General features: G+C 39.0%; 1 protein-coding gene across 8 annotated transcripts; it reads left to right on the top strand.

Annotated features, from left to right (window-relative positions):
- Positions 1 to 117,996: 117,996 nt before the first annotated feature.
- Positions 117,997 to 286,140, top strand: TBL1XR1 (TBL1X/Y related 1). 8 transcript variants are annotated; one of them, XM_061166610.1, is made up of 18 exons: positions 117,997 to 118,184; positions 146,281 to 146,363; positions 204,040 to 204,114; positions 219,646 to 219,762; positions 247,005 to 247,107; positions 255,594 to 255,739; positions 257,997 to 258,219; positions 258,925 to 259,057; positions 259,410 to 259,551; positions 262,254 to 262,317; positions 262,411 to 262,508; positions 263,689 to 263,749; positions 272,951 to 273,072; positions 273,219 to 273,293; positions 276,904 to 277,031; positions 277,600 to 277,765; positions 280,338 to 280,439; positions 281,284 to 286,140. In XM_061166610.1, the coding sequence occupies exons 5-18, from the start codon at positions 247,050 to 247,052 to the stop codon at positions 281,308 to 281,310; spliced, it is 1,545 nt and encodes a 514-aa protein (XP_061022593.1). In that variant the 5' UTR covers positions 117,997 to 118,184; positions 146,281 to 146,363; positions 204,040 to 204,114; positions 219,646 to 219,762; positions 247,005 to 247,049; the 3' UTR covers positions 281,311 to 286,140. The 8 variants fall into 8 exon arrangements, with proteins under 8 accessions (XP_061022593.1, XP_061022594.1, XP_061022595.1 ...); XM_061166611.1 differs by lacking the exon at positions 219,646 to 219,762 and adding an exon at positions 204,321 to 204,402; XM_061166612.1 differs by lacking the exon at positions 146,281 to 146,363.
- Positions 286,141 to 288,358: the final 2,218 nt, after the last annotated feature.

The following is a 288,358-nucleotide window of genomic DNA, read 5'->3' as shown; positions in this document are numbered from 1 at the left end:
AGCCAGTTCCCGGCTGGTAACCATTTTTTGCGATTTAAAATTTAAGAAAATTTAAATGGGATTAGCCCTGTGTGTGGAAGAGAAGAGCCTGTTTGACCAAACAGAAAAGGTACCATGTTGTGGAAGTTTTACATATTTTAACTGAGGGGTGTTTGTGGGTATACCCACAGAACAAAGTGCAGTAATTATACAATTAGTTATTTAAGCCATTATAAGGACCATTGCAACAGGAGGGAGGGGAGAGAATATCTAAAATACATTAAATGATTCTTAAAAACTCATTCTAGGAAAAGGAAATGCCAGAGTAGTAAGATAAGCAGTCTTCATTAACAACAAATTCATCATTTCCCTCCTTCAAAATGAGATACTCTTCTAAGTCAGTTTGCTTGGAGAGTAGTTTTGCACCGTAAATCTGGGACATGTTTTTTATGTATGTGTTTGCTCTGCATGAGGCTTAAGAAAAACACAGCAACCAAACCACCCGGGCCAACCCTGGAGGGAAAGAGAAGACCTAATCACCCGTGATGGCGATTACATAATAGAGATTCGCACACACAAACCCCATGAGTCTCAAAAGAATCAGCCTTTGGCTTCCTGTCATAAAAGATGCCTTTTTTTTCCTTTGTGAGGATCACTAAAAATGCTTCTTAAAGACCAAGTGGATGTCTTCGGTAGAAATAGAGGTCACTTAGGAATGATTTATAAGTACACCCCCAGCCAAAATGAAGCCTGTATCGATAACTAAAGTGCCTCTGCATTTAGCGCAGCAAAAGCTCATAATCTGTTTCTAATCGGTGCCCTGAAGATGCTCCCAAGGAGGAAAAGGCCTGGCGTGGGTAGTCGCCCCTCCCCAGGCCCGCGTCCCAGGCCCTCCCTGGGGCAGCCGGAGTGCTCCTCTCTTAGATAATGCCAGGTACTCTGGAAAGTAGCCGTGTAATAATACACAAACCCCTGATGATGTCAGCGTGTTATTGACTTTCCAAGTCTGAATGACTGAGCAGAGGAGCGGGGGTGGGGCGCGATCCATCCGGCAGCGCGGGGACCGGCCAAGCGAAAATGGGCTCGCGGGCCAGGCGGGGGGAGGGGCAGCAGAGCGGCTCAGCGCTCTGGCTCCGCCAAGGCGGCGTCGGTGTCCACGGCCCAGCCCGGGCACGGCTCCGAGCTCCCTCTCCTCAGCTCTTTACGTTTGGTCAAACACCCCTCCAGCAGAAATCGCTCAGGCCACCCCCTCTGACAACCACTACCCTCCCCCCCTCCCCGGAAGCTTTCACCACGTGGCCGAGCCGCATTACAAAACGGGGACCAGAGGGCTAGAAAGGGTGCCCCTGCCCTTCCCCATCCTGCACCAGAGCCTGCCGCCCCAGCTGCGGTGAATTCGCAAATGCGGGGGTCGCCGGCCGCAGGGTATTGCCCTCTGCTAGAGATCCCCTTGGAAATTGCACCTCAGCGGTGGTGACATTTTATGGGATGTGACTGGCTTCCTTTATGGCGCTGGGAGTGCAGGTGCCGGGTTGTAGGTTCCTGTTCTCACCCTGCAAACCGACCACAGGGCGTCCAGTCATCTTCAAGGCTAGGTGTGAACCGGGCCAGGCTGCCCTTAAATGGAATTGCACTTGGAGGCCGGGATCTGGGGATAAGCACTCCAAGCTGGGGCGTGGCCTTCCCCACCAGGCCTGTGCCTCCCTTTCAGGCCTAGCAGCTCCTGCTGGCCTCCTCCTTCCCGCCCACCAGCCTTGCCGGTGGCACCTCTGGGGCTAGGCACCTAGGCCACTGCCCCCTGGCACAGCTCCCTCACCCCCTCTCCTCGACCTGCTGAAACCCTCCCAGAAGTCCAGGCCCGCAGAACTTCCACCCAACGCCCCAGGGCCGGACTGCGCCTCCTCAGAGCTCCAGCCTGCCTGTCCCCGCATTCCCTGCCCCACCAGGTTTGTTCTTGGAAGCCCCAGGCGGGGCCCCTGGTTCCCAGTCCTGTTCTGCCCCTTATTAGCTGTGTGCGTGTAGACAGAGTGCTTAACCTCTCTGTATCCTTTATCCGTGAAAAGGGGGAAGCAGTAATCCCCGCAGTCACTGTTGGGAGGATTAAATGAAAGCCGGATTTCATAAGAGACGCCGACCTTCGAATATTCCAGTCCTTTGCCCTCACTAGCAGTGTCATTTGTCAGGCCAGAGTCCCACGGCGGTTTGCTGGACTGTGGGGCCCGCTGTTCCCCCTACCCTCCGGGCTCTCTAGAGCCCACTCTCAGCGCCCACCCCCACCCCCCGCCCTCCACGGGGACCCTGGGAAGAGGCACTTTACTACCAGGGTTGGGGTGCCCTGGGGAACGTGCCTCTGACCTAAGCGCGTTCACGGCCTTTTCCCAAATCCTCTCCTCTGCCACCGTGCACGTGGTCCAAAAGTGAAGAGCTGACACTTTTAGTCCAATCAGAAGCCCCCTTGGAGAATTTTGAAACTGGAAGTGAAAAAGTCAATTTGCAGCTAAAGCTGCAAAATGTTATAATGTTGGGAACCTTCTCTGTGACCATTTTCTGATCAAGTGGAGGAAAGGCCAGCCTGAAGACAGAGATCGAGGGCCGGGAACAGAGACAGGCTGAGAAGGCGGAGCAGCCAAGGGAGGTCTGATGTTGGCCTGCTACTGCCTCTGACCCTGATTCTTTGTGACAGCCCAGGAGTTTTTACAACAAATTCCTCTTGTTGTTTAACTCGGTTTGCATTTTTAGTACTTGAAACCGAAAAAGTCCTAATAACATACCAACGTGGCATTTATTATTCTAACTTGTACTATATCTTAGCTGAGTTCCAGACTAGCTCCCTACCTCTACCATAAACCCCCAGGGGGCCGAACTGTGTCTTTTACCCACCTACAGTCAGTGCCTCATGGCAGGGTGCTCCCTAAATGCTCTTCATAATGAATTGAGTGACATGTGAGTGTCCAGGAAGTGTCCTGGAGGCTGTTGGAGGGGGAGCCTTCCACTGGTTCATTGAAAGGGGAAACATTACCTATGCCTGCAGTCTCCTGGAAGCCCATTTCTTCTGCCCTGGTGGTAATTAGGGTTTATTCGAGTGAATAGGAAGAGCGAAGAGAAGAAACTTTATCCCCTCTAAATTGTATGTAATAAAAATCTTGGAGAAAATGAGTGAATTGTCAGGCTTAATAATTCCCCCTGGGTTTTTGTTGGAGAGAAGCTGAAGAAATGTACAGTATTCAACATTTATGGGACAACAGGTCCACGTTTTATCAGAGAATAAAGTGCTGTAGTGCTTAACCTCCTTTTTTCCCCCCTCATTTGTTTCCAAAAGGGTTTTTTTTTTCCCCCCAGCCTATGAGTCACTTCCAGGCAGATCCAAAGACAAAAGCCCAGCTAATCATGTGAGTCAGGTCCCCACCCTGCCTTATCATGAACACCCTTTCTAGCTCCCAGAAGACAGGACACTTTTCAGCCTGTGTGACACTGAAAGGAACCTGTTACACACCAGGAGCAGTGTGGGGCCCTCCCAACTCCCTCCGGCATTTGGCAGCCGATCTCTCGACTGATAGCACCTTGGGGTGTTTCCTTCCCAGGGTTATTTTCAATCTGGAATGCTCCATACAATCTACTCTGTTTTCAAGGACCCTGTTGAGCTCAGGGATACAGAGGTGAATTTATATTTATTTAAAAAGGCCCCAAAACTCTAACAATCTGACACATAATGGAGAAAGGCTGGAAAGAACTAATGTTAGACAAGCTTTGAGAGCTGCTACTGAGGAGTTGACATTAGATTTCTCAGTCTCCATCCCTCATCATCTCTCAGCAGCACATTACCTGCTTGACTGTCTCCAGCTTCTTGACACACTCACTCTCAAAAGGCTTCCTGGATGCCACCCTCTTGCTGTCCAACCAGAATCTGCTCCCCACCCCCACATCATCTCCCCGCCTCCCTCCTCCAGATAGCTTTCTCTTCTAGAGAAGAGATGCGGATGGTACCACATCCACCTGCTGCTTACACCAAACAAGCACTCCTTGCTTTGTTCTCTTCTCCACTCACCACATACAGCCTGTAAACTTGTTTACCTCCAAAAGCTATATATACCCATGTCCTTCTCCCCATCTACGCTGACACAGCTCAACCAAGTCCCCTCACCTCTTACTCACTCCCCTCCTCAGGCCTCTTAGGCCTTTTATAATCTGGCCCCTTTACCCAATCATACTACCTTCCCCAACTCACACCACACCAGCCACAGGAGACCTCTTTTGCTTCCTCTACCACCCCTACCTCTTCCTTCCTTAAGGTATATACTCTTGGAATTGATTCCCTCTGCCTGGAAGACTCTTCTGGCCCTTCCTGGGACTGGCCCCTCCATATCTGTCTTAGTTCATTCTGGCTGCTATAACAAACATACCATAGACTGGGTGGCTTACACACTGGAAATTTATTTCTCAGTTCTGGAGGCTAGAAAAGTCCAAGTTAAGGGGCCGTCAGATTCAGTGTCTGGTGAGGGCCCACTTTCTTGCATGCAGACAGAAGTCTGCCTGCTGTGTCCTCACATGGGGGAAAGAAAAAGCATCTCTCTCATGTCTCTTCTTTGAAGGGCACTAATACTGTTCCTGAGGGCTCCACACCTGTGACCTCGTTACCTCCCAAAGGCCCCACCTCCAAATACCATCATATTGGGAATTGGGGTTTTAGCATGAATTTGGTGGGACACAAATATTCAGTCCATAGCGGTATCCATCAGGTTTCACTGGAGCTGTCACCTCCCTAGAGAGACTTTCACAACTACCGCATCTCGCCTTCTCTCACATCACTCAGTTTGTGACCTGTGCAACACTTAACATAATCAGTAGTGATCAATTACCTTATGCCTTTATTTGTTTGCCTCTGTATTCTCTGTATCCACATTGGAATATAACCTCTGGGAAGGCAGAGCTCTTATCAGGCTTACTCATTGTTCATTGATGAGTGCACTGAACAGTATCTATTTCAGAGCAGACATAGAGGAAGTCTTTTTTGATGAATGATGAATGTTAGGGAAAGTGAAGTGTAGACATTGTCAAATTAGCTCAAGGAAAAGAGGAGGATCTTCCAGTAGACTAAAGAAGGAGGGCACCTCAAAAGGCAGGAAGTCATCAACTACCCAGCCTGTTCACAGAACCCTTTCTTGACCCCATTCACCCTCTGGCTATTCCTTATTACTGTGCTCCTTTTATTGCTAAAGAGTGCTCAGGGTCATTGTGACTCACTGTCTTCAATTCTTCTCCTCCCATTCTCTCCTACTTACCACCAATTATGTTTCCACCCCAAACCACTCTACCACAACTGCTTTCCTCAAGGTTACCAATGATCTCCATACTGTTAAAGTCAACTGTCAGAGTTTCCAAGCTCATCTTACTGAATGGATCAGCTGCATCTGATATAAGTGATCACTGACTCCTGGAAATACTTTCTTTACTTGGTACCCAGGAAGGCACCCTCTACTGTTTTGTCTCCCCGCTTACTGACCATACTGTCCCAATCTCCTTGATGATTCCTCCACTCTACCCATCTTTTGTCTCCTGAATGTTGAAGCATTTCACATCCAAATCCTGTGTTTCCCTTTTAAATGGATCCCTAGTCAGACTACCTCTTACCACTTCCGCCCTGTTACCTTGGTCTGAACCATTATCCTCTCTCACCTGATTATTGCAACAACTTCCCAGCTGGTCTTCCCCCTCCTGCACTCCAGTCTGCCCACAGCATGGCAGACAGAGGGGGCCTTTGAAAATATGTCCAGTCATGTCACTCTTGCACAAAACCCTCCCATGGCTTTCCGTTTCACTCAGGATGAAAGTCGAAGTCCTTACAGTGTCATTCAAGACTCCATCTGGTCCCACCACCTACCGGCCAACCAGGTTAACTCTCTTGCTTTCTCATTGCCATTGCAGCACACCAGCCTTTTAACTGCTTCTCCAAAGCAACAACCATTCCCGGCGTCAAGACCTTTGAGATGGCCCCAGCCTCTGCCTGGAAGGCAGTTTTCTAAGATGTCTGCATAGTTTGCCCCTGGATCAGCTAGCTCTTATTGCAACTATGCTCATAACTGAAACATCACCTTACCTTCTCAGAGAGGTCTACCCCATCACCCCCGATTCCCATCTCAGTACAAGTAAATCTCCCCGTCTTGCTCCAGTTTTCTCATAGGTCTCATCACTTTCTAATTTGCTATGTAATGTTTATCATCTTTCTCCCTCTACACTGTAGACTCAGTTTTATTTACTGATATATCCCCAGCGTGGAGAACTGTACTTGACCCTTATGAGTAGGCATGTGTTAAATATTTGCCGAATAAATACGGAATTTGAGAATGAAAGTGTATAGACCAGAGCCTACAACTCTGTTGTTAAGACTGGGCAATAATCACAGCAGAACTAGAACTGGAGAAATAACTGGAAGCCATGCTTCTTTAAGGTCTCGTAGGCTATGCTAAATTGTTTGGATTTTATTTTGCATGCAATGGAGTAGCATTAATCCTTTCTAAGCTGGGGACTCTGACAGTGATTGTGCCTCAAATGGCTCTGGATGCACCGTGGGATACAGTAGGGTAGAGCTGAGTGGCCCAGGGCCCTGGTGGCAGGCTGTGGGCAGCTGGACTGATGAGCAACAAGCCTTGTCTGAGTCTCTCCGTTCAAGATGTCAGAGTGGTTGCTAACTTCGCTTACTGGCATACCTGACAAGGGCTCCCCACGTGTGCTAGAAAGAGTACATGGAACTCAGATGATGGGAAAGAGGACCTCAGACTTCTTTCACCTGAGCCTCAGACTACAGGTATCACTTGGAGCATGTATTGTAAGAATAATAATCACTTACCCTTACATAGCACCACAGAGCTGACAAAGGATTTTTCCAGCCATTTCATCTAAAAGCTCAAAGACCTAAAGTACTCTAGCCAGTATGTTTAAGTATCTAGCCACTTCACTGGTTAAGAAAGGAAATAACACTTATGTCCTGAAATTCACTAGGGAGCGTTTCCAGTGAATTGCTAAAAACACAGTTAAAACACAATCTGGGGCACTTCTTTTCTTCTAACGAATACCATATTGGATTTGAATTTTTCAGAGATCTCAGGTCAGTATTGCTGTTCAACCTGATTCCATAGGTTCTTTAGAATCCATCAAATGATTCTCCTCTCTGCAGTGTGGTCCCTTGAGTGTGTTTGCAGATACTCACATAAAGGCACTAACAGGTAAAGTAGGTACTTTCCCCAGTTACTTCTGCACAGAGTAAGAGATCACACTTAGCTTCCCCCAACCACCGAGAGATCACTCAGGCTTGTAAGAATATTTATAGGGCTACCAGGAGTTCCCCGTTAGTCCCCCGAACACTTGGCACACCCCAGAGAGGGTTTGTTTTCACATAAATAGTCTTTGTACCTCCCACATGCCTTTCTTCTTTGGCAGAAACCCAATTTGGCCATGACTGTATCTGAATGCTATGGCCCAAGCAAGGAGTTTCATATAGATACACAGACTTTCGCAGCTGGAAGCAACTTTAGACATTATCTAGTGAGTGTAAACATCTTCATTTTTCCAGATGAGAAAACTGAGGCTCACCAAGCAAAGGGAAAGAAAAAGCAAAGAAAAGGGATGCTTTCTAAGCTGATGCCATGATACAGACTTGTGGCAGACAGTGTTCCATATTTCCTTTTCTCTTTTCTATGCACCACCCCCCCCCAAGTCTTTAAGGTCAATATATTAGTCAGAGTTCTCTGAGGAACAGAACTAATAGGATGTGTATATACGGAGAGTGAGATTCAGTTTAAGGAACTGACTCTCAAGATAACGTAGGCCTCTACTGCATTGGATGTGAGACTGGAAAGGCAAGGAAGAGCTGATGTTGCTATTTGAGTCCAGAGGTCATCTGCTAACAAAATCCTTTCTCACTTGGGGAAAATCTATCTTTTTTTCTATTCAGGGCTTCAACTGATAGGATGAGGCCCAAGTACATTTCTGGGGGGCCATCTGCTTTACTCAGAGTCCATCCAATTTAAATGTTAATCTCATCCAGAAATACCCTCATAGAAACATCCAGAATAATGTCTGACCAAATATCTGGACACTGTGACCCAGCCAAATTGACCCATAAAATTAACCACCGCAACAGATGTCATAATTTTACAAAGGTAATTTGAAAAGTGCTCTTCAGAAAGTTTGAATGACTTGGTCAAGTTCACCTAGCTGGTAAGCTGGGGGTAGCACTTGGGACTTTTAAGGCCCAGAGGGTCTTCTTTCTGCTAAATTGTGTTTTGTTCTCCAATGAAAAGAAGGAAAACAACAATTTTTGAGTGCCTAATATCCAAATATTTGCCACACTCTACACTAAGTGATTTACATAAGTGCCCATTTACTAGACCACCATCATATAGACCAGGACACGGAACCTTAGGGAAGCCACATAACAAATCCAAACGAGCAAACAGTTTCTAGTAAAGCAAAGTTTGAATCTAGGTTTACATGGTACTAATACTTCCCACCATCTAGCACTTTTTAATGATGTTTTCTGTTACTCGCCTTTCTTTCAATTTGGTAGCATGTAAGTTCCCTCCCAAATTTTAAGAAATGGCCCAAAGTCTTCATCCACTAAGATCATATTCTCAGTTCAAAGTGAGTTTTCAGATATCAGATGTGAATATAAGATGAGGAGACTGATTTTAGAGAGCTCTGCCACATCAAAATGAGTGTTGTACCAATGAAAAAAAGCTACTCCAGTCGATCATATACTTCTTCCATTACTCAAAACTCATCCATGGCTCTTCTTTTGAAATCACCTTCAGGACCTGTATCACTTGCTTTTCCTAATTGTTTCAATGTTAGAAAATGTTCATTGCTTGGTTTGATTTTGAGGAAACAGTCCAAAATTATCTGGTGCCAAGTCTGTTGAATGAGGTACATGATCAGCAAATATAGCTTAGATTAAGATAAAATAAAATGAGGTGTGACTATAAAAAGATGGGTGATTTTCCTTATATTGCTGGGGAAAAGGCTTCACAGGCAACCCAGTCTCATTTTCTGAGCAATGAGAGCAAAGTTGGAATAAACATTTGCACTGGAGAAAGTAGCCTCCCAAGTGACTACATAGGACAGACAATAGTCTGTCTGGTTTATCCCATTACATCATGGTCACTCCCCATGTTACGGGTTTTTTTAAAAATAATACTTTTACAAATATTTTGGAGTGAGATATTCTTAGACACTAATGGTTAGGTTTTTGGTTAATGAAGATCAAGCAATGTTGGGAGCTATAATATGTCAGCAGTTAGAGTTCAGAGAAAATGATTGTGAATTTCCCATTTCTTTTTTAATCCCAATAATGCAAAGAGCTAATCAAACTGTTTTTCTTGGAAATATTCTCTCCTTTTTCAGTGAGCACAAATGAAACTTAAGAGCAAAAAGATCTAGTCCCCAAAAGCAAACCAGAGAACTTTAGGTCTTCGAAAGTTGAGGAAAAAAACGTCTTCCTGCCGCACAGCTGTCTTTGTAAATGTCCCCTCATAATACCCCACATAATCTACACTCGGAAGTCCCCTTAGATTCCACACATAATTAACACTTGGCAGAAATAAGGAGAGTGAGCCCGAGGCTCTCTTAAATTTCACTTAAGAAATTCAGATTTCCATGAGGGGGGCTGAGGGATGGGGAACTTAAGTTTTCCACAGTATTTCCAGTCACTGAATTTTACATGAATTTATAAAGATGTCTTTAGTCAGTCACTTCACTTCACTTCACTTCAGTTGCTCAGTCGGGTCTGACTCTTTGCAACCCCATGAACCACAGCATGCCAGGCATCCCTGTCCATCACCAACTCCCGGAGTCCACCCAAACTCATGTCCATTGAGTCGGTGATGCCATCCAACCATCTCATCCTCTGTCATCCCCTTCTCCTCCTGCCCTCAATCTTTCCCAGCATCAGGGTCTTTTCAAATGAGTCAGCTCTTCGCATCAGGTGGCCAAAGTATTGGAGTTTCAGCTTCAACATCAGTCCTTCCAATGAACACCCAGGACTGATCTCCTTTAGGATGGACTGGTTGGATCTCCTTGCAGTCCAAGGGACTTCGTATAGTCAGTCAAAAGGTATATATTGAGTGTCTGCTATGTGTAGGGCACCATGTATAGACTGAAGAGAGCTTCAACATGGTATGAAACAAAATTCCAACTCTCATTCATTTTACTGATGTCGTTATCGGTCCTAAATAACATCAAGGTGTTAGAAGACGAAATGGCTGAGGAATTGGAAAGAATAGAGAAGGCTTAACTGAGAGTTGAGAAAGGAGCTGTATTAAAGAATGTGGTTGGGGAATTCCCTGGTGGTCCAGTGGTGAGGACTTGGGGCTTCCAAGGCTGGGGCCTGGGGTTCTGTCCCTGGTCAGGAAACTAAGCGCAGCCAAAAAAAAAAAAAGGTCGTGAGGATGTGGTGAGGATGACGATGGCTAGCATGGGAGGAGGGGTCCCTGTAGAGATGGATACCACGTGCTCAGGGCAGCACATGGAGACTGCTGAGGGAAGACTTTCAATACAGGCTCCGGGAGAACCCTGGGAGGCTGCAGAAAGCCTGCTGTCACTCAGCGTACATGTAGGAAGTTGGCTACAGCATTTCAGGCACTGTTTTAGGCATTAGTTGAGAAGACTCCTGAGAGTCCCTTGGACTGCAAGGAGATCCAACCAGTCCATCCTAAAGGAGATCAGTCCTGAATATTCATTGGAAGGACTCATGCTGAAGCTGAAACTCCAATACTTTGGCCACCTGATGGGAAGAACTGACTCACTGGAAAAGACCCTGATGCTGGGAAAGATTGAAGACAGGAGGAGAAGGGGATGACAAAGGATGAGATGGTTGGATGGCATCACCGACTCAATGGACATGAGTCTGAGTAAACTCCAGGAGTTGGTGATGGACAGGGAAGCCTGGCGTGTTGCAGTCCATGGGGTCGCAAAGAGTTGGACACGACTGAGCAACTGAACTAACTGACTGACTATGGGAATGTGTAGAATATCTTTCGATTGTCCACTTTTCTCCCTGTAGTAAAAAACCAAGTCATCAGCTGAGAATATGGACTGGGGAACAAGTGTTGGGGCTATTTCATTTGCTTTTAACTAGGCAATACTTATATACGATATGAAATACAAACAAGGTGAAAGGACAGAGAATAATCCCTCTTCTGCCTATTGTCCTGGAGAAGGCAATGGCACCCCACTCCAGTACTCCTGCCTGGAGAATCCCACGGACGGAGGAGCCTGGTGGGCTGCAGTCCATGGGGTCACACAGAGTCGGACACGACTGAAGTGACTTAGCAGCAGCAGCAGCCTATTTTCCACCAGATATCCAGTTCCTCTCTGTGGGGACAACCAGGCCCCTGGTCAGGATGGCCTCTGAGCAAAAGACTAGCATAAAAGCAGCATTAAGTTAATTATAAAGAGTCAGAAGAATTGTGGGGTTACTGACTTTTTTTTGATCCTAGGTGATCAGCTGACTTCTTGCCCAGAGCAGCAATTAAGAGAGGGTTTAAACATGTTCCTTTCTTGATCTTCACTGGATTTTACTTTTCCACAGCTGTCATGTCTTTATTTTGATTCTTTATCATATTAAAACGATTTTGCAGGCCTGCTTCACCCAACACCTCTGACTATCTTGATGGTAACCCTGGGTCAGTCCCTCCTAAGAAGCTTGGAGCAGGGCCATCTCTGGGGATGCTCCCTTCCAAGCTGTGTATCAGGAACCCCAGATCCTGGAAGCATGTGGGTATGGACTGACCTTTTCAGGCTGGGCTCCAGCCCCCTCTCACCAAGAAAGGCCAGAGAGGAAAGAGGGGTTCTTAAGGAGTTTGTTAGGATGATTCAAGCATAAATTTCCCCCTGTGGTCCCTAAAACATTTTGTGAAACCAGAAAAAGTCAGGAATCCCCAAACATACACTCATATCTAACACTTTTATCTTGTTTTTATTAAAGAAGTTATTAGGGAGTCCCTAGAAACATAGAAGGAAACTCGGTTCAAATAAAATGCCATGCATCTCTTTCTGCAACCAACAGCTTTAAAAAAAAAAGAAAAAGAAAATCTATATACCTTTATGCTGCCTGATGGGCAGTAGAACAGATGTTCTACTGATAAAAAAAAAAAAAAAAAAAAAAAACACCTTCTGGATGGTTTTAAAAGGAAAGGATTAAGAAGATTATTGAAAATGCCGGAGGTCAGGCTCTAAGCCAGATGTTCTTGAACTTCTGTCACTAAAACTCATAGCTAGAAATATATTTTACATTGTGATTCAGAATACACATACATAAATGTAGGTACACACATGTATGACACTGAAATATTAGTTTCATAAGACAAATTAACCTTTACTAGGGACAATATACTCTTTTTTCTATTCCATTTTATTTTATTCTATATAATTTCTATCTTTCTTAATGCTTGTCCCATAGCACTAAATAGATTATATTACTTATAGTTTGAAAAACATTGCTCTAGGCTGGCTGATGTCTCAGGCACAAATCCCAGACCCTAGAACCAACTGTCTCCACCCCATGGGGAGAAGTCTCTTTCCAGAAGTTGCTGAATCAGGCGCCCTCCTACTGGATTATGAGGCCACAACTCAGCAACTAGGTCCAGAACCAGGCCATCTTCACCACATCGTCACACCTGCATCTCTTACCTCTAAATTAAATCCGGAGTTTATCTGATGGAGCCCTAGCTGCAAAGGACTCTGAGAAATGTTATTCTTAGCTTTCTAGTCTCCACAAGCAGGGAGAATGGATGAGAATGGCATTCATGAGAATGGATGAATGGCACTGAGCCCATCCTTCTGTGAGGTGGCGGATGCCCACTCCAAACTTCAGACACTGTTAGACCTCTGCGACTCCTTGTTCCCTAGTCTCTACCATGAAAAGTCTTAAGCCCAGGGTATTTCTGGAGTCCTTGCACAACTGGGAATCTAAGAACTCTGTGAGTTATACCTGGGAAGGGCTAAGCATCCCTAAAATTTCTTAGGGAATTTTAACCAGTTTGAGAGTGTAGACACAGTCACTAATGAAACTGCAGGCTCATCAGTAATCACTTGTGCATGTGCGTGTATATGATAAAAAGTGTTTAGAATTGAATTTCAGGTTTAACTTAAAAATGGTGGCATCACATAAACTTGACCTTTCAAAGGATTGTTTTCTACTTTCACAAATCATTTGGTAAGCACTGATCAACCACCATTCTATGTCAAGTATTCTTACAGCTACTGTGCATGCATGTGCTCTCAATCATGCCTGACTCTGCCACTCCATGGACTGTAGCCCACCAGGCTCCTCTCTCCACGGGATTTTTCAGGCAAGAATACTGGAATGGGTTGCCATTTCCTTCTTCAATATAGCTGCTATAATTCACAAGTTAACTAACTTGTGGTCTCTGCCCTCAAGGAACTTACAGTCTGATGGAATGATAAACACAAGAATCACATTAATACTGTTGTGAAACAAAGGTTAGGATGGGCTCAGTCATGGGCCACTAAGGGAACATGGAGGATGAAGACTTGAAAGAGATTGTGGAATTACAGAGATTTTGGAGGCAGTGACCTTTGAACTCAGTTTTGAAGGAAGAGCAGTTGTTACTAGGTGAAGAGGCAGAAGAAGGACACGTCAGGAAGAAAAGCCGGTGTAGCAGTCCCAGTACATAAAACAGGTAATGTACGTGAGGAATTCTGGATGGTTCCACATGATTGAATAAAAGTACAAGGGAACATGGTGGCAGCTGAAGCTAGAGAAATAGGCAGGTAGATCCCAAACATGCCTATTCTGCTAAATAAATAGCCAAAAAATAATAACAATGATTTATTTGAACACTGTAGGTTTATTGCCTCTCTTTGCCATTGTTTCATGAAATTTCCAGGGTAGAACACATGGATTTAGTGTTTCTTCCTCATTTATCAAACATATCCTGTTCTTAGCATTGTTAATTATTTGCAGGGGTGGGATGAAGCATGGTCATATATTATTATGCAAATACCACCCTGAATGAACATCTGGAAATGGGTCATTTATAAACAACATTATTAGAGGTAAGCAAATGTTTTTTAGGCTATTCCAGGGAATACGTATCAACATAAGTTTATAAAAATACTCTTGAGAGCACAAATAAATGACTCATTTGTAATTGTGCCCTTTTTATCAGTAAGATTTCTTCATATAAATTCACAGCTGTCACAAAGAAATGCTCTGAGGCTGAACTCTTTTGTATTAGCGTTATAATTTTAGACTGACTCCTGAGCTTCAAACCACTTGGAAACTTTTCACCAGCTCTGGAATAGATAGCAAGCAGGGTAATACTCATTTAATTCTTTTGCACAGTAATCTGATGGCTGAATATGCTTCAGAGATTCTTTTAGGACTAGCTAGGGAATGAAATCAATCAGAGTGCATAAATTACAAGAAAAGTGCTGTTGGTGTCAATTACCTAGGCTCTGTGAATGTAAGTCTTCTAATTTCCTGTTAAATCAGTAATGTTACCAATCTCACTCTATTATTTTAAATAGGACTGTAACTGCGGTTGCTAGGAGTTGAATGAGGGCAGACCAATGTGAATAGTTAATGAGTCTCACCAACTAATAGCAAGTGGAAGGTGTCAATAACAGTGATATTATAACAGGCTCGCAAAACTCCACCCCACTGTCCACAAAAGGAGCTTTCACGGGTTTCCTTTTTTGTGTGTGCCCCTGTCCTCTCCTTAAATCCATTTTGAACACAGCCCATGCCAGCTGAGTATAGGTGTTCCCTGTTGCCAGAGTGAGTCCCTATCTTCCCCCAAAGATACTGACCCTGAGTTGGTACAGGAAGTTTTGGCTGCACTTTCCCTGGTAATCTACCCACCCCCACGGCTCACAGCTACATTTCACTGACTCATAATTTCCAAGTATGATCAGCATGTTAACAGGAAAGATAGGGTCACTGGGCAAAGCAGCAGCCCTCGGGAGCTGGCCAAGGCCTATCCAATAACCTCTGCCACCATTGACAGCAAAATAGAAAGGACAACAACAATGACAGCAACAGAAGTGAAACCTAGAGTACCAGGGCCTTCAGATCCCAGCACACCGAGCACCCCCACTGCACGGTACTGAATGGGAGCCTGCAGCTGGGGTAGCTCTCAGCTAAAGTTCACTTCCAGTTCTCCAAAATAATAAAACCAGCAAATGGCACATCACGCCGAGCGCCATGACGGAAATCAAACAGGCTGGGGGCCAAGTTACAACTGAGGTTTGTGTTGACCTGGGTTCGAGCTGGAGGTGTCACGTACTGTATGGTCAGGCTGGGTCTTGCCTGCCTTGCAGGGCTCCTCCTGTTATGAAACATTCTCTCAGATGGCACACAGACAACACAACCCAGCCAGTTCTTGGACAGGAAACACAACTCCACCCTTCCACTTTCCTTGGTAAAGCCTCATCTTCTTTAGGTCAAAGAACTTCAACTTTATAAATCACCCCATTTGTTTTCAATTTGCATTTTTCTGTTTGTCAGCATCCTACAAATGTAAAGGTGCCTCCAGTTCTCTAAATCCATCCTCAAGTGTCCCTCTGCTCCCAGTTACACTCACAGAACACTTGATGAGTGAAGGGGAATCCTGTGATAAAGAATTACTATTAATGAGTCAGTTGTCAACTAGTCAGATGAACTAAAGAGCTCGATTCTAAACAGATTTAAGGAACTGGTGAGGGGCTCAAACAAAGTCAGGTCATAAAGTTATATTCAGTCACTTATCATTTCACTACTTGCCTGACAGATATTCTCAGAGAAGTTTCATTTAGTGCCATGGGAATTAAATGTAAAAATGAATGAATGAAGAGAGAGAGGAAGGGAGAGATGCAGGGGGAAAAAGAAACAAGAGTAAAGTAATCCAGGTCAGTTCCGGTATAACTTGTTGCTCTGGGAGCATTTGGTAGAATCAAAGAGAATTAAGAACAAGGAAACCGGCAGCTCTCCCCAGACATACTTCCAAGGTTCAGAAAAAGCCATATCAATCCTGTATGTGACCCTAGTCTGTTTTGTATCATAAGTGAAGAAGGCATTATTGTCAATGACACTGAAATACTTATAACTATGATGCTCATCCTACCACCAGAGGACTGGAGAGATACTGAGGGAAACAAACTCAGTTTCTCTGGATCACAGAGAAACCCAAGAGTGCTGGAAAGTCATGGGACTCATTAACAGCTGACTAGCCCCCAGTCCAGAGCTCCCACAATACTCCACAGTGCTTCCAGGCTAGCCATATCTGGTTTACTTTATAGATTGTAAGGTACTTAGATGCTGATTAATTATCTATTTTCAACCTCTGTGACTGTAAATGAGATTAGAACGTCTGTGTGATGGGAAATTCAATGGTGCATCATGTGATGGCAATAGAAGAAATGTACTTATGATAAAATCCTTTCTGACACAAATAACTCAGCAAGCTGTTGAGGAAGGCCAGGTCTGTGCACATCGTGATGTTATTATTAGCCAAGACTCTAGCTATGTTTGTATTTCCAGTCAGGGGCAAGGGAAAAAAAACACTAAATACCTCAAGAAAGATTTACCTAGTGCAAAAATGGAGTTATTTCCTGTTTCAACACAAAAATGTCTATTTTTGCAAAATGATCTTTCCAGAAGATCCAGAAACAATCTTTCCATGCCTTATCAAGGAATACTGTAAGACTTTTCCAACATCAAAAAATTCTCTGATAGAATCATCTTAGGCTTTTTGAGTTAAAATAAAAAAGAGAATATACACTCAAAAGCCTCTACTTGTTGTGAGAGATTATTACCATTATTTCATCTTCTTTGTCCAGAAGGACCATATGAAAGTTGTTCAAAAATTTTTAGATGGATTGAGTAGGTCTCAGATTGTGACAGCTTGCTTCCCAGTCTGAAGGTTGAATGGCTACAGCTTTGCTTCACAACACCGGGGCAGGCGACATAGAAGAAGGTGGGATGGGATGGAGAGCCTGGATGCTCTGAACAGCTTTCCTGCTAGAAGCTTAGACAGCTTTGCACAGACTCAGCTTCTCCTGCCTTGGGCCGTCCTTGTGTAAGCCAACAAATGAGTACACACTTCCAAAGAACAGCAGCAGTATGAGCTAGCATCTATCATGTGCTTGCTAGATGCCGAATTCCAGCTGAACACTTTCTCCAACAACCCCGAGAGTGTTAGTCACTCATTCATGTCAACTCTTTGTGACCCCATGGACTTGGCCCACCAGGCTCCTCTATCCATGGAATTTTCCAGGCAAGAATACTGGAGGTGGGTTGCTATTCCCCTTCTCCAGGACCAATATTATCCCCATTTTACAGATGGGGGAATCTGACACTTAGGAAAGTCAGGTACCCTGTCCAAGGCACACAAGATGGCAAAGTTAAGTTTCAAGCCCAGGCAGTCTGATTCCCAAACTAATCCATTTCCTAGAGACTTGTTTATTGTTTAGTCACTAAGATGGGTCAGACTCTGTCAAACCCATGGACTGCAGCACGACAGGCTTCCCTGTCCTCGACTATCTCCTGGAGTTTGCTCAAACTCATGTCCATTGAGTCAGTGATGCTACCTAACCATCTCATCCTCTGCCGCCCCCTTCTCCTGCCTTCAATCTTTCCCAGCATCAGCATCTTTTCCAATGAGTCAGCTCTTCACATCAGGTGGCCGAAGTATTGGAGCTTCAGTTTCAGTCCCTTCCAATGAATATTCAGGGTTGATTTCCTTCAGGATTGACTGGCTTGATCACCTTTCTGTCTAAGGGACTCCCAAGAGTCTTCTACAGCATCACAATTCAAAAGCATCAGTTCTTCAGTACTCAGCCTAAGTGGTCCACCTCTCACAATCATACATGACTACTAGAAAAACCATAGCACTGACTATGTGAACCTTTGTCAACAAAATGATGTCTCTGCTTTTTAATACACTGTCTAGGTTTGTCATAGCTTTGCACACAATCAAAGGCTTTAGCATAGTCAATGAAGCAGATGTTTTCCTGGAACTCAACCTAGAGACTAACGGAAGTCAAATGACAAGGCCTTGAAAAAATCAGTAATTTGTTTTGGGTGGTTGTTTTCAACGTAAAGAGGTGTGATTAGATTATGAAGGCATCTGCCTCATCAATGTAACTTACAGTTTGAAATGTGAAGATTACATTGTTTAATATAATGCTAGCTGCTGAAACAAAGGAACCCCAAACTCAATAAGTAAAAGTTTGTGTATTAGTGATAGACTCTTCAATCATTCAGGGACCCAGGCTCCTTCCATCTTATAGCTCTGGCCTCCTCAAGACATTTGAAGTCCTCTGGGACTCCTTGGATAAATGGCAACCAGTGTTGCCAGTGTTCTTGCCTGGAGAATCCCAGGGACGAGGAGCCTGGTGGGCTGCCATCTGTGGGGTTGCACAGGTTCAGACACGACTGAAGCGACTTAGCAGCAGCAGCAGGGACTCCTTGGATATATGAGAAAGGAGAAAGAATGGAACAGAGATGGGCCAGGCAAGTTCATTCTCATGATTACACCTACTGCCAATGCAACTGAGAAAGGTAGTCTAGCTGTGGTCCAAAAAGAAGCGGTGGACAAAGGATACTGGGGACTGTTGGGCTGTACACTGCAGGCCTGCAAGCCTTGTAGATGCCCAGCCTTGAGACCAAAGAAAGAACCTGGATACAGCAACAGGGCCATCAACAATTTTACTGGTCAGGGGATCTTATGTGTCTGAAGCAACAGGTCCTAGAGTAGCAGCCCCACAGTGGACAGCCTATAGCAGGCACGGCATAGCAGCAGTCTTTGCTACCTAGGAAAGAAGGAAGCTACCATTCATAGGGGGAACTGATGTCAGGTGGGCTCATCATTTACCTGGGAAACCAGGGTCTGGAGCAGGGCCAAGCACCCAGGCAGTTATTGGTTAATCCCTGTAATTAAAAGGACTAGATAGTTACATTGGTGAAGCAGGGCCTGGTCAAGCAGATGATGGACAGAGAGCAAGAGGACAGCCATCTCGAATGGCATGACCATACAGGGATCATGAGTAGCCTTTGCCTCAGGAACCATTATCTTTACTGGACTGTTTAATTCTTTCTTTGCTGCCCAATAATTATTCTAAAATAAATTTAAGGGATAGTAGCTACAGAAGCTTTGTTGAAGGATGTATAATCTACAGATTTCTAGACATCTCGGCATGTACTTATGTTTTGCACCCATATTCAATATCCTGGAAACATGTTTTCTACTTTGCGTGAGTTGTTGTGCCTTTGGCTTATACTGAGGAATATAATGAGACACAGTTGTAAGAAATTCACTGTTCTTCCTTAAAAAACTGGAAATAGAACTGCCATATGACCCAGCAATACCACTCCTGGGCATACACATGGAGGAAACCAGAACTGAAAGAGACACGTGTACCCCAATGTTCATCACAGCACTGTTTATAATAGCCAGGACATGGAAGCAACCTAGATGCCCAGCAGCAGATGAATGGATAAGAAAGCTGTGGTACATATACACAATGGAATATTACTCAGCCATTAAAAAGAATACATTTGAATCAGTTCTAATGAGATGGATGAAACTGGAGCCCATTATACAGAGTGAAGTAAGCCAGAAAGATAAACACCAATACAGTATACTAACGCATATATATGGAATTTAGAAAGATGGTAACAATAACCCTATATGCAAGAGAGAAAAAGAGACACAGATGTATAGAACAGACTTTTAGACTCTATGGGAGAAGGCAAGGGTGGGATGATCTGAGAGAATAGCATCGAAACATGTATATTATCAAGTGTGAAACAGATCGCCAGTCCAGGTTGGATGTATGAGACAAGTGCGCGGGGCTGGTGCACTGGGAAGACCCAGAGGGATGGGATGGGAAGGGAGGTGGAGGGGGGTTCAGGATGGGGAACACATGTAAATCCATGGCTGATTCATGTCAATGTATGGCAAAAACCACTACAATATTGTAAAGTAATTAGCCTCCAACTAATAAAAATAAATGGGAAAAAAAAAAGAAAGAAATTCACTGTTCTATCTACTGAGAGGATAGTATTAAGGGAAGAACCTCTCCCCAGTCTTTATGAATAAAAGACTTGATTTTTTTAATCTTATGAATATTCCAAATCTTATAATAAATCATCTGTCCCACTTTGCTAAGGCCACTAAGCAACTTAAAGCCAAAGTTGATACCCTTTGCCAGACACTGAACAAGGACTCTGTGATACTTATGTGACATGTGTGAAAGTCACTCAGTCATGTCTGACTCTTTGTGACCCCATGGACTGTATAGTCCATGGAATTCTCCAGGCCAGAATACTGGAGAGGGTAGCCTTTCCCTTCTCCAAGTGATCTTCCCAACCCAGGGATCGAACCCAGGTCTCCCACATTGCAGGCGAATTCTTTACCACCTGAACCACAAGGAAAGCCCACTATATCTGTGTACAAATTTGATCTATCTTTATTATTTTCCTATCAAAACTAAAACAATTTTCCCTTCACCCTAATTATTCCTAAAATTTATTTAATATTTTTGCATTTTATATATAGAGAGAACCTTGTGGTGCAAGATGGGTAAAGCATATGACTTTGGTCATTTGTGTGATTTGGAATCTATGCTAAATTCCAGCTTCATTATGCGGTTTTTTCAGAAAGACAAATGTGACTGATAGGTCCCAGCTGTCATGGTGCCTCAGCACACAGGAAACCCTGTGAGCAGCTGACCCTCTGAGCTGATCTCAGGCCACAGGCATTCTTGGTAGGATCCCCACCACATCTTAGAAGTGAAAAGTGCTGGGCGTAGCACGTGTGACAAAACTGCTCCCTTAGTTAGGGCCTTTGTTTAATGAGGTGCCGTGGAAACATGGAACCTGAAGGTTCAGTCTAGGAATTCACCCTGTGCACGCACGGCAAATTTACGGGAGCTAACTAGCTGAGTGACCTTGAGCAAGGCACTTAACTTCTCTGGACTTTCCATGTCTTCATCTTTAAAATATGAGGCACTGAACCATTGGCCTAGATGATCTCTCAAGTGTCTTCTTGCACAATAAATCTGTGATGAATTCTTTAAATTAAAATAAAATTAAAATAATTATAATTTCAAAAACTCCATCCAGCACTTTTGAAATAAATGACTATGTCTAGAGAAAAGAGCAGGCTTCAGGCTATTGGTAAAGGCATTTCAAAAGCACTAGGGTAAGATGTAACTGCTTATTTTGTCTCTAGGAGCAACAGGAGGTCGTGGTTCCACTATACAGAAGTGAAAGGTTATATCAACAGGATGTATTAATTTGGGTCAGAATTTGGCTGAAGTACCTGGACAGTTAATCCAACTCTGGGCTTCAGGAATCTGATACTACTCTAAGAACAGTGTTGCAGGATTCACAGGGCACCCTGGACATGGGACTCGGCTCGCTCCACTGGTGGGCTAGGAGAGGCTCAAGTTCATCCAGCATACCCCTAGGAACCACCCCAGGTTCCTGACCGCCCAACTCTGCATGAACAGTATCGAGCATGTTTCAACTGTAATCCAGGAGAAATGTGAGCCCGCCACATTGACTCTTTGCATACAGTTCAGGACCTTCCACTGAAAATGCATTTTATGGTGAAACAAGGGATTAGCTAATCTTTCGGGCTAACGGAGGGCCAGCTACAAATGTTTCCTGTGTGTATTGTGAAACCCTGAGATGACAGAGAAGTTCCTCGTTACTCTCTGAATTTCCCTTCCCCCCAGGCTTCCATTGGTCACACAAGCCATTATCTGCAGCAAGCTGGCCAGAGCACAATGTTGTAATTTTTCTTGGTTCATACTTCTAAATTAAATCTGCTTGGAGAAAGAAAAGACTGAAAAAATATTTAAATCTTGTCCTAAATCATGGAGGAATTTTCTGATTTTTCTTCCTTTATTGGCTAGTCTTATTTTTTGTTAAGAAATCATTCTTTGGATTCTCAAGAGCCAAAGACAAGAAAAAAAAAGAAAAAGAAAACAGAACCAAAACATCCTAGAATCTAGGCACTTAAGCAGTAAGAACTCAGACACTTGTGGTTTTTGATACAAAGGCACTAACAGAGAGCCCAGGCTGCTGCCCTTAAATTTCACATATGTGGCCAAGATCAACGATCCACTTTGATGAATAAATGTTAAAACAATGTACTTTGACTCATACTGTATGCATTTAATATTCATTCCCTTTGGCCTTACTTATAAGTGAGTTGCTTTTTTTTTTTTTTCTAGGGTAAAGGTGTGGGAATTTCCCAACCACACTGTTCCACTTCATATCTTCTTCTTTCTCTTCTGACTTTATTTTCACTGCAGACCAGGGTAAAGGCAAATGTGTATTATTTGGTAGCCTCTGGGAACCAAGCGAAATGATTGGTTCTGATTAGCAAGTACTACAGCAAGATATGTATCTGTAACCACGAAGACTCTCACATTCAGAAGTTATAACCAGCAAAAGTCTAGCCCAAAAACATCTATTCTCTTATAACTTTTTTATTATTATTACTTGAACAGGGCTATAAGTGTTCTGGCATAAAATACTGTATGACTCACCTTTTGAGAAGTGGGGGGCAGGGGAGATGTATTCATATGCATATGAATATGTATTTGTATTTGCTTGTATATGTATAAAAATATCAGAAAGATATATAAGAAACTACTAAATTGTTATCTATAAAGAAAAAAAAAAAAGTAAGTGGCTGTCTTCCAATGACCAGTTGCTGATTGTGCCTGACCTCTTTCTTTATTTCTTCAATAATAAAACTACCGTCATGCATTTCAATAGAGAATGAACCGCCCCAAAACTCCCTGAAAATACACTCAACCCCTGGTGGCTCAGATGGCAAAGAGTGCGCCTGCAATGCAGGAGACCTGGGTGTTACCAATACTCTTCCCTCCCTGGCAGTATTACTATTCATTTCATTCTGTGTGTGTGTTCTCAGTCATATCTGACTCTTTGCAACCCTATGGACTGTAGCTCGTCAGGCTTCTCTGTCCACGGAATTCTCCAGGCAAGAATACTGGAGTGGGTTGCCATTTTCTTCTCCAGGGGATCTTCCTGACCCAGGGGTCGAACCTGAGACTCTTGTATCTCCTGCATCAGCAAGCGGATCCTTTCCCATTGCGCCACGTCCTTTCATTAATGCCATGAAAATTCTAACATGATACTGAACGAGGGAAATATTTTAAATTTTATCACACTGCCAGCTGAGAGACTTCAGTGTACATTGTTAATTCACTGACAGCACAAGGCCAAGTAAACATGGTGTTTCAAAACTGAGAAAATTCGAGCTCCTGAGAGAAGTCTGCAGTCACAGTTTCCCAAGTCCTGTTCACATAGCTTATTTGTTAAATCAGATTCCTCCCAGAACGCCTCTCTCACCATAGCTTGTGTTTAATTCCACTCTGGTTTGTGTCTTTGTGAGAGCACGCTGGTGACCAAGCCGCAGCAGGGCCGTGCCGGTTAAAACGCAAATCGAACCAGGAACTCCTGCCCTACCGCTGGCTGGGGGTGTAACAGTTACCTGAGAGCCAGAGCTCTTTGGAGACCCTCAGGCCGGAAGGGTGAGAGGCAAGGTTTGAGTAGAATGGTGTTGAAGCTCTGTCCCGCAGCTAGAGAGGAAGGCTGAGCTATTCTGGGGGACAGCCAATCAGAAACAATCGATAGATTTGTGTCCAGTGATAATCATTCCTCCTAGTTACAGACAGATTTACAGTTTACACAGCATTTCCTAGACGTTCTCTCTCACCATGGTTCACCATCAGCTCTGTGCAGCCAATAGGGCTGTTACTTTCAACACTGTTTTAGAGATCAGAGCTCTGAGGCTGGAGGAATGAAATAACTGGTCTCTCGGAACCAGATCTGATTGGCGGGTGGTGAGCTGGGACTCACTCTTGGGTTTTCTGAGGATACTTTCCACTGTGCTGGCTGCCTCAGGTCCTCAAATCCAGTCACTCAGTTAAGGAATCCACCCACGTAGCCAACTTTCCATTTGATTAACGTGAGAGTCCTATTCATCTAACACTGGGCTCTCTGCCTTCTACTGAAACACAAAAGACAAATTCCCATCGTTAAATAAGTTGTAACAATGATGAAAGTGTATGTGTCTTTCCTCCTCCTGCCCATGTCCTCTTTTCATTTTCTTTTTCATTGCTTTTGTCACTCAGGCTGTATTAGGAATTAGAGGAAGATGGAAACCAGGTATACGGTGATTGAGGAGAGGAGTGCAGAAACCAGCCCCTTGTTCCTAGGCTTTTGGGTGGAAATCTGGACAACGGGGGTGGTTGTGTCACTGTGCTCTACGCAGAGTCATTTTATTTTCCTGAAAACATTTGTCCTTGCTACAAGTGGATTAGAGGTTAGAATGCAGGATTGGCAGGCAGGATTTGTGGTTTCTATTATTAGGACCGCCACAGTTTTATCACACCAGGGTGAACCCTAAGCAGAGTGGTTTATTGGAGAGAGAACCTGACTGGATGATGGCATCTGCCCTCCTGTGAATGAGAGGCTGCGCGCCACAGCTGAGAGGCAGCCCAGGGTAAGGGTGCAGGGGACACCCTTCAGGGTGAGAACCCTGAAGGCAAGGCTTGATCAGAGAAATGTGTGATTCACCTCGGTACAGGGCGAGCTGTGTGCAGAGGAATCCTATTAGGCCTCCCTCTGCGACTTCCTACGGAAGGAACAGAAAGCACTCTTCTGTCAAGGCCTGCTCAAGGAAGGGGAAGCACTCTAAGTATTGCTTCCCCAACATGCTCTCTGGGCACAAACCTACAGGTTTCCACCCCATGAGTGTGTATGTGTATCAGACAAAAAGAACACTAATGCTGTTTGGAGAAGCAGGGTTGGAGTGGTGGTGAAATGTTTTTGGATGATTGTTGGGGTTTCCTTGACTTAAAGAACCTTGCATACACTCAATTCTGAGTGAGATCTCTAACAGCCTTCTGAGCTTAGTGATGAACTGAACCAAACATGTTCAAAACACACTACATGTCAGCTCTCTGTGGCTTCCAGACCCCAGGGTCCCAAGACCTCTGCACACTGCTGAGAGCACCTGTGGACACATCTCTGCTCAGCCCTAATCCAGAAGCCCCTGGACCCCCTGTCCCCTTAGGCCAGAGAGACAGGTAACCCTGACCCCTGATTCTGAGTCTCAGCATCTATGGCGTCCTTTTCTGGCTCCAGCTCATATTCATTTGCTAACTGTGCTCTTGCTTTCTTCCCCATCGATGAAGCTGTGTGTGACTATTCTACCTGCTAACCCAGTCCCGCTGGGAATGCATGCAATGAATGCAAATGAATTCATTTATCCAGTCAAGAAATATATACACATGCATATTATGTAACAGACCCTGTGCTAAGCTTGAGGATAGAGTAGCAATGACAAAACAAGACAAAAATGCATAGTGTTTGCCTACACGGAGGCGGGAGCAAAAAATAAAATAAGATCACACAAATAGACACATAATTGTGAAAGTATTAGTTGTTCAGTCATGTCTGACTCTTTGTGACCCTATGGCCTGTAGCCCTCCAGGCTCCTTTGTCCATGGGATTCTCCAGGCAAGAATACTGGAGTGGATTGCCATGCCCTCCTCCAGGGGATCTTCCAAACACAGGGAACCTGTATATCCTGCATCTCCTGCACTGGCAGGCAGATTCTTTACCACTGAAGCCACCTTGGAAGCCCCGTTTTTTTGTATTATTAATAGTAACATCCTTTTTGACTGAAACTAGTATTTAGTGAGTGATAATCATGGGCTTCCCTGATGGCTCAGACAGTAAAGAATCTGCCTGCAATGCAGGAGACCCAGGTTCGATCCCTGGGTCAGGAAGATCCCCTGGAGAAGGAAAATAGCAACCCACTCCAGTATTATGCCATGGACAGAGGAGCCTGGCAGGTTACAGTCCGTGGGGTCACAATGAGTCAGATACAACTGAGCAATTAACACACTCAATCATGGGCCAAATACTTGGCTAGGATTTGGAAATAAAATGATAAATAATATTGCCATGGTCCCAACCGTCCAAAAGCACAGGATCTCTCAGAGAAACTATAATGAAGAATATACAGACAATAGGTCACATTCAATCTCAGGCAGAAGGGGCATCATCCAACCCAGAAACAGGAACTAGAGAAAGACACAACCTAGAAGAAGTGCTGTCTCTCGGTTGAGATTGTTGTCACCTAGTTACAATTTTTTAGTGGTTGTTGCATGACATGAGGTAGATGGGACATAACTTACTCATTCTTTCATTGTAAAAAAACTTTTATTGCCCCTCTCTTTCCTCTCAATTGTAAATAGTAACATTATTAACCATTGCCAGCAAATTATCTGTCACTATAGTAGACCTCATTTTTACCTACCAAATGAGCTGGTCTCATGCTGATGTAGTTTATCTAGGAGGAGAACTCTCTGATCTCTAAAGTAACATGAAAATGCAACCTTCTATAGGTGATTTCACTTTACAGACAAAAACACACATCTCTGGACCACTTCTGACAAACAGCCTGACACAGAGCTATTTCTTCCTTTCAGTAATCGGAATATATACAAGAAGATGAATTCACCATAGATTTCATTTAATTAAAGCATAACTATGATAGTATATTTTCATATGATTTCATTAAAAAAATCATATAACTCATTCTAAGATCAAATATAAAGAATTTTGGACTAGCCACATTTTTAAAAATATCTGTACCACTGTTCATTCAACAGAAATGTTTTGGGGGTATTATCTGTGGTTTGTATTATCCGTGCTTTTTCTCCACTGGGACATACAGTAATTGAAAGCTGAGTACAAACTTTATAACTGTTTTTGAATTGATCAAATCATCTTAGAGTTGCTTTGTAAAGCTTAATTAATGCTTCCTAAATGCTTTAAGATCTTATTAAAAGCATAGAATGAAAGTTTTATTCTAAATTCTGAAATACTAGACTTATATGTTATATCTACAAAGAATATGAGATTTATTTTATGTCAAAAATCTATGAAAGCAAAGTAGAAACTGAAAGAATTGAGAAGATGATCTCCAAAATAAAACATAAGTGATGACATTTCCACTCTGCTTCTTGTGCAATGTGCCTACAAAAGTCATTCCTATCTTCAAAGCTCCTGTAATTTATATCTCAGAATTCTTAATGCCCAGAATCATTTTGTGCCATGCTTACTAAAAGATGACCTCCAACATTCAATCAGAAAAGTTTCCTATGCAATTTACTCAAAGCCTATAAGTCTAAAGGAAAAAAAGTAAGGATAAAATACTCTTCCTGAATCCTTATGTGGATTTCCACTGGTATAATAAATGAAATAAACAGATTCTAATTTCTTTGTTAATATTCTCTTTAAACCAACACAATGCATACAACTCAATGATAAATTATGTTAGCTGAATTTGATCACCAATTATGAAGAAGAAACCATTTATTTTTTTAAATTATTTGAAAAATAGATCATTCTTCCACCTGGAATGGCTAAAAGCCATAATAATAACAATTATCTTTATTCATTCCATTCAGGATAAAAACCTCTGTTGAAATGTTAGGCAACTATTTTGTTTTTGTTATATTCTTATTTTGTATTCAGGGCATTCAACAGAATAATTGCTCAAAGAAATGACAAGAACATAACCTTATATAAGAAAAAAATCTTGGCTCAGGGCCATTTTGCCATGTAGATGTGTATGTAGTAAGGGCTTTTAAAAAGTTAATTAAAAACAGAATTGCTAAAAGAGATCCAAAATCATGACAGTGAATTCAGGAAATTAAATGGGACCATCTTCCAAGAGAGAAAATGACTAGTACCCAAAGGACCACAATTTCTCGCTGTTTGGAACCATCCCTCACCACCCTCTACCACCAGGATCTCCTCTCCAGGGCCCATTTCAAATGTCCCTTTTCCTGATTAGTTTTTTTTTGGCGGGGGCGTGTGGGGGAACCTATACAGAGTTAGTGACTCTGTTCTGAGTGTCAGTCCATGGGCTGAGGGCTAGAGATACCAACACTAATAGGAAACATTCTCTGTTCTGCCCCAAAATGGGGGAGAAAGCCATACATAGACAAATTATAGTCCAACAGAGAAAGTGTCTTTAGAGCAATAAAACCAAATGGGCTCAAGTAAAAACAAGAACATATATTTATGGTCTAGATATTTCTACAGTACTCTCTCCATATTTTCACTATACCAGTCTATTTGTATTCGGGGCAATCTCCACGCTAAACTGGGAGTTCCTTCATTCACTCAAAAACACACATTTCAATTCCATTATGTGCTTGGCATTGTGCTGGGCAGACCAAACATTATTGTCTGAGTTCTGATTCAAATGTAACCCTTGCTGTCATGAATGCAAAGTCAGCTCAAGCCCAACAAATATATAATAAGAGTCTGACAAATTTTGGTTGAACAAACAAACAAACTGAATGAACTCATATTGGCAAACAGGAAAAGCTTTGGAAAGCTGGATGGAAAAACAAGCATGTTTGATTTAGCCAGGCGCCACTCAGGAAGTTGAAGTTGATGCCCACCTGGGTGCAGGGAACCTGATGTTTTGTTTGTTCTTCTCAGTACTATAACTTAACCACCACTTGGGGAAATTTAGCTTTTTTAAACTCTTGGATCTTAATAACAATTAAGAAAATCAAAGCAAAGTGAAAGAATCATGAACGAGACTGTGGAGTTACCATAAGAACTTCTGTTCTCAGAGGTTTAGCACGGAAAAATGGGAATTTAAACATGAATTTTAATAACTTTAGGAAGATGTTTATAGCAGCCTTAGTCCTAATAGTTAAAAACAAGAAACGACCCAAATATTCATCAACAGGATGATGGACAAATTGTAATAACTTTATATCAAAAATAAAAAGAAATAACCTTCTGATGCAATGTAATAATGTATATGAATCTCAAAAATGATATGTTGAGTAAAAAATGCTAGACACCAAAAAAGTGTTTGATTATTATTGATTATTATCACACTGACTGATTACATCTAAATGAAATTCAGTGATAGTTGAGTGATAGTTGCTCAGTCATGCCTGACTCTTTACAACCCATGGACTGTAGCCTGTCAGGCTCCTCTTTCCATGGAATTCTCCAGGCAAGATTACTGGAGTGGGTTGCCATTTCCTTCTCCAAATGAAGTTCAAGAAAAGGCAAAAATAACCTACGGTGACAGAACAGTGGTCACCTGGGAAAGGAGAGGAGGAACTGACTGGGAAAGAGCCAAAGGGAAATTTCTGGATGACAAAATGTTCTATATCTTGTTTTGAGTGGTGATTACACGGGTTTATACAATTGCCCATATTCACTGCCCTAAGCCCTAAGGACTACTGTATCATACATAAGTTATACCACAACAACGGGAAAAAAATCTTATGAATACTGTGCATCTTCTAAATATGATTCCTTTACAGAATTTTTATTTAAAATGTAATCTTAAGATCCTCAGCTTCATTTTGCAGAATTTTTAACATGCTTCTTAAAATCTGTGTTATTTTTATAAACGATACCACACCGTGTGCACGAGTGAAATATTAAGTGCTGGTCAGATATGGCACTAAACCTTTGGCCGTCTCAGACTCTATTCAGAAACCAGAGGCACTTGGTTCGATATATTCCTCTTTTGGGGAATTAGTTCAGGTGGCTCCTTTGTGAGCACTCACACAGATTTCAGGGGTCTCTACAGGACATCTGTTTTGAGTTCTTACCATGGGAGGTGGTGAGGCTTTATGCTGACCTGTTCACACCCTCTCACCTGACCTCTCATCACTCAGCTCATGTATCTGTAAGGCAGTTGTGCCGATGAGGGATTTAATCTGTGGTGACTGAAGCTGAAGCTCTCTCTCACTAAGAGTATTTGCCTGTATGGAAATGAGAACCCTGACCTTGGCCTCATTAGCACTCTCTTCCAAACAGCTAAGTGAATCAGCCACTGGCACATACCAATAATAAACTGAAAACACGTTGGCTGGAGAGTGACATTAAGGTGCACGCAAGGCCACTCTTCCCCCTTTAAGCCCTTGGTGAGATGAAGCAAATTTTCAAGCTCTCTGATACCCAGAACCACAGTTCCAGCCTTACTGCTGCCCTACTTCTGCCTTCTGTGCCCCCAAAACAAATATATGCAGAGGAGGCAGGACTTCGAGTCCACACATAAGGATCTATGCAAAATGTCACAATATTTCATTTTGCTCCGAAATCAAAACAGATTTGAAGATAAGTCGTCATCTCACTGGGCCTCTTGGTATTGTGAGAAAGCCCCTGGGAACTTAACCGAGGTGACATCACTTGGATGAAGCCCCTTTGTCTTCAGTCCACACCAGTCACCACCCCTGTGCTCACTGTCCAAGCGCTGACACTCTCTTAAGTTCAGACAGCTCTGCTGACTCCTGCCAAGCTTGCTCTGAACTCTTTGCCAGGGCTGAAAAGCCCAGCCTCTAAGATCCAGTCTCTCTCGGGGGGGCCACACAGTCACTCCTCTCCAAGTTCCTCCTCAGGATGCTTTGAGAGAGCTGAGTACAGATCTCTGCTACTTAAAGAGCAAATCAAAGGCCACCAATTCTTTCACAGTCTTAAAGAGTTCCTCCTTCTCTCTGCTTCTGTTCCCCTAGGATAGAGTCTAGGGAGCAGGAAAAGAAAAGAGAAAATAAAACAAGAATATGTAAATTGACATTTTAATTATGCAAACATATGCACATAGCCTAACACTATCACCTATATCAACATATCAAGCTCTGGTTTTGATTTGAAACTCTATTACTGATCAGTTGTGAGTACTCAGATAAGCACCTAAAAATAAAAAGTTTCACTTTCCTCATCTACACAATGGGAATATACTTTAGCCTGACTGTTTTATGTACAAGTCTACTAAGAACACTTTTCATTATGTATTTAGTCTGTTTTCCATTATGATTTCATATATCTTCTATGCTATCCTCAAAAGATGTAACAGTGTTTTATAATGAGCAAAGAATGGCACAAAAGTTATGTAATGTTCTCCTTTTGAAACAAAGACCCAGTAATCATATCTTGATATACTTTTTAAAATTTCTTCCATGTTTGTCCCCAACTACTATATTGCATACCACATATTCCCACATTGTACCAACTCTGAAGAACTTTATTCCAACTATTCTCCCATTACCTCTTAAGCTCAAATTCAAACTTCTGTATGATGGTTCTAGAGTTGGGCAGCTGTTAATCTAATAAACGCTTTTTACTTGGCAGCAATTTAAAAATGAAAGGGCTACCAGAGAACACCCTCATCATCTTGTCTTAGGGCTATGTCAAGTCTCTGAGTATAATCCCATCTGCAGGGACCTTGATCCCACAAGAGATCAAACTGGCTCACTACACAGAGGACATCATGATGCTTGAAACAGATGATCAGTAGTAGCAAGTGCTGCATTAGATGCCTAAGACACACACTTACCAAAAGGGACAAGTATTGAATAACAACTCTTGAAAGCTAGGACTCAGCCACCTAGATGAGGTTTCTAGGGGCCCAGTATTCTGGATCATATTCTCTTGGAATGAAATAAAAGTTGTAACTAGGAATAATTTTGACCATATGATGGCCCTCTGTATTTTGGAGGCAATGTATAGCACCTCTGACTGTGCTACTCTGAACAAACCACTTAATGTAGCCAGAATTGGGTGGTGACCAGGTAAAAAGAAGCCTCTGCAACTAGTCCAGGAGGTAGGCCATAGACTAACCCCACACAAGCTATACTGCTTCACAGGCCTTACGAGCCAGCAGGTCCAGTAGCACCGGATGCTTCCTTAGTAAACAGGGATCCTGTACAGAACCCACGCAAACCCCCAAAGGATAACCAAGGCGCACACCCTGACAGTTTGAAGTACAGAGGGGTCCTCTTTCCCAGATAACTGTTCTTTGGCATAAGTGATCCTGCCTCGCTATTGGACCTCACAGAGAATGAACCCCTGGCCCTGTGACTTGAGCTGCCTATACCTGACTGGGTGTTATCTGATTCATCAGGTTACAAAATTAAGCACGTACAGCAACACTTCATCACCCAGTGGAAACGCTATGTGTAAAATTAGGCTGAAACACATCCCAAAGCAACAACAACATCAGAAGTGCTGAGACTCAGGTTTTATGGCACATTCTTCCGCTGCACTGCTGTCTTCCTTCAACTCACACTAGGCTTTCATGGGTCTCCGCCTGTGAACAAATGACCAAGGAAGGATCTGGTTTACAGACGTTTTTTCTCAATACACTGGCAAAGGAAGAATAGAACACTATAGCTCAGGAGTGTGCTTAAAAAAACAAACAAACAAAGAAAAAGACTGAAGAGGGGAAATCCTCTCAGTGAGAAAATCTTGAAGTAATACATCACAGTGTCTGCTCTGACTGGACTGAGAGATGGCCCAAGATACAGACAGACCTACACTGCTTCAGGGATAACGACTAATGGTTAGGCTGGATCATTGCAGTTTTGGAAAGAAAGTATGGAAAGACAGCAAAGCAGTATGTTGACAGATCTCTTAAACTGGCACAGAGCATGAAGATATTCACATGAATGTTTTAAGTGTTGTGAGAATGCTCACAAAAGCACATGCTTTAGATGAAGCTCTCGATAATCAAAGTCTTCCCTAGTGGCTCAGACAGTGAAGAGTCTGCCTGCAGTGCGAGAGACCCATGTCCGATCCCTGGGTCAGGAACGGATGGCAACCCACTCCAGTATTCTTGCCTGGAAAATCCCATGGATGGAGGAACCTGGCGGGCCTCAATCCACGGGGTTGCAAAGAGTCAGGTATGACTGAGTGACTAACACATACACACTCAATAATCAGGTAGAAAAGAAAACCTATCCAATGGATGCCTGTCAGTTTCTTTCTCCAAATACCCAGGTACTTAGTCAATAGGTCTGTGTACACAAGACAAGAATGACATCAGGAATGGATGTTGCATACAGGCCCAACAACAGGGAGTTCCCATCCCCAGTCGTGACCAGGTTACCAGCAATCTGGTGAGCACTACCAAGTGCTCAAGCTGACAACAGCAGAAGCAATGCTGGTTCCTGTTGTAGCACCATGTGGTGGGCAAGGGGGCCAATTTAGCCACCAGCTATGCTGCACCCCTTCCATAGTGGAGGGGCTACAAGTCTTCACTGGGATAGGCACTTATTCTGGACACTGATTAGTTTTCTCTGCTTGCAAGACTTCTGTGAACACAGGATTCATGGGCTTATGGGCTGCTTTATTCTCTTTCTTGGCATCCATATAAATTGCTTCAGATTAAACAACTCACTTCACAGTCAAAAAAGTGCAGCAATGAATGGGTTCATGCCCATGGAACTTACTGGTATTGCCACTCATCCCTTGAAGCAGGTGGCCTGAGAGGAAGGTGGCCTGGCCTCCTTAAGGTTCATTTATGGGTCTAATTGAGAGATCACCTTGTGAGGTACACACAGTCCTATAGGATGCAGTGTTTGGCTTAAACCAGTGACCAGTAGGGACTTCCCTGGTGGTCCAGTGGTTGAAAATCCACTTGGCAATGCAGGGGGCATGGGTTCGATCCCTGGTTGGGGAATTAAGATTCCATATGCCACAGAGCAACTAAGCCTGTGCTTCATGACTACTGAGACCACATGCCCCAGAGCCTGTGTGCCATAACTGAGACCTGATACAGCCAAATAAGTAAAACCCTGAACAATGGTTAAAATGGCAAACCAGTGACCAATAAATGGTGCTTTTTTCTTCCAGAGTCAGAATCCATGGATCTGGAATAAAAAGATGAAAATAACAGTAGTCCCTCTGTTACCCTTAATGATCCACTTACTGAATTTTTGCTTCCTACTCTCACAACTTTATGTAATGTGCTCTTGTTAGAGAGTTTAGTCCCCACAGGAAGACTGACAGTGTTTCTATTGAATTGGAAACTGAGACTGCCATCTGGCAACCTGGGTTCCTCATATCAGTGAACCAAAGGAAGGGGTTACTATATTTGGTTGGGGTGATTGATTCTGTTGATCTGTACTGGTTGCTACCCAGTGCTGGCAGGAGAAACTAGGTCTAGAACTGAGAGGACTCTCCAAGGCATCTCTTAGTCATTTATCATGTGCAAAACAGACAGGACTGAAAATAATTTAGACCCAAGAATAAAGGTTTGGGTCACCTCACCAGGTAAAAAACACTGACTGGCTGGTTAAAGGCAAAGGGACTATAGAATGGGTGGTAGGAAAGAGAATTTATAAATATCATTTGAGGATTTGTGACCAGTTCCAGAAATAAAGTAGCAGATAGGAACTGTTTCTTCCTCACTTGTTTCCATTCATTTTCTTTATCCTAATTCCCTATTAGTTTATACAAACAGTGTTAGTGACAATTAAATTTATAACAGTTTTTAATGAAAAAAAAAAGGCAAAAAGGTAATTAAAATCACCGAAGATAGGTATGAAGAGCATTAGAGATTTGTGACTCCATTTTGAGGGTAAGGAGATGAAAGTATATTTTTATAAAAGAAGTTATAACTCGCTAGACAGAAGTCTGGTATCGTTCTTATTGTCCAGTAGAAGTTTTAAAATGGGTAGAAGAGAGGGTGTGGAGAACTGGTAGCCAAGGGAGGTATATCTGTGATCATTTATTCAGGTATTGTCTCTCAACTTTCTACACAGTGCCGCATGACTCTGGGGCTGGGGATATGAGGACCACACTTCTGAGATTTTCTTGCCAGTTTTCCAGTTAGATTCTGCCAGAGACAGGCACTGTGAGGGAGACTGAAGGGGAGGAGAAGAGATTTCTCCTGCTTAACAGCTTCAGCATCTCAGCACAAACAGGCAGCAAAGACTCCAGTACTAGTCTTTTGGTGCCGTGCAGAACCCCCTTGGGGCCTGGACACAGCCACGCACTCTCAGAAGCCCCAGCTGCCCCAGCACCAGCGTGAGGCACCCTCCCTCCCATCTCAGCACATCTAAGCTGTGGCCTCTCCCGCACACTCCAGGGGAGGCAGCAGCCCCTCCCCTCTGCTCACCACTTCTGCTGTCCCCACCCTTTGTCTTTTTCGTTCTCCCAGACTAGGGGATGGTAGCTACTTCTGGTTTACTGATCTCTGGGTTAGCTTACCATCCTTTTCCTTTCTTTCAGGCTATTAATCCCTTGTATTGAATACCCTCTGTTTGAAATACCTACTGTGGTTTCATTTTCCTTATCAGACCATGCCAGATGCCAGCATATAATTTAAAAGTTGATAATAAAAATCTTTGAAACGTGAGCCAAAATGAAAATATTTAATATTTGAAAACATTTTATTATCCAGAAATTTAAAGAATTAAACTCCCTGCAGAATTTGACATCTTTCTATCCCTAGATAGTGTGAAACCTCAATTTCCCTTGGGGGTCATGTAACTGTATGTCAGTCTACCAAGCAGCAATTTACCCAGCTTCTCATCTTCCTCCTCAAACACAGAAACAGGATACATATCCCCTCCTAGAGTGCTGAGAGCAGAGACTAAAAGCACTGTTTACATGTGAGTGTCAGGAAGTCAAAACAATGACTTTTTTCAAAAACTGCAGTCTCAGCATGTGCCCATTACAGAGAATGCTTTCCTCTTCTCAGATCATGTGCTATAAAAACACAATGAGCCACTTCCTGTCTTTTGGTGGAGGGGTCATGTAGGTCAATCTTTAGACTGAAGTGTGAACTTCCTGGTTCCGTCAAATATCATGATGAGAAGGGCGATTTGGGCAGACAGACATGTGGCAACATTACTTTGAAAAAAATTTTTAGAACACTGGGCTTCCTTGGGAATGTGACATTTACAGGCATCCTAAATGTTCTGTACAACTGAGGTATTTTCAGAATAGAACAGTGAGCATACCAATAATGTGTTCTTCTTTTGTTTGCCATTTTACTCCTGTGACCTACTCCCAAGTAGCACTTGTACATGACACATGATAGAGTTTCCATCTGGAGGCTTCAGTGAAAGGTGAGGTGAAAGGGAGCTCCCACCACCATGGATACTGCAATTCCTATTGTGGATAAACACACAATAGAAAACTTTTTAGAAATACACTTTTTTTTTTCCATTGCCTATTATATTCATGCCACAGAGGTGGAGATGGCAACTTTCCATTACATTGGGAGACAGGATCTTGAGTTTAGTGTCATCCTTGCTTCTGCAGATGGGGAACAAGCAAACTAATAAGAGGGGAAAGATAAAGATAATATGGTTATTCACAGGGCCATCACAGGCCTCCTCCTAATATATTTCCAACAGGCTCTTATTTTGAAGGGTGCCCTGACCCTTCTCTAACTTCAGTTACTAGTCACACAGCTTTAGTAACTGTCAGGCTACAGGAAAAAGACTGGAGAGAGGAAAAAAACCCAGTGAACATACTGATGTGCAAAAAAAGGGACAAGAGCACCACTCTAAATGTGAACTACTGCCCATTATAACAGTCTTTTGGGCCATTGCTCTACACATGAGATAGAAGGGGAAAAGTTTTTTTGCATGAGGACAGATTACAGAAATACTGAGAAAGGATACTGCTTTCCTAGATGGTTAATCTTTCTAGAGGTACTTTACCTAGATTTTCTTCTTGCCCCAAACAAGAGGAACAGATTAAGTTGCCCCACTGAAAGTAGAGATTTGAGGTTTGGGAGGAGCAGAAAAATCATTAGGACCCAGGAGAAATATCACCTTCCCCAGAGAGAATTCGTTTCTCCTTCTCCATACTTCCACATTCATATCTTGCAATATGTTGTAATTATTTGCTTAGTCTCTTTGCTGGAAAGCAGGAAACACATCTATTCAACTTGGTATATGCTCAGCATAAACCAGTGCTTGTTACAAGAAGGTTCAGTGAATGTTGATCAAGTAATGACTGAACAAAGGAGGCATGCTTGGAAACTATGTCTTAAATTAACCTCAGTAATGAATCTGCCTGGATATCAGAATGAAATTATTGGCTGAGGTTGGTCCAGAACATTGTTAAAGCACATTACCCAAAGTTTCAGTATTTTAGCAATAAGGAATGATAAAGGAGCTGTGCTGTGCTGAGTCGCTCAGTCATGTCCGACTCTGTGCAACCCGATGGACTCTGCCCCGCCAGGCTCCTCTGTCCATGGGGATTCTCCAGGCAAGAATACTGGAGTGGGTTGCCATGCCCTCCTCCAGGAGATCTTCCCAACCCAGAGATCAAACCCAGATCTTCTGCATTGCAGGCAGATTCTTTACCATCTGAGCCACCAGGGAAAGCTGATAAAGAAGCTGGAGGGGTACTTTCCTGATGGTCCAGTGGTAGGGCCTTCTCGCTTCCACTGCAGGGGGCACAGGTTCGATTCCTGATTGGGGAACTAAGATCCCACATGCTACACGGCTTGGCCAAAACAATAAATAAATAGAGAATGTTTAAAAAAGAAAAAAAAAGTAGGAAAAAAATAAAAATAAAAAAGAAGTAACCAGAGGCCCCAGATCAAGATCACAATGAAGGAAGGAGAACATACAGCAAAGGTCTCCCTACTGACTGGATGTGTCCTGTAGCCCCAAAGACCTTAGCTCTGAAAGTCATCTTTCAACTCCCTTCCTTTAAGCCTCAGGATGTCAACTGCTAAAACCACCCCAAGTACACAAGCATATGCGTGCGCACATGTATATGCAAAATATATCTTTCCTCTCAAGAAGTCAACCTTCTGGCAATGAGAAATATTTCTTAAATTATAACTAGCAAAGGAAATAAAACCTCCAGGCAGTAAACAGTGAGGGAAAAATTAGTGAATAGTTGAAGTCCTAAAACAACACCCATTCAAAAGGCTTGTTTGTTACCTAGGAAGAATGAAACAGATGATCAGTGCAAGTTTGATGCATGAAGCAGGGCACCCAAAGCTGGTGCTCTGGGACAACCTAGAGGGACAGGGTGTCCTATCCTGCAGTGGGAAGGGTTGGGGACACATGTAAATCTATGGCTGATTCACATTGATATATGGCAAAAACCATCACAATATTGTAAAGTAATTATCTTCCAATTAAATAAATTTTTTAAAAAAGAATGAAAACACTTTTATATTTCTGGATATGAGGAAGGTTATCCTAACCAGACTGGAGGGGGCTCTTCTGCATGGTTCCCCCTACCTCAGAGTCTCTTAACACTAAATAGATCTGGAAATCAAGACCCCAGTGACTAGCAAGAGACTGAAGTTGCCTGAACATTGGAGAACACTCTAAATTATGTTCCCTTTTCTCAGGACAGGCATCTGATCTGGTTCTGATCATATTGTTGCCAGTTTCTCCCTCAGGCATTCCAGTTCTGTGCCTATCTCAGACAGGTGATTAGAGCCTTCTGAGATAGAAACCAGGCTGCCTGACATCAAAGCACCATCCTCTTTGGATTCTCTACTCTTTAATCCTATTGCCTGTACCTGTCAAAGATAATGCACAGAAAGAAATCAAGAGAACCAGCTCACTTATGAACTGCAGGTTAAAAAAAAAAAAAAAACTAAATAAAATAGTGGCCAATCAAATCTAGCACTGGACAGAAAAGATCCACAAATAATGAGGACCCCTTAAATGGAGGAATCAGACTGCAATGCCGGAAACCACTGATCAATCATTAAAGATAGAAGAACCAAATTGCATGTGCCTCCAAATGTGGTATAAAATCAAGGCTACAGCTCACTCTTGACATATTCTTGCTTAAAACTTGAACTTTCATCTAATCAAGCCTCTAGGTCTAACTACCAGTTGTAGGAAAGGCAGGGGAAAGGAGACTGTTTACAACCGCAGGACGCAGTCAGCTGAATCTTGAATGCAGGCGATTCAAGAAATGACCCCATTTCTTCAACAAAGCATGAAACATGCTCCTGTTGATTAAGAGACTCTTGCTGATTAAGACACTTCTTGAACCAACAATTCAAAAAAGTCCAATATTGGTGGCAATTAGAGAAACAACTTGGATAAATTATTAGATGTCTCTAAGGAAATAGTATTAACTGGTACTTTTTGTTAGATATCATAATGGCATTGTGTTTGCATTTTTAAAGTTCTTATCTGTTAGAAAGCCACATTATAGTATTAAGGGGTAAAACAGAAAATGGTCCTAGAGTTTGCTTTAAAACTTTCCACCAAAAAGGGAAGGAGAGAGGAGCTGAATCAAGAATGCTGATAATTATGGGATTTGGGTACAGATTATACAAGGATTCATTACATTATTCCCTACATTTTGAAGTCTGTTTGAAAATTTTCATAACTAAAATGAAAGAAAAATAAACACCATAACCAAATAAGGGAGTTTCCAGAAATGCAAAAGTGATTTGAAATTTAAAATACTTCACCATGACAAAAAGTTAATGGAGAAAAATCATTTAATCTACTTAATAGATGTTAAAAAGGTCTTTAAAAAGTTCAATATGATGTCCTGACCTTAACAACAAAAACACTGGAAATACCAACAGAGGATTTGGTAAATGTTTTAAGTATCTCCACCTGATAAAATGCCATGCATTTCTTTAAAATTATGTTGGAAGGAAACAAGGACATGGAAACGTGCTCATGATGTACTAAGTAGGAAAAAAAAAAAAAAGATTCCCAGAAGAAATGAAAAGGTATCATTTCATTTTACATTAACATATATACCAAAATGTGGAGAGTGGCTAAATGTGGGTTTGGATTTGCTATTGTTTGTGGTTTTCATTTTCTTTCTTGTAGTTGGCTATATTTTCCAACGTGTCTACAGATAACACATACTGCTTTTTTAATAAGGGAAAAGCACACAGTGTTATTTTAATTTTTTAGAAACTCTTGTGGTCATTTCTTCAGTTAAAATACACCTAAATTAACCCTGGTCTTACTAATATTTTTCCATTTTGCTCAAAATGATATCTTAAGAGACTTATCAAATGCCTTGTTGAAATTAAAATTCAATGTTTACAGTGTTTCCTGTGTAATAACATTATTGAAATAAAAGTCAGAGGCCCTATTGAAAAATAGTGTTCATATTAAACATCTTGAACAAGACTGAGATTATTAGTTTACATCAAATGTGTTTAAAATAATTCCTATTGTACAACTCTGCATGCAAATGGCACAAAGTTTGAGAAAATGCAAAAATGGATCAGCTTTCATATGGCAGGAGATACAGGAATTTATCTTTCCTGAAAAAATTCAGGAATTTTTTCTTTCTTATCATGATGTTACAAAGAACAAGAAACTATGTGGTATGTTTTAGAATGATTTGTATCCAAAGTGAATTAAATTGTTAAATTTTCAGTAAGAAGCTTCAGTTCTCTTCTCTTCTCCTAAAACATGCATGCATGAACGTGTACACACACACACACAATATAGTATTTCATGAGATACTACTTTACTGCAATAGTATGACAGACAAACACCAGATTTTCTTAACCAAATAATAAATGAAATTAGGAAACAGAATTAAGCTTCATTATGAACTGTGTTGCTAAATATCTAATTGTTCTGGGTACCATGTACTGCTGGTTCTAAAGTAGTAGAAAGATAAAAATGAAGTAAAGTAAGTCAAACATCATGCTCTAAATTGCATGTTCTCCAGAATTCTGTCATCAAGCCTGACGCTTCAGTTCCATTTGTAAATCAGGTTGAGCTTCTCTGAGTAGATTTGGTTTCTTTTCAGCCAAATTATTAAATCTGCATGGGAGATATAAACTTGCTTACAAGAAGGCATTCCCTAAGAAAAGTTAAAGCTTCAAGATTAACCTTTAAAAATTAGCTCCAGAAATATCATGGAGCTGAAGGAACACTATACAGACTACTGTCCCCATTCAAATAACTGACTTGCCCAATTAGCACCAAGACTATTGTGATTTCAGAGGGACTGTGGCCTAACGAAGGTCAGCTGGACTTCCTGCTAAATAAAGTGCAAGAATATTAGGTAGCATTAAGAGAATACATGTTAAGCATTCTCATCCACACCCACACAAAGGTAATCATATGACAGATGTGTTAATCAACTTGATTGTGGTCATCATTTCACAATGCATACATATGTCAAATCATTGCATTGTAAACTTTAAATATATACAATTTTGTCAATTATACCTCAATGAAGCTGGAAAAATGATTTAAAATAAAAGCAGAAGATTCATAGTTGTTATTGATTTCCTCCCCCAAAATATGAGAAACATAAAAACATTTTCATAAGCTGACCAGAAAAAAAAATTAGGTGGCACTGGAATACTGACTGACCTTCCTCCTATATTTAGTTTTTTTGTATCCCTGAAAATATAAAACTATCTTTAAAATGCTGATTTTTCCAATTGACTGGGGTAGACTTGATAATGAGATGATCAAGTGTGACTAGTACGGCCTGACAGCTGTATGATATAATACTATGGCCTGAATTTTTCTCCTAACAATAGAAATACACTGATCCAAGTTCTCGTATAATCTAAATTAAATGTATCTAATTTCTACATAAATTGTTGAACTGCTATTTTAGATGAATAGGTTTTACCCTATATTTTCTCATCCTTTTGACACAGGTTCCAAACCACTGACTGGAGAAATCTATAATACTGAAAGCAAAAATTTATAATACTGAAAGTTTCAACTTGAGCCAAGTCTTGAAATACCATGAGACTTATATTAATAATAGTATTGTTTATTCATTTAATTCCAGTGAATTCAAAAGCTACATGATATATCAAAGTACCTAACAAACTGTCATTTTTTTCAGTATTCTTATAAAAATTTTTGATATATGTTATGTTGGCCTGCAAACAGGTGATTTTAGAAACTGGGAGAAAAGCAGATCATTTAGCCTACTCTTTTTACTTACTGTTACAAATTCTAAAGAAGAGTTGGAGATGCTAGTCTATATGATAGGATGTTACAAAATATTCTCTAGGGTTGAAGTTTTTGTTTCCTTCCTGTCTAATAGGGAAAAAGAAAACATGTACTTGGGTGCATGCACGCACACACATAACACACTGTAGTGAATAGAACCCATTGTTAATATAAATAAGTCCTTTTAGACTGGAATGATTTTATCTATTACCAAGTTGTTCACATTTAATTTCTATTCACAGAACTTAAAATAGCTCTCTTCTGTTGGGCACTGGCCTTTATGAGGATTTCTCCAGCATCTATAGTTTTAGCCATTCTCTCTCTTTCCTGAGCTTCAGATCCATATTTCTACCAGCCTCCTGCTCATCTCCATCCCGATGACCCACAGAAACTCTTTTCCCTCACTCTACATCCAACCCACTTCTTTCTTCCAGGCTCCTAAACTCAGAAGATGGAACTGCCATCCAGCAATCATATGATTGTGAGGGCTGGATAATGTCTCTTACTACTTAATTAGGTAACAAGTTCCAGAGAGCCTATGAAACACTTTTTAAATGTATATATTGTATTATATTACCAATGGCTTTGTGTTATTCAGGTCATCTTTTCCTCTCAAGAATAATATTTCAAAGAACTCTGAACAACGTGATATAACAATACAGTTGGTACAGGGTTTCTGAGCTCCACATCCGAAGATTTAATCAACTGCATGTTGAAAATATTCAGGAAAAGTTCCAGAAAATTCCAAACTCAAAACTTGATTTTGCTGCCCACAGGCAACTATTTATATAACATTTACATTTCATTAACTATTACAGATGCTTTAAAATATATGGAAGGATGTACCATTTTATATAACAGACCTAAGAATCCACAGACTTTGGTATCCACAGGAAGGGGGGATGGGACTTGGAACCAATCCCACCCCTCCACTCCCCATTCCTTGGGATGACTATAAGTGAATTTATCCTGAAACAAACTTTCTTCACATGAAACAATGGTTCACAAAATTCTGGTCATCGGGAACAAAGAACAGTGATCCTTGAAAGATGGGAAATAAATAAGACTGGCATTATGATTATATGATTGCCTTAGCACTGTGCCTAGAAAAAATGTCCAGGCTTGGCACAGGGAGGGGAAACCAAGCGGAGCCTGACTGTCTCCCTAAGCTGAGGAGACAGAATTGTGAGTATGACACACACACACACAGAATCTAGCCAAAGCATCTAGAATTCACAAGGCAGATTTGCAGAGGGAAAAGATCTGGACATCTGCAGAGCTGTAACTCTTGACGTTCAGCTGAGTACTGATTACTGCATCAGGTGAGGACAAAATAAAAGCACGAAATGAAACTGAAAATATGAAAGGGAATAAAATAGGGTACTATTCCAGGTGGGCTGAAATAATTGCCTGTTTCCATTAGCCAAATTAAAAAGCCTCATAATTCATGCGGGTGTCAGTCAGAATACTCAAAAGGGGACTTTGCTCCAAGTAACGGGGAAAACTAGTCCTAGATTAAACATTGCTTTGGTCCTGCTTAACAAAGTTTTTCAAGCCAGCCACAAAAGTAGCTATTGTCTCAAAAGAATTTAGGCACAACATGAAGAAAGCTCAAGAATATAGGAATATTAAAATATCCAACATGGTAAAAATCACATGTCAGGCATCAAACCAGAAGTTACAAAGCAAGAAAAGAAACAAAAACTTTGAACCAAGAAGACTGGAAATATCAATCAATCAAAACTGACCAGCAAGTCATACAGATGATATATTTACTGGATAAGGATATTACAATAGTTATTAACATCATAATTGTATTCTATGTGTTCAAGAAGCTATAGGAACAATTAAACATGCTAACTAGAGACATGGAATATATAGACTCAAAATGAGTTTCTGGAGATGAAAATTACAGTATCTGAGATGATAAACATACAAGATAGAAATAATGACAGATTAAACTTTGCAAAAGAAAACATTAGTGGAATTGAATACATAACAGTAGAAACTCTCCAAAATCAAACACAGTTAGATAAAAAGTCTGAAAAATAAACAGACTTTCACTAAGCTGTGGGACAACTTTAACAGAACTAATATGCTAATCCCCAAAGGTGGGGCAGCAAAAAATAATGGTTAAAATCTTTCCAAATTTGATACAAAACTATTAACTCACAGATTCAGAAACTGAGGGGAAAAAAAACTCAAAGTCAAGATAAAACTACACCAAAGCACATTATAATCAAATTACTTAAGACCAGTGATTATTAGAAAATCAAAACACAGAGACAAAATGCAGAACAAATATATATTTTCATATATATGTGTGTATATATGAAAGATTTCTCATTGGAAACAACACAATCTAAAAGATACTAGGGCATTGTCTTTAAAGTACTGAAGAAAAAACTGTCAGCCTGGAATACCTTACCAATGAAATTATCTTTCAAAAATGAAGGCAAAATACAAAGTTTTTCAAACACAAAACAGCTTTATTATCAGCAGACAGACATGCATTACAATAAGTGTTTTTTAAAAAAGCATTTTAACAAGAAGGGAAATGATACTATATGGAAATCTATGTCTACACAAAGGAATGAAGAGCATCAGAAGTGGAAAATACACTGGTAAATATGAAAATTTTTCATCAGTTTTTTGAAAGTATCATTAAAAGACAATTGATTGTTTAAAGCAAAAATAATAACCATGTATTGTGGGAGTACAATATATTGACACTTTAAATGTTTGACATTTTAAAAAGCCTGGGAACAAAGAAATGAAAGTATAGTGTAGTAAGGTTGGTACACTATATGCAAAGTAGAATTGTGTCACCTAAAGGTAGACGGTGATAATTTAAAGACATATATTACAAGCCATAAAGAAACTACTTAAATATCATAACACAGAGATATGGCTAATAAGGTAGTAAAAAAGATGAAGTTGTCATAAAATACTCAATTCAAAAACGACTAGTAAAAAAGTGAACCCAAAACATAACAATGGATTTCAAGTTTTGTTGATTTTTTTTCTCAGCAAAACCTCTTTTAAATACAGAGCCTTTCCGGTTAAGCTGAGTATAATAAACGGAGAAGTAACAGTGCTCTGGTTACAGTGGGGGTGGGAAAGCCCAGACTCCCCGCTGCAATGGGGAATGCGTGGGTCATGAGGCATCAGCGGTTCAGAGCGCCTTGTGTGACCCACTCCCACCCAGAATTCCTCCTGCCCAGACGGAGAACTGCGGAGAAAAAGACTGTGTGACACACACCAAGTTACTGACCTGTGACTGAACTCCAGATTTTTCACTCACAATTAATTCCACCAAGCTGCTGAGAATAGAAAAATATGGGAAGCATACGAAAACGACCAGAAAAAAAAGAGTGAAGAAAGTCAAAAAAGCATAGTGAGCATGTCTTGACAAACCTAACCACAAATCTATTTTTTTTAACCCAAGATGAAAGTAAATATTAGGTATTTGAACTGATACTTCCATTAATATTCATTAGCATTTGTTTTCCTTAAACTGTATTAGCCATTTGGGAGTTTCTGATACATGAAGACAACCCAGGGGATGAACTTCGGATGTGCTGAATTTGAAATAAAAAACAGCTTATTAGTTTCAGTGAATTAAAAACACCACACCCTGCATATCCTGCCAAATAAGCTGAAGGCTGAAGAAATATCTTATTCTTCTGAAAAGGCCTCTTTCTCCCTTTCTCCTTTTCATTTTAATAGTGGAAAGACAGTAAAATAAATTCTGTGATAATGGCCTTCATTACTGTAAAGTGAAATCAAATACTCCATTTTCAAACTCTGTCTCAGATTTGAAATGATTATGCTGATATATAGCAAAGAAAACAGACATATAAGGGATAATTCCAAATAATGTGATTTTTTATTTCAATATAATGTGAGTCCTAAAAACAAACACAGCTAAAATATACGGCAGAACTTAGCTATAAATTTCAGTGTATGGTCCCCTGAACTATAGCAGTAGGAATACTGTTTCTGCAGTAAACATTCAAGTGTTGAGAGGACCATTCATTAACACAGGTGAGACTTACGTCGGCAGCAGAGCCAAACCTGTGTTCAGTGCAGCTGCCGTTCTTCAAGTATGAGAGCATGCTTAGGTTCTGACCAGCTTCATCATTCCATCTCACACCAGTACTTACAAATGTTTGGTCCCCTACTTGGTATCTTATCACTCCCTTTCTGTGGCTGCGACTGAGTTCCATATTTCATATTACAGGTTTTTTTGTTACAGCAGCCTAAATGAGGGTTAAAGCAATATTATCAACTTTTCAAAATAAAATTAAAAATTGTGATCACTCTATAAATGGTTTCTTTTAAAACTCTTCAATCCAATCTTACTTCTACCCAAAGCAAGGTTATTTTGAAAGCGTGAATAGAGCGGAAGGCAAAAATCAGTGATGTCAATGAGCTTATTTTACCTTCTAGCATGTGTGAGGATATGAAACCTAGTCCTGTGTATCAACTGCTTTTTTTAAATATGCATTTTTGAACAGGAAATTTTTAAAAAATCAGTAATGTTGAAGTTGAATAAATAAAATTTTAGTTTTAAAAATTACACTCAAAGGCAAATAAATTATTTGGCATATATGATTCAGGTTTAGCATTATTATAAATAAAGTTTATTACTCAGTCTGACTTGTGATCAAAGCTTCCACAGTTCTCCTTTGAATCAGTAGAGAATATATTTTTGTGTCTATATTTTGAAAAGACTCTTATTCAAAATTAAAAACGACAGTGCAAATCTCTTAAAATCCAAAAGAAACCATAAAAATTTATTAATATAGGTCTAATACTATTAATTCTTTAATGCAAGGATTGCTTGGACATTTTATCACTATTTACAAAAACAGAGAGCTACAAGAGAGACTTAGTTACCTGTCTTCAGTTGGGTAAATGTCTAAGCCTATTACTTCTCAATGGAAATGACAGATGGAATATGGAATAAGTTGAAAATATCCTTCAAACTATGCACATTCCCTCTCCCTATCAAGGAAAATGTAAACTGCTAAGCTTAACCTTTAGTGAACCCTGCCCACCCCCACTTCCTAAGAACTCTCATCTATCTTCAGGATAATCTCTACAAATAAAGACTCAGTAATAATGATAATAAAATAATGACAAATTCTTATATTGGGCTTCCCTGGTAGCTCAGATGGTAAAGAATCTGTCTGCAATGCAGGAGACCTGGGTTCGATCCCAGGGTCAGGAAGATCCTCTAGATAAGGGAATGGCTACCCACTCCCAGTATTCTTGCCTGAAGAATTTCATGGACAGAGAGGAGCCTGGCAGGCTACAGTGCAAGGGGTTGCAAAGAGTCAGACACAACTGAGAGACTAACACTTTCACTTTTTCTTATATTAAGTATCACTTTGCTATTTACAAAGCCCTTTTGTCTTTTTTGAGCCTCAAGTAACTCTATGAAGCAGTCATGGTGATATTACACCATTTCATAGGGTCAAAGAAATCAAGGGCTTTCCCGTTTCCACTGTCTGTGCTAGAGCTAAAGGCTAGAATTTAAGGTTACCTGACACTCAGTCCAGTTCTTTTTCCTGTACAATACAGTCTCCTATGTCATACTAAGACAGTGTTCCCTGAATTTAATAATATTTTTTATTTAAAAGATGTTCTAACTTAAATGTAAGTCAATTACTTCATTTAATTCCCTCTTATGTTATTCCAACTTCTGGGTTAAGACTTCTAAAAAAGTTATAAAAGGAAACAAATGGAAGAATTCCCCTCCCCCAACACATTACATTTTGGCAAATACATATTTAAAACCATTCCTAGGCATACATTTACCAAGTACAACTGAGCAAAGAAAGGGGTGTGAGCCGATGCCATATATCAAAAATTCATGGCCAGAGAAACAAAGAGAAGATTCTGAAACAAGAGAGAGCTGATCTAACTCAGTTATGGACCCAAAGATCAGACCCTCAAAGTCACATCAGCTTCATAAAATAAACAGAAGAAAAATGTACTCCACTAGGAACCGTTGCTCAGAGAGGAAGTCACGTGGGAATCAAGTAAAGAAGACTCCCACACTGTAACGGAGGCAAATGTGGACAGACTGAAAATAAATGTAATGGAAACCCTGAAAACATAATACAGAGGAAGAAGAAAGGAAGGGAGCAAGAAAAGACAGAAAAAATCTAGAAGGAAATAATTAACGTCATTAACATCTGCTTCATGCTACAGCATAACGTCATTTCCGTAAGTGGCTCAGATGGTAAAGAATCTGCCTGTGATGCAGGAGACCTAGGTATGATCCCTGGGTCAGAAAAATCCCTTGAAGAAAGAAATGACAATCCACTCCAGTATTCTTGCCTAAAGAATTTCATGGACAGAGGAGCCTGGCAGGCTAGTAGCCCATGAGGTCACAAAGAGTCAGACACAACTGAGCAACAACACTTCCACTTTCTTTCATAGCATAACTTAAGAAGAATAAGCCTTCAATAAAGTATGAGCTCAAAGATAAGATGATTACAGCACAAATGTAAAAAGAAGATCCAGCTGAAATAATATTATCACAGAACTAATTGATAAACCAGAGATAACAAGGAAGAATAGACACCACTGAATATGAAATTTTAAGACAAAATAAAAATTCAATTAAAACAGCATTAATAAATATAGAGAAAATAAAAGATAAAACCCCCAAATAATGGTAATTGATGCCTTTGTGCTATACAAACTATCAACACAAATGAAGCAGAAGCTGTAGTGAAAGATAGAATAGCCAAAAAAAAAAAAATCCCCCATACCCTCATCCCAAGTGAAAAAAAAAAAAAAACTGAATATGCAAATCAGTTCCAAGAAAATCTGATACAGAAGGCTCAATATAGATACTACCTGGGCTGGCTACTGAACATCAAGAAGAAAGAAAGAATGCTTTAGATTTAGCATATTACTACTGCAATGGTTAATTTAATGTGTCAACTCAACTACACCATGGTTGCCCAGACATTTGGTAAAACATTATTCTGGGTATGTCTTAAAGGTGTTGCTGGATAAGATAAATCTTTGAATAGGTAGGCTGAGTAAAACAGACTGCCTTCTCCAAGATGGGTGCCTCCAATCCAATCAACTGAAGACCTAAATAGAACAAAAATGCTGAGTAAGAAGGAACTCTGCCTGCCGGCCTGCTTGAGCTAGAACATTCATCGTTTCCAGCATTTGGACTTGGACTGAAACATTGGCTCTTCTTGGGTTTTGAGCCTGCTGGTTTCAGATGACCCTACACCATCAGCTCTCCTACTTCTCAGGCCTGTGGACTCAGAATGGAGCCACACTTCAGGTCTCCCACTTGGAACTTCTCAGACTACATAATCACAGAGTCAATTCCTTATGATAAATCTCTATATAAGTATCTTACATATAGGCTATCTATCCACCTATATGTCTTTTTGGTTCTGTTTCTCTGGAAACCTCTAATACACCTACAAAGAAGGGAAAAAAACCAGACCAGCCTCATCTCATGCGTCTTCCAATAACATACAACAGCAGAAGACAAGAGAAATATTCTAGTGAAAAGAAGCTGATCAGCATCATTCATTCAGTCATATCTTTCTAGTGTAAAAACAACAGACATTTTGGGACCTCCCTGGTGGTTTGGTCCAGTGGCAAGACTTTATGCCCCCAATGCAGGGGGGCCTGGGGTTTGATCCCTGGTCAGGGAACTGGATCCCACATGATGCAACTAAGAGTTCACCTGGAGCAGCTAAAGACCCTGCATGCCACAACTAAGACCCAGTGCAGCCAAATAAATAAAATAAAGATTTTTTAAAAACATATTTTCAAAAATGAAAGAACCAGGAATATGATGTTAATGTGCCCCTTTCGAAAAAATTATCTGATGATGAAATCCAAACAAATAAGAGATGAATTAAAGATCAAAGAAATTACAGTACAAAGACAGGTGGGAAACAATACTTCTACTTAAATAAAGTTAAAATAATGAAATTATAATTACAGATAATAAACACTATCAATCTGGATAATTTAAAAATAATTCTATAAGAGCATTTGAGAGATGGGCAAAGGGAGACGGAAAAGTGATGATGTTAGTGTCTTTATTCTATACACCTAAAACTGGGGGAAAATATCTCTAAATGTTCTTCACAGCCTCTTTTACAACCTCAGAGGGATAGTTAGGAAATATTCCTAATGGAGAAGAAACATTTACTTAGAGAAATAGCACTTATATCATGATACCATTTTTATAAAGTTAATCTACTTCACTACACATAGAAAAATCCAGGTCCATCCATTGTCTAACTGTGGCCATTTATGGGTGGTGGCATTCCAGTTGATTCATTCTTACTTTTTATTTTTACTTTTCTAAATAGTTTGAATTATTTTTAAAATAATAAAGCAATGTTTCTTTAAAAAAGACTAGAAACTAATGTACAAAGATCTTGACAGCAATGGGAATATGTCCAATCATTCTTCACTTGTTTTTCATACAAAATTTCAATTTCTAAAACTATCAAGGTGCTCCATAGTTATTGTCTTGCTATTAAAAATCTAACACAGTATTTTAAAAGGATGACTCAAACTTCTTTCATGTGTCTTCCCCTGTACTCTTTCTCAATGGAGAGAGCTAGAGAATCCTTAGAAGGAAGAAAATCAGACCTTCTTCCACTGAACATATGTGATTGCAGGACCCGTGTTTTACCGCCACCGTAAAGAAAATGACACAGATACTGTCCTAAGAAAGACAGAATTCATAAGTGTGGGCAGCGGCAGTAGGTATATCTAGGTTTGTACACAGACTCCCTCATTTTCTAGCCGTGGGCCTTGACAAGTTCTTCTATCTGATTCTTAGGGGATAAGAATACTGAACATGGTATGAGATGGTAGTAACTAAAAAGACAACATGTATAAATCAGTTGGTACATAATAGGTCCTGAGTAAAAGACAGCTATTAGTACTTTCAAAACAATTATTTTCATTTCATTGAAAGTAGGGACTGAAGGAAGAACCATATTGGGAGACACTCTAGAAAGCTCTCAAAAGGCAGTTTTTGCCACGCCCACGACAACTATTCAGTTATCTGTGTCTATGGCGGCAGAAGGGGCCCTTCTTGGAGGAGTTAGGCACTCCGGTTGTCACAAGGAAAAGCAGAGGCAGCAGCCTCTTGCCCTCTTCGGCACTTTGTGACCCTACAAGCAGCACAGCCGATCCTGGCCTCAAATAGAAAGAAAGCCTCTGCTCATTCTTTCATTTCAAGGTGTCAGCTTTGTAGCATGTGTCTGGATTAATTTTTATGAGTCCTCAGAATATATCACTGCCCAAGTCACAAAGTGCAATCAGGTTGCCTGACTTCTTGGAAACCCGGTTTGTGAGATAGTGCTGAGTCTTTCCGGGTGAATGAGTGACCGAAATGAAAACCCCTCCCAGGCCTGTGCTGAACCCTGGTACCACGGGGCGTGACTCTGCTTTTATCACTGGGCCGCAGAGAAGCTCTCTGGGCCAGCTCAGGGAGCATGCACCCTGCTCTGCACGCCTGCCCCTTCAGAGGAGGGCATTTACAGGACACACACCTGTGCAAAAGCAATCAGGCCTTAATAAAACAGGCAGGGCACGTTAGGCTGGGCTTTTGTGCAAGAAGAATAAACACATGCTTTGTGGAGATGAAAGATAAGAAAATACAGTGTTCTGACTTGTAAGTCCAAGTCCAATCTCTCATGTTCATGGAGCCCATCATCTGAGTCAGGAGCACCAAGTTTACCAATATATATATATATACATTTATATATATATATATATATATATATATATTTGTTGCTTAGTCTCTAGGTCCTATCCAACTCTTTGCAACCCCATCAACTGTAGCCCACCAGACTCCTCTGACCATGGGATTTCCCAGGCGAGAATACTAGAGTGGGTTGCCATTTCCTTCTCTAGGGGGTCTTCCCAACCCAAGGATGGAACCCACATCTCCTGCATTGGCAGGCGAATTCTTTATACCACTGAGTCAATGGTGGCTCTGTCTGCAATGTGGGAGACCCGGGTTTGATCCCTGGGTCAGCAAGATCCTCTAGAGAAGGAAGTGGCAACCTACTCCACTATTCTTGCCTGGAGAATTTCATGAACAGAGGAGCCTGGTGGGCTACAGTCCATGGGATCGCAAAGAATTGGACACGACTGAGCAATTAACACAAAAGGTACAAAAATACTTTGTACTACTCTATGAGGCATCCTCAAAAATTCTGACCTCTCAGTTCTGTGTCCAAAACTGCTGTGGGTCAGGGCTGCGACCTAGGCACTAGAGGCTGAGGCTGGGAAATGCTTCCACGAGCATGGCTCACATTTCTTCCATCACATGTATGTCCTTCCAGAAGGGTGGAGTCTTCAGAGGCACAGTCACCATCTTATTTCTCTGTAAGGCGCACAGCGTCTGGCACTAACAGAGGTCCCCTAAGTGTCTGGTGAATAAAAGACTAAAGGTATTAATACAGAGTACATTACAATAATTTTCCAAATGGACTTCTTACTCTCAATCTTTATCTTTCAAATCACTGTCACACTGCCAGTTTCCTCTCCTCCAAATATTTCACTCCCTCACTCAAAAAGCCTCACTGACTTCTATTTGCCTGTATAGAAAAAGCCTCTTTAGCCTGGCCATCAAGGCCATACAAATGTTTTCCAGTATAATATTTCTAAAATCCTTTCATATTTCCTGGGTACCTACCAAACTTGCCCACTCCCTCCTCACATACCTACATGCTCCCATACAAGTTTTTCTATTAATCTGGAACCCCCTTTCACTATCGTCCCTACACCGCTCCATTCCACCTTGCTGGACTTTAAGACCTAGGAGAAAGAGGCCCTCAATAAATGATAAATAGTCACTGATACTTGGGTAACTAATTTCTTCTCTCTCATTACATTTTTTAAGAACAGGGCTAAGTACAGCCTCCACAGTTTTTTTTTTTTTTTTTTTAATTGAAGTTGATTTATAATATTATATTATTTTCAGGTATTTGACACAGTGATTCAATGTTTATAGATTACAATCCATTTAAAGTTATTGCAAAATAATGGCCGTATTTCCCTGTGCTGTATATTATATTCTTGTTGCTTATTTATTTTATACATAGTACTTTGTGTCTCTTCATCCTCTACCCCTATCTTGCCCCGTCTCCCCTTCCTTCTCCCCACTGGTAACCACTAGTTTGTTCTCTGATCTGTGAGTCTGCTTTGTTATATACATACATTTGTTTTATTTTTTGAGAGTCCACCTGTAAATGATAACACAGCATTTGTCTTTCTCTGATATATTTCACTAAGCATAATACTCTCCAGGTCCACCCACATTGTTCAAAATTATCCTCTGTGATTTAAGAGCTCTGACTGGGCAGTCTCTGTGTAAAGTTTAGTTGTAAGAAAAACTTCTGTATTAGTCAGGGTTATCCACAGAAACAGATCCAACAGGGTGTGTGTGTGTGTGTGTGTGTGTGTTCATGCAATTGCAAAGGACTGGTAAGTCCAAAATCTATAGGACAGGCCAAAGACCCAGGAAGGAATACAAAGACAGTCAGCTGGTAGAATTCCTTCCTCCTCAGGGAGGTCAGCCTTTATTATACTCAAACCTTCCACTATTTGGATGAGGTCTACCCACATCATGGAGGGCAATCTGCTTTATTCAAAGTTCACCAATTTAAATATTAATCTCAAAAAAAACAACTTCACAAAAACATCCAGAATAACGTTTGACCAACTATCTGAGCACCACAGCCGAGCCACGTTGTCACACAAAATTAACCATCACACCTTCCAACATAGCCTCCTTTTCCTACCACCACTTCCAATCACAAAAGGGGGAGTTTCTCTTGGCCCTTGGCCTCTTTATGTCATCCCAAAAACCAGCTCCAAGGATACTGCACTCTACTCAGAGAATATGGGCACAGAAAGGCAGAGAGTTTAGGGGGCGGGTTGGGTAGAGGGTAAGTTCCCCATAGCACAGCTGAAATTTGCAGTCACTTTCAAAACAATACCAAGGTAAATAAAAGGAAATAATTACAGATAATTCAAATAAGTTGTAAGTTCCTAAAGAATAGATTTCTGGTTCTGCAACTGCATACAGCTTTATAGTTGTATATATCCGACAACTCCCTGAGAACCAATTCCTACCCAAACAATTCCTCTTTTTAATTCCTAGAAAGGCTGCTCTTCTTCCTATATCTTTTTCTGCTCCTCCTCCCTCCTGGAAAAGAGGTTGAGGTATCTGGGGACAGACAGACCTCCCTGAGAAGGTAACAGTTTAGGTAACTACAGTTTAAAGTCCAGCCAAAGCCTTCATCCTTATCTCACTGTCAGTTGTCATATAAGGAAATAGTTCAGGCACAGAGATGTCCTCCCTTCCTTGGGTCATGAGTTATTTTCATAGTTTTCCTAACTAGCCTTCCCTTAAAATGGGAGCTCAAGAACAAACCTCTGCCATGTTTACCCCAGGCCTGGACAGAACATAGCTTTAATTTCTTTTGGTGTGAGATGGGGAAGATTTGGCCTCCTTGAGGGTAACAACCCATGCAATTTCTATTATTATCTGATCTTTCCCCTGATGTAGTTGAGCATAAATTCAGCTAATGTGGGCTTAGGGGTTTTGCTGACAGGCCTCTAGTGCATGATACGGGATACACACCTACAGAATTATTTGCCTAGCACATATTTTCTAAGAATCAATTCCCTCCCCACCTCCACTCTCACAACTCCTCCCCACCTACATTTTTTGCCACAGGAGCCCCTGTAAGGGTACATCAGGCCCCAGCTCCCTGGTTACTGTTCATTCCTTTTCAGGTAAGCACTGGACTTAAGCTGATCCACAGTCCTTTTTGTGGCTTGTGGCCTTGGAATGAGATATGAGTTGAACTAATCTCTCTCCAGTGGCTCCATACGTAAGGTATAAACCTCAGGTGCTTCTGGTAAGCAAGTCTTCCACCAAGTAGAGAAAGGCTGCCTAAAATGAGAGAGAGTAACGCCCAGAGAGTAAATGCCCAGAGAGGCATGTGAGATTGAGAAAAATCTTGACAACTTTCTAGTCCCTGGCTTGAAGTGTTTATAACCCAGTCGCACCTCTGTTCTTCCTGTGTTTCGATTATTCAATGCTTCCTAGAAGCCTATTTTTTTAAAAAACCCACCAGTAACCTTTCTTGCAGAAGGTAATTCATGTTTCTAACATCTGTAGACAAAAATTTCTAAAAATCATATAATCTGGCCAATGCCACAGTGTCTACTGTTAACATCACCTACCTGACTGCTAGGAGAATTGAGATGATTGATGGGAGAAGAAGCACTTTGTCATATGTAAAATACAATACAAAGATACGGTTCTTCTAAAGTCTTCATATTCAACCAACTGGGAATAAAAATTTCTGCTTTAAGACCAAAGGGTTTGTCATGCTTCACAATTTCCTTACTTTCTCATACTTTTTGTAATACATTATCACTTTTTATGATCTTGAGATTTATCTAATAAGAAGTTATCTTTACAGTAATAGAACTCTGAATACAAATGTAACACATCATTGAAGTGTTACATAACATTTGTAAATAACATTTAATAAATAATAACATTTGTAAAATGGTCCACTGTACATCTAAACATGTAATACCTGGATGCTGAGGGATCTGTGAAGTTAGCAAGACATCCTGGAGCTATTTTAAATATTTTTAAACTTCTAAAGACAACTGTATATGCACTGTATATTTATTTACAGAAGTTAACTATAACATTTTATTTCTTTGTTTGGGGCTAGAATTATATCATTTCAGTCTGGCAACTGTCTAGCTCACGTTGCTCAAAAGTTCTGATTGGCTGTTGATGATATCACATGCATTTCTCTGATGAAACTGAGGGCTCAGACTTTTACCAGGTTATAAGATGCAAACTGAATACCCACAGCAAAATGGACCTAGGGACAGAGACAGGTTGAGAGCCAAAACGAAGGAATCTGCAGCAGGGAACATTGCCTACACATTCCTCTGCTCACACAAACTTCATTTGAGGGAGACAAGTATGGGTTTATTTACTAGGAAAAATGTTCAAAACATGAAATAAATGGGGAAAACCAAAAAAGGGGTCCTGGGTGAGGAAAAGATTGGTAACTCCTAAACTGCATAGTGTTTCCCTAAGCATGTTTTCCCAAATATAATTCCAAAGTATTACAACGGAGTTATTAAAAAGTTACATAGAAAGATATACACACACACACACACACACACACACACACACACACTATATTTGGGCAATGCTGGGTCTAATAAACTTGTCTGTTTTGCTACCTGCTTTCTAGTAACTTTTAACATCTTTGTACTTGGTGTATTTCCAAGATGCCATCTCCCAAGCTGAGTACAGAACTCTTCTTTTTTGAGACATTTTACCAGACTAGAACCTCATGAAACACACCTTGGAGGAAGCCGATCTAATAAACTCTCATAAAATCTTTCCTATTTGTATTACCTGGCCCACACAGAGATTTCTAAGCAGAGCTGGCCCTATCAATTGGCAGAATATATGAAATGAAAGTTGCTTCACACACCCACCGACAGATCTCTTCCACCTCCCATCAAACCACCTTCATTTCTATCAGTAAAGCGCCATTTCTTTGGTTCTTGAATACTCTTTGCTGTTCCTAATACAGACTCTCCTAAGAAGGGAAACAAAGGAGGCCAGATTTCCTCAAGAAATTCCAGGAAAACACCTCCAGCAGCAGAGCAGGGTGAACAGAGAGCCCTGAGGATCTGAGCGAACCAACCTCCAAGCAGCTGAAGGCTTGACACTGATCAGTCAGGTCTCCTGTTGGGTTTGACATTCATGCTCATTTTATATTCTACACCATAATACACCCAAGTGTGCTTTAATATAAAACTACTTTCGGCAGAGCGCCCTGCGGCCACGCTGATCTGTCTCTTGCTTCAACAGTGTTTGGATCCCACAGGCCCAAGGCCGCCCCTTGCTCCAGCCTCCCAGCACCCTCCAACTTCCAGCCTCCTTTCCAGCCTCCACCTTTGGAACCCAGCACTTAGTTATCCTCGGCCTCCGGGACCAGCCAACGGTGGCTTTTTGTTTTGTTTGTTAGTCTGTTTGAGCTGAGCTCTTTACATCAACCAGAAGCTCCCAGGTTCGTCAGAGTTATTCCACCAGGAGCAAGGAAGGCCACGGTAACCCCCAGGTCGGCCCGCACCTGCGGGGCCTGCTACACTCACCTCTCCCAGCGGCTCTATTTCCACCTTGGAAGCAGTGGGGAGGTCCACCGGCCGGCCGAGGAGAAGGGCGCCCGGCACTTCTGGAAGACGCCAAACCAGTGCGGCACAGGCCCCTCTTCCAGGACGTGCAGGCGCCGTCCCGTGATGAGTGGGGCAAGACTCTGGGTGCTGCGGAAGCTCCACGGCCCGGGAGAAGAACCCAGCCGGGTGCTTTTCGGTCCTGCCGTGCAGCGCGCCAGCTCCTCCTTCCTGGTCCCGCGAGCACGTGAAGCTCATCAAGAAGATGCGGGCTCGATGCTTGGCAGCCCAGAGGCTCCTGAGGGGGCCCTCTGCACCCACCCGGAGTCAGGGCTTCGGCCTGAGTCTCTCCCTGCAGCCCGTGGGCAGCGCTTTAACCACTCTCAAGCTCTCTTCCAAGCTGTAGACTACATGGAGACAATAAAGCTTTTTGTGCGGGAAAAGCAAAGGAAACGTTTATTGCTTGGCAGCAAATATAACAGGTATTATAAGATGCACCATGTTATAGCAGCTATCGGGGACCCTGCGTCAGGCTGTCCGTCTAGATGAGAAACAAGCCTTGGGGGAGGGACTTTGGTAAGACCCTCAAGGAGAAAATGAGAGAGGAGAGACACTGAAAGGAGAGGTGGGTGAGAACCTAAGCCGCTGTACAGAGGCCAAGGATGTGCTTGGAATTGTGGGCAGGATCGTTCAAGTGGGGTGTTGCCACCATCCCCCAGAGAGTGGGAGCAGAGGGCAGGGCACAAAAGCAGGGCTGGGGGAGCTGATCAGTGGAGAGGCGGTCCCTGTTCTTGCTCCAGAGGCTGTAACTCTCTTTCCTTTCTGGTCTGGAAGGCGACTCTGCCCTCGGTAATCTCTCCTCTACTTCCTCTTTCTTTTTCTGTTCCTTAACCTCATTTTTGTTGCCCCTTCTTGATTTCCTCTTCCACTCTCCCCCTAATTTAGATGTAAGGTTTATTATTGTCTCTGTGTTTGGGGGTAGGGGGAGCCGGGAGGGACCAGGATCAAAGTTGTGTCGTCTCCTCTTGTAGAGGAGGGAACAATTTCAGTTCCTTTAATTTCATCCATAAGATCTAAATGGATGTGAACACAATGGGGAAGGGAAAATAACAGTCCACAATGTTTTCCCACTCTGTACCAACTGACATTGATGCCTGTGTTGGAAGTGTCTTTCTCTATCATTGAGTTTTTGCCACTTTCCAGCTTTTTAAATTGAGAACTCTTTTTCAAATCAATTTATTAGGAACAAAGAAAAATGGTTTTATTTTTAGTGTATTTACCATTGTTACCAGTGTTCAGGGCCCATGAAGGGTAACAGAAAATAACCTTCTGCCTTTGTCTTCATTACCCCTGCAAGCTCATTCTTTCAGACTGGTACTCCTTGTCCTTTGGATGCTATTCATTGAAAGACTTTGCTGGTCATTCTCAGACTTAGCCAAGAAAATGAGAAAGTCCTTTGCTCTCTGTACTCCTCCAAACAAGTTTGTTTCGGTTATTAATCTGATGAGTCCAGTTTAACCAAAACTCTGAGCTCCTTTCAAAGTTTATGCTTCTCTACTCCCCAGTGAAGACAGCTTTAGGCTGGGCCTGGCAGTGGGGAAGGGCTTTGGGCTGGCTGTTTCTTTAGCTTCCCACCTCCTTCTTCCACCTGCTTCGCCCCAGCTAATTGATAGAGTTTGTGACACCTCCACAATTAAAGGGTCAGGAGAAAAAGGGAAGACAACGAAGCAGAAAATATCTTACTCATGTCATGGTGATACAGCTGCTCCCTGGGCCTAGTAAGTGTTTCAACTTGACTCTCTCATGGGGTGATGTTTTAGGTTCTTGGAAGATTCTCTCTCTTCTGTGGACTTATACTTGCTGTTCCTGTGACAAAGGTATGAATGTCTTTAGAATTAGTTTCTAATACATCTTTCATCAGTCCCTACCTCCTGCCTTTTCTACTGAGGTCTCCTTGCTACCCTAGGGAGCTCTCTTAGGTAGAATCTAAGGCAGCCCCAAGCTAGCTAGCTCTTTCTATTTCCTGCATGTAGTTCACAAAAAGCACACACCTCTGGCCTTTCTCTCAAAGGGAGTGCAGTTACTTCCTAAGCCACAGTTTTCCACTCCACGTGGAAGCCAGCTACTGGATCTAGATTTCTCAAGGTGGAGTCAGATCCAGGTCCACAGGGTCACTTTCGACTACAGGGGCACAAATCAGGTGGTCTCCCAGAAGCCCTGGTCATGGATCATGGAGTGAGGGAAAAACACCTCCTTTCCCCTCTCAGTGAACTGAGGGTATTAGCAGCATACTGACCCCTCTCTCTAAAGAAACTTTCCAATTTCCATCCATTCCTGATCTCTTCACATTTAATCCTTTTGTATTCCAAAGTGGGTGAGGGGTTAAGTTTGCAAAACAAGTTGTAACATCTCTGTTGGTTTCATGCATGGTGACTGCTTTCTCCTACCATGCAATTAAAGTTCACATTGATAACATTTGAACTAAGGTAGGATTTAAATAGGACTTTCCTGGTGGTAGTGGGTAGGAATCCTCCTGCCAATGCAGGGGACACGAGTCCGATTCCTGATCCAGGAAGATTCCACATGCCGTGAGCAACTAAGCCTATGCACCACAACTACTGCACCCACGCGACTGCTGAGAACCTGAGCTCTGCAGCAGGAGAAGCCGCAGCAGCGAGAAGCCCCTGCACCAGAACAAGAGGGTGGTCCCTGTGCGCTGCAACTAGAGAAAGCCTGTGCACAGCAGCAAAGACCCAGTGCAACCAAAAAAAATGAACCCTGAAATTTGAAAACAAGAGTTAAGAATGGTCTGAGTTCAGCCTCCACCTCCAAGAAGCCACATAGGCCTTTGCAGAAGCTTAGAAATGCATGCATGAAGCCATCCCCACTGACAAACACTGGGCTGTTCAGCCCTTCCCATTAGAAAGGAGATACCTGAGGCCTTCAAGAGTTAAGAGATTTGCTCAGGATCACACAAGTATGGGCAGAAAAATGAGAACCAAATCTTCATCCTTCCACCTACTCAGATAAGTTTGTCATTATGTGGTCTTGGCCGGCTCCTCCAAATCTCGAGAAACATAGAAAACGTGTATGGGTTGGGCGGCCTCTGTGGCCCTATGGTCAGAAGCCTGGCCTCAAATCCTGGCTCCCCATGCACCCCGCTGAATGAACCTGGGGCCAAGCTCTTGTCCTCTAAGCCACAGGTTTCTATCTGTAAAATGACATTGATAATGGCAGAAAGAACATAGTGGGTGATTAACAGGAAATGCTTTCCAAACTGCTACGCCTGTGTGCTCAGTTGCTTCAGCTGTGTCCAACTCTGGCGATCCTGACTGTGGCATGCCAGTCTCCTCTGTCCGTGGGATTCTCTAGGCAAGAGTACTGGAGTGGGTTGCCATGCCCCCCTCCAGGGGATCTTCCTGACCCAGGGATTGAACCTGTGGTGTCTCCTGCATCTTCTGCAGCACAGGCAAACTTTTTACCGCTGAACCACCCAGGAAGCCCCCCAAACTGCTATACCTTGGGCAAATGTTGACTGCCTTTATTATAACGATATGGAAGAAAGGGTGATGGCAGTGTGTTCAGGATAACCTTAGTCTTAGAATTATTGTGAGGTTTCTTATAAGATCACTAATGTGTAGTGGGGAGCTTCCCTGGGGGCTCAGTGGTAAGGAAAGAATCTGCCCGCCAATGAAGGAGACATGGGTTTGATCCCTGGATGGAGAAGATCCCCTGGAGAAGGAAATGGCAACCCACTTCAGTATTCTTGCCTAGGAAATCCTATAGGCAGAAGAGCCTGTTGAGCTACAGTCCATGGGGTCACAAGAATCGGACATGACTTAGCAACTAAAACAGCAACGTGTAATGACATTTGATCCTAAGAAATGCATGACCTAAACAAGTTCCAATATTTTTCACATAACCTTTTGACGCTATAAAGCATTTACCAAGCCTATTAGAAGTAAATATACTTTAAGGAAAGTGGTACACGTTACACTAATGGTACAGTGTTAAAGAGCAGGGAAGGACATATACATTTTTGTCTATATCCAAGAGCTGTAAAAAGATAAAAAGTTAGATAAACAAATGGACACTACGAAGCCCCATGGCACTAAGGCACAGGCGCAGCAAAGTCGTGTCCAGAGCTAAAGGACTCTCACCCTCCGAGGCTGTGGAAGAGGAACTGGCCTTTCTCAGAGGAATCATTTGATAACATACCACAAGGCACCCACTTCAACACCACGTAGTGCCTGGGAGTCTTTCTAACGTGAAGAGCACAAATACACACCAGGTGCTCCCCAGCAGGAAACACTGGACCTAATTCAAGTCAAGGGCACAGAGAATGTCAGGGGACACGGAGGAGCATCTTACAGAGGCTCCAAGAAAAGGCTGCTGGCTTTGGAGGGCTCCCCCAGCAGGAAACCCCGCCTTTTACCCTTGTTTGACCTCCTTGGATTGCAAAATAGATGCCAGGCTGTTCTCTGGCCTAAGAGCTCTTAAGAAAGAGGGAAACAGGGCAGGAGAGGAGTACTTAATAGGGGGAAAACTTCAGTATTCGTTGTCATCATTTTCTGGGAGAAGTGAGATAGATCAAGGGACAAAGTTCCACTCTAGTGGAAAGCTCTAGTAGTTACCATCCAATTTCAACCTTCCTATCAGAGATTATATGGCCAAGCTTACATTTGTTTTTATTTACATTAATGAAAAGCAAGTAAAGCAAGTTTGAAATTAACCATGTGTAAGTCAAAGCTGTGATCTCTGTCATCAGTATGTGGGTGACTAACGCCTGGATGAGCTTGGTGTAATGTGATACAGGTAAACCAAAGGACATGCTGGCCCAGTTAACTCACCAAAAGCCACCCAGATCCATTTATTTCTGTTTCTTCTTGCTTATTTCCTCAGCAGAATAATACATGTAGGTAATAAATCACTTAAGTGTTTTCTACTATAATTTAAAAGAACATGTTCAATGGGAGGCACACCAATTTTTATTTTTTTATTAAAAAGGTTATTTTCCTTTTAGCACTCAGTTAAAGAGACTCTGAAAACCTTTAAGGAAAGTGGTACACGTCACACCACCGTCTATGAGTCTAGTCATTTCACCCTGAAAGGTCAAACTGGGCTCATCCCTGAAGAGACACTGTGAAATTTATTCTAGGCATTCGGGGGACTCTTGGGCATCCAGGCAAGACATGGCTGAGTGTGGTTACAGGGGGAATGGGGAGAGCAATGAACATTCTGAAACGTGGCCCGAAGATTAAAATCTCTTAAGATAAAATCTGTGTTCGGTCAGCATTTATTTGCCAAGCTAGGGGCCAACTCTGGATAATCACTGGATTTTTCAGACTTCCTGAGTCCATTCTGTGACTATGAGCCTCTCCACTGGGGAAATAGAGTCTTAACAATTTAGATTCCCACAGGGAAAAGCCCAGTACCCGGAATTTGATAGTGGTCCCACACACACTGAACTGTCATCAAACAGCTAACAAATCATCAAACCCTAAATGTATTTTTCATCTCACTATTCCCCTTCGGTTGCTGCTAGTCTCCCACAGGGACTGGTGCTGTACAGGCAGAAACTGAGTGAATGAGTGAATAAATGGATGTGTTAATAGATGCATATTGTCTGGTTATATATAAAAGCATTTGTAGAGCTTGTGAATGCAATAGTGATTTTTTTCCTAATGGTGTTTGCTAGAATATGGTGCCATTATTCATCATGATAAATGCACCTTTATATTCGTAAGACTGTGTGTTATTTACAAAACGCTTTCATATGCATTATCTTCTTTAATTCTCACAGCAGTGCTGCAAAGTATATTATTATCCCCCACATTAGATAAGAGGTGATTTGTCCAAAGTACACAGTAATTACAGAGTTGGACTTGCACCCAAGTTTTGCCACATACACTTAGCAGTCTTTCCTGGGCTAAAGGGTGAGCAGGAAAACAAAGGTTATAAGCATTTGAAACAGATGCTTGTTTCTGAAGATGTCCTAGTGTTTAGTGCCCAGATAAAGGAAGTGGCATCTCTAAACTGCTGACAAGCTCTCCCACCAGTCACCTGGCTTGCCGCTGGCTACGTCTGCTTCTGAATGCATAGCTGTTCTTATGCCAGGTCACTCAATGGAACTTACGTTTAATTATAGCTACTTGATACTAAAATAACTAGTGAAAAGAGGGAAAATTCAGACAATTAACCAGTTATTGTTTTGCCCACACAATGACAAACAACGTCTGGGGTAAATTTTTGTCTTTGAGTTGAGCTGCTAAATGCAGGGAGATACCACAATTATTTCCTCTCCAGTTAAATGTCAGCCCACAACAAGGAAGCCAGCAGGCTTGAACAGCAGGAGTCAATATTAAAAAAAAAAAAAAAAATCCAGGCCTCAAAATGTGACCTGCTTCCTAAGGCCCCTGGTGCTCTTTTCTTTGCTAATGATCTGTGTTGTTGGCATTGTGGTGGCAGACACACTTTATATCCTAGAGCTGGAAGGACCTTAGAAATCACTTAGTGCAGCAGTTTTCAAACTTTGGAAAAATGAACACTTTATTTAAATAAACCCTAATATAGAAGGGGCTTCCCAGGTAGCTCAGTGGTAAAGAATCCGCCTGCCAATGTAGGAGACAAAAGAGACGCAGGTTCAATCCCTGGGTCAGGAAGATCTCCTAGAGAAGGAAAGGGCAACCCACTCCAGTATTCCTGCTGGGAAAATCCCATGGACAGAGAAGCCTGGTGGGATAGAGTCCATAGGGTCACAAAGAGTCAGATACAACTCACTAATATAGAAGCCCTGATGAGCAAAGCAAATCCATGCAGGTTTGCTTAGGTTGAGGAGGAGATAGCGAATGGCCTGAGGGGGCCTTCCCAACAGGGCTCTGAAAGTAGGGTAATCTCTTCTTTTGCATGTGAGGAGATGAGGCCTGGAAAGCAAAACTAAGACCAAGAACTTGGAAATCTGTTTTTGTGGTCCTGCTACTCTTAGAATGTCTGTGTCTCTTATCTCAGTTTAACTTTCTTTTCTACCTGAATTCCAGCCTCCTCTTGTGCCCCGCCATAAGTCCGTTGACTTACACCTGCTTACTGCCTCCAGAACCACCCTAGCATTGTAACCACTGCTTAGAGAACATCATATTTCCCAAGTGTACCTGAATTCACTGAAGCCCTTGTTTAAAAAAATGCAGATCCTTCGATTCCCTTCTTTGCGATTCTGATTCTGTTGGCTTGGGGTAAAACCTAAGTGAAGTTTGGGAAATACTTGCTGGGTAGAATGGGCCAAGGATGTCCTCTCATAGAGGCAGTAAAGAGTAAGTCTGAGTGGGCCGTTCGTCACATAAAAAGCCAAAGAAAGTCTCAGTATTCTCAGAAAAGTTTTCTCTTTCCATCATAATCAAGGAATGTCAGTTCTCTGGCATAAAAGAAAAACTTCAACCAAAAAAATTTTTTTTTCCATTCACGTTTGAGACCTCGAGGTTTTGAAGGTGCATCACACTGTAATGTCATGTTTGACAGCTGGGTAGGAAGGCAGACCTCAAGCTGTGACCTCTGCTGCCCACACTGACTACGGCCTCCTGACCGTCTGCTTTTGGCCAGGCACTCCCATGAGACTTGTGCTTTGCCCACAGGACCTCCTTCAAGTCCTTGCTCCCCTCTCTACCATGGATGTGCTTTATCCAACATGCTGCTCATGCATGCCTGGACTCCAGGCCTTACTTATGACCGTATCCTCCCCACTTACATTTGAGATTTTCCCCACTTCCATTTTGTCTCAGGAAAAATATTTACATATGTATCCTTCAAAATCTGGGCTTGTCTTATCTCTTTCCAGAAACCACGTGGCTGTAACCTGTCTCTCCACAGACCTGACTCCAAACCCCCCTACCTTGGTCTCTGATGGCTTTTCTATTGATCTTAGAACTGGAGGACCACCCTTTTCCTTTGGAATAATGCTGCCGTTGGTGATGCTGGCCTCAAGGGATAGAGTCAGCAAGAACACCGGGCTTCTCCACACCTCATCATCCCTTAATTTCCTACATTATTATTAGCATGAGCTACTACATGAACAGACTGTAGTGAATATCAGGGGACAATTAGAGAGAATAGATTTACAACTGGATGCCAAAATATAAGAATTGAAGGGAAAGGGGATTTTAAACACATGATAAGAGTTTCCTTGTGGACAAACTCCAATTCCTAGCCTGCCTTCTGTCCATTGAGGTCTTCAAAGAGAGAGCCCTCCGTGATCCTTCCCCATATGAATAAGAACCCTCCACTCCATAGATTAATTGTATTTATCCTAGAATGTGTCTCAGCCACACCCACATTATTCCCCAACACACACACACGCACACACACTCACACAGCCTACATGCACAGCCTACACGTCCTATAGCAGCATGCTGAGAATATCACCCACACTGCGGAGCAGGGGACACGGGGACAGTTTGGGACAGGTTCCAGGGTTCCATATCCTGTCTATTTCAGGGTTACTCTGCAAATATAAGGTGAAGCTATACCTCTTTATTCTCCATCCCTACTTCTGTTTCTGTATGAGTCACTTGTTTATTTATTTTTATTGAGGTATATAGTTTGTGGGCAATATTACATAGGTTTCATGTGTATAACAGTGATTCATAACTTTTTGAATATCTGGGTCACTTTTAAAATATGCACACATTCTCAAGAAGAAACACAAAGTCACTTTCCTAAAAGTATCTTTCCCACCTAAGCTGCAAAATTTTCCCAACTCCAAGAGAAAAACACCCTTTTATACAATTATACAGAGGAATTATAGACCACTTTAGCCCAGCCTCCTTGTTGCAGTCCATACCTTCTTCCCCACAACAGTCAGGCTATGTGGATTATTCACATAGCCTATCAGTGGCACCACAAAAATGGGATAAAACCAGTCCAGTGCTTTTTCTATTTGGTTATGATTTTATCCTCTCCCAAACACTGAGAGGTGGATGGAACAGATAAGGCATATTACTAGTTATCTTTCAATACCCATCCTTTCCTTTCATAGTGGTAGAGCTTTAGCTGGACACTTGGCTACTTAACTAAAGACCACTGCCTCCCCCAGCCATTCCTGAAGCTAGAAGCAGCCACGTGACCTCTGGTTCTGGCCAACGGAAAGTGAGATGTGCGTCATGCCATTTTTCTGAGTTTGCCCTAAAAAAGATTGAGTGTGTGTTTCTGACCCTTTCCTTGCTTCCTGCTGACTATAACACAGCCGGAAACAAAGCAACACCGTGAATCCAGAGAGGGACTACCTATCTCTGGGCTTCTGCAGAGAAAGAGATAAGCATCTACTTGAAGCCAATGTACTTTGCATAGTGCTTAGTTGAGTACAGTGGTCATCCTCACAGAGGCCAAGTTCCTAGAAGGAAGCATAGTCAGTGAGGAATGGGGCTGAGCCTCAGGCCTACTGCTTTGACCATGCAGCTTTCCTCGTCCATCTTCAAGATGTCTTTACGAAAACTTGAACACTTGATAACAGAGATATCATAGTATGAAATGTGACATTTTATTGCATGTCTTTCTGTGGTTTCCTTGTTTAGAATATAGTAGTTACTAATTTTACCTCTCTGTTAAGATAATGCTGTCTGCTAGTGGTCATCAACCTCTACCACAAAAGCAGCCTTCACCTTGCCTGGGATCTTAAGAGCATGACACATTTTCTGGAAGCAGAGATTTCTTTCTCTGTAGTAGGTTCAGAAGGAAATATACAATCTTGGAACTTAAAGGCAGAAATCTTAGAACCAACAAGGATAAAAGAGGCTTTGCAAATAAGTAGAGGACTTGGAGGGTCCAGATAATGAGAGCTAATTCCTGTTGACTTGGCGACTGTAACTCCCTTGCTCAGTCCTTCTCCAATGGTCCTGCTAAGCCCCACAGGTGAATAAAAGTGAAATGACCTCATCATTGCCAACAATAACAACAAAAAGAGCTGGGTGGCAGAAATTTAATTTTAACTCACCAGTCCTCACCTTCACCAGGAAGAAGAAATCATCATTTGACAACTTACACTAACTCCATACAAAGAATGGATGTTATTAATCCTATTTTTGGATTTCCTTTAATAACAAATAGTAGCAAACTCATTAAGCATTTATTATGTTCCAACTCCATTCTATGTATTTACACGTTGACTTCTAATTCTTTTAATTGTATGAAGTAGGTACAATTGTTTTTTTCCATGTTACAGGCAAGGAAACCAAAGACACAAATATATTTTACATGCTTGTTAGTAAACTAAGTATACTTTAGCAGGTATAAAAAATGCTATCTTCTAGAAATCTTTTTACTAGTGATGTAGTGAATGATAGTTGTTGCTGAAGTGTGAGCATTCACATTTCACTCATCATTTCCCTCCCACTTGAAATTGCACTCCAAGGAAACTAACCTGCTTCCTCAGCAGGTGAAAACAAATTATCCAATTCTTCTGGGCTTGTACCTAAAAGTCAGATTATTCTCAGTTGAATCAAGTTCAAGAACATGGTATCTTCATATTTAAGGAACACATCTCTATACTGAAATTTTTCATCATGTTGATCATCTGTGTACTATCTCTCCACATTTTTTTTCCTTAGAACATCTGTGTAAATGTGTATTACCATATAAATGTCCATAAGAAGTGGAATACTAATATTGATGCTTGCTCAAGAAAAAAAAATAAATGCTTATCTTTCAAAATCTGTACTTAATGAGAATCAATATTTAACAAAGAACCCACACAAAGTACATTGGATTTTGACCATTTTAGTTATGAGCCAGATCTTCCAGTGGAATTTATTTATAACTTGCTGTTTTCTTTGAATAACTGAAGATTTTTATAAGCTTTTAGCCTCAAGACAATACTACCATGTTGTATTGTCACATTGTTTTACAGTATCCAACTCTGCCACACAAATATTGAAATAGTTCTGTTGCTTGCCAATTCAAAGTTGGACAGTTCAAATTACTTTTCTTCTTGAATAATACTAATTTTCCTCTAGGCTATGTGTGGCAAAAATTCATAATTTTCTCCATTCTCACCTTTTTTTGGGGGGACAACCAAGTGATTGACTAGTAAAAGCAAAATTAACCAAACTTCTTAAACATAGAAGTGGCCATGTGTCCTGATCAATGAGATATTAGTGGATGCCACTGGTTGGGACTTCTAAAAATCCTCTTTAAAAGAAGTTTGGATTCAAATAAAGATTTTTTTCCATGCCCGTTCCTTCTTCCTTCCGGGACAGTAGATGTGATGCCAGAAGGCACACTGTGAGTTTGGGCTCATGAGATAACAAGCATCCATTAAGCATAAGGAACCTAGATTATGCTGGTAGCAGGAAACGACAATACCAGCCCTGTACTGTCCAACTCATGTAATGTGAAGAGATTAAAAGCCTTCATTTATTTAAGCTTCTATTTTTCTGGTTTCCAATACTCACAGCCAAGCACAGTTTCTAAATTCTAAGTGATCAGAAAACAGTAGCAGAGGATATGAAGGTTTTCAACATCTTGAAACTAAAAAATTGGGATAGGTCTACCAAGCATGGTTAAACATTCTGTTATACAGTCACTAGGTATTTTCAAACAATATTTGAAATCAAATCATCTGTTGGTGAATCAGATCAATCATTTGAAAATAAGATCCAGTTACTAAGACAAAAATACTTATGCTACCATCCAGTCTTATTTTATTTCAATAAAATAAATCTGGACATAAAAAAGAAGACATGCACTATGATTTTTTTTTCCTTTGGAAATTGACAAGAAGTACATAACATTTGGGGAGTTTTAACATGAAGAATTTCTGTGCTCAGGAAGATACATATATGTAATATTGTCATACAAGTGAAGGGACTTTGAGCTTTAATAACAGAGGCAATAGGAGCCTGTAAATTACAGAACTGAAAAAAGTATGAAAGTACTACTAGTGATGAATTAGTACTACTAATAATGAAAAGTACTACTAATAATGAGTTTTTCCTGTACATATGTATATGTGACAGTAGTGATCATAGATACTATTTTTTTTTATTTTATTGAAGTATAGTTGACTTACAGCTACTATTTTAAATGGGCCAATAATGGGCCGAGTTCTGTAGTAGATCTTGGGACTTGGAGGCAGGCCTTTTGACTAACCTCAAAATCTAGGTTTTATTTCTCTAAGTCATTAGAGCATAAGGATTCTATGCCTGAAGAAGAGAGGCATTCACTGGATTCCTTGATGTACTGCTAAGTTTGTTTTTCTCTTGTCCCATATCTCTGAGAAAGCCTCCATTCCCAAAGCAAACACAAAGGAGAGATTTGGAGAGGCATTTTATGTGATTAAAAATTCTCTCAGTGGTTGCTCCTCCTAACCACAACTGTCTTTGTTTTCCATAGCTGTGCAATGAGTTCGTACACACTAGTGACTTACACAATACCCACCGTCACCTCACACGTTCAGTGGGTCAGAAGTCCAGGAAGGCACACACTGGGTTATCAGCACAGGCTCCCACAAGGTTAAATTCAAAGTGTTGGTCAAGCCAGGTTTTCGTCTGGAGCTTGGGACCGTCTTCTGAGCTCACTGGGATTGTCTGAAAGATCTAGCTCTTTGCAGGGTAGGTCCCCATGGCTTGCTGGCTGTCAGCCAAGGTCTTCAGGTTCTAGCCACGTGCCTCCATCTCTCACAACTTGGCAGTTTGCTTGTCTTCAAACCAGCAGGAAAATAGTTTACTGATGCTTAACTTCTTATGAGGAGCTTGTCTGAGGAAGTCAGGCCCACTCAGGATAATCTCCCTTGTGATTAACTCAAGGTCAGTTAGTAACCTAATCACAGGAGTGATAGCCCAGCATACTCACTGTTTCTACACACACACCAAGGGAGGGCACTCAAGAAGGTATGTATACCAGGGGCAGAAACTCAGGGCCATCTCAGAATCTTTTTTGTCACAATGACCTAGAGCATGTTGTTGCTTAGAGGTGTGGTTACAGTGGTTATAATGCTTACTTGCACTTAGTCGCTCAGCTGTGTCTGACCCTTTGCAACCCCATGGACTGTAGCCTGCCAGGCCTCTCTGTCCATGGGACTTTCCTGGCAAAAATACTGGAGTGGGTTGCCATTTCCTACTCCAGGGGATCTTCCCAACCCAGGGATTGAACCCATATCTCTGTGTTTCCTGATTTGGCAAGTGGATTATTTACTACTAGCGCCACCCGGGAAGGCCCCAAAGCTTTCTTGAACTCAAGAGGAATGTCTTCTTCTAAAGAGGAAGGTAATGCTTATATTCTCACCTAATTATCTGGAAATGTCATTGTCAGCACTGCACTGTTTTGAAGTTAGGTATTCAACACGGTAGGATGAATGTTCCTTCAAACTAGAATGAAAGGAGACTGTGTTCCTAGCCCATTCTTTTGTGTACACGCCATAAGCACTGTACTCTCAGACTTCCACCCACTGGGTTTGGCACCAGGACCATTCTCCTCGGGCCAGTGCTGCTGCTGCTTCTGGAGCCGGCAGCAGTTACAGCATGTGACATCAGGTGAATTCTTCAGTGTTCCTCTGGACTTGAATTGTGGAAACTTAGAAGTTTTCTTCTGCCTTCCCAGTTATCCCCCAAGCTACCTAATATCCTTTACTAATCTATTTCAGTGAAAACTAGCTTGAGTGAATTGTTATTTGCAAACAAAAACACTGACCAATAGAGTAATTAATGACAGATGTGATGGTGGACAACAAACCTTTCAGGAAATGAGAATGTGTAGCTGCCTATTCAATGTTGTCAGGTTACAAGGCAAGGAGAATCCAGCCCGTGGCAGCCGTGGTGACAGTTACTTAAATTATCACTTGGTTATATGGAATAAGGGGGCTTCCCTGGTAACTCAGCAGTAAAGAATCTGCCTGCAATGCAGGAGACTCAGGTTCAATCCCTGGGTCGGGAAGATCCCCTGAAGAGGGGAATGGCAACCCACTCCAGTATTTTTGCCTGGAAAGTCCCATGGACAGAGGGGCCTGGTGGGCAACATGGGATCACAAAAGAGTCAGAAACAACTTAGAGACTAAACAACAACAACATATAGAATAAGAAGCCTATCAATACAGGACTTTCAGGGTCCCCGTAATTTTGTAAGGGAAGGAAGGCATGTGGAGGAAGACTGACGATCCATCAGGATGCTTCTAAGTATTATGGGAATGAAAAGAAAATGTGATGGTTAATTTTATGTGTCAGCTAGGCTAGGCCATGGTACCCAGATATTTGGTCAATGTATATATACATTATAGGTATATATACAACACAAATATGCACATACACATCCTATTCTCTGTTTCTCTGGAGAATTCTAATACAGATAGGCTTTAAGTTTACCACAATGTGGATAAGGTTATGGTGACAGAACTATATATGTCCTGGGATTTCCCTTGTGGTCCAGTGGTTAAGATTCTGAGCTTCCAGTGCAAGGGGCCATGCCACGTGGTATGGATGAAAAGCAAAAGAAAAAAGAAAAGCAGAACCATATTCCTGTAATAATCATGGAGACTTAAAAGATGCACACTCACACACACACACAAAAGATGCACATCTGGTGATTACTGTCACTTCACATCTAATTTACCTATCTGACCATTGTAGAAGAGAGGTCTCACAGAACAACAGCGGGTTGTTTTCCATTTAATTGGATTGTCACGTCTGAAGGATGCTATCACTCAGGAGAGAAAATCAGTCCAGACCCTGCATTGTAGCTAGAATGGACCTTTCGATCTGACTTAATGTCTCTTCCTCTGTCCCAGTAAACACAGAACACTGGATGCAGATGGTTTCCACCTGGCAGGCACAGACACACACCGTGACTGGCTTCGATGCCAAAGAACAACAGGAACTCACTGACTGCCATAATTCAGCATGCAGAACATCAGAGTGGTCTGTAAACCGACGATTTTATGCTAATGAAACGCAGTGCACAGAAAGAGTATGTACCATTGCTGTTTATTTTCTAAGTTGTGTTTGACTCTCTGTGACCCCATGGACTGCAGCATGCCAGGCTTTCCTGTCCTTCACTAACTCCTGGAGTTTGCTCAAGTTCATGTACATTGAGTCAATGAGGCTATCTAACCATCTCGTCTTCTGCTGCCCCCTTCTCCTTTGCCTTCAATCTTTCCTAGCATCAGGGTCTTTTCCAATGAGTTGGCTCTTTGCATCAGATGGCCAAAGCATTGGAGCTTCAGCTTCAGCATCAGTCCTCCCAATGAATATTCAGAGTTAATTTCCTTTAGGATTGACTGGTTTGATCCCCTTGCAGTGCAAGGGACTCTCCAGAGTCTTCTCCAGCACCACAATTTGAAGGCAACAATTCCTCGACACTCAACCTTCTTTATGGTCCAACTCTCACATCCGTACCCATATACATTCATAAAACATATACATATCAAAAGATGTGTGCTTAGTCGCTCAGTCGTGTCTGGCTCTCTGTAGCCCAACAGACTGTAGCCCACCAGGCTCCTCTGTCCATGGAATTTCCCAGGCAAGAATACTGGAGTGGGTTGCAAGTTCCTTTTCCAGGGATCTTCCTGACCCAGGAATCGAACTCGTGTCTCTTGCATCTCCTGCACTGGCGGGTGGCTTCATTGCCACTAATGCCACCTGGCAAGCCCCATCAAAAGATAAAAGATACGAAAAATACAGAGGCCTGTCAGTTGACTGAAATTTCTGGAGACCAGTGTCTCAAAATGTCTCCTCCAACAGGAAAGAAAAGTATTCCAATATGCATCCACTGTCATAAGAAAGGGGAATGATGCTTGCTCAATTTTTGTATTTTGTAGAAATTATATATGATATGTAGCTCTGCTTCTGCAAATAATTAACAGGTCACAGAAAGTCTTCTAGCCTTCAATGTGGCACAAAGCAATAGAGGGCTCCCTGGAAGATCCAGACTCTAGTGCATACCCTCACATCTCAAAGTACAGTATCTTTTTAAGTGAATAACTATGGCATTCTCCTTCTGGGGAAGTCTCACTTTGCTGTTGGATCCTGGTAGAGACTGAATGTTTGACAGCAGTACACATGTGGCTATGGAAATTGAGCATCCCACCATGAACTATATTTTATCTCAACTACTGAGCTATAAAATCAGATATTCCTTGCAGCATCCATCATCCCCAGGAAATGATTTCTATTTGAATTGGTTCAAGTAGGTCCTAAAAACAGAAGTTTCAAAGGCAGATGACTCATTCTCTGAGTATGTTTACTCCTGCTATGCTGCCTTTGTTCTCTCAAACCACACTGCTATCCTCATTAAGAGAACTCTAAGAGCAGGTGACTGAGAAAAAAAAATTTTTTTCAATTTACTGTTGTCTCCACTGGAAATGACAATACTAAACAGCACCCTATAGGAATGTCTATTGTATAAAAGTATTCATTTTGTCCACATTACACAGCGGTATTTATTTGTCCCCTTTAATACAGCTCAATCACCCCACCTATAGAAGTGGAGCACTTCATCATGTCAACCCCACTCTGGGGTGACCTGATTGCTCACATAGAAAAATAAATATTCCCAATGAGCAGAACTTCAAACAGGGCATCTCATGATCCATTTATCTGGAAAGCAGGATAAGCTACAGATCTATATTAAATTATAGGCAATACCTAATAATTTCACTGGATAGTCAGGGACTGGGAAGGAATAAGATTGGAGAGGTGGTGATAAGGAAGATTATCACAAAGATCAATCTAGACTTTTAAACTCTTCTAGAGTTTGAGAAAATTTATGTGAATATGCAAAAAGACTGACTCTATAATGGAGATTTCAGTGGATGACTGAACAAGGTGCCCTGCCGTGTGGATTTGTTAACCTCTTTCCACAGTGACCCAGTAATTATGAAATGGTCTCATGAAAAAATGTGGTCATGGTTTCATATAGAGTTGATGCATGGGCTTAACAACTTAGACTTCTTTTTCCCCAGATATCTGGATATTACTTCTGCTGATGCTCAGTTTGAAAGCAACAGTGAACAAATATGAGTCCTGCCATATGATACCATACCCCAAAAGGAATAACCAGCCACCTGATGGCAGATTAACTACATAAGGCTTCTTCCAACATGATGAGTGTGGAATCGCTGCCGTCTGAAATTGATACATTCTAGACATGGATTTGTCCATCTTGTCTACCAAGTTTCTGCCAGCAACATCATCTGTTAACTGACCAAATGCTTCACTCTCTGTCATTATAATTCATGTAACATTGGTTCTGACAAGAGATCTTATTTTACAGCAGAATGATTAGGACCTCAGATTGATGCATTTAGGAGACATTAATATTTCCAACTGGAAGCAGATGGCTTTATACAAAAGTGAAATGACTTATTAAAGATTTAGTTTTGGTTCCTGTATTAGAAGATATGGCACAAAATTAGGATGACATCTTGTAGAATACAACATATGCCATAAAATAGCATCTAATACATAGTGTTTCTTCAGCCATGGCCAGAAATAGCTTAGGAACCAGGAAATGAAATGGGAGTGGTACTTCTCACTTTTCCCTTAATGGCTCACTAACATGAATTTAAGTTCACATCCTTGCCACTTTCAACTGCTTTGGTTTAAGGATCTTGATACTCAAGGGAGGAACACTTCCACCAAGAGCACAGCAGTGTCTCAAGCCATTTGACGGAGCAGACAAGGGGATTACCATGTTGGCTGTGGGGTTAAGCAAGATTAGAAAGGAATAATTACCGTTATGCAATGGAAACACAAAAGAGTTCCTCTAACTCAAGAATTTCAATAGGATATTCCTTAACATTTCCATGTCTATTAGTAAAAATTAATGGAAGATTAGAGTAGCCTCATCCAAGAAGAGCCAGCAGGGGCTCAATTCCCAATGAATGGAATTTGGGTCTACTCAACAGGTAAGAAATTCAGCTAACTGAGTCACCACTGACCTAAAGGTAAAAGTAATATGGACTAGTTAGTTGTTGATGAGGAAAGTTATTCACATCAAATAAAGACCACTTACTTTATAATATTGGCTTCCCAGGTAGCGCTGGTGGTAAAGAACCCACCTGCCAATGCAGAAGACGTAAGAGACGTGGGTTCGATCCCTTGGCCGGAAAGACCTCCTGGAGGAGGGCATGGCAACCCACTCCAGTATTCTTGCATGGAGAATCCCATGGACAAAGGAGCCTAGAGGTCTACAGTCCATAGGGTCACAAACAGCTGGACAGGGCTGAGCGACTGAACAAGAACAAAATTACAAACACCAAGGTAGGATTAAGGAAACATATGTAGTGATGACTACATATATTAGACCTAGAAAAGATTGTATTAAATTAAAACATTGTACTAAATAAAAAAGATCATGCTAAATAGTCTCCTCATCTAGGGAGAGAATGAGTTTATTTGTGTGAGAGATTGTTACCTCATTAAGTGGGAATACAGTTTTTATTGCTATTGCTTTAAGTTTGGAAAATGGATGTATGTCCAGATAAAGGGTAACATCTGTCTTTTGCAGCTGTTCAAAATATTTTAAATACACTTCTCATTTTTAATTGTTTTCTGTTTTGTCAACCTTGTTTTTCCCAGGTGGAATCCCCCAAACTACGTCTTCGCAGACTCTTACACAAATGGTGCAAGCGGTTTTCTGATTTCTGTCATATGGAAAACTAGTGTCTGAATGAGGAGTTCATTTTTTGATGGTGTGAATAGCCCCAGAGGTACAGGGCATGATGGACTCCTCTCTCATCTGTGAGATATGATTTTGGAGTGGCAAATCTGTGGAGTGGTTCTAGAGTCAGTGGTGGTGACAAATGACAGCTCCCTCGTTAATCCAGTTTTGTGTGTGCCTAGAGGTCTTGTTCCTGGAAGCTTTATCCATTTCTCCAACTCTCCCAATTGCCCTGTTATAGGGGATCATACAGTTTGCCATTTGAACTAGGACACATCTGGGAATAGAAGGGGATGCTATTGATAATGTCAAGGATAAACTAGAACTGTATGCAACAGTTAGTAACTCTAACACATAGTAACACTAATACTGTAATTTAGTTAATACATTTTGCTGTTTAAATTACAATAGATTTGCTTGTTCTTTACTAAGAATCCTAGCCAAAATACCATTAAGTTTTTAGGATTATAGAATTAGTCAACACCATAAGTAGACCCTGTGTACTATATTGTGCCTATAATACAGGGGAGAATAGTCTTTCTACAATTCTATTATAAAGCAAATTCTGACTAATTAAAATTCATAGAATCCACTATATCAATACTAGTTTACAATGTAGCCATATGCTTGTTGCCTAAAGAACCATGACTTATACTGATGTTATATGTAGTCAATGAAGGCTAGGGAATGGAAACAAAGTAGTCATCCCTTGGTGTCTGCAAGGGACTGGTTCCAGGAACCCCCATGAATACCAAATCCACAGATGCTCACAAGCCTCATATAAAATGGCATAGTGTTTGCATATACTCAACAGGACATCCTCCCATATAGTAATACTTTAAATCATGGCTGGATTGCTTCTTATAATACTTAATACAATGTAAGTACTATGGAAATTGTTACTAGCACATGGCTAATTCAACTTTTGCCTTTTGGAAATTTCCAGAATTTTTCTTCCAAATATTTTCAATCCACAGTTGGTTGAATCCCCAGATGCAGAATCCAAGGATATGAAGAAATACAAAGGGCCAACCATATCTTGTCATGATTCTTTTATAAACAGTGATTCATTGACACACAGGCAAGTCAAGGATGCTAAATGCAGCATTACTATGACAGAACATATACTTTAAGAAATCTTTAAGTTAGTGTCCATGTTAAAATTATCATCATGTAATTTCTCTGTAAATTGTTATCTAATGCTATAGATATATAGCTGTATTCATGTTGTTCTATGCTATAAATGTTTGTACTATAATACTATTAAAGCCAGAAACCTAAGAATAAACAAATATCAGTCTCATTCATCATTCCAATGTCTTCATTCAAACACCTTGGTCATTAAGTGAACAGTTATTGATACCTATACTTTGTTTATTCACTCAGCAATTCACATAGGCACTAGGCTGGTAGCTGAGAAAACAGTGATGAGCAAAAAAAAAAAAACATAAAAGACGTGATCTTGGAGACAAGAGCCTACTAGTCTCAAAAAGGAAGTGGTGTCATCAAACAATAATACAAATGAATATATGGTTACAAACCATAGTGAGTGCTATGCAGGAAATGCATAAAGTGTTCTGGGACATGGGCTATGCAGAGAGGTTATGCAGGGGAGATCTACTGGAGGAAGTGGTTATTTGAACGGACACCTGGAAGTGACAAAATGATAACTAAGTGTGGGAGTTAGTGTAGGAGAAGAGGCTGCTCTAGAGGCAGAGAAAAGCATGTGAAAATCTATGAAGCAAAACTGGGCATGGATTTCACTTCAAAGCACAGGAAGGAGACCTGTGCAGCTGGAGCTGTCAGCAGAAAGAGTGAGACCACAGTCAACTCTAGAGGCAGCTGCCATCACCACAGGGCCCTGAGGATGCACACAGGAAGAGGCCTTTGCCCAGTCCTCTCCCCAGCTCTCGGGAAATGGGCAGGTCAGTGACAACTTGCAACAAAATACCAAGGACAAAAATTAGGGTCTGAGAGGATAACTAGTGCAGGAAGTCTACCTGTAACTGTAAAAAAAAAAAAAAAAAAGCATGGAGGTGTGAAGCGAGGAACCCAAACCAAAATTCTTATGGGAAAGCCATTGGGAGGCCAGACACTGGCTCATCAACATCAAAGACAAAGAGGACATGGTAAAGAAAGACGTCAGATGGAACGCAGATGGAACACCTATCCTTTCTCTCCCAAATTTCATAGTTTACATTTTTTCCCCCAGTGTTTACTTATAAAGGATAAATGTGCTGAAAAAAAAAATGAAACATCACCTGACCAGAAGTTTGAGGAAGAGACAAAGTGTATGGGAAACTGAAGGGAAATAAGAACCAATAAAACAAGAGCAAACAAACTAAAATCCCACCCAGCCTAAAACACAGATAAAAGTACTTGCGTGAATTTGTATTTTATAATAATTGTTTATAGTGAAAATTCCCATTAATGGGGGTTTTATTGTCACTGCAGTTTTTTAATATACTTATAATATGGTGCTTTATGTGTGCATTAGTTGAATAGTTTCAGGAGGCCAGGCACTGTCAGGAGAGTAGGACACCTGGAAAAACAGTCCTGGGCAATTGAGCTCCGATTCATCTGTTCTTACAGTAAGCACTCAGGAATGTGCCAGGGTGGTCACGAGTTAGTTTGCATCTGGTGAACATTAGAAAGATAACCAAAGCCTCCATAGCAGTGAAGAGTGATCAAGAGGCAGTGAAAACCTCTGAGCGATGGCAAGAAAGATTTCTTAAAAACCCTTAAGGGTTCTTTCAGCCAACAGATGATGCTACCAGGTAAGACACCCCAGTGGGAGATGACAGTCAGGTAAGTCTTCCCTCCCACAGGGAGACTGTGATTGGGCCCTGCAGAGCTGTTCAGTTGTAGCACCTTATATCTTTTCTATTTCCATTTAAGGAAGTTGCATTATATACCTGAAGCTTTACTCTCTTCTAGTCAACACAAGCATCTTTATAAAAACTGTATTGCTATCTATTTCTTTAAAAAATTGAATAAATAAAAAATTATCTTTGAGAAGTCCTTGAGAAAAGGCCACATTGCAATCAAAGTATCTCTTAAGCATCCAGCACAAGTGATTTTCCTCAACATTGGAACAGACATATTTTTTTGGTTAAACACTGAAAAAAGGCTTGGCTTACATTTAGAAACCATGCTATGAAGGTTCAAATCTATAGCTTTAATCATATGGTCATACTAAATGTGGTGAATGCTTTTAGTACAAGAGGCACCCGGATGCTAAATGTGCTGGAAATAACAGCAGTTTTACATCTCCCATCTGAGATTTGCTCCTTCTGGGACAAAACTGATTGAATAGAATGACAGGCAAAAATCATCCGCCATATTTAAATTCTTGTTTTTCGTTGTGTTTTCCCTACAATGTAATTTAATTATGGAAAGTTACGTATGACTACAATCCTACCATAAAAGTAAGAGCCATGTCAGATATACTTTAGGTTTGTGTGCAAGCTACATGCTAAATCATGTCCGACTCTTTTCGATCCTCTGGACTGCAGCCTGCCAGGCTCCTCTGTCCATGGGGATTCTCCAGGCAAGAATACTGGAGTGGGTTGCCATTTCTTCCTCTAAGGCATGTTCCCCACCCAGGGATCAAACCCAATTCTCCTTCATCTCATTCATTGGCATGCAGACTCTTTACCACTGTACCACCTAGGAAACCCACTTTAAGTTTAGAGGCAACAAAAATGACAAGTAGCCTAGGCACAACTGTCAGAGCAATTCATTAAGAAGTAGCCTTTGGATAAGCAATGTAAGTCAGAACTTTTCCTCTTCCTCTGAAAATAGTAAAGGGTGCTAATGCTGTTTCCTCTCAAAAGCAAACAATTCACCTGGAATAGGAGTGTGATGAGTGTTGGAACTGGAGAAAGAAGAGCAGTGAGGTAACTGCAAACCTCCATACTGATAGGAAAGAGAGAAAAAAAAAAAAAAAGAGATGAATCAAGCACTTGTCTCCAGGGCAAATTGTTAAGATAATTGTTCTCTAAGGTGAGTTTTCTGACAGAAGAAAATCTAACTGGGACCAGAAAAGCAGTGAAGAATACTAGATCATTTAAGATCCAAATGAATGATAGGGAATCCTGTCCCCACATCCAAAATCAAGCTGTTCACAGACTCTACCCAGATACATATCCTATTCAATCCTGAAAGAATATTGAGAATCACCAAACATTTGTGAAGATAACTAGCAAAAATCAACCTAAGGAAAATTACTGTTCAAATAAGCAATCTTGTAGTTTATATAGGTCTCTACCAACATTCCAGATATCTGTTGCTATATAATGAACTACCTACCTTGTAGCTAAACAGAACTATTTTTACCATATTTCACCATTTGGGGGTCAGGGGATCGGGTAGGTCTCAGTTGGGTGACTTTTTATTCCTTATGCCATTGACTGATGTCACCTGGTTATACACAGCTGACAGATCAACTCATCTACAGTTTGCAAGACACATTTATCCACATGCTCACTGCCTTGGTGAGGAAGCTAGAAGAAAGGATTTAGTTGGAACTGCCAGAGAACCTGTAAGTTGCCTGTAAACATGAGTCTCAGGGTAGTCAAACTTCTTACACAGTGGCTGCCTTCCCCAAAGCAAAGATTCCAAGAAACCCAGGTGGAAGCTGCAAGCAGTCTCAGGACCTAATCTTGGAAATTCAACAATATCATTTCTGCCCACATTCTAATGATCAAGAAAAACTACGGCAAAGCCAAACTCAAATGCAGAGAATTAGATTCTATCTCTCAACGGGAGGAATGGGCTCCCTGGCGGCTCAGATGGTGAAGGATCTGCCTTCAGTGAAGAAGACTAATGTTTGATCCCCGGGCTGGGAAGATCCCCTGGAGAAGAAAACTCCCTCCAACTCCCTCCGGAATTCTGCCTGGAGAATTCCATGAACAGAGGCAGCCTGGGGTCACATTCCATGGGGTCACAAAAAATCAGACATGAATGAGTGACTAACACTTTCACTTTTCTCAATGGGAGGAATAGCAAAAAAATTCTGATCACCTTGAATCTACCAGAGATGGATAGTTATCACTTATGACCACATTGGAATAACTATTACTGGAAAAACCCTCCTGCAGTAAACTGAGAAAATGTATGAAACAGCTGTCTTCAGATACTGGATAAAAAGCATAAAAGAGCATGATCTCTGAGAAAAGAGAAATACATGAGGTGGCCCCAACAGTCACTGGTATGCTGCCTAGAGGCACTTCCCAGACGTCAGTTTGAGGAGAGAAAACCTAAGTAGAGCAAATGATGTTGATGAACTGAGTAGACAGAGGTTGAATTGAGGGAAGGTCAAGGTGACTGAAAATTGCAGAGCAGAATATGAAAGAAAGATGGAAACAATGCAGAAAATGGGGGATTATTGATGGCACCAAGGCACAAGAAAATTTGGAGGTGATGAAAATGAGCTATATCTTGATTGGAATAGTAATTATTCTATTCTATACAAGGAAATGGCAACCCACTCTGGTGCTCTTGCCTGGAAAATCCCATGGACGGAGAATCCTAGTAGGCTACAGTCCAAGGGATCACAAAGAGTCGGACATGACTGAGCGACTTGACTTTCTTTCTTTTCTATACACATGAGTATATGCATTTATCAAAATCCATCTAACTACCTAGGGCATCAGTGGTAAAGGGTGGCTCAGTAGTAAAGAATCCACCTGCCAATGCAGGAGACATGGGTTCCATCCCTGGGTCAGGAAGATCCCCTTGGAGAAGAAAATGGCAACCCACTCCAATATTCTTGCCTAGGAAATCCTATGGACAGAGGAGCCTGGTGGGCTACAGTCCATGGGGTTACAAAAGAGTCAGACATGACAGCAATTAAAACAACAACAAACATCTTACTTAAAATATGACTATTTTATGGCAAGTACATTATACCTCTAAATAAAGTTCATTTATTAAAAATAAAATGTGTATCCTATAAATGAAGAATAAGTATCTCTGAAATTAAGTTCAAAAGGTGGGATAAATATGAATTGGACTCAGTTGAAGGCCAAATTGGTGAGCTAAAAGGTCAAAAGCAATGTTTTTTAACCCAAAAGGATAGTCAATATCACACATTATAGAATAGTTGGATATTGCAGATAATTAAAAAGTTCCAGCAGTCATTAATAGGAATTATACAAAGATGAACTAGAGAGGAGGAATGAGGAATTTTTTACAAGAAAAATATAACTTCTTAGAACTGAAGAAAGTCACAATCTGAGTACCATTGGCTGCAGAAAAATCAGAGCAAATGAAAAAAATTGTTTTAATACCAACACAAATACTGGTAAAATTTTAGGATTCTCAGGAAAACAAGAAACTTCTAAAAGCTTTCAGATACAGAACAGTCCACAAAGGAAAAGGATTGAATGGAACCAGATTTTTCATTGGCAACACTGATTGTTAGGAGATAATAAAGTGATGACTTTAGTATTTCAGGGGAAAGAAATGATTTATAGTTTAAAAATTTGAGCCAAGGCAAACTGGCATTTAGTTCTGAAAGTAGAATAAAGATATTTTCAGACAGACAAGAACTCAGAAAACGTATCCTCCTGAGATTTCTCTGAAATACCTCAGATTTTTTCATTTATTTCTGTCCCTGCTTGGCTAGCTGCTGCCTCATCTCTCTGCCTCTGGCCTTGCCACACCCCATATCTTTTTCTTTTTGCAGCTGGAATGATGTTTAAAAGGCATATCTCATCATGTGCTCCTCTAATCAAACTCCTCACTGAATTTTTTTCTCCATGCTTATCACCAACCACTTTTCTTTCCTTCCAGCTACTTTGGGTCTCCTAAGAGTCCTTTCTTCTCTCTCATTTCTCCCTGGGATTAGTCTCAAAGTTACCTGCTTTAGAATGTAACCTGCTCTAGAATGTTACCTGCTCCTTCTGATTGCCTCTACTGAAAATACACTTTCCTTGGTCATTCGTCATCTTCCTTCAGGTCTTCCTTAGTACTGATGTTAATTACTTAGAAAAGTGTCCCATGACTCCACTTCCATCTCTGTTCTGCCATCGCAGTAGATTTGACTCCCTTGTTACTGACCTTAATAGCATCTGTACTTTTACTTACAGTAATTATATTATGCACCCATTACTTTGCATAATTATTTTGTATAGTTTGTATAATTATTCAATGTCCTTTTCCCCAATAGGCAGCAAGTCTCATTCCACCCACAGCTCTGTGGGTGAGAATGCCGTCTGTCTCTAATATTTGTTCTTCACTTCTCTAATAACAGACTAGATTTTCCAGTCTCCCCTGGCTCCTGTGGCTAAGTTCTGGTTACTAGGGTGTGAGCACAACTTCTGGATTGTGTAAAAACACACAATCCAGGAAACAGGTTTGACCCTCACTTCCCCATTTTACCTTTCTGCTTGCTCATAAGCCATCATAAGCTTACTATGGTCAAAACCTTAGGGACAGAAGATCAATAAGGCAGAGACAAATATCCATGACTCCAATGGATCCAACTTCATACCAGTCCTGGAATAATGTTCTTAGATGGTCACATGAATGAAAAAAGAAAAATACTCCAGATTCGGCTGTCAGATCCCAACCTCATTCCTGAGAAATACTTGCTCCTTCCCCCCAAAGAAGCAACTCTAAAATTGCCTCTAGTTTCATTTATGATTTCTTATATGCTTTTTCCTTTCACTCACAGGTACCATAAATATTTATTATATTCAATGATCTACTTATATAATCTTTCAATTTTTTATTATCCAGTTATCTAGATGCCCTCTATAAGACCCACTGCTTCCACATTATCAATCTTAAATTATAATGGGGAAAGAAGATGTAACCGCAAAATACCTTCTTACGAGTTATATTTGGAGTCCTAAATGTGTCCTCACCTCAAGGAGAGATAGGATATCCATGTCAAAATAAGCAAAATACAAGTCAGTATGAAAAGGTCTTGCTGTCCCTTGAGTTTCAAGGGCCACTGGCAAGGACAACTCACACACAGATTTGGCAGTTGTTTGTATAAGTCTAAGAATCTGTGGCCAATTGCAGTAGCTTCTTCACGGATCTACCTACTTCCACTATGAACCCCTCAAATCTTTCTAAAATGAAAATCTGATCACGCCACTTTCCCTGCTCAAAATCCTTCATTGGATTTCCGTCACTCTTGGGATAAACACCAAAATCCTTGCTGTGGCTTGCGAGCCTCTGCGGCGTCCTCTGTAGTATTATTCTCACGTCTCCTCTCTCTTGCTTACTGAGTGACAGCCTCATTTACCTTTCTTCAGTTCGCTCCAAAGTCCGACCTCCTTCACCCTAAAGATCCTCTACTCAGGATGCTCCTTCCTTTTGCTTGACATATTCTTTCCCACATCATACCTCCCTCGACTTATTTAACTACTCAAACGTCACATACTTCGGAAGCACCCCTTGCCTGAATCTTCAGACTTACTCACATTCCCCATTCTAAACATGTATGCGTGTGTGTGCTCAGTCACTTCAGCCGTGTCTGACTCTTTGAGACCCCATGGACTGTAGTCCACCGGGTTCCTCTGTCCATGGGGATTCTCCAGGAAAGAATACTGGAGTGGGTTGCCATGCCCTCCTTCAGGGGATCTCCCCAACCCAGGGATCAAACCAGCGTCTCTTATGTCTCCTCCCTTGGCAGGCAGGTTCTTTACCATTAGCGCCACCTGGGAAGCCCCTATACATGTATACTCATATTTTCTTGTGGAACTTACACAGTTGTAATTAATTTACCTATTTGTAAGCATTTTTGGTTTCCCCATCCAAGTACTAACCAGGCCCTACTCTGCTTAGCTTCCAAGATCAGACAAGACCAGACGTGTTCAGGGTGGTATGGGTGTAGACTATAAGCATATTTGGTTTTTTATTTGTCTGATCACACTGTGTGGCTTGCAGGACCCTAGTTCCCTGACTAAGAATCAAACCTGTGACCCCCTGCAGTGGAAGTACAGAGTCCTAACCACTGGATGGCCAGGGGATTCCCTTAATTTTTATTAAAATATAGTTGATGCAATGTTGTGTTACTTTCAGGTCTTTAGATAAGACTATTTGATTCAAGTATCTCTCCTATATTGGCTACAAGGCTCGTGAGAGCACGTACCATGTCTCTTTTGTTCACTATTATATCTCAAGTCCTTTGAGGGGACTTAATAAACACTGGTTGAATAAAATGAATGAATGAATAGGATATGATTTGTAGGTAAGGGTAGAAGGCACTCCTGCCTATCTTTTCTAACAGAGCCTGGAATTCTCTTTATTGCTTTAATCTAATCTAACATGGATTAAGGGTTTCTGGAATTTGATTGTTGAGCCTGAAATATATGCTTATCAGGCTCTATTTCCATCTGTGACTACCAACCAGAAGCCATGTGAAAGAACAATGCCCCCGTGGAAACCCCTGCTGTGTACATAGTGTTCTGGGGTTGTAAACTCCAGTGTGGAAAGGGTGGGGGAGGCTTCCTGGAGGGGAGGTGGCCTGGTGTGTGGAGGTTATGAGCTCAGACTTTCCAGCCGACCTCTGGTTTTGAATCTCTGTCTCATCACTCATGAGCTATTACTCAGAGGCAGTTTTCTGTCTTCTCTGTGCCTTAGTTTTCTCAGCTATAAAATGGAGCTAACTACTGTGTACCTCATAGGATTAAGGAGTTAGTACTAAAGCACTTAGAAGCCTGAAGGTGAAGTGAAAGTCACTCAGTCATGTCTGACTCTGTGACCCAGTGGACTGTAACCCACTAGGCTCCTCTGTCCATGGGATTTCCCAGCAAGAATACTGGAGTGGGTTGCCATTTCCTTCTCCAGGGGATCTTCCCAACCTAGGGTTCGAACCCTAGTCTCTTGCATTGCAGGCAGATTCTTTTACCTCTGAGCCACTAGAGAAGCCCTTAGAAGCCTGACAGAGGACAAGTATTTGTATATGTTTGTAGGTAAAACATATTACATGGGGCATGCTGCTCCCAGAGAGCTAAAAACACATCACTAGTCACAACAGTCAAGTGTATATAAATGCAACTTCAGAGGTTTTAGGTCATGTAGACCCCCTGCTCATCACCCTCGACACACTGCTTTGGGTAAGGAATTGTGCCCCTCAGGTGTTTCCTGTTACATACAGTTGTCCTCTCTAAACAGGGAGCTATTTCACCATAGCCAATCCTAGCAAGGTCTAAGTGCAAGGCCTGAGATGGCTTATTTTAACAAACAAGGGTGGGAGAGGAGAGAAGTGGTTCATTGAAACTAGTGAATATTTACTGAGAATGGCGGAGACCTACCAGCTGTTCTCCATTCCTCATGCTCTCAGCCTCCTTGGGGCATGGCTGGTCTGCACGGCCAGGCCCTTTGCACCTAGAAACCCTCCATGAAGAGCTCCTCGGTGGATTGTGAGCAGAGTGAGGGGTGGCACTCCTGACTATGTCAGTAAGAGCAGGTGCTCCTTTACCCGCACCTGCAGAGGGTCTGCCAGAGGACTCCGACTTCCTGTGTGGGGCAGAGCACCTCCCCTAATTCCAATCTAAGGTTTCTCTTTGTGATGAGGGTTTAAATTGAAGCCTAAGTCATTTCAGTGGGGCTTCATTACTGAGAAGCTTGAAGAAGAGCTTTGTATTTAAGACCAGCCTTGCTGTTGAAACTATAGATTCCTATTAGACTGCTATATGAGCAAAGAATAAACTCATTACTGATTTTATCTCTAAACCACTGAGACTTGGGAGCCACCTTATAGCAGTTGGCCCATTCTGACCAACACCCAAGGAATGGGCCAGGCAACCTGAGTAGTTTATAAGTAGTGATGTAAGTCAGCTTCAACTGAAGTTTCCATGTCCATTATAATTGAGGTATGCTGTTCCAGTGCCATAGCCTTCCCCAAGATTACTGTGAGGTCTGTGAAGCTACATTATTCTACTCACCTCTGGCACTGACCTCTTTGTTCTGCAGAATTAGAAGAACTTACTCATGCCAGTATCCCTTTCCCCAGTGGCTCAGATGGTAAAGAATCTGCCTGCAATGCAGGAGATCAGGGTTCAACCCCTGGGTCAGGAAGATCCCCTGGATGGCTACCCACTCCAGTATTCTTGCCTAGAGAATTCCAAGGAGCCTGGCAGACTACAGTTCATGGGGTTGCACAGAGTCGGACACGACCGAGCAGCTAACACACACACACACACACACACACACACACACATGCCATTTCTCAAGCGCTTTTCTTAACCACGCAGCACCAACTAAATGTGAGATGGAATTCCCGCTCAATTTCCACTGCCCTTCCCCTGCAAATTCCACTCCTGTAGTCCTTCTGTTATTTGATTGATTTGACTGAAGGTGGGAGTCCAGTGAGACAGGGCAGGCATTCACCATGTACCTTCCATAGAATCTCATAGAGAACAGCGGGCCTTTTCCCCTCAGTCTTTTAACTCTACTCCACCCGATAAAACTGTCGATAAAACAGAAAAGTCTCCACCTCACTGCAATCCCTTTTTCTTTTCAACTCTCCACCTTAGTCTGCCCCTAATTTGAGAACATCATGTTTTTCTCCCCTTCATTGGTACTTCAGTAGTTTCAATTTAATGAAATTCACTTCTAAACCCTAACTTACTCTATCTAGGCCCATCTTTGTCATGCCAAACCCATTAAGGTCATCTTCAGTGCAAAATGGTGCTCCACATTTCAGGATCCTTTCACAAAGACACAAAAAACCCACAATCACTCCCATGGGAGATATATTGTCTCCTGGAAAAGATAAGACACACATACAAATTACTATAAATCAGAGTATAATATTACACCTCACCAAACAAGCTAGTTCGTTCATACCCCACAGGCCTCTGGGGGAACAGAGCAAATCTGGAATGGTTCCTCTTCTCGCTGTCACTAACAAACATCTCTCAGCTCTGGGGGAATTAAAAATTGGTTCCCCTCCCAAAAGTGGAAAGACCTTTGGTCGACAGTTTTTTAGCTTCATGGTGGTCTTCTCTCCCTGTGGAGAATTAAATCCTAACTGTCCATGCTAACCACTCCAACAGTAGATTGAGGCTACAGAGGCAATTTCAATTCAAGGTTTCTTTTTGTCGTGTGAGCTTAAATTGGAACCCTAGGGTTATTTTAATGATACTTTTTGCTGAAGAGTATTATGAATGGCTTCATATTTGATACTAGCCTTGTTATTGAAGCTGTAGATAAATGACTCTCAGTAATAGTAACCTTTGATGCTTCAATTCTGGGATATTACATTTTAAATAAAGTACAAGGCAAAAAACAACTCAGCACCTTAAAAGTCTTCTGGAATAGTTCGATTTCATCATATTACTGATTCTGAGCCAAATGGTTTATTGTATCAGATGATATAAATTAGAGTGCAGAAGAGAATACAGAGCAATTATAATCATCCATTATAGGGCTGATATTTGATAGAAAGTGTTAATGTATTTTCATTGTTAAGAGGCCACTGAAAATGCTATCATATGATAGTATGATATAGATACTATCACAGTAGTATGATCCTTGAATAAAAGGCTCATATTATTATTAATATTAGTCTCATAGCTAAATGTCTTAATTGATAAATTGAAACAATAATGCTTTGCTCACTTAAGATAATACATTTTTAGTTCTCAAAATACTTGTTTCCCACTTTTTTGAGTATCTGAATGCGACTTTCACAAAATTAACTAGTAATCAGAATTGAGATGAAAATCCAACTATCCATATCCCATGGATAATAAGTAATTATTCTAATTAGCAACCAGAATTGAGGTTGTAATTCATATCCCATACATTCCTAAATCCATATTCCTTTGATTTTTTTTTTTTTGGTGTTATTTGTCTCATTGTTTTTGTTTTATTTCATTTTTTGGAGGGCCCCCACACCTCTCAGCATGGAGGATCTTAGGTCCCTGACCAGAGATTGAACTGGTGCCCCGTGCCATGGAGGCACAGAGTCTTAACCACTGGTCCACTGGGGAAGTCCCCATGTTCCTCTGATATTAATATTTCTGTGGTTGAGGGAGAGAAGAATGTAGGGACTGAACACTGAGGACCGAAGGCTTGTCTACTTGACTTTTACCTTAGACAGTTAAAGCATCTGTTCTGATGAATTTGTTTCAGCAGTTTCAGTAAGATTCATTATGATGGTAGAAAATTAGAAACAACTTAATTGACCAACAATAGGATATTTGATATACCAATTACAGTTATGGTACAAGGGAAAATATGTGAGCTTTAACAAAGATGGTATAGCCGTATACTTTGGACGTGGAAATATATTCACAAAATATATGTATAGTCACAGAAAAAATTATGAGGGATATACAGCAAAGTATTGATTGTGGTTTTCTCACTTGTTAGTAGTGAGATCATAGAAATTTTTTCAAAAGTTTGCTAATCACATGTCACATATCTTGGCAACAATCACATATTGCTCGTAATCAACATATACACATAACATATATATACATAACATACATATAACACATATATATACACAAAACACTCACATACAAATCCAGACATTTTATGGCTTTAGAGGCAACATGTTATAGTTTAACGATTCTGTTGAACCACAAGTTCAGACCACCAAGAGTAAAAATGATGAAAAGGTTACAGGTTTTCTCCTTGAGACACATTTCTGTGGGCTCTTTGTGTGTGTGTGTGTATGTCCTGTAAACCTAAAATAAGATTATGCATAATCTGCATGTTTAAATTAAGTGTGTATTTGTGGAAAGTTTGTGTTTGTGTTAAGACTCTTCCACAGTTCCTAGCATATAAATGTTAATATCACAATAAATGTTAGTTTCTCTTTCCCTTCGGGATTTGATGGGTGGTTTACAAAGGGCTATAGTAATACAAATGTATAGTATTTTTTTTTATAGCAGGAAATAAGTTAGATTCTGTAATTGACCTAATATTAGATCTACAGTTACACCAAAGACCTTACCTTCTTCTGTGTTTATTAATAATTTAGCTATAGTGGTGTGCAAAGGAAGTGGTGTGTATTTACAGAGAAAATATTGAAACCTCAGTTGAAGATAAGTTTATACGGTCTGGTAATAAAAATGTGTGCATGCGTAATATATTACTATCTTTTCCGTGTTGACTGCAGCTCTAGTGAGTCAAAGCTGGTTATTTCCTCCACAAGACCGGGTTGTTATGGAAAGAGCATTTGCTGATTTCATGATTCTAATCTTGTCTCTGCTACTGACTAGTGTGATCTTGGGTAACAGATAAATGTTAAGTTCAGGATTCAAAACAAATCTGACACCCTCTATAGAAAGGGCCCCATTTAATGTGTGTCTATCTACATAGTCATAAGTATATGTTTATGGATGTGATATGAATCCATTAGCTAAATATACAAAGTTCCTATAGTCTTAAGCTGAGAATTTCAGAGTCCATAAACTAGACTTATCACTCTTTTATAAGCCATCTAAAAATAGATTATACCTTTTGTTAAGTCAGTTGCCCTGGAACATTAAAAATTAAACATTAAAAATAAAGGGATGAGCACACAAGTTATTTTTCATATCGCCTGCCTTTGGATTTTCTGCAAGTTTTCTGGTGGTGAGTGTGCCATGCTGAGGCACAAGGCAAATTGCTAGGCTGGGAATATGATCTGGTTTCATGTTTTGAGAATATATCTCTGTACACCCTCAAGTCACCTGGTGTATTCCAGGCTTATGGTCCCAATAATGGTAATAACTATTATTTGTTGTGTGCTATTGTTTTTCAAAAATATTTTACATGCAATAATTCATTTACTCTTAATTTTATTGATGAGGAAATGAAGCACTGAAAAGTTAATTAATTTGCCTAAGTTTATTAGGTTACTGAGCTAGTGAGAGGCAGAGCTGGGACTCAAACTTAGAGCATTGGTTCTGGAACCCTACCCTTAACGATTCACTGTGCAGTCTTCTCAATGGGATGACTGCCATGTTCCATGAGGAGAGAGACTGAGACTCTTGTATTCTCATTTTATTCACAGAGTCTGGAATCTGATTCTGGGTATGTATTCAATAAATATACCTAAATACTGAATAAATGATATTGGTGTTCTTCAAAGCAGTTGCAAGGTAGTTTGCAAATGATCTGTTTTGAATAATAAAGTACCAAAACTTCAAAGTGTCAACTTAAAAAAAAAAATAAAGCAGAATCAAGACTGACTGGGAAATGGTATCACTCTTTACTCATCTGCCATTTGATTTGTAATAAACAAACCCAAATATCCCAGTGACTTAACACATGATAACATGTCCCCTGTAGGTTGAGCAAGTTGGCAGGCAGCTGTTCTCACACAATGCCTCAGTACACAGGCTGCTTCCACGTACCCTAACACCCCAACGCAGGGCTCAGAAAAGAAGCTGCAAGGTCAAGCAGTTTACACCTGAACCTAAAGTGACATGTAAATGACGTACCCCTTCCTCTCAGAAGTTATTGGCCAAAATAGTTACACAGCCCCCACTAATCACACGGGATCTGATCAGGGCATCTTCTGTGTTCTGAGCAGAAAACTGGATACAGGCAAGCCCTACTGATGTCTTCCACAGAGAAAAAGGAGTGGGCACTTAGGAGATGCTGGGATGTCTCATAACATTAGAAAGATCTATTGAAATGTGCTATGTTGACTATTTTTTCCTTAGGAGTAGGGGAGAAATAACAAGTGGGAAGACATAATTTAAAAAGCACAAGAAGATGTTATCCTGTCTCCTTTCTGCGTAGGAGTTGGGGAATTTGTACAATTTGTCATATGCACATACAGAATAAAGAAAATCACCTCACCATATACAAACAAAACAAAGGGCTTCCTAGTGGCTCAACTGGTAAAGAACCTGCCTGCTAATGAAGGAGACACAAGAGATATGGGTTTGATCCCTGGGTCAGGAAGATCCCCTGGAGAAGGAAATGGCAACCCACTCCAATATTCTTGCCTGGAAAATTCCATGGACAGAGGAGCCTGGTGGGCTATAATCTCTGGGATCTCAAAGAGTTGGATGTGACTGAGCACTCACGCACACATACAAACAAAACATTTCAATGGGTAAAAGAGTTAAATATAAAAAGAAAATATACAAAGATATTTTCAAACATATAGGAAAGTAAATTTATTTCCTTAGACTAGAGAAGTCAATCTTAAACAAGGCAGTACAAATGCATGGAGGAAAAAGATTGATTTTTAACTACAGGCAAACTTAAACTTCTCTTTGACAGAAAACACTGCAAACAAAATTGAAAGAAAACTGACATACAGGGAGAATGTATTTACAACCCGTCCAATAGGAAAAAGGATTATCAAAATATATAAGGAATCCTAAACACAAAAAAGACCAAAAAACAAAGCTTTGAAGAGGAAATACCAAGTGCCAATAATATTTTGAAAAGATACTTTACCTCACTAGTAATGAAGAAAAAGCAAATTAAAACAGGAATGAGATACTTTTAGCTCATGAGATTGGCAAAAATCACAATGGTGAATGAGTCTCAGAAACATTGATAGAGTTATACTTTCCTATGTCATGTTGGTGGGAATGTGGATGGTGATATCTTTCTGAAGGATATTTGGCAGTAGTTATTACACATTTCGTTCAACCCAGAAATTCTACCTCTAGAATTCTATCCTATAGAAGTTTGTACGTATGCAGAAATGCATGAACAAGGACATTTGTTAAAGCATTATGCATAGTAGGAAAAAAAGAAAACAACTCAAGTATTCAACAATACTGGAGCGTGAAGTAAATTATAGTGCACCTATGCCAAAGACATAAAGCAGTAAAAAGGAGAGGAAAGTAATTAGAAACAGCAAGAAAAATAAAAGCAAAACTGCATAATATAAGGTATGCTGTTAATATTTTTTAATATGGCATGATTTTGAGCAATTAGTAGATTGGGATAAGGAGAATTCATCGTAATATTAGCTATCAACAGCGTTGTGACCTTGGAACGACAGAGAAGGAAGCACATCACATTGTTTATGTCTGCAGTGAACAATTTTTATAGTCATGATAATGTAAGTGCTCTTCATTACTTTCTGTCTTTCAAAATCAAGCTACAGAGCAAAAGACTTGATTAAGATTACAAAAAGATTACAAAAGATTCAAAAAGTTACCAAAAATTGTTACCAACCATAACAATCTTACGGTAAAATGGTGGAAGGGGCTGGGAAGCATGACGGCAAGGATCAGTGTGCTAACATCATTTTTTTGAATATAGTTGATTTATAATGTTGTGTTACCTTCAGGTGTATTGCAAAGTGAATCAGTCATGTATATATTCTTTTTCTGACTCTTTTCCCATATAGGTTATTTTTTTTAAATTGGGGTATAGATGCTTTACAATGTTCTGTTAATTTCTACGGTACAAAGAAGTGAATCAGTTATACGCATTCATATGTCCTCTGCCTCTTGGACCTCCTTCCCACCCTGCCCTCCACCCCACCCACCTAGGCCTTCACAGAGCAGCAAGCTGAGCTCCCTGCATTATAGAGCAGGTTCCCACTATCTACTTTACACGTGGTAGTATATATACGTCAGTCCTCATCTCCCAGTTCACCCCACCACCCTCCCCTCCCACCCTACTGTGGCCACAGATGGATGTTCTCGATGTCTGAATCTCTATTCCTGCCCTATTAATTGTGTTAACATCCTATTCTCAGAGGAGGAAGAAACATTGTCAGGGGGCAGTTTTGCTTGGTCTGCACTGTTTCAAACTTTTGTAATACGAATGTATTCATATACTCTTCGTGCACTTAAAAAATTGAAATTGCTAAATTTGATTTCTAAGAAAAAGAAAAAAATGTGAGAATAATTTTTGAAAGCCCTCAAAGATCTAATTTAAATATCTAGATATATCTGTGAATGTATTTTTATCCAATTATCTGGAAAAATATTTCTATTTTTCATCTCAATGTGCAGAATAGAATCATTCTTAAAATTCAATATGTTTTTAAGATGTTTCCTAGTATATTCATATAAGGAAATTAGAGTATTCCCCTTTAATTTCCCCTTTCAAATCAACATGTATTAAGTAACACACTTGAAATTTTTATTAATATTATAGCAATATAATACCAAATGAGAAAAATAAAACAAAACATCATTCTAAGATGATTTTAAAAGCATTTAATTATCCAAAATAATTATCTCTTAAGCCCCAATTATAATATATTATTACATTACTGAAATACCAACTGTCTTGGGTCATAGATAAAAGTGGTGGCATTAAAAAAAAAATTCACTCCCGGTCTAATAGTCAACATCTATTTACTGTTTAAAAACACTCCGTTGTCGTCCAAGTTCCTGAGCTATGTAGCTTCCAATCACACGTTAAAATGATGGGGGAGGTTGAGGCATAAAAATGTGTTAATAAGAGCTATTTCTACTCTAACATGTTATTTGTTCCCTCTGTATCTTCCCTAATGAGCAGGATGGTGCCTGACATAACCTTATACAAAGCATAAAAAAGACTCTCTGCCTCCTAGAGTCTGGAGGGCGCTGGGTCTCTGCTGACTTCACAGTCTCAAGACCCAGGAGGTAAGGTGACAAAGGCTGCCCATCACCATCAGGAGAGGAAAAAGCCAATGCTGACTGCCTTCTCCCTTCTGCCTGCAGTCTCTCACCAATGCCTCTGATTGGCAGAGCCCAGATAGTATCTGAAACCCTGCTGGCAATGAAATGTGAGAACTGCTGTTCTCAGGTTTCTAGACCCTGCAAAACAGGGGAGACGTGAGTTCAAAGGGGCCAGATACGCATGGACAATATCTGACCCATTTGAGTATTACCAAACTGATATGGGTAAGCAGTATTTGACTAGAATAGAAGAAGTTTTAAAAGTGTATAGAGAAGACTGATTACTGGCTAGAGAGGAGGAAGGAAAGAGAGAGAAAGCTAGACTTAAAAATGGAGTGGGCTAAAGGGATGCTTGCTAGAGGTCTGAAGTGGTCCTTAACCAGGAAAATTATACCACGAAAGCATCCTTTAGGGTGGTAGATATTGCTGTTGCACTGAAGAGGACTTTGTGTGTGTGTGTGTGTGTGTGTGTGTGTGTGTGTGTGTGTGTGTGTGTGTATAAAGAAAGAAGGGATGCAGAGACTTGAAATAAAGAAAGCTTGCTGTCCTAAGACGCACTTTTAACAATCCACAAGTGAGGTTACAGAGACTGTGAATTAGGATAAAAGTGGCAACAGTGGAAGCAAAGGGTCACATGTGAGAGATGTGGTCCCTGGGTCCAGAAAGAGAAACTAGTCCCCAAGAATAGTCTAGTGTCCATCACGCTAGACTATGATCTGTGCCTTCATCCCCTGTCTCTTGGAGGAACAGCCAGCCCACAGCTCAGGAGCCAGCATGTCAGCAATTATCCTTCTCCAAGAAAGACTCCAGCTTTGCTTCTGCATTTATATCTCCTTTCCCAGTGCCTTTGGAACAGTTCCACTAAATATAGAAATGAGGCGAGATGAGCTGAGGGGTTCCATCGTGTTCCCTCCCTCTCCATTGCCTAAGGGAGAACTCCTCTCTTGCCTCAAATCCAACATTCTTACAACTCACAAACTGCAGTTTCTATTCCAACCCTACAGGAACACAGCTTCGGTCAGGTGATCTGACCTTTCTTTCATTCAGTCACTCACATTCAGCAAATATTCATTGAGTAGCTACTCTGTGTCACGCCCCATCGAGGATTTAGAAGTTAAAATAACAACACTAAAATTCCTGCATTATGGAGCATACATCCTAGTAGGGAGAAGTTACATATAAAATTATTAGGGCTGTGGCTCTCATATAGCTTCGTTAGAAGCTAAGTGTGAAGAAGAAAAATAGTGCGATGCCCTCCTTTATAGAATTTTTTTTTTTTTTTTTTTGCTGCTGTTGCCTTTCTAAACATAAACTACTTTTCAAGATTCAAAGCAATTTTTTTTCTACTCTGTGCCTTGCCTAACCCTTCCAGCCCTCAACAGTCTCATCTTGTCCGATGCCTCTTATAGTCTGCTCACATCTTTGTGTACTGTTCATGCACACAACGCTCTTCACTTCTGAATAACATATTCTAGAAGAGATGTGGTTACACGTAAACCTAGTAACTTGAGAATTTTTCTTTTAAATGTTCAGTGAGATCACATGACTTTTATGGAAAGATTTGTAAGAGACCAATTGATGTAATGAAATAGAGAAGTAAAACTAAAAGAAGAAGACATATTGACCTGTGTTGGATATTAGGTGTAAGGCAAAAAAATGAAAGGGTGAGGTCAAGGCTGAATTGGGACAGATTTACAAGAAATGAAGAGGTCTTTGTAGTGAAGCCATACAGGAGAAGAAGGGGAGTAGAAGGAATGTATCTGGAGAAGAATATTTTAAGAGGAGTGTTATGAGAGAAATATGTAAGAGAAAGAATATGAGGACACAGAAAAAGAATAGGTGGAGCAGCATCTGAAGGGAAAAAGTGTTAATATAATTCTGCTCATGATAATATTCTAAGAAGCCGAATATTTATAACCAGGGCAAAGCTAATCAGAGGTATCCTTTGGACCAATCGTCTTCAAATTTGATAAGAAAAATCCACTGGCATGTTTTTCAAAACTATAAAATCCTAAATATCCTTGCATGTGTGCTTAAGTCATTTTTGACTCTTTGGGACCCTACGGACTGCAGCCCACCAGTTTCCTCTGTCCATGGAATTTTCTAAGCAAGAATACTGGAGTGGGTTGCCATTTTCTACACCAAAGGATTTTCCCAACTTAGGGATCAAACCCACGTCCCTTGCATCTTTTGCATTGGCAGAATTCTTTACCACTGCACAACCTGGGGATCCCAACTCTATCCCTAGACCAACTGAATTAGACTCTTTGGGGGAAATCACTAGGAATGTGTACTTCTGTTTATTCTTTATGCTGATTCATTTAATCTGGTAAGTTTGGAAAACACAATTTGGCAAAGACTTTGACGGTGGGTATCAGGTTTTATTATCTGCAATACTTTCTGGTTGCCATCAGCTTTGAGAAGAACCATAAAAAACAATGGCCTTGGTCTAGGATAATGCTGGCAATGGTGGTGTGTCAGCTCTCTGCAAGGTTATACTGTAAAGCTATGGTATATACTGTTGATTGGCTGACCAAGACTTATTCCAACTGCTTTGCTGTTTTAACTATAAAGTCTGAAAAAGTAGGACTTCCCTGGTGGTCCAGTGATTAAGATTCTGTGCTGGGCTTTCCTGGTGGTCTACTGGTTAAGAATCCACCTGCCAATGCAAGGGACATGGGTTCAATCCCTGGTCCGGGAAGATCAAACATGCTGCAGAGCAACTAAGCCTGCAAGCCACAACTACTAAGCATGCACTATAGAACACATAAGCTGCAGCCACTGAGTCTGAGCTGTAACTAGTGAAACCCACATGCTTACAGCTCGTGTTCCACAACAAGTGTATACCACCGCAATGAGAAGCCCACGCACCACACAAACAGAAGCTCCCGCTCACCACAACTAGAGAAAGTCCACACACAGCAATGAAGACACAGTACAGCCCAAAATTAAATGAATAAATAAATCTTTAAAAAAAAAAATTCTGTTCTTCCAGTGCAGGGAGCACTAGTTAGATTTCTGATTGAGGAACTAAGGTCCCCATGCCAGATGAAGAGATCAAAGAAAAAGAAAAAAAAGCAATAGTTTGAAAAAGCAATTCACTTTCCCATGTATCCTTGTTGCTAGATGGGTCCACGTGTTACATATTGGCCATTTACAGGTTTCCTGGGGGCTTCTGAAAATGCTTTCATTCTCTTGGTATAAAAGGCAGACATAACTAGTACCATCCCATGCTTTCCTCCTGGTTGGATCCAGATGTGACACCTCTCTAGCCATGGCAGCCATTTAAGGATTAAAGGGACCAAGGAGGAGGACATGAGAGACAATGACCGCAACCTTGTGGATCTCGATTGCTTGTTGTGCTACAGGAGGAGGAGGGGATTTCTGTTCCTGTAAGTCATTTTTAAAGCTGGTTTTCTGTTCCTTGCAACTGAAAACATTCCAAACTGTCGGAGTAGAAGTGGAGTAAGCCCAGGCCTGAGACAAGACTTCATCTCTAATAATTACTGATGTTGAGCATCTTTTCATGTGTTTGTTGGCCATCTGTACGTCTTCTTTGGAGAAATGTCTATTTAGGTCTTCTGCCCATCTTTTGATTGGGTTGGTTGTTTTTTGATATTGAGCTACATGAGCTATTTGTGTATTTTGGAGCTTAATCGTTTGTCATTTGCTTCATGTGCAAATATTTTCTCTCATTCTGAGGGTTGTCTTTTCACCTTGCTTATGCTTTCCTCACATATATACACTACTGATACTACATATAAAATAACTAATGAGAACATACACAGGGAACTCTAATTAATGCACTGCAGTGACCCGAACAGGAAGGAAATCCAAAGGTGAGGAAAAATATGAATGTATATGCAAGAGCCTCTTGATGAGGGTGGAAGAGGTGAGTGAAAAAGCTGGCTTAAAATTCAACATTAAAAAACTAAAATCGTGGCATCCAGTCCCATCGCTTCATGGCAAATAGAAGGGGAAAAAGTAGAAGCAGTGGCAGATTTTATTTTCTTGGGCTCCAAAATCACTGTGGACGGTGACTGCAGCCTTGAAATTAAAAGACATATGCTCCTTGGAAGGAGAGCTAAGACAAACCTAGATAGCATATTAAAAAGCAGAGACATCACTTTGCCAACAAAGATTTATATAGTCAAAGCTATGATTTTTTCAGTAGTCCTGTATGGATGTGAGTGTTGGACCATAAAGAAAGCTGAGAACCAAAGAATTGGTGCTTTCAAACTGTGTTGTTAGAGAAGCCTCCTGAAAATCCCTTCAACTGCAAGGTGATCAAACCAGGCAATCCTAAGGGAAGTCAACCCTGAATATTCATTGGAAGGGCTGAAGCTGAAGCTGAAGCTCCAATACTTTGGCCACCTGATGTGAAAAACTCGTTGGAAAAGATCCTGATGCTGGGAAAGACTGAAAGCAAAAGAAGAAGAGGGTGGTAGAGGATGAGATGGCTAGATAGCATCACCGACTCAATGGACATGAATTTGAGCAAACTCTAGGAGACAGTGGAGGACGGGGGGAGCTGGAAGTGCTGCAGTCCGCGGGGTCGCAAAGAGTCAGCCGCTGAACAACAACAACAACAAAATGGCTGATTAATTTTGCTTACAGTAGAAACTAGTACAACATTGTAAAGCAACCGTGATCCAATAAAAATTAATTAAAACAAAAGACTCCTTTGTCTTTACAAATACGCATGTGTTAAAGGGTGGGCTCACCTTCTCACTAGCGGATAGATGAGGGAAAGGGTACAGAGATATTGGACCCTGGAATCTGAGTCTGAGGGAGAGTTCTAGAAGGGGAACAGAGTAGAGAAAGTTGATACTTCATGCCGGGGCTATCCTCATAATAGGATATTTGCTCAGGATAAGGCAAAAGGATATGTTGTAACTTCACATTCCCTCAACAAAATGCAAATTGACGCAAGCAGGGTACAGTGAGTAGTTAAAGGGGGATTCAGCTATCAGGGCATCTGTTGGAAGTCTCAGTATGCTATAAGCAAAGCATCTGATAAACTAGTAACTTGTTTTTCTGATGATTTCATCTCTTACAGGGTAAAGGATACAAGCAGAAGAACTGCTACTTTGTATTTAATTCTAACAGAAAGAGAGAGAGAACTGTTTGTGAAATGGATGTGAAGTCTTGGGGAGAAAGTGTCCAGGTCAAGTTAGATGGTGTGATACCCAAAGATGTCAGACGTGCTGCTAGACATCAGGAAATTAGATTTTAGGAAATTGAAGGGAAAGATGAGTCAGACTCAATGGCCTAAGACTCTAAAGGCAAGATTATTTTAAAAGTCTTTCAAAAATGAAATTTTCAACTCGACAAATATTTATTGATCACTGGCAACATGGGACAATCTGTACCAGGAGCTATAAAATTCTTACTCTCGAAGGATTTATTGCCCATGGAGGGAGGACAAGGAGATAAACACTCAAATGCACAGCTACCAATTATTGAACATCTACTGTGAAAAACAGTAAGATTAATAATTTATATATAATATTTAAAATATTTACAAATGCTCTGCAAGATAGATATTATTCTCAGTTAACAAATAAAGAGACTAAATGTTTAGACTGGTGGAGTAAATTGCTTGAAGCCTCATAGCTCCTGAGAAAATGAGCCCCAGCCTCCCTTCTCTTGTGTTTATGGGATCAGCTTGATCCTTGATCATAAGGCCAAAGGACACTCTGCTGCTTCCTTCTTTTTCCCATGAGTGTTCAAGAGCACCCGGAGTTCATTGGCACAGATTTGGCCCCTGAAACTAGCAGCTTTTAACAACTGACTACAAAGGAATAAAATTAGTCCCATCTTTGAAACTGGAATATCTGCTAAACCTCTGGTGGGAGAATTCATTCCTTGAGTGAAGACTTAACCATTATCATCCCTTCTATATTGAAAATCTTTCTCCTGAACGGTCAGGAGCGTAGGTAAATCAGTACTTAAAAAACAGCAGCTTAATGACAGCATGTGTAGAAAAAGATTTATCATATGAGAAGTCATATATATTTATTATTATTATTATTATTATTATTATTGTGTGACTACGCAGCTTTGCTTTTGGGATCTTAGTTTCTAGACCAGGGATCGAACCCAGGTCCACAGCAATGGAAGTACCAAGTTTTAACCACTGGATCACCAGGGATTCCCTAGACTGACTCTTCAATGTTGAAAATCACATAGCTGTACAATATGTTTAGAAACCTAAGATGTTTGTATATGGATAAGTAGATTAGAGTTTTACTCTACACATTTAATGAATTATATAATGTATTAAATGATTGACTAAATAAGACTGAAGACTTAACCAATTGTGTATTGATCAAAGTTGGCATATAAATCTCTGTCTCTCTCTCTTTTTTTTTAATTTACTTATTTGGCTATGCTGAATTTTAGTTGCAGGATTTGGAATCTTCAGTTGCAACACGTGGGATGCGGCATTGGGAGCATGGAGCCTTAGCCACTGGACTACCAGGAAAGTCCCTCTCTCTTTTTTTTAATGTGAGTGAAACGAGCTAGCATTCACTCTCTTCACTCTTTATTACTGAGCAATTAATCCTTGACTGAATTATTGGAAAATTAAATTTACACTCTTATTATTTACCTATGGAAATTCAACTTACATGTTTTAATTTAAAACAAAAATAAGAAAATCAAGGAGGCCACTAGATGTGAGGAGTCTAAAAATTATGTTTTCAGAGGTTCACTGACTCTGCCTAAGAATTCGGCAATATGAGGTATGTTCAGCTGAAGAAACTCACTGAAGTGAAAGAGCCAGAAAACTAACCACACCCTATTTCCTGTATATTCCTGGAGGGGAAAGTATCCCGTAAACCGAACATGGAAATTACATTACAATACTTTTAATGTACACAACACCAGCTTTCCTGAAAGTTGAGGGAAAGTTGTCCGTGTTTTTCTTTTCATGGCCAAAAAGGACTATGTTCAGAAGTAAATAATGATGAAATTTGATTCATTTACATCTATATGTAGAGAAATTAGAGAAACTCATAAAGCACATTTAATCAGTTATTTGCTTCATACAGAAACATACTTGTATAGAATTTTCAAAATCCCCTCATTAAGTGAAAAGTGAAAGTGTTAGTTGCTCAATCCTGTCTCTGTCTTTGCAACCCCAGGGACCACAGCCTGCCAGGCTCCTCTGTCCATGAGATTCTCCAGGCAATAATGCTGGAGTGGGTTGCCATAGCCTCCGTCAGGGGATCTTGCTGATCCAGGGATCGAACCCAGGTCTCCTGCATTGCAGGCAGATTCTTTACCATCTGAGCCACCAGGGAAGCCTGAAGGCCTGGTATAAAGTGGTGAAATTGAGAGTTAGCATCTACCCTGCTCCCTCTGGCCACTCCCTCTGACCAGTGGTAGGTCCCAGTAGAAAAAGGTGTATCTAGTTCTAACTGGTCCACCCAGAAGAAATACAAAGACATGGGGCTGCTGGCTGAGGCCCTCAGTCTCATGAGTGAGAAGGACAAAGGAGATAACCCAGAAAGAGACTTTCTCATGAGGGTATAGGTATGACTGTAAAAACAGCCCCTCCTGTGTTCTATGCATTCTGGACAGCATGAATCTAGGGTCACATCATTAGTGCTTTGCTAGAGGAAGTGGGGTGGACCTCTTCCTGGGCAAAGCGTGCACTTCTTAAGAAGATGTCTATATGACTGGATTGGCTCTCAAAGAATATCATCTTATGTGTCTGCTGAAAACCACACACCCCTGGCCAGTACTGTTTTGACTCTAATGGGAAAAATACTCAATAATTTGGTCTCTTCCACCTCGTTATAGTTCTTTTTTTCCCCCTTTGACCCAAAGTGATCCTTGACCCAGAATCCCAGGGTGTTAGAAATTGATAATCCTTCAAGTCCAAATCCAGCAGCTTCGTGCTTTCTGCATGATAGGATGGAGGCCACTTTGTGCTTTCTGCCCCACTTAATTCTTCTGATATCTGCTCACATTTTACATCATTCACAGCTATTGAAAAATATGAGCTGGAAAACTTTGCTCAATGCAAATATTGCTCTGCCTAGTCCCAACCCAAAACTGAGGAGTATGAGAAGAGAAAGAAAATGAGACATTTACACGCTTTGAAAATGTAAAGCACTGGTGGCATTCGTTATATTATTGGTATGCTATACACACCTTTTATTTCATTTGTTAAAAACTTCTTTGAGGGTTGGGGCTGTATTTTTTTTTTTAATTATTTATTTATTTATTGGCTATACTGTGTCTTCACTACTGTGTGGGCTTTTCTCTGGTTGTGGAGAGTGGGGGCTACTCTCCCAATGAGGTGTGTAGGCCTCTCATGGTGATAGCTTGTCTTACTATGGAGCACAGGCTCTACAGCGTGTGGCTTCAGTAGCTGCAGCTCCTGGGATCCAGAGTACAGGCTCAGTGGTTGCGGTACACAGACTTAGTTGCTCCAAGTCATGTGGGATCTTCTGGGATCAGAGACTGAACCCATGTCTCCTGCATTGCAGGTGGATTCTTTACCACTGAGCTACCAGAGAAGCCCCGGGGCAGTGTCTTTTAAATTATATTTTAATATGTACGGACTGTAGCACAGTAGCATGAATGTCCAGGAATTTAATAAGTGTTATTTGTTGATGATGAGCCGATCTATCCCCTGGCCTCCTAGCAGTATCCCACATAATCATCCTAGACAGCTAAGAATCCATCCTGCTTTGAAAGACCTCCAGGGAGTGAGAAGCTAAACCTTCTCCCATAACTCATTTCAGTGTCTAATAAGGCTTAGTGTCTGTTGGAGATTCTTTCCAAGAACGTGGCATTTAAGAATGTTGCCCAGTAAACACCTAACTCCCTCTAAGACCTTGGAGCTGGGTCACTTGAAGGACTAGAACTATCTTAGAGAGTGGTTGCTGCTGGGGAAGGTAGTTGTATAGGAAGAAAAAGGGCAGAGATTATGTCTGTTTCCAGCTTGGAGGGAGTGATATTGTTCACACCTGTTAGTAGAGCTGTCTAGCGTTAAGGATTTGGGATGCCTAGAAGTCAGGAAACTGTGGATTTGGGAAGAGCTCTATGATGGTGGAAGGCAAGTCTGTCACAGGCTACCCAGCTGTTTACATCCCTCCCTGGAGCTGTCTATGATGATAAAATGGCCATTTCTAGTCCCCATTAGTATTCCCTGATCATCAGTGTTAGTGCCTGTTAATGGAAAAGAAATATGCATACCCTAGCCATGCTACAAATGAGATGAATGAATGCTTCCTTTGCCATGTGTATGTGTGTGTCTGTGCGCGTGGGCACCTGTGCATGTGCACATGTGCAAATGAAGGATTTGTGGAGGTGCAGACCTGGAGTGACAGGAGATGACTAAAGAAAGGATTAATCAGACCCTAGCAACCTCTCAGGTAAAAGCAGACTCAGGCAGGGGATCAAAATCAAAATCAGGGCTGAAAATCAAAACAGATGCCCAAAGGAACTGCAAATTCAGTGAAAACCTAGGCAGGGAAGCGGAAGGGCAGAGTCAGAGGCAGAATAAGCATTGAAGCGAGGAAGTGCAGGTCACGGAAAGTAGACCTGTTGAGATAGTAGGTACTAGAATGGATGAAACAGGACTGAGCCTTCAGGAAAATGAGTTGTCAAGAAGAAGTTGAGAAGTTAAGTTTCAGCCTAGTGGTTGCGATACAGAACAGGGCAGGGCTTGCATCCATCCTGCGCCCATATCCTGGGCTGGTGGAGGGGCTGAGGAGTGCTGTGAGCACAGGATATAGGCTGAAGGAAGGCAGGTTGGTGGCCTGGCCTCCCTGCCAGGGGGCTGAGATGAGACGCAACTGGATGAAGTAGGCGTCACTGGTTAGAACTGAGAAAGTGTTTGGACCGGGAGCAACCAAGCCAAGTTTCAGTTCTGTGCCCTGAACTGAAGGAAAAGAGAACAAGGCCTGAACCTAGCTAGAACAGTGTTCTGAGACCAGGAGGGGCTGGGGCATATAAGGCCCCCTCAGTGACAGCCAAGTCATCAGCCACTTCGAAGAATCTAGGTCAGTGTGGGTTGAAAGGCACCCTCGACTACCGTGCCTCAGTCAGTCCTTTTCAGAAGGCAGTGGCACCCACTCCAGTCCTCTCGCCTGGAAAATCCCATGGACGGAGGAGCCTGGTAGGCTGCAGTCCATGGGGTCGCGAAGAGTCGGACGCGACTGAGCGACTTCACTTTCACTTTTCACTTTCATGCATTGGAGAAGGAAATGGCAGCCCACTCCAGTGTTCTTGCCTGGAGAATCCCAGGGACGGGGGAGCCTGGTGGGCTGCCATCTGTGGGGTCGCACAGAGTTGGACACGACTGAAGCGACTTAGCAGCAGCAGCAGCAGAAACAGAGAAGGCAGTTGATTGGAGAACAGTAGGAAGCCGTGGAATTAAAACCCTAGGATAACACAAGAAGACCTAAGTGGTATTAAGAGCTTGGAGAAGAAGCGTGGGTGGAGAGGTGAGTCATAAATAGTGGTTTGTAAGCCTTCTAAGGACAGTCAACCCCTTGGAACAGAACAAAGGCTCCACACACTTGTTCCAGCCCCTATCTCTTATTAGCCCCCACAAGCCATTTTCTTTAGCCCTGCAGGAACTTGACATTACTTTGCTCAAATTGTAAATGATTTATTTTATGAATGCTGAATCACGGGACCGTGGTTCAAGAAAATAATCTTCACGTATAGGAATCCCTGCTCTCTCCTGAAACACTTCTTTTCTTGCCTCCCTCGTGTGTGTGTGTGTGTGTGTGTGTGTACATGTGCATGTGTGTGTATGTGTGTGGGGGGGGGTTGCATGTATGTGTATGTGTGTGTGTGGGGGTGTATGTGTGTGTATGTGTGTTGATTGGAATATCTGTTCTAGATACCAGCATCATCTTTAAAGCACACATTTTCAGAAACTTTCAGGTCAAAACCCTTTAAAGTCCAAAGCTGGCCAGAACCCTAAATACCATTCCTGCTTTTCTTGGCACTTTACAATTTCTTTGGCACATATCTGAGAAAAATAATGAAATACCATTTATTAAACACTTTGGTTATAGTGGGCCATTTATATACTTATGTTTGTGTGTTCTTATGTACCTGTTTTACATTAAATCAAGCTGGAATATTTAATATATTTACCAAACACAAACATGATGTAATACAATACCAGCATTTCTATAACATTATATTACCTCAAATATTTCCTCTATTAATCAGGGATTTAGCTATATGTATATGCCTATATACAGAGATATATCTAAGATTATATGCTTTAGAAAGCAATTTTTACCACATACTGATTAGTCTTAAGAAATTGTAAGGGTGTGGGCATGAATCTTTCTTATTACTATCATCCTGATCTCATAGTTTTAAAAGATTAAAGAAAAAGGAATCCTTTTTCTATATTTTGGGTGTGTTTTATAATTCTCTTTTTAAAATAATTCTCAAAGTTCTCACCCTGCTACCGTTATTGGTAGAATGTATGCCCCTGTAGGCTGACTAGTATGAAGGATGAGCGGTGGGGGGAGTCTGAGGAGGGACCCTACGTTTGCTGCCCACAGCTCAAAAGGTCTTCTGCCTGGTCCAGAAAGATTCCACATGCCATGGGGCCACAACTAAGCTTGTGGGCCACAACTAGAAAGCAGTCCCCATTCGCCAAAACTAGGTAAGGCCTGCACACAGCAGTGAAGAGCCAGCACAGCCAGAAAGAAAACAAAACAAAACAAAACTCTGCATTTGTGTTAGTTAAGAATAGCTTTAGCTCAACTTCAAGGTGGGAAGAGAAGACTGTTTTGTGTCTAGCTATGAGACAGTTTTGGGCAGATGGTAGGACAATGAGCTGCCCCTCTAAGAGCAAAATATGTAAAGCAGCTTGTTTTTACACCTGAACTTCCTTATTGCATAGCTGGGCTCTTCAAAGGAGACATTGTGACCGACAGCCAAGTTTACTTAAAGGTACAGTCTCTTCCTGCTAAGGTCAGGTTCTTCTCAAACACATGGGGACATTCCATTTGGGAGTAAAGAGGGAAAGGTGGCTACTTCATTTTCCCTGAAATAGAATAATACCAAGTATCATTGCTCTGCAATACTGTCTCAGGCATCACTTCCCAAGTGGAATGTGGCATGGAACGTAATTCTTGCGGAGTTGCTCACGCGTGCAGCTGTGTGTGGCATAAACACCTCCAGAGCAAATCTTTGGGTGGCCAAAAAGAGTTAGTCCCGAGGCAGCTCAGAGGAACACTCAGATTTCACGAAGCATCACCAGAGTTAGAATCCTATGCCATTTTCCTCATGCAACTCCTTGAATAAGGTCCAAGCAGGGTCCCTCCAACTCTTTGGAGGTTTCTAGTTCAAGGTCAATGGCCAATTTTGGAGAGGAGGGCAGGGTCAGACTCAGGTAAAACGGGAGGTTTACTGATGATTTATTTAGAGTGAGGGTTGAAAGAAGAAAGTGAACATGTTGGTCGCCCCATTGTGTTCAACTCCTTGTGATCCCATGGACTATAATAGCCTGCCAGGCTCTTTTGTCCATGGGATTCTCCAGGTAAGGATACTGGACTGGGTGGCCATGCCCTTCTCCAGGGGATGTTCTCCAGCCAAGTGTGGAACCCAGGTATCCTCCATCACAGATGGATTCTCTACCATCTGAGCCATGAGGGAAGCCCAGATCAAATCCAGTCACAGCCTGGGGCTAGGAACTGTGTATACCTTTTTAAAAGGTTGTTGGGGGGGAGGGGGGGAAGAGGAGGGGAGAGACAGAGAACCTGACCCACAAAGCCTAAGGGGTAAATAGTTACTATCTCGCCCTTTACAGTTTGGTCGCTGGCTTCACAGCCTGCCAGGGCGCTTTCTCTGCCCTCACGCCTCTGCAACTCATCTCTGACTCCTCAGGAGGAGGAAGTCCCCACCCAGCCCTCAGCTCCAGGTGTATTTACTCAGTAGAGCTAATCCTCCCACCCAAAGGCAAACCCACTGACCTGGCTGCCTTTCCCCAGCTGGACGGAGGACCGCAGTCTGCTTCCTCCCCGCCTCTCTTCCTGCCCCCTTCCCCTGACTTCCACCTTGCGCTCTGCCCCGGAGCTGCCTCTCCTCAGGCTGTGGGTGCTCCCATTCTCAATGCCTGCGGGCAAGGGTTCCTGCCAGCCAGGAACTTCTGGAGACGAGGGTCTCGTGCCTTCCCTGTAAGAGCTGTGGAGATGTCTGCTCCTGAACCTTCCTCTCTTGGGCCTCCCGGGACCTCCGGGTGTGGCTTGTGACCCAGAGTGCTCCCTGCAGCTGCAGTGCTCCCCCACCCCAACCCCTGTGTGGAGTCGTGGTTAAGGACATAAGCTCATCTGCCTATAAGAAAATCCAGTGCTGACATTTACTAGCTAGGGAAACTCAGGCAAGGCCCTGAATCAGCCAGTGATGCGGTTTCCTCATCTTTGGACAGGGGGTAATAATAGTTTCTCATTCATCCAGCTGGGCTTCCCAGGTGGAGCAGCGGTAGAGAACCTTCCTGTCAATGCAGGAAACGCAAGAGACGCAGATTCGATCCCTGGATCAGGAAGGTCCCCTGGAGGAGGAAATGGCAACCCGCTTCAGTATTCTTGCCTGGGAAACTCCATAGACAGAGGAGCCTATGGGGTCGCGAAGAGTAGAACAGAGCTGATCATGCACAACACACACACACTCACACACAAATACATTCATCCAGGTATGGCCAGGATTAAATGTTAATCTGCATAAAATGGTTTTGAACAAGAAACCTAACACATGGTAAGTGCTTAATAACATGCTCACTCTCACTACTGTTTGATGTTCTGAGGTTAAGCTGTGTCTCAGGCTGGTCTTGGCCCAGGTCTCCACTTCCTCTGGCTATTGCTTGAAGTGACTTCTGTTCTCAAAGTTTATCTTGCTGCCCCTAGGGGGATAGGCAAGATGGAGAAACACGTGGGATGTATCTAAGAAGCTTCCCATCTCTCTTATTCTTTATACCTTTTATTACACAGAATAATAATGACTAAAAATACTTTGCTTTTGAAAGGAGGCTGTGATCCACTTTCACAAACATTATTTAATTAGATGCATGCGTCAGCCCTGTGAAATAGCTGGCACATGGTAGCACTGATAGATGTTGACTGAGTGATGGAGATAGGCTGTGAGGCTGCCAGTTGGCAAGATGATGTTGTGTGGCCAGGACTGGCTGAGAAATGTTTTGCATCCTGACTCTGGAACAATGCTGTTCACGTCCTCCCTTTTTATTAAGAAAGAAGCTGAGCGGGTTGATGCTTTGTCTAAGATTACATACAACTTAAGTGGAGCTGCAGTCTAGAACCCAGTTCCTCTGACCTTTCACCTAGCCCTGTGGTGGTTACTCCTGTCACTAAATGTGTCTAAAATCAAGTGCATTTTATTTGACTCAACAATAACCTGGTCCTGGCATTCACAGTCTCTCCTTTGTGATCCTCAAGGAAGATCACAACGTCAAAAGCTGAAGAAGGATTGGGGCTCCTGTGCCTCAGGAGGCGTTCTTTGAGTCTTTGCAAAGGACAGTGACTTTCAAGCCTGCGGGAAGGAAGTGAGTGAGCACGAGGTACTGAGGGACTTCCCCTCTCTCTTTGGAGGGGACTTGCCACAGGACACACAGTTTCTCTCGCCTTTTTCCCCTGGGAGAGCAGTTTCCCCTGTGGGGAAGAGCTGCAACTGTTGAATTCTGTCTGCGGCAGGGTGGGATAAGTTTAGGAGAAAAGAAGTATTGCATGTGCTCAGTCATGTCCAAATCTTTGTGACTCCACAGACTGTAGCCCAGGCTCCTCTGTCCTTGGGATTCGACAAGCAGGAATACTGGAGAGGGTTGCCATTTCCTCCTCCAGGGGATCTTCCTGACCCAGGGATCGAACCTATGTCTCCAGCATCAACTGCATTTGCAGGTGGATTCTTTACCACTGAGCCACCTGGGAAGCCCTAAGGAAGTATTAAGAAGTCCATTTAGTTGTATATCTAAGCTAGAATCTCCAAAAAGTAAAAAAAAATAAAGATCAAGAATTAAAGATATTTTACCAAATTGAACACAATTTACCAGATATGTTTCAAAGAATGCTAGCCTGGCAAGACTTTGAAAGATATGTCTTTAAAAAGGGGGTTCAGTGGGTTTATAAGATTTTCATACTGCAAAGTTTCTCAGTCTTTAATATGCTAATGAACATTGCAAACATCTAGAAGATATTTTAACATGTGCGATTTCCCACACCTTTAAAATGTTGACCCTTTCATTCACTATACCACACGCGATGTGTCCACAATGAATGGAACACAGTTTGAGAGATCTTTACATGAGGGCATTTGGCATATTCTTATAAAGTGAAGGCTGCTCACTTTTCACTAGCTGTATTGAAGATGTGTGTGTGTGTTCACAGCTGTAGAGCCAGTCACAGATATGAGAGAGTGCACAGTCAATTTCTACAAGAATTGTAGTCTCATCAGAGATGAGAAACAATAACATTCAGAATGAAATAGTTTATAAATTGGCAGAATTCAGCTAGGTTTGTCAGCAGTCTAGCAGTGCTTTGTGCTTTGTGGTCAGTTGCTCAGTCATGTCCAACTCTTTGTGATCCCATGTACTGTAGCCTGCCAGGCTCTTCTGTCCTTGGGATTTCCCAGGCAAGAATACAGGAGTGGCTTGCCATTTCCTCTTCCAGGGGATCTTCCTGACCCAGGGATCGAACTTAAGTCTCTTATGTCTTCTGCACTGGCAAGCGGGTTCTTTACCACTAGCCCCAATCTAGCAGGAGGGGCACAAATACAAATAACTTGGAAGAAATAGATGCAGGCAGAATCTGTGAACAGGAATGGTGGCAAGACCACTAGCCATTGGCAGGCAATAATTTGTTATTCCCATTGACTGGCATTAAGGCGGGTTCAGTATGTTTTATCAGCTATGAGAAATGCTACCCTGATGGCTACATATCCAGCCAGAACCTCTTAGGATGATTAGCCACCATCCTAACTTACCTGGACCAGTAGAAGTTTTTCATTTAAAGCATGTTTGTTTTAGTCCCAGTAAAGCATCAAGTTAAACAAAGAGAGAAGTATCTCATTAGTTACTTAAACTTTTCAAGTCTACTAAAGTAAATCTTTTATCCTATGCTTAGAAATAGTTTGTGCATATTTGTATTTGACCTTGTAAACATTTACAATGTTTAAGATAATTTGACATTTTAGAATGCTTAACAGGTTATCCTCGAGATGCCAATTTAAACTATCTCCATAAGCTCTGTCACTGTTTTAGATTTGTGATGTCTAATGAAAAGATATGAGAAGTTTATTAAATCTGTATTTTTGTAATATTCAAAAGAACAAGAGTCATCCTATTTTATAATTAATTTATCATATTTATGAGCATGACTTGTGATTCTTTTTGTTTGTTGAGTAATAAAGTATTTTAAAAAGATTGAATATATTAAATGTATAAATGCAGTTTAATAATTCAAAGGAATTTAATGAACTAAATTGTAAACATTCACTTAAAAGAGAGACTTAGATATGGAACTTGAAATTGAAAGCTTAAAGGAAAGCTAGGTTTTCAAATTTGTAATAAAGGAAACTAAATTACTGTAAAATGCCTTCTTTGCCCGCAAAATCTGTCTTTAAGAACAGTCCACAGCTAAATGGCCATGTGGGGGCAGGGGAGGCGGTGGTGAGAGGGAGTAAGTGGCACAAAGGTCTTCCTTATGTAATCTTTCCTTCCTTGTGTAGATGGACTAATATTAACAGCTCAGAGTGCAAACGAGTGAATGCAGTTGATTGATTATAACCACTGCATTCAGTAAATAATTTTTGGAGACCCTAATCTAGAAATTGTGGGTCACATAACTGAAATTAAGATGTGGTTCCTCCCTCAAGCAGTTTCTCCTTTTTTCCACTTTGCATTTCTCTCTTCTCCATTCATGGAAGGACTTGCACTTTCTTGCCGCGACCTGCTTACTTTCTCTCTTCCCCAGAGCAGACAGGGCTGTCAGACAGCCTCAAGTGCAAATTCTTGTTTTGCCATTTGGCACATGAACTTCCATAAGCTATTTGGTCTCGTGACTTTAGTTTCCTCATGAGTCAAGCTGAGATAACAATATTATTTACCTCTCCAGGTTTTTGAGAAAATTAGGGACAGCAAAGATAAAAGTGCTTGGTAACAAGCAACAAGCTTCAATAACTGGTAGCCATTAATATGATCTGTGGTTTCTTTTCAACAATGTCCTTGTCCAGTGATAAATACATCCACCAGTGATAAAATACATTTAGGCTTCTGAGCCCATCAAGAGCAGGGGAGATATTTGGGGCCAGAGACAGTATAAGATAATAGAGAGCTCTTCTTTGCCTATACTTACTCTCTAGCCAGTTGTATCCAGATCTATGATTTCAAATATCCTTACTTAACTGATGAGTCCCAACATGATGTTTTTCAGCTCTGATCCCTCCTCTGAACACTGGACTTGTGTCTCTGGCTGCCTATTTGATGTCTTCACGGGGATGTCTGATCAGCACATCAAACTCTAATGCAAAACTCTTGATTTTTCCCTCATAAACTTTCTCCTCTCCCATACTCTTCCATCTTAATAAATGGCCATTCCATTCTACTTATTTGGTCTATAATCATAGAATCATCTTTGACTCTTATGTTTCTCTCTCATGCCACAAGTACACTTCCTGATGCTTGTTTAAGATGTACACAGAGGGCTTCCCTGTTGGCTCACTGGTAAAGAATCTGCCTGTCAATACAGGAGATATGAATTCGATCCCTGTCTTGGGAAGATACCCACATGCTCTAGAGCAACTAAGTCTGTGTACCACAACTATTGAGCCTGTGTTCTAGAGCCTGGGGGCTGCAATTACTGAGCCCATGTGCTGCAACTGCTGAAGCCTGTGAGCCCTAGAGCTTGTGCTCTGCCACAAGAGAAGCCACTGCAATGAGAAGCCTGCACACCACAATGAGGAGTAGCCCCTGCTTGCCACAGCTTGAGAAAGCCTATGCAGCAATGAAGACCCAGCACAGCCAAAAAATAAAATAAATTAAATATAAATAAAATTATTTTAAAAATTAAATAAAATATACACAGACTGACGATCTAGAGGGGTGGGAGGGAGGCTTAAAAGGGAGGGATATATGTATACTTATAATTGATTCATGTTGTTGTACAGTAGAAACCAACATACCACTGTAAAGCAATTATCCTCCAATTAAAAAGAAATAAAATGTACACAGAGGTTAGCATCTTTTAACCAGGTCTTGCCACCATCCCCCATGTGCCACCCTCTCATTGGGATTTCTACATTAGTCCCTAACCAGCTGCCCCCTTTCCACTGTTGCACAACTGCACTCGACACTACCCATAACAAAAGAGAAGTTGGATCAAGTCATATCTCCACTCAAAACCTTCTGACGGCTTTCCATCTCATGGAAGGAAAAAGACCTTCACATCTGGTTCCTGACTCCCTCTTTGGCCACTGCTTGCCTCACTGGCATCATTTTTATCCCTAACACACAGCTTTTGCCTCTATTTTTTTGTATTTGCTTCCCTGGTGGCTCAGAAGGTAAAGAATCTGCTTGCAGTGCAGGAGACCTGAGTTTAGTCCCTGGGTTGGGAAGATGCCCTGGAGAAGGGAATTACCCACTCCAGAATTCTGACCTGGAGAATTCCATGTATAGATGAGCCTGGCAGGCTACAGCCCATGGGGTCGCAAAGAGTCGCCTGACTGAGAGACTTTTACCTTCTCACCCTCTTGTATTTGATATCCCCTCCTCCTTCTTCTGCTTTTGCCCACTCACCCCCTAATTTTGTTTCCTGCTCACAGGTCACCTTAACTGAGCAACCTCCTCTAAAAGCCCTATCTAAACTAATATATGCTCCCAACCATCTTCCCACCTTCTTTTATTTAAGTTTGGTACCTGTCATTTACCTGATTTACTAGCACCTAGGTATGGTCATATGCCTGAGTTCTGGCCAAGCGAGTCTGAGTGGAAGTGATAAGTACAACTGCCAGGACAGGTCTTGAAAGAGCCCAATGACTGGCATTTGAATGTGATGGCAGGAGCCAGAAAAGCTAAGTTAGGCAACCAGTAAGAAGATATGTGTTGAGCTAGTAGAACAAACTGGCTCCTTTTTACATTACCAGTTCTATAATGCTTATATTGGAATGGCCACGTTAGAGAATAAACTTTTATCTTGTTTAAGCCATTTTTTATATTGCCTTTGTAATGGAAGTCAAACTATAGCCTAATATGTGTGCATACTGTTACTTCAGTCGTGTCTGACTCTTGGTGACCCCATGGACTGTAACCTGTCAGGCTCCTCTGTCCATGGGATTCTCCAGGCAAGAATACTGGGGTGGGTTGCCATTCCTTCTCCAGGGATCTTCCTGACCTAGGTGTCGAACCTGCGTCTCTTATGTTCTTGCACTGGCAGGGGGGTTCTTTACTATCGGCACCACCTGGGAAGCTCATGTATTTTTTGATATCTGTCCTCCCAACCCCCTCCTAACTGGACTGGACCATAAATTCCATGTGGGTATAGGGGCTGTGTTTGGTTTATTGTAAACAACTTCTTGAGCAATGCATGGTACACTAAACATTCAATAAAAGTTTGTTGAATGAATAGCAAAACCATCAACATAATGTTAGGCCTTGATCACTGCCCAAGGAAGCACATGGCTGGTCAGTATAAGTAAGTGATGGGTATAGCAGTATGCTCTGTGTGTGGCTGGTTTTCTATTCTGACTAATCACAAAGGCAGGATACGACCTGCTATTTCCATTATCTGAGAGGCATAAATACTTGTAAGATGGTTGTGTGTCGCTTTTGTAATTTAAATGAAGACTCCCAAGTAAAGTTCATTGTTGTAATGAAATCGGGTCACAGAGTCATGGAAAACTGACAAGGTTCACACTGATGAGGAAAGGTCACACGTCGTCTGCTAAGCACAGATGGAGAAAAGGAGCTTGTATGCTGAGATCCTGAGATGCGTGTCTGAGATGCGCATTGCTATGGATGGCAAACCCTGGTCACTGGAAGAGCCACAGACAAAGAATTGCACAAACTAGTCAGAATGAAACAGAAATATATCACAGGGTGCCAGAGAGACGCTTGAGGGTAAATGCTGCAGACATAAAGCCACTGAGTTCCCGGGTGAGTAAGAATACGAAAAAGAGTTACAGTGCCAGGATCATATTTTTGGTATCAGATGTCTTTTTCATGCTATTAAGTTTGTTTTGAATATTTTAATTACATAGATCAACTCACGTAAACAAAACATCACGGTGGCTTTAAAAATATAGTAATGAGATCCTATAGTTCTGGGATTAAACCACCTTAATTTTAAAATGTTCTATTTCCTGAGTGATGAAAGTTGCAAAGGTGTAGGCTGTCTTGCCATACCACACCCCCTGGGTGTAATATTACTGAAATAAAACAAGTCAAGATTTGTTTAGTCATTTTATAACAAACATGTAACTTCTGGTAACAGCTACTGGCCCCAGGTTTCTCTTTGTTGAGAAGTTAGCTAGAAAGTTCAAGAGAACTTCTTAATAATGTGCCTCTTTGCTTTAAAATTTCTTAGTAACAATAATTTCTTTTTTAGAAACATATTAACATTTAGATTAGGACAGAGTACTGGAAATTGGCAACAATAGTTACTTGTTGTTGCCCTCTCTTGCCTAACTATTGCATTTTGGTGAGGCCTCTGATCTGGTATACTATATGTGTTGGAATGATTAGTGGGTGGAGGTGACAATACATGTGACCTTTGTATGGTGGCTCATTTATCTGAGTATTTCATGTTGAAGCCACAATGTTTATCGTTTCAGATAGGTTCTGGAATATAGAAGTCAAAGGGATTGTTGTTGTTTAGTTGCTAAATCGGGTCTGACTCTTTGGAACCTTATGGACTGTAGCCCACCAGTCTCCTCTGTCCATGGGATTCTCCAGGCAAGAATACTGAGGTGGGTTGCCATTTCCTCCTCCAGGGGATCTTCCTGACCCAGGGATTGAACCAGTGTCTCCTGCAGTGCAGGCAGACTCCTTTATCACTGAGCCACGGGGGAAGCCCCTCAGCCTTCCTTGAAACCCCTTCACAGGGAGAACCAAGGCTTTTCCACATTGGGTGCTTTTATTTGTCCAAAGGGCACTTCAAGCCTGTCTTCAGTGAGCACAGGGGAGGAAGTTCACTTTACTGGAACAAGTTTATGGCACAGGTCCCCACCTTTGGTGACTATTCTCATGATATTGAAATGAAGTCATTTATGCACAGAAATACTTTATAAACTTGAAGGATGCAAACAAATTATTATTACTACCAATGTGATAATAACAATTTAGGAATTTCTGTTAGAAAAGACGGCAGCTCGGTGTAGGGTATAAGAATTTCAGGCTGGAAGCCCTGGACCCTAGGGACCTGAGGCAGGGTGGGCCCTCTCTTGTGAAGGGAGGGAATGAGGTCATTTTAAGGGAAAGTAAGTCTGGGATCCCCGGTTTGGAGATGACCCTGTCAAGTGTGAGGAATCCTCATTCACTAGATGCTTGGTTTGATTTTCCAGTAGCTACTGCCTGAACAGGACCCACGCATGGTGGCACAATGTGAAACTTCAAAAACAAGCTAGGCAGAGAGATGTGTTTCACTGGGTGCTCAGATAATGAACCCTAGTTCTACTGAGATAGCTTACTAATTGGAGAGAAGATTATGCTTAGTGACATTTATATGTATGTCACTACAAATATTGACAAAAAAAGTAAAATATTATATTTTCATTACTTCTGAAAAGCGCCTTTGCAAAAGGTGCTAGTTCTGCAGTAAGTCAGTCTGAGCTTCAGAGTCTTTCTGATCAAAACCAGCTCTCTTTGTGCTGTTTCCCTGTACACTCAACACAGTGTTTTGGAAACCTGCAGTTATCTAAATTCCCATCGGATGACATTGTTTAATCTAACATTCCCTCTTTCATATTTGAAAATAGCTCTAAGGACAAACCACAGACAGGCTTTGAACACTTTCTGGTGGTTGGGAGGGAGTTTCCAATCTGACTCCCTCTCCTCTGATGGTTTTCCTGCCCCCTCTCCCCCTCCCCCACCCAACACTCAAAGGTCTGGAAAGGCCTCCAGCAGCTCCTCCAAGAACTCAACAGGGGCAGGAGCCTTTGACTTTGGCCAAAAAAGGGCACCTGTCTCATCACTGAGCTTATTAGGCCACCCAGAGTCGAGATGTGTAAAAGTTAGCTTTAATGAACTTTTTTTTGGTGTGAGAATTTAGGTCTCTGATACTGAGAGGAAACGACCATTGCTTTACAATATTGACTACCCCAATTTCCAAATATGAAAGTACAAGAGTAGGAAAACAGAACCTCTTAACCTTTTAAAAAGGCTGCAAAATTGTTATTTTACTTTGAAGACAGCAGTAACTGAAAGTATCAACAAAAAAGGTTTATTTCAGGCCAAATCTTAAAATTAAAGGAGTAAGCTTCTTTTTTTAATACCTTAGGCTTATACAAAGGTCCTAGAAAACCCCAAGCTCTGCTTTTTGAGGACCTTACACTGAACACATTTCTTTCAAGCCTGTGAAGTGCCACTCTTTTTAAAAACAACCCGCTGCCCTCATCAATATTGTTACATGATCACTCATCTCAGTAATAATCTATAAACCGCCTTGATGAGCTACACGCACGCAAAAAGTAGACAAAGTGGATAAACTTCTACTGTCGATGCTGCCGTAGAGGTATATATGTTTAGCAAACATTTAGTTACATTATTTTATTTTTGTAAAACGAGAACTGATCGACAAAACCTTTCAAACAGACCCACCAGACGATAAATACCACCATATGTTTAATTCACAGTACATTTGGGCATAAACACTTCAATTACAGCTTTGTGTTTAGTATCAAAACCCTTTTCTTGTCTGCGCGTGTTTTCTCCACAGAGCCGGTGCTCTGGATCACATTTTGAAAATCGCTTATTACAGATAAAGCACCTTTCCAGGTCGGCTTCCGAGAAACATATGTATTTATGCACACAAAGGTGCGTGCAGCTCTTTTCCCAAACAAATGTCCATATGATGCCTGCGCCGCGCTCTCCGCACATGCTCACCGCGTGCGTGTGGCCCGCCGGCCGCGCCGCGCCGCCCGGGTGCGCGCGGGGCCAGGCCGCCCCCGACCACGCCGGAGCCCGGCCGGGCCTCCCCGGGAAAGTTAACCGGCGCCGCCCCGCCCCCACCCAGCCCCGGGCCGCCCCGCACCCGGCGGCGCGCGGCGGTGGGGGCGGGGCGGCCGGGGGCCCGGCGGCGCCTGGGAGCGCCCGCGGGTCTTGCTTTCTTTTTAAACGCCTGCGCCGCACCCGCCCAGCCCCCAGCGCCGCCGCGGCGGGCGGGAGGCAGAGGAGCGGGGCCGGCGGAGGCCCCCCCCGCCGCGCCGCCGCCGCCCCGCGTCCGCCGCGCCCCTCCCCCGCCGGCCCCTCCCCCGCGCGCCCGCCCGGCGCAGGCCGCTCGGGTTTGTTTTGCTGCGCGGCCGCCGCCGCCGCCGCCGCCGCCGCGGGCCTCGCGAGCTCATTTGTGCCTGGCTGGTCCCCATTCCTCTCTCCCCAGTGTTGAGTGTCTGAGCCGTTGGCTGCTCCGAACCGTTTGGCTCTTTCCCTTAGTAACAGCTTTTACCTTCTGCCTCAATTCCTCTCCCGCTCGCGCCCTTCCCCCGCGCGCCGCCTCCCCCCGCCGCCGGCCGCGTGCGCCCCCGCCCCTCCCCCCGCGGCGGGAGCACCTCCGCTCGCCACCTGGGGACCCGCGCCGCGCTCCCCGCCCCCGCCCGCCCGGCGCCCATCCCCCGCGCCCTCCGCTCGCCGGGGTTATAATTGCCTCTCACCCCCCGGAGGGGTTATTTTGGGGGTGGTTGGAGGTGGCGGCGGCGGCGGCGGCGAGGAGGGGAATTTCCTTGTGCCTCCATTCCCGGGAGGGGGGGAGCGGCGTCGGAGGCCACCGTTTCCAGGTAAGCGCCGGGGGCCGGACCCCGGGGTGGGGGCGGCCGCGGGCCGGGGCGGGGGGCGCGGGCCGCGGTGGTCTGGGGGGCGCCAGGCCGCGGTGGTGGGGCGGGGGATGGGCGCAAGTGGAACATGCATTTTTCAACTTGGCCCTTCGGGGAGCTGGGGGGTTGGTGGGGGAGGGGAGGGAGGGACAGCGTTTAGGGTGCCCCATCCCCCCTTTTTGCTCTCCCAAGCTTCTTTGAAATGCTCACGTGCCTGCCCACCCCCTACCCTTTCCTGGTCCCGGGGGATCCTCACCCTGATTATGTTGTTGTCCCCGAAAATGTGCACGTCGGCCTGCTCCCCCTCTTCCACCCTTCGTGCATTTACACCCCGTTTTTGTGTGTGGTGTGTGTGTATGTGTCTGTGGGGGAGGCTTTCAGGAAAGAATTTGCAGCAAATTGAATCAAGGAGCCATCATGAGGCCGACTCCTTTATAGCCTATTTTTAGCAGGGGAGAGGGCTTCGGTGCACGTCTTTTGGCGAAACCTCGGGCAGCGATGGAAGTCCGCGCCCCTCCCCCGGCGCGGCCCAGGCCCGGGCGCGGCGACCCCGGCCGGCGTGCGGGGGGCGGCGGGCGGCTGTTGGGGCGCGCGTCCCGGGCGGGGGTGCGGGGAGGGGGGAGGGGCGCGCGGCCGCAGGGCCGCACTCTGGGACGTGTTTATTTGTAACTTAGAGCTTTTTAGCGTCTTGAGGAGGCATTTGATAGAGCCTCTTTGAAGTTGGGTTCAGAAGTGTAGAATTGGCAAAGTTATTGCTAGCTTCCTGGTAAGTTTTGGGTGGCTCAGAGTCACATTATTTTCTGACAGTGTAAAGGCCACGTTGTGAGGGTGGTTTCTCGGTAACTTCCTCTTTGCAACCGATGTCATTTTTTTGAACAGCAGCAGACTTTTATTTCAGTGAAATATTAATCTGAAATGGCAGCTCGAGGGAAGCCATGCGTGTGTGAGCGTGTTCAGTATTTTTGGAAGTTCCTAATTTGCTGAAATAGGCATCACTTTGCAGGGGCAACCGAGAATAAATTTGGGTTGTGAAAATGGTGTGTTCCATGTAAAATTTGAGTTGTAATGGCTTTTAAAAAACGCTCCCGTTCTTAGCTTATTTGAGGATATTCTCGAAAATAATGTGGTGATTACAAATGACTGAAGTGTTGGAACCAAGTTAAAAACTAGATTTTTCTCAGTGTCTGGAGTTTGCTTAAAACGGTGGACTGTGCGGACACCAAGGTGAAGAGTTTCAGTGCCTCTATGATTTATAGTTGACTGAGGGAAGTTGACTTGGCTTTCTGGTTTTCCAGGCAGGACCCTTCTGCTGATCTAAACAAGCTTGCTCATAAAATATGGTGGGTGAAATGTAGGTTATTTTTAGTCTGAATGGTTTAATTCCCCCTCCCCCATATAATTAGGTAATCATTTTCCTCCCCCCTTTTTTCCTGAAGACTCCCTTATCTGGTCGGGTAATATGAGGCCCTGGTGGTGTTTTCATTTACTTAAAAAAAAAAAAGGCAGAAAAACACACAAAACTGTGATAAATATCCTGATCACACGCTGAAGATACAGTGAGTGACTTTTTGGTTTTCCCAGTGTGGTTTATTTTCATTTTTGTTAAATCAGACTCATGCTGCATTGGTGTATTTTAGTAATCTTGACTTCCTGGGACTGTATGTTCTCACTCTTTTAATAAGTTTATAGTCTGGCGAAATAGGGCAGCTTTGTCTCCATGAAAACAGTGTGTATGTTGGGTTGTATCATGGGAGTTCATGGCAAGCAAGCTTCGGAAATTATCATTGAGCGCCGTTCTAGAAATAGTTAGCGTTTACCTGTGGAGGAGGGGCAACAGAAAATATGCCCGAGAGTGGTTAGGCTTGTGATTCGTGTTTATACTTTTTGCTCTTAAATCAAGGTTTTCCTGCTTCTTTGAAATATATATTTTTTCACCCCAGTTCTGCTGTCTTGCACCATGTGATATGTGTAATCCCAACCATTAAATTCATAAACGACTACTATTTTTTTGCCATTTGAGTTGTTAGAATCAGACCTGGAGGGCAAAGCACTAAACCGAATGGGGTATGAAAACAATATGTACAAGGAAAAAGTTTTTCTTAACTGTTAAGGAACTTAATTATTTGTTAATGGCATAAAAATTGTTGCAAGGCTCACCATTAGTTTTTTTTTTTTCCCCCACCATTAGTTTTATAAGCGGTTTTTTTTTTTTTTATTCCAGCGTGTACCAGCTTTGGTTGTTAATATGGGGAACACCCGTGGTAAATGGAATGGCCCCTTGTGAAGGTTGTATTTTTTCATTGGTTGTTTCAAAGAAGTGTTGAATATTTTAATAACTTTTTTGCACATGTTCAGAGATCTTTGTTAGGTGTGTTCTCAACATAAGATTTATCATGATTACCATGATAACATGCCCAGGAGGAGAATAAGAAGTAACTGCTTCCTGTGTACTGGGAGCCTTTCAGGCTAATATGCAGGAAGGGCAGAATTACTATAAACGTAGGGGTTACTGATAAGAGATGAGACTAATGGACCTTTTGAATGACAACCTGTTGAACAAATATATCTGTTCATATATAGCAATGAAATATAAGTACAACCTTGTCAAATGAGTAGCTGATAAAGAGATTCATCTCCAATTTACTACAGCAGTTATTACTACAAAGAATTTCTGACTTGACACATTTTGAGGAAGACATTTGTTGGATTTATTCATTTTCTGTGTTATTTGTAGAAAAAGAATTGAGAAGAATGTGGATAGTTGTAAGGCAGGTTAGAGAGATGGCAGAAATATTGGCACTGTCTGGGACTTTATATTTTTCTAGTACATGGAATTTGACTCATTTCAAATGACATTTATAGTGTAAGTCACTAACATGCAAAAAAAAAAAAAAAAAAAAAGCAGCCAACATGGAGTTATGTATACACCCCCATAGTACCGAAAGGCTAGGACCCCAGGGTTGTGTAGTAAAGAATTGCTAAGAGTATGGTCTGGTTTGGAGGCCACATGGTGGTATATCCTATTCTATTGCCAAGAGATACTTGAATTAAAAAACATATGTGAGAGAGGCTATGCTGGAGAGGTTTACTGTTCACCACCTCTGGGTTTGGACTCCCTAAAGTACAATTAATAGCCCTATTAGCAAGAGTCCAAGGAAAGGAACTCTGCTTGGGCTGTACTCTAGGAAAGGGGTGAGGTGCTTTGCTATGTCATTCATACCACAGTCTAATCCTGAGCTGGGTAGTATTTGTGGATGGTAAAACAGTGAGGCGAAGATAAGTTAATTCACTTGTTCAAGGCCACAAGAGGATCAAATGATGCACTAGTATTCAAACCTTTCTTTGAGCACTAGTCCATTTTCTTTCTAGATGACTTTAGCTGGGCCTAAGTTTTGTCAGTCTTGTCTGTAGATATCCTTTGAAAAGCTACTGTTTTTAATGAAGTTTATAATTGTATAGTTGGGGTCGCTACTAACTGGGTCAAGTCATTGTGTAGACAAACGAAATTCACAGGGCTCACGTATCATTGGCTTAACACTCTAGAACTGTTTATTAATAATAAGATGTAATCTTCTTGTCCACTGCTGTGTTTCCGACTTTTAAGATTCACTGCGGTGATAGAGCCTCTCCACATACTGCCAGCAGAAATAAGGAAATGTGATTCCATACTTAAGAAGGAAAAGCAGATCCTCAGAGCGCATGTTTCTGAAAACTCGTGTAAGAAAAATCATAAAAGTCTTTTTGTGCAGCTTATGGATTCTGTCAGGCGTTCTCAAGGTGAACTCCCCAGCTTCAGACTCAGGCTTCATCCCTGACTAATTTTATCACCTTGTGACAGCAACTTCACCGTGTCTTAGTTTGCCCCTCTGTGTAGTGGGAAGGTCAGCTTCATAGAATTGAGCAGATTAAGAGAATTATATATGTGATACAACTAGAGATTATCATTCTAAGTGGAGTAAGTCAGAGAAAGATAAATACTGTGTGATATACGTGAAATCTAAAACATGGTACAAATGAATTATCTGCGAAACAGAAACAAACATACAGACACGGAGAATAGACTAGTGGCTGCCAAGAGGCAGGGGGACGGAAACCGATGGGCTGGGAGTTTGGGGTTGGTAGATGCAAACTATTACATTTAGAATGGCTATACAACGAACTACTGGATAGCACAGGGAACTATAGCCAATCTCGTGGAATAAATCATAGTGGAAAAGAATATATGTATAAAAATGTGTGTATGTGTGTATTGAGATACTTTCTGTACAGCAGAAATTAGCACAACAGTGTAAATCAGCTATTGCTGAATTTAGTTGCTAAGTCGTGTCTGACTCTTTTGCAACCCCATGGACTGGGATTCCCCAGGCAAGAATACATGGAAGGAAATGAGTTGCCATTTCCTCCTCCAGGGGATCTTCCCTGTGTCTCCTGCATTGGCAGGCGGATTCCTTACCGCCGAGCCACCAGGATACTTTGATTTAAAAAAAAAAAAAAAGTATGCAGAAGTTGCTGAGAGCGGTAGCTGACAAATAAGCATTATGGGAATGTGTTTAGGATGATGATGGCTTTGGATTTGAAGTTCGCTTCTTTGCATTACATTTTATTTACTTGTTATTTAAGTAGGGGCATAATGTCATAGAAAGTCTTTAGTTTTATTTACTGAATTCTTGGGCAGAATAGTTGACATATACTTAGCATAATTTATTTACTCCTGAAGTTGTGACTTAAGTAAGGCTTACTTGAAGAATTAGGTTGGGTTGTAGCACTAAGTGGAAGCAATACCAAGTTTCCTGGTTGGTGTAGGTAGTGGTGGGTCTTCTGTGTGTCTTTGTTGCTGTCTTTCTGTTGCTTGGACTTGGACTTTTAAAATCTGCTTGAACCATTTGAAACCTTTTCTAACTCTTTTTAAATAAAAAGAGGTTTTATTTTTCGAGGATGGATCCGCCGTGTCTAGGATCTGCTTTTTAAATTGGAGTAATTTCTTTAAGTAGGTTATTGTTTTCTTCAGTCTCAACCTTTCATCTGTGTTCTACATTTTCAGCTGCTATCAAGACAGTTCCGCTTGGAGGTTCTGTTCCTTTGAAGTATCCTTGAGCCTTACTTTCCCTTCCCATTCTTTGTCACTCTTAATTCAGCAGTAGTGTTAACTACTACTAGAATTCTATGTGTCAGGGCCACAAAGGTGCTTTGGCAGGTGCTTGTGACAGAGTGACTGCTGTTTTAATTACCAGCTGCTTGGAAACAAAGGCTCAGGTAGCAAGGAAGGGATGCTAAGAGGGACTTGAGCCCAGTGTGTCTGACTCTAGGCCACCGTCTCAACTAGCAGTCTCTCCTCGGTGAAGGAAGGAAGGAATGAATGGGTTTAGGTTTCTGGGTTATTGCTTTACTTTTCTGGCCAGTTGCTTTGGGCAGTCTTTCTTCTTCATTCTATGTTCTCTAACTGCTGACAGTGTAATTCATTTAAGTATTGGTTCATCATGTCAGTTCCCCTGCTGAAGAACCCATAATGGCTTCCCTTTGCCAACTGGATGTAGTTCATATGCTTCAAGTCTGGCTTTTAAGGCTCCATTCTAACCTATTCAGCTTTATATCCCACTCTTGGCCAACTGGGATTCTTGCTTGCCTATCAAATAAACACTGCAGTTTTGTCATACTCACTACTCTGCCTTTGCGTGTGCTATCCTTCCCTTTGTCCTTTTTATAGCCTAGTTTCAGTCCCACTTTCGTGAGGCTTTTTCCGGCCATCCTGACTCAGGCTATTTTTTTCTCTGAGATTGGATTGGATTTAATGAATGTCGCAGACTCCGTATTTATTTATTGTTTGTGAGAATGTGTCACATTGCCTCAACTACAATTACATTTCTTGAAGGAAAGGACCATTTTCCTTAGCTGCTCAGTCGTGTCCTACTCTTCGTGACCCCTTGGACTGTAGCCCACCAGACTCCTCTGTCCATGGGTTTCTCCAGGCAAGAATACTGGAATGGGTTGCCATTTCCTTCTCCAATTTTTCTTAGAGTATGTAGCAAAATTCTTGACTTTTGTACTATACTATATTCACGATAAAATGGATTGTTTCTATGAGGGCCCATGTTTAAATAAGAACAGTGACAGTCCTGTTTCACTCTTGGTACTGTCTCAAGCTTCTTTTTGAATTAAGCCTTCAAAGTTTAGTTATACTATAGTCACATAACCATTAATTTGAATTTTGATGTTGCCAGTGTTGACAAGGAAGGGGAAAAAAAGAACCTAGTCATTATTTAGAGTGAAATGAAAATGGATGGTTTTATTCTCTTAATCCTGGGATAGTACCCACAGTCCTGGTGAAGAACCTAGTCTAGTTGGGAATCATGTCACGCTAAATTGGCTTTATCTGGTCATATTTGTGTTCGTTGTTATGAAACTTAAGATTTTTGGATTTTATTTTTTTAATTGTCAGGTTTTTTTTGCGTATTGTTTTCTCAGTAGTATGCCTAAATAAGGTTATGTTTTTAGCTCTCACTATATGTGGCAGCCTTCTGACAGCACTGGAATCCCATTTGAGCTGTTACTGTGAATGTGTTAACTATCTATCATATAGCGTCATGGGTTTGGTCTCCCAGAGGAAGGTCATTGGAACCATCTCTCAATAGTTTTCCTTCTTTTTTTTTGGCCATGTGGGACCTTAGTATCCCAACTAGTGATTGAACCTGTGCCACCTTGGTGGATGTACACAGTCCTAACCACTGGACCACCAGCGAATTCCTTCTTAAGTAGTTTTTTTGTGGTAAAGAGGTACCAATCCACCTGGGTAATTTATTCTAAAGGCAACCATCTTGGTATCATGTCCTTTTGAAATTTTTAACATTTAAGAGTTTTAAGATAGAAGGTTTCAGTGTCAAAATAAGTTGAATGTTACCCTGCTTTATGAGAGCTTAGATTCACAGCTCAGAAATAGTACAGTTAGACCATAAGGGTCATGCTGGAAGATCAGAAGTTCCAGTTCAGTAAATGGAGAGTTCCAGAGGGTTAGGGAAGATATTTATGTGAAATGATCAACTTGAGGAATAAAGGAGGAAGAATAGGTATTGAATGTTTAAACTGGGGAGTTTGTCACCTGTTTCCCTCTTTATTGAACGTTTCTTTCAGGAGGTAGAATTTAAAATACAGAAGAAAACACGGCAGTCAGGGGTCAGAGATGGTCATTCCAGTGTCGTCTTTATGTTATTTTTATGTGAAATTGTACTCGGGACTCTCAAACTGTTTTTTTTTTTTTTTTAAACAAAGGTGAGGTTTTCAGTTTTTAAGTAATTTAAAACAAAATAAATTTTTATTTGCTAAGGACTAGATATCAATTTACATCTTTATTTTGCCTGAAATCAAAGTTGGTACCGTTGCTTTCCTCTTTTTCCCTCCCTCCCTCCCTCCCTCCCTCACTCCCTCCCTTCCTTCCGCATTACATCCTGAGTAATATGCATCATAACAAGGTGCCCAGTGCCTTGGTTGTTAGTGGATGTTTGTGTTTTTGTTCTTAACTGCTCATGTACCTGAATGGTGGATAGCATTTTAACATGGATTCAGTATTAAGTGAATTTTTTGCTTTTTTTTTTTTTGCAAAACCATAGTTATATGGGTAAGTCATTTAGCTTCCAGAAAGGTATAAGAGGATACGATGAAATGCTTCCTGAAGTTTGCTCTTTCATTCTACTGATACTTATACAATTAATTCCTATATTAAAATTCTGAGATTTTTGTCATTTGATTTTGTGATTTTTTTGGGGGGGGGGGAAACAGATCTAAATTTTCTTAGTATATTGGAGGACTGAAAAATTTACATTTTACATAGAATAATAAATAAGAAGTACTTGACATTAGTGTAAGCAGACACCTTGCCAGAGTTTAATAGTTAATAGCATATTTTGGTGGTTACTTTCAACGGCTAATAGAGCACAACTTAAGGGTTAGGGAGAGGTGTTTTATGTTTTCCCCTTAATTTGAGCAGGCTAATTGGGTAGAGTGTGTACTAATTTTGTTCCATTTCTATTTTGCGATTGTCAGATGTCATTAACTGGCAGTGTAAGGCAATTGGGTCATCTACTTCGGGTTTGTGAAATAAGGTAATGGGAATAGATAATGAATGAATTTCCGTAATATTTTTTCATTTTCTATATGATCATTATTTTATAGGGTAAAATTTATCATATGTGTGTGAATTTTTAGATGCTGTTTGTAGCTGTATCAATGTTTTTGTCATCTTTTATTTTAAAATGTATAATGCAGTATGCTTGAAAATTTTTCACCCACTTAAGTGATGGATTTTCCCTAAATCACCTTTGTCTGTTTTCCTTAGTAAGCAAATATATATTTGGAGATCTTAAACTAGGGTTTGGAGTGAAGCCTGTTGGTGTATCAGGGAAATACCAATAAATTTCCTATTCTTGTGCAAAAACGAACAGACCCTTTTTACTTTTTTGACCTTGGACCTCTATATGTCCTGCCAGCAGAGGTCACCAGTTTTAACACCTGGTGAGAGATGTTTCATGTGTACTGTTTCTATACAGATTTTTCTTAGATTTGATGTTTATAACTTTCTGGTATTTTTAAGATCTTCTCAAAGATAGATTTAAATGAAAAAACATGGAGGCAGAAAAGATCTTGTTTAGTTTTCTGCCATTTTAGCGTAACAAGAGGGAGAGGAACGGAAAGGACACACAGGCTGGAGTGTGCGCCTATGAGTGTTTATGTGGTCCAGGTGACTCCAGCAGGATACACAGGAGACCAGGAACAGGGTTTGGGGAGTGGGGTTGAGGTGGGGGAGATCATGTGGTCAGATGTGGGAAAGATTTATGTTCATGTATACTCTTTAGAACTGTTTGAATTTTACTATGTTAGTATTACCATTTCAAAAAAAAGTAGCAGTTGTGAAAGAACAAGGCATCCAGTTAAGAATTCTTACTCTTCCTAGCTCTTTCAGTTTGAACTGTCAAAAGAAGACAGAAAACTGTTTATTTCTTCCATGCTTTCCAGTCAGTTCTTAAAGAGCTGGAACTGTGTATATTTTTGCAAAAACTTACTTTTATTTTTCAGATTTGTTGGCAGAATTAGTCACTGAACATGATTAAAATGTGTTATTTCTGTGTCATGATTGGGTCATAGGACCAGTGGAATTGTTTAGTGATAGCAAACTGATGATTTTCGAGTCGTGTCCATGGTTGATAATTTGAAATTAACTCGATGCGAAGAGATGTTGGCTACAGCAGTGTTGCCTGATTTCAAAAGTGTTGTTTTGTCAGGGCTTTGGAAATTGGGTGAAAGTGGAAGTTCTCATAGTTTAGTAGTTAATTTCAGTAATTATGATAGTCTGTGGTATAATGGGATTTGTGGAATTGTAGCTTGTGATATTGCATGGATTCTAACATTACTTGTGAGTTTGGGTAAATGTGTTATTGACTCCAGGGAGATAGATCCGTTAGATCTTGATACTATTTTGGGTTGCAATTGGTGTCACTTCTAATTGTGTCACTTGTAATTGTTCATTAGTTGTTTACCAGTAGAGAGTCTTGCCCTGTTCTGTGCTCATAGTTTTCAACTTAAGCTAGAACAGCCTCTGGGAAGATAGCGTCCGTTTATGTGCATCACGCTCTGCGCTGTGACCCCATGCCACCCTCTCCTGAGGGCCGGGCCTCCGTCTTCAGCAGTGAGAGGCCCAGGTCGGCTCTGTGTCTGATCTGTGGCAGTAAACTCTTTGTGCAGGGTGTTACCGTGGCAGAAAGCTCAGGCTCTGGAGCTCAGCATACCTGATTTGAATCCTGTCACTCCAGCTTATCCACCTTGGCTGGCTATAGTCCGTGGGGTCGCAGAGAGTCGGACAGGACCGAGGGAAGCGGCTCTGCACAGCGCACAGCACCCCAGCTTATCAGCTGTGTGGCTTTGGAAAGTTACGTAACCACTCCAGTTGGTTTCCACTCTGACAAATGGGAATTTTTCTCTGCAGAGCAATTGTGAGGATTGAAATGTGAAGGCAGTTGTCATGGGGCCAGCATATAGGATATACTCAAATAAATGCCAGCTACTGCTTGGTGCTTCTGTGAGCTGCAACAGCTGAGGAAAGAGACAGAAGAGTGACGCTGCGCCTGTAAACTCTCGTGGCTTTCTGTGGCCATGCGGAGAACGGATGGGTAACCTTTCCCACTCAGAGAGCCCTGACTGGGGTTGGCGACTGAGCTTTTGTTGCTCACTCTAAGATGAGTTTGTGTATTGTGGAGCTTTGTTGTGTCTCTAATACATATGTTGTTTTACAGTGATGTTGTGATGTTTCACATTGAATTTGGTCACTTGATAAGATGCATCAAGAGAAAACAAAGTTACTACCTTTTAAAAACAGTAAAATCTTCCTGCTCTTTTGGGGTGGAATCACTCTTCTTTTCCTCCGGTCTGGGAGATCCAGCAGTGCTCTGGCTCTCGGTGGACACTGCTTGGATGATCAGTCATTTCCAATACTAGTGTTACACAATCTTCAAACTTGGAATTGTACTTTCACTAAGAAATACAGGAGTATGTTACAGCCCTACACACTCTATGTTATAGGTAACATATGTTACATGTTACCTAACATATATGGTACCTGTGTTATAGGTAACATAGGGTGTGTATGGGTGTAAAAATAAGTAAGTTTTCAGGAAATTGTGCTTCCTTTAATATGTGGTACACACTCATTTTCTACACTCTTTCATTTATAAACATGCTTTTATAAACTTGTAAGCTGATTTTATTTTACAAGTAATAATTTCATTATTCACTGGATTTAGAATCAGTACTCAAAAACCAGAAGCAAAGTATTGCTCTGAATGGTAGGGCCTAGATAGTTACAGTTATTGGTGCTCATGTCTTTAGGTAGGTAGTATTCTGAGGCTCTGTTAGGATTCTGAAGTTCTGATGCCCCAATTTTTGTAATGTATAGATGCAAATTGTAAGGAATTTTGGTTGCTAATAAATGTGAATATAAAAGACTTTTTTTAGGGGTTATCTGCAAACAGCTCTGGATTAAGAACCCTGGATATGTCTCATAAGAGTGTTAATTATTAACAAGGGAGTAACCATCATACCAAGTTTCTTACATCTCATCAGGAAGGAAATTTGGGTAATTGTTTTGTACTATTTAAAATTAACATATCTTAACATATTGGCCACCTGAAGTTACACTGTTTGAAGATTAAGCTTCCTTCTATGACATCCTTAAATTAACATCCTGGCCTGTGCCCACCGGTCATCTGTTTCTGGCACACACCTCTATTTGACTGAGTGTTAATTGTTGATTAACACTGTCTCAATGCCCATGGCCTTCCTTGAAGACAGTTGCATTTCACTCATCTTTTCCTCGGCACCTATCCAATTCTTTGCACAGTGTAGACGTTGCATTCATGTTGATCTGAATCCATGAAGCTCTCTGAGTGAGGTTCAGGTTTTCCAGTATAAACCCTGACTTCTGAGACAGTGATTCAGATACGCAGAAGTAGAAAAGGGATCTATCCATTTTCACAAACTCATTGACTTTTGGATTTGTGTTCTTACTCTAAGACATGTCAGGGTCTGCTTGATGACCTAACATCCTGTTTCTGGTGTCTTATAGAGACAATGAATATGCTCAAAACCTGGATTAAAAGAAACAAACACCTTGACCGGACATTAGCAGTTAAACTTGATTTGGGGATGTTTTGTGGACTTGTCCATGTGTTCATGGTACTCATGTACTTTTTCTCGGTCTCCCCTCTGCCCCCCATTGGAACTTTTACCTGATACTGCTAATTGATGATGCCTTTCTTGCTTGACCTCCTGGTATGTGTATTCAGTCAATACATCTACGGATGTCTCCCCTTTGACTGTGACCTTCCCTTAGGGCTTACAGGGCTTAACACACTCCATGCCCCTTGTCTCTTTAAACCAGCCATTGCAGTGCAAGTGATGCTGTGGCCCAAGTTGGGTCTTAATTCTGACCTCCTCTTCTGATCCACAGCTATCTACATTCTAGCATGAGGTTACCCTAAACTTTTTTCCTGAGTTTCTGTCACTGAGTGTAGGCTGGCAGTGGCATTATGTTTTCATTTAGTGATGAGACAGAGATGGAAGATTGAGGAGGGTCAGAGATGGAAGAAATAGGGGTGGGTATGGTAATATCCAGCTGTTAGGGTGAACTGGGGCAACATTCTCTGCCTCTAGCTACTGTTGAAAACATCCAGGATAATCTGCGACACTGGGTGTTGGAGTGGAGTTTGGAGATAAGCAATCTTGGTAGATGTGTCTGTTATCATTTGAAGCCTTCCGCAGTGGAGGATACCCCCCTGCCCACCCCCAGCTTTACTGAGGTATAAAAGATGATTCTTTTGTCAGAGGGAGATAGTTGCTCTCTGGAAACCAGGGAAGGTAAGATTTTCAGTTTTGCAACAACATTTCAGTGATGTTTTAAGAAACACTTGTACTTTAATAAATTAAAGTTTAAAATTCTTCAGCAGATTTAAAAAATTCCTAGGGATAGTACATTAAAAAGATGAACATTCTCACTTTCCTCGGAATGTTGTTAAAACTGGCAGGGTACTATTAAATGGAATGAAAACAGGATTCATCCTAGAATAGCTTTTACATTTTTTTACACTTTGTTTACTTGTCTACCTGAGAGTACTTTTGTTTAAGTAGATAGTTTTAATCTTTTCTATCTGTAGGCTCTTTGCTTCTTGTATTAGGTATGTTTTCTCATTTCTTCTCTACTTGCTTTGTTCCCTTTTTGGGGTCATATACTCTTGTGAATAGCTGGCTGCCTTATTTTTATCTAGTTTCATTTGCCTTTCTTATATTTTCTTCATGTATGTTTTGGTAGTAGATAGCATTGGTTGGTTCATTTGGTTTGACAAATCAGTGTAGAAGTGACTTGATAACAGAACTGGTAGTAATAGGAAAAGTGGCTGCTTTTTTTTTTTTTGAATTGTGCATTACAGCATACTAATGATCTTTTGATAAATACTAAGGGAATTACACATGGTATAGCTTACATGAATGCATACATAATTTTACAGAATGCATGGCAGAGACATTTGTGCATACTATTGTGTAGACACTCTGTAAGATGCTCAAAAGTGTCAGTTTCCTTCTCTTTTCTCTGTGGGTTTTCCATCGTACTTAATATGAAATTGAAATATTTTTCCTTAGCCTGTGAAGGTTCCACCAGCACATGATTTGCCCTTTGGCCACCTCACAAATTGTATCCTATTTCATGGCACCCTTCCCCTTGTTCACTGTGTCCAGCCACACCAGCTCCACACCCACAGAACAAGCTTGTTCCTGTCTCAACACCATAATTGCTTTCCTCTCTGCCTCAGGCTCTGCCCTGAGATTGTCATATGGCAATTTTTTTTTTTTTTTTATGTCATTCATATTTCAGTTCCAATGCCCTCACCTCTCAGAGACCTTGGAAAGGTCACAATGAAGTAGCTGCCCACTCCCTAGCCATTTTCAGTCACATAGCGCTTATCTCTCTCTCTGATAGCCTTAATTGTTGATTTATCTTTTTAAATGCACCTCTATAATTTAAACTCCCTGAGAACAGGGATGGGTTCTGTCTTGTCACACCAGGACCTAAAACAGGACCTGGTAGTTGTTCAGTAAATATTTGAGTGAATTGTTCTCTCAGGAATGTTTTTGTGACCAGCTGATAGACTTAAACTGGTTTGTCCTTACAATAGAATAGTGGAAATAATTCATTAAAAGGTCAGCATTTAGGGGAGGGTTGGAAGAGAGTTTACTACACCTTGGAATCTCCTTTTGGGGAAGTCCAAGGACATATGTGAATGCTGTCTGCTTTTCTTGGAGAAACATACTTACAGTGTTTGCAACAGAAAAAAAAAACACACACAGATGGATAATTGATAAACCAGTTTGAATATGTGCTTGTGTTAATCATAAATGTTAGATTTTAGTAGGTTAATACTTCATTTTAAGATGCGTATTTCATACAAGAAAAATGACGAGGGCTGGGTACCCCTACATTTAGGCTTTGTACAGGTTCAGGAGAGTTTGAAATTTACCTTTAGTTATATTTACCTGTGATATTCTGTTTTGAGAGTCACGGTCAGCTTCCCAAAATTGGTATATGATTCAGATCTCTTTCAGTTGTATGTATGCTAGAAACTCAGTTCAGACTAGCTTAAGCCAAAAAGGGAGTAGAATCAAAATGGGTCGAGTAACTCATTTGTAAGAAAGAGCATTGAGCCAGCTAGGCTTTAGGAGACAACTAGAAGCACACCGATTTGAAAGCTACTAGACATCTTTGCCGGAGAAGGCAGTGGCACCCCACTCCAGTACTCTTGCCTGGAAAATCCCATGGATGGAGGAGCCTGGTAGGCTGTGATCCATGGGGTCGCCAAGAGTTGGACACGACTGAGCGACTTCCCCTTTCACTTCACTTTCATGCATTGGAGAAGGCAATGGCACCCCACTCCACTGTTCTTGCCTGGTGAATCCCAGGGACGGGGGAGCGTAGTGGGCTGCCGTCTATGGGGTCACACAGGGTCGGACACGACTGAAACGACTTAGCAGCAGCAGCAGCAGACATCTTTGCTAATAATCTTGTTTCTTGTTTGTTTGTAGATGAGCTTCCTTTTCTCATAGTAGATTTGCTTTCTTCACAAGGAGGAAAGTACTTGCCAGTGCCAGTTTTCATTCTCTGTTTTCTCCTGCTGTAGAGTAGGGGCTACCTCTTTTTCGTTTTCATTTGTAAAATTCTTGTCTGCATGAGTGCTCAGTCACGGCCAATTCTTTGCGACCCCACGGACTGAAGTCTGCCAGTCTCCCCTGTCCATTGAATTCTCCAGGCAAGAATACTGGAGTGGGTTGCCATTTCCTCCTCCAGGGGTTCTTCCCGACCCAGGGATTGAACCTGTATCTCCTGCATTGGCAGGCAGGTTCTTTACCGCTAGTGCCACCTGGCAAGTTTGATTTGGGACAGTGTCCACCATGGCCATGAAAGGGAAAGTGAAGTCGCTCAGTCGTGTCCTTCTTTGCTACCCCGTGGACTGTAGCCTACCAGGCTTCTCAGTCCATGGGATTTTCCATGCAAGAGTTCTGGAGTGGGTTGCCATTTCCTTCTCCAGGGGATCTTCCCGACCCAGGGAACAAACCTGGGTGGTCTCCCACTTTGTAGGCAGACGCTTTACCCTCTGAGCCACCAGGAAAGCCCACCATGGCCATAGGCCTTAACAAAACTATGGCTGCTCCCAAGAACCTGGTGGGAATGGGGGAGAGCCTTGGGAATGAGAATGGAGTGAAATCGAGGGCTGCTGGGCAGACCACGTCTTCCCCTCCTTCCTCTTGCTGCCTGTGTCACCGCCTCACAAAATGTGACTCCATTTATGGGTGGGGGCTGGTGTCTTTAATCCACCATAGATTGTCAGATAAAATTCCTTTAACAATTTGGAAAATTATATTTTATTCCTCGATACAGTGTGTGAAAGATGATGTGATGGTTTCATGGGGAAAAGGGCCTAGCTCTGAATTGAAGGGAGAAAGTTTAGCTGAAGTGACATTTCTTTTTTTCTTTTTTTGCTCTGGCGTTCCCAGTCTTTTCAAACTCAGATCCATTTTTTAAATGAACAATTGAGGTCTTTCATGTGGGTTTTCTTCGTCGCTCAGACAGTAAAGAATTTGCCTGCAGTGCAGGAGACCTGGGTTGGGAAGATCCCCTGGAGAAGGAAATAGCAACCCACTCCTGTATTCTTGCTTGGAGAACTGCATGGACAGAGGAGACTGGCGGGCTACAGTTCATGGGGTTGCAGAGTTGGACACGACTGAGCGACTAACACACACATGTGTGTGGTAGTAATTGTAATTTTATGAACTCGGTCTCTGGCTAATATGAATATTCAAATGAATGTCTTCTCAAAATGAGTTACACAGCAAATAATTTGATGCTATTTATGTTGGTTTTGTTTTTAACATTACTTCTGCTAATTTAATAGCTAATAGAAGGCAGTATTTGAGATCAGCTATTAGAAAGTTATCACGAGGTTAATTACACATATTTAGGGAATATTTTAATCTCTGAGGAAGATAACGACCTTCATCCTAACTAGGTAGTTAAATAATTTTAGCATGTAATATTAACAAGTTTTATATTCCAAACAATTACTGTTTTGAGCAGTATTTCAGCATTCACTAAAGTAAAATGGTTAGCTGTGTAGAAAAAGCCTTCTGCAACACAAGATATAGTCTTTCTGGACAGCAGTTGCTTCATCTTTAAAACACTGAACCAGGTCTCTGAGGTTGCTTTTGGAGTTAATGCTCTTTGACCCTGAGATTGCACATATAATTTAAAAATTAAGTCTGTGTTCAGCCAAATTAAATGGAAAATGTACTGGTCTCTTCAGGTTAATCATTACCCGGGCTGTTTTTTTCCTAAAGAAAATGCTTGTATTTCTTTGACACCGTCTAAATTTGGAAAAAGTTAGTCATAAAGAAAATATTTTTTAGATGTCTGAAAAGACACTTCTTTTGTTTAATCCAATAATCTTTGAGTTCTGGAACATTTGTTAGATCTGATTTCACGGTAGAGAAAACTGAAAGAAATAGCATCAGACACACTTTTGAGAATGATTTTTCTTTAATGGCCTTAATTGTATGATTGCTGACTGTCAGTGGCAATAATTTTTCAGCAGTTTAGGTTTTATTAGAAGTTGTATCAAAAGTGTATCTCTTAAGTACTATGAGAAAATGCTGTTCACATTTGTAATTTTTTAAATACTAAGATAAATTTCAAGTGTTGCTCATATTAACTACTGAGAATCTGTGTATATTAAAATAATTTACAATCAAAATAGCTATGTGAATGATATAACAGAAGGAGAAGGATATATGTTAGGGCATAGAGACGCCAAACAAGTTGGTCTTTTCTGGCAAACAGTTTGGTATATGTGTAGCATAAGCTTCAAAAGTTGGAGAGTGATGAGAACAGGCAGGATAGGTAAGTAGGGATCATACCATGGAATGACTTCTTTGTTGTGATAAAGAATTTGGACATTCTTCTGTGTTAGTAAACTAGTGAAGGACGTTTAGCCTAACTGCAGGATTGTATTTTATCCCTGGATCTAGTGCATGAAGAATGACATGGTGGTTTCGGGGGAAGAGGACGTAACTCTGGACTGAAGGGAGAAAGTTGATCTGATAGTGTTATTGGTGAGAACGAGACCACATATTCCTGAGAGTCTTGCAAACTCATCCACATTTCTGAATTCTGGAGGTTAAAAAAAAAGGCAGTTGGAAATTCAGGAGAGAGTGGAGCATCCGGATTTTCTTTTCTGTGGCGTGCTGCTCCTGTTCTTGCATGAAGACTGGATCTGTGAGGATGGGGAACTAATTTGTTGTCCAAATGGCTAATGGATAAAATCAGGGGCCACGGAAAGGAGCAGGCGATTGCCCTTGTCATGATGAATCTTAACTGAGGGGTAACTGAATTAGGCATTTACTTGAGAATAGTCACAAAAAAAGTGAATTGATACAGTTTTACTAGTTTATGAAGATTCTAGTGGGTATAATTTTTTCTAGGTTAGTCACATTTTCATATACCTTCAAAGCTTTTAAAAAGTTTTTATTAGTATAAAAGTCATTAGAATCTGTTTGATAACTAGGAAATTGGTCTAAATTGAGTACTATTTAACATTATGTAATTAAAATTGCATAAATTTTGCTTTTTAAAAAGCTTGTTATTTTGAAATAATTTTAGACAGTACAGAAGAGTACAGGGCTGAGGTTATGGATACTCAGGGACGACTACCACAGAGGCGATGTGCCTGTCTTGTATCAAGCGCACATGTCAGTATTTACATACAGTGGTATCAATTGTTACTGGTGTTATTAACCTTGATCACTTGATAAGGACTGCTATTAACCTTTTATTTATTGGTAGAATTGTTTAGGGGCTTCCCAGGTGGTGCTGGTGGTAAAGAACCTGCTTGCCAATGCAGGAGACATAAGAGACGTGAGTTCGATCCCTGAGTTGGAAAGATCCTCTGGAGGAAGGCATGGCAACCCAGTTCAGTGTTCTTGCTTGGATAACCCCATGGACAGAGGAACCTGACGGGCTATGGTCCACAGGATCACAAAGAGTTGTACAGGACTGCAGCGACTTGGCACACAAGTGGAGTTGTTTAGACAGTCATGTACTGTGTACCACACATGTAATTTCAGGTCTTCCTATAATCACACTGAAAGAAGTGATAAGTGAAATTAATTATTAAACAGCAGGTTTTATTAATCCTAATGTAACCACAGTATTATCATTTCAGCAAGTTTCTTCATTATGAGGTTACTGTTTTTCTTCTTTCCATACTCCATTCATTAGAAGTAAGTCATTAAGTTCAGCCCTCATTTGAATGTGAAGGACGTTAAGTTCCACCTGCTAGAGAGAAAAGTATCAAAGAACTTGTGGATAATTGTTGAAGTTACTATAGTAATCAAGAACTGTTTCGGGCAGGTGCTCTAAGGATGTGTAAAGTTTTGCCCAGTAATTTTAGCGTTCGTCAGTGGGGCATTGTTTGCGCCAGCGATTGCTGGGTTGTTCTAATGATGACTTTGTAGTCCTCTCATACCTTCTACATATATTAATTGGATTTTTCTGTACTGATGTGTTCCTTTTCACTCATTTTTTCAGTTTATGTGCATGTGGATTCATGGATTTTTATTTTGGTCTTTGGGTTATAAATTAATAACATTAATAACTCCTTGTTTTGTTGCTCAGATTCTAGCTTTGGCCACTGGGAACTCATTTAAGCTGCTTCCTGCACCCTTTCAACATGACCCATCCTTTCTTTATTTAATCTCTTTCTAACCAGCAAGGTGTGCCAGGTTCATCTTGTATTTTTCCTTTCCTAGGCCTAGAATCAGCCATGTCTCCAAGAAACTCTGGCTCCCTTTTATTGGAATCACAGCAAAATTTTATTCTAATTCAGAAAGTAATGTCTTTATGTGGATTTTACAAAGTGTCAGTATTGGCTTGTGTCAGATTTTTCTTATGGTTTCTGAACCACATTTATTTACTCAGCAAACTTAAAAAATGTTCATATGCCAACATTTTTAGTAGGGATCCAGGGTCAAATAAGACATGGTCATTGATGCCAAGGAGACTAGATGTGAGAAAGCAGATCTTTTTTCCCCCTCCAGCATACATTGAGGGCCTGTTATGTGCCAGGTACTGTACTACAAGGGAACAGGAAGTAATAAGAACTGCAAAAGGATAGCGTCGGTTGTTTTTAGGAACACATGGGAGGGGTACTTAAGCCTGAATTGGGCCAGATGGAGTGTGGAACAAGTCTTGAAAATGACTAGATCTTAAGTGTGAAATTGAGTGGAGAGGAGGGGAAGGGGAGAGAAGCTATTCCAGGAGGAGGAATAGCATTGTCAAGACCACTGGGGATGATGAAGTGTGAGGTATGTCTAGAGATCCATATGTGGGTGGTGGTGTTGGGGGAGATGGGGGAAGTGGTGGCAGGATGCAGATTGTGAAATTCCTGTGGGCAAGCCAGGCTTTGAAGAGTTGAGGGACATTTTTAAGGAGTTTGTGTTGGAGGGTAACGTGTGGATGTGTTGGCTTTGTTGAGGCTCTTGCCATGGTAGAGGTGTGAAGTGCAAGTCTTAACTAAGAACTGTGTCAGTAGTTCTCAGACTTCAGTATGGATTACCTGGAGAACTTGTTAAAACATGTTCTAACATCACTCAGCCCCACCCCCAGAGTTTCTACTGTCTGTCTGGGGTGGGGCTCAGAATCTGCATTTCCTTGTACCAGGTAGTGCTGAATATTTTCTGTTGAGTTGTAACAACTTCAGTCCAAACCATTGATACTTTTTAAAGATTAAAAACAACAAAATTTTAATCCGGACTCAGATACTTTTTGGGGGAGTCTATGATCATTATATATTATACGTGTTTATAGAAGTATGTTTGTATAGTAAGTGAAGCTGATAACTACTTTGAAAATGGTTTTATTGGGTAATTTATTCACAGAGTTCAAAATTCAGAAGTGTTCTTTCTCTTCCTGTTTTCCCAACCCCCCAGCTACCAGTTACTTTCCTGGAACCAAACAGGGATATCAGTTTCCTCCCTATCCTTTCAGAGAAATACCATATATAAAAAAGCCAATGCATGTGTATAATTTGCACTTTCCTCAGTATTGTTTGGAACACAAATGATAGCATGCTAGTCACTCTACTGTATTTTACTTTTTTCACTGATGTATTTTAGATCTCATATCAACACCTAGAGAGCTCGCCTTCCCCTTCTTAATGGTGGTGAGGTGTTTTATTGTATGAATATACCATAATATATTCAGTTTGTTTGTCCAGTTGATGGATATTTAGGTTACTTCAGTCTGCTGCTATTACAGTGTTGCAGGGAATAACCTTGTTGTGTATAGCCTGTATGTGCAGGGGTATTTGTATGATGAACTACTTGAATTGGAACTGCTGAGTCACAGGCTGTGCGTGTCTGCGTCCATACTCAGTCGAGGCTGACTCTTTGCGACCCCAAGGACTGTAGCCTGCCAGACTTCTCTGTCCATGGGATTTTCCCTGCAGGAATACCGGAGTGGGTTGCCATTTCCTCCTCCAGGGGATCTTCCCGACCCAGGGATTGAACCCCCATCTCCTGCTTGGCAAGCAGATTCTTTACCACTGAGCCACTGGGAAGCAAGTGGTCTAGTTACCGCTGGACAGACTCCAGAGACTGTGCCCCAGTTCACGCCACTGATCCCAGTGTGAGTAACTGCTCACACTCTTGCCAACGTAGTGTTAACCAAATAAATCAGTTTTGCTTTTTGCTTACATGATAGTAAAGATAATATTTAATGTTTTTAAGTGAGTTTGAGCGTCTTTTTATATATTTTGGTCATTTCTTTCAATGAACTATCATTGTATTTTGGACTCTTTCACCATGTTTTTGTTGTTGTTCGTTGTGGTATAACTTGTGTAAGACATAGTACACACATTTTATTTTTTTATTATTATTATTTTTTTTAGTACACACATTTTAAACTCAGTGAACTTTCTTTTATTGAGGTGTAATTTTCTGTTAAATGAACAGATCTTAAGTGTACAGTTTTGATGAGTTCTGACATTTTTATGTGACCATATAACCAAGTCATCCTGGATTTAGAGCATTTCCACTGCCCAGAAGTAAGTTCCTTCAGGCTTCCTTTCCATTTTCCTTTTTCCTTTCTCCTTTTCCTTTTTTCTCTTTTCCCTTTTCCTTTCTCCTTACCTCAGGCAGTCACTTTCTGATTTCTTACCATCAATTGGTTGTGTCTGTTGATTTTTGACATATTATAAACTCATGTAACTACCACAGTCAAGACAGAGAACACTCCTTGCCTTCAGTATGGTCTCCTGTGCTCCCCTTGCATCTTCCCACCAGAGGTAACCACACAATGACCTGGGTCAACTGTAGGTACATTTAGTAAACTTGTAAGTCATCACGCTGCTGTGTTAGTGTTTTGTTTTTTCTCATTGCCGTGTATGGGAATATAATGCCATTATTAATTTTATTGTGGATTGACAGACGTGGTTTTTTTTCAGCTTTGGGCTCTTTGAATAAAACTGCAGCGAATATTCATATATCTGTATTTTGGCAGATCTAAGAATTTACATCTTTATAGTATGTTAGAAATGGACTAAGTGGGCTATAGGTTAGTTATAGGTAACTAACTAGTTAACTTTAGTAGATACTGCCAAATAGCTACCCAATATTTCCACAATGTTTGAGAGCTTGGTTGCCCATATCTTGGTCCTTTTAGTTTCAGCCATTCCAGTGGAATCTCACTGTGATTATAATCTGAATTTCTGTGGCGAAAAATGATGTTGAGTATCTTTTCATGTGTTCATTGTTGACATGTTTTTTAACTGGGTGATGGATCTTGGAATGATTCGTAGGAGTTATTTTTAATAGTGTATGTAATAAGCCCATTGTGATAATGAGTTTGCAAATACGTTTTTTACTGGTTTGTAGTATGTCTTTTACTTTTGATTGCCTGGCAGAAATCATAGTGAGTAAACTTTAAATGAGTAAAGTAGACTTTATTTTAATCAAAATTTTCATTGTTTCAAAATTGCCTCCTAGTTTTGTGGTATACTTTTGAAAGTCTTGCTTCATTCTGAAGTCATCATATTTTAAACTTAATGTGTTCCCAAACGTATGATATGTATGGGGTCACAAAGAGTTGGACACAACTGAGTGAGTGCACACACACACGTTTTCCCATATGAAAGGAAAAATGTTATTAAACTGACAGGATTTTGTTTTACCTCTTAGAATCTTTACGTTATACTTTTAGTTTTGTGTTGTGTGTACTACTCTTCCAGAGAGATGAGAGGAAAATAGACATGAAATACATTGGTTAAAGTATTTCCCCTAATTTTTCACTTTTAAAGTAGGACTTCCGAGTTGCTTTTTGACTTACTACTGTGTTTCTCTATTGTCTTTTGTACCGGGAAGAGTGTTGGTGGGGAGGTGGGAGGAGCATTTCTTAAAAGAATTAAAAAAAAATAAAAACAACAACCTAAAAGCCATTGAGGCTTCGCTGTTAAGCTGACTTTGCAATTAGGTAGACCTGACTTCCAGGTGGCGCAGTGGTAAAGAACCCGCCTGCCAGTGTGGGAGACACAAGAGACTTGAGTTGGATCCCTGGGTCGGGAAGCCCCCCTGGAGGAGGAAATGGCTCCTCTAGTACATTTGCCTGGAAATTTCCATGGTCTGAGGAGTCTGGGGGACTGCTGTCCATGGGGTTGCAGAGCTGGATGTGACTGAGCACATCATGCAGACCTAGTTTATTTTTTTTTATTCTAGCTTTATGAACCTTGGTAAACTTTTCTTACTGTCCAGCTTCTCTACCTCTTTATCTTAATTCTGATTTGTAGGATATAAAAGAGTGGCCAGCTAATGTTCCAGCTTCCCAAGTTGCTAACCTCCATTCTGCAAATGTTGATGCAGGTTGTATAATCACAAGCAAGGACAGGTGTGGTATGAAGTTAGCTGGCCAACACTAATTGTAAAAAAAAATCTATATTTTAAGACTCTGTATCTTACATTTAATGAATACAGTATGAAATCAGAGAAGTGCATTTTTCTCTACATTGATCAGTTTGAATTATTTCCTTCAGTTAAAGAAATCATAATGTCCTGTTCAGTAATCTTTTGTGTATATACATGAATATATAAACATAGTTCAGAAAAGGCTAAAAAACAAACAGAAAAACAAAACAAAAAGCAACAATAGCAACAACAAAACCACTCTGCTGTATGTGTTGCTGAGCTACTTACTGCCTTCTGAATATTCACAGGCTTGGCCAGTGCTACTTGGGAGAATCAGTCTGGTGCTGGTGGCCGTTTGACAGTGATTATCTTTTATGTACATGTGTAGTGCCGAGGTCAGAGTCTCCGACTTGGCATTTTACTAATTGAAAATGGAATTAACCTAAGAGGTTCATAACGTACATAAAAATGTGAGGTAGATGCAGGGAATAATTTGTTTGCCTACTGCTTGCAGAAATCTCTCTTTAATAAGGGTTTTGGGTAAAAGAAAACTTAAAGGGCACATAGACCAGCTAAAATAACCACATGAAAAGTGAGAAAGGCAGGAATTGGCTTGGGTTTCTGAGATAGGTGGGCAGAACTTTCAGAAAAACAGCAAAGCACAACTTAGACCGTAACAAGTGGAAAATTACAGTGTTAAACGTTTATCAGGTTTTAAAAACCAATGTGTTTGTGTACATTTGTGTTTGTGTTGTGTATATTTATTTGTATATAAAATTGTTGTTTAACTGGTTTTGACTGATAAGTACTTTATAATTTTTTACATTTCTAGAGTATCATAGACTTTAGGTTTGTCTTATGATTTGGGACTCTTGAGTTTAAAATTACAAAACCCAGTAACTGAGAGCTTGATGAAAAAGCTTGATTGGAAAGTATCTTGTGAAATTTGGTTTGAGGATATGTTGTGAAATTGGGAGCATAGTGAGGACTCAGTGGAGACTGTTCTGGACATTATATGATTCTTCTTTCTCTCTGCAAACTTAACTTCTACTCACTTGGTCCACAAATCAGCAGAACAAAGCCTCCAGCAGCTCTTTAATTTATGTTATTTGACCAAGCTCCTAGAGAAAAGCACTCTTACTTTTGTACCTTCCCATTCCTCTTTTCTCTCTTCTCTTAGATTCAGTGACTCCTGTGCAAATCTGATTTTCTAGCTATGCTCTTAACCACTACTTAATGTTGGTAGAAAGTGAAGTCACTCAGTCGTGTCCGACTCTTTGCGACCCCATGGACACCAGGCTCCTCCGTCCGTGGGATTTTCTAGGCAAGAGTACTGGAGTGGGTTGCCATTTCCTTCTCCAGGAAATCTTCCCGACCCAGGGATCGAACCCAGGTCTCCTGCATTGTAAGACAGATGCTTTACCATCTGAGCCACCAGGGAAGTCCTTAATGTTGGTAAGTGAAATTAGATCTAAACTGTGAGGTTAGGTACATGAACGTGGTGATATCTGTGACCTTGATGCGTTTATTATTAAGCTTTTGAAAAAAATTTATTTAAATTGAAGTGGTAAAGAATCTGCCTGCCACTGCAGGAGATGCAAGAGACGCAGGTTCAATCCCTAAATTGGGATGATCCCCTGGAGTAGGGAATGGCAACCCACTCCAGTGTTCTTGCCTGGAAAATACCATAGACAGGGGAACCTGGTGGGTTACAGTCCCTGGGGTTGCAGAGTTGGATGTGACTGGCTGAGCACATGTGGTTGATTTTACAGTGTTTGCTAATTTTTGCTTTACAGCAGAGCAACTTAGTTGAAAATTTTAAACTTGTTAAATTTAGCACGTTAAAGTATGTGAAATTTTACTGAAACTTTTGAGTCCTTATAAAGATGTAGTGTCTGGCTTGTCTTGGAAACGTGAAGGGTCATGACCAATCTCTGCCAAAGCCCCATGCAGCCCGGTGACTGCAGTAGTGTTATTTGCTTAGAGAGGCCTTTCTTGGTGTCATAGGAACTAGTACTTTTTTTTAGGCTTTACTACTGATTATAATTATACATTTATTTGGGTGACTTTTTTCCCTGTATTCTTTTCCCACTAGAATATTAAGGGCTTACACACCTTTAATGCCTGCAAGGGTTATTGTAAATGTTTATTTTAAGAAAGAAGAGAAACTGGATAAAAACTCATGCTACTAAAAAATGTGATGAGAATTTTATGTCTTTGTGTTTTCAAGTAATTTTAATCAGATTTGTCATTTATGTGTGTAAATATATATTGACTGTTGTATGGTTTTTCTTTGTAATAAATCATTCAATTCTCATAACAGTGTTGAAAGTGCTCTGTGTTAAAATAGAGGGTCCTTATTTCAAAGTGATGCTTTAAATTGTGCTGTAAGTGGTAATTTACTTACCATTTTGGAGGGAATCTTTTTAGCATTAGAGAATTGATATAATTTCAAGAAGCTTGTTCATTCAGTTTTGGAAGTGAGCTGTTTACTTTCCTTAGCAGCAAGAATCAGGCCCAGCATTTTAAACCCATGATGGAAAAGGATTTCTTCTCTTCTCCCATTGAGAAAATTTATTTGGTGCCACATAAGTAAAAAACAAACAAACAAACGAAACAAAAAACCTCTTATCACTCCAGGAATTTAAAAAGAACTCTTCCTGTTTTTACATTTTAGAACAGGAGGTCTAAAACTCTAATAAAAGGGTATTTCTACATTGAGGCTTTTTGAATGCTGATGATTTTTAAATTTTTTTTATAGCTTTAGTTTTGGAGGTGAGGAAAGATGTCGTCTTAGTGCTAGCCTTAGTAGTTTAAATGTGGCCTGTAGGATGGGTGTACCTGTTTCTTGAGTTATACTGTGTGTGTGTAGAAGAAGAATCCTTGTTTTGTATTACTGCAGGTAGTTGACTAATTTTCTGGGTTGATATAACCTTAAGGTTGTTAGTGGTTGTCCAGTTGTGACACAGGGGATTGCCCAGTCACGGCCACACCCAGGTAGATTGGCTTCTGAGCGCCTCTGAATGACTACTTCTGAACTGTCTTCTTTCTAGAAGCAGTGCCATATTAACACGAAGGGTTTTCATTTCTTACTATACAATAGCAAATTTAGGGCTGTACGACTGCCATTGTTTCGTAGGCTTGTCCTAAATTCCTGTATTTGAACTGGAATTTGCAACAGAGTTTTCTTTAGAAACAATGTTACAAGAGTGTTTATTAGTTCTCCAGTGGTAAATATTACTTTCTCCTTAGCCATATAATATAGATCGTTTTACTGAAAACTGCCACAGTGGGAACTTAAAGTATATGAGAAAGATAGGTTGGAATATGGAGGTTAAGAACCAACTAAAACAATACTCACTAATGATAGTATTTATGTCTTAAAATAAGCGAGGCATACTTTAGATACTATAATAAAAGGTACACATTCGAAGTGTTTAATTCAATGAATTTCGACAAATAGGTATACATGTATAACCACCCAGTTCAGGCCAAGGCTCATGTTCATTACAGAGAAAGTTCTCTTGTTCCCAGCTGTGGTCAGGCCTGCTCTTCACCTGATCTACTATCTAACCCTGCAGATTACTTTTGTTTCTTTTAAAGTTTTATATAAATTCCATTCTTTCTATGGTAGGCATAATAAAGACCCCTCCTCCAAGATGTCCATACCCTAATCTGCAGAACCTGTGTATGTTTTACCCTGTGTTCACTTCTCAATCTTTCTCAGCATCAGGGTCTTCTCCAACGAGTCGACTCTTCACATCAGGTGGTCAAAATATTGGAGCTTTAGCATCAGTCCTTCCAATGAATATTCAGGGTTGATTTCCTTTAGGATTGACTGATTTGATCTCTTCAGTTCAGTCGCTCAGTTGTGTCTGACTCTTTGCGACTCCATGAACCACAGCATGCCAGGCCTCCCTGTCCATCACCAACTCCCGGAGTCCACCCAAACCCATGTCCATCGAGTCAGTGATGCCATCCAGCCATCTCATCGTCTGTCGTCCCCTTCTCCTCCTGCCTTGAATCTTTCCCAGCATCAGGGTCTTTTCAAATGAGTCAGCTCTTCGCATCAGGTGGCCAGAGTATTGGAGTTTCAGCTTCAGCATGAGTCCTTCCAATGAATATTCAGGACTGATTTCCTTTAGGATTCACTGGTTGGGTCTCCTTGCTGCCCAAGGGACTCTCAAGAGTCTTCTCCAACACCACAGTTCAAAAGCATCAGTTCTTCGGCACTCAGTTTTCTTTAGAGTCCAACTCTCACATCCATACATGACTACTGGAAAAACCATAGCTTTGACTATATGAAGTTTGTCGGCAAAGTAATGTCTCTGTGTTTTAATATGCTATCTAGGTTGGTCATAGCTTTTCTTCCAAGGAGCAAGCGTCTTTTAATTTCATGGGTGCAGTCACCATCTGCAGTGATTTTGGAGCCCAGGAAAATAAAGTCTGTCACTGTTTCCATTGTTTTCCCATCTATTTGCCATGAAGTGATGGGACTGGATGCCATGACCTTAGTTTTCTGAATGTTGAGTTTTAAGCCAACTTTTTCACTCTCCTCTTTCACTTTGATCAAGAGGCTGTTTAGTTCTTCGTTTTCTGCCATAAGGATGGTGTCATCTGCATATCTGAGGTTACTGATATTTCTCTTGGCAGTCTTGATTCCAGCTTGTGCTTCATCCAGTCCAGCATTTCTCATGATGTACTCTGCATATAAGTTAAATAAGCAGGGTGACAATATACAGCCTTGACATACTCCTTTTCCCATTTGGAACCAGTCTGTTGGTCCTTGTCCAGTTTTAACAGTTGCTTCTTGACCCGCATACAGATTTTTCAGGAGGCAGGTAAGGTGGTCTGGTATTTCCATCTCTTTAAGAATATTCCACAGTTTGTTGTGATCCACACAGTCAAAGGCTTTGCCGTAGTAAATAAGGCAGAAGTAGATATTTTTCTGTAACTCTTGCTTTTTCTGTGATCCAAAGGATGTTGACAATTTGACCTCTGGTTCCTGTGTCTTTTCTAAATCCAGCTTGAACATCTGGACGTTCATGGTTCACATACTGTTGAAGCCTGGCTTGGAGAATTTTGAACATTACTTTGCTAGCGTGTGAGGTGAGTGCAACTGTGTGGTAGTTGAACATTCTTTGTCATTGCCTTTCTTTGGGATTGGAAGGAAAACTGACCTTTTCCAGTCCCGTGGCCACTGCTGAGTTTTCCAAATTTGCTGGCATATTGAGTGCAGCACTTTCACAGCATCATCTTTCAGGATTTGAAATAGCTCAACTGGAATTCCATCACATCCACCAGCTTTGTTTGTAGTGATGCTTTCTAAGGCCCACTTGACTTCACATTCCAGGATATCTGGCTCTAGGTGAGTGATCACACCATCGTGATTATCTGGGTCATGAAGATTTTTTTGTACAGTTCTTCTGTGTATTCTTGCCACCTGTTCTTAATATCTACTGCTTCTGTTAGGTCCATACCATTTCTGTCCTTTTTTGAGCCCATATTTGCATGAAATGTTCCCTTGGTATCTCTGATTTTCTTGAAGAGATCTCTAGTCTTTCCCATTCTATTGTTTCCCTCTATTTTTTCGCATTGATCACCAAAGAAGGCTTTCGTATCTCTCCTTGCTATTCTTTGGAACTCTGCTTTCAGATGGGTCTATCTTTCCTTTTCCCCTTTGCCTTTCACTTCTCTTCTTTTCTCAGCTATCTGTAAGGCCTCCTGAGATAGCCATTTTGCATTTCTTTTTCTTGGGGATGGTCTTGATCACTGTCTCGTGTACAGTGTCATAAACCTCTGTCCATAGTTATTCAGGCACTCTATCAGATCTAATTCTTGAATCCTTTATGTAGCAAAAGGGATTTTGCAGATGTAATTAAATTTTGGGCCTTCAGGAGGGGAGACTATCCTGGATTATACAGGTGAGCGTAATCTAATTGCTCGAGTCCTTTAAAGTTGTAGTTTGAGAGGGGACTGCTGAAGGACGTTCAGAGATTGAGAAAGGGGGCCATGAGCCAACAAATGTGGGCTGCCTCTGGAAGCTGGAAAGGTCAAAGAGACGGATCTCCCCCATAAACCACTATCGAGGAGTGTGGCTCTGCTCTTACATCTTCATTTGAGTGCAGAGGCCTGTGTCAGACTTCTCACCTGCAGAACTGTAAGGTAATGCATTTGTATTGTTTTAAGCTGCTAGATTCCACTCCAGTATTCTCGCCTGGAGAATCCCAGGGACGGGGGAGCCTGGTGGGCTGCCGTCTGTGGGTCACACAGAGTTGGACACGACTGAAGTGACTTAATAGCAGCAGCAGCAAGCTGCTAGATTCAGGGTAGTTTGTTATAATAGCAATAGAAAGTGATACACTTTTCTTTTGTGCCCTCCTTCCTGCCATTTGAAGATGCATCATACTGTTATCTCTGTCGATATTTAGTTCCTTTTCATGTCTTAGTACCATTCCCTTATATGGATGTATCACAATTTTTTATCCATTCACCTGTTGATGAAATGTAATTGTTTTCAATTTTGGATTATTAAAAGTAAAGCTACTGTGAATGAATATTTGTCTTTGTATGGGTGTAGTGTTTTTACTTTTTTCCACGTAAGAGTGGGATTGCTAGGTCAAGTGATACGTGTATGTTTAATTTTACAAGAACTACTAAACTGTTTTCTAAAGTAGTTATTGCCATCCACCTTCCTGCCAACAGCTTCTCCACCCTGAAAGTTCTAGCCTTTTTAATCTTAGCCATTCTGGTAAATATTTCATTGTATCTCCTTGTGTTTTTATTTCATTGATGACATTCATGTATCTTTTGTGAACTCTTTAAATGGTTTGCTAATTGTTTGTTGGGTTGTATATTTTCATATAATTGTTATAGTTTTCTTTATATACTGTGGATTAAGTCCTTTGTCAGAAGTACGTAGAATACTTTCTATGTACTTTCTATGTCAGAAGTACATAGAATAATATGGCTTGCTGTATCATTCATTTCACGTTCTTTTTAAGAGTCAGAGTTTTACATTTTGGTTGTTTGCTCAGTCACTAGTTGTGTCTGACTCTTTGTGACCCTGTGGACTGCAGCCTGCCAGACTCCTCTGTCCGTGGGATTTCCCAGGCAAGAACACTGGAGTGGGTTGCCATTTCCTTCTCCATTTGGTTGTGTCAGTTCAGTTCAGTCGCTCAGTCGTGTCTGACTCTTTGTGACCCCATGGACTGCAGCACGCCAGGCCTCCCTGTCCATCACCATCTCCTGGAGTTTACTCAAACTCATGTCCATTGAGTCGGTGATGCCATCCAACCATCTCATCCTCTGTCGTCCCCTTCTCCTCCCGCCTTCAATCTTTAGATGATAAATTTTTTGTTTTATGATTTTATGATTTGTGCTTTTTATACCCTAAGAAAATTTACCCTATGATGTCTTTTAGAAGTTTTAGAGTTTTAGGTTTTACGTGTAGGTCTGGGATCAAACATTAAATTTCTTTGATTTAAGTTTTGTGTACAGTATGAGGTAAACTCATTCCCCCCCCCGCCCATGTAAATACCCAGTTTTTTCAGTACCATTTGTTGAAAAAGACTACCTTTGTCAAACACCATCTTTGGGGAGGGTTGATTTCTTAAGATTTTCTATGTACCAAATCATACTGTCTGTGAATGCAGATAATTCATTCTTTCTGATTTCTATTTTTTTCATTTCTTACTTTATTTCAACTGACTAGGACCTCCAGTACGTATTACAGTTGGTGATACAGGACATTCTTGCCTTTTTCTCAAATGTGAGGGCAAAGCATTCTGTCTTTCTTTATTGAGTATGATGTTAGCTACAAGTTTTTCATTGAGACTCTTTATCAGACTGAGTATGTTTTCTTCTGTTCATAGCTTACTGAGAGTATTTATTGTGAATGGGTATTGAATTTTGTCACAGGTTTTTGCTGCATCTACTGATATAATAATATATGTTTTCTCCTTTATTATTTAGCAATTTCAAGTGATAAGTCATCTTTGCTTGCATCCAGAGTCATGATGTACTATCCTTTTTTTATATTGTTGATTTGATTTCCTGATACTTTATGAAAACCTTGTTTTGTCTGTGTTCACAAAGGGCATTGATTTATAGTTTTTGTTTATTTGCTTCTTTCTCTCTTTGTCTGGTTTTGGTAATGTTGGTGTAAAGCTAATTCCAGAAAATAAATTGAGAAATGTTTGCCTTCTCTGTTATTTTGAAGTCTGTGTAGGTTTGGTATTGTCTCTGAACGTTTGATACAATTCACCAGAAAAATCACCTGTTCCATTATCCATTTTCATTATCTAAAACAGACACTGTACTCATTAAATAATACCTCCTCATTCCTCTCTTCTCTCAACACCTGGTAACCTTTGTTCTACTATTTATTGCTAAGAATTTGCCTATTCTAGGTATCTCATGTAAATTTGATCATAGCATATTTGTCCTTTCATGTATGGCTTATTTCACAGCATATATCAGAATTTCATGTCTTAAAAAATTCTCCCTGGTTTTATTGAAATATAATTGACAGTGCTGGTGTGTATGCTGAGTCGCTTCAGTTGTGTTCCAACTCTTTGCAGTCCTATGGATTGTGGTCTGACAGGCCCCTTTGTCCATGGGCTTCTCCAGGGAAGAATATTGGAGTGGGTTGTCATGCCCTCCTCCAAGGATCTTGCTCACCCAGGAATCAAACCCACATCTCTTTATGTCTCCTGTATTGGCAGGCAGGTTCTTTACCACCTCTGGAGAAGGGAATGACAATCTACTCCAGTATTCTTGCCTGCAAAATTCCATGGACAGAGGAGCCTGGTGGGCTATATATATAGTTCATGGGGTCACAAAAAGTCAGACACTACTGAGCGAATAACACTATAATTGAACACTGTAAATTTAAGGTGCATAACATAATTTGGTAAATGTTGGATGGCATCACCAACTCAATGGAACATGAGTTTGAGCAAGCTCCAGGAGTTGGTGATGTACAGGGTAGCCTGGTATGCAGCAGTCCATGGGGTCACAGAGTTGGACACGACTGAGCGACTGAACTGGTAATGTATATGTTGTGAAATGATTACTACAATAAGTTTAGTTAGCGTTTATCTCCTCACACAGTTTATTTTCTTTCCTTGTGATGAAAACTTTTAAAATTGTCTTCTTAGCATCTTTCAAATATACGCTGTAGTGTTATTGACTATAATCATCATGTTCTAGCCCCAGAACTTAGTTTAACTTATAACTGGAAGCTTGTACCTTTGACTACCAGTGAAAAAGGAATTTATTTCTTTATGACTGAATAATAATCTTTTGTGTATGTTTATACTACATTTTGTTTATCCATTCATTTATTGATGAACACTTGGGTGGTTTCCTCCTGTTGGTTAATGTGGATATAGTATATAATTCTCTTAATATTGATATATTAATATCTGAGTCACTAATTTCAATTCTTTTTGAGTAGATATCCAGAATTGCTGGATCGAGTGGTAATTCTGTATTTTGAGGAACTCCATATTGTTTCCACATTGGTTGTACCTTTTTTTTTTTTTTTTTTTTTGGCTGCACCATGCAGCATTTAGGATCCTGCTTCCCTGGCCAGGGATGAACCCATGCCCCCTGCACTGGAAGTGCTGGATCTTAACCACTAGACCATCAGAAGGTCCTGACTGTACCATTTTATATTCTTAGTGTTCAAGAGTTCCACCTTATCCAAACCCTTTCCAACACTTGTTATTTTCTGGCTTAAAAAAAAAACAAACCAAAAAACATTCTTTTTGATTGTGGCATGGTCAATACAACAAAGATTTTTACCATCTTAACCATTTTATGTATACCTTTCAGTTGTGTTAAGTACATTGTTCAGTCTCAAGAGCTCTTTTCATCTTTTTAAGTCTCTACCCATTAAACAACTCACTAACCTCCCCTTTTCCCACTTCCAGTCCCCCACATCCACTTGTTTTTGTGGATTTGAGTAGTCTAGATACCTCATGAGTGACATCATACGGTATTTGTCTTTTTGAGACTGGCTTCTTTTGTTTTTTTGTTTTGTTTTGTTTTTTTTTGAGACTGGCTTGTTTCATTTAGCAGAATGTTCCCCAGGGTTAATATGCATAATATAATAGTATGTGTCAGAATTTCCTTCCTTTTTGAGGTTGAATAGTACTCCATTGTTTGTAGACCACAATTTGTTTATCAATTTGTCCCTTGATGGACACTTGGTGTTGCTTCCATCTTTTGCTTTTTGTGAATTGTGCTGTTAGGAACATGGGTGTGCAAATACGTCTTAGAGACCTTGCTTTCTGATGTGGGTATGTGCCTAGAAGTGGAATTATAGGGTCATATAGTAATTAAATTTTAATTTTTTGAGGAACTGCCATACTGTTTTCCATAGAAGCCACACCATTTTACATACTCCCCAGCAGTGTACAAAGTTTTCAATTTTTCCATCTCCTTGCCAACACACATTTTCTGTGGGTATGGATTTTTTAAAAATTAATAATCATACTAATGTATATCACTGTTTTGATGTGCAGTTCCCTAGTGATCATTGATGTTGGACATCTTTTCATACGTTTGTTCATCATTTGTGTATCTTATTTGGAGTAATGTCTGTTATCCTTTGTTTACTTTGAAATGAGATTTTAAAAATTATTGTTGAATGGTAGGAGTTCTTTATATGTTACAGATACTAATCTCACATCAGATATATAACTTGCAGATTTTTTTTTTACGTACCCTAGGTTGCCTTTTAACTGTTGGTTGTGTAGTCTGATGCAGAGACTTGTTTTCTGTTTACTTGATAGTAGCCATCCTAATGGGCCTGAGGTGGTAACTCACTATGATGAATAGCCAAATACCTAATGATATTGAGCATCTTTTCATGTGCTTATTGGCCATTTGTATATCATCTGTGGCAAAGCTTAAACTTTCAACAAGTGTTTTTGTGCAGTAGCTTCATTACTACTTCCATTTCCTTTTCTGTTAATTGTATTTATAAAAATTTTTTAACATTGTTCTTTCCATTCTTCTGTGCCTCTCTGATTATTTTTCAAGCAATGTTTTATAATATTCTGAGTAAGGTGTGTGCTTGGTTGGTGAAGAATTTCTCTATTTTATTAAATCTTGACCTTGCCATTATTCAAATATGCACTACTCGGCAGATCAGTTTACCTTCTTTGGGTCCATAGATGGTAATAAGTTACATATGCTGGTTGCAAACCAGTCTTCAGGCAGGGTAGAATGTGAGAACAGGAATAAGAATGTGAGAACAGGAATTGTGAAGAGCAAGAGCTAAACAGACTTGGAGGAAAGCTGTATGGAAAACAGAAAAAGAGCAGGGGGAGATGGAAGCAACATTAGTTCATTTAGGGAGCAAAGTAAATTGAATATCAAACTCGGAGGAGGCTCTATGAATGAGAAATAGAGAGCTCTACATAGAAATAGAGAGATCTAGGTAGAAAAAGATAAAAATACATGGAACTTGGGGCCAACATTGCCTGAGTAGGTGAGGGAAATAAATATGGAGTATAGGGGCTCAAATTAGTTAATCTTTTGGCTCTGGAGAAACAAGAGCAAGAAGGATAGTGCTCTGGGAGTGAAAAGTAATGTTCATAATTCCCAGTGAGTATAGCAGCTGATTCCCTGATAGCTCAGTTGGTAAAGAATCAGCCTGCAAGGCAGGAGACCCCTGTTCAATCCCTGGGTCGGGAAGATCTGCTGGAGAAAGGATAGGCTACCTACACCAGTATTTTTGGGCTTCCCTTGTGGCTCAGCTGGTAAAGAATTGGCCTGCAGTGCAGGAGACATGGGTTCCATCTGCTGGGTTGGGAAGATCCCCTGGAGAAGGGAAAAGCTACCCACTCCAGTATTCTGGCCTAGAGAATTCCATGGACTGTATAGTCCATGGAGTCACAAAGAGTTGGACACCACCGAGTGACTTTCACTTTCACATAGCAACTGAAAAGAAAAGTGTGACTGCTGGGAGCATCTTTGGAAGAAGTTTTGTAACACAGGCCAATTGAGTAATCTAACGACATTTTTAATATGCTGTAATTGTGTTTAATTTATTCATGTAAGTCCCTCACAGTTAACCATTTGAGTCATCTGGAAACCAATTGTGTTTAGCAGTATATAGGACAAAACAGTATTTAAGACTGAGTATCTAGAGGGAAAACTCCCTTTACTCTTGATTGGTGAAAAATTATTCTGAGATTTCACCATAGGTGAGGGAATTAAAAACACCACAGGTGTTCTAGAGTGCAGCTAGTTTTCTCACTCAGCCTGTTTGCTTTTATTATGTAAAGCATCACCACCTAACACAATCTAAGTAAGTGTTTTTTAAATATTTCTTTTGATATGTACCAATAGAGTTACACCATATTGGGATGTTTATACTTAAAAAATACTTGTTATGTAGAGATGGTGAAATCTGAAAATGTATGGCTGTACTGAGTCATGGATCTGGTTTTTTTGACCAGCTTTGAATTTTATATGGGCTTCCCTGGTGGGTCAGACAGTTAAAAAAAGAATCTGCCTATAACGTGGGAGACCTGGTTTCCCACCAGGGTTGGGAAGATCCCCTGGAGGAGGAAATAGCAACCCACTCCAGTATTCTTGTCTGGAGAATCCCAAGACAATGGCGGGCTGCAGTCCATAGGTCTCAAAGAGTTGGACATGACTGAGCAACTATTCCTTGATTTTATATACCTTGGTGACACTGGGCAAGTGACCCAACTTTCTCTTCACCAGAGTCACATTATTTGTAAAATAAAGGAGTTGAATGTCATCTTTAATCAGCCTCATATCTCATTCTGTGATCGTTTCTTTTTTTTTCTTTTAGTTTATTATTAGTTTTTCTGAGCTGTCTTCGAAACAAGTACATTATATATAACCTTATTCACTGGAGAGAATACATTTGAAGTTCTGAACAACATGCTTATGTTCCAGACCTTTTTATCAGTGGTAGATTTGTATGCTATATTACATGGTGAGGTGAAATCTCAGATTCTCACAAGTTGTTCCAATTTGCGTCCTAATTTTTTTTTTCATTGTTAAAAAATAAGGTTTTTTTTTTGGTCCTGATATTTAAATGAACGTAAAGTATAAAACTTTGACGGTTTCTCATTTATGAGTAATCTCCTCTACTTCATTCTGAGCCTATTTGGATTTTGTTACAGAATCTTTAGATAACTGCTGTCTGTCAGTTGCTTTCTGCATGGCACTTGAGTAAAGGCTTAGACATGACTTACTCCTCACGGTAACTTCATTTTGGGGGCTGGAGATAGATAGGTAGAGCAAGGAATACTCCCAGTGGATAGGAAATTTGTTTCTTTTTTCTGCATGCGTGCTCAGTTGTGTCCAACTCTTCTCGACCCCATAGACTGTAGCTCGCCAGGCTCCTCTGTCCATGGGATTCTCCAGGCGAGAATACTGGAGTGGATTGCCATTTCCTTTTTCAGGGGATTTTCCCCAGGAATCAAACCTGTGTCTTCTTCATTAGCAGGTGAATTCTTTACTGGTGAGTCACCGGGAAGTCTTTCTTTTTTCTAAAAGGTTATTAAATTAGATGACAGGGGAAAATTTTTTTGAATCAGGGTACTTCAAAGAGACAAATAATATTCTTTTGTTAGGTAACTCAGTTTGTAGATGCTGAAAGCGGAAGAAAGGATCAGGAATGGGTCAATTTTCACTTTTTACTGGTCTGGTGACTTTTGGGCTCTGGATTTTGGATGCAGAGAAGGCACCCTAGTTTGAGCATTTCTTAGCAGTTGTATGTTCCAGTCATCTACCTGTGAGTTTCCTGTTTGGGCTCATTTTGTTTAATTTTAAGGAATTGAGTACTCTTTATCTTCTGAAAATGTCAACCCTTTTGACACTATACTTACTTGCTCCATTTCTATAATCTTTGAATCCTATCTCCCCCCCTGCCCCACCATAAAAACCTTAATACCAGTTATTTTTTAAAAAGACTCCCTTACTGCTGGCTCTTTCAGTTTCCAGAGAAAATGAATAGTCAGGTACATTTGGTTCTTGGTGACTTGGTATTATCCTGAAAATAACTTGTTTTGACACAATATTTTAATTTGATGTGTTTGCCCTTGCAGTAGAAGCTGGAGAGTGACTGAAGAAAATTGGACTTTGTGGTTAGGCTTAGGGTTAGGGTTAACTATGGGCTAAATTTTGCAGTGTTTCATGTCTTCTATTCTCAAAGTAGGTAAGCAAGGACGATAGAAATACACATATACCTATTTTAATATTAGTTTACATTGGCATTTCCTCAGTTATTTCAGAAGAATTTTAGAGCAGAGGTCAACATGCTGTTTCTGTGAAGAGCCAGGTAGTATAAATATTTTAGGCAGCTACTCAAGTCTGTTTGTTGTAGTGGGAAGGCAGCCATAGACAATATGTAAATGAATGGACATGGCTGTATTCCAATAAAATTTTATTTATGATAGACATTGAAATTGAAGTTCATTTTATTTTTAATATACTCCCCCTCCTCCATTTAAAAATGTGAAAACTATTCCTAGCTTATGGATTATGAAAAAACAGGTTGGATTTGGCCCATTCGCCATAGATTGCCAACTCCTGCTTTAGAAGAATGTTGATAAATTTGTTCAGTCCCTGCCCTGTCCTATTTAAGTAATCAATTGTAGAATTTGTGTAATATAACAGAACAAAGTCTAAGCTTTCAAATCTGAGAAATCCAATCTAAACCTTTAGTTTTCTTATGTGTAAAATAGGAATGCTACACTTACTGTAAATCATAGTTCTTTTACTAAACAATAACTCACCCTGGCTATTGTAAGCAGAGTAGGGAATTATTAAAGAATATTTGGTAGCTCATAGAGTCATTGGGGAGTGCTAGAGATTGGACTTTAGTCCAAGCCTCAGGGAACATTTTCCATAACCATACTGCAGGACTCAGTTTGAGAAAGCTAATGTTGCTGAGCTCTAAATGCCGGAGACTCAAGTTTATTGCAGATGCTACTGCTCTTGTGCTTTTTCAGTGGCAGGAGCTCTATATTGCAACCACTGGAAAGTGACTAACAATGCTGCCACCACCATCAAAAGCTATATGTGGGGTCTGAGCAAAATTGAAAATTCTCCTTGTTACTTAATTCCAAATCAAAGTCTTTTGGAGATTTACTTAATACAGAATACTATGCTATGTCCATAATTAGAAGAGAGACTGGAAATTTAAATTCTAATTTCTGCATTAGAGATGACATGAGTTAATTAGAAATTACATTAATACATTAGGCACTGGATCATAAAATTTGTAGAAATATCCACAAATTAAAGTCTGTTGAAATTTTTAGTGGTGGTGATTATGATGGATATCCACAATAGTAGATACTTAATTGTAAGTATTAGTATATGTACCTCTTTTTGTACTTAGGCTTCAAACAACTATAATAAGCTCTCACCTAAAATCTATAATGTATGAAAGGTTTCTGTTCTAAGTTAGTATGTGAGTTGGTTTGTTAGAACCTAGAATATATTCTGTGTTCAAAACTAAAAGGTTATAAATAATGGACTTGTTTCCAGGGTAGTCAGCATAAGATTGTTTACCCCAGCCAAGTGTCTATTTCACAGAGATAAGTCCCTTCATGATGGAAAGATCCTGAGTGTTATCAGCTTGCGACCAGGTGGCTGTTTGTCCACTGTGAAATATGGTACAGTTTGGTGTGGAGGTGAGAGGGACTCAGTTGCTGCTTATGGCAGATTATATTATTCTAAGCGGTTGGCTTCCTTCTTTATTGGGTTTCTCTCTACAGGGTCCCTATCTATGGGAGGAGTACTTCTTTTTAGCATTGCCATCAAGCTTGGCCTTGGCATTTGACCAAAGTCAGTGGAAGATGGGAAGTGATGTATGTCATGTCTAAGAAGCTTTGGAAGCCATTGCATGAATTGACCTTTGCTCCTTTTTCTCTGTCACGAGGAAAGCAGGTGCCAGATAAAGGCTTTTTCTTTTTCCACGATTCCAGAATGAAGATGATACCTGTAATCAACCCAAAGTCAACATAACAAAAATGAGAAATATGTTTTTGTTCTAGTAAACTGTGCGTGCCTGACTGCTCAGTTGCGACCCCGTAGACTGTAGCCCGCCAGGCTCCTCTGTCCATGAAATTATCCAGGCAAGAATGCTGGCGTGGGTTGCCATGCCCTTCTCCAGGGGATCGTCCTGACCCAGGGATTGAATTGGCAGGTGGATTCTTTACCAGCTGCACCACCTCCTAAAACAGTAGTTCTCAGAGTGCTTTCTCTTTGGCCCAAGACCCTTTAAGGATCATAGCTATTTTAATAATAATACCAGATTCCTTTTTTATTATGTTGACAGTTGCACTATGGTTCATAAGCAATGGTGGGGAGAAAACTGCTGATATTTTAGCAAAAATCAGTGTAGTTGCTTCAAGCTGTGCTCTTTGTCACCGTATATTTATAGTAAACAAAAAATTATACATGAGGATTAAACTTACTAATTAAAAAAAAATCTTGATCTTGAGTATGCATCTTTCTATAAGCCTTTTTGAATGAAGCAGAAAGTATTGATGAAGCACTTCTGCATGCTGAAGTATGTGTTTGTCACAGGGAAAAGCACTTGTCTGATTATTTGAATTATGAGCCAAACCAGCCTCTATGGAATATAATTTTCACTTGAAACAGTGATTCATGAGGGTTATTTTGACATGTGTGTTTGTCAGACATTTTGTCAATTGAAGTGACCCTTTACTTCAAGGAAAGCAACTGGCAATATTTGTTGCCAGTGATAAAATCTGATAAGCTTTCAAGTGTAAATTAACGTTTTAGAAAATTATCAGGCAGTGTGAGCTTGATAACTTTGCAGTACTTAGGTTTTTTCTGATGAGCTGGGTAGTGATAGTAATGAAGGCAGTTTTTAAAAATAATTAATACTGTGTTATGAAATGCCAACATTTGGGAGCTATACCAAACTCAGTGGACCAGTATTTATAACTGACTGATGATATTACAAAATTATACATAGGCAAAAGACTGACTCATGTTGCCAGACTGATGGATTAATGTAACAGTATGAAAGTTAACTGATAAGATTAAAGATTCTGTACTTAAATGCACCGTTTTTTTTTCTTATTGAAGTATAGTTGATTTATAATGTTTCAGTTTCTTCAGTGACCCTTTGAGACACTATTGTTGAGCTTTGAGATAGAATCAAAGAATAATACTCAAAGCTATTCAAAAAAGTCATCAAATATTCCCCCCTTTTCTAAATACATATCTGTGAGTTATTTTTCTCATATATTTCAATCGAAACGGTATTGCAACCGATATGTTAATCTGTTATTTTATTAAGTCAGATCTTAAAGATTTTATTTTTTATTTAAATTTTTATTTTTTACTTTCTTTGGCTGCACCACGTGGCATGTGGTACCAGATTCCTCAACTAGGGATCGAACCCATGTCCCCTGCATTGGACGCTTGGGGTCTTAACCACTGGACTACCAGAAAAGTCCAAAGAGATTTTAAAAATATAACTCTTCTTAAATTTTTACTGTTTTGTCTTTTGGAAGATGTAGTTTATTTTAAAATAAAAAGTTTATTTGTGCTGACATGTAGTTGGTTTATTATTTTTAAAATGGATTAACAAATCTTTGAAGTCTCACCCACGGAGCATCAAGAACTGCCTGGGACCCTTTCTCAATTGGGACCCCAGATGTGCTTTGTCTGGATGTTGATCAAAACCCAGTTTGGTGATACACTCTCTGCTCTTTCTTTTTCTCTTTTCTTTTAATGTTAGTATATTGAAAGTAAACTAGATAATTCTCTAATAAATGTCTGTATTATTTGTAAAAAAAAAAAAAAAGATAATTTAATTTCTAATGTAATTAATATTGTTAGAGCCCGTGTAAGCAGAAATTCTTTGAGAGTCTCGATTTTTAAGGGTATAAAGGAATTATCAGCCCAAAATATTTTAAGAATCACTGTTGTAACTATTAAGATTTTCAGAATTGTTTGCTGCTAAATCATAACCTAGTGAAAGATGGTACATTGGCAGGGTAGCTGAGTCAACCTTGTTTCGAGGTGCAAGTTCATACAATTTCTTGAGCCTGTGCTTTATGACTGCGGTTGATTTTTGTAAGGTCACTGATTAGGCATTGAAGTTGCTGGTGAAAGATCCTGACCAACTTCCAAGGAATGGATTATCTTGATGCACGATTCCACATGATTATGGAATCTCCCCTACGGATGGGACTTTTTGGTGAGCCTTTGCATGGAACAGAAATATTTTAACACTTGGTTAGTTCTGACAGTTCCGTCCATATATCTTGTCCTTAAATCACTGTCCATACCTGTGTCTTATGAGAACCTGACCTGGAAATCTAGCCAAATTATTGCTTCCTCACTGTGTTTCCCATTATTGACCATGTGGATTGTGAGATGTACTGCCCAGTGGGAGAACTTCCCTTTCTGACCTTCCTTAGCAGCTATTCCAGATGGGCCAGTAGGATAGAAAGAGTTTTTGGGTGATACCAGCGTGTTGTGCAGAGACATTTGTAATCCAAGGTCAGTTGTTTCTTTCTTAGCCAGAATAGAGAATCCCCTATGTATCAGTAGGCCTTGTGTGAGGAAGAAGACTGCAGTGCATCAAGAATCGGCGCACTGAAAATGTGAGCCGTCTGCTCATGCCTCACACCCGGCCTGAACCCTGCTCAGCGTGCATCATAGCACATGATGGTGGGGTGTTTCTGTTGCTTTACTTGGTGGATCACATGATGACAATTCCTGACAGGCAGCTCAGGTTTTATAGTTACCTGTGACTGGGTGTTCATTCTCCAAAGTAGAAAAGGTACAAGAATTATTTTCAAGAGAGTCTTAGTTTAATCAAGTATAACTTGGCCCAAAAACTCTTAGGGTCGTTGCTGTGATTCTTCTAAAGGATTTGCCAGCATCTCGTTATGGCATTCACCTGTTGACTCTTGGAGCACCGTTGCCATCAGAATGTCATTATGGTCAAATGGCAGAGCTATTTGTACTGCAACCTGGATTGACTCAGGCATTTTCTCTTGCTCTGGGATAAACTTAAAGCTGCTGGATTTCAGGTTATTCAGTAAATAGAGCAGCACACACAAACTAGCGTATCTTGTTGTCAACATCCAGAGGCCCAGCAAGCTTTCTGCTTCTTTTTTGTTGTAGTGGGTATTGACTTGCTTTTCATTTTGAGGGGAATATCCTGAATTGCCACTCTGCACCTGCTTCTAGAACTTCGTACTGGTGTCAGGACCCTGTATTTTCTTGTGACTTATTTTCTGTCTTCTGGCATGCCTGTCTTTTTAAGGCATCTAGAGCACTGCTGTTTCTTTTTCAAAAGGTTCTGTTGGCTTGAGTTTATCAGTATAGTGAGCCAGTGTGATGTCGAATGGTGTGATGCGATAACTACAGTCTAAGAAAGTAGAAACTTGACTTAGCGAGGCAATATAGTGAACATGTACTGCTATCCGAGTGAAATTAAAGCAAATTGTAGAGACAGAGACACCATTTGCCAGAACTGTAGCTTTATACCAGGCACTGCTGCACGAAAGAGATTTAATTTGAATTACCAACTTTGCTTGTAGTCATTAAGGTTAAAACACTTTTCTTCTCTAGGAACTTCTCTATGTTCTGCACTAGCCAGACAGTTGTATGAAGTGAATATCTGCTAGGGGCTGTGACCCTTGTTGCTTTTGATTCTTTGATAATCCCCCAGAAATGGCGTTTTTGATTGGTGGGAGAGCTCCAGGGATCTCTCTCTGGCCTTAACTGGTATTATACTACCCCACTACTCCACCTGTCCTGGCATCAGTGTGGGCTTTTTTCAGTGGGTAGTCACCCTGAGGCTACCCTTTTCAGCTGTATGTTTAGTTCCTGGAGAAATAACTATAAGATTACTCCACTTTCTGATAAATGGACTTGGGCCTAAACTTCATATAGTATTTGGCTTCATTCTAACACATATGTCACAGTGGTGCTGTCTGGGTCCTCAAGATTACTTTAAGAGTTAGATTTTATAGTCCTGAAAAGGTTGGAGTATTTTCCTTTCCCAAGTGCGTGGTTATTCTGATAAGTGGCTGTTGATCCTTTGTGGAAAGCCATGACAGAAATCACAGTGCTGGTGATGCAATCGTAGAGCCGTTTTTGAAGGTTGTTTTGCCCTTATTTGAGTGGCTCTGCGTCTGGGAACTTTGAGTCTATGGCCTATGTTCCCTTAGTCAGGCCTAACTATATGCCATACCTGGAGTTTGAGTAGATTATGGGTCAGCAAACTTTTTCTGTAGAGGGCCACATATTAAATATCTTAGGCTTTTATGTAAAAAAATTAGCCAGCAGAGCTATTGTGGTGCTGAAGCGTCTATGGATAATACATAAGTGAATGGGTGTGTCTGTGTTCCCAGAAAACTTTATTTATAAAAGCATCGTGGATCAGATTTGGATCCTAGCTTGTTGTTTCTGGATCTCTGGTACAAATGACACAGGATTATAGTAGGATTTCCCAATATCATGATCTTGGGGACTTTTTAGGAAGGATTCTTTCAGATAAATCAGTTTGATAACCACTATGTTCCTGTTTCTTTAAGCTTGCTTAGTACGACTTGATGTTATAATTAGGCAGTTAACAAATCATTCTATGCATTTTGGTCTTGAGATCTAGAGTAAGGGTTGGCAAGCCACACTGTACAGGTCAGATATGGCCTGCACTTGTTTTTAGATGACTCATAGCTAACAATATGTTTCACATTTTAGAGTAATTGGGAAAAAAGTCAAAAGAATGATACTGTTTCATGGCAAGTGAAAATTATATGAAATTCAGAATTTCGTATATAAAGGTTTATTGGAGCACAAGCCACATTAATTTATGTATAATTTTGGCTGCTCTCAGTTTGGTAGTTGTGACGAGCAGTTTGGTAGTTGTGACAGAGACCTTTCATGGCCTTTAGAAAATTACTATTTGGCACATTATTGAAAATGTTTGCTGATAGCTGCTCTAGAGTCTGGAGAAAAATTCTTTTTTGTCATTCTTAGAAGCTGCCTTATATTTTGTCAGTGCGTTGAGTCAAGAATTTACACTGTGAATATGTCACTTTCTTTTTTTGAGCTCTCACACACTTACACGCAGTAGTCCTCCTTGGCTGTCCTTGTTTGTCCACCTCATTCCTTTCATAGTTTTGTACTACTGCAACCGCTCGACCCCCAAAGACTTATTCATCACAGACGACCACATTTGATAATTTAGGCATAGCCTGAATGAACTGTCAGAGATCATCTTCAGTAGCTGTGTTTACACTGCATTCAAACCCAGCCAGTTTAGATACATTCTCAGATTCCCATTACCTTGAAGATTTGCTCACTCACAGAGTGATTATAGGAATTTAATGCTGTAAATAATATTAGCCAAGATTTTATTGAATTTTTACTGTGTGCAAGGTACTGAGCTAAGCACTTTTTAATCTGTGAATAGTAAAGTACTTAGTTAAGTGCCTGTTACATAAGTATTCAATAAAGATTAGCTGATATTTATTTTTAATTAGAAATAAATTACCCCCTTCATACCCCATGTACTATAAAAAACTTCATTAGCCATTAAAGTATTAAAAATCACTTTAAGTTTAAATTGGAGTGATTGACGTAACTTAATTTTTTGGCCTATAATATTGCTCCTTAAAAAAAAAAAACTTGTAGATAAATACAGTCAGTTCTCATTATTCACAGCAGTTAGTTGATAAAGTTGCTGTGAACACTGAATTAGAAAATATTGAACTGTTGCTTCCTGGGAAATAGAGAGTTTCATTCCTGTGAGCCTCTGGTCACAACAGATTTGTCGATGGATCAGTAATAACCTTGTTTTGTGTGCTTCTGTTTAAAGACACTTCATTGAATATATAGTTGATTCATTAACATGGCACTCATGGCCCAGCAGCATTATAAATCCTGCCTAAACAAAAAAGCCCATCTGCCACGTTTTCTCCATAAGACGCATCCACCTTCTTGTGCTTAGGAACAATAGACAGCTTTTCAGCCCCATGCTGAATAGCAAAATCACCAATGAAAAGCATACACAAAATACCAAAATGTGGCAGTAAATTGACCACACAGAGGACATTTGTTTACAGAACGAGAGCAGAAACAGGAAGAGAGCTGGACACACCCTCTCTAGGTAACTTACTCTTTACTCTTCTACACCTGTTTAAAGATTGCAGAAATGCCTTAAGTATTACTTTAGGGATTACATATAACTTTTAGCAAGCAGGCAGATCGCACAAATATAAAATCAGTGAATAGTAAGGATTGACTATGTCTTCCCAGATGCCACAATTTATCATTTATGTTTTAATTTGGGTTTTTTTTTTTTTTTTCATTTGCTTTGAGCCTTATTTTTAATTGGGTTAGGCAGAAAGTTCCTTTGGTTTTTAAATAAAAAGATGTATTTTTCATTTTCACCAAGGACTTTATTGAACAATGTATTCACTGTTTTTGTTCTACTGACTTCTGCCATTTTTAGGCAACTTCATAATTCCATCTCCGTAAAACTTTTTATCTTTTAGAGCAAAAAAACTATTCCAGGTGATTTTGCAATCTTCCAGGGAATTGAATTTTTTTCCATTAAGAGAATTTTATGAAGAGTGTAATAAATGGATATCTGAAGGTGCAGTGTCTGGTGAATACAGCTGATGAATCAGAACTTCCTAGCCAAGCTGTAACAGTTTTTGCCTGATCATCAGTGAAACATGTTCTTGCATTAACCTGACGGAAAACTATGCATTTTCTGTTGACTAATTCTGGATACTTTTCATCTAGTACTGCTTTCGTTTGGTCTAATTGGGAGCAGTACTTGTTGGAATTAATCATATGGTTTTCCAGAAGGAGCTTGTAATAGAGGATGCCCTTCCAATCCTACCATATACACAACATCACCTTTGGATGGAGACTGGCCTTTGGTTGTTGGTGATTCAGGTTGCTTGCCCCATGATCTCTTCCATTACACTGTAACTGTACAGTATCCACTTTCTATCAACTGTCAAAATTTGTTTTTAAAGTGGGACATTTTTGTTAGTTTCAGTAGAGAATCACCTGTGGAAATACATTTGGTCAAGGTTTTTCTTTTGCTTAATTTTTGTGGAACACAAGCATCAAAGCAATTAACATGACTGAGTTAAGGTAATGATTTTCAGCACTTGGTCTGGATATTTTGAGTATGTCAGCTCTCTTGCACGTGGTATAACATTGATTGATGTCAGTTTATGTCTTAGTTTGATGTCTCAGTTAATGTCTCAGTTTGATCGCTATCTCCTTCAAGTGATCCATCTGACTGGAGCATCATCCAGTGAGAAATCTCCAGCATGAAACTTTGCAAACTGCTTTTGACACATTCAGTCACAGCACCTTCTCTATATACTGCACAAACCTTTTTTTGCATTTCAGTTGTGTTTTTACCTTTCTTGAAATAATAAAGCATAAGGTGTTGAAAACGTGGTATTTCTTACATTGTCAGTATTAAAATGGCTACACAAAAATTGACCAATTTTGATAAGTATTTTTTTTAATGCATGCTGATTTGACAACTGTCACAATAGAATCTAACAAAATTGTTTCAGATGAAGTAAGAGACAACGAAGTGCTACTAGAGCAATCGTCTGGAAACAACCAAATGAACTTTTTGGTCAGCCCAATAATTGTGGTAAAATAATGTCTGGAGGGAGGGCATGGCAACCCACTCAAATAGTCTCTCATGGAGAATCCCATGTACAGGGAGCCTTGTGGGCTACGGTTCCATTGGGTTGCTAAGAGTTGTACTCGATTAAAGCGACCTAGCCCACATAATGTAATAGTTAAGTACCTTCAAGTGCAGTCAGTCTCCAGCACTCTTTTCATATTTATACCCATTAAAGAACAGCTCCCTATTTCCCCTTCTCTCCAGCCTCTGGCAACCACCCTTCTGCTTTTTGTTTCAGTGAATTTGATTACACTCCTAAGTGGCACTATTTGGTGATTTGTCTCTTTGCGATTGGCTTCTGTCAGTCAGCATAATGTCCTCAAGGGTTCATCCATGTGGTCACATGTGTCAGAATTCTCTTCCTTTTTAAGGCTGAGTAATATTCCATTGTATGTATATAGACCACGTTTCGATTACCCTTTGATTTGTCAGCGGACACTTGGGTTGCTTTCATCTTTTGGCTGTTATGAATAATGCTGCTGTGAACGTGGGTATGCATATATCTCTTCAAGACCCTACTTCTAGAAGTAAGTTTATCTTTGATACATCATGTGTACATAAGAAAATGAGTGATCGAACTAAACAGAATAGATGTATATTATAAAGTGACAGGTAAAAGTTCTCAGTTTGACCTCATTCCATTCACTAGAGACAGCTGAAGAGTTTGGTGTGTATCCTTTCAAATGTGTTTTTGTGCAGCTAAGGAGTATCATATATATACATACACATAGATATATAAGTATATACATTGATATATATCTGTGTACATATATTATTGATATGTATCAATGTGAAAATATTTAACGACTCATTTGCATACAGTTTAGTAGCAATTGGGATTATATGCATACTGTTCTATTGACTTGATAGCCTAATTTTTTACAAAGTAAAGACTGGAGTTTAAAACTGCTTAGTTCTGTGCCTTAGTTTCCTATAGAATGATTTTAGAAATGAAGAATTACTAATTGTTTGGCTTTTTATTATGTAATATTTTTGAAGAGGAAGATACAATACTGTCTTATTAAATGTTTACTGTAAGAGGAGAATTATCTACTGCTAAGGATAAGTGCATCCTCTTTTATTTTCTTATTCATATGTTATTTCGATACCATAATTCAGCTGCCACTGTTTCTTCCATATCATGTTGTGTTTTATTGGATTCCTTTTTGTTTTGGTGTTTTAGCTTTTTTTTTTTTATGGTAAGTAAAATTTTAGTTTTTCAATGTCTGAAAACGTCTTTATTTTGACTCTTGATGGAAAATCTGACTTGTGAGAGCAGTGCTTTCCAGCCTTTTTCATGTCATAATATCTGTATAGAAAGTGATAGTGTGTGTGTGGTGAGTGAAATTGTTTGCAACAGAGGTGTCTGGCTCTTCAGGTTACCTGGTAACCCACTCATTTGTAACATACATGTTGGTGAAGGTCTGTAGGAATCTGGTTTCAAAATATTTTTCCCTTTGAATTTGGAGGAAACTGCTCTGTTATCATTTAGCATCCTGTATTTTTGATGAGAAAATGAATGTTAGAGTGATTCTAATTTCTGGAACCTTTCTCAGTATTCTGAAATTTTTCCAGCATCATCCTGGATATTGGTTTTTTTTTAAACTTGGTTTTTGTTGCATTGCATGTCTTTCAGTTTGATGACGGAATCTTTCCTTAGCTCTTGGAAAGTTAAATGTGTCCCCTTCTTTGGATTAATGTCCCTCCACTTTGGGATATTTTATGTAAGTGGATGTTGGGCCCCTTAGATTTTAATTCACATTTTCTATTTTCTAACAGTTACCATCTTTGTGTATGTTTTCCTTTACTTCGAAAGTAAGGTAAATTTCCCTTCCCTTTAAGGAAGCAGCTCTTCAGCCTTATAGATAAATAATTTGGTGTTTAGTTTTGCCTGTCCGTGTATTACTACACCCCCCCCCTCCCCCGCACGCATGTGCGCCCGCGTGCACACAGACATTTTTCTTCTCTCTGTTCATCTTGTTCCTCTTTTATTCTGTTAAAGTTTTCCTCATGTTTGGGGAATCGTGGTTGATACTGGCAGTTGAAGTGTGTCTGCCTCAGTATGTAGTTCTTTCTCCACCAGGCCTTTGTGTTGAGTGGTAGTTTTGATGATAGAGTCTTAGATGTGCAGCAGCAGACCAGATCTCAAAGAGAGTGGCTGAGGAGAGGGTAAGGCAGTGTGCGTCTCGCCTGGATAACTATGGAGTCTTGAAGTAATGTAGCGGAGTAGTACTTTTTTAGATTTCACTCAGATAGTATTGAGGTTGCTCCATTGCTCCTCTTTGCTTTGCTTTTTCTCTCTTTCCCCTTTTTATTTCCCTCTTTGTGTTGGAAGCCTGATGGTCCTTCCATCTTTCTGCTCTGCTTTTCCTTCAGATATGGCTGCTCTCGTAAGAAGCCTGACCTGGGCAGAAATGCCTACTTTATGGAGATCAGCCCCCTCTGGCTCTATCTTAAAGGCAGAAGAAGAGAAGGGGGAGGGGATCATTTGTCCAGAGTAGGGTAATGCAACCCCCTGATGAAGTCCCCTAATGGTTTCCTCCTTCTGGGAGTTGTGATTAATTTGATTATGACTTAGAATTTCTCTCTCTTGTCCTGGAAAAGACTTTGGTGTCTTACATATGATTTCATCCTTTTTTCCTCTTTTATTCCAGTCTCTCCATTATAATTTCTATATACCCAGAGTTCTTTAAAATTTATTTTAATTGTCCAGTGACGTCTTTTCTTAATCTGCAACAGTCCTTGATCTTGATTGTCCAGTGACGTCTTTTCTTGATCTGCTACAGTGCTATTATTTCAATTTTTTTCCCCGTCATTTCAGTGGGACCTTGGACTGGAGGCGAGAGATATATCTATTTCAGTCCACTGCCTCCTACTGTAATTGACCAATTTGTGACTAATTTTTACAAGGTAGATATGTCTTAAAAAAAAAAAGTGTTAGTTGCTCAGTCCCGTCTGACTCTTTTGCAACTCCATGGACTGTAGCCCACCATGTTCCTCTGTCCATGGGGTTTCCCAGGCAAGAAGACTGGAGTGGGTTGCCATTTCCTTCTCCAGGGTATCATCCTGATGTTCTTAAACACACTCTTAAACAACATCTCTCTCTCAGTGTTCCTTAGAATATTTATTAAATCATCCGGCCCTATCCCTCTGTAGTAAAGAATATTTTAATTTTCAGTCTAAGTCGTAATGCTCATTGCTATTCTGTTGTAGAAGAAAACATGCATAACCATAGTGACCCTGCTGGCCATCACCTTCTGAATGCCCCTCCCACTTTTTTTGGTATATAGGGTTATACGTGTGAGTGAAGTCATCTTTTTTTTTTTTTTTTTTTATATTGTAAAGTCTTTATTGAATTTGTTAGAATATGGTGTTGGTTTTCTGGTGGTCAGGCATGTGGGATCTTAGCTCCCCAAGCAGGGACTAAACCTGGATCCTCTGCATTGGAAGGCAAAGTCTTAACATTGGATTACTAGGGAATACACATATTTTTTAAAGAGACCGTATATATTGGAGAATATCCAGTCACTCATGAAGATGGTCAGGAAACTGATAAAATGGTGTTGATATCTCTAGTGAAGCACAGCAAAAAGTAAGGAAGTATTTTTGAAAATGATTTGGTAAAAACCTGGGGGGAAGGAATAAGAGAATAGCTAGAACATTTTTGTTCTTTGAGTCTTGTATGGGTGTTCAGTGTAGTTTTAGCATACACTCTGCTGGAGGGGGAAAAATATGGTACTTACGTCCCAAATACTACCTTTTCACTTAACACTTTGTAAACCCCATCCCATCCCCCTCCTCCTTTTTGGTAGTGTCTAGGATATTGGGTGAAGGATTTTATTTCCCAAATGTTTTTAACATCAGACTTTTAATGAAAAGTTGAGATGTGTCAGTGCATACAGCTGTAATAATGACAATGAGTATATCCATGGCTTTCAGAGTCTTTTGGTCTGTGGTCCACAGAAAGACATACATTCACATTTCTGCTTTGTATAGTGTGTAACACTGGAATTAGAGTTTTGTGAAACAGTTTTTGCCTTTGATGTGATACACTTATATTATCTATTTCATTAACAAAAAGAATATGACCCATTAACTATTTTATGATCTAGTAATTGGTTATAACCTGCAGTTTGAAAAACTTCCTGGTTTAAATCCTGGTCTCTGGGAAAAGTGGGAAGATGGAGGGGTTTGGATTCTGAGAGACCGAGGGAATTCTAACTTAATAGTTTTGGGTAATTTCCTTCTTTGAGTCTGTTTTCGCATTTGTAACTGGGAATAATAATATCTTGTTACCTTGATTGTGAGAATTGGAAATAAATGAACGGTGCTTAGCAGTGCTAGGAATGATGTAGATATTTAATAATTGGAAGGTTTATTATTACCTTGTTTTTTTTTATTACATGCCATCTGTCCTATTAAGTAGGCACTGAGTTTCAAACGTTCTTGCTTTTAGGGAAGTAGATAATATTTTATTAATACAGAGGTGTTACTGTCCTACAGGATGAGAAGGATGTTACTAGAGCATATTAGAGGTGTAGTAACTTAAAGGAAGTCAGCATTGGGAAGTTACAGGTGTGCCCCCCTCTTTCCCCAAGGAACAGGGTCTCTCAACTTAGCTCCAGTTAAATTTGATACATAAGAGAGCAAAGGAAAGAGAAGAACCATTTTAAAGCTGCAAAGCCAAGCATTTCAGAAAATTGCAAGTGTGCTTTGACCATAACGAATTGTTTCCATTTTCTGACTTCATGACTAATTGGACATCTTGAAGAATAGGACAGTCATAGGGACTGAATTCTCATGTTTCCCTTCAATAGCAGGAACTCAGGACCACCAAGTCCAGTACTCTACCATCATAGCTCAGTTTTGTCTCCCACTAGATACCAGCTTTTCCTCCACTCTTCCGAATGATTGGTGCTGTGATGTGATTTCTGCTGACCTATGTCACACTCTCGATTTCTTGACTTCTGACTATTTTAGTTGTAAGCAACAACTTGAAGCAAAGACAGAGGAGCGATATGTGGTGGTTGAATGAAGTAAAAAAAAAAAAAAACCCCAAAGAGCAAGAGATCTGGATCATAGCAATCAATGAGCTGGTTTGGCAGTAGTTGCTAATCTGCAATTATTTTCTTACATAGCTTTTCTCTCTTCACATTTAGATACCTAGAAGAGAATCTGATTTGGCTAGTTTTAATTATTTTCATTCTTTGGCCAGGGGAGGAGAAGATATGCTGAATGAAAATCCAGCCAGGACTCGGCACAGTAGAAGCTGTATTGTGTTTTAAAAGCAAAATTAGATGTTCTTTCAGAAGGAGACTAGATGCTTACAGCCAAAAACAACAGATGTCCAATACTGTGTATGTGTGTGTGTTTGCTGAGGGATATATATGATTTCAAACTCTAGAGAGATGTGTCTGGTTCTTAATCATTATCCTGCATAGAGTATGTATATTGGGCATGCTGTGTGGTTTAAAGAAGTGAACAGAATTCTGGGGAAATATGTGACTCAACCTTAGGGCATGTATTTTGAAACTATGTGATAGGAGAGATAATAAGCAAATATAATGTCATTCCCAGGATTTTACATTCATTTATTTTAATATGCCACATTATATGATCATATTTACCTTTTATAAAGTTTACTCTGGGGGCATTGTAAAGGTTGGAGTGAGGGTGAAGGACTGTGTAAACAGAGGCAGCTGGACCAGTGAGAAAGTTGAAATGCACATTTATTAGGCCTTCTGATCTAATTTTCTACCATTTGTCCCTTACTTACCACCGTCTTACCACACTTTTGCTCACATCCAGCTTGTTCTCATCCCAGAGTCTATGAACTTTATTGGCATTCTCCCACCCTTGGTTAGCATTTGCTTAGAGTTAACTCACATTTCCCTCCACCACCTCCTGGCTATAGTCTCTAATCTCGATGCCTCTTACGGCATTTCACTATCAGATCATTCTGTTTTATTTTTTTCATCACAGTTATTACAGTTTGTTATTTTTTCTTTTTCTTTTTTTTAACCTGTTCCCTTAATAGTGGCGGTTAGGCAGGGTTAGATTGCTAAAGAAGACTCGAGGGACCTGAAGTGATGGTGCCGATTAGTCTGTGGTTTATCGCTGTCAAGAGGGTGTAGCACAGCAGCTGCACTGGGGTAAGGTTCTGCTTCTCAGCCACCGCTTGCCTCGCAGCAGTGGACCTGAAGAGGCCGAGCGTGAGCTGCAGCGGGCCTGCCTCTGTAGATCATACCAGGTAATGCTTTCTCTCAGGTCAGGATCGCTGAGCGTGCACGAAGCACCCTGGAACCGGGGAACCCACAATGGAGTCTCAGCTGGGACTTCTCATATCCTGCTGGCAGCAAAGGCATATTTGTGCTATGTAACCAGCCCCAGTGGCAGGGCTCTCTGGAGGTCTTACCAAAACCAGGTGCAAACCATCAATCACACTATTAACAATGAACAGTAAACATTGCTGGTACAAACAGTTCAAAGCTTATCGCACCCGTAGTTTCAAATCAACCTTACGAATCAATATGTTCGGTTTTTGTGTGTGTGTATTTTAATTGGAGGATAATTGCTTTATAGGGTTGCGTTGTGTTGATTTCTGCCATACAACAATGTGAATCAGCCACACGTATACATATTTATATGTTCCCTCCCTCTTAAACCTCCCTCCTCCCCCCCCCCCCCCCCCAATCCCATCAGGTTGAGCTCCCTGCATCATATGGCAACTTCCCACCACTAGCTATCTGTTTTATATATGGTAATGACTGTTTCTGTGCTACTTTCTCAATTTGTCCAACCCTCTCCTGACCCCTCTGTGTCCAGAAGTCTGTTCTCTATGTCTGCGTCTCTGTGTTTTGTGCTCTGACCAGGCATGGCTGCCATATAAGAAACTTATTTTAGGAATATACTGTGGCTGGAATTAACCCTCAGAATGCTTTTTGCTTTTATGTTTCCTTCTTTCTCTTCCACTGGAATATAAAGGCCTCTACAGCAGGAATTTATATTGAAAGTTGTCAATGATTTCCTTAAAGTGTTTAAGATTTGACAGTGGATATTTGGAATGACCAAAAGTACCTTTTCCATTTAGTTTTTTTTTTTTTTTTTTCTTTTTTCCTTCTTCTAAGTTTGGGACCTTAGTCTTTTGGGAAGGACCAGGCACTTCATGCAGTACTGAGGGCTGGAAGCAGTGATTAGTGAGAAGGAATGGGTATAAAAGTGTGAGTCTCTTCACCTTCTTATTCCTTCATCACGAAGGGTCTTCGTGTCTACACAGATAAAATAGTTTCCTTTTTTTGTTTGTTGTCGTGTGTCCTAGACACAAAAAAGTTGAACCGTCTCCTATAAAAAGGTTCCCAGGTGGCGCTCATGGTAAGGAACCCACCTGCCAATGCAGGAGACAGAAGAGATGTGGTAGAGAAGATCCCCTGGAGGAGGGCGTGGCCACCTACCTCAGGATTCTTCTCATGCCCAGAGAGTCCCAGGGACACAGTGTCACAAAGTGTCAGACGTGACTGAAGTGACGGAGCACACACTGTAAAAGGAATTATAGTGTTTTTACCTGCAGAGGAGGCAATAATAAATACCCCCCCCCCCCCCTTTTGTGCCTCTTATTCACCATTGTGCTAAGGTTTGTTGTTATTCGATTTTTATTTTTAACTACATTATCTCTGACCTTTATGCGAATACTACAAGGTGTGGGTGGTAATATCCTGATTTTAAACAAGTAGAAGCTGAGGCTCCGAAGTGCCATGCTCAGACTTGTTCTTAGTAGTGACCTGGCAGAGAGAGATTTGGATCTAGATCTTTGGGGCTCCCAAACCAGAGTTCTCATTGTACAAGGTAGTAGAAGTAGAAGATAGCAAGAACCTTATAGTGAATGCTCACGACCGTAACATTTTATGTGGTGTGAAAATAAAAAAAAGTTCAATGTCCTGCCCTTTTAGAGTTTGCTGATCCTTACTAAACACAGCTTCTGGGGCCCTGTCTTGTGTCTTTCTGTTTCCTTTCTACTTAAATATTTAGAACTGTCTCATCTCTCTTATTTGGATTCATGTCAAATAGATATGTTGAGATTGAACATCCCTGTTTTGTTAAATAAATTCTCTTTGTTCTCAGAAACATAGTTTCCTATTGCTATTGTATTGCGGACCTCGCAATAAGCTGCAGTAATTTAACTAATTTTTCAGTATGTCTAAATCGCAAATATTGTGGCCTTTTCCTTTTAAAACATTTCTAGATAGTCTTTCTCTGAGAAGTGATGACCAATTATTTTAATCTAGGCTCTGATAATCTCTCTGTGGGTTCCTATTTTTGCTTTTCTTTCAGGTAATTATTTTTTAGTGTCATCATTTTGAAGATTTAAACATTTTACATGGCTCAAACTTTAAATTTTGCCAAAGTATATACATGGAAAAATCTTCCTGCAACTACTTGGTTCCCCTCTTTGGAGAAACCAGTGTTCTCATTTTTCTAATATGTCCTTCCAGAGATGATATTATATACAAATAATAATATACTTTCTTTCAACTTTTTCCCTCTAAAATATTGTATGTTAGTACGCTGTTTTACCTTTTTTCCCTCCTTCCTCTTTTTGGCCCCAGCCCCTGGAAAGGTGAATGTCATCTTGACTTATAGTATCAATTCATTTTTTTCATACTTCATATAAATCACAGTATGTGTCCTTGATTATAGCTTGCTCAGCATTATATCTGAGTTTTATCCAGGTTTTATCAGAAGTTCTTGGTGAACTCTTAATTACGTTTCTCTTACAGGAAGACAGTCCTTTCATGTTTCAAACTTTAAATTTTTATGAGCATCCTTTCATGTTTCAGGCTTTAAAATTTTTGTTTTCTGTAAGCTGTTTGTTTCCTACATTCTGAATGGAGGGTCATTCCCTTAAAGATCTTTTTATATATGAAGGAAGTTAATTTTTTATCTGGGAAATGAGTTGTAACTTTTTTTCAGTTAATCATACCTTTTAATTTTGCATGTGATGGTTTTGGCATGTAGATTTTTTTAAAATTACATAAGCCAATTAATTTTTATGGCCATTAAACATTTCCCTCCATAATATCCCTTACTTGTTTTCCTCTGTAAATCTACTTACTGTCTGAACATCACAGAACTTTTATTAAGCCACACCTTTAATGTCAATAAAAATGAAAGTACAATAAGGAAATGAAAAGTGATAACTCTGAAAGTGATATTTTAATCAGATGTAAATGGAGTTATGGAAGAATAGAATGTTGCCACTGTTCTAGAGACTCTGGATTTGCAGTCAGAGGAGCTTAATGAAGGCAGACTTATGAATAAATGAGGAAAAATGGGTGTGCTGAAAAGGGCGATGTCCAGAGGAAGTGATGCTGGCAAAAAACTTCACACTAATGGGACTCTTTTAACATTGAAAGTGCAGGGGATAAAATGTTAGAAGCTGGTCTCAATTTAGACAACGGTATGGCAGTTTTCCAAGATGTATAAAATGTAAAAGATGCTCTTCCTCTTACTGTAAGTTATACCATTAGAGGAGACAAGTGCTATTCAAACTGCTGGATAAGTTTATTTATAAGCAAATAAAGCACTTTGGTTCACAGTTGTTCTCATTGTTTAAATTAGAGTGTACTAAGTATTAGTTCTCCTATATTTTTATCTTCTTATACATACATAACTGACAGTTTTAAGGTCATCCAGCAGTTCCCCCTATTAAGGTTACCTGGCTTGATTTCGTCTGACAAAGTCATTTTTATGGTCCCACACTGCTGTGCGAAACGAGGACTGCCTGCGTGTGTTTAAACAGCCCTTCCTTGCCCTCTCTGTGTGTGTCCGCTCAGTCGTGTCCGACTCTTTGCAGCCGCACGGACTGTAGCCCGCCAGGCTCCTCTGTCCACAGGATTGTCCAGGCAAGAGTACTGGAGCAGGTTGCCATTTCCCACTCCAGAAGCTCTTTCCAACCCCGGGGTTGAACCGGAGTCTTTCTGCATTGCAGGCGCATTCTTTACCACTGTACCACCTGGGAGAGCCTTACTGTCCCTCTAAAACTCCTTAAATTGACCTGATATGTTTCAGAAAGTGACCCCTTCATTGTTCTGATCTTGAAGTTCATCATAGATTAGATAGGATTCCAAATATGGTATGCTTTTCTTGTATTTAGGACTTGAGTTGCTGGAACTGCTTTGGATCTCATTTCTTCTCTAAATTGCTAGTGTAGATACTAATAGCGTTACACACTTATTTGAAGAAGAATATGTGAGATCATGAAAGACGCCGTGCTTTTGTGTATTTCTTAAGCACCTGCTGTTTACTAGGTTCTGTGTTAGGCATTGGGGTATGAATGACACTTGGGTCCCCTTTTTCTCTAGAAGGAGCTCATAGTCTGCTAAAGTTGGGTTAACAGATAAAAGATAATACATTACAGTTATGTGAAAATATAGAATTATAACTCATGCTGAAAATTCAGATAACTGAGAACATTTTAAAAGTGTTGCTAAATTCTTTGCTATGTTCTATGATGTTCTCTGATGTTGGAGATACCATAGGAATGGTTCTTATTTTCAAGGAAATTGGTAGGAACTTCCCTCATAGCTCAGACAGTAAAGAATCTGCCTGCAATACAGGAGACCCAGCTTCAATTTCTGGGTTGGGAAGATCCTCTGGAGAAGGAAATGGCAGCCCACTCCAGTGTTTTTGCCTGGAGAATCTCATGGACAGAGGAGCCTGGCAGGCTACCATCCATGGGGCCTCAAGAGTTGGGCATGACTTAGCGACTAAACCGCCATGTATACAAGTAGAGCTTATTTATATAGGTCAGGTGACAGCATATCTAATAAATGCCATAAAACATTTTTAATATAAATAATTGAACTTGGACAGCAGGTATATACTGATTGTAATCTGTCTTTGGCAGATTCATGTTGAAAGCATATAGTCTGATTTTGGATTGTGAATACATTTTATGAGCAGAGTAGGTTAATTGACCAATTCAAGGGTTATATTGTTAAGTTTCAGCTGGAGCTAGGTTTTGGGCCTCTGGTCCAGTGTTCTTACTCCTAATCTATTGTGCCTAAATTGTTAAGTATTATAATTTAGCATTATGTACAGTCATTTGAAAAGGATTTGGTTTTCAATTCATGTCTCTATAAAAGCTTACCTACTGTGCCTTCCTCTTTTCCAGAAATTAAATGAAAGATATTGATTCTGATTGTTTACTGAACATGTTTTTATTCAGTATTTTTGGAGAGCCTGTGCTGAGAACTCTTGAAGAGCTGTTGGCTACCATGAAACTTAATTTAATAGATGTCATAAGTCTTGAATATAAATAGCTAGACAAATAATACTAATTATTTGTCTAAATAAAGCTAAAAAAAGCTAAAAGTAAAGCTAAAACTAAATAAAGCTGATAATCGTTATTTTATGGATGGTACAAGAATGGACTTGGATTCAAAGGAGTAAGCAATTATTTCCCATCAGGAGAATCAAAGGAGACTTCATGGATGCAGAATAGCTGAGCAAAGGCTTGAAAGATACTTCATGGGCATGTTAATGGAAGCATGTACTGATTGTCTGGTAAAAGATGTTTGACAAATGATCATTGGATCATAAACATTACCAATTTTTATTCTCAGCAGAATATTGTTAACATGATTCAGGATCATGTAGTAGGTCTCATACAGTAGGCCTCTGACAGCATCAGCATCGTTTGATAACTTGTAAGAAATGCAAATCCCTGATCTTGTCCCAAGCCTAGCAGTTGAATCACGAAGTTGGGGATGAGGAAGGGGTACCCAGCAGTCTTTGCTTTATGAGTATTTTCTTGTTTTGAGAGAACCAAGCATTTATTATCCATAATTTGTGGGAAAAAATGCAGTATCTGTATCAGCTTTATTGTAGAGCTTAAGTTCACTTGTTCAGTCACGTCTGACTCTCTGCAACCTCATGGACTGCCGCACGCCAGGCTTCCCTGTCCATCACCAACTCCCGGAGCCTACGCACACTCAATGTCCATCGTGTTGGTGATGCCATCCAACCATCTCATCCTCTGTTGTCCCTTCTCCTCTTGCCTTCTGTCTTTTTCAGCATCAGGGTCTTTTCCAGTGAGTCAGTTCTTCGTATCAGGTTGCCAAAGTATTGGAGCTTCAGCTTCATCATCAGTCCTTCCAGTGAATATTCAGGACTGATTTCCTTTAGGATTGACTGATTTGATCTCCTTGCAGTCCAAGAGACTATCAAGAGTCTTCTCCAACACCACAGTTCAAAAGCATCAGTTCTTTGGCGCTCAGCTTTCTTTATAGTCCAACTCTCACATCCGTACATGGCTACTGGAAAAACCATAGCTTTGACTAGACGAACCTTTGTTGGCAAAGTAATGTCTCTGCTTTTTAATATGCTGTCTAGGTTGGTCATAGCTTTTCATCCAAGGAGCACACATCTTTTAATCTCATGGCTACAGTCACCATCTGTAGTGATTTTGGAGCCCAAAGAAATAGTCTCTCACTGTTTCCATTTTTCCCCATCTATTTTCCATGAAGTGATGGGACCAGATGCCATGATCTTAGTTTTCTGAATGTTGAGTTTTAAGCCAACCTTTTCACTCTCCTCTTTCACTTTCATCAAGAGGCTCTTTAGTTCTTCTTTGCTTTCTGCCATAAGGGTGGTATTGCATCTCTGAGGTTCTTGATATTTCTCCTGGCAATCTTGATTCCAGCTTGTGCTTCATCCAGCCCAGCATTTCATGTGATGTACTCTGCATATACTTTTTCATAAATACATGATCTTCCTCTAGGAGCTATTGATTTTTAATCACCCATACTATAACTTTGATTACAAGTCATTGCTCTCCAACTTAACTATTTGATTATAAAATCTCCTGTCAGTTTGAGGGATACTTTTTTTTTTAACCTTAATAATTTGAAAATCTAGTAACTGAAGAATTTAGTGAATTTTTTAAATTGTCAGGAATAAGTATAAAGACAATTGCTAACGGGTCATTGTAGTCATTGGTAAGTACATATAGAAAGGAAACATACCCTGATAAAGTTTTTCATTTTTATGAAATCTTTTAATGACATGTCAGTTTTACATTATCTTTTTGAAATTTTCGTTTTTTGAAAAATTTTATAATAATTCATTATTTCAAATGAAATGCTAATAATTGAGGAAATGCCAGAATTTTTCAAAGTGACTGCATTTTACATTCACACCAGCAATGTGTGAGGTGTACTGTTTATCCACATCCTTGATAACCGTTATTACTGGGGCTTTCGTTGATAACCTTATTTTTTTTTTTTAATTGTGTTTCTTTGAAGCAAAAAAGTTTCAAATTTTCTTGATGGCAGTTAACTTGCTTTCCTTTTGTTGCTTTTGCTTTAAGTATCATCTCTAAGAAACCGTTGCTTAAATCTAAAGTCACTTAGGTCTCTGATCAATTTTCAACTAATTTTTATATGATAGGAAGTAGGGTTTTAGCTTTGTTCTTTTGCATGTGGATATTCAGTTGTCTCAGCACCCATTTGTTACAATGACAGATTTTTGTGAATTTTTTAAAAAATTATTTTATATTGGAGTATAGTTGATTAACAATGTTGTGTTCGTTTCAATTATACATATACATGTATCCTTTTTCAAATTTTTTTTCCCACTTAGGTTATTACAGAGTATTAATTATTAACATTTTGTGAATTTTTATCTGTACTTCCTAGATCTTATTAGTGGTTGAAAAGATTGAGTTTTACTGACTGCTGTCATCATGTTGTCTAAAATAAGAATAAATTCACTAAGTATTGAAGAAAAACTGCTGTAAATAAAAGCACTGTGTATCATCTTAGGAGTCATATTTTTAGAAGGACACAAACTGGAGCAGCTTTTGTAATTGTTACATCACAATTTTTTAAAATGGGAAATAGAACACTTGGGAATGAAACTGAGAGAAAGTCCTTCCACTACCTCAGGTTTTCATCTGGAGCAGAGTTAAGCTTGTTTTATGTAGCCCTAGAGGCCCTAAGTAGAAGTTACAGGTAGATACATTTGAATTCTAGAGAGGAAAGAACTTTGTAACGGTTTGAGCTAATAATTTAGTAAAGTGGGCACCCTCACATGAAAGCACTCATCATTAAAGGAACTCAAGCAGAGGTTGAGTTATTTTGTCCTTAAATTGACAGAATGGATTTCTGCATGGAACAAAGGTTGTTGAAGGATTTCCGTTTTTCTCTTCTACTTTGCTTTCATATTTATAAAAGGTTGTTCTTTTCAGGGTTCATCCGTTTCCACATTTCCAAATAGCAAAATGAGAGAGTGAAAATAGGAGATTATTGCCTTGAAGGATTTGGTTAGCCGACATTATTATGCATTATCCTGAAAACTGATCACCTTCTTGAGCTAATTCTTTTCTTTTTTGGCTTATCTAAGCTTGTTGGAAAACACAATGGACAGTGGGAATGAGACACTATAGCAAGAGGGGAGAGTTGGTGAGAACTGAAAATTAAAGCGTTAGTCCATCACATTTCTCATAGTTGTGGTTTGTGGACTGTGGATTGAAGTTTGCAAGATTTCAGGAACCTGTAAACTGTGATAGTGTAAATGGAATTTCATTGTTATCCTTCCAGGAAGATCTAAAAGGTACATTTCCTGATTCAGGAATTTATGCTGTTACTTTATAAAAGGATCCATTAGAAGAGAGTATCCTTAGAAGGAGAACATGTACTAGTACCTATTTGTACTTTTGTGCTAGGTGTAGTTTAAATCATTTGTTTTAAGGTTTGGAAGAAACCTCTTAGTTATATAAGCTGATTGACGCAAATATATTTAAATACCTGGCTTTTAGGCAGACTGATTAAGGACCTTTTAGTGATAAGACTCAAACTGAAAGTAAGAATTAAGAACATGAAAAAAGTAGGTGTCTTTATTTCTTTGAAGTGAGATTTTGGAGTGGCTTTTAAAATAGAAAAAACTGAGCTTAGCCTGTTTCATGTTTTAAACATTTATCTTGTTTGCTCATTTTACAGGCTTTTATTTTAAAGACTGTGCCAGAATTCTCACTTTGAGAATAGCCTGGATTTTGGTTGGGAAAAACTGGCTTAAAATAAAAGCTTGCTTTCTGTGATGTTGGTATAGGTATGCTTCAATGTGTAATTGGTACAAATCAATTAAAGTGAAGATTTTATGTAACTAACTCTTTAAGACTTAAATTTAGAAGTTTTTATTAATGTGTGTATTCTTTTATGCTTAAGAAAGTGAAAACACTGTTTTGAGAAGGAGACTCACAGACTTTGAAAGTGAACTTATGGTTGCCAGCGGGAAGGGATAGTTGAGGACTTTGGGAAGGTGAGGTACACACTGCTATATTTAAAATGGATAACCAGCAAAAGCCTATTTTGTGGCACATGGAACTCTGCTCAGTGTTATGTGCCAGCCTGGACGGGAGGGGAGCTTGGGGGAGAAGGGAAACGTGTGTATGTGTGGCTGAGGACCTTCTCTGTTCACCTGAAACCATCACAGTGTTGTTAATTGGCTATATCCCAATACAACATTATTTGGATGGTGAAAAATTAAAGTAAAAATACTGTTCTTCATGCATATGAAGTTTTTTCCTGAACCTACTTATACATGAATAAAAGACTTTTAAAATATGGCTTTGAGCAAGCTCTGGGAGTTGGTGATGGACAGGGAAGCCTGATGTGCTGCAGTCCATGGGGCTGCAAAGAGTCAGACACGACTGAGCGACTGAACTGAATTAAAGTACACTGTCAAGATCTTCATTTCCTTTGCCTGCTTTTGAATGGCCCACCTGAAGATTGCTACTCTTCACAGGTCTCTGTGACTCCACAAGTTAATAAAAAAGACTTCACTTTTTCTCACTTTATAGCTATAAGACATAAATGTGAAATACGGGATAGTATGTGTAGGAAATATTGCACAACCTGATATTTTCCTGTGGTTGACTTCTTGTAATGTTTAACAGCGCTCTTAGCTTAATTTATTAGAGAGGAATTCACTGTATTAAATAGTACCCTACACTCAAGTAGTGAAAGTGAAAGTGTGAGTCACTCAGTCCTGTCTGACTCTTGGCAACCTCATGGACTGTAGCCCACCAAGCTCCTCGGTTCCTGGGGATTCTCTAGGCAGGAATATTGGAGTGGGTTGCCATTCCCTTCTGCAGGGGATCTGCCCAACCCAGGGATTGAACCTGGGTCTCCTGCATTGCAGGCAAATTCTTTACCATCTGAGCCACCAGGAAGAGTTAGCTGCATTGCCGTTTAAGAAATGCTGTTGGAATTGGAAGGTGAGGATGTCGGTGCTAATTATTTGGTATTTGCAAAAGACAGGTTTATCCGACCACCACTTTTTCCTGCACATATGTGATGATCTGTGCTTTGATTCAGGCTACCACCACTTATTTAAAGAACCTGTTGCTCTTTGCAACAGCCTATTTAGCTCTGTTAGACCAGAGCCATTGATCCTAAAGTTCTGCTTCTCAAACTTGACTGTAATAGCAGTGTGAAAGCTAGCCCCGCAAAATTGAATTTCCAACAGTGTGGCTTCACTGTTGGTGGACTGCAGTATTTTGTGTTCTAACATTTCAGGTCAGAGGTCTTGACTTCTTCAAGTGCACAAGAGTTCAAATTAGAGTATATGGAACCAAATTTGACGTCTGTGTTAGAGGCTGATCTCATGACAATATTAAGGGCTTTGGATTAGTACTTAGCAGTTTCCAGGGAATATGTTGAACTTTTTGATGTTCTTCTCTCCATTCTGTCATCTCACTTCTTCCTTTACCCCTGCTTGGAGTGATGTTCTTAATAACAGTTCTAGATGCCTTGACACACAGGCGTATAGTGTTCACCACATGTGTCATGTATAGCAGTTAATGTCTTCATGTATCTTATTTTAGAGGAGTTGAAATATTTGAATTGTTGTATACCCTATATCACCTAATAGAATGTACTTTGCTTAGGAGACAATGTTTTGGAATAAGTACATTTGACAGTAGTGCTCAGAAGCAGAATTTTGGTTAATTTGTCAACATTGTAAAGATATATTTTAAGTATGTCTTCTCTTAATAGAATAAAAGTTTGCTTATTAATATTGCTCTAGTTTTTCAACATGCTTCATGGTTTTGACTTCAGATTTATTAATTAGAATGCTGAAATTACCCCCATTTCTTCCATCTGTGGGATGGGGAACAAGGATGGTTCTTTTAATTGCTTCAAACCCTGTGTTTTTCTAGGTTTCTAGTAATCTGAGTTTCTTAATTAGTTGCAGCTTCCACCAATTTTATTTCTTTAGCAAGAAAAATCTTGTAAAATCTAAAAGTGTGTCCAGCATGCACAGTGGTAGCCTCTGTCAGGGCATCTGCAGCTGCCAGTGTGTGCTGTACCACAGCCAGCCTCGCCTTCCGTGCAGCTCACAGAGACGGGCTCCTCCCGCGTGCTCCATCTCCTGTTAGACCACCACATTCATGGTAATCGTCAGATTAGACCCTTTCATCAGGGAGTTTAGAATTTAAAGAGAAAATTAATACATCAATTGTGACTTTTCCTCTGCAGGAGGTAGGCTGTGGAAGGGAAGGAAGACATTGACATATAGGAAGATTTCTCGGTGGAGGGCTTTGTTTTAAAATCTTTGTTATGAAAAATGTCAAAACATGTAAGAGAAAATGCAGTGAATTTTGTGTTCCTGTTGCATAGTTTCCAACATTTACCGCCACATGGCCCATCTTTTGCATCTGTATCAAGGGTCAGCAAAACTAAGGCCTGCTTTTTTGTAAACAAAGTTTTGTTGGAACATACTAAGCCCATTTGTTTATGTTGTTGTCTCTAGGCTATCTTTGTGCTACGGTGACTGCACTGAGTAATTTTGACAGGGACTAGAAGGGCCCCCCAGACCTAAAATATGAGTTACCTGGCCCTTCCCAGAAAATGTTGGAATATGCCCATCCATTCCTCTCTCAGTAATAACTTTTTCAGCTTTTCTGTAAGTTGAACTCTTGTATGCCTTTCAAATAGATTTACCAGTTTTGGACATTTCTGTACATTTATTATGTACATTATTATGTACATATATTATTATTCATTGTCTCTTTTATCATTATTTTTTATTAATCTCATTCTTACTTTAGCTGAACCATTTGATAATAAGAGTTACACATCATGATTTTTTATCTCTCAATGCTTGTATGTATCTCTTAAGAACAAGTACATATTCCTGTTACAGTAACCATAGTGTGATGGTCTAATTTAGGGGTATTGATATTGATACAGTATTGTTTTTAATGTGTTTCATGTTCAAATTTTGCTAATTGTCGAAATGATCTTTTTAACAATTGTTTTACTCTGATACAGGATCCAATCCAAGATCACATACTGACTAATCTTTAGTCTGACCTCAGACTTTCTTGGTGTCTTACTACATTGACATTGACAGTTTTGAAGAATATTCCTCAGTTTGGGTTTGCTTCCTCAGAAAGGCGTTCAGATTATGTTAACTGTGGTTTTAAAGAAAAGGATGAAATCCTTTGACAAGCCAAAGCTATCGCTTATAATTGAAAGAATTCTGGATCAAAAATTAAGATTCTGAGTTCTAGTTACAAAGAAAGAATTGCTTATCTGTCATCTCAGCATAATTTCCATTCTGTATGTGTGTGTGGTGAGAAGGAAAACAAAAAAGAATTGAAATATGTTGTATTTAAAGAGCATATACTTTGGAGGTGGTGACATAGTTCTAAATAGCAGCTCTTGGTGGAGGAGTTACTGTAATTGTTTGAATGTAAGCATCTTAACTTCTTAACGCCATTTGTAAAGGTGACAGATATTCCTGCCTTTTCAAATTGTTCTGGGTATTAAATGAGATAACATATGTGGAGTAAAAAGTTGCTATATTGTGAGATACTGATTTAAATGTAGTAGATTTGGAAAAGAGGGAAATTAGTATGAATTAGAGCTGTCAAAAAGAAACATTAAAGAAGATTACACTTGACCTGTGATCTGTAGAGAATCCATGAGAAATTTTTAAGGGTGAAGCAATATGGCAAGATTAGCGTGAGAAGTAAGATTAGAGTGAGAAGATGGCAAGAACTAATGATAAACCTTAGTATTTTGAGTTTAAAGACCTGGATTATATTCTAGCTTCTGTCTTTGACTAGTTGTTTAAATTGGGGTAGATCACTTAACCTGTCTGGGCTGTATTTTCCAGCACTGTAAAATGACTTGTATGTCAGAGTTCTTCCGAGAGGAGGAACATCACTGATAGGTAGGAATATTAGGGAAGGACTTTGAGCAGGAAGGAATAGAGCTGGATCTTGAAAAATGGATAGGCTGTGGATGGGACAAGAAGGAAAGGGGAAGCCTTTAGAATAAGCATACTAAATTAAAGAGGGCACCATTGAGAATAAACCTGCTCTATCACAGAGTAAGAAGGGATGCATGTTGGAAAGTAATGAGAAACTAAGGTGGTCTGTTCTAGGCTCTGTAAGTAGGATCTTTATAATTAGGTGTGGCATTTAGAGTTGTGGGGTAGGAAAATGGCCCTCTCAGTTATTTGAGTAAAGTTTGGTGAGATATGTATTGGAATATAACTAGATTCACTTTATGCCACATTTTGGAATGATGGTTTGTGGATTGTTGGCTTAGAGAGCCTAGGGGCTTTTTGTTATAGAGGCGAGTCCTCAATCCTCTTCTTCCAGAAATTTGGTATTAGAAATACTGAGACTTAATGGAAGGAAAGGGCAAGGACAAAACACTGCAAATAAAATGACCTGGAAGAAAATGCGTGAGGTTGAAATACAGGCCCAAGGAGATTTTTGGAATGTTTGTGCATGTCAGTTGATTTTGGAGCTTCTGTTGATGTTGCAGGAACAATAAATGGTTTTGGAAGTAAGCTAAAATAATCCTCAAAGTTGGTAGCCAGTGCTGTCGCCTGAACTGGGAGCTAAACCAGCAGCACATCACAACGCAGTGCATTGAGATCGTCTATTCAGAGCAGATTTCAACAGTCCTGTCCTGTGGCAGGAGAAATGGTATACAAATAATTGTTCTTTGTAGATCTCTCTGCCTCAGGATTGATAACCTTCCACCCTCCACTCATTTTTGTTTATTTACCTACCTATAAATAAAATCAGTGGGGGTCTTAATTATGTGTGAATCCAGTCATTCATTGGGAATAGAAGAGCCATGGGACCATATTTGACCACAAGTTGTCGAAACAGATTCCAGGAACAAACAAAACTGGGCTGAGTGGGAATATTCTTGATCCATAAAACTGCTGTGGTTTCTTTATTTCAAAATCTGACTATCCAGGTTTTTCTGAGCCAGTGATTTCAGTAAATCCCGTTTCCTGGAGTTTCTTTCTTGTATTTGCAGTCAGTGACCCTGAATGGTTACAGTGCTAAAACTGAAGTATTTACTCTTGTTTTTAGAAATTTGAGACAAGACAGTCCTCATATATTATAATATACTCATAATTATTTGTTCTTCTCTTACTAAAATATAAACTTAAGGGAATTTTCTTTACTGCTCTGTCTTTTATCATTGGAAATGATCCTGATTTATAGTAGGCACTCAACTCATAGTAATCAAATGAGTGAAGAAATTTGGTATTTCACACTGTAATGCATAATTAGTCCCAGTAATAATTAATTATGAATTAAGCCCAATAAAAAGAGAAATCACAAGTGGATTCTTCTAAAGTTTCCCTAAAATCTTTCTACTTACCCCCTTTCTCCTTCCCCCTTTGATTATGGGCTTTGCTTTGATCAGTGAAAGGGGAATATGATGAGTCATATTTTGATTTTGTCTAGGAATCTAGTCATGACTTTGGGAAAAAATACCATGACCAGGTTTTTAGTTTTCATTGGAAAGGACATTTAGCATCCTTTAATAAAAACTATCAAATTTATAAGTTATTTTATACTAGTTAAATTTTAAAACATATTGGTAAATATTTAAATTTTCTACATAAAATTTATATTAAGTAGTATTAAATTATCAAATTACCAGTGATGGGGGTGTACAAAAGGCATGTGTATAGTTAATATTTGTTATTTACATGATGGGAGTTTAATTTTCTGGCTTTGGATGACTTAGAAAATCAGAAATTTCAGTGCTTTAAAAAAAATACCTTGTAAGTAATGAATGCATGGGGTTCCCAAGTGGCTCAGTGGTGGAATCTGCTTGCCAAGTAGGAGATGGGGTTTTAATTTCTGGGTTGGGAAGATCATCTGGAGAAGGAAATGACAACCCACTCCATTATTCTTGCCTGGGAAGTCACATGGGCAGAGGAGCCTGGCAGGCTACAGTCCATGGTGTCACAAAGATTTGTACACAACTTAGTGACACAATGACAAGGATGAATGCATATAATAAAATGAAAAAAAGGCAGGGAGGACTTCTTTAGTATCCCTATCCTCAGGAGACAACAATGTTAAGAACTTGTGCTTTGGTTCTTTTGATGGCTCCCATTATACATTTATTTTTGGCTTTCTTTATCTGTGAGCTTTTGTATACAATTTATTGTCTTCAACTTTTTAGTGAAATGTCCATGATAATGTCTTTGTGACATACATGTTCTTTGAATAACGCTTGGGGAGAGAAAATCATTGTAGATTGACATAAAGAAAACATGACATAAAGAAAACATGAGAAGGTAATGAACATGTGTCCTACAGTTCATTTCAATTCTGACACTGTCTCCCTGGAGTTAGCATCATCTCACAAGTTAAGGGATCAGTCCCACAAGACTACCCCCAGTTCAGATACCAGACACAGGTCCTAGGTTGTCACTTCTGACCAACTGGCTATAAATTGGGGTTCCTGTGACTTGATGATTTGGGCTTGATAATTTGCTAGAATGGCTCATAGAACTTAGGAAACCACTTATTGATGTTTACCAGTTTATTGTAAAAGGAAGGGTTTAGCAGAGGATACAGATGAACAGACAAACGGAAGAGATGCGTGAGGCAGAGTATGGGGTAAGAGGTGCAGAGCCATGCTTGCTAGTGCATTTACGCATTCATTGAGCCAGTAAGCTCTCTGAATCCCATCCTTTTGAGGCTTATATGGAGGCTTCATCATGCAGCATGGTCAGACCTTAACCCAATCACCACTCTCTCTCTTTCCTGGAGGATGACAACGGTGGAGTTCTTTTTTGTGACCAGCTCCATCCTGAAGTTGTCTAGTAGCTCACCGAGAGTTTCCTCATTACAACTACTCAAGTCATTTCTATCATCCAGCAAATTTCAAGGAATTTAGGACTTCTGTGAGAAACCAAGATCTAACATCAAATATTAGAACAAAAAACATTCCCAGTGTTAGTATCATTAGGAAGTTACAAGGATTTTTAAGAGCTCTGTGCCAGGAATTGGGGACTGATATGTCTATGTATGTGTGTGTGTTATTTCTCAGTATCAGATGGATCAAATTAGCAGTAAGGTTATTCTAGGTATAGTTTGAACAAAAGTCTGGTATTTCTCTGTGTTCTCCTTGTGTACTTAATGTCAGTGCAGGAATATATATCTGGGTAGAATTGACCTTTGTCAAGGAGATCCATAACCTGCCAAGTCATCCTCCATTCAGAGACTTCTGTGGGAACTTTAAATTTGAAGCAGCTCTAGAAGTTTATTTTTGCACGTGTAGTATGGTTTTAACTAGGTTGTTCTTTCACCCTTTACAATGTAAAATCTGTGGTCCTTACAATAGGCTCTGCATAAATGAATGAATGTTCAAAGACATTTGAGAGTTTGAAGAGATAAGTGATTTTGAAACAATAGATGTTTTACATTGACTTAGAATGGGAAAAGTTTCTTAGTTGTGACTCAGGACAGTCATAGCTTGAGCATTTAGTGTGTCCTGAATTTCTGTCCAGGAACAATGGATTAAAAAAGGGAGGAAAATGAAAAAAAAAAAAGTCAATTTATATATTGTTAGGAAATGGATAAAAGGCCATTGACCCTAGACTTTTTACAAAAATGTATTGATGTATAGTTGATTGACGAGGTTGTGTTAATTTCTGTTGTATAGCAAAGTAGACTTTGTCTTTTTCTGTTTACTGCTTCCCCTGCATGGTAGATAAAAGCAGATTGGCTGGGGTCAGAATGCTCAGTGGTTCTCGGCTGACAGTCGCCTCGTGCTGCCGACCCTGTTCTGCTCGCCAGTACAGCTTTTCTGCCCTTTGAACGAAACAGCCCATTTTACTTTGTTTCTGCCAGTCATTGACACAGAAGTCAAGCAGAATTGACTAAAACTCCAGGTGGGGTTTGCTGACTTCTTTCAAATTAGTAAAATTAGTCTTTTACTAGTGACATTGTTAGACTGAATCATACTGCTAACATCTTTATTACTATACTAGAGAAAACACATATTAATGGAATTTATAGACTTTAAATTGTCCAGGGTAGCAGACATCAGGGAGAACTGAGAGCTTATACTGCCTATAAGGAACTTTCTGGAATAGGAGACTACAATTTACATGTTTGTAGTTTATTTTTGATGTTTGTAAGCTATTTTTGATGTTTTATCTAGAAGGAAAATGATTTAAAACTACACAGATATTTAGTAATCTATATGACATTCAAAAACAAAATAAAGGTACTATTTAAAGATATTGTCTCATTGTGAAGAAGGCTTAATTGAAGCCTTATTAAGCTTACCCTTTATTTGCTATCACTGAAGGTTGTAATTCCCAGGAGTTAAGTGTTGCTGTGTTACGTGGTAGTCTCATTGCTTCTCAGCTACTGTTTGGAAGTCAGGAAACAGGAATAAAAGTGTTAGACTTATAGTTATTTAAAATACGGACATCTGATTAATCCAATACTGAATATAGATGATTGATTGTGTTGCTAATTAAAAATGGATATTACTTTGCAGCGGCCAAGTCTTGACCCACTCCTGCTTTCCTGTTGGATAACTTTCTTTTTTTATTTTATTTATATCTAATATTTATCCAAAAATGATACCCCATTTTCAGAATGCCAGTGATCAGTACTGTCATTAATTACTTTTTATATCTCAGTTGCTATTAAATGCTTATTACGCATTCTCTGTTTTAGTTTTTATAGCAGCACTTGTGTCCAGTTTTACAGATGAGAAAACAGATTTAGAGACGTAAAATAACCAGCCTGCTCATCTCAGTAAGTCTTGGTGGAGTCACGGTATTGTTGCAGTTCTAGTTCTGTGTGTAGTTTCTTCTGCCTGAAATGCTTGAATTTGGTGATGAATGGGCAAAACTGAAATAGAAGGCAACATGAATATTTATTGAACGAATGCACTAATACAATTGAATAATGGTAAAGAACTAGCACCGCCCCCCCGCCCCCCCCCCCTTTTAAACAGTTGTGTATTGTAAAGAAATGTCTTGGCATAGGATTATTAAATGCATGTGGGAAGGAGTAGGGAATTTGGTGTGGCTAGAAGAGAGCAAGGACATAAAATATTCAAATTATTTTGAGAGGGGAAAGCAAGAAATAAAAATGATATGTATGAGATGGTGATATGGTTTCATAGTGGCACAAATAAACCTAGAAGATTTGAAAATGCACAGACAGCTTCATTATAGTAAACACATAAGGCATATCTGTATTCTTTTGGATTTTATTTCCTCCAGTGTTAGAATGCCAGTAGAGCGAGTTAGTCTGCCTTCCTTTCTCTCTTTCCAGGATTTTAGGGTTAGAAACTGGTGATGAAAGGAGTCCCTGCCTGTTGTAAGCCTTCCAGTTTCTTTGATTAGTCTGTCCAGTTTTTGTCTGTAGCACAATGAAGGGAAAAAATAGCAAATCTTAAACTTTTCTCAGTGATTCACTTGCAGCTGTTGATAATTCTTTTCATGTAGTTATCCTTTGTGTTACCAGTTCCTCTAATCTGGTCTGCAGTGATCAACAGGATCAAAGTCAAACCATAGACCCTAAAAGGGCAAAACTAGGAAATGCCCTTTAAGAGCAGCCTTTATATTTTAAAATTTGCGTCTTTATTTGTAACAGAGTGGTACTGTATTGAAATAGTTTTCAATGGTTTACTAAGGTGTTATAGTTCGCTAGTGTGTGTGGGTAATACAGTACTTCAGAGCAAAGTGTGGTTGTTTAATAAGTGGTCATAGTTCTTATTTTTTACCCTTGAAATAAAAATTATACTTCCAGGATTCTTAATTTCACATGTGGTTTGCATTAAACTAACATTTGTCTTCGTTCTTCATGAAATTGATTTTGTGAATGAATGAATAACATGTCAGTGATGTTATTGTCATAGTTTTTTGGTACCTGTACAGCTGAAGTCTTTATTTTAATCACTAACACTCTGTGAGAAGGGTATATTTGGTCATATTATTTATGCTTTGTTCTAGGGCATTTTTCAAGCTGTGTGTCATCTATTGAAAGGAGATAGGCATATCAAATAAGTATCCACAGTGGTGGTAGAATTTAGGTGGGTGATTAAAGTTTAGCTGGAGGATATACCTCATCCAAAGTCATGAGAATGTGGGAGGTTTGGGGAACTGAAATGTTTGTGAAATAACACCCTAGAGATAGAAAGTCATGGTGTTTGCTGATTGGATAAGCTATAGGAGATGAGGGAGGAGAAGGAGCCATGTTTCTTGGTTGAGTGACTGGAGGATAGAGCCATACTAGAGAATATGAGAAGAGGAACAAGTTTGGGGTGGGAGATGAATGAAGTTTATATAGTGGCTCAGACTGTAAGGAGTCTACCTGTTGTAATGCAGGAAACCCAGGTTAGACCCCTGGGTTGGGAAGATTCCCCTGGAGAAGGGAATGGCTATCCACTGCAGTGTTCTTACCTGGAGAATTCCGTGGACGGAGGAGCCTGGCGGGCTACAGTCCATTGGGTTGCATAGAGTCGGACACGACTTGAACGGCTGACACTTTCACTTCTTTTTCGTAGTAAGTTTGCAGTGCTTTGGGGACATCTAGGAAAGAATGATGTCCAGTTGGCTTTAAGTAACTGAAAGTACTATTTTAAACAAATTAAACAAAAAATAGGAAAGAAGTTGCTTTCTTTTTTTATCCCATTGTCCCCAGTGAAAGGAATTTCATCAGACTCATTGCCTCGGTGAAAAATGGCTACTGCTTCAGGAGGCATCCTGTTAAATAATACAGCAGAAGGAAATGCTGCATCTGTTGTTTGTTTTCAGGAAAGCGGCGCTTCCCGAGCCTCCTCCCTTGCCTTGATGGCTGCCCTCCCCAACCCCTGTCTTTTTAATATGGCATTTGAAGAACTAGTTAGTTGTACAAAATACTCTAGATCAAAAGTATTTGGAAAATTGGGTAGGTGTGGCTGGCAAAAAAGTTGTATTTATTCGTGAGTGTACTTATACTGTCCCCTGGTGGGGGTACCTGAGATTCATATTGTATTAATTCCATTCTACTTAGAGCAGTAAGAGTATGGATATGGATTTCTTCCTCTTAAGTGAAGTGATACTCTCATTACAAATTGTTTGTTATGTTGGAATAAGAAAACTCTTTGGAAGCAAAGGCTGTGAAAAAGGACTTGAGAAGACCTAGAGAGGAAGTTGATAAAGAGATCCAGCACCTGATGTACCTTATTCTTCCTCTTACTAGTGTTGTTCTTGGTCTAATAATTCCTTTGAGCCCCAGTTAGCTTGTTTCTTAAACAGAGATAGTAATACCTACTTGTTTTGAGATTTAAATGATACTGAGTACGCAAGCAATGCAGAATTTAATATTTATTTTGTTAGTTCTAATAAATACTGAACCTCTGGACCTCAGTTTGTGAACTATATAACTACATTGCTTTGCTTTAATTTTCATGTCATCAAGACAAACATTCTGTGCTATTAATAAGATATTTTTAAATTTTAAATTAAAAAAGAAATTGGGAGGCTGCATCTTGTGGACAGCTTATGGAATCTTAGTTCCCTGTCTGGGCCCGTGGCAGTGAAAGTGCTGAGTGGACTGGACCACTGGACCGCCAGGGAATTTCCTATAAGACATTTTTTTAGCTTGTTAGTTAGTTTTTATATCTATGTTGCCTTTATTTCTTAGAAATCAGAAGGTATTTCCTTCTTTGCTTTGAGAGTCTGAATTTCAGTGCGCCTAGTTTTTTTTTTTTTTTTTTTTTTAAGAATCCAGACAATTTCACAGTTCAACCCAGTCATTGCTTGTATAGAAGGTGAATTAGTCCCATAGAAGCTTAAGTTACAGGCCCAAGACCATTGACATCCTAGAGGCAGAGGTAGGGATAAGGACCCAAGTGTGTTGTGAGGAAAAGGTTCACCAAACCTTTCTCTTTCTGTGGTTAAATGACCTTGGTTTAATTTTCAACTGTGTTTCATGTGGCACATAAAGGCAGAATGTCAACGGTATTACCAGTGTGGGGTCTGGCAGAATGGTCCCTGATTTGTGAGTTGCATCTGGATTGGGAGTGACTCTCTGGTAGGAGGAAGGTGATACATTCTTCTAACGGAGTGTGCCCTTTGATGGGTTGGGTCCCTTGGAAGCTATACCCGTGAAACTCTTAAAAGATGATGTTGGTTCCAGCTTAAGGTTTCCAAGTCAGGGTGGCTTCCACAGCCTCCTGTGAGTTCTTGTAGCCTTGTACCTGAGCGGTCATGTGGTGGTGGTAGGAGGAAGTGCAAAGACAGCAGCTCCTGGGCTGCACGTTCTGCTGACATGTCTGGCCTGCTACTACCCTGATGGGCTTTCCGGACCTGTAACCTTTGAGTGAACAGGTTACAGCTGTGGTCTGCTTAGGTCTTAGGATTTCCTTTAGTCTGAATCATCAGGGTAGTTCTTTTCATCTGATTGGTTAGCCTTGACTTGAGATCAAAAGGCCGTAGAACAATCACACACAACAGATTTTGATCGTCTTTGGTTTTCCTCAAAATATTCTTTAAACAATTTCTGGCTTGTTTCCCGTCTTCTGAGGAAGAGCTGAGATTTTGTTGCCATAGTCTGACTTCCACAGATCTTGCCACCACTACACCCCCATCCTTGAGATCTAGCATTATGTTTAGAAATGACAGTAGGTACAAGTTATAGCGATAACTGATTTTTTCCAGGATTTTATAGTTGAGTTTATTGTTGCGCTAATAAAGAATGTGGAACACAATGGGAGGAAGGCTAACAAGACCAGAGACCCTTGGGCATTTGAGTACATGTTGGTCTGTATCCATAGTCGTGTTTAGTTCTTTTAACTAAAATACTTGAAGGTGATGATGGGTAGTTAAGTGTGTGTAGTGCTAGGCACAATATAAGTATTTGGTGGATATTAAAAAATTGAGTCTATTATCTAAACTGTGGTAGGATTTAAGTGATCAGGCATTCAATTTCAGTGGCGTTTTCCCGTTTTTTAGTAGCCGGTGTCTTGAGAAAGTTTGAAGTTCTTTGATAGTAACTTTGTAAGAATGCTTGTATGAAAAATAATTTGAGTGAACAGACTCTGGCAACAATTATGAAGTTTCCCTTTTGCATTTGATGACTTCTGTGATGACTTTGTATCTCTGACTTGATGGGCATGAGTTTGAGTAAACTCCGGGAGTTGATGATGAACAGGGAGGCCTGGCATGCTGCGATTCATGGGGTCGCAAAGAGTCGGACATGACTGAGCGACTGAAGTGAGTGAGAGTGAGTGAGTGATGACTTTCATAATATATAATGCTAAATATTTACATAAACCTGTCATTTGTGACACCTAGTATCTATCCTAGAAATTAGAGCTTCATAATACATAGTAAATGTAGGTAAGAACAGATGTTTCAGACAGAAAAAAATTAGAGTAATTGAAACATGAAGGTCATTTATAGTTTGAGGTTCTCTTTCTAACACTAAGCTGACACAAGATAAGGCACATCTTCATACATGATTTTCCGAATACAGAGCGAACATAAGAGTAGCTTCCTACGGATCTCACTGGCTCTCAATTGAAATACAAAGGATTTCGGACCATCCTTCTTCTTCTGCACTGTGGGCGGCAGCACCTCCCTTCCCTGTGAAGAGTCCTGATTTTTCTCACCCTGCTTGCATTTTTTTTCAGTTTCCTTTTTTAAAAAAAATTTTGTTGTTTGCTTGTTTTTTAATTTATTTTATTTGCTTTTTATTTGCTGCACCACGGCATGCGAGATCTTAGTTCCCCAACTGAGGATTGACCGTGTGTCCCCTGAAGTGGGAGGGCAGATTTCTAACCCCTGGACCACCAAGGAATTCCCTTTTTAATTTTTTTGTAGCATTTATCACCTTTTACGTAACACTTGATTTTAAATTCTGCTGGAATTTGAACTTTATGAGTGCAAGGATTTTTATTTACTCATGTACGTTAGTGAGTTTTGTTCCATTGTTGGTCAAAGGCTAACTTTTTTTTTTTTAAAGGCTAACTTTTAACATAAACAATATATAGTAGAGAGATTAATAAAACTTTTCTTCCCCTTTTCCCCCACCCCCTTCATTTTTTCACAGTTCTGTTGTCTATTGCAGGATATATCTCATCTTAACAACCAGTTAAAAGCAAGCAAACAAACAAACAAAAAAACCCAGAAAGCAAACTGCAATTTAACTTGGGTTCAGGGATGAACATGGACTTTAAATCGCATTGCATCCTGGTCTCCTGAGGGAGCATCAGGCTTTCATCTTAATTTGCATTTTCTTGGGAGATTAATGTTTCACTGATGGAAAGAGTCTGTTTGTTGCACTCAGATTCTTTGCTGTTGATGGAGTTTTTAGTTGCTTTGATATTAGAGAAGTGGGAGAAGATAAGAAAATTGACATTTGCTTTAAATATTATTCTGTTTGTGGATAGTTTTATGAACTTGTTTTTCAAGATAATTGAACAGTTTACTTCCCTCGCCCCAGATTTATATGTGAATTCTGATTTAAGATTGTTAGAAAATGTGAAAACATCCTTTGCAGGAATTGTTTAATTCACATTATAGAAGTGATTTTTGGTGTTCACATTATAGAAGTGATTTTTGGTGTTCCGTTGTCACTAACCATGTCAGAAAACTAAAATACAGTATCATTTTCTCTTAATTAAAAATATGCAAAATAATTCTCATTTCTGCTCACCCACTACTAGGTGAACATTAGCTAGTATTGGTGAAACTTATGGTTAAGATGTTTTCTTGCTCCATTGGGTCTAGCCAAGAGAGTTCATTTCCAGGACCACTTTGCTATTTCTATACCTTCATTGTTCCTTCTTGTTTGACCTTTTTTTTTTTTTTTTTTTTAATACTTCCCATTGCTATTTTTATAATCTCATAGTAAGTCATAAAAGTCATCAACAGTTTTTTTTTTTTTTTTAAACTTAGAACCTAAGTTTTTAATCTTTCAATACTAGATTGTTCTTGCTCAGCATTCAGATGATCTTTTGATGAATTTGTGGGGGAAAAAGTGGTCTCTCTGTCCCATTCCTTTGCCATCTTAGGACCACCCCTCTAGACTGTCCTTAACTTTTAAGTACTAACTATTCTTTTGAACTCAATAAGCAGTTACAAGTAGCTGATATTTATTAGTTTTATTTCTGCGTGAAAGCATAAACATCTTTAAGGGTTTAATAGGATTGGTTGTTTTTAAATCATAGTGTTATTTTTTTTCTTTATAGTAACCCAAGCTCTGTGTTCATGCTTGGTGTAAAGCTATCCATCTCTGTGGAGTGTAGCCTTGTAGAAGAACCCCATTCTCTAGATGAGGACACTGAAGATTTGCTCACGATTGTTTGGGTATGATGTGAAAGACTTGTGTTTTTAAGGCAAGAGTAGAAATCTTGTGTTCTTTCCATTCTGCCTCCACTGCCTTTTAGGTATGAAAATGTCGGAGAAATACTGGAGTTTTAGTACTCTTCCTTTCTAATTGAACTTTATTACTGTGCGTAGTTCTATATAAGATAGATTTGAATGCCTTGGAAAATCTCCTTCCTGTAGAATGGTTGACATAATTTTAGTGGAGAATACTTGAATAATTTATTTTTGCTTGGTCTGTTACTTTTTTGATTACAAAGTGTTTTAAAAATTTTGTTTAACCTACAAGTGTTATGCTCTGTCCTCAATTGGTAGAGGTTTGGCTGGTCTTGGGCATTACTTCAGGGCCCAAAAGTGTTGCCTGTAGCCTTTTTTTTAAATTGTATATTTTGAGTAAAGTTTTAGTGTAAACAGAAATATTAGTCATTCATTTCTGTACTGTCTATGGCAGCTTTGCACTGTAATAGTAGCGTTGAGTGGTTGTGATAGAGACTGTGTGGCCTGCAAAACCAAAAATACTTTCTGGCCATAGTGTCAGCCTCTATACCAGGGCATGACAGCAATTGAAAAGTCAGGTGGAGCCACTGTATTCATATAGGCTCCCCTGGTGCTGTATTGTCATTCGGGTGATGGGTAGGGAGAGGAGTACTGTTTTGTATTGAACTAAATTATATTGAGTTACATAAGAAAGGTGGTCTTCTTTCTTTTCACGATCCTTCCATTGAGAGTGAGTGAGTGTGGAAGAGTATGTCTTTGTGTCCCTCTTCCTATGTCTGTATGTCCAGAGTGGAATAGGCAGATAACACAGTGTATTTGCTGGTTTACACGTTTCAAGTTTGGTGACGTTGAAAGCAGTTTGGCAAACCAACATCAGATGAGAATTAGGCATTTTTTGGAATTTTGAATATGTAGTTTGTAATATTCAAGAGCCAGACATGACTTAGCGACTGACTAAACCACCACCAATTTATAATACACTCAGAATGAATTATGTTAAAAAGACAGGACAACCTTGAATTCTTAAAGAGGTATATTTGTGACTGCCATTCTGATAGAAAAATGGTAGTTGAATGAGCAATTTGTTTTAGCTTACTGAAGACAAAACATTTGTTGGTCCTGTCTAGATTATACCAATTTTAAAAATACGAAGTCAAAGCAATGAGTTCTTAAGCTTTTCCATATGTGAGGAAATACTCTTAAGACACGTGAGTGACTCTTCTGAATCTTCATGACAGAAATGTAATATTTTAAATTTCTGAACCTAACATCTGATTAAATGTAAATATATTTTTTCTTTTTGTGTCTAGAGTACTTCAGAATGACAGTTTTCATTTTAGTAATTATCTGCTGGCATGTTCTTAATTTTTAAAAAAGTTAAGCATTTTCCTTTCTATTACAAACTGAAAGTTAAAGACTTCGTTTTGGAATGTGATTGAGAGGTTCTGCCTCACTGTGTTCATTATCACTGTGTGGTCACATTGGTCAAGATAAATGTCATGTTCATGTGAACTTTTATCCACGGTTACTCTCTTGTGTGTGTGTGTGTGTATAAAGCTCTTGTATCAGCTCACAGAGACAAAGCTGGACTCTACAGCCATGTAGCACACAGCACAGCAGAATATGAATGGACAGTTGGTGTCCTGCACGGAAGTTCACAGCCGAGGGGACAAGTGGGTGCTGACATTCAGGCCACACTCAGCCAAGCCATTTCCCTGGTATTGGGACTGTCGTCTTCTCAGAGGAAAGACCTCCTTTTTACTTACGTGTATTCTTTTAAATGATTTGAATTCTGTGCCAGGCACTCTTTAGCAGTTTGTAAATATTAATGTACTCAACTCTCATTTACAGTTTGTATTACAGGTGATGAGAAAATTGAGGCACTGAGAGGTTAAGTACCTTGTCGTGGGTCGTCTGGCTGTAGTTTCAGAGTTGTGTGTTTCCACAGTTTAGGCTCTTAACCCTCCGTACTGTACTATGGCTTCTCTTTTTTTTTCTAATTTGTCCTGCTGGAGTCTAATTTGTGCAAAGATGCCACAGAGGTTATTGGTGGTCCTGATAGCATACCTGAAGGCTGAGTTGGAAGGAATTGGGCAAGACATGCTTAAAACACTGTATCATATTCCACTGTAGTAATTTCCATGTCAAGTGATTGGATTATCCAAACAAAATCTGGATTGATTTTGTTTAAAAGGTATGAATATACCTTTTTAAAACAGTAATTCCTGTTTTGTGGTCTGTGTCTTTTTTTCTCTGAGATGTCCTCATTATTATTGTCCTTGCTTTTCTAATTCACTTTTGGGGAGAATTGAGTTTATCTTTTGTTTCTTTTGTTAATCTTAAAATCAAATTAATAAAACTTTTACTCAATAGGGTATGTTTCCCACTCTTGTTCTTAGAATGAGAGAAGGACTCGTTTTGCATGCTAATATTATAGAAAGACGTGATTCCTCTGTGCCTTCCCCTCCCCCTCTCCGCATAGATAAATAGTTTGGCTAGTAAATTCCCCATCCTGCCCTTTGCTGCCACATAGTCCAGTGGTCCTCACCGCCCATTGGAATCACCTGTAGGAGCTTTTAAATTCAACAGATGTGCAGATTCTATCCTAGACGAGTTAAATCCAAGTGAAAGACCCTCTGTGTCACAAGTTAGAATCTGGAAAGGTATTTCTGTGGACAGTTAATCCAAGACCCAACATCCCTGGCAGAGCTGTTTCATTTCTGCTGGGAATGGATTGTTCAGCAGAGTGATTTTTGTGTTGTCTAGCCTAATTACCTATTCAAGTTCTTTGGCATCTTGAATCAAATATTCACCCCTTGGGAAGAGTAAGAAATCTAATAAGATCTAGGAATTATGTCAGTTTTTTACTTCTAACTTGTTCCGTGTCACACATCTACTTGTGTGGTCTTGGGCAAATAGGGAAAGTGCAATTTTTTTTCAGTCTCATTATTTCTTAGATCCTTATGCTATTTTACTGTCTCCATTTATCTTTTGCTTGTTTCTTCCCCTTAAACTATTCTCTAAAAAATGATTTAGCTGCTATCAGCTTTTTTAAAGAAAACAATGTCAAATCTGTCATATTTCTAAGGCATCTTAAGTTACACTTGCACCATTAATTTAGTGACTTTTTTTTTTTTTTTAAGGAAAAGAAACTAGTTACAGTTACATAATGTTGACGTACTCAGCTTTTAAAAAGGTAATGGGCAATAATACTATATTTATTCACACATTTTTGTATCACCTCTCTAGCATCAGAGCTTAAATTTGATTCTGAACCTTTTCTCATATTCAGATTCTCTACATTGAAAGTTAGTGGACTGAAAGCTTTTGATGAGTGGATGTTAATGCCTAAAAATAAACTTTACTTTTAATAATACTCGGAACTGCCCAAACCAAGCTTTAATTTAAAAATCTCTGTGGCTTAGTATGAGTCTGTTGTTTTTATTGTCTTTAAATGGATTGCTTACTTCCTGATGGGCAAATTTTGGGGACCTTGAGTTTTTTTGTCTTCTGCTCAATAGTGTTTTTTTTTTTTTTTTTTAATAAATTTAATATAAAATTGAACCACATGTGATACTGCCAGTGAAACTAACCTAACTGAAGTAGTAGTTGAATGGCTAGACACAAGTGCATGTTTTTATATTTTTCTTTGCGTTTGTGGTCCTGCATATTTCTTATTTTTAGAAAATTTGGGATCATAATAAAATTCATTTCCCCTAAATCACTTAAATAACAAAGCGAAGTGGAAATCAGAGGCAGTGATGGGTACGTTGTGTTTGGCCTAACTGCTCTGCCTTTGGGCCTGATCAGTTTTCTTCAGATAATCCTCTGTCACAGCTCCTTCCCCCTTTTCACTAACTTCCTCTTTTGGCTGCCCAGCTTATATCTGTGTGTGATTCCCTGAGAAATGAGACTAGGGTGAGGAGAGTGAGGGACATAATGCTTTAGAGCTTTGATGAATGTATAGTGTGTTATTTGAGATTGCCATGTTGAAGAAGGCAACTAGCAAAGTCATTTTGTGTGAAATGGATCAGTGTAATTGAGAAGATTAAGTTGAGACTCTGATTTACAAGTATATTCCTGTTTTAAAGGTTCCAGTTGGAGGTAATCACCGTTATTTATTGTGCTTTCCGTCTTGAGCGAAGCAGTTTAGTTTTGACCTTTATCTATGACTTTTCTGTTGTCCAGAAGTTCATTTAACAAAAATCTTTCTAAGAAGGTTGATTATGGTAGGATTGATATATTTTTCTCTTAATTTTTGAGATAATTTCCCTGCAGTTCTCCAGATTTAAAAAATTCATTTGTAACTTTTATTTCTTAAAGATACCAGCTACTCATTCTTACCTTTGTTACTAGTTATTGGTTTCTAGATTAGATTATGTCACTGCTATGAATTATAAGCAAAAAAAATTTTTTTTAACTTTTTTTAGGGAGAAGGTTCATAATCCATTAGCTTTTAAAAGAGATTTATAAATCTAAGAAATTTGCCTGTGGAGAGATTGCAGGGTAGTATGTTTGAAGATCAGTCAAAATACACTGTTAGGCTGTTTTTTTTTATGGGATTTTTCATCTTAAAAATATCCTGATTATGTATAGATTTCTGCTGAATTAGCAGTGTCTGTTCCTATACTGAAAGCTTATTCTAAGATTAATATTTCATTTATTTCAGGTAAAATGTTCTGAAATTTATATTCTAAAAGCACAGCCCTGTAGACGAAATTAAAGCTTGCAAGCATTTATTTCATCACAAGAAGTGAAGCACATGCGTTTAGTTTATGTAGTACACTAAGTAGTTGATAGTTTTACAGATTTTATGATGTGGCTTATCATAGTTTTTTTTATTTTAATGGCAAAAGGTCAACCCTTCTTGACTTTCTTGGAAGTGATACTAAAATTATTGGTATAGCCAGGCTCTCCTAAGTATTAAAAACAAAACAAAGCAAAACTCACTGTTGAATTCTTCCTTGCCATTGTGATTTGTGTTGTAATTCAGTTCTACTGTGTTTTCTTCTCAAATATGTATGTGTCTATCCCTGCACCTATAGATACTATGTAATCTTATCATCATATGTATCCCACAAACTGTATGCTCAAGGCTTAGTTCTGTGGTGGGACAGCAAGATGAGCAGATCAGTCCCTGGCCTGGGGAAGCCTGATAGGGGAGGCATGGGGAGAGCATGAGGCAATTCAGAGTTGTGGTAAGGGAGACACGCATTTCTCTCAAGTAGTGAGTGAGTAATCAAGGGAGGAAGCTGATTTGGGATGAAACTTGAAAGAAGAGATGGGCTAGGTTTGTGGGCAAAACCACAGTAGAAGGACATTTCTGACAAAGTAATGGGCACTGTCACGGCAGCCAGAGAGCACAGAGCAGGGAGGGTGATCTGCTGCCCTGAGCGTGGAGGAGGTTGAGCAAGTGAGATGATAAAGGCGGGTGTTTAAGATACATAATGGTTTTGTTTTTTGGTGGTTTTAATATATATTTATCCTGTTGGATTATCTTAAATCGCCTTTGTAGTTCAGTTCCTCAGTCCAACTCTTTTTTTCAACCCCATGGACTGCAGCACACTAGGCTTCCCTATCCGTCACTGTCTCCTGGAGCTTGCTCAAACTCATGTCTATTGAGTCGATGATGCCATCCAGCCATCTCATCCTCTGTCACCCCCTTCTCCTCCTGCCTTCAGTCTTTCCCAGCATCGGGTTCTTTTCCAGTGAGTTGGCTCTTCACATCAGATGGCCAGAGTATTGGAGCTTCAGCTTCAAGCATCAGTCCTCCCAATGAATATTCAATGTTGATTTCCCTCAGGATTGACTGGGTTTATCTCTAAGGGACTCCGAAAAGTCTTCGCCAGCACCACAGTTTGAAAGCATCAATGAAAAGAATGCTTGCTGCTCAGAAGGAAAGCTATGACAAACCTAGACAACGTATTAAAAAGCAGAGACATCACTTTGCCGACAAAGGTCCATATAGCCAAACTATATAGACATGTACAGATGTGACAGTTGGACCATTAAGAAGACTGAACACTGGAGAACTGATGCTTTCAAAATGAATTGACCAGGAAAATATTAATGCAGAAACCAAAATATAGCCCTACATATAATTTTTAAAAGTTTTTGGGAATTCCCTGGTCGTCCAGTGGTTAGGACTCTGTGGCTTCCACTGCAAGGGGCATAGGTTGGACCCCTGGTTGAGGAACTAAGATACCTGTTAATACACCATTTTCCATAGATTTATTTACCCTTCAGCTCCTAGAATCAGATATTTAACCCCTTCAATATTAAATCACTCTTGTGGACTTTTCCCATGAGGAGCTGTCACCTGATAAAAGCTAAATGAATGAATGAAGAAAAGAATGGAAGAGAAAATATATTTAGAGAAAACTGAGATTAGAGACCTCTGTGAGAATGATGAGAGGACTCACCACAAAAAAATTAAGAGGAGAGAACCAGGGAGGGGGAAGTAAAGACTAGCACAGGAAAAAGCTGATTTGGTATTTCCCAAAGGTACATGTGTGTAAGTTTGTGTGTGTTGGGTGTACACATCCTAGTAGTGAAAGCTCTCCATTGAAGTCCAGTGCTCAGTTACTCCATATATGCTCATTTTAGATTTTAAAAATTAAATGTTTTTAATATTTGCTACTGGGGTTCACTTGGCCGTGGTGTTAGAGAGTCATGTATAACATATGATCCATAACAGGGTTCAAAGGGTTGGTAGTTCTGCAGAGAAACAGTGGCATACCCATTCACTCAGTCCATTTGGGAAAATTGCCATGTGTTTGGGCTTATTACTGTAAGTTTACTTGTGTTTGATTATATAGATTTGTGGATTATATTATTCAGTTTTAACCAAACCCCATAAAATAGACTTAATAATGGGAAGATTCCTACAAAGAAACAGCATATCAGAAACATGAACAAGAATAGGAAACAAGAAAATGGTAGGGTGGGTACTTAAACAGTTAGAATAAGCTTTCCACCTTCCCCGATCTAATCATATTAGAAGGTGCATGAAAAAATTAGAGATTCTCAAGAAACACATTGGACGTACAGTACTGATTTCACTGTGACTGCTGATGAACCTACTGCCAAGGGTCTAGAATGTAGTGTGATGTTCAGTAGCGTATATCAGTTGTTTGTAAATAACTAGGATGAATGTATGCCAGTCTCCGTAGCTTAGAGCTCAGAAATTCACGAAAACTTGTATAGTAAAATAATTGATGTTCATAGTAAATGACACTGAGGTAGACAGAACCTCGCAGTAATCTAGTTTTTGTTTGGATTCAATCACGATGTCTATCATTTTCCCAATAGGTGTTAGTAAAGATCTGCTTAGTAGCTCAGTGTTTTGTGCCAGAAAGCCTTGGGGCTCACTTACCTGTCTTGAAACATAAGAAGCCGGTGAAATATCATATGTTGATATAACCTTCTATAATTTCTCTTAAAAGTGTGTGGTGGGTTTAATAAGTATTATTTTAATTCCTAGATCTTCTTACAGCTCAGCTACCTGAAAGTTTTACAATAGCACTGAAGTTATTTAGTGTGGCCTTGGAGTTAGTAATCAGCAAAATGGGGGTTCTAGTCAATTGTAGATAAAATCAGAGAGGAGTGCATTTCAAGGGAATGCATTTTTCCTGCACATATTCGGTGTATTTTCTCTTTTTGGTGTTACTGACTTCACACTTTTTGGCGTATGAAGAAAATCTCTTGCATGTCTTCATGTGGCATCGGCTTGCACTCTTCCAGAAAGGTGCGCTCTGCTTGCCCGTGGTGGGAGCGGCGCTGATCAGTGTCCCACCCGAAAGCCGCCACTCTGAAAGGGCCTTTGAAAAACTGCTGTGTGTTTGCAGAAAATGGTCTTGAAAAATAATGTGCTGTGCTCCAGCATTTGAGAAGACTAGGTAAACTCTAGAATAGAAAGTCTGAAGAGATTTGCAGCTTAGTACATTTTGATTGAAACCAGTCATGTATTTCTCTCAGTTATTAAACAGAATATGTAGCACATAAGTTTGTACTGTTTTTCATGGCTCATGATGGTAGATGATGAACCTGCCATACTGGGCCCAGTAGTGGTAATATTTGCGTGAGTTGAGTTGAATGGTGGTGAGTGCCTTCTTTATGCAGATTCATCTCTTTTGAGCCTCATTTTGTTTGTTGTGTCAACTTTTTAGAAACGTAATGATTTTCAGGGCCTTCTGTGTACTACATGCTCAAAAGTTGCTCTTGTTTATGACAACAGTTGCTTAGGGAGAGAAGGATACTCTCTGGTGGGGGCCTTAAAGACATAGAAATAGTATTTCCTTCCTGTAAAATTTGGAATGAGAAATCTTTTGAGCAGAATGTGTTTTAGGATGCACTGAATATTTTGCTTTCCTTTTTCCTCAGCATCAGCAACAGCAACTTGTGATTGGCGGTACCAGATACTCAGTTGTACATCCCCACATCAATGCACTGCCAATGGTAAGAATTTCTCCTTTTTCTTTTTTCAGAGATTGTCTTAACTGTTCTTTTTATTATTCTTATAATTTTAAGAACCTGTTAAGAATTTTTAAGTTTTTCACAATTTGACAAAATTCATATGTTTCCAAACGGAAGAACTGTTTTTAAAAATATGTAACTTAAGGTACTTAGAAAATAATGTTTGATTATTTATTTATTTTTTTAAGGCAGAACACTTGATTTGAAGATTTCCATTGTCTTTGCTGTGGTTATCAGAATGAAGAGTACTAAACTCAAGCTACAGTGGCCGTAATAGCTCTTGTGTTTTTGTCCATCATCTTACTGAAATAGTGATATCACATTTCTCGTAATATTTATAGTTAATGGGAGGTTAAATGGCTAAAATTCTACCTGTCTTTAGTAAGTGGATAATTATTAGGAGAACCATTCTTATTTATTTAACAAGGTCGTTTAGAATCTTTTCTCTGTGGAATGAAAATCTGTCCACTGTGTGATACAGCAAAAGACCATAGACTGTGGGAATTGGGATTCGCTCTCTGCTGCATATGTCTTGTGTGACTTTTGGCAGAAGTACTCTTAAAAAATTTAGGTGATAGCAGTGGACTGAATTTCTAATGTTCATTCTAGCTAGGCTAAGTGATTGCATCACTGTTACTTAGAAATCAGAGTGATTTTTACCTTACAAAAAGTAATTCCTAACATAAGTGGTATGGCTCTGTATTTGGGGGATCAGGAAATAGAATGAATTATGAATTTTTATTTATTTTTTTAAGAATTAATGTCTTCCAACAATGTTTTCTATAGTGCATTATCAAAACTTTTAATTATTTTTACTTAATCACATTTTCATTTTAAATATTAAATTGGGGAGCTATAGAAACTGATTAAGTTTTATGGAACTTGGTGGGAAATTATAGATGCATCTGTCTGAAATAAAAAGTACTAAAAATTAACTAGAACCAGAATGAGAGAGTGCGATACGAAAGTTATCTGTGAAAATATTTCTAGGAAATGATTCATTTTAAAGATGGACTTGTCAGTGTGTTAGGTTTCCTCTGCCTAAACTATCTTCTATATTCTTACTGCTGATGAGAAAATGACCTCTCCCCATCTCCAATCTCCCTTCTCCCTTTCTCCTTCCCCTCAGCAAGTAATGGGGAATGTTGGGGGAAAAAAGGATTTTTGTTCTGTCTCTACTTAGCACGAAGGATGACATGGTCCTTCATTCATATATGAAATATTTATGGGTTCTTTATGGTACTTGGGTGATTCATTAACCATCATTAAATCTGCTGTTACATCCTCTGGAGCACTGCAGTTTCTCACATAAACAGCTCATCATGCATTTTGAGTAGCTAACTGTTTTGTTTGAAGTTCACTTTTGAAACCTGTGCATTTTTCTTGGTTGTTGGAGTCTTAGCTTTTTGTGTCATGTCTCCCCCAAGAAATAAGTTGCACAGACCTGTTGGATGTCTGAGAGCCAATTGTGATGCTACTGGTTCTCTCTTCTAAGTGCCTACCTTCAAGTGACTTTGTAAAGTACCTCTCACATAGCCTGCGTGTTGTGTTGTTTTGTTTGGGAAGCAGCTTGTAGACTGTATTTTAAATTCAGTTATCTCAAGCACATTTGCCAAATTTTTGAAAAATCCCTGAAGTCATTTTTAAGTCATTTTTATGTATGGCTTATGCTTTACCTCTTTTTATCCTTCTAATACATTTGGCTTGATTACATCCTTATGCCTCTCTTTCCCTTGAATTTTTTTTTTAAATAAATCAGTAGTTAGATTTAAAAGATTAATCTAATTCAGGTTTTTCTGCATTATTTGGGGATGGGGATAGGGTGACAGAAGCTGTACATAGTGAAGCATAAGCTGTAAGTAGCAGTCAAATGTAATATATGAATTTTGTTGCCAATCTGTAAAAGTTCAAAATAAAATGATATATGGTGATACTAAGAAATTATTGTCATCACCTTACACTACCCCAAAACCAAATAAACCAACCACCTAACCCTCACAACAGCCAAAAACTGTCACAGGAGAGAAAGTAACAAGTACAGCAAGAATTCAAGGAGATCAAACCAGTCAATCCTAAAGGAAATCAGTCCTGAATATTCATTAGAAGGACTGATGCTGAAGCTGAAGCTCTAATACTTTGGCCACCTGATGTGAAGAGCTGACACATTAGAAAAGACCCTGATGCTGGGAAAGATTGAAGGCAGGAGGAGAAGGATGAGATGGTTGGATGGCATCACCGACTTGATGGACATGAGTTGGAGCAAGTTCTGGGAGCTGGTGATGGACAGGGAAGGCTGGCGTGCTACAGTCCATGGAGTCACAAAGTGTTGCACGTGACTGAGCAACTGAACTGAGGGTGACAGAACATATTGTAGGGGGTACTAAGTAATTTAAGGAGAGGCATATAATATTGATTTGTCTCTGTTTGTGACCATTGATGGTCATTACCTAGATCACCTCCATTATTTATTATCTGTTTTATTTCTATAAAAAGAAACTTCCCTCATTAAGTATTTGGTTACTCTGTGGCACAGTTTGCACAGAAAAGGCATACCAAATTCTTGATTCTTCCCTTTATTTACCAGTTTTCTGTATCTGTAGCTCTATTCCTGTTTTGCACATAAGTTTATCTACCAATTTTTAAAGTGCTAAGTTGTTTCCTAGAATGCTGGGAAAAGTAGACCAGAAAAAAACTCTTACAAAAAGTGTCTCTCTGAGCTTGTGAATTTAAATAATTTGATTTTTTACTGCATTGCAGTTTTTATCCTTGGGATACTCAGATTGTCTTAGCCTCGGGAGCCTTTTTAAGTTGACTTCTGAGCGTTTTTGATAGGTCTCTGGTCCCTGCTTTGTTACATGGCAGGGTGTTCCTGAGCTCATCTTCCACGTGTCCTTCCTCAGCCCTCACCTCAGCTGTGTCTCCAGAAAGCCCAGTTCCTTTTAGTGAGAAGCAGTATGTAGAGCCACAGTTTTGTGCTGAGGGCGTTTGTTGTTTTCTGGATATCTATCTGGTGTGTCTGTGATACATCTGGTAAAAATTTTGGATTTTAATTTTTCAAGCTTAAATTCTTTGATTTCAATATTGCCATCCTTTCTCATGCTGAAAAATGTCTTTTTCTAATGGTATTTATGTAAACTTGTTTCTTTTGTAACTTTATATTGCATATTAGTATAATGCTATATATGTATTTAACATGTGTAAAACATATTAAAACCATAAAATAAAGTGTGTAAGATATAAATATGTAAATATATAAAATAAATAAAATATTGTACATAGTATAATTTTTATATTTATAAATAATATTTATATATCTAAACCATTACCACCAATATGATTACTGAAAACTGCAATTTTAATTTTTTTTTCTTTTGCCCATATCCCACTGGGGTTTACATTCAAAGTAAATCCACTTATATGATTTTTCCACCAACTTGGTCAGAATCAGGTCCATTTGTTTGATTTTATTTTTAATTCTTAGCATTTAAAAATACTGATTTAATCTTGTTTATAATTTTATGTAAAACACTGATATTACTTCAAAATGAAGTATGTACTTAGTTTCTTCTCCTTATAGGTAACCAAGTTTAGCTAGGTTGCTATTTTTAAAAATATAAATAAACCTGTGTGAGTCTGTGTATGTGAGTGTGTGGGTCAATAGACACACACACACACACACTCACACACATATATATACACACACATGTTTTGTATGTACAAGTAGAAGACAAGCTCAGTAACACCCTGTCATGTAACAAAGCAGGGAAGCTATCAGAGACCAGAGTCCTATCAAAAACGCTCAGAAGTCAACTTAAACGTTCTGTATAGTTCTGTATAGACGTCAGCAGAATGTTTTGGAGACCAGTGTATAGAATTAGTCCTCTCTTTTTATAATAGCTGAGTAGTAGTTCATTACCTAGATGTAGCTTAGCTGTTTCATGAATGAGAGTTTTAGGTATGAGCATAAATGTTCGTGTAATTTTGAGGCAGCTTGCCAAATTCTCTTCCTCAGGCTTTCTGCCATTCTCTGTTTTTCCCAGTACTGTGTGAGGGTGCCTGTCTCCCCACTTGTAAACAGTATGTAGTCAGAACCTTTTGGCCACATACACACTTTATCTCATAGTTGGAATATGGTGTCTCAGTTTAGTTCTCATTTGCATCTGACGTGCTTTAGAGCAGTTTGTGTGTTTTTTTCCTTTGAACTCTTAGGAAGATAAATCCTCATTTTCAATAAAAGACTATCCATTTTGTCGACCAGTCCCTTTAGGCCTTCTCTTTTCTCTTTTTTTCTAATTCTCCAGTCATCCCACAGCTTCTAAAACTTAATTTGGTTTAACAAGATTTTCCTACTAAGAATAGAACCTCACTGACCAGTTGTCAGGTTTGATTTCTGTAGAATCAGACCCTTGATTATAACCATTTTATTTGAAAGCTAAACCCAGAAAGTTCCTGTGAGGAAATAAGAAAAGGAAGATGAGACCAGTACAGGATACAGGTTAATGTTTTAGGCAATTGGGACAGTGTCTTGTTGGGACCTTTGGAAGCCAGTGTAGAACATGCCCCTTAGTTCTTCCACTCAGTGGTCATGACAGGGGCAGTTTGTCCAACAACTCCATTCCTTACTGGTGGAGTTATGCTTTGGAAAGGGCAAGACATCAGCTCCTTAGTGCTCTCCCCTGACCTAACTGTGGCCAGAGATGACCTTTAGGTGTTTGCAGTAAGAAGGTGCCTACGTCCTAAGGAAAACGGTGATCAGGGCATGTGGCCTGGGCACTGCCAGTGCCCATGGACTGTTGTGTCAGTGATATTCTAGTCTCCTTGCAACTACATTTCTCAGTGTAAACTAATCTCATTCATAAATTGCCCTACTGTATTTTGTTAACATCTATTCTCCTAGAACTTGATTGTCCTAAGAGAATTGATAAAAGTAAATTATGACTTGCTCAACTGAGGAGAAGACCCCAGAGTTGTAACCTTTTTGAGAGGTAACTCCCAAGAGCAGTGTGGTGCGTATTGAGGAGCTAACGATCTGTTCCTTTTCATTCTCCACTTCTCAAGAATATCATCTATGAAATAATTTGTTCTGTTCACTGTAGAAAAGTTCATCATTATTTTCGTCCACTATCATGATTTTGAACTGGTATTAGTAAATGCGAAGCATGAATGGTACTGCCTTATAGACAGGATGTGTGAAGTATTCATTTTATTTTGGTGGAGAATTTATGTCCCTGAAGAACTAATTTTCAGATCAATAGTAAGAGTTACAGTGAAAAACTCTCTTAGTTTTGTGGATTTTTTTTTTCTTCCCCTTTGAATGGATGGAACTGAAAATAATAGCTACAGGCTGAATTTCTTTCAGAAGTGTCTGTGCTTTTGCATATGTCTGAGCAGGTATCCCTTTGAAAAATGTATGGTTGATTTTCTGTAAAAGCAAAACAAATGATAAACTCAGAAAAGCAGAGCACATGCACATTGGGTTGTATTTTTTTTATAAGATTCTTTTTGATGTGGACCATTTTTAAACTCTTCATTGAATTTGTTATACTATTGTTATACTATTCTGTTTTATATTTTGGGTTTTTGACCACAAGATATGTGGGGTGTTATCTCCCTGACCAGGGATGCACCCCTTGCATTGGAAGGCAAAATCTTAACCACTGGACCACCAGGGAAGTCCCTGGAGTTGGATTTAACTGAATGCCTTCATCTTTACCATTGGATTTCTTGTGTGTTGTGTGATGTGAGGCTGATATGACTGACCAAAATGAAACCCGAGTGATTGTGGTATCATTTAGAAGGCAAAGAAAGTGTAGATTCTTACATGGATTTAATCCTTATATTAATAGTAGTAGTTGACTTGTTACGGTGGAATAGTTAAACTTGTTATGGTAAGTAGCCGTATGGTGTAATAATTAACTTGTTATGGTGAGTAGCAACTTAAAAATTGATCTTCATACGTCATATGATCTTGGCCTCTGTTCTACAATTTCTTAGTATGGGGTACCGTGCAACCAAAAATAAAGTCTGGCTCTTCATGTCTCAAGGAGCCCAAAATAAAGTGAGCAAGGATTTACACCCACATAAAGGGATGAATATTTAATAGAATAATGTTAAAACAAAAGGTGTTCTGTCATTGATTATTTTCTGGCTCTATTTTTAAGGTTTTCCAGCTTCTCACACTGACTGTACTATGTTAAACTCAGTCTTCATAGGATCTGGCACATCTAGGGTTGGGCTGTGCCATGTTTTGCTCACTCAGTCTTGTCTGACCTTTTGCGACCCTTTGGACAGCAGCCCACTAGGCTCCTCTGTCCATGGGATTCTCCGGGCAAGAATATGGGAGTGGATTGCCAATTTCTTCTCCCAAAGATCTTCCCTATCCGGAGATCAAACCTGCATCTCCTGATTAGAATTGGGCTCCTGGTCTAATACTAGCAATACAGCCAGATTTGAAACTACAAACCATATTTCATGGATGTATTGAAGCCATTTGGAATCTTCTTTTCCTTGCTTTCTTTCATCAATCCATCCACCTTTCCAGGCTGCTTTTTAAAAACATTTGAGTTTTAGTTTTTTGTTCCAAAGAAAAAACTAACATACTGAAGTTTGAGAGGTAAAAGACAGAAACTGCCAAATTTAACAGATACTGTTTGTTGTCGTCTTCACGTTCTGTCCTTTTCTGCAAGCTAGTTAATTTCAGTCATATCTTTTGATGTTTCTCCTGATTCTTTTAAACGGAATTTCTTCACAATGTCTATTTTGTCTCCTATGCTATGATTACTATTTCCTCCTGTCAGGAGGACCTGTTTTTTAAAAAAGATGTTGATGTTCGTATTTTTCTACCTACTCTATATAAAAGACCATCTCACTTGATATTCATTTCCAGTTAAATTTTAGTGGAATCATGTGAGTTCATTGTAATCTGATATTTTTAAAAAATGACTAAATATAAGGGTTTATGAGTTTAGAACAAATCACAGAGAGATATTTTAGATATGTAGGAGACACCAAGACATTTTGATTAGCTTACAGTTTTTTGACACATTAAAAAATGTAAATTAAAATCAGACCAACAATGGAAAGATGAGTGAGTGTTCTGAAAGAGAGTAGATAGATATTTCAATATCTGTGCAACTGTGAGGCTGTTACTATCTCTGTTTTATAGATGAGGAAACCATTTTTCCTGTTCATAATGGCTTAGATAATAAATTGCAAAGTCTGAAGTCTGAACCAAGTCTTTTCCCACAGTTTTTTCCTCTCTTTAGAGAACATGTCTGTATTTCTGTTCTGAGATGGAAATGATAGTGACTGTGGCATGATGGAATTGGAGTGGAACTCTGGGTTGTCACAGAGATTGTGTGTTGCCTTTTATATTATATGAGGGATAGTTAAGGAATGAAATTGTTGTAGAGGCCTTTAAAAAAAATTATATTTGCATTTGCAAATTTTCTTAAGCTTTTTGTTATTTTCTGACTTCCCTTGTGGCTCAGCTGGTAAAGAACCGGCCTGCAATGCGGGAGACCTGGGTTCAATCTCTGGGTTAGGAAGATCCCCTGAAGAAGGGAAAGGCTACCCACCTCAGTATTCGGGCCTGGAGAATTCCAAGGACTGTATAGTCCATGGGGTTACAAAGTCAGACAGGACTGAGCGACTTTACTTGTTTCTGACAGGGCAAATTGTTGTTTTCATTGGAAGGAGGGATTTGATATTTTGCCTGAAACTTCAGAAGCTAAGTATCACAGTGAAGCATCTGAATTGAATATTGTGTACTTTTTAAACACATTTTGTGTTTCCTTCACCAATCTTTTAATTCATTTGATGGAGGAATGCTTTTGTTTCATAAAGTCTTTTAATGTATTCCTTGTACACTTTCTCCCCTCAGTTGCAAATAGGATAGGATAAGCAGTGGTTTTTCATAGAAATAAATAGTTAATTTATTTATTTTGAAATGATCCATAAGTCATTTGTCTACTTTTCCCCCCTTTTATTGAAGTTTCTACCTGTAGTAGGGATGGAAATTTATTTCAAAACCAGGCTTTCTCTGATTTGTCCTTCTGCCCGTAACAGAACAGGTCTCATAACCGTCCTTGGTAGACTCTGGGTGTGTGTGTGTGTGTGTGTGTGTGTGTGTGTGTGTGTGTGTGTGGCACCCTGGCCTTGTTTGCTCTACCTCACGTCCCCCTGCCCTCCCACCCCGTGTGTGTGTGTGTGTGTGTGTGTGTGTGTGTGTGTGTGTGTGTGAGTGTGAGGCAGACAGATAACTCATGAGACACCCTGGCCTTGTTTGCTCTACCTCACGTCCCCCTGCCCTCCCACCCCGTGTGTGTGTGTGTGTGTGTGTGTGTGTGTGTGTGTGAGGCAGACAGATAACTCATGAGACACCCTGGCCTTGTTTGCTCCATCTCACGTCCCCCTGCCCTCCCACCCCGTGTGTGTGTGTGTGTGTGAGTGGGAGTGTGTGTGAGGCAGACAGATAACTCATGAGACACCCTGGCCTTGTTTGCTCCATCTCACGTCCCCCTGCCCTCCCACCCCCGTGTCTGCACCTGCACCGGGTAGTGTGGTAGCCACCCTGATGTGTAACTGTGGAGCACTTGAAAAAATGACCAATTGTAATTCACATATGCTGTAAATATAAAATGTATGCTGGATTTTGAAGAGATTTTTTGGTTTGTTTTTTAAGTGAAATCTTAATCTTGCATGGATTTCAAGAGATGATATTGTTTGACTTCCAATTTCCATTCTCTGTAGAACAAGAACAGGTCATTCCTTTATTGGCATGCATGTTTGAATATATTGGATTAAATAAAAATAGACTATTAGAATCAATTGCTACCTTAAAAAAAATTTTTTTTTCCTCATGAGGCTACTAGAAACTGACAAACCTTTGGTTAGCATTGTATGTCTGTTGACAGTGTTCTATACCTTGCTGATCACAGCTACCTGATTTAAAGCATCTTTAAAGGTTCTCCTTTTCTGCCAGAAACAAGTTATGAGAGCAGTGAGAACCTTCAGGAGCCCTGCGAACATGGCGCTGGAAGTGGTGCAGGGGATGTGGGCTGCTGTCTGCAGCCCGCGTGCCATCTCAGCGCCCAAAGCGCCCTCCCCTGGGGGCCGCACACCCGCCCAGCTCTGCTGGCGGTGCGGAAATCCACAGAAAAACACGAATGGATAACAACGAAAGCAGTGTTGGAACAGTGGGAAATAGCAGTTTTGCACGGGAAGCTTTTGGGAGATATTTGGGAAATGTTGTTTACCGTAATCTACCTGAAGTTGGGGCAAAATTGAACAGACAAGGAGTCTGGTGCTTTGGAAAGTGTGAAAGCTGCTAGTGAACTCGATTCTCCTCTGTCAGGAAAAGTAACTGAAATTAATAAAGCTCCAGCAGAAAATCCAGGACTTGTCAATAGATCTTATTATGAAGATGGTTAGCTAATCAGGATGACACTCAGTAACACTTCAGAATGAGATGAGTGAGTGAAGAAGCATATGAGAAATACAATCTATTGAGGAGTGAAAATGGAACCCCTAAGTAAACTAGTTTGAAACAACTTAAAAAAAATTAGGATCTGGGGAAACTGGAATGACTCTCAGAAAGTTCCTAAAATTAAGTCATGGGACTACATTACAAAGCTTAAGTTGTTGTTATTCATTTGTAAAATGAGGACCTAAATGTTAGAGAAGGGATGCTAATCACTTAGTTTTGGTAGAGCACTATAACTTGAACCAAACCCCCTCATTTGTATTTGAGTTTTCTTTTAATCTATGTCATACAAACTTTATAGAATTTGAATATTCTTCAGAGGTATGAGTGCTTTCACAGGACCTAAAGAGGAGATGGAAAAATAAGAATTAAAGCATCTTTATCAGTTTCCCTGGTGGCTCCGACAGTAAAGAATCCATCTGGCCAATGCAGGAGACTTGAGTTGGATCCCGGGGTCAGGAAGAGCCCCTGGAGAAGGAAATGGCAACCCACTCCAGTATTCTTGCTTGGAGAATCCCATAGACAAGAGGAGCCTGGTGGGCTACAGGCCATGGGGTCACAAGAGTTGGGCACTGATGAGCGACTGACATGTTGAAAGCGTCTTTGCTAGAGATCTCTAGGTTTTTTCCCCTCCACTACAGTTAAGAGCTAAAAATACAGACTGTCAGGAGAATTTTCTTTTATTAAAATTAGACTTTTATTCTCAAAAAAAAAAAAAATTAGACTTTTATTCTCATCTATTTATGTTATTCTCTTATTCAGTGTTTGCTCTCCTTTGTGTATACTTACTTCCTTGTGAAATCACTTTTCCCTTGATTTTTCAGTTATAAAGTTTCCATGTGGTTCTTCTTATATTTTCTACTTATGAGTTTTTACCATCATTTCAAGTACCTACCCTTACTCTATGGAGAATGGACTATTAAAATAGCTGCCTTATCTTTGATAATTCTCACCTCTAGATCATCTTGAGACTGACGCTTGTTCCTGCCTTTTTCTTTGAGAATTAGATTTTCTTGATTCTTTGTATGTTGAGTAACTTTTATATTGTATCCTCTCAGGAGATTATTATTATTCTGTTTGAAACCAGACAGGTCCAGACTGAACTTTCTGTGTCATGGACAGTGGCCCCACTGTGAGTTCAGTGTTCAAAGCCTTTATTCTGCCGCTTTGTGCCTTCTCACGTGCACACCTCAGGCTCAGTGAGGGACCCTGACGATAGCTCCTATCTTCAGTTCTCAAAACCTTTGCCTATTTGAGTATGTTTTGCACACACATCTTTGGATGAACTTAGGACTTGTGTTGGTTCGTATACAGAATTACAGGATCCAGCTCCCAGAGGCCTCTCTTTCTGGTTTGGTTGGGCTACTTTGGTTGAAAGGGACTAGCTCAGTCAGGGTCTTGAGAGAGAGAAACATGGGAAAAGGGGGTTATGTCAATTGCAGTTTTGAATAGGTGTACTTTTAAGAATAGTAGCGGGTTAGAATTACCAAAAATGGGAGTAGTGGCTCCTGTCAGACAAATCGTCCCCCACGTGGTGACAGCCATCTCTGGACAACATATGGAAAAAAGTACGAGAACATTGTCCAGCAAACAAGTAGAAATAGAAACTGGGTTGGAGTGGCCGTGGGTGAGTTTCCCCAGTTGACGGTGTTCTCCTGAGAGCAGTCCTCGGGGGTGGTTTGCAGTTTTAACCTGGCTTGAGGAAGCAGGCAGCTGAGAACTACCACAGCAGCTGCAGAGCAGTGGAGCCAGCAGGAGGAAGAGGGAGGAAGTCTGAGAGAGGAAAGCACCTCAGAGGTCGAGGACCAAATCCTGGGTATAAACTCTGTCAAATACCGGGGCGACCCCTAAACTTGGAAACAGTTCGGGTATCAGCAAGAGAATAGGTCAACTGTGCTTTATTTGTATCACAGAGTATTACTAACAGTTGAAGGAGAAAACTGTTGGTACCTGAAGCAATTTGTACTAAACTCTAAAACATGCTGAGTGAATGTAGTCTCACATGAAATAGGACATAATGTATGACTCCTTCCTTATGCAGTGTACTGAAAACAGGCAAGTATCTGTTGTGTATTGGGGCCGGGGCGGGACAAAGATAATTACTGTTGGGGAAAAAATGATTGCCAGGGCTTAGAAATGGAAGCATGGCTGCTGGGGACAAGAATTAAGTAAGAAAAGGCATGTGGGAACTTTGTAGGGTGATGGTAGTATCCTGTTAGGGATTTGAGTTACTTGAGTTTGTGCATTCGTCAAAGCTCATTGAATAGTGCACCCGTACATATCTGTTGTAGTTTGCATGAATTCTTTCTTTAAAAGAAAAATTGTACTAAATACTCTATTATAGTTAACGATAGGCAGTTTGAAGTATATATGGGTTTATGTGAACGAAGTTTACTGATAGCTGTCTTTTTTGAAGTGCTTCAGAAATTAAGATTAGTAAATGCTGCTGCTGCTGAGTCACTTCAGTCGTGTCCAACTCTATGTGATCACATAGATGGCAGCCCACCAGGCTCCCCCATCCCTGGGATTCTCCAGGCAAGAACACTGGAGTGGGTTGCCATTTGCTTCTCCAGTGGGTGAAAGTGAAGTCGCTCAGTCGTGTCCGACTCTTCGCGACCCCATGGACTGCAGCCTACCAGGCTCCTCCATCCGTGGGATTTTCCAGGCAAGAGTACTGGAGTGGGGTGCCATTGCCTTCTCCGAAGATTAGTTAATAGACGTGGGTAAAACAAATAGAAGAAAGCATTAATTTTAAAGTCTTAGTGATGGCTGTGTGAATGTTCTTTGTACATTTCTTTGAGTTTTTCTGAAGGTTTGAAATTTTCATCTTGAAATGTTATGAAAGATACTAGTAGGCAGTATATCTCTGCTGTTTGTTTGTTTTTGGTGACTTTCATAAAAATTGGTATTTCTTTAAATTTGAAAATATTTTAAAGAATTTATCAGTGACATTTTTCTGCCTATGCATTGAGCTCTGAACTGTTTAGGGTGTAGAAAGATAGAAGTAGAAATAAACAATGTAAGTGGAAAGACAAAACATATACAAACAATAATTTGAAGACTTCAGAGTGATAGAGCAAAATCTCACGAAGATCATTTATAATAGTGTGATCAGAGTCAAATGTGAATAGTGGGAAATGGAATCACTGGGGTTGCTTATTTTGAGCAAGTTTTGAAAGTGCTCATAAAGGAAACTTTTAGATTCTCTTTCTCTTCTTTTAATTGGCCAATTGTTGATTGCAAAGTATGACTTAGGGCACATTTATTAGTGTGTTGTATTCATTCTTCAGCAGAGGAATGCTGCATGATTTTAATGCTAGAAATTGTTAGCCAGATTAAATGATGAGAATTTATTTTAAAAAATCTGTATTTTAGGAAAATGGTAATTGTGTGTTAGTAAGTTGTTCTATTAAAAAACAGATGATCATAGTTGCTGAATTTTGTAATTCTTTTGTAAAGAATTTATAATTCTTTTGAGAGATGAGTATAGTGATGTTAGAAATATTAATATACTGTCCAGTATTAAGTATAAGCATTCTAAGCTACTTGTTCATTCTTTATCCTCAACTTAGTCTTAGGAAATCTATTCTGATAGACTGAATTTTTTTAGGTATATATTGGAATAAATTATAAGTGGATAAAGATGAGAGAAAAATGAAATACTGACATATAAATGAATTGTGAGAGTTTTTAGCCATTAGTTTGATCATCTGTTTCTTTCTATTGACAGTTTTTCTTCCCTTAACCTGAAATGAGAAGTTTGAACAAGATTAAGAACTTATTAAATACATTTACATTTTAGAAAACAAAAAGTTATATATAATTTTATATATATATATATATGTATGTATGTATGTATGTATGTATGTATGTATGTATGTATGTATGTATGTATGTATGGCTTGTTAGTTTCTAGTGACCAGAAATAGATTTGGACTTATTTTTGGTCTTTTGACTTTTTAATCTTTCCAGTTGTATTGCAGTAAAACAAAGGGACCATTTCCATTATAACTTTCTTAAAGCAAATATGCTGCAAAAATACAAACAGACGAAAAGCAAATGTGCTGCTGTTTTGTATGTAGCTTTAGCAATTTATAATTGTTCCTACAGTTTTGTATTATTGATATCTAAATGAAGCATTTTGGTCTTTGAGAAAATTGTACTGTATACTGACTTACACAAGTGTTAGGAAGAATTAGAAATGTGTTTCTGTTCTACAGATAGAAATTTAGTGAGGAAAAATCCAGTGGACTTCTTGCCACATACCAACTGGTTATTTAAACATCAAATTTTCATTTAACCCCTGATCTTGGTACCAAGAGAATAGTGTTTGCTGCAGTACAATCAGTTCTGAATTTTTGAGGTGCTGGTTTACATCTGTATGATAGTGGCTAAAAATAATGCTGCTTATAGTATCCTATCACTAGTAATTATAATAAAACTAGTAGTTTTATTATTAGTAAATAGGCTTAATGTTTAAGTGTCTCTGAAAAAAGTCATGGAGGAGGGGGGAAATAAGGTAGTTTGAGTAGATTGCTGAAAACAGCTTTTGCGCAGAAGAGTGCACCAAAGGATGCTTTCCACATGCATACTGATATCTGCTGGATGCAGTTAGGTGTATGTTTATTTTAGTCAGCTCATTAGGATTATAAGTCAAAATACCTACATTAAAATAGAAAATATTTTTAATGTGAAGGAAAGTTTGGGCACATGGATATCACAACTATTTTAAGACTAGCCAAGAACAGATTTCATTACCATCAAGGATGCTTTGTTTTTTCCTTTGTTTCTACTAGCCAGAGAAAAATTTTATTAGTGATTCTGAGTAACATATTAGGTGCTGTATTGCCAGTGTGAAATGTTCAAGTGAATGATTAATGGAATTGTGTGTATGCCAAGTTATTTTATAATCACTAGGTGATTTGCATAAAGTAAGCATTAAAAACATTTTTCATAGACTATTTCACTATATCTTTCTATATTTTAGAAGATATATGTTACATCCTTTAAAAGGATAGATTTTTGATATTAATAGTTTCCTGATTGTAGAGATAGGTTTATTGGTCCTCGTATAGCTAGAGTTTTAAAAATCTGCCAGGTGAGATTCATAGTATTAACATAAATGAAAAGTAAAGGTAAACTATAGCATGAGAGGATCTATGAACTTAAAAAATTTATTGGACCCTAGACCAGTCAGTTAATTACCTGTATTTAGGAAATTGCCGTTAGGAAACCACAAGTTTTTGAGGCACCAGAGCCTTTCCATTATTTGTTACTGATATATAGAAGCTTGATTTCTTTTAGTGTAGAAAACTTAAACAAAAAATACTCTTTTCTTTATATTTCTGTTTGTCACTAGCGGTAAAAAAAAAAAAAGGCACTTATTTCAGTTAACCTTGTTGTCAAAAGCAGTCAGGTTCTGTTTTGAGAGCTAACAAGAAAAATATTATGCATAGGGAAGGTACACTCATTAACAAAGAAGGATATTGTAAGCATAATTATTGTTCTGTTACAAGTAAAAGTAATTGTCTAATTTACTCATCATTTTTTGTGTCATTTTACACTTTGTTCAGTTACTTAATTGAGAATTGAGATCAGTTATGAGGCATTTTATTACTAGCCCACAGGTGTTCCTATGCTGTTTTTAAGATTCACTTGGGCAGTCTCATTGGCTAAAGGTGAATTGCTTTTTTGAGGTCATAATTTGGTCACTCCTAATCTGGTTTAGATAATAAGGTAACTTAACTAAGGCAGGTATATTGTAAAAATTTTAAGAGTTATGAAATCTTAAAAGTTACGATTTTATATCTTAAAAATCTACTGAAAAGTTATGAAAAGATTGCTTACAGCAGTTCAAAATTTATGAAAATCGTTTTCATCCCTGTTCCACCTGCTGTTTGCAGTGTTAACCTCACTGTTAACAGAAGTCCTACATTTTACTGCTTCTTCCTGTACTCGTCTATAGACTCTCAGTGTTAAAGCCAGAAGAGCCCTTTCAGATTATCTAATTCAGCACCCTCATTTTACAGATGAGGAAACTGAGGCCTTGGACTAGAACAGAAGTCTCCTGACTGAGTCCAGGACTCTTTCTGTTACATCATGCTGCCCGATGTTTGCTTATGGAACTCGGCAACATCACATACAGGGTGAGCTTTTTTGTTGTTGTTGTTAAACGAACGCACGAAGTGGTTTGCTGCTCTCATCAGGTGGTGTCGTCATTCTTAACTTTCATTTTTCTTTTTTTACCCATACCTATTTTAATCCACAATATAGCCCAATTACCCATGGACTTATTTTGCTGCTACTACTTCTTGGCATTTGACCATTATTTTTGAGAGTTAAACTCTTAGTAACGTGTTTTCTTATCCATAACCACAGTAGCCTTATCAGGCATTATAGCAACAGTAGATTGAAATTCTCACAAGGATGACTTAGGGAATCTTAGATTTAAAAAGTGAGTTATAAGTAGATAAGTACAAGAGTGTGTATATGAGATCTAAGAGCAGATGTGATACCAAATACGAGAGCAATCTTTTTGTGAAATAACAAAATCCCAAGAAATATTAGCCAACAGTGCGGCATGATTGCTGTAAAATGCCTTATCCTGTGAACTCATGGACTTAGATTCATTTGTGTTTTAGATTATCAGTTTCTGTGTACTCATCATGTCCTGATTTTGGCTAGTGAGAGCCTCTTCAGGTTGGTACCTATGTCCTTTGGATAAGACCTTAGAAGTTTTAAGTAGCTGTCTTGCTCTTTGGTTTGACACAGTGTCAGTAGGTTTGTGTGGTTTTCTAAGGTAACTCAAGGACTTTTAAGTTCTTGTAATAAGATCAAGATTTATAAGTTTCTGTAGGACCAAAGTATCATTTCCACTAACTCATTCATTAATCAACACTGTCCATCATTAATTTTGCTTTTTGTAAAAGTAGGAGAAAACAAGATCTTTCAGCTTAAACAAAATCAGTGTGCTTCTCTTGTGTATATATTTTAAAATCTCTTGTTTCATATCACTGAAATAACCACGATGTCAACCTCGAGAGTTTTGGGTTAACTAAAGCACTAATGCTCAGCTATGAATGTTGGATAAATTTGGATTGGACAGGATACTGCCATCACAGTTACACCTTACATCACTTACATATGTATAATATGTTTATGTCATTGGAACATATGTATATTACTAGAAAACACACACACATATATATGTTACTTGAATTCTTTGCCTGTTTAACTGTTTATCTGCAATTTTAAAGGGCCCCTATCCAGTTAACTAATTGTGTTTCAGGTGAACTAAATCAGAGGTCCAGAGATAATATGTGACCGTAGTCTTCCTGAAAGGATTATCTGTGGGGAGGATTGTAGATGTTTTATTTTGACAAGGGCATAGTACATCAGCTGTGCTCTGATTGTTCCTTAGGCATGAGGGCTAGCTTTAATGACTTCTGGAGGGGTGTGTGTGTGTTGCTGTTCGGTTGCTCAGTCTTGTCCAGCTTTTTGTGACGCCATGGACTGCAGCACGCCAGGCTCCTCCATCCTCCACTGTCTTTTGGAATTTGCTCAAATTCTTGTCCATTGAGTCAGTAATGCTCATCTAACTGTCGTATCTTCTGCTGCCCCTTCTCCTGTTGCCTTCAGTCTTTCTTAGCATCAGAATCTTTTCCAATGAGTCAGCTCTTCACATCAGGTGGCCAGAGTATTGGAGCTTCATATTCAATCCTTCCAGTGAATATTCAGAGTTGATTTTCTCTAGGATTGACTGGTTTGATCTTCTTGTTGTTTATAGCTATTATGTGCTAGAATGTAAAGTATAGACTGCCTTTTAAATGCTTGTAATTTGATAGTGACTGAAAAATATGCATAATATAAAATGATAGAATAACAATGTTAACATGTAAATTATAAATTGGTTTTCATGCACTTGTACTACCTGTGAGGTTTTTAGAGTAGATTTTATTTCTATTTTACAGAATAAGAAACTGGGGCTTAGGGTAGTTAAATGACTTGATTTAATGCTTTAATGTCAAAAACAATAACATTTGAAAGAAAATACAAATAACTCTAATTTCTAACCTAAAAACTTTTTTTTTTTTTTTTTTTTTACTACTGCCCAGCTTTGAAAAGGGTTTTTCTAAAACCGTGCTTTATGGGTACAGGAGGAAAGGAGGAAACACCTTTAATGTTGACATTTGAATAGTCTTCATAAGGAGATGACATTTGAGGAATAGGGAAAATTTTAACACTTGTAGTTGGAACAAAGAGCTTAAAAAGCATAAGTGGGAATTAGGGGTTTGTTAGAATATTTTTTACTCACTTGAATGTAGAGTAGATTCAGAGAAGATGCTGTACAGTCAGATGGATACTTCAAGATCATACACTGGAGAAGGAGAACTTAAATGCTTCTGTAAATAATTTAGAGTGAATGTGGAAGCTAATAGGTAGTCATAAATACATATGATATAATCAGCATTATATGTTATGTGTAGATGTCAGAAGATAGTATGAAGAGACTTGGAAGTCATTGAGGGTATTGCAGTGGTACAGGTGATAGGTACTGCAAAAAGGAAGGCATGGGTGTTTTAAAGGTAAGAGATAGCAGGTAGAAGCTGAGATAGAAAATTGAATGCAAAAAAAAATACTGAAATTTAAATTGTAGTGAATTACAGAATTAGTAATAGTTATGGGCAGGAGGAGAAACATTTTGGGAAGTATAGGGCATAAGTTGCCTCCAGTAATACTGAGTGGTGATAACTGAAAGGATATAGATATCTGTGCTTAGTCAGCTGGAATTAGGATTCCTAGGTGGCTCGAGGTAAAGCATCTGCCTGCCAGTGTAGGAGACGTGGATTTGATCCCGGGGTCGGAAAGATCCCCTGGAGGAGGAAATGACAACCCACTCCAGGTATTCTTGCTGGGAAAATCCCAGAGTCCCATGGACTATGGACGGCTGTAGTCCATGGGGTCTCAAAAAGTCAGCTGGACACGACTGAGCGACTGAGCAGGCACATATGCAGCTGGAATTGGAATGTTTGGAATGGGAAAGATGGGTGTGTGTGTTAAGAGTTTGGCATGTAGATGGACAGATGGTGGTTTTGTAATTCCTCAAAGTGGATGAGATCCTTAGTTGGAGGAGTTGAGTGAAGATCAAAGGGCTAAAAAGAAGTCAGCTATATACTATTAGGGCAGGAGGAAAAATCAGTGAAATGGACAGAATCAGAAAGTCACACGTTGGAAGTTTAAAGTTTTTTTCTTTTTAATCTTAAATTCTGGAAATGGCAAGTAGTATGAAATAATGAAGGCATATGAAGACCTGTTGAATTTGGGGGTGATTAGTAACAAAGTTCTTTGGAGTCCATAAAATTTTAACAATAACAAAAATATTTTCTTCTTTATATGCTTAAACATATTCTATTACTTAAATGCATAGATACACGTTTTGTCACATACTCTTTCTTTTGCTCCCTCCCCCATCAGTTCAGTTCAGTTGCTCAGTCGTGTCCAACTCTTTGCGACCTCATGGACTGCAGCACGCCAGGCTTCCCTGTCTGTCACCAACTCCCAGAACCTGCTCAAACTCATGTCCATTGAGTTGGTGATGCCACCAGCCATCTCATCCTTTTTCGTCCCCTTCTTCTCCTGCCTTCAGTCTTTCCCAGCATCAGGGTCTTTTCTAATGAGTCAGCTCTTCATATCAGGTAGCCAAAGTATTGGAGCTTCAGCTCCACGAGTTTATTATTTTTAATGACTTTACAATCCATGAATATCATGAATGTACCACGATCTTGGTTTGATTCTTCCCCTTAATGGGCATTCACTATACTATACTGCCACCTTTTTGCCATTAAAACCCAGTCTTCTAATATAAACATCCTTAGGAACTTGTGTTTTTATCTCTCTGTATTGTAGAGTATACATCTTAGTTGAACTCTGTGAATTTGCAACTGTGTGACCACATTTTAACAAAAAAGGCAGATTCTTATTTTTCCAGTCTAATATTTTTACTTTTAATAAGAATTACCAGATTGCTTTCCAAGGGTTTTTTTCTTTTTTACATTTCCACTTGCACTACATGGGGATAATGTTGTATTTTTCAATTGAATATAGTGTTTGGTCATTTGAAATTGTGAAATTGTGTTAATTTCTTTTGTAAATATTTAAAAAATTTTGGTCTTTTAAGTAGAGTGTTTTCTCATCTCTATTTATAGGTGTGTATTACTGGAGCAGAGAAAAGCTGTTGTTTTTTATTGGCCACTACTATATTAAATTCCTTTATGAAGGGCTGATGATATTTGCTAATAATGTAATATATCTAGAAGACCCAACAGCTTCTGTGATGGAGACTACTTTTTCTCTTTTGTATCTTTTTCTACTACTTCTTCAGTCAGCACAGAACAATAGGATGAATAAAAATAAAGGTTTTTGAAGTGAGCAAAAAATCAGAAAGTCCTAATAACTTTTACCAAAGAAGTAAAGCCACCTGAAATTAAGGGGCTTTGAGCTAGATAGAATCCTTCAAGTTTTTGAAAATCTGTAACGGCAAATTTGAGAAGGAAGTTAAAAACGTAGTAAAACGATTGCCAAATAGCTCAGAGGAACAAAATAGTTTTAGACACCCAAATAGTTAAATGTCTTGATGATAGCATTTGTGTTGAAATGTCTGATCTGTGTGAAAATGGAGGGAATGGAGATCCAGTCTAGGTGAATGATGTGGGATTGGAGGATACTGGGAAGCTGGAGTGATGTGAGATGACCTTGAAAACCTGTTCAGTTATACAACCTGAGCAGATCAAAGATATAAGGAGTGAAGAAGTACCACCAGGCTCCCCTGGTGGCTTAGTGGTAAAGAACCCACCTGCCAGTGCAGGCAGATGAAAAGAGACACAGGTTCAATCCCTGGGTCGGGAAGATCAGGAGAAGGAAATGGCAACCCACTCCAGTATTCTTCCCTGGAGAATCCCACGGACAGAGGAGCCTGGCGGGCTGCAGTCCATGGGGTCGCATAGAGGTGGACACACTGCAGTGACTTAGTACGCACACACAGTGACAAAGAGGGTGTGTGTGTTTTGTTTTGTTTACAGTTACAGGATTTAAAGATAGAGAAGTTTTTGAAGTATGTAGTGTGATGCAAGCATGGTTTGTATGACATGGGGAACTTGTTAAGACAGACGTGCCTGGGCTGTATGTCTGACTTGCTGAAACTTAATTAAGACTTTACCTGGTTGTCACAAAATTTATAACATTACTTTGAAGAAGCTGCACAGGTGATTTTGATACATCACACTAGGTAAGACTATTAGGCTAGGAATTGGAACGTGGCTTTTTTTCCCTTCATACATAGTGTCATGGTCCCCCTCCACCTCACCCCACCCCAAAGAAATGGAGATACAAGTTACTGAAATTAAGAGAGTAGTGGAGATCAATATTGGAGTGGATGAGAGGGAGCACTGAATTTTAATCATCAATGGAGGTGGTTTTTTTTTGTTCTTTTTAAACATCACTGACCTAGTGGGAAACATTTATTCATTTTGTCAACAATCATTGGGTGCCTTTTATGAATCGAACTGTTATTTCAGGCACAATAGTAGTGAATGATAAGGATTAAGTGTCTGCTCTCACATAGCTTGCATTTTTTTAATGAACACAAATAAGCTGTCACTCCTAGAGTACAGTATTTGTTAACTGAATCACCATGGTGTTTGAAAAATCTAACGTATCCTATACATTATATGAGCCAGTATTGTTTCTGTAGAGTAGTGGTCTATGTAAATAAAAAATTAATTTTGAAATGAATGTTTGCATTTGCTGCTGTTACCTCTGCTTTTTACTATTCTTTTAAGTATCACTCTGAAAGCTTCATTTACCACTAATGTAAGGGAAGACAAAAAAGAGGTAAACCCATTTCCATCACATAATGGAAATGAGGAACATTCTTTCCGTTTTGGCAGTCTTGAGTTTCAACACAATATGCTTCTTCAGGATAGAACAGTCCAAAGGGAAATAATTCCAGATTCCTACCTACTGGCTGTGAATAGATTGGAAACCTTTCCAAAGTTAGATAACCCTGTGATAACTGATTGAGTACCCAGAAACTCAGAAAGGGGATGAAGTTCTTCTTTGTTTGATCTTCTTGCTCTTCCTCTCCCAACCCATATCTCTGTATAAGTTTTGGAAATAGCAGATGCTTTGTTTTCATCTCCATTTTGCAGTCACTATTTTCATGGGTTCAGTTTTGCATACTACTCACACCTAGTACTAGAGCCATCCCTCTTAGTTTTTTTTTTTTTTAACCAGCTTTTTAAAGAGAAAGTGATTGTATATTTACACATAAATGTTTTGAGGTTTTAATTAATATTAGGGCAACCTAAACCAGGAGGGGAAAACTGTTCCCTTCAGCTCTAAAGCCTAGGATTCTTAATATTTTATGTATTATAGATTGTATCAATTAATGGTTATTTTGTATCAGCAGGCCCAAAGAAAATTCTGCCCTAAAAAGTAAGTTTAGTTATATAATTGAGGTTAAAAACAAAGATTTTTTTTCCTGATTTGTATTTTATTTATTATAATTTATATTTTGATCTTTTAGGTCATTTGTTGTTTAGCCACTAAGTTGTGTTTGACTCTCTTGCGACCCCATGGACTGTAGCTTGACAGGCTCCTATGCCCATGGAATTTTCCAGGCAAGCAGAGTGGATTGCTGTTTCCTTCTCCAGGGGATCTTCCCAACCCAGGGATCAAACTCATGTCTCCTGCATTGTCTAGTGGATTCTTTACCACCGAGTCACCAGGGAAGCCTTTTAGCTCAGTACAGTACCTATAAAATGCCTAAAAACCTTGCAGTAGAATGAAAATAGGTATGATTTGTGGGAATAGTTTTAGTCTTAAAAACTTACATGATTTGGTTCAAATGCTTATTGTTCTGACATATGTATTCATTTTCATATAGCCTTTTATTTGTAACATTTTTATCATAATGGTTACTCTTATAACTATAGGTATTTTAATTGAAGTTGAGTGGTTTTGATGTGTGCCCTGAAAAACTGTTGTTTTTTTTTTTTTTTTTTTTAAGAATGTTTCTTTTTCCTTTAGTTCAGAGAATTGTGTAAGAAAATTCTGCTCTGAAGAGTAACTTTAGTTGTATAATTGTGGTTAAAAACAAAGATTAAATATCTGTTTACCGTATGGTAATCAAGGATTTGTTTTTTTTTTTTTAACTATACTAATGAAGCTTACTGTCAACTCCTTAATATTTTCAGAGGAGATCAAAGTGATTCTGAAGTTGATGTCTCTGGGTGAAGACAGTATTTTCTTTTCCCTAAATGTAATTTCTTCTTCTCCAAGAAAGAGATGAGGTAGGGAGCAATGAGAAGAAAAGCACTCTTACCCTCTAATTTCTGCCTTAGGGGTGGGTGGGTGGGGTGTGTGTGTGTGTGTGTGTGTGTGTGTGTGTGCGCTATTTATGGGGGGGTGTTAGCTATTTATTGAGGCTTTGTGTGTGCGTGTTTGTGTTTTAGCTATTTACTGAGTAGCTAGCATGCATTTGCATCATATTGAAGAAAGCAGGCTATTCTAATACCTGTACTTGAGAAGCAGGAATTGATCAGCAATTTAATAGTCTGCTGAAATGGAACGTGTCTAGATAAATTAATACCAAGTTGTTTTCTCTGTAGTTGTTTACTTTTCAGAAAAAGGAGAGTCAGGCCCAAGACTTCACATTCAAATCAGGGTCAGAAAACTAGGATGCATGTTAAGTGTGAAATAAGTCATTGTTTTGTCTCTGCACTCTCTGCCCTCATTCTTCTAGATTTCCCTGTCCTTCACATTCATTAATATGGAGAAAACACTAAGCTTTAACTGTTTCAGTGTTCTGGAAAAGATGAAAGCCTGATGAGAAACTGGAAGAGATAAAGAGAGTTAAAATTGTTATTTTGTCTCCCCAGTAACATTTCAGATGGTTACTTTTATTAAACAGAATCCAAACAAGATCTGCACACTGCTTTTGGTTGCTAAATTCCAATCACTTCCACCTATTAGTAGAAATAAATTTGTCTTGTCATATTCCCCACACTCTCGATTTGGCTAGTCACATGGCTTTGCTGGTGGCCCAGATGGTAAAGAATCTGCCTGCCTTGCAGGAGACCGGGGTTTGATCCCTGGGTTGGGAAGATCTCCTGGAGGAGGGCATGGCAACCCACTCCAGTAATCTTGCTTGGAGAATCCCCATGGACAGAGGAGCCTGGAGGGCTACAGTCCATGAGGTCGCAAAGAGTTGGACATGACTGAGAACTAAACGCAGCACATCCTTGTGGAATTACTAATATATTCTGCTGTCCTCCTGTAACTTCTGTGAAGTGATAGTTAAGAGGTGTGATTAAATTCACTTTTCTTTGATTATGAAGTCTTCCTTTTTCTTCCTTCTGCCTCACCTTGAGGCATAGACCATCTGATTGTGTCACTTTTTGTGTTGTTGATGTTGATAAGTCTAATATACCCGTTATAAAACTCCACATCGGATTTCCCCCTGGTGGTCATAGTGCCCATTAATGATTGTTGCCTAGATTTTAATTTTCTTAAGGATAGGAAATTGTTGTTTTTAAAATCCTATCATTGTTTTTGCATTGATTAGCTGGAATTCTGTAAAGAAGGGCTCTTCCTAGTCAAGTACTGGGATATTCTGAAATAGAACTTGCACAACAAAATCAGGGTATGTGCTTGATTTGTTTTAGTTACTAGTTTTTAGACTGATGAGTTGGTGATGCCCTCTCAAGGTGACCAGTGATGTGAAATTTATTTTTAATTTTTATAATCTCATGGATTAAGAACTATTTTTGAGGTGTTTTAATCCATTGTGGTTCCTGTCTCCTTTTGACATGACGCACGTGGCCTTTGGTTGTTTCCTTGCTTTCTTGCATGGCAGGATGTTCCAGGTTTTCTGCTTCAGTGCTGGAATTGGTCATTCCTCCAAAGCGGTTTTATTTCTATGGGATATGTTTATTTAGAGACTGCAATCAAAGCATGGAGTGCTATTTACTACTAGGTTATCATTAGTTGCTGTAAGTCCTTTTTAGAACAAGGAAATGTGTATATTTAGTAGGAGAAATAAATCACAAATTCCTGCGTATATTTCAGTTCAAATTTAAGGTTACTCTAAGGTTTTAAAGCTTGATTTGTATTGTATGATTTTATTAAAAATATATCTGCATTATAAACATTAAAATTATTTTTTGTATTAAATTCCATCACATAAGAGATTTTTTCATAAAAGTAAAATGACCATACTTATTTATTATTTAAAAAAAAAAGTGTTCCCTGGGATAATGTGACACATTTATCCTCTGTCTTCTCATACTCCCTAGCATACTGCAGTGTATTCTTCAGGGGTAGCCAACTTGAGGTACAGATAGTAGTATAGCATGAAGAGAATATGAGAAGATTTTTATTGCTGCCCTATTTGTATATACTTTTTCTTTTAGAAAATTTTGGTTTGTAATGGATTTAACATAATTTCTTATTTGTTATATATGTATAAAAATATTCAAATTAATAATACTAATAGAATTACTATAAGAAGACTACAGAAAGCAATTTAAACTTTTTTTCTTTTTCTTTTTTTGGTCTCTAGGTTACATCCCTTCGGGATATATGCGATCAAAATACTACTTTAAAGTATATTAGTTTTCTTTTAAGATTATAAATAATTTCACCAGTTTACAAAAATACAGATTTATTTTCCAGTCTCTTGCATGTAGATGATGTGGGCCGACTGTGGCTCTGTTCTGTGTCCTCTATTGGGGGACCCAAGCTTTCGGAACAGACCCCGTGTAGGACATGTTCATTCTTGTGGCAGAAGAAAAGAGGAAGAGCACTGGCAGATTCCTCTTAAAGCTGTGACTGATCAGCTCATCCGCTCAGTGTATGGCATACAGCCCAGGTCCAAGTTGTTGGAGTGGGGATGAATAGCTATTGCAAGAAAGGAGAAGAGTGATTAAATTTTTAAAAAATTTTACTTTTTATTTATTTTTGGCTGTGGGGCGTCTTCTTTTAACTTCTTCAACTAGGTCTTTTCTCTAGTTGGGATAAGCAGGGGCTCCTGTCTCCTGCAGTACATAGGCTTCTCATTGTGGTGGCTTCTCTTGTTGTGGAGCATAGACTCTAGGGCGTGCAGGCTTCAATAGCTGTGGCTCCTGGGCCTGAGGGCCCGGGCTCAATAGTTGTGGCATATGGGCTTAGTTGCTTCTGGCATGTGGGACCTTCCTAGATCAGGGATCGAACCTGTGTCCCCTGCATTGGCAGGCAAATTTTTTTTTTTACCACCACACCACCTGGGAATGTCCTTATAAAAATAGGAAGTTTGGACACAGACATAGAGGAAGAACAGTGTGAAGAACCACATGGAGATATGGCAAGGTGGCTTGAGTAATGCACCCAGGAGCCAAGGAAGCTAGGAGAGAGCCTTCCTTAGCACCTTTAGAAGGAGCATTGCCCTGCAACACCTTGATGCTTGGACTTCTGACTTCCAAAACTGTAAGACAGTAAATTTCTGCTGTAATCCACCTTGCATGTGGTACCTAGTTATGGCAGGCCTAGGAAACTAGTACAGTGCCATGGATTGACAGTGCTGTCCAGTTTGGCTTCATTGTAAGGGCATAGGAAGAACTATAAGCTGTACCTTTAGGTAGATATAGCAGAAGGGACTTTATTGTTGGGGTAGAGAATTTTGGACTTTGCTAAAGGTGTTTCTTAAAAGTTCTACAGTCAGGGCTAGAAGAAACTAGCTTGAGGGCGCTTTATTCTTTTAACCTTTTTTGTTTAATAATAGAGTAGTCTTAACTGCTGAGGAGATGGAGGAGGATGGATGCTCTGTTTAAAGTACCTTCAGATTTGTTGTCCTTTTAAACTCTGAAAAGCTGCCACATAGTTGAGTTAGTTCTGTCTAAGCTGGAGTTCTGCATTAAACCACTCACCGCTAAATTTTATGGCTGATTTGTTAGGGGAGTTTTGAAAGTTAGGTATTGTGGGTTGAATTATGTCCCTTCAAAGGTGTGTGGAAGTTGTGACGCCTGATACTGGTGAATGGGATCTTACTTGAAAATAAAGTTCTTGCAGATGTAATTAAGACAAGGTCTTTAGGGTGAGTCATTTTCCCACTGTGACAGATGTCCTTATAAAAAGTGGCAAATTTAAACACAGATTCATGGACATAAGAGAACAGTATGTGGTATGTGAAGACATGGACACAGTGGGAAGATGGCCACGTGAATGAAGATGGAGACAAGAATTAGATTGCCACAAGTCAAGAATTGCCTGGGGCCACTACCCAAAACTGGAAGAGGCAAGGGAAGATCTTCCTGTAGAACCATTGGAGAGTACATGACCCTGCCAAAAACGTGATTTCAGACTTTCAGCCTCCGTAACTAAGACAATACATTCGTGTTGTGTTTAGCTACTCAGTTTGTGGCACCTTGTTATAGCCGCCCTAGGAAACCGATACAGAAGGACACATGGATTTTGAAAGTACTTTCTCTGTGATCTGAAGAGCTGCTTTTAAGTCATCACATTTTGCACAGATTATCAAGATTGCTTTCAGTAAGGTGAACAAGGGCTTCCCAGACTTTGCTGTGTATTGTATTCACCTGTAAATCTTTCATAAATACTGCTGTCTGGCTCCCACCTCCAGAGATGCTGGTTTAATTAGTATAGGATGCTACGTAGACAGCAGGCTTTTTCAGAGTTCCCCAGATGACAGTGTACAGCAGATTTTGAAAAACCTTCTACCTTAGTCAGACATTCTCCCAGCTTGCCCTGAACGTATAGTTTTGTGTTCATTTAGTTTTTATTAGCCTCTAGCTAATACACTACTCCTTTATTAACCTCTAGGTGATACACTACACCTTCCCCCAAGTTCATTTGTGCCTTGGCCTATCTTTTTTTTTTTTTTAATGTAGTGTTCTGTTCTGTTCTTGCCAGCTCATTAGGCATATGATTATATTCATCTTCATATATGATGAATTATTTATAAAGTCTAAGATTTATATTATTTATAGTTATTTACAAAGTCTATTATTTATAAAGTGTAAGATGTCTATTTGTATTAAAACACCAAATAGATTTTAAAAGTTTCTGAGACATACGTGCATATATGTTTTTGAAGGTTGGATTATGTTATATAAGTTGCCAGTAAATAAAAAGAAATTTACATTTATGTTGAAATAGATTTGAATTTTATTAATCATACAAGTGGTATAGTTACTCATATCATTATTGACCATTTCTTACAAGATTACATTAAGAGTGATAAATTGAAGGCCTGAAAGCAGCCACCTCTCAAACATCTTTTCTTGTCTTCAGGTCTCCCACTTTATATCACTTTTTCACATTGTTAGATGACAAAGTGTGTAAGGTCCACCATCTGTAAATATATTCTGGGTTGGTAATTTCTCCGTAAGAAATTTGAAAAATTTTTGTCCATGTGATAAGTCTTAAAACAGCATACACAGCAAAGTTTAGATTATCTGGGTGGCCACTTTTAAGACTGTTTATTTTAAATCTGTAATAGACATTGTACATATAGTACCTTGATAGGTATTGATAGGTAATTTTTTTTTTCAAGTTTTAGTTGGAAGTGCTATCATTTAAGGACTATGCGTAGTGTTTTTATTTATATTGTGGTAATACAGTAAAAGCAAACTCTTGGGACTAGTGTGTTACTTTGTTTTCTTGTAGAAGGTACTTGATAACTACTCAAATTTGAGAAATTATGAGTTAAGACAGCGTATTTATGCATTTGTTATAAGTTCTTGGAAAGCAGAACATCAAGCCATTGTTATTTATTAGCATTTTGTTATATAAAGACTGAAAGACAGAGGCTAGCTTCATGTTTCATTGGTGGGGAAGAGATTTCTCTTAACATGAATGACGAGGCTGGGCAGACATGGAGGAGGAAGCGTGTCATGGTGGCGGTGTCCCCTTCCCACAGCCTCCACACCTTCCATACAGCTTTTCATGAAAGAATTGGGTAAAAAATGGGACGTGACCTAGAATTTGTCTGTGAAAACTGTCCTGTCCAATATAATTCTTTGTATTAATAGATTTCTCTACTGTTACTGCATTCAATACCTAGGATGCTGCCAGGCTTATATTAGCACTCAGTACATGTAGAATGAGGGACAAACCGAGTTTCAGTAAAACTATTGAATCACGTGTCTGTGTCTGGAAAGAAGTTCATTTAGAGTATAGTCTCAGGAAATGTGTAATTTTCACCCCCTCATATTTTTGCTTGTAGATTTCATGTTTTATAAAAACTGGAACTTTTGCATGAAGATGTTTACGGATGTTGAGTACCCTTTTTTGTTGATTAGGTATAAATTTACTGACTACCTAATGTTATTGTAATATGAACATAACAGATCAAACTGATCATGATTTACATCATGTTTCAGTATGAACAGTATTGTGACTTAAGAGGTCTGTATCCCCCAGGAAACTCTTGAATTTTTCCAAAGAAGGTTAGCACCAATATTGCCATAAGGGAATAAATTTTTATACTAGGAGGTCTCAAGCATTTTAGACTTAGTATCTCATTACATTCTTAATTTATTAATAACTCCAGAAAATTTTTCTTTAAATGGGCTATATAGCTATCAATATATGCTGCATCAGAAATGTTATTGTTACATTAAGATGCATTAGTACTATAAAATTTCACAGAAATTAAAACTGTGAAATTTTATAGTACTAATGCATCTTAATGTAACAATAACAAACCCATCTATAACATTTTAACACACATAGTATGTCTTATGTGTGGAAAATAATGTCTTATGTCTTGGAAAAATAATTTCCAAGACAAACATTTTCCATGCATTGTTTTAAATGTTTGAAAATCTTTCTGTTAATCTCTGGCTTAGTAGAAGACAGCTGGATTCTCACATTTCCTCCTGCATTCTCAAGTTGAGATACATTGTTACAGTTGGAATTTAGGAAAAAATGTGGCCTTTTAAAGATAGAGTTGTAAATTTTTTAAAGCAAAATAAGACTCATTTTTCAAATAAATTTGGATATTCTTCTTTGATACTATTCCACATTTCAGCAACTGGGTAGTTTCTTAAGGGTTAGTTGCACTGCAAGATCTGAAGTTGTGTCAATGAACTTTTTGTATTCTGTCATATTAAAATCCATTAGTTTCTCTTGAACTTTGAATGGATTGTTTTCTCATGCATAATTTTATGCTAGTCATTGGAAAAATATTTGTTCGTTGAGTTATACAGATCTTCCAAATGTTCATTATACAATATAAAAAACTAGTCATTAACACCTCCACTGATCTCATCACAGAAGTTCTGGGGTAGTATTGGGAAGCTCATGGTGGCTGATAGATTTTCCAAATCCTAATTATCTCTTAAAAGCTTAAGTTTTATTCTTGCCAACAAATATTGTTAGTTGTTTTCTTAAAAGTGACAGTTTCACTTTGTTTGTTTGCAAGAAAATGTCTGCCAAATTCTCAGTCTGAAAAACCATACTTTGTCAGTTGTTTGAAGTAAAAACGGTATTCCGTGAAAAAAGTAACTAGTTCAGCTTGTAATTCAGACATTTTCATAGTGCTTTTTGAGACATCGTTTTAGTATGCAGCAGAAGTACTATGTGTGTATTTTTTGTTACAGAGGATATTGCAAAGGTATATTTTGAGGTTAAAATTTTAATAAAATTGTTTTTCTTGCTTCATCAAGGAACCTCTTCAGTGAAGAATTTTTTCTGTGAGTTTTTTTTTTTTGTTTAAAGTATATAGTACTGAATACTATGGGGGCTTCCCAGGTGGCTCAGTGGTAAAGAATCCTCCTCCCAGTGCAGGAAATGCAAGAGATGCAAGAAATGCATGTTTGATCCAGGAGTTTGGCAGGCTGCAGTTCATGGGTTGCAGAGAGTCACACGTGACTGAGCAACTGAGCACGCCTCTTTCAAAGCAGGAGATGTGATTTTGATCCCTGTGTTGGGAAGATCCCCTGGAAAAGGAAATGGCAACCCACTCCAGTATTCTTGCCTGGGAAATCCCATGGACAGAGGAGCCTGGCGGGCTATAGTCCATGGGGTCGCAAAAGAGTCAGACAGGACTTAGCACCTAAAGCAGAGAAGGCAATGACAGCCCACTCCAGTACTCTTGCCTGGAAAATCCCATGGACGGAGGAGCCTGGTGGGCTGTAGTCCATGGGGTCGCACAGAGTTGGAAACGCCTGAAGCGACTTAGCAGCAGCAGCAGCACCTTAAAGAACAACAGCAGTGAATAGTATGATGACTACTAATGGAATGAAGTGTTAGTACCTTGATTTTTACTAAGATGTGAGCCATTCTACCAACTATTGGTTTGTAATAGCAGTATAAATATCAATTCAGTGGAAAAGGCATATTATCTTATAACAAAATCTTATAATACTAAAAGGAATAATTTTGATCTCTAGGACCCCTTAAAGATCAACCTAGAGGTTTGTAGACCTCACTTTGACACCTAATTTTTATACTAAATAAAATAATTGAGCTTTGTCATAGGTATGACAAAGATACCAAATCTTGTTTTTGGTTTTGAGCACTTTGAACAGTGTTAGCAAGGAAGTACATGTACTATAAAATGGAAAGCAGTATCTTCTAATAAGAGACTATTAAAAGTCTATGTTTGCCATTAGAGAGTCTATGTAACCTTACCAGTAAGAGTACTTCTAAAGGATGGACAGAGTTTGATTATGGAGTGATGTTCTTGATTTGTTTCTACATGGTGTTTTTGTCTGTTTTTTAAACAGAAACTCTTACAGACTTGTACTACTGTCCATTTTCTCTTAAGCTGTGAAATTGACCTATGAGATTTTCATGATGAAATCTGTTCTTACTCCTTTTTCAATGAAACTGGAAAGCCTGCCTCAATTCATACACAGCAGCAATATCCACTCCATTTTCTTTTGACTTTTGTTTTCAAGATTTACTAATACCTATGTTGTATGTGCGTGTGGTGAGGGTGTATGTGTGTTATCAGTTTGCTGTCTGAATTTTAAACCTGGTTTTAAAGTCATCTTCACTTGATTTGAACAAGCATGTATTACCCACTGGGATTAATGCTAACCTCTGTACATTTTTTCCCTTTCTTTGGACTCTTGATCTGTATCAGTCATACCTCTCTGCTACCAGAACAGTTTTCCTCACATTTTTACTACTGTTCTTCCAAAGAATTTACTGAGTATAACCAATCTGTGGACACTTATTTTGATTCACTTAGGGCTTAGCTGTCTTGGTTTTACCAACTTAGTCTTTTTTTTTTTTCCAGGAACTAAAGGATATTTCTTATCCAATAAATTGTTTCATAACTACTGTTATAGGTGGTATTTGTTTAAATAAGTCAGTGAGTGTGTTACGCCTGGTACCTTACTCTCTTTATTTTGCCCGTGATGTCGCAGGTTTAAGCCGAGTCTCCATTCATTCAGGTAACTGTAGTTTTAGTTGTGTTCCAGTCTCATGGGTCCTTATAACATTTTTGTTCCAAACTCAGAATAGTAAGGTTTTGAAGAAACTGCTTTTATCTTTCTGATGTTGGTTCCCATTCAAATAAACTCAGAGCTTTTCTTGCTAGTGGGAGGGAACTAGGTTCTTATTTTCTTACCTTAGTTTACTTTCCAGACTGACTGGAATGACCAGTTACTGCTCAGTAGTTGAAAAAGGCAAAACACAACTATGGTCTATCTTCTGTTAAGTTAGTGTTTTAATTTCTTCTCTTTCCTCATTCCCCTGTCAGTGTACCTTGACTATGTTTAGTCAGTCATTTAACACATACTTATTGACTCCTTCCTTGATTCATATTGAATAGCCACTTTTTTATGTTTGGGAAGTTTGAAGTCCACAAGTAAATCAAAGTTGACTCATCACATATAATACATGCTAGTTGCTAGTTTACTCAGCCTAGAGAGCTTTGCTGAGATTCTTAAAATTGCTTAATTGGGATTCAAAGTTAGTGTTCCCTATCGTCAAATCAACTACAAATATTCTGTAAAAACAGTTCATTGTTTTGTGAAAACCATGAGGTATTGTGGGCTAAACAAAAATGGGTAATGGGTTGGGATTTACATACAGGCCAGAGTTTGTAGACATTCCTGGTATAGATCAAGTTGAAACAAATGACAGACATTAGAAGTCTCAGTTTCTGATGAAAAAATGGTTACCGTTTGCCTAATAAGCGCTATGTGTAGTAAGTACTCAAACATTTCTTAATGAGGTGACTCATTTATTTCCCCTTTTCCTGATTCCTGGAGATGTCCACCTGAGGTCTGACAGTTTTAAAAACCTTGTAATGCACTCATAAGCCTGTTATACAATGATTTATTACAAACCACTATGTCATCTGGTCCTGTGAGCCTGCAGGATTTTTATGTAATATTCTGTACTGCAATACTCAAATCATTGAGGTTTAGCAGGAAGAGAGGCTCTCCGCTTCACTTCCCTCATTTTCTCCATGAAGGAACAGAGGCCCAAAAGAGTCACATTGTCTAAAATCTTACAGGATACCTGAGATCTGACTTCTCTTTCATGTTATTTTTAATTTACATGGGAGCTCTGGATTCCAATGGAAAAGGCAAGGACAAGAAAAGCAGTTTACAAGTTTATCCCTTCTAAATTATGCTTTAAATTCTTAAGGTTCACCAGCTCTGTTGACCATAAATATGATAACAAAACAAAGCAACAACAGCCAAAAGGAAAAAAAAAAACATAGATTGCCTGTAGTTACAGACATTCTTCAAAGATATTGCAGTTTTGGTTCCAGACCATCACAATAAAAGGAGTCATACAAATTTTTTTGGTTTCCTACTGCATATGAAAGTATGTTTACACAGTAGTGTAAAAATAGTGTCTGTAATAGGAGCATTATGTCTTAAAAATAGCATACCTTAATTTAAAAAATACTTTTAGTGATAATAAATATCAATCATCATTTGACAGAGCAGGGCTGCCACAAACCTTCGATTTGTTTAGGAAAAAAATAAGTTAGCCTTTCTGTAAAATACACATATTGCTAGGCACATTGTTAGGAAAATCATCTGAAAGATGCTCATGTGCCATAATTGGAAGGTAAAAGTCAATGCCAGTACCTGCTAATTTCCCTTCAAAAACTATCTTTTCTGCTTATTTTGTTTTAATTGTATTTGTTTCTCTTAGGGAGGGGGCTAGGAGTGGATACTATAAATTTTTCACTAGAACATTATGTTCAAATTATTAAAGATACCCTTAAAATGCTTACATGAAAATGTAAGATGTAGAACTCATTAGCTTAAAAGGATATTTTCTCCTTTTTAATAGTGTGAATAAAAATTATCTCATGAGATTGTGTCTTTAAAAATATAGTTTAAATTAAAAAAAAATAAAAATATAGTTTAAATTTAGCATTTATCTTACTGTCAAGAGTGGTAGAATGTTTTAAGAAAATTCTTTGCTTCTCTTTGGACTTAATATTATAGGCATACATGAAAAGACATCCTTAAAATGTTGGACAAATAAACCATGGTTGTAGTCCAGGGCTAAGGCTCTATTAAAAGAACATATGCTGCTGTTTGTCATTAATATTTAAGAAATCAGCCAAATAATTTGGTTTTATTGTACAGGGTTTTATATTTTAAGTTTGGTTAGTACTAAAATAAGCTGAGATACACATTGTAATTAGAGCTTAATGTTTTTTCTTGAGATTATCTCTTTGAATCCTGATTTGTTGCATTTTACAGGAGTAAGTTTTTTGTTGTTGTTGTTTTTTAGGAGTAAGTTTTATAAATATGATTTCATTTAGTCTAATTTTGTAAAATCTTTTAAGCTTTGGCATCATGAAAATTTATACACATTTTAAGCTATTTGTCAAAGACTTCAGAGCTGTCTTAAAGTACACCTCTTCATTATACCATATTATATGTACACAAATGTGTTATTACCTTAGTAGGGTTTTAATTATTTTTAAAGAAGTGGGAAATGAGTAATGCATTTTGTGTGTGTGTGTGTGTGTGCTGTTTGCGAGAGTGTTTCTTGGGGAGTAGGGAGAACAAAGTGGCATTGAGGGGCAGAAGATTATGACGTGCTAATGTATCCTGTTAATGTCATCAACTTTGACAAGTTACAGGACATGTAACTGTTTCTGGCAATTACAGGACAGGATAGGTTCCTAAAAATAGAGGCAAATTTTTGAAAAGATAGACCCTGGCAATCGTGAACATCAATAATTTAAAAGTCTCCAGTGAATGAACAGAGTTTTACAGAATTTTGATGTTGGTGTGTTATCACTTTGCTAGGGCCACCATAACAAAATACCGCAGACTGAGTGGCTTATAAAACAACAGAAGTTTGTTTCCTTACAGTTCTGAAAAAGCCCAGGATGATAGTACTGGCAGGTGTGGTTTCTCCCGAGGCCTCTCCTTGATTTGCAGCTGGTTGCCTTCTTGCCTCTTCACATGATCTTTCCTCTGTGCACATGTATTCCTGGTGTCTCCTCCTCCTTGTAAAAGGACACTTGTCATGTTGAGTTATATTCACATTATGAAAGATTCACCCTAATAACTTCACTTTAATGTACTCACCTCTTTAAAAACCCCATCTTCAAATAAAGTCACTTTCTAAAATCCTGCAGGTTGGGCTTCACCATAAATTTTAGAGGCACCAATGACTTCACTAATGGGTAAACTAATTTAATTTCTCTCCTCTATTCCATCTCCCCTCCATACACTTTGTGTTGTTAGTTGTCATAGTTTGGTATTTTTTGCAGCATGTCATGGTTTTAACAAGACAGTTTGACAGTTTCCTATGGATTTCCCAGGTGTTGCTAGTGGTAAAGAACCCACTTGCCAATGCAGGAGACATAAGAGATGCAGGTTGGATCCCTGGATTGGGAAGATCCCCTGGAGGACGCCATGGCAACCCACTCCAGTATTCTTGCCTGGAGAATCCCCATGGACAGAGGAGCCTGGTGGGCTGCAGTCCATAGGGTCGCACAGAGTTAGACACGACTACAGTGACCTCGCATGCATGCATGCATGCACGTGGTTTTAACAAAACAGTTTGCCAGTTTCCTATGATAACCCATTGAGGTAGCGTGGCAGTGGATGAACTATTACTTTATTCCACAGACAGATTGAGAACTTATACCCAACAAGTTTTGATGCATGATTCTTTATGAGTTTAGAAGCTGTTATTTATATAGCAAAATATTACAATCCGTCTGCTTGTGGCTGACTGACTGTTTAGGACTGCCACTGATCTCAAGGTCCATGTAAGCTGTGTAGTGATACCCTGTGGTGTCCATGGGTCCTTGGCAACATATGTCATGCCTTGGAATTAGCAATTTCCTAGAACCTCCTGGTGCTAAGAATTTGGTTTCTTTTTATAGTTATTACATTCTTTTACATTATAGATGGCATACTTTTTTTTTCTTCTCTGAGGAAGGTATAGTATTTGAATGACATTTCTAAATACATAGGTCTGTATATTAAAATTTATAGTTGGAATTGTTCTTTTTCTTCCCAGCAACTTGTAAAGTCACGCAAGGATCTGGCCATGGTTTACATTGTTAGTCATGTCTCCAGCATCTGGCATAGTGCCTTACACATTTGAAGTGCTCATTCTCCTTTAACTGAGTGAATAAAATAAATGTCAGAAAAATAGTGCTTTAGTGGGTTTTACCCCTATAGGCTTTAGCATGGCCATTGTTATGTTTACTTTTCACTTGTCGTTACCCCACCCCCACAAATGCATGTAGTCAGCATTTGTTTGGATTGCTTTATCACCCCAAAGTAATACGAGTAGCTGAAAATGTGACCTTGAAGGGAGCAGAACCAGAGGTACCACTTTCCATGAACAGCAAATTCTAATACTGTATTCTGGAGCATTTCTGCTGAGATGTCTTCTGTTTTACCTCTAGTTTAACACATACGAAGTGGGACTCCCCAGAGGGCTGTGCTCCCTAGGGAGCCCTGTTCTGTAAGGTAAATCTGTCCTCTTTCCAATGTGGAAACAATTGGGATTTTAGACACTGACCTTCCCTCCACACCCACCCCCCACCTCCCACTAATTTCTCCAAATATAATCTATCACTAACTTCAGGCACTTTCTTTTAAAACATTTCTTGGTTGTCTGCCCTCCTTAGGTTGCAACTGACAAATCTTCTAGATTAGACAATAAAATTCGTTTTTAACTTCTTTAACCAAAATACAGTGGTAAATTAGCTTCAGATAGTACTTGAAGGTAGACATTTAATGTCATCAAGGACACTGTTTCTCTTGTTTCTGTGTTGCCCACTTCTCTGTCTCTGATATCTCTATTCTGACCTCACTGATCTGCATTCATCCCAAGCTTCACATAGTGCCCTTGTTGCCTGCCTACTCCTCTCTGAAAGGAGGCTGACTTATAGAAATCAACATGTCTTCTACTCGCGTTTCACTTACTGGGAGTGATTGAATTGAGACACATGGGATGTGGTGTGTGTCTGTGGAGGAGAGGTGTCAACCCTGAAACAAAGATATGATTTGCTGGTTGGCTTAAGCAAATTAAGTACCTTCCTCTGGATCAGAATGTCTGTCCCATATAAACCACAGGGCTGAGAATGGAATAATTCTCCAAATGGAACACAGTTGTTGTGTTGTGTGTGTGCCTTTTCTTAGTCAGTGGTTGTGGATTCTGCAAGAGGCAGGCCACAGTTTTCATCTTGCTAATTACGATCGCACCATGTCTCAGCTGCTGAGTTGCAGAGAAGCCTGAATCTTGGCTAGATGGACTCCCAGCATATCAGCCACTTGGGCCCCTCTGTGTTATTAACATTTATTTGGAAGGGTGTTCTGAAGGTGTCCTAGGTCATACTGTTTGACAGTTATTTGTTGTTTTAACATCAGAGTTCTTATAGCAGCTTTTAATATTGTTGCTCTTTTTTCAACTATTAAATAGCTATGACCAGTATTTGTAGATACTATGTATAAAGATACAGCTTCTGTTTTGTCACAGTCTCCATAATGTTGAGTATTAGTTTAAAATGTTTCTAATGTTATGGCTGGCCAGCATATTTTTGTTACTGTTGTTTATTATTGGTTATGTTGAGTATTTTACTAATGTTTCAGCTGGAGGGATCTTGAATTGGTTCAGTCTTTTGAGTGGCTCTAATTTGTTGGCATTCATTAAGAATTGAAATAGCTATTTATCTTTTCCCTTTGGTCCAGTAATTTACTTTTAGGGACTTTTCCTGATCTCGAGGACTATTCATACATGCACAGCTACCAAAAGAAATGGAGGAAGAAACAACTTGAAGCATAAATATTGTTATAGGAATCTTAGAATAATTTAAAATCATCTAAATGTTGAGCAAAGAAAAAATGAAACTAATGTGTCTGCCATGGGATAATATGCCGCCACTGTACATTTTGGTTTTTGATTTTTTTCTCCTAATATCTATTTTTATTTGCTTGTTTGGCTGCGGCACTCGATCTTTGTTGCAGGATCTTTAGTTGTGGCATATGTGATCTAGTTCCCCAACCAGGAATTAAACCAATCCCTTGCATCGGGAGTGCAGAGTCTTAGCCACTGGACCTCCAAGAAAGTCCCACCACTACATTTTGGACTAAGTTATTTTTCTAAGATGAGGACATTTTGATCGTGCATTTGAATTTAGAGCCTGCAAGAAGTTTTCAGACCTCTAAATAATGTGTTGTAAGTATGAGGTTTCAGAAAAGCTTTTTTTTTTTTTTTTTCTTTGTCCATAACTGTCGTCATTTTTTCAATCTTATAGATTTAAAATAGTATGATTTAGGATCATCATTGGACTCTGATATGCTCTAGATATGGTATCAGAAAAGAATATGATGTCTGTTCTGTTTGAGGCCAAAGGCAGACATGTGGTACCAGATGTGTGGAAGAACAAATGAGGAGATGGTTAAATATTTGGAGCAGTTGTTATCTAATGTGTGAATGCTGAACTCAATTGTGTGATGCTGAAAATACCATGTATATTTGGTTGAAGCAGTTATACCTGACTTACATTGACAGTCCTGTTTTTGTAATACTTGCTAGATTTTTGTCTGTGAAACCTTGAAGTAAAATAGTTCATACTAAACAATAGCATATTTAGTGTAATTTTACATATAAACACTTGGCTAAATGTTAAGATTGTAGTTTTTATTTTTACTCTGGCTGCTTTAATATAGCTGTGGGTTTGAATTAAGTAATTTCATTGCCCATAACTGATGGGGATTTGAATAAAAGCTTTTATGATTTTACAAGCTGTTTCTGAGAGTTAAGAAAGTACAGAGATATTTAATATATATATGTTTTTAGAACTAGGTCATTTACTTTTTAGGGCTGAATAAGTATGATCAGGCAGAATATACAAATAGGTGTTTTGTGATTTTGGGAAGTGCTTATTTTGGATGTCTTGTTCAATAGTCTGTCAGCTCCTTGGGGCAGAACTTCTTTTATACATGGTAACCTCTACCAGACGTGATATACGAGGCCCATATCTGTTTGTACAGGGTAGATTGGATGAGTGTCTTACTGTTATCTTGTGACCTTGTTTAAAGATAGATGTTCTGAAAGATAGCACCATGGAAGAGGTATGGCAGGAAGGTTTTTGTGTGCCTTCTGAAGATCGGTTGCGGCTAGTCTCTGCATATCCTGTCTTCACTTGGGGCAGGTGTAAGACTGCATCATAGATGTGTAAACAAACAAATCACAACGGACCTGTTCTGTAAAGCTGTAGTGAGTCCACTACTGAAGTGGGGGCATTTTCTCTAATTTTTGTTCTCTGGCATCCAGGTTTTTTAGGTAGTTTGAAAGTGAAAACTGAAGCTTTGAATCAGGAAACGTCTTAACGTTGTCTTGTTTGTTTTTAACGTCTAATATTTCCTGTTCTTTTCAGGTGTCCTTTTGATGTTAGAATTTAAACAGACTAATTTCATACTGAACCTTACTCTAGAATTGAGTGTCTTTACAAGAGGATAAACTCAGGTCTTTAAATAAAGAACCTATGTAGTTTTATTGCTACTATGACTGAAACTTTTAATACAGAGTTGTATTAACTTTACTATTTTTTTTTTTTTTAAGGCCACATTTGTTTGTATGTTTCTGTTAACTGAAAAACTGTCAATTCTGCAAGGCTGGGACAGCTTTATTTCGTGTGTCTGTTCCTAGCTCTCTGTTGTTGTTCAGCCACTTTGTCATGTCTGACTCTGCGACCCCATGGACTGCAGCCCTCCAGGCTTCCCCATCCTTCACCAACTCCCAGAGCTTGCTCAAATGTGTCCATTGAGTCAGTGATGCCATCCAACCATCTTATGCTCTGTCATCCCCTTCTCCTGCCTTAGCTCTTAGCACAGTGCTTTGTCTGCCCTAGGGGTATGTTTGATATAAGTGAAAACAATGGTCTTTCTCTCTGAAAGTATGAGCTAGCTGAAGTAGAACTAAAGCTAGAGTAACCCGTAACAGTTTACCCCTTTCTCTTAAAAAATTTACTTTTGGTTACAGAAACTATTACAGTACTATGATCAATATAATAAACTCATTCACAGCAATTTGAACAGATAAGAACTCTCCTACTCTTCACGTTTGGTATTTCTTGTTGACTTTAAAAAAAAGTATGCCACCAACATGTATTTATTATGAGAGTTTTTACAGACAATAATTTATATCATTTTGACTTGTGTTTTTCTTTGCCCCAAGATACATTAGATGATACAGAAACACTACTGATAACTGCTTTAATTTGAGACATTTTGGTGACCCTTGTGCATCGGAATCAGGCATTTAAAAAATTTTGTACCTCTTAGGTACTTCAGTTCCATTATTCATTATTTGAATATTAGACTGAATGATATTTTAGAGGAAAAGAATACTCTTATTTTCTTCATTAGCTATTTCCCTAGGATTCCACCTGACTGAACTCATTTTGGGAGATCCTCTTCATCAAGCAGTGACTCAGTGTTTCCCTGACAGATATCCATGGCTGGTCAAGTTGTGACTTAATGCCTGCCATGTAATGGGTATTCTATGTAATCATATAATGGGTGTGGTGGTTTTATTTTTTAAATCATTCAGTCCCCAGGCTTTCAGAATTGGCTTTTGTGTTATACCTACTGTGTGTGCCAAGCACATTGTTACCCATTCCTGTGGGTCAGGGTAGAGTTGAGCAGGATCTCCTCCAGAGCTCAGATCCTCCTGTGTGCCGCAGGGGCATCTGGATGAGGTGTCCTGAGCCGGTCATCAGAGGAGTGTTCACCTGTATCATTCTGTTCAGTGTGGCGTGTATATATATATCACATTCAGGTGAATAATTGTACTGTTTGAAATAAAATGGGTGGAGGTGCCTTCTTCACATGAGGATGGTATTTACTTTTCTTCCATGGTTTCTCGTCTCAGTGAATGAAGTACTGCCTCTCCAGATGTCCTCAAAGAAACCTCCGATCCTTCTCTTTTCCTCAGCTCTGTGTCAAGTCGCCCACCTTGAGTCTGCTACTTCCTGAGTATCTTTGGAATCCTAGGATTCTAGGGTTCTCCTCAAGCCCAGTGCCTCAGTCCGGGTTTCAGTCTTCTTAGGTGACTCCAGCACCTTCCTAACTTGGCCCCCTCTCCTCAGTCCAGTTTCCTTCTAGTTTTCATATTAGAATTCAGGATGGTCTTTTTAAAATGTAAATCATACCACTTCCCTGCGTTTTCTGCTTTTTCTTCCCTGTTTTCTCTTAAGTGATTCCTTCAAGGCTCCTCTCAAGCCTCACTTTTGTTTCTTTTCCTTCCCCCAGCCCTTCCAGTGACTGTTAACTGCTCACTGAATTGCTTCGGTTCTTTGCCTTCCTCCCCAGATATTCATGCTCTCACTCTCCTGTCTGTGCTTCAGGTCTGACTACTGAAGATGCTTCCTCAGATGTATTCCCAGACCACTGACTTTGGTTAGGGCTTCCTCTGTGTGTGTTCACTGGGGGAATTGGTACTACCCCCTTGTTGGTCTTCCTTTGTTTCTGAGATAAGCTTGATGAGTGTTCAGTCACCAGGTTTTCCAGATCCAGGTCCAGAGCAGTAGCAGTTCTGTTGATTAGAAGCCTGCTCAGTTCTTACTAATCTGCGAGGTTTAAATATATTGTTACCCTGCATTTTAAGAGATCCATGATGTGGCGGGACGGTCAGCACAGGCCTGGGGTTAGACACCGCTTTATACTGAATGGGCTTCCCTAGTGGCTCAGACAGTAAAGCGTCTGCCTGCCATGCCGGAGACCCGGGTTCAGTCCCTGGGTCGGGAAGATCCCCTGGAGAAGGAAATGGCAACCCACTCCAGTACTCTTGCCTGGAAAATTCCATGGACTGAGGAGCCTGGTAGGCTACAGTCCATGGGGTCGCAAAGAGTCAGACACGACTGAGTGACTTCACTTTCTTTCTTTCTTAATACTGAATAGGTGTCAGTGTATCCTTTTTTAAACAAGGAACTGAGAAGCTGGTCTGTGGGCCATGTCCAGCCCACTGACCTTTTATAAGGACCACAAACTAAGAAAGGGTTTTAATTTTTTGAGTGCTGAAAAAGAAATCAATAGAAAAATGTTTCATGACACGAGTGTCATATGAAATTCAAATTTTAGTGTTGATAAGTTGTCTCATTGGAACATGGCCACACTCAGTCGTCCATGTCGTTGCTGCTCTTGCACTGCAACTGCAGATGAGGACTCGTGACACTGACCGCATGACTGGCAAAGCCTAGCATATTTACTGTTGGGCACCGTACAGAAAAGTTTTCTTTAAATCCTTTCCGTGACATGAGAACAGCTACGTATAATTAGGATGTATTTAAGATATATGTCAGTTTCCTTCTTTACCTCCTTCTGAAGATATCATTTGAGTTTTCAGAACTGTACTCCAACCTCTCTGCCTTTTGCATACCTAGACCTTTTTGAAACTTGAACATTGCAGATTAGATGTTGAGAAAATAGAGGCTTCAAATCCTACTAAATTTTGTAAACAAAACCAGCATGGATGGCTGGTCCCTGATCCCATAGTCTGAAGTCAGTCTTTTCCTATATAAATAATTTTCTGATCCTTAAAATACACTCTTTTTTACAGTTAAGGAGAAAAGAGGAACAACTTTTTATGCTATTTGATATAATTATTAAAATATGATACTGGAGGCCCTTTTGTAAATTTTTAATTCTTTTTACCAATATGTTGCAGAAAAAGAGACCCAGCTGTGTTTTGGTTGTATAATCTAACTATTGGAAGTAACTTTATTTGTTAGGATTTATTATTAGGCAATATCAAACCTTCATTTTACAATATTTAATAAAATCAAATGGTTTTTACAACATTGTTTACACTTTGTTTAAAAATATTTTATTGAGAAAATACTTAATTAACTTTGTTTTGTTTTTAGGGTTATATCCTGTGTTGTGACCTCATGGTTTAAGTGGGAATAAAGATGAGTATAAGCAGTGATGAGGTCAACTTCTTGGTATATAGATACTTGCAAGAGTCAGGTGAGTACATTCATAAAGTAAATAGGCCTCAAATTATTTTAATATCCTCAAAATAACCTTTTATGCATTTGAAATTTGTACCAGTCCAAACTGTTGAACTTTGTATGTTTCCTTAATGTCTGGACTGCCGTTTTAAAGCTATGTGTTACTGCATGGTTTAACTCTCTGACTCTTTCAAATATGTTGGAATCATCTCAGGCAAATATTTGTAACAAGTGGTTTAGCTTTCACTGTTCAGAGATCACTTTTATAATTGGTAATGAAGTGAGATTGTTGCAAATGGTTGGTAGGAGCATATAAATTCTCAGATACCATCAGTTTGATAATGTATGTTCATAATTCTTGGCTTAATGTTACTGGTCCTAGTTGCAGTAAGCATTTCAAAAGCTAAATTTGCTTTTTCATAATGCTTTTGTCTCATCCCAGTTGATTAAGTGTATCTTTGACCTGAATCTTAATAATGTATTTCATCGGGAGCAAAGTTTGGTATAAAAAGATAATTTTTGTAGTCACTTTTGGGGGAGAGGTGAAAGGAATAGAGTAGGATATTGAGCCTTCAATTTTGATTTGAAACTCCAGTTATTCTTCTTCTAGGGTTTAGTTAGTTGTCCTTTCTTAGGCAGATAATTTAAACAAGGCCTTAGATTTTAGATTGTCTACTTATTGAGATACTCCCAGCTGCACTCCAGTTCTGAGCTTTTCTCTTAGGTGGGAATTTTCGATTCCCAGGCAACATCACTACTCCTCTCTGGCTTGGAAGAGCAGAGAAAATTATATCCAACAAGGGCTGGGAGGGAAAAAGAAGAAAATAAAGTAACCAAGAATGCAGGATAACTTGTTATGAAGCTTTGAAACGAATAGATCTTGTTTTGTTTTGTTTTGTTTTCAGTTGGTAAACTGGCAGATCCAAAGAGAAAATCTGTAGAATATTTTGCCTAAGATATAATGATTATTAATAAAGTGGAAAAGGTAGTGACCCAGGGACTGGAGCACATATGCTCACATTTGGATATTGTTATGTAGTACTTTAGACGATAGCAGAAAGAAGTTATTGGGGCAGAACAAACTCTGCTTTTTTCTGCCTTTGAATTCAACCACCAGTTAAGTCAGAGTTTTGAGGCATTAGACACTAAAGTGGAAAATAGTGTGAAGGATCAGTGGATGAGAAACACAGATAATGTTTTATGTCGCTGCAGGAAAATACAGCAAGTAAAAGGGACAGTAAAATAATAATCTGGGTTAATTTATGAAAGTGTGCAGTGGTTTTATCAAAAGTCTTAAAATTGCTTATGTTCTCACAAAGTATGCTTCTAAATTTTATATTTTAAGGTATTTTATGTTGCAGTAAACATAAAGCAAGAATGATATTTTTAAAAAATACCTTGTATGGTAGACTAATATTTATCATATTAAGTCCTATGTAATTGTTAACTATGTTCTTAGTTGTGCTTTGTGTATTCTTTACAAAACTATATACGGTGTACTGGTGATGAAGTATGATGTTAAGCCACATGTCTAAAATGTGAATACCAGTTCCTTTATAAAATTGCTAACTTCCTGTTTACATTATGAATTTATAGGGGAAAATCAGGCTACACTGGTGACTTTGACTTAACAGCAGGTTTTCTAGGAAGGCAGCTGGCAATAAATTTAAGAACCACCTATAACCCGCATTCTGAAGTTTGATCCTCTGACCACCTGCATCACAATCACTTAGAGAACTAGGAGTGGGCCCCAGAATTTCCTTTTTACAGATGTTCCAAGTGGTTCTTAGGCACAATTAATGATGGATCTGTACTAGTCATAGGATAATTAGAACTTGACAAAAGATGTTATATATTCACAGTATCTTGGGATCCATCTCCTGAGGGAATAAAACCACTTAACTTGTTTTAATCCTAAATACTTCATACTATGTGGTAAGTCTCCTATTACAACTATTATCAGTCCTAGAAAATATTACCTGTAAAAGTCCCTCCCCACCCCCCAGTTACATAACTTCTCAGAGCTCCCATTTTCTCATTCATAAAATTTGTTAGTAATACTTGCTGAAAAGGAACTACAGCATGGTATTCAGCCTCAAATATTTTATAAACTTCTGTCTGAAATAAGCCATCCTTCCCTATTTGTTAAAACTAATTAAGAGAAAAATTTATTGTAGTTTGGTTTTATTGTGCTGGAACCTTTTATCTTTCTCATTTATATCTCTGGAAAATTCATCCTGAGCATATTACTTTGATCATTATCATTTTGCGCTGTTATGAACTAGACTTTTCATATTTAACAAATATTTCCTGGGGAATAAAATTTGTTATTTTTTTTTTCCTTTTGGGATTTGACATGTAGTGCTACAATTAATGATTTATTTGATTTAGTGTGTTCCCTTTAATTAGCATTTACCCAAGGGCATTAATAATTTGATCACCCTAATAACATATCCAGCAATGATAGGTAGAATAAATACTAATATTCTAGTTGGTTGTATATAAGAGGAACTGATGCAGGGTTAGTTTTAGAAGAGCTAAGCTGGTTTGGATCTTTTAAATTTTCTCCCCCTCCCCTCACTCCTTCCCCCTTTGTGTCACTTGACTCTCCTGTGGTTGTTTATTTTTTTCTAAGGAAATTGTTCCAGGCAATTATTTGTGAACTTTGTGGCACTTGTTTTTCTTGTTGCTTTGTATAAGATGAAATTTTGCTTAAATTGTGTATTTGGTTTAGGGGAGAATTCTTGGTTCTGGATTTCATTGTCATTTATTACATGTTTAGGAGCTGGTGGATGAACCTGTGTTGAACACTATGAAACAGTTGCATTTTATGATTGAAAACTAACTGGAAAATGCAGAAATCATATGTCCTTGTTACTAAATAATTTTCTAGATTGTGATTCTGAATACTGTTATTTTTAAAAATCCTCATGTTTTTAGAACTGAGATTCATCTTGCCACATAGTCTCCATTTATGAGAAGGTGATGATATATGTAGGCTTAAAGCATTCGCTTCATGAAAGATCTTCTTGTCTCTCCTGCACCCCACTTCACTCTTCTGCTCTTTTCAAAGGGATATTGCTTCTCCCAGAAAATAGGCCTTGCACCACACCACTTCTTACATGATGCTTACTTAAAATGTTATATTTGTTTATAAGGTCACACATCAGACACACTTACTTTGGAAATCTAAACATGATCACAGTGATCATAGTGGGCACAAAGTAGCCAGAGTGTTAATACCCAACAGCCCATTCATTTGTCTTTTTCATTTACTGCTTTTTGTATTAACCCCTCCAAAGGCCAGTAGAGAGTATCAGCAGTTAAATGATAGTGTAGTTTCTCTTGACTCAGATAAAGGTAACTGGGCTAGATAAACATTGCTTCTTATATATCCTCTGCTGGTGCCATTTATAAACAGATTTTAACAGCAGGCTGGAAGGAGTTTAGATTAAATGGCTATGAGTAATGTGCCTTCACCATGAAGAAATGGAGAGGAGAGGTCAGCATCTGATATGTCCACCATGAGTCTTTTCTTTCAGTTTTTGTGAGTACGTGGTCAGTTACAAAACTGCAAGTAGGTACATAGTTTTGTTTTATAATAAAATATGCAGTGGCATTAATTTGATACAGTTGTTGTACACATGACTAATGAACAATAAATAGCAAGCAGTTGTCATAAATGCTGATAATTAACTATACTTTTATACTTTCAAATCACTTTTTCTCCTCTTTTTGTAAACTGAACGACTATTTTTTTTGCTGATAAAGGAAATTCCTGTTACACATTCCGACTGACATACTTGTTAAAAGACAAAGGTCCTTTAATGGTTGCCAAACAGAGAACTTGTTCAATCTTAATAGTAATCTTTTTGTTTTTTTAGGAATAACCAGCGTAGTAAGCATATAAGGAGACGTGTAAATTGCTGATGGTTTCATAAACTTGCACAGTTTTTTTGAAAAGCAATTTGGTAGTCAGGAACTTCCTTTGAAGTGCTGATGGTCCCCTTCAACTTTTGAGGGAATCCATCCTAAAGAAAAAAAACATACATATACATGGCAAAAGCCTATACACATAGATATTTGAAGTAAGGGTCTTTTTAAATAGTGAACATTGGAAAATCCAAATGTCCAGCCATGGGATGAATAATTTACTAGCTGGTACATTTATTGGATGAATATTATGATAATAAAATTATTTCAGAAAATACAATTCATATAAAATATTCAGATATATATATATAAAGGGCAAAATTAGGGCACAAAACTGCATAGCCAGTGTATTGTGCTGGACAACAGGAAATAAAACATTTTAACAGTTGTATTTGGGTTTTGGTATTGTAATTTTTTTTCTTCACTCCTTTCTTCCTTTCCTTTTTTTGTTTTTTTTGAATAAGTGTTAGGTCTAACTTTTCAACATACAAGGTCCCATGTAGCATTTTTTTCTCTACTTCTTTTTACCTTTTCTAAAATCTTCATGCATTTAAGTATGGAACTTTTTGTAGTAAACAAAATTCTGGGTCTATAGGATAGACGGACTTGGGGTCAAGAGAGTATGTGGTGATGGAAGCAGGGGTATAATTTTCTGGGCTTTTCTGACCTGATGCTAAAAAAGGACCTTATATAAATCAGATTTTACTTCCATACTAGGGCACTGTGTCATGTTAGTAGTTAAGCTTTGCCACCCCCGCCTCCCCCACCCCGTTCAGAGCCCTTTTTCATGTTCATATACCCTCTGTTTGCAAAGTAGAGTTGACAGACTCTGGAAGACTTGACTTCCCTTTGAGGAAACCATCCCTATCATCCCAAGAGAGGTCACTCCTGAAACAAGCAATATGTAGAAAATGGTTGTCTTGTGACCTCATTTCTTACGCGGGAACAGTGCATGGCCTCAGAAGTAACTGCACGTAGACCCCCCGTACCACTGCTGTCCTGATCACTGAATATCCTTGAATTACTGTATACTGAACTTTGTGGTTTTCAGCCTTACTCCTCTCTGGATTTCTTTTTCTATCTCCCAGATTTTAATCACTCTAGTGAATGTGTAGAATACTTGATTGTAGAGTATTTATACAAAGTATTATTTATATCAGCTTTGCTTTTTCTCCTGGAAAGAAGGGATGCTATATTAGGCAAGCAGACTAGACTTAAGCATTTCACAGACTGTAAGTTGATGCCTTTTGCCTTTTACTATGTAGATCAAAAGCTGTCCCTGAAAAAGTATTGCCTGCATATATATTTACAGATAAATGCAAATATATTTTGGCATAACCCTGGTTCAAGTTTTAGTTTTTCAACGGAGATTTAAGTCATATGTTTTCTCTGGATTCATAGATTTCCTGATGTGCCAAGATAAATTATAGTAGAATTGCATTCTGATTTAACAAATGTTTATTGAACACTAGTAAAATTAGGTGACATCTAGTTTCCTAAAATTGAAAGATTACTAGACATTAACCCCATCTTCAGACATCCCAGTGTATTAATCATACACATACACACAACCCGTAGAATGCTACACATACACAAATTAGAGGATTAGTATAGAAGAGAAATATCAATCCTGGAGCAGCAGAAGGAAGGATTTCCCCTCCATTCACATAGGTGAAAAGTGCGTGGTAAAGCCCAAAGGCATGAGATAGCACAGTATATTCTAGGTCTTGGTTGTAATTTGCAGTCACTTGAGTTTAATGTGCATTGAGAAGAATTGGGGAGATAAGCCTGGAGAGATGAGTAGGGTAAAGATTGCAAAAGTACCTATGTGTCACACTTAGAGAGTTTGACCTTGATTATGAAGGCTAAAAGGATTGTTGAAAGTACTCAAGTAAGGAGGGTGTGATCATTTTTTGTTTTACAAGTAGTCTTCTAGCTGTAGTGTTGCAAGTGTATTTGACTGGGGAGGAGAGGAAAGGAACTTATGACCGCAGTAGTCCAGGTAAAGGATGAAGGGGACTAAAATCCAGGTTTGGGCACAAAAGGAAAGCTATGACAGAGACCAGAGAGGGAGAATTGATAGGATTTGGCAAATGGTGGAATGCCAGGGGCTGAGGTGGAAGTTAGGATGACCTTCAGGTATAGCACAGCAAGGTGAAAACTTTGTAAGGAAGAAGTTATTTTAGGGAGGGGAAGGGGAAGAGTAGTTTTGAACATAATTTTAAGCTGCTTTGTAATGCTGTAACTAGAAATAAAAGAAAAAGTTACTGTTCAATTCAGCATGTGTTTAAGAAGAGCATTTTAAGTATGGACCTTTTTTAGGGCAGATATATATTAACGATAAGTGCCAAAACTATTAATGATGACTTTAGGGTTGTTTTTCTTGCTATTTGAGAACATTGTAAGTGCATATGTAATAACTTAAGATGGCAGAGAGCACCTGGTCTCACAAAACAAATTCAGAACATAGGCAACATTAGAGTTAAAAATTGACATTGTTCTACGTGCAGCTCTTAGGATATTCTTGGACATAATCTTGAACTTTGTCATCTAATTAAGCAGGGTCTAAGTGTAATTAATAATTATTTAAACTGTACTCAGAAATTGGAGTACAGAAGTCAGACTTTGCTACAGTTTAGAAGGCTTTGGAAAAATCAAAGTATCTTGCTTATTAATAAAATGTTTTAATGTCTCATGTGCTACTGATGCCATTTTCTAATACCCTGAAATGAAATAAGAATAATGATGCAGTCTTTTATTTTTTGTTAATATGCAGGAGCTCACTCTGCCTTAGCTTTATCCTTGAGCCTATTCTAACTGTTCAGTAGGATAGGGGGAATGTAATGGTTATGGCCATGGTCCCTGAATAAATCTTTATTTTCTTTGTGTTTTCTCATCTGCTAAGATTATATATGTGTGCGTGATATAGGCCCTCTGCAAGTAATATCGTCTATCTCGAAGTCTTCTACCCCAAGCCACTTGGTTGTTTAGCTTTTTTCCCCTTTCTGTTTATGATTTACTGCAGAATTTATTTGGGGAGGGATATGAAATTGAGAACAGGAGTCCCCAGCCTCACTGCTTCTGGCTTTCACTGCCGTTATCTCATAACCTTTCTCCCCAATCCTTCCTAGTTTTTTTCCTCAGTTTCCTAACCTGGTGATCTGGGATCTGCTTATCCTCAAGTAGTTCTGGGTTTCCTGATAGGGGCAGAGCAAAACGGTGCTTTTTTCCTTTGTGTGTTTTTTGTGTCTTCCTTGTGAGCTCAGATAAGTTGCAGATTATAAATGCTTTTTTAACAATGATCTTGTCTGTGGGTGAAATCAAGAAGTCAAAATTCAAGTCTTATAATTATAAGCTAGCATTTTCTTACTTCTCACTATGGGTAGTTACAGAAACGGTTAGCTATCCCCAAGAGGTAAGGAAGGGACAGCCCTAAGGAAAATGAACTTAGGTGTACTATGACTCTCTGTTAACCAATGAAGATAGCCTCTAGCCACATGCTCTTTGTGAGCCCACAGTATTTTATGATAGACTGTTCATAAGTGCCACAAGGAGTCTGAGAGTGCAAAGCACAAAACAAAACAAAACAGACATGGACTAAGCACTAAACATCTAAGGATAGACAGGCTTGACAACATGTTATATGGATTAAATTAGTTTAACCAAGACCCAAATAAGCCCGTGTTCATTTACCTTATTTAACATTCTGTACAGATGTATAATTTAATTGAATTACTTAACATTAATGATAGTTACTAGTTAAGCTCTGACGGATATGTTGGTAAAGAGATTAACCACCCTCAGTCTGTCAGTTTACTAGAATTTTACTTTTGGATTTGGACTTGACTTTCATAAAAAGCAAGAGCGACTTAAATTGACTTAAAATTAGATTTTTGTTATGTGAATATTTTGGTTTGAGTATTTCAAATTAAAATCAAAGAGTTGTTGATGGACATACAGATTGGATTTTCACTTGCCAGCTCTTCTTTTTCTAAAGCTTCCCTTTAGATGGGTTACTACTAAGTAACAAAAAATTAGTAACTTTTTTTTAGTACTTAATCATATATACAATGAAAGTTAAGCATGAAAATTATTTTTCATTACAGTTTTCATTCCTTATGTTAGTTTTAGTTTGCTTTTTATTTCCTAAGTAGTTTTTAGAAATAACCTACAAAATATAGAATTACAAGATGTATGATGATTTATATACAGAAATTTTAATACACTACAGAAATATTAATTGTCATTTAATTTATCTTGAGTGAAGCAGTTGAGTCACATGACTTACAAAGGCTTATTCCCAACTTTAAAGTTTAATACTATTTGTTTAGGAAAATTATGTTATGTACTATGGTTATATCATTAAAGTGAAGAGGAAAATACATGAAGGTTAATGTGTTTGGGTTTTGATACTTCTTTTGTTTAAAAACATATTTGGCATTAGCTAACAGTCTGGGATTCCAAATGGGTGGAATGTGGATTTGAAAGATTACAGAAGTCTTTCCTTTGTGTCACACTGAATGTTGCCATTTGGAGAATAGATTGTCACACCTCTTCTTTTGCTTTCAGGATTCTCTCATTCAGCGTTCACCTTTGGCATAGAAAGCCATATCAGTCAGTCTAACATAAATGGTGCCCTCGTCCCGCCTGCTGCACTGATTTCGATCATCCAGAAAGGCCTGCAGTATGTAGAGGCAGAAGTTAGTATTAATGAGGTAAGGAAGACTTAGTTCAAGTACTAAGTCTTACTCCTAAATGCTTCCTTAAATACCTGATATCTTGCTTGCCCATTCATTATCTGACTTCAGCTTCACCACGTAAACAAAATTGAAGGGCGTTATTCCCAATGTGGTGTCAGGGCACACAGGCAAGGCTGATGGCTCTCAACTATAAGGATCACTATCTTATTGCCTTTTACATGGTTTAATAAGTAAACAGTAAGAAATACTTTTCTTTACAATAAGAAAAGTGTGCTGTGGGATACTGAGACCATAATTGATTGAGAAATTAGAAGATCTTAGGTTATTTGGTTATAAGTGGTTTTGGAAAGCTCCTGTCTACAGTCTATATGATATAGGTAGTTTAATTTGTGTCAATCAATTATGGCCTATGAGCCAAAGTCTGCCTATCACTTGTTTCTGTAAAGTTTGCTTGGGACATAGTCACACTCCTTAATTTACATATTATCTAGTTTTTGTGCTACAGTGGCCGCATTGAGTGGTTGTAACAGAGACCTTATGGTCTGCAAAGCCCAAAATATACAGCAAGATTCTGCACACCCTGGTATAGCTGAAAATTTTTATACATGGTCAGGATTTGTGATATATGGAGCTTTTTACCTTATTTTCACTTCAGAGATTAACACATTCCCCCTTCCTTTTGCAGGTATTTTAAAAACTAAAGCATCCATGGTTTCTACATCAGTATTTATTACTATAATTATAGTGTACTAAATTGATTATTTTTTTAATGTCCTTATGTCTATAACTGAAAAATCTACTGATACTAAATGAAATGTGTCCTCATTGTCTTTTAGCACTTTGCCTTCCAAAGTATACTTATAGTAGAGAATGATAAAACAATTTCTCCCAGTGGCCAGAGTTGAAGTGTCATTTTTTCTGAAAAAATTTTTTCTAGATTTAATATAGTACTCCACAATATATCTATATTGGTTTTAATATTTTTTTTTTTAAGTTTAAATACTTGCTCCAGCTCCTCAATTACTCTATTATAATCAACAGTTTAGAGAGGTACACCGTGTTTTGTAACCTGGAGCATCCCATCATACCACTTAGGGCGTGTTCACTAGCTTGAGTGAGCCAGGCTTCATTTATGCATGTTTCCAGCTAATATGCACTGTTTCTATTTCTGACTTGCCCTGTGCCTGTCTCTCTTCTCCTGCTTGTTTTAGAACATATTTATTGTGAACTTTCTAATATCAGTGAGAGGAGCTTTGGAAAATTATAGCAACTTGATAAAATTAAAGAACACTAGCCTGTGAGTTGTAGCTGTACTTCTCGAATGCTTCTGTGCATATAAGACTCTCCCCAAAAGCTTGTTAAAACAGAGATTCCTGAGCCCTTTAGAGATTTTGATTCTGTAGCTTTGAGTCTACATTTCTAACAAGTTTCCAGGTGATGGTGGGACTGTTGGTCTTTGGATTGTGCTTTGAATAGCACCAGTTAACAGATTCCAGCTGTCATAGACTACCTGTGGAAGTCTTTAAATCTTACTGTGCTCATATTTCAACGGTAATAAAATGAGGGACTTCCCTGGCATTCCAGTGATTAAGACTGCCTTCCAGTGGAGCAGCATGGGTTCAATCCCTGGTCAGGGAGCTAGAATCTCCCTGCTTTTGGGCCAAAAGAACAACACGTAAAACAGAAGCAGTATTGTAACAAATGCAACAAGAACTTAAAAACAATAACAGTAGTAAAATGAGGTGATTGTATGATATTAATGTCTGTTGATATTGATGTCTATTTCTGCCTTAATGTTTTAATTAAATCACAAGAAACTTTTGCATTCAGCAAAACTATTTGAAAAGTTTTTAGTTTTAAAGAAGTATTTACCAAAATGTGGCACCAGATCTCTTATTATTGTATTAACTATCCCACATTACTTTTGACTAACAGAACTTTGGAATATAATTGAAAGGTTTTTTACCCTCTAGGCCTACTTTTTTCTTTTTTTTTTTTTAATTCCTTTCAATATTTCAGCTTTGATCTGTGCAGCACTTAACGGTAAGAATTGGGTGAGGAAGACAATTGGAGCAGCTGTTTGCAGTGCTTCCTTTAGTTGCCTTCTTCCCTCCGGATTCCTTCCTTCCTTTCTTACATGCACTCAGGAAATTATCTAAAAGTGTTTATTTTTTTTCTTGGAATGATGATTTTCAGCTGTTGACTTGTATGAATACAGATTGCTCTAAATGTGTTACCTTTGATTTTTCTTCTCACAATTTTTCAAATCCAGGATGGTACCTTGTTTGATGGTCGACCAATAGAGTCTCTGTCACTGATAGATGCCGTAATGCCTGATGTAGTACAAACAAGACAACAAGCTTATAGAGATAAACTTGCACAGCAACAAGCAGCAGCTGCTGCAGCTGCTGCAGCTGCGACAAACCAGCAAGGCTCTGCAAAAAATGGAGAAAACACGGCAAACGGGGAGGAGAACGGAGCACACACTATAGCAAGTGAGCCGGAAGTTCCATTGAAAAAGAAACTTGCTTTATGGGGATGCCTCATTTTAGCTGAACTAACACCGTCTATTTGGTTTTTTCCAACTGGTTCCCCTAAATTGTGTCGCACAATTCAGATTTTTATGCCTAAAGCTCCATAAAGCTAGATTTACTTTCATGGACCTTATTTTCATTCTTTTTAAAAAAATATTTAGAAACCATTTTTTTTTTTATTGTTAAGTGAACTTTGTATCTGCATTTGATTTCTAAATATAATTTATAAGAGTAGTTATTAACAAACAATAAAGCTTGGCATGGAGATATAAAGGCAACTCTTGATGTTATATGAATGATATCAGCAACCCCTACTGGCAGAAATTCAGAATAGTGTTGGCATGGATTATATTTAATTCAAACTATTTTATCATTTTTAACTGTGTTTGGGCCTAACCTTTCACAGTCTTCCTCTAGTCCTGCTCCCCCATCTCTGGACACACAACTTAGATGCACATCTCTTTTGAAAAAAATATATTCATATTTAACTAAAGATTGGAATTTATTTTTCATGTGATAAATTCTGTATAGTCATTTTCAATATTACCTGACATAGTGGAATAAGAAAGTTACACTCTATCTGCTGGTTAAGAATTCCTTTTTTCCTCCAATATGCTGTGATATTATTACCTAACTGGAATTTTCCATTTATTTCTCATGATGCAGATAATCATACTGATATGATGGAAGTGGATGGGGATGTTGAAATCCCTCCTAATAAAGCAGTTGTGTTACGGGGCCATGAATCTGAAGTTTTCATCTGTGCCTGGAACCCCGTTAGTGATCTCTTGGCATCAGGGTATGTTTCTCAAAGTGAAATTAAAGTGGATTTCTAAAAGAATCTTACTGAAATAGTGCATGTTTTATAAATACATTGCTTACACTTCCAGGTTTTTGTTGTTGCTTGTTTGTGGTCATTTTGCCCCATAAATCTTTATTTCTTCATAAAGTAATGTTAGTTTTTAAATTACTCCCTCAGGAGTGATTTCGGCATCTCCAAAATGGAGAGACTGAGAAAAATACTGGAAATGGAAATGCCTGATACTCTAGTTTGTATTTGCCTCATTAATAATAGGATATAAATTTGTTGCCTTGATTCTGTAATACTTGAGAATATTGTGAAAATTTAAAATATGTTGCATACTTTATAGGTCTGGAGACTCAACAGCAAGAATATGGAATCTTAGTGAAAATAGCACGAGCGGCTCCACACAGTTAGTCCTTAGACATTGTATACGAGAAGGAGGGCAAGACGTCCCCAGCAACAAGGACGTGACATCACTAGATTGGAATGTGAGTATCACTGTATCGTCCATGATGGATGTAGGTAAACTAACATACTTAACCTCTCTGAGCCTCAAACTGGTGGCAGGGTATGTCTGTTCGTTCAGATATTTTTGAATTTCACTAATAAGGACAGCAGACTAGGAGTCCCCAACCCAAAATGTGTTAAAACCAAAGACTGGCCCTCGAGCAGTCAGAGCAAGGTTCATCTTCAACCTCTCAGTTTATCTAGCTATAGAATCTTTGTACAACTGGTGGTCTATCACTCTGTACTTCATTCTCATCACATGTAAAGTAGGAGTGTATTAATGGTCCTACATAAATTAAATAATAAATGAAAACCAATAATAGGCATGTACTAAGTTCTTAATGGGCTTCCCTGATAGCTCAGTTGGTAAAGAACCTGCCTGAAATGCAGGAGACCCGAGTTCGATTCCTGGGTCAGGAAGATTCCCCTGGAGAAGGGAAAGGTTATCTATTCCAGTATGTATTAAGTTCTTACCTACTAAGTCCTTTGTTAGGGGTACAAGAGAAATCTATGTAATAGAAACATAGTCTTGTTTCTCTCATTTTGCTGTTAATTGATGAAAACTTCATTGCCAGCTGCTTTTTAGGAACTGTTAGTCTAGATTACAAGCTTTATTCTATCTGTAGGACTTTTAGAATTCTCTGATTCTATATATAATTCAATACCTTTGTTTACTTTTACTTACCAGAAAATTTGATTTCACTATTGATAAAGCTTCATCTTTTCAGTTTAAAATCTATAATTAACAGCTTTCTTTGCTACCCTTCCCATAAGTGACTTATGGAAAATTAGCATTTTAAAAGTTTCTGTATCTTTTCCTTTATTCCATGTTGTCTTTTTTCTTCCTTGTAACTTTATGTTCATTTTTTTCAACACCCTCCCACTCCCCAAACTCTGGTTCTAGTAACTTCTTAGACTGTATCAGTGTTACCAAGAATTTTAGAGATCAGCTGTCCTTTCCTTAGCAAGTGGATATCCTTTTCCTTCTCTGGACTCTGTTTTAACAACATTTTGTGGGGCTTTTCAAAGTATCTTCCAAATCTCTTTCCAAGAAATAAGATCTATCTTTCAAAATGATTACACTATCTAAAGTTCTTAGTTTCTATGAAATTCTTCCAGAACTCATGGTAAGGCTTATTAGTGTTCTTTTCTAAATTTCCAGCAATGTATTTACCCTTTCCCACCTATAAAGTTGAGAATTCTAAACAGTGTTATTTGATTGTAGGGTCGGAACTTTCTTAAAATGGGACCTTACTATATCATAGGCCAAAGGCCTTATAGCCTTCTTAGGCTGTTTGGCCCAGAGACCATGTTAACTTAATGAAATTTATAGTTTACACTGAAAAGGATGGTGAACAGATGATTTGTTGAGCTCGGTGTTTCTGAACTGCAAGTTAAAGCTTTTAAAAGTATAGACTTTTGGAAGATTTATTACTTGCTATGAACTTAAGTCTTTCCCTAGAAGGTGAAAATGTTATTGTTGTTTAATGGCTCATTTCCATGGCTAAAGCAGAAGCCTGTGAGATAGCTGTTCCTTACTATTCTCCTCCTTTACTAGTGGTCCATGGTCTAAAACCATTAGTTGAAAGGAAACTTTGCCTTGTGCAGAGTTTGGAAATAAACTTGTGCTGTTAGCTTCAACATTGCTCCTTCTTCCTTAGATAGAACTATAGGGGATTTCCAAATCCTAGCAGAACTGAATCTGCATCGCCTACAACCAGCATTTGTTTGTCACTTAACTGTACAGCCAGATGACTGGAGAGGTCTGAAAAGGTGATCTTGTTTTCACTTCTCTAACCGAAAAGCATCAGAAAGTACTGAGTAAGGCAGAATTTCATTCTGTCTCTCCTGTAATGTTTACTCATCTCAGCAATAGTCTGTACTCTGAAACTTGGATTTCCACAGAGTAGGTTAGATCTTGGCAAGTCCTGCCATTGTACCATTGTTCAAGGCAAGGCACCGTAGGAAATTGTAAGATTAGAGAAAACGTTAAGGATTCCTCCTCATAGTAGAGTAGTTCTGGACAGTTGTACTCACTTCGTTAACTATAAAGTCAGCCTACATTCTTTTCTGACTCTTTTTGTGTGTGTGTGTGTGTTGCTATTTTTATTGGTACGGGAAAAAACTAGCAAAAGAAAGAAATGTTTAATGTAGTGATATTTAAGAAAATGATCATCTGAAACAATATTGTTTGGAACACACACACAGTTTAGACAGAAAAGATTTAGACGGAGGACAATATGAAAACTTCTAATCATAATGAAACATTTTGGAAGATTTTGCTTTTTATTGAATACCTTTATTAAATCATAAGATTAAGATTTGATGTCCTTTTTAATCCCCCACCCGACCCCCGTGTTTAGTCCTGGCCTTTGTGAGAGTACGGTAAGTAGACCTTAGCACCTGTGAGAGCGGTGATAATGCTGCTCCCAAGCAGTTACTGCCCTTCCAAGACGGGGGTGTGAGGCCTGCACCCGGACTGAACGCTGCCAAAATACTAGCTTCACAGCAGGAAGGGTGTTCTGTAGGCCTTTTCTTGCACTTCCAAATAGGCAAAGCTGAAGGTCTTAAAGCAGAGCATGTCACAGACCTGCTGTACTTGGGATTAAACATAATATATTCTAATAAAAGTTAAATACCCTTTCTGGGTTATATAATTGAAAGAAATGTGTTTCTCCAACAGAGTGAAGGTACACTTCTAGCAACTGGTTCTTATGATGGGTTTGCCAGAATATGGACAAAAGATGGTAAATAAAGCATTTTTTTCCCCACTTGTTTTTACTGTTGATCCAAGTTATAAAGCTTAAAGTAATTTTAATGTTTTTCCTCTTGAATTTTAGGTAACCTTGCTAGCACTTTGGGGCAGCATAAAGGCCCCATATTTGCATTAAAATGGAATAAGAAAGGAAATTTCATCCTAAGTGCTGGAGTAGACAAGGTAATTAACTTCTATAAGTTAATTTGTTAAAGAGTATACTTGAGAGTAATATTCTCCTCTGCTAATCACATAAATAATAAAACATTCATATTTGCGAAATTCACATGTGAATTTATGTTAGGTGTAGAAATGCTTTCTTAGATTTTCTGTCAGCTCATTCTTAAATCTGTGCAGATGCCCTTTATTCTTATCTGTGTGACCACTCTTCATTGTTTTGGAATTTGAGCCATAGTGAAGTCATATATCCGATACTCTTCATCTCTTTTCTGTAGTTTTTGGTTAATCTCATCAGTGAGTATGGCTCTGGAGTATTTAATGGGAAATCTTGGAGTCAGTCTGTTAGCTGAACTCCTAATGTTTAATTGAAAATGCAAGAAATGCAGGGTCTTTCCAGCTTTCACCTAACATGGCTGGTAAACATGGATAGGTTGAAATCATTTGTTATTTCTCCTTTATTTTCTTAAAGTTATTTCCCTTACCACACATCCCAGAAAAGATTATTTTATAATACAGGAAAGTATATGCTCATAGTTACTTGTATATTGTTAAAAAGGGAAGTAGGCAAAAAGGAAGAATATGAAGGTAGCCAGGAATGGGAGGGAAAAGCCTTCTTAATAGTTACTGCCATTCTACAATACTTATGACCCCAAAGTTATAAAATTAGTGATGGGAGGATATTAGTGGAATTGTGAATGTATCCATTCAGATGTATCTGTTATACTTTGATGTAATATAAAAAACATTGTTTTAATTATTGTCAGAATTAAAGCTGCCTTTATTTATAAATGTGAGCTTTAAAAATCTTACTATTGAGAATTAGCTGATTATTATATTAACCAAAATTTGCCTCCTCGAGCTGCACAGCAATAAAAATCTGACATTAAATACACTACTACAATGGAGTTTCTTAATCTAATACAATGTTTGGTACTTTGCAGACAACCAATAATTGTTACTTGAAGTAAGTTGACTGATGAAAAGTCTCCAGGGTAGAATTAAACTGCTTAACAGTTTAATTTAAACATCCTTTCCCTGCTCCCAGTGGAATATAGCCTCATTGTACTAAAAGTAAATGTTAAATGCACTCTGACATTTCATATTGCTTTAGTATGATGAGGCATTTAATTTATGTATATATGATAAACTTTTCTTAGCAATGTATTTTTCTTTTCTATCTTAGACTACAATTATTTGGGATGCACATACTGGTGAAGCCAAGCAACAATTTCCTTTTCATTCAGGTAAATCTTCACAATTTACATGAGGACTTTTAGATCTTTCTTTTGTTTTCCTAATTAAACTTTTAATAGCATATAATTCATCTAAAATCTTGAACTATCAAATGTAAGTTTTGTTACTAGTCCTTTGAGGAGTTGATGTTCAGTGGCTTTCAGATAATTAATCATCAGAGGATCATCAAATGTTTTCTGTGAAATGTACCATAAAAAAGCATTTTCAGCCTGGTGCCATTAGAGTTAGTAATATTTAATGGTAAGAAAATGGATTTTTGATCCAGGATGCCTAGGTGTGCTTGTGAATCCCACTCCACTTAATAGGCTTCAAGATTGAGAGAGTCACTGAACCTTTCTGAGCCGTATTTTCTCAACCTGTAAACGAGGGATAAAAATGATACCGTTTGAGTAAGCACATAAGACTAATACATATATATGAAAATTCTGCATAAACTCTTACCAATTTAGGTATTGTCATGTTTTATTTTAATTTATGTATCTAAATCGGTCCTCTTGCTTACCTAAAATAAAAATTATAAGGCTTTCCCGATATTGCTGGAACTTCGGTGCTTTAGATATTTTTCTCTTTTAGGAAATAATTTGATACTTAAATCAGATAAATCTGATCTCCAAAATAGTGTGCTTCTTTCGCCATGATAATATGGCCGTGCAGCAGGGCATACATCCGGATGTGTAGAGACACCTTGATTTTAGCACCAACACTCTTGTGCATCTTAGAACTTTGTTCCTGCTTTCAGGGGGTTTCTGAGAACAGAAACTGATGTCAAACTGGAACAAGAACCCTAGTCATGTTTAGAAGAGTAGTTTTAGAACTGCCTGATTTAATTGCATCATGCACGATTGTGTTGTGGTTGGAAAGAGTTTTAAATTGGAGGCCGAGTTCAGTAGTTCTGGTGTTTTCAAGGCTTTGGTCATACCCTTTTTACAGTCAACGGCACAGTGTTACCTTTTAAATTGAAATACACAGCTTTTGGCAGTTTGCTTTTTTGTATTTCTCTATATTTGGTGTGATTCAATAAGTCAAACAAGGCACAAAATGATTTTTCAGTAGTATCTGAGTGGCATAATTTTGCAAGTATTGTGTTGAACAATTCAGCTTAATTAAAGCTTATCACATTAATAAATATTTACACATAAGTTTCTGTTCACCTGTTTTAATCTCTTTCCGCCTTTGCCTCTAGTCCTCAACCAGATAGAATTCTCTTAGACCTCTGACCGTTCTGCCTAAAAATTTTTCCTACATCCTGGGAATGGTGGAAAATTGAAATAAGTGGGTGTGGCACTGTTAGGAGTTGCTTTATGATGTGCGCCACCTTTGTGTTGGAGGTGATGCTCTTTATACACGATCCCATTTAGTCTTGGCTACAACCCAAAGAGGTAGATGATGTAGAAGTCATTTTACAGACAAAGAGCCATTTTACCTGTGATATTCTTTCCTGCCATGCTTTTTTTATTTTTTAAATGGCTTTATTGAGGGAGGTGTGTGTGTGTTAAGTCACATAGTTGTCTCCAACTCTTTGCAACCCCACGGACTGTAACCCACCAGGCTCCTTCTGTCTGGGATTCTCCAGGCGAGAAGACTGGAGTGGGTTCCTTTTCCTTTCTCCAGGGGCTCTTCTCGTCCCAGGGATCTAACCCAGGTCTCCTGCATTACGGGCAAATTCTTTACCATCTAAGCCACCAGGGAAGCCCTTATTGAGGTATAATTGATGTAAAATTGTCTATACATATTTAAATTGCACAGTGTGATGTGTTTTGGCATGTGTGTGTGTATATATATATATATATATATTTTTTTTTTTACGCACACATCACTGAAACTATCACCACACTTACGACAATGCATTTATTAGCTTCAGAAGTTTCCTCCTGCTCCTTTGAAATCATTTTCTGCCACTTCTCCAGGTGACCACTGAAACTCTGTCACCAGAAATGAGTTTACATTATATAAATAGAATTACACAGTATATATCCTTTTTGGATCTGGTTTCTTTCATTATGCATAATTATTTTGCATTCCTTTTGATGTATGAATAGGATTCCATTATGTGAATATACCAGTTTGTTTATCCATTTACCTGTTGAAGCAAGTTGTTTTCCAGATTTTAGCTATTACAAATAATACTGCTAAGAACATTCATTTTCTTGTCTTCTTATGAACTTGTGTTTTCATTTCGCTGTGTGAAGACCCAAAAAAGTGGCTAGATACATGGTTGGTCTGTGTTTTACTTGCTAATAAAGTGCTGGACTGTTTTCCAGAGTTCGTTTTCCTAACTGGTTTACAGTCTCAGCATCAGTGGGTATTCCAGTCCCTCCATACCCTTGCCAGCACTTGGTATATGATCAGTCTTTTTAATTGTAGCCCCTCTAATGAGTGTGTCGTGGTATCTCACTGTGGTTTTATTTGTAGTTCCTAATGATTAATGATGTTGAAGCATCTTGTCATGTGTTAATTTATCATCTGTATGTCTTCTTTGGTGAAGTATCTTTTTCTTTTGCTTGATACAGAAGTTGAGGTCACTGATTTGAAACCTTTCTACTTTTCCAGTGGGGATCTGACATTCAGTGCTGTAAATTTATCTCTTACTACTACTTAGTGACACCTCACAATTTTTCAGATATTGTGATTTCATTCAGTTCAGAATACTTTCTGAAGTAATTTTGATTCAGCGTATTAATTTCTGAATAATTGGAAAATTTCTGAGGTCTTTGTAGCATTGCTTTCTAGTTTTTAATAAAAAATTTTCATTTTACTTTTGATTGCACTAGATCTTCATTGTTGTGTGTAGGCTTTTTCTAGTTGTGGAGATTGGGGGCTACTCTAGTCACGGGCACGGGCTTCTTGTCACAGTGGCTTCTTGTTGCGGAGTGCGGCCCTGTGGTGCACGGGCTTCAGTATTTGAGGCTCGCAGGCTCCAGAGCGCAGGCTTAGTAGTTGTGGCGCACGAGCTTTTTGCCCTGCAGTGTGTGGGATCTTCACAGGCCAGGAATCGAAGGAACCCAGTGTCCCCTGCATTGTAAGGCGGATTCTTAACCACAGGACCGCCAGCGAAGCCCGCTTTCTAATATGATTCCATTGTTCATACGAATGTCAGGAGGGTCAAGATGTTTCATAAGGTGGTTCAAATCTTTTATAGCCTTAACTGATTGTTCTGTCTACTTACACCACCTGTTATTGAGAGAAGGGTTTTGAAATCGTCAATAATAATTGGAAAACACAGTTTCTAATTTCTTCTGTCACTTTTTGCTTTATCTATTTTGAAACAGTGCTATAAAGGACATTAACATTTAGAAATGTTGCATCCTCATGTTGAATTGATCCGTTTATCATTTTGTTAATGATCCTCTTTTTTTTTTTTTTTCCATTTTGTTTTTTGTGCTCTGCAACCTACTTAGTCTGATGTTAATGTAGCCCTTCAAGTTTCTTTTGGTTAGTGTTGGCATGGTATATGTTGCTCCATACTTTTACATTTGAAGTGTAATTTATGTAGGTATCATTTATTGCTTGTTTACTGAATATCAACTGCTGCCTTTTAATGGCAATATTTAGGCCCTTTACATTTAATGTGATTATTGATATGATTGCATTTAAATTAATATTTCTATTTATCTCTTCTTCTTTTCCTATTTTTCCACTTCATTTGGATTATATGAATATTTTTATAATTACATTTTTCCTCCTTTGGTGGGTTATTAACTATAAATCTTTTATTATAATGGTTGCATCAGGATTTAGAGTACACATCTTTAACTTAGCACAATATACTTTCAAGTGATATTTTAAAGAGATTAAATAATAATTATTTTTACTCATAGTTTCCAACTGTTCATTTTTTTGTGTATTTGCGTACACATCTAATTCATCTAGTATCATTTATTTTCTGCCTGAACTGCTTTAACATTCCTTACAATGCACATCTAATGCTGATGAATTCTTTCTATATATATGAACAAGTCTGTATTTCACCTTCATTATTGAAAGATTTTGTTGTTGTTGTTGAGTATAGAGTTCTTGGGTTGACAGGATTTTTTTCTTTCAGTACTTTAAAGAAATACTGCGGTGTTCTCTTATTTATACTATTTTCATTTTGAACTTGTTCCAGTTTTCATCCTTATTGCTCTGTAGTAATTTGTCTTGTTTTATCTGGTTGCTTTTAAGATTTTTCTGCTTACAAATGATTTTGTACAATTTGAATATATTGTGCCTTAGTTTAGTTTTCTTTGTTTCTTGTCCTTGAAGCTTCTTGCATGTCTTTGTACATAGTTTCCTTCAAATGAAAAAAATTTTTTGACCATTATTTTTTAAAAATATCCTGCTTCCTCCCCACATTTTTTTTTAACTGGCAGTTTTGAATGTTTTATTAGTCTGCTTGATTTCCCGTAATACTCTTCATTTTTTATCCAGTATTTTTTTCAGGTGTGCTCAGTCGTGTCAACTCTCTGCGACCCCATGGACTGTATTAGCCCACCAGGCTTCTCTGTCCATGGGATCCTCCAGGCAGGAATACTGGAATGGGTTGCCCTTTTGAACCCACATCTCTTGCATCTCCTGTATTGGCAGGCAGATTCTTTACCACTAGCACCACCTGACAAGTGGGATAATTCCTATGCTGGTTTTCAAGTTTACACTTCTTTTCTTCTACGTATTTGTGAACTTTCTTCTGGCACATTGTTAAATTACCTGGAAACGGTCTGATCCTTTGGGTCACGCTTATGAAACTTGTTAAATGACAGGGGAACAGTGCTCAGTGTAGGGCTAATTATTTCCTGGTACTGAGGCAAGAACCTAGATGTGCTCAAACCAGTGTTCCCTGAATCAAGAGGTTTTCTAGCCTGCTGCATGTTCCAGTCTTGAGTATCAGGCGTTGTTTCTTCTGATCCCTTTCAGTGGTTCTTCCCAGGCTCAGCTGGTATCTTCACACACGTCCGCTGGTTAGTACTCTGACTCTGTGAGTCGGGCCGCCGCAGGTCTTCAGAATTCTGTCTGCACTGCTCTCCTTTCTTGTGCTGTGAATTCTAGCTGCCTGTGGCTCTCTAGATTCTGAGCTTTATCTCTTCCCCTCAGGAATTTCATTAATCTCTTCATTAGGGAGATCCCTCTTCCCTGGGCCAAGATCTGGATGTTTTTCCAAATCATATGAGCAGTTAGAGGCACATTGTTGGTTGATTTCCTTCTCTCCAGAACCACTGTCCTTTGTTGTGTCATACCAGAGTCTTCCCTGGTGGCTCAGATGGTAAAAAATCCTTTTGCAATGCAGGAGACCCGGGTTTGATCCCTGGGTCAGGAGGATGCCCTGGAGAAGGGAATGGTAACCCACTCCAGTCTTCTTGTCTGGAGGAGTCCATGGATAGAGGAGCCTGGCACGCTGTGGTCCGTGGAGTCTCAAATAGTTGGACACAACTGAGCAACTAACACTAGCACTAACCCAGAGTCTTGAACTGTTGTTTCATACATTTTGTAAGTGTTGGGCTATTTTGGGCAGGAGGTAAATTTGTTTCCTGTTATCCCATCTTGACCAGGAATGAAAGTCTACCATGCTTTTAAAATTACCTACCATATTCTAATTCCTATACTATATTTTTATCCATATACTCTTACATAAAGCATAAATCATGATTATAGATGAATTAACCATTTCCTATTCATTAGGATAGCTGTAAAAAATAACAGTGTTCACAATGATGTGGAGAAATCAGAATCCTTATACTTTGTTAGTAGGTATGTAAAATGGTACATTTGTGGAAAAGAGTATGACAGTTCTTCAAAAAGCTAAACATAGAATTACCATTACCAGCAGTTCTCCTCCTAGGTAATTGAAGGCAGGAACTTGAATGAATTCATATCAGTATTGATAGCATTGTTCACAGTAGCCAAAGGGTGAGAACAACACACTGTCCATGAGCAGATGAGTGGATGAGCAGAATGGGGTCTCTATAGACATGGATTATTATTCAGCCACAAAAAAGAATTAATTTCTGGTACATGCTGCAACACCAGAGAACTTGTATACCTTATGCTAAGTGAAGTAAATCATACATAACTTTAAAAGTAAAGATTCAAGATTACAGAGGCTGGGAGGAGGGTGAAATGGAGAGTTATTGCTTAATGGTTACAGAATTTCTGTTTGGGGTGATGAAGAACTTTTGAAAATAGTGGTGATGATTGTACAATATTGTGAATGTAATTGATACAGCTGAATTGTACACTTAATTAAATGACAAATTTCATGTTATGTATGACCACAATATTTTAAAACTATTGTAATATACTAAAAACCATTGAATTGCACACTTTAAATGGATGAAATGTATGATATATGAATTATATCTCAGTGAAGCTGTTTTTTGAAAAAGGTAAATGAATATTAAATGCCTTTTTCCCTTCCCTCATAAGTTTATTTATTACCTTTCTAGATTATGAAAGATGCATGGGTTAACAAAAAATAAATCAGAATTGGAGGACACAGAGATAGAATCTTAGTTCCAGGATTTTTTTTTTTTTTTGCTGCACCTTGCAACTTGCAGGATCCTTGTTCCCCAACCAAGGATCAGACCCGTGCCCCCTGCAGTGGAAGAGCAGAGTGCTAACCACTGGACCACCAGGGAGTTCCAGCTCCAGGAATTTAGAAGATTGTGTAACCCTAGGCCAATTAACTTTTCTTAGCCTTTTTCATCATAGGAAAAATGAAACCAATAATAGTAAATATACCTCTCACATATTACCTAAATAAAAATGAATTTTATGTTAGAGATATGTTTCTATCCTGAAGGACTTACATTACCTAGAGACATTTTAAAATTTTAGGAATAAAATATAAAGTAAGGAGGGATGGCTTCTTAGATCACACCAACCTATAATCATTGTATCTTATGAGCCAAGCATATCACAGAACATTAATCATACAACTCATGTCTCAGCATTCTCCAGCTTCCTTCAGTTATCTTTATCTGGTTATACGGTTGGTCTTTGTTTTGTTCTGAACCTAATGGTGTATTTGTTTAAATACCATTTCTAATTTTCTCAGCCGCCTATCTAACGTTTTCAGATGATGCTCTACCAAATTGATACCCTGGTGGAGCACAACAGATACTTGGCCTTCTTCATAGCATTTTATTATATAATTTTTACTTGTCCTTTAAATTATTTACATTTTTGGCACCCCCCCCCCCCATACACACACACACACACACACACACAATTTTTTTTTTTTTTTTTTTGGTTGCACTGGGTCTTTGTTGCTGCAGTTAGGCATTCTATAGTTGCAGCGAATAGGGGCCACTCTTCGTTGTGGTGTGTGAGCTTCTCATTGCATCGACTTCTCTTGTTGCAGAGCAGAGCTCAGTAGTGGTGGTACGTGAGCCTGGTTGCTCCGCAGCCTGTGAAATTTGCCCAAACCAGGGATCGAACCCGTGTCCCCTGCATTGGCAGGCAAACCCTTATCTACTATGCCACCAGGGAAGTCCTTTCCCCCACTTCTTAACACTATAATAAATTATCATATAAGCATTTTGTTAAAATTATTTTTCAGAGTTGTATCTTAATAATATTTAATGTCAAAATGAAGGTGTAGTTACTGATTCCAATTCCAGAGCACAAAGACAAAATCTAAACCAGGTAATTCAAGAAAGGGAACAAAATATAAGGAAACTCTTGCAGAAGTCTTACAAGAGTGAAGAATAGAGTAGGAGGTAACTCAGAGTTTAACCACTGCGGTAAACGTAAGACTGGAGAGGAAATGATAGGATCCAACTACCCAGTGGGAATGGTGTCTTTAGAGAATAGGCTGTCTGGTGAGAATAGGCACCGTGGAGCAAGCAGAGTCACTGCCAGAGACCCAGTCTTAGAGAGTCCACGAGACCTGTCTACCCTCTTTGTCCTGACCTTGGACTTCTGAGAGTTTCTTCCACTGAATGAGCCCATCTGGGGTACTGCAGGCATGGGGACCTGAAATATGTGATGTCCTGGTGGCAGAGGAGGGCAGGGCAGAGCGAGGGGAGGAGGTTGTCTGCATTGCTCTAAGAGGTGGTGGTGCACCTAAATAACAGCTTACCAGACACAGTGCTGATCAAAGTGGGCCAGTGTTTTTGTTCACTGACTTAGTTGGATTCTCCCAGAAGCAGGATGACAAAGAGGAAAGGAGCCAAGGAAGGGAGCAGTTTCTTGTGACAAAGGTCTAGAGTCAACCTAATTCATACAGGGCTCCGAAGCGTTTGTTATATATTGATTTTTACTTGTCTTGCCAAGTGAGTTTCATTTCTGATTCTCACCTTTCCCCCAACCACCTACTGCCTGCTCTAAATGCAGTGTTTTTGGTGTGCTTCTGTTGCTTAACCCAGTTACTTGCTATCATTACCTTAGTCTGCATTGCTAATTATAGAGAAACTTTGCACTTTGCAACATGGGAAAATGAGAAAGGAAAGAATCTTTAATCATTTCAGAGCTAAAGTATTAAATGCCAGCCAGCTTTTGGACCTCTGAAGTTTTAAATTCAATGATGTAGAATTTAAGATATATTTGACAAGAGTCACTTAGAAGAAAAATGTATTTGCCAATCATGCAATACTCCCATTTATCAGTTAAGTAGATAGTGGAAATGGTACTTACTCAGTGTAACATTTGTCTCACTTGTAATTTACAAAGACCTTCCATACACATTATCTAACTTGATGTTCACAATATCCTTGAGTACTAAGCATAAAGGTTTTTAATCCCCATTTTTTAGAAGAGAAAAATAGCATGAGAGCTGACTTGCTTATAAGGGCCCATTAGTTAGGGAATAGCAAAACAAGACTTCTTATCCATTGAGCGCTCACAGAATTTTAGAAACAAAAGGAAATGTAGCATCACATTTAATTTTATTCTTTTAGAAATGAGGCACCAAGAGTCCAGTGCTAGTAATTACAGAGCAAGCTCTCAGGAACCCTCATCTCCTGGTGGCCAGTGTACTTTCTATTAGGCTGTGTCTCACATAGAGACAACCAAACTGAAATGTATTAATATTTGTGATATTTAAGTACCATAATCTTAAAAATTCTATTAATATAAAAAGTAATAAAGCAAATCATTTAAGTTCTTAATGTCCAGCAACGTTTTAAAACTAAAGCACCAAAAAAATAAAAATAAAAATAAAGCACCTAGATTTCAGTACATGTGGAATGAATGCAAACCTGGCCTTTTTTCCTTCGCAGCACCAGCATTGGATGTTGACTGGCAGAGCAACAACACTTTTGCTTCTTGTAGTACAGATATGTGCATTCATGTCTGTAAATTAGGACAAGACAGACCTATTAAAACATTCCAGGGACACACGGTGAGAAACTTCTTTTTTCTCCCTCCTTTAAAGCAATTATGATGAATAAGTAATGTTTCAGAGTGGTTTTGAAGTATGTATGTTTAATACCCAAAGAACAACCAAGTCTATGAAATGAAAATGTAAATGTTTACTGTTATTTTTAGAATGAAGTAAATGCTATCAAATGGGACCCAACTGGCAATCTCCTGGCATCCTGTTCTGATGACATGACCTTGAAGGTAATTCAGATAGTAGGGAGGAAGGGGGCTGAGGAGTTACACAGTGTGGCTGCTCTGGCTGTTTAAAGATTGTTCAGAATGTGTCTCTTATAGTTGGGAATTATGATACTAAGATTTGTGCTATTATAAATTGTCTTCGCTAGTAACGAGTCATATTTTGGTACAATGAAAGGTTATTTGCTCACGTAAAGATCTGACTCATAGGTAGTGAATGAAGATCTTTGTAGGATTCATGGATTTGACTGATATTCTGAGCAATGTATTAATTGTTTTTGCTGTGGTGTGAATATATATCACCCTTGCTGGAAAACTGATGTGTAGTGGATGTGTAGCTTAATTGGTAAGTGAGCATAGTTGACATGTCAGAATTCACGTCTCAATATGAGTTTACATTTTTCTTGTTGTATAACTAAAAGTAAAAACTATCACCTAGCCCCTGTGTATATCACATACCAGAATTAAGGAGGGGGGAAGCTTTTTGAGATAAAGAAAAATATAGTAATCTTCAAAATTAATGAAGCTTGAGCTCTATAAAGTGAAGTCGCTCAGTCGTGTCTGACTGCAACCCCATGGACTGTAGCCTACCAGGCCCCTCCGTTCATGGGATTTTACAGGCAAGGGTACTGGAGTTGCCATTTCCTTCTCCATTGAGCTCTATACTTCATCACATTAACTCTACTAAAAATAATTTACACTTGACTTTACAATGACACTGGCTACAAACATGATAACCTTTATAGATAGGATAATCATGAAGGAAAACCGTTTTTCCTCTTCCCATGAACAGACTAAATGTAACCTTGGTAACCTGGTGGGTTTTTTCCCTTAAATACCTGCTGTGTTTTTAGTTAAGTTTTCTCAAGTCTGGACTCCCTTGTAAGCGTTGCTGATAAAAATACTTTTCTTCACACTTTTATTTGTGAGATTACTTTGCAAGTGTGTGTGTGCATGCGTGTGCACACACGTGCTCACTCAGTCGTGTGTGAGGACTATAGCCCACCAGGCTCCTCTGTGGAATTTTCCAGGCAAAAATACTCCAGGGACTGAACCCGCATCTCTGTGTCTCCTGCATGGGCAGGCAGATTCTTTACCACTGTGCCACCTGGAACCCTTGCATGTGCATACATTATACTTATAAAATGAATAAAGAACAAAAAACTTATTGGGGAGCAGAGTGTGGCACATAAAAGGAAATGAAAGAAGGCCAGTGGCTACTCTGAGCTACTGATTTGCAGTTCAAGAGATATGTTTGAATTAGAAAGTGTTAGAGATTTTTTTTGTTGTTATTCAAAGAATAATAAAAGGTCATAGAATTTTAAAGCAGAAGCTATAAGGATGGATACTGTCTAGTGAAGCCATATTTTGGGAAGAAGGAACAGCAGATTAGTGAGAAGATTATGTTTAGCTTGGACAGTGCCTTTGAGTCATGCAAGTGGACATGAAGGCAGATCTGATGCTCAGAGAAGAACTCATTATGTCCTGAATGACATAATCATTCAGGAATTCTCAATAGATGGGTGGTCATTCAAAGCCCTGGGCGTAGACAGAGTTGTATAGGTAGAAAATATCAAGTAAAAGAAGAAGAAAGCTTTAAAAGTCTTAAACTGTGTAACATTTACCTGCTTTAAGAAGAATCAGGTTCCAAAGAAAACCTAGCAGGAATGACCTCAGTGGAAATTGTATGTATGTGTAGAGAAGAATATTTCAAGGGAGGTGTTGAAGAGAATGGTCAGCAGTATCAGTGCTATTTGGAAACTTTGTCTTTTGCGTTTATTTACATGGAGTTATGTATACCTGGGATACAAAACATTATGATAATGTTTCGTTATCTCAATTTCATTGCATAAGTGTGAATCCCAGCTAATTTTTGTTTCTTCATTGGCACTCGGGTTTGGTGTGTGTTTGTTTTTATATTTGGCAAGATTTTCCCTCTTGCCTTTATTGAGTGATTTTGTCAGAAATACTGTTGATACAGGTTTCTCTTAACTTTTGCTCAAAAACAATACGAGTTTTTAATCTGTATTGAATAATAAACATATTTTCAACTTGAGAAAAGTGTGTTTTCTGCTTACCATTTTAACTTTAATTATTGCCTTTTTAGTGTTTTTTTCTATATGGATCATTTAAAATTTCTAAATCTTATTATGGTGAGAACAGATGAGCTCTCCTTTTTAACAGATTTTTAAATGCACTATACAGTACTGTTATCTAAACACACTGTTGGATGGCAGATCTCCTGTGGGGCTGAATTTTATACTTTTTGAATAGCAACCCACCTCCACCACAACTCCTTGCTACCACCATTCGTTTTTTCTTCTTTTCCATTATTGTCTATTATAGGATATTAAGTGTGATTTCTGTGCTGTATACTATAGGACCTTACTGTTTACCCCGGCCATTCTTTTTTTTTTTTTGCTTTGATGAGTTTGATTCTTAGATACCTCATGTAAGTGAAATCATGCAATGTTTGTTTTTAAAATTTATTCATATTGTCCTATTGCATACTGCAGGATTAACATAGTCTGAATAGACTCCATTGTGTGTATACACATCTTTTCCTTTATCCATTCATCCTTTGTTGGACACTTAGGTCATTGCCATGTTTTGGCTTTTCTGGATAATGCTGCAGTGAACATGGGAGTACAGATACCACCTCAAGATCCTGATTTTATTTTATATATTTTATGTATATAGCCAGATGTGGAATTGCTGGTTCGTATAGAGATAGTTGTTAAAATTTGAGGGAGAACCTCCATACTGGTTTTCATAGTGGCTACACCATTTTGTATTCATTTATCAGCAGTTTATAAGGGTTCCAATTTCTCTATATTCTTGACAAAACTTTTAAAATGTATGGTAGCCATCTGACAGTTGTGAAGTGATATCTCGTAGCTTTGATTTGCATTTCCCTGATTATCTGTGACATTGAGCATCTCTTCATATAACCTGTTGGCCATTTGTATGTCGTCTTTGCAGGAATGTCAAGTCCTTTGTCCATTTTTAAATTGGTATTTTGCTGTTGAGTGGTAGGATTCCCTTACATATTTTGAAAGTTAACTCCTTATTGGATATATAGGTTGCAGTATTTTCTCTCATTCCATAGGTTGTTGCCCTTTTACTTTATTGACTGTTTTCTTTGCTGTGCAGAAACTTTTTAATTGTATATAGTCCCTCTTGCTTTTTTTTTTTTTTTTTGCTTTTATTGCCTATCCATATAGTTCCTGATTCTGAATTCTAAGAGGAAATTTATAATGTATATCTTTATTTTTAAAGGACAGCATAAAAGCTAATGCCTTTAATATTGTAGCATCATTACCCAAGGAAATTACTGAATGTTGATCTTTGTACCATCTGAAGCTTTCAAAACTAATCTTAGAACTACAATTTATTGAATCCTGAAGTCTCACAATACTGATTATTTAGAATGGACTTGAAGCTAATTTGTCATTTTTAAAAAACAAATATATTCTACTACATTTTAATTTCTTTGCATATATTCTCTTGATCTCTTGTTATGGTTATGCCACCTATTTTGGACTGGCAAGATCATATTATGAACGTATCCTTTTTGTGGAAAGATAATTTACACACACTTTTCTTTTTTGTTTAGATATGGAGTATGAAACAAGACAACTGTGTCCATGATTTGCAAGCACATAATAAAGAAATTTATACTATCAAATGGAGTCCAACAGGGCCAGGGACAAGCAATCCAAATGCCAACCTTATGTTAGCAAGGTAACATTTCTGCTTTGCTTTTCCTTTATGAGTCTTACAAAAAAGATTTCTTACATTATGGCAGAAAATTAGGAAAATTCAGTAAAATGGGGATGTATCCTGCAAGGAGTATTTTTTAAATGGGAACATTTAGACATAGAGTTTTATTATTTCAGCTTATAATGGATTTTGTTTCTGGAGATAGCAAATATTTACTGATAATATCAAATATTGATTAAAACCCAAGTAACTGAGGCATAATGCAATAAAGTTTTTTCAGCATCAAAATAAATAATAAGTATATATTCAATGTAGTGTTTTGTGAATCAATATAAAGGAGTTATTTAAAGAATAGAGAAATATAGTTAGCTCATTTATGTTTTCCAATTTACAGATGTGGAGATGCCCTTAATGAAAGCTGCCTCTTCTCCTTTTAGCTTTGTTTCCAGAACACTTTCTTCCTAACATCGCAGTCTACTTCTCATAAGGAATTTGTGGCTAGCTCTAAGGAAAGATGGTGATTATAGTTTGGGGGTGGGGCTGGGAATTTCATTACTTATAAAATCTTTTTTTTCCCCTCCTTTGTCAGTGCATCCTTTGATTCTACTGTTAGATTATGGGATGTAGACCGAGGAATTTGCATCCATACTTTGACAAAACACCAAGAGCCTGTGTACAGTGTAGCTTTCAGTCCTGATGGCAGGTATCTGGCGAGCGGTTCTTTTGACAAGTGTGTGCACATCTGGAACACACAGGTACGTCTGGGTTATTTGAAGAGTCACATCCTTATATGAGTAAGACGCACTTGTCTAAGCAAATTTTTTTTTTCCAATTTTGATCGTCATTCCTTTTGTGTTATTGATTCAGTTCTTAGTTTTTAAATGAGTATTTTTTGGTGGCATTTTTTATAGCTTAGTAAAGATCAAAACCATCTGAAGTGAGATTTTCATAATACAGACCAAAATTTAGAAATAAATTTAAATTCTTTGTTTTATTTTTTCAACAATTTTGCATATTTGCAGTTCTCATAAAGTATGAGAGTTTAAGATGCATTTATTTAGATAAATGATGTAATTTCTTTATTTTCTAAAAGAATTATCTTTGAAGAAGGTATATATGAGCAGGTAAAAAAAGGTACTAAAGGACAGGATTTTATGATTCAATACAAAATTTATCAGAGAGAAACTTAAAACTATACACTACATTTCTAGGGACAGTGATACAGAGATCTTTTCTTAAAAATGGAGAAAACAGTTTTGTGCTTTCATTCTTTTTCTTCTTTTCAGTGTTTTAGATTTACATGCCATATACTGTTTTCTTCAATAGCAGTTATGTGACTCTACCTGTCTCTGAATTATCGGTATAATTTTAATGAGTGTTACTTTGTAAGTCTCCCTATTAAGGCTCTTTTTTCGCCTTTAGTAGAGCTTTATAATTTCTTCATAAAGATCTTCTTTTATTAAAAATTTATTCTGAGGTGCCTTATGGATTTTATTGTTACTATGTATAGCATCTTTTAAAACATGTATTCCTTTTACTTACTGATGGTTACTCATATTTGGAACATTACAGATTTTGGCATGTTGATGTTGACTTCATCAACCCTGCTGAGCTCTTTAATCTTAATTATTTCCCTGCTTGCGAGATCTTAGTTCCCTGACCAGGGATCAGACCGTTGCCCCGTGAAGTGGAAGTACCAAGTCCTAACCATTGAACTACCAGAAAAGTCCCAGTCTTTCTGTTTTGATTGAATAGCAGAGACTTTATAGATAATCTGCCTATTGTATTATTTTCTGTCACTCATTTGCTCCATTTTGAGTACATTAATTTAAAATAAAATTTGGGTAGAGAACTGTAGAATTCTAAGGGAATGCTGTTAGACTTTTAAAGACATTTGAACAGCTATCCATACTATTTTGTTGTTTCACTATTGTGTATCAAAATGCCTTTTTTTTTTCTTTTAAGTTTGAAAATAATAAAATGCATCTTGTGAGATTTCATTGCAGGAAAAAGTCATTATTTTTTGTTCATATACATATGTGATATGTACGTGTGTGTGTGTGTGTGTGTGTGTGTAGTTTTTTTTTTTCCTTCTCATTACTTGGTTGATATGTTACCTAATCATTTGACAGATAAATTCTTATAGTCTGATCTGATCACAGATTTGAGTAAATGCTAAGAATCCCATGGCAGTTTTAATGTAGATAGCTCTTGCTTATTGACCTTGCTGTTTTGGTTCAATTATAGCCTAAGTTAAGCTTAGAAATTGGTAAGTACTATTGAAAGAAAGAGTTGGTTCTTTTTTAAACCCCACAGTTGACTCTATAGATTTTACTCTGAACGTGAGTTTATTTTAGATTTTGTTGATGCCACTCCTTTCCCTCCTAATTAATTGTAGATATTTAATGTCTGCTATAATCATACTTTTTCATTAATCTCTTAGATTGTGAGAAATTTTAGGTAAGAGAGAAAAAAACAGTAGAGTCTTCCCAATGTGATCAACTGTATCCATGCATCTGTGGTTTCTGTGGTTTCTGCAGTATTTCCAGACTGAACAGGAAAACAAGGAAAAATGGTCTCCCAGCTTAGTGATTAACTTAGGGCTGGCTCTGTCAGATGGTGTTTACAAGATATGTGTCTTGCTGCTATGTCATTTTTAGGTAGTTCTGATACTTCTAGTTTGAATTTTTTAGGTCACCATGAAGCTGACACATACTTTTCTTGTTTGTCAGAACAGAACACCGGAAGCATGTTTTTCAGTTTCTCATAGGAGAACCTCTTACCTTTGTCCTGTTTAATGACTTGTTTCCTAAGATAATATATTTTTGTACTGAGTTTAAATTATTGAATGGCAGCTGAGTGATTTTGATTACCATTACCAAAGGAATACAGTAATTGAGTTGTATTTATAAATTGGCTAAATTGATGATGAAATTGGTAGTGTTCCTGCTTATATGCTTCTTTTAAAATATCTTTTAGTAATAATGTACATATGCTCTTTTAGCTTTTTTATAATTCTTCTAGCTTTGGGATGCTTCTGGTGTCAAAGAGGCCAAAAGGATACCTTAGCTAAAAATGGTTATCAGTACTGGAGAAATTGTGTGTGTGTGTGTGTGTGTGTGAATGATCTGTTGAGAGCAGGTTAGTGCTACCATTTTTTGAAAGGATCGTCATATTACGTTTCTGGTATTTCAGAACTTGTGTTTCAAATTGAAGCTAAATCTTGCATTGGATTACTGGAAATAAAGCCATATGATATTTTGACCTCAACATTTGAACATACATAATAATTTATCATTTTTAAGTTTCTACTTCTCATTATTTTAGACAGGTGCTCTAGTTCACAGCTATAGGGGAACAGGTGGAATTTTTGAAGTTTGTTGGAATGCAGCAGGAGACAAGGTTGGAGCCAGTGCATCAGATGGTTCAGTAAGTATAACGAAGTTTTCCAGAGGGGTAAATGTGTGAGAGAGAGAGAAAGCATAGTGCATAAACGGGGCTTGTTGTGGTAGTGACTATCAAAGTGCTCTTTATAAGACAAATTTTATGATATGGGTATTCATCTTTTTCACTGAAGGCTCTATGCTTTTCATATTCGTTTCATTCAAATAATGTAAATATAATTTAGGGTATTTTTGCCAAAGAGTGCCTTCAAGATCAAGAAATGGAGTGTAAAACTTCATCAGTGAAATTAAGTATAGCATGGTATCTCTATGAGAGAGATTTGAACTTTTAACGCCTATTGCTAACCTTCTCTTGTAGAAGTGTGCTAGAAGGGGGCAATAGAGGCACTGAGGGTCTACATTGAGGAATGTGTGATACCAAGAGGCTTTCAGGGTGAGGCTGGCAATGTCTTTACAGAAATACTCCTTGTGGCTTCCAGAGTTCTGAAAGCAAAGGGAAGATGGAGAGAGTATAGCCGTTAGCTGTTTACTGAAGTGATACCTTAATATAATCTGTAGTATCTTTCATTAAAATTGAAGACATATAATAGAAAATGGTCTATTTTGAATGTATTTATTTCTACTTTTTAATTAACAGAAAGCAAATCTTAGAAATTTTAGCCATGGTTCTTCTGTAGTGTGAGCCCATGATTGTTTCCTCTGTCTTCTTTCACGTAGGTTATCTGATTGTTTATGTCCATTGCTGTGATTACTTTTATCAGTTTCATGAACTTGGAACTAAGAAATAGATTCCAAACTGTACTATAAAAAAGTTTAAAACGTACAATGAAATTCTTTACACACTGGTTGATTATTTTAATTTCTTACAGGTTTGTGTATTAGACCTTCGGAAATAGCGCTACTAGTTGGAAGCCATGGACCGACTATGAATGTGTATATAGCCAAAATGACTGTCCCCAACCCAAGTACTGCTATAGTCCCTCTTGAACCATGGCCAGTCCACTACAGCCAAATCTAAGAGAAATATATACATACAGTGTATATAAACAAAATTGCACCCTGAAGATGACAGAATTTTGTCACAGCTTGTGAATTCTGTTCACCAAGTGCTGGAATCTAATCTGCTGTGCCCCTAAAATAGCATTTAGAAGTTTTGGATATGAAAAACAGAAGAGAGAAAAAATATGCGTTATAAAAGCAGCCCATACATGTACCAGTTTTTGGATACTGATGACAGCCTTGTTTATCCCCTTTGAATCAGCAGACACCATGGATTATATTCTTTTTTCCCTTCAGTAGTTTAGCAGTTTGTATGTACAGAGAAAACGGACTTACAAAACTTGCAGCAGTAGTTTGTTCTTGCTTTTAAACTTTTTTTGGTTTAGTTTATGGATGCATGAAGTAAGGGAGTGAATCAGTTTCTTGTTTATATTTTTTTTCACCTTTTAAACAAAAAAATTCTTAAAAATATTTTAATGCATTCTTTTGAAGAGATAGATGTTTGGTACATTTATGGCTCCCAGAGCATATATTCAATTGGTGCATGTTGTAGAAGGGGAAATTGGAAATTAAATGGAACTATATGACTTTGGTCATGTCAATCTGTAAGACACATCAGTAAAAGGGTATTATGCTCTGTTTTTTGTTTTTGCTTTTGCTTTGTTTTTCTGTTGTGGGGTTTTTCTGTTTTGTTTTGTTTTTTTGGTGATGTGGCTTAAATGCAATAGTTTCTTTTTTTGGGACATATTTCTGCCAATTAAAGACTAGAAGGGCACAAAATTTTTTTTAATACCATAGAGAAGATGCATAAAAATATCTTCTGATGTTTTGTAGCCATAACTAAATTATGGTTAAAAATGTGCACTATTGTGAAAAGGAGCAAAGTAGGTTTGGGTTTTTTTGTTGTTTGTTTGTTTCTTTTACTTTGTTTTTTAAGAGATTAAAATGTTTCTGGATAAGGAGTAGCTTCTCCAAAGTGTCCATCATTCTGTGTAGAAGCTTAAATATGTAATGTAACCAAACTCCAGTATTAAAAATCTCTCATGTTATTTTTCTTTATACAAAGCAAGATAACGGCATATAACACTGCCATTACATGGCAAAATGTTTGCTACCTTAGTTTAAAAACAATCTTTAAAACGAAAGACTTGCTTCAAGGTGTTCTTAAATAGCAGTGATTCAAAAATTTTAAAAAAGGTATAATTGCACTAACCTCCCAGCTGCTCTGATTCTGCGTTTGTGGTACTTGTGACTACATTTTCTCAAATATAGGTAGATTTAAGCTGCTATGTTTTGTTTTTTTAGTAATCACTACTATATCATGTCTTTTACTCTGTTTATAATATCATGTATTTTCTTAAAGGTATAGGTATCAGATCAAACCTCCTCTTGTGCTCATGCAACTAAAAGCTAAAATATACAGAATTTACAAATGATAGCATGGGGCTATGTTTATATGTGTGATTAACAGGGTTTGTCATGATTAATGTAATAATTCAGAAGTGTCAGTTTTGAAGAGAATAGTTGTCAAATTTACTATCGCAAAAATTTTGATTAAGGAATATCATTTATTATCAAGCTTAGCAAATTTATAACACTATTTCTGTCACTAATTATTTGAAGCTTTTACTGCTAAAATTTTAACCTATGTTTTAAGTAGAAACTGATTTAACCCAAGTAATGCAGCTTTGATTTTCAGCATTTGTTGTTTTGCTATTTTTACAAAACAGCATTGATTGAAGCAAGTCTTGGTTTTACTAAGGTAGGATAGCATTTGCTATTGGTAAAGAGAATAAATACACTTAATTTCACAATACATTGTTATATGTACCCCAGTTGTTGTTAGTGGGGACTAAGATACTGTAATAATATTTTTTAAAATTTACATCCAGAGAGGCAGTCATTCATGATGGTTTTGTGCCAGCTCTTTTTAGGGTTTTGGATCACATTATAGATATTTAGAATTATTACCCTGTGACTTACGTAGGAAACCTAATATGCTGAGTATCTGGCACTTGAAATCCTGCTTTTATTGCTGGAGGTCCACATCTGTGGTTGACCTCTGTTGTTGTTTTAAAAAAAAATAAATAAAAATTTAAAAATCTGTGCAATAATTTTTAAATGTGCTCCCAGGAATAGACACAAATGTTTTGAGTATGTTTAAGCTGCATTTTCCTTTAGCGATGCATTTGTCAATTGCACTGAATTTAAATCTGAAAGTCAGAGGTGGTTATTGATAGTACTTTTTGTATTTTGATATGGACAATTTATTCATTTGCATACAGTTATTGACCTTTTTTCCCCAGCTGATTAAAGATAGTCACGAAGTTCTGCAGTATAGCTGCCAAAATCGACATGTTTATGGTGTTGTCATCGTCTCTGTTTGTTTGTTTGTTTGTTTGTTTCATCTTTAGGTATTTTACTTAAGCATAATAGCCACAGTAGAACATATAAAAGATTATAAATACAGAGCTTTATTATCCTGAAGTCATGGGTCTTTTAAGTATAAACTATCAGAAAGGTATCCATTTTGTAGGCTTGGGTTCTTTGTGAGCATCCAGTTGTTTCTTTTTTGCTGCTGTTCTCGATGTCATCATTGCCTGCTGATGTGCCACGATGCTGCTCCAGTAGACACAAGTGAGGTTGCCTCTGATTTGAGCAGTAACATGATTAAAAGAGACCAAGTTTCACAGCCTGTAAAGTTCTATATTTGGGGTTCTTGCTTATTTTTTCCTTCCTTTTTCTTTTTTTTTTTTCTTTTTGTCCAATCTAAGAACTTATCTGAAGATCTATTGATTCCAGTAGATTTTCTGTGGTGTTCATTATATGTCATTGTTGTATAGGCTACTGTAAGACACCTATAAGGAAAAATAGAGAGGAAAACTTAAATGAATAGAATACTCATTGATTAAAATAGAATAAAGAAAGAGCAGCTGTCATTCTTGAACATCATAAAGGAATATCTTTTTTTCTTCTTCATGTAGGATATCCCGTAAATTCTTACCTTTGTTCCATTCTCAGTTTACTGTCATTGATCGGGTACCATCATTAACTTTGACGTGACTTTTAGAAGTGATAACTTTTAATTTCCTAATAGGTCTTAGGGTGTACTGAATTCTGTTTTAATTAATTATTCTCTAGGTAAGTATGTTTTAGGATTAAACACCTTTTACAGATACTGAAAGTGCCTCCTTTTGTGGTGTAAAAAACAAATTATGGTGCAAAAAGTAATCATTAGATTGAATTACATGAAGGTTTTTTGCTTTTTGACATATAGAAATGTCAAGAGAAAGGCCAAAGATTTGTACTTTTTCACTTAACTTATAAAGCACTCCTTTTTTCCTTAAACTTACTTCTGTCAAATTAGATTTAATGAGAGAGTACTATTTTTAAGGAGCTATCTGTTTATGTAGAATGATTTTGTTAAGAGTAATGTAAACTATTACTGAATAGAGGCCTGAAGAGGAATGCATTTTTGCTGTTTAAAGGAATCAGAAATGACCGTTCTTATGTCAGCAAAGATGTTAAGTTTTACTAGATAAGCAGAAAAAATAAATCTCAAATGCAGTGCTATTTACTCTTTTCAAAACAGTTTTCATTTTCTTAAGCACATTGTACATTTCTGTAGAACCTGCATTTTTTCTTGCATGCTAAAAACGGTACTTGCATTTGGTGAATTACTGTTGACAATTTCCATAGAAATCCTGTTTCAGTGGACCAACATTGTGGCATGGCAGCAAATGCCAACATTTTGGGGAATAGCAGCAAATCTACAAGAGACCCTGGTTGGTTTTTTTGTTTGTTTTTTTCTTCTGAATCAGCAGGGATGGAAGGGGAGTAGGGAAGTTATGAATTACTCCTTCCGGTAATAGCTCTGACGTGTCACATTCAATATCAATTAAAAAAAAAAAAAAAAACATGAATCTAGTTAAGTGTAGAAGAGAGAGCAAAAAAAGAGGAAGTGTTCACTTTTTTAATACACTGATTTAGAAATTTGATGTCTTATATCAGTAGTTCTGAAGTATTAATAGCATTCTTTATTTCTGCCTTTATGTTGACAGTGTTGAAGCAGGGTGAATAACTCGGGCATATATATTTTTTTTAATTTTCTCGTAATCTGTTTCATGATGTTTTCTTTGGAGTTTATGGATAAGTTCAAGAAAACATTCTGCATGTTGTATCTAGTCTAATGTACTTATCCATCTCATCAAAAACAAAAACACGCAGACTGCATTTCGTAGCTCTGTAATCCCTAAATACAGAAGTAATTTTCTTCTTTCCTGACTTTGACATTGTAGCTATAATGTTCTAATTTTTGATTTCTACAAATCCTTTGGGTCTAATTCTGTGAGCCTACTTATAGCACTGGATTAAAATGTCTGCATCATTTCTTTAGTTATCCAGTTAACTTTAAAACTGTTGTAAAAGTGTAAACCAGCCCATGACAGTCTTTTGTACATGTTGAAGAACTTTGTTGTTCAGTTTTCATGACTGTTGTGTAAGGAAGACTGATACAGATACTCTATGCTGTCCTGGACCATGTTAATTACACTTGCGATGTATTTTGGTTCCACATCACAATGGTTTGTCCCCAATGACCCTTTTATCCTTTCTAGGCACATTTTTTGTTGTTGTTGTTGCAGTTTCCCTTTGCATTGTATTGCTTTGACAACTGTAATTTGAATCAGATCTGAAAGAGGTCCAGAATAAAATATATTTTGATATTATGTTGGCTGTGTACATATATAAAACCTTTGATACCTATGTAGTTTGTATGGACTATTTCCTAGTCAAGTAAAGGGAGAGGGATGCTCTTGTTTACAATTTCTTGTTTACATTTTATTGCAATTACTCCTCCGATGTTCTTTTGTAGAATAAAGTTTTTTGATCTGAGTTAGCCTTCATAACATAGAACATCATGTTGCTTCTCCCATGCTGGTGTTACCAATCATAACAACTGCCATCAGAACCCAAACCACTGTATTTCATAAATTTACTGTTTTACAAGACACACATAAAGTAAGCCCATAGGTAAAAGTGCAAATTTTACTATTTTATTACTTCTCATAGGAGATAAGATTTTTTAAATGAAGGGTAATTTACTATTTTTATTAAAGAATAATAGAGCATTTAATCAGCTAAGGAATAGCAATTACTTTTGAATTATTTTAAAAAATCAATATTGTACTTTAAAAGACATTGACATGATCAGACAGACAGAGTCATTTGATTAGCATGCATTTGAGCACAAAACAATGTGTATAAGTTGAAGATTTTTAGGACAGGGTGCTCAACTTCCTTAGTGCTCTTTTTTCTTCATAGATACCTACTATAATTTAATAATTTTCTTCCTTAGCTAGTGGTATATGTTGCTAACAAATCTTATAATCTGTGAGGAAAGATACTAGGCATCTTCCAGTTTTAATTAATCCCAGCTCCTTTAGAATTACTGAGAGGTAATAATTTTTGAAGAATCGTTGAGCGTATTTTTTGTCTTTTTTTTTTTTTTTTAAAACCTTGCACCCTCCAGGTATTCTACCTTTCCCTTCGATTTCCTGAAGCATAAACTTACAGGCATATAAAGTATGCCTGAAGCATACTTATAGGCATAGCCTTGTCATGTTTTATTAAACGATAACCTACTACAGTTACTGGAACTTTCTGACAGCCTTTCATTTTCAAAGGGTTAACTTTTATTGCATGGCATAGATTGTTAATGTTCTGCATTTTACACTTTATTCAAAAGTGTTGGACAACTAAGGATTATAATCTGTATCAGCTTGTGGTGAAACAAATCAATTTGAATAGTTAACAGAAGGGGTTATTTGAAACTTCCTAGTTCTTACACTTTACTATAGGTCAGATTTCTTACCTATTATAATACATAGCAGATAAAATTAAAGTTGACTGTTTCCCTAGCATATTCATTTGAAAATGCAGTGGAGGAAAAGACACTATGGACAGTAGTTTTATGGTGCTTTTCTCTGCTGTACCAAAGCTCTCTGTCAACAATGAAATGTTAACCCTCTGCTACTTTTTCTGCATGTTTCTTCTCTTCAAATGTCATATCTCAATGCTTACTTGTCCTAACTTGTAATATTTTTGTATTAAATTTTTTTAGGAGTTCCTTGTAATTTCTTTATAATTTAAAATATATTAAACACAAAGTGTTTAGTAAAGTACAGAAAGACAATTATCACTGTTTCTTGGTTGTTGGGTTTGTATGATCGATTGTGCAAACGACTCACATTTTAAGAACGATGACCAGTGGAGTGTAATCTACACAGAAAAATACACCATGATTCTATTAAGAAAGCAAGCCATCTTAGAAAGTGATACAATCCAGTGTCAGAACGGGCTGCTTTAAGAGATACTGCACCACCAGAAATATCAAAATCATCGGTCGCAGGGCTCCCTGGTAGGACTGCTGTGCAGGAATTTAAGCAGTGAATGGATACCTCAAGCAGTCGACTCTTAGGTTAAAAATCGAGTCACACTGAACTCGGTCTGAGATCATTCATCTGGAGACATCGGCTCCCAGAATCTCACACATTTCTTATTATGGGATTTTGAGAAGTCTTCATGTTGTCAGGTCCTCTTCCTCCACATAAGCTTTTACTGACTTAATTTACACACACTACTTGACCAAGGTAATAATCTGGTTTTCCTACTCTGGCACTTGAGCAGAATACCTCAGGGCAAGGAATAGTGAAATTCCTAAGAGGAATGGCAAGCTGCACGTCTGGTGTGGGTGGTATCTTAATGAAGGCCCACAGTCATCAGGTAACTCAGGTTGCGTTCAATACGACATAAAACTGTAGCTATGAAGTAAAAATATACCCTGTGAAGTGGTTGAGATAAACTTCATTTTGAAGTTGGACCAATGTGTTGAACTCAAGGAAGTCTAGAGTGACTTGACTTTACCATAATTAGAGGTAAGTACAT

The sequence above is a fragment of the Dama dama genome, chromosome 19, assembly GCF_033118175.1.
Source record: "Dama dama isolate Ldn47 chromosome 19, ASM3311817v1, whole genome shotgun sequence".
Taxonomy (NCBI): domain Eukaryota; kingdom Metazoa; phylum Chordata; class Mammalia; order Artiodactyla; family Cervidae; genus Dama; species Dama dama.
The sequence above is the reverse complement of the archived record's forward strand: the minus strand, read 5'-3'. Positions and strand labels throughout refer to the sequence as shown.

Bases quoted from the DNA above. Each gene is read 5' to 3' on its own strand.
- TBL1XR1 (XM_061166612.1), top strand. From the start codon at position 247,050: ATGAGTATAAGCAGTGATGAGGTCAACTTCTTGGTATATAGATACTTG. The intron at 273,073-273,218 runs GTGAGAAACTTC...TGTTATTTTTAG, and splicing joins AAACATTCCAGGGACACACG to AATGAAGTAAATGCTATCAA. The intron at 277,766-280,337 runs GTACGTCTGGGT...TCATTATTTTAG, and splicing joins TGCACATCTGGAACACACAG to ACAGGTGCTCTAGTTCACAG.